General features: G+C 43.3%; 5 protein-coding genes and 3 long non-coding RNA genes across 37 annotated transcripts; 5 read left to right on the top strand and 3 right to left on the bottom strand.

Annotated features, from left to right (window-relative positions):
* Positions 1 to 27233: 27233 nt before the first annotated feature.
* On the bottom strand, positions 27234 to 41274 carry CFAP20 (cilia and flagella associated protein 20). Its single transcript, XM_072826915.1, has 6 exons — positions 40797 to 41274; positions 30777 to 30856; positions 29902 to 30013; positions 28616 to 28804; positions 28157 to 28267; positions 27234 to 27672 (listed from the first exon to the last, which is right to left on the bottom strand). Exons 1-6 carry the CDS (start codon positions 40878 to 40880, stop codon positions 27667 to 27669), a joined length of 582 nt encoding a protein of 193 aa, XP_072683016.1. The 5' UTR covers positions 40881 to 41274; the 3' UTR covers positions 27234 to 27666.
* On the top strand, positions 40748 to 48864 carry LOC140633817 (uncharacterized). The gene is made up of 4 exons (XR_012031419.1): positions 40748 to 41500; positions 43096 to 43173; positions 43653 to 43789; positions 46043 to 48864. It is a non-coding gene; the product is annotated as an uncharacterized lncRNA (long non-coding RNA).
* CSNK2A2 (casein kinase 2 alpha 2) lies at positions 45968 to 125717 on the bottom strand. 12 transcript variants are annotated; one of them, XR_012031416.1, is made up of 14 exons: positions 124980 to 125716; positions 120963 to 121103; positions 86987 to 87098; positions 77178 to 77279; positions 74800 to 74850; positions 65493 to 65552; positions 59586 to 59669; positions 58677 to 58787; positions 58334 to 58435; positions 57490 to 57590; positions 56327 to 56475; positions 54723 to 54817; positions 48653 to 48901; positions 45968 to 47580 (listed from the first exon to the last, which is right to left on the bottom strand). XR_012031416.1 is itself a non-coding variant. In XM_072826903.1 (13 exons), the coding sequence occupies exons 2-12, from the start codon at positions 121073 to 121075 to the stop codon at positions 54741 to 54743; spliced, it is 1062 nt and encodes a 353-aa protein (XP_072683004.1). In that variant the 5' UTR covers positions 121076 to 121103; positions 124980 to 125716; the 3' UTR covers positions 48452 to 48901; positions 54723 to 54740. The 12 variants fall into 12 exon arrangements, 11 of the variants coding, with proteins under 11 accessions (XP_072683004.1, XP_072683007.1, XP_072683010.1 ...); XM_072826903.1 differs by lacking the exon at positions 45968 to 47580 and having other exon boundaries at positions 48452 to 48901; XM_072826904.1 differs by lacking the exons at positions 45968 to 47580; positions 48653 to 48901 and adding an exon at positions 50117 to 50327 and having other exon boundaries at positions 124980 to 125717.
* LOC140633816 (uncharacterized) lies at positions 77961 to 81076 on the top strand. Of its 2 annotated transcripts, XR_012031418.1 has the most exons (4): positions 78074 to 78089; positions 78717 to 78806; positions 79592 to 79825; positions 80890 to 81076. It is a non-coding gene; the product is annotated as an uncharacterized lncRNA (long non-coding RNA). The 2 variants fall into 2 exon arrangements; XR_012031417.1 differs by lacking the exon at positions 78717 to 78806 and having other exon boundaries at positions 77961 to 78089.
* An 83-nt stretch (positions 125718 to 125800) lies between the features above and the next one.
* CFAP263 (cilia and flagella associated protein 263) lies at positions 125801 to 165984 on the top strand. Of its 12 annotated transcripts, none has more exons than XM_072826890.1 (9): positions 125801 to 126141; positions 127122 to 127245; positions 128215 to 128376; positions 131946 to 132101; positions 133068 to 133148; positions 135752 to 135907; positions 140780 to 140887; positions 153314 to 153469; positions 165839 to 165984. In XM_072826890.1, exons 1-9 carry the CDS (start codon positions 125918 to 125920, stop codon positions 165908 to 165910), a joined length of 1239 nt encoding a protein of 412 aa, XP_072682991.1. In that variant the 5' UTR covers positions 125801 to 125917; the 3' UTR covers positions 165911 to 165984. The 12 variants fall into 12 exon arrangements, with proteins under 12 accessions (XP_072682991.1, XP_072682994.1, XP_072682990.1 ...); XM_072826893.1 differs by lacking the exon at positions 165839 to 165984 and adding an exon at positions 154432 to 157736 and having other exon boundaries at positions 125801 to 126014; XM_072826889.1 differs by lacking the exon at positions 165839 to 165984 and adding an exon at positions 154432 to 157736 and having other exon boundaries at positions 125801 to 126129.
* On the bottom strand, positions 154740 to 168043 carry PRSS54 (serine protease 54). The gene is given in 6 exon segments (XM_072826901.1): positions 154740 to 155511; positions 158480 to 158611; positions 159201 to 159455; positions 165930 to 166105; positions 167955 to 168003; positions 168005 to 168043. Coding segments are annotated over 6 exon segments (1188 nt in total). The 5' UTR covers positions 168041 to 168043; the 3' UTR covers positions 154740 to 154971.
* LOC140633812 (uncharacterized) lies at positions 167813 to 236358 on the top strand. 6 transcript variants are annotated; one of them, XR_012031414.1, is made up of 6 exons: positions 168822 to 169497; positions 173455 to 173561; positions 212701 to 212805; positions 220250 to 220417; positions 224755 to 224977; positions 230951 to 231061. It is a non-coding gene; the product is annotated as an uncharacterized lncRNA (long non-coding RNA). The 6 variants fall into 6 exon arrangements; XR_012031415.1 differs by lacking the exon at positions 224755 to 224977 and having other exon boundaries at positions 168834 to 169497; positions 230992 to 231067; XR_012031413.1 differs by lacking the exons at positions 224755 to 224977; positions 230951 to 231061 and adding an exon at positions 234833 to 236358 and having other exon boundaries at positions 168835 to 169497.
* A 6353-nt stretch (positions 236359 to 242711) lies between these two features.
* GINS3 (GINS complex subunit 3) lies at positions 242712 to 253746 on the top strand. Of its 2 annotated transcripts, XM_072826886.1 has the most exons (4): positions 242722 to 243064; positions 243380 to 243415; positions 250404 to 250637; positions 252272 to 253746. In XM_072826886.1, the coding sequence occupies exons 1-4, from the start codon at positions 242879 to 242881 to the stop codon at positions 252500 to 252502; spliced, it is 687 nt and encodes a 228-aa protein (XP_072682987.1). In that variant the 5' UTR covers positions 242722 to 242878; the 3' UTR covers positions 252503 to 253746. The 2 variants fall into 2 exon arrangements, with proteins under 2 accessions (XP_072682988.1, XP_072682987.1); XM_072826887.1 differs by lacking the exon at positions 243380 to 243415 and having other exon boundaries at positions 242712 to 243064.
* The last annotated feature ends 16119 nt before the right edge of the window (positions 253747 to 269865 follow it).

The following is a 269865-nucleotide window of genomic DNA, read 5'->3' as shown; positions in this document are numbered from 1 at the left end:
TATTGCAAATAAAGAAATGAACCCAGAAGGGGGATTTAATTTTTTTAAAGATTTTATTTATTTATTCATGAAAGACAGGGAGAGAGGCAGAGACCTAGGCAGAGGGAGAAGTAGGCTCCATGCAGGGAGCCCGATGTGGGACTCGATCCTGGATCTGGGGATCATGCCCTGAGGCATGAAGCTCAACTGCTGAGCCACCCAGGCGCCCCAGAGTGGGGATTTTTAAAAAAATTTTTTTAAAGATTTTATTTATTCATTCATGATAGACAGACAGAGAGAGAGAGAGAGAGGCAGAGACACAGGCAGAGGGAGAAGCAGGCTCCATGCCAGGAGCCCAATGCGGGACTCGATTCCGGGTCTCCAGGATCGCGCCCTGGGCCAAAGGCAGGCGCCAAACCGCTGAGCCACCCAGGGATCCCCCAGAGTGGGGATTTAAGAAGAAGAAGAAAACAAAACAAAACAGCAAAGAACCAAGGCCAAACTAACCTCTGGTGTTAGAAGTCAGGCCAGTGGTTCCCCTCGAGTGGGGGATAGCAGCCAAGAGGGGATTCAGGGGGATTCTGGTGGATTGGGTATGTTCTTTCCCTTGATATACAGGCTGGTTACAGAGGATGGGTTCTGTCTGTGAAAATTCATCAAAATACCTGTGTGTTTTTCTCTATGTATATGAAAAGATGAAACAGACTTGCAGGATCTAATATTTTGGCAGATAGCTAATTGGGACCTGGGTTAAATTTTGAGGACAGCGTCTTAGGTGCCTGTTGCAAACGCTTTAGATGGTAGTCACCCTGGAAAGTGGCGGGGCACACTTAGAGACTGACCACAGTGACAGTGATGACGAAATGACAGCTGTGTGGGCAGAAGTGTAATCCAGAAAGTAGAACATAGCTATTTAATGAAATATGACAGAGAGGACAAAGTTACACTTCTAAAGTGAGGTATTATTTCAGCTAATATGTGATTTTATTTTTTTAAGATTTTATTTATTTATTTGACAGAGAGAGCACAAGCAGGAGGAGTGGCAGGCAGAGGGAGAGGGAGAAGCAGGCTCCCCAGTGAGCAGGGAGCCCAATGTGAGGCTCGATCCCAGAACCCTGAGATCATGACCTGAGCCAAAGGCAGATGCTTAACCAGCTGAGATACCCAAGTGCCTCCTAATATGTGATTTTAAAAAATATATGTGTAGCAAAGCCAATACATTAAATATTTCAAGTATTTGAATATTTAACCAACATACTTGAAAGTTATAGATCTAAGCTGGCCCACAGCTTATGAGTGGTAAGATACACATAGCATAAAATTTACCACCATAACCATTTGTAAGTGTGCAGTTCTGTAGTATTAAGTACATTCACACTGTTGTGCAACCACCACTGCTGCCCATCCCCAGCACTCTGTTCGTTTTGTAAAACTAAAACTCTATGCCCATTACCCAATAAGCCCCCCACTCTCTCCCTAGCCCCTGGCCACCACCAGGCTACCTTCTATTTTTATGGATTTGATACTCTATGTACCTCATATTAGTGCAATCATACAGCAAATGTCTTTTCGTGACTGGCTTAGTTCACTTATGTTCTCAACTATCAACCATATTGTAGTATGTGTTCAAATCCCCTTCTTTTGAAAAGCTGAATAACATCCCATGGTATGAAGATAATTTATCTTGCTTATCCATTCATCCGTTAATGGACACCTGGGTTGCTTCCATATTTTAGCTATTATGATTAATGCTACTATGAACATGGGTATGCAAATAACTCTTTGAGACCCTGGTTTCAATTATTTTGGGTGTCTACCCAGAAGTGGAATTGCTGGGTCATATGGCAACTCTATCTTTAACTTTTTGAGGAACTCCACACTGTTTTCACATTGGCAGCACCAATTTACATTCCCACCAGCAACTCACAGGGTTCTGATTTCTCCACATCCTCTCCAACACTTGTCATTTTCTGGGTTTTGAAGATGGCTTGATAGATGTGCTGTTGCTTTTGTTTTTTATCTCTTTGGGAAATAGAAGATTGTCATATATTCGAGCAATATGCTATTATTAATATACATATGCAAGAATGCATATCTCGGGGATAAATTCCTAGATGTGAAATTTCTGGATCAAAGGATATGTGCATTTTTTTTAAGATTTTATTTATTTATGGATATGTGCATTTTTAAAGTCAGCAAATTTCCCGCAGAGGCTGCCCCAGTTGCTACTGCCACCAACAGTGTGTCAGAGTACCCATTTTCTCATGCATCACCCCCCCAGCATGTGATCAAATACTTCTATCTCCTGATGTTCCCTGCTGGTGTCCCTGGTCCTTTGCCCTTCCTTCAGGGCCTCAGAAGCCATCAGCCATCCCCCCATTGAGCCTTGTTTCAGGCCCTTTTGAGAGTCCTCTCTCAAGTATCCTCTCCTCCATCCCACCCTCCGCAGAGGCAGCCCAAAAGATTTTTCTCAGTTGCTCCCCAGGCTTGGAACTCTGGTGACTCCAAGTCACACATAGTTGTGTTGTAGCTCAATAAGAGTTTGCCAGTGATTTGCTTTTGAAAACGGATGAAAGCAGGTGCAAGGGTACCCCTGTGTCTCAGCTTGGGTTCCCCTAGAAGTGAGCCTGAGACAGGGATTCCAGGGAAAGTTCTGTAGTTTATCACTGGTGATCCAGGAACATGAGCACAAGAGCAAGAATGTGATAAAGGAAAACAAGACAGAATAAAGAGCATGTTGTCAAGCTAGTTATGAACATGGGTAGCCAGAGCTTACCCCCCTGGCCTCTGGAGGATGGAGTAGCACATGCACATTGGCCATCCTGCCTGAGATGTGGGGAGCTGGGGCGTTACGCACCGACACCCATTAACAACTGTTGAGGGCTGCTCTGGGATGTTCATTCTCTGGCACCTCTGGCTTGCTATGTGCATGGGCAGCACCAGAGGAAGTTCTCAGGTAAAGAAATGCAGGAGCTGGAAGTTGGACCAGCATGCCTGACTAGTAAAAGCCTGGGGGCTGACAGCCTCTGCTACAACCTATAATTGTTTCTCCTGTCTTTTTTTTTTTTTTTTTTTTTTAGATTTTATTTATTGGGATCCTGGGTGGCGCAGCGGTTTGGCGCCTGCCTTTGGCCCAGGGCGCGATCCTGGAGACCCGGGATTGAATCCCACGTCGGGCTCCCAGTGCATGGAGCCTGCTTCTCCCTCTGCCTATGTCTCTGCCTCTCTCTCTTCTCTCTGTGTGACTATCATAAAGAAAAAAAAGAAAAAAGAAAAAAAAAGATTTTATTTATTTATTCATGAGAGACACACACAGAGAGAGGCAGAGACACAGGCAGAGGGAGAAGCGGGCTCCCTGCAGGGAGCCTGACGTGGGACTCGATCCCAGGACTCCGGGATCACGACCTCGGCTTAAGACAGATGCTCAACCACTGGGCCACCCGCGTGTCTCCTCACTGTGTCTTCTTGAGTGAATAAGAGAAAGGAAGAGTTGCAACTGGTGCAGGGAAATCTGCACCCCAGCAGCTCATCTTACTGTAGCCATAGGCCTTGTGGCTTTCCAGAACTCATCCTGTCTTCTCAGACTAGCTCCTGGATTTTCCTTGGAGGAATCACAGCCAATGTCCCATCCTCTGTCCATGTGGCTGGGGTGGAGTTGGCCCCGCGCCTCAAAGTCTGGTCACATGATTTTGGCCTGACCAATCAGCAGACACCATCCTGCTGGCCATTGTGGTTGGTTCAGAGATAATCAGATGAAGCAAATAGCCCCATCAAAGGTCTTCTCTAGACTTTGGCCACTGGTACTGGGAAGGCGGGTCTTTTTTTCCTCCTGGGTTTGTGGGTGTGGAGCTGCTAGTCACTCTCTAGTCATCAAAAAGTGTATGTGGGGGGATCCCTGGGTGGCTCAGCAGTTTGGCGCCTGCCTTTGGCCCAGGGCGCCATCCTGGAGACCCAGGATCGAGTCCCACATCGGGCTCCCAGCATGGAGCCTGCTTCTCCCTCTGCCTGTGTCTCTGCCTCCCTCTCTCTCTCTCTCTCTATCATAAATAAATAAATTAATTAAATTAAATTAAAAAAAAAAAAAGAAGAAGTGTATGTGTTGGTGGTTGCTGCCTGAGAGCCATTCAGGGACCACCCAGCAGGGAAGTAGAGACTGATTTTGGTGGCACCTTGAGCCCTGCAGTTAGGCCTAAAGTGAGGTCCACCTCCAACCATTCAGGTACCAGTGCAAATTATGTGCCCTTTGTAGCTTAAGCCACTTCGAGATGGGCTTCTGTTGCTTAGAGCCAACAGAGTGCTAACCAGTGCACCAAGGCACCTTGACAAATGTGCCCATTGAGAATAATTGTGGGGCTTCCCTTACCTACACATTTGGGGGGTGGACCATCAATCTGGGTCTCCTAGTGGGAGACAGACAAGTGCTATGTTCCTCATCATGGGAATCAGGGCAGGAAAGGTGGAAGATACAGTCTCATGTGCACCATGCTTTCCTTGTTCTCTCCTTCCTTCTCCACACCTTGGCCACCTTGGCCACCTCAGGTTCCTCATCCTTTCCCACTCATGCTCTGAGTCTTGGTCCTGCCATTCCTGCCATTCCCCATACCTCTCCATTCCCACCCGACCCAGCTCAAATATATCCTTTTCTGTAAGACCAGCCTGGACCAGACTCCAAACAGAATGCTTTGCCCTCCTCCTGTGCTCCTACTGTGAATATCCTTCTATTTAAAGCAGAGTGTGGTGCTCAGTCTGATCATTCATTCACTCATTTTTACAACAGTTATCTAATGAGTATCTTCTGTGCTTTTGTGCATTAGTATATAGCAAAGGGCAATACAGACAAAAATCAATCTTCCTGGAGCTCATCTAATAAGGGAACAGACAATAAAAATAAATGAATCAGTAAACTCCACATGGTATACCCAAGAGTAAGGTAAATCAAGAAAAATCAAGCAGGGAAAGAAGATGGAGAGCTGAAATGTGGCCAGAGAAAGTCTTTCTGAGAATACATAGCATTTGATCAGAGGCCTGAAGGGGATTAGGGAGTATAGTAGATTGAATGGTGGCCCCCAGAATATATGTCTACAACCTAGGCTCCAGGACTTATCGATGTAACCTTATTTGGGAAGAGGCTTTTGCAGAACTATTAAAGAAGGAATCTCTGTTGTTGGACCACCAAGTTTGTGGCAATTTGTTATAGCAGCTCTAGGAAACTAATACAGGATTTAAAAAAAAAAAAGATTTTATCGGGATCCCTGGGTGGCGCAGCGGTTTGGCGCCTGCCTTTGGCCCAGGGCGCGATCCTGGAGACCCGGGATCGAATCCCACGTCGGGCTCCCGGTGCATGGAGCCTGCTTCTCCCTCTGCCTGTGTCTCTGCCTCTATCTATCTCTCTCTCTCTCTCTCTCTCTCTCTGTGACTATCATAAATAAATAAAAATTAAAAAAAAATAAATAAATAACGAGAGATGGGGTCACTTACATCTATAAAAAAAAAAAAAGATTTTATCCATTTATTCATGAGAGACACAGAGAGAGGCAGAGACACAGGCAGAGGGAGAAGCAGGCTCCATGCAGGGAGCCCAATGTGGAACTCAATCCCAGGACCCCGAGATCACGACCTGAGCTGAAGGGAGACACTCAACCACTGAGTCACCACCTAGGTGCCCTCTAATATAGGATTAGATCATGTGGGAATCAGGAAGAATGTTCCAGGAAGAGAGAATCTTAAGGACAAAGGCTCTGAGGCAGGGACCAGGCTTGGTGGGTTTATGAAGACCAAGGGGCCAAAGCAGCTAGAATATATTGAATAGGGCAGCATGCTAGGAGGTGAAGTCAGAGGTTTAGGGGGCTGGACCATGAAATCAAGTAGGGCCTTGTTGGCTTTCACCCTGAGTGAGGTGGAGCCAAGAGAGGGTTTGAGCAGAGGAGTGACATGATTGATGTAGAGTGTAAATAAATGAAGGAATAAATGAATGCATAGCAGCCACCATATCACATCCCAATTATGTCTGTGTCTGTCTATGCTGCTAAACACTAAGCATCTGGACATATGGTCTATATCTTAAAATTTCCCTCATCCCTAGGGTTCAGCCCTAATGCCTGTCCTGGTTTTTCCTACAAACCATAAGAAAAAGACCAAAAAGGGATGTCTGTGTGGCTCAGTGGTTGAGCATCTGCCTTTGGTTCAGGTCGAGATGCTGGCGTCCTGGGATGGAGTCCCACACTGGGCTCCCCACAGGGAGCCTGCTTCTCCCTCTGCCTGTCTCTGCCTCTCTCTGTGTGTCTCTCATGAATGAATAAATAAAATCTTTTTTTTTTTAATTTTATTCATTTATTCATGAGAGAGAGAGAGAGAGAGGCAGAGACACAGGCAGAGAGCAGGGAGAGGCTCCATGCAGGGAACCCGACGTGGGACTCAATCCCAGGTCTCCAGAACCAGGCCCTGGACTGAAGGCGGCGCTAAACCGCTGAGCCACCCAGGCTGCCCTAAATAAAATCTTTTAAAGAAAAAAAGGATGTGCAAATTATGAGACTCTATCTTCCACCTATTGGATCAAAATACAATAAGACTGTATCTTCCAAGCACTGGATTTCCAAAAATGTTCAAGACTAGTGATACCCAGTGTCCTCGAGGCTGTGGGGATTCTCATATACTGTAGATGGATGGGACTGTCATAGTGGCCCTGCCAAAGCCATTGGTCTGGATGCCCCCCATGCTTCCTTCCTGTCCCCTTCCTTCCCCCAGCAGCTCGTCCTTTACATACAATGTACACAATGTTGTATCCTGTTTTCTCCTCAGCATTAGATTATCAACATTCCCCAACTTCTTTAAACAGTCTTTGTAAACACTGCACTTAAAAGAGGCATTGCAGGATTTGGGTGTTTGGGTTTGTTTTGTTTTGTTTTATGATTACAAAGCTCATTGTAGAAAAATTAGAATATACAGAAAAGGACAAAGAAGAAAATAGAAATGCCCTGAAAACCTACCACTCTGACATTTTGTTGACTTGCTCCTTGTCTTCTGTGCGTGTGCCTAGGCATACATGCACACATTCACACAGGTTTTTTTTTTTTTTTTTTTAAGATTTTATTTATTTATTTGAGAGGGAGAGAGAGAGAGAGAGAAAGGAAATGGGAGTAGGGGGAATGGCAGAGGCAGAGGGAGAAGCAGGCCCCCCGCAAGGAGCCTGATGTGGGACTCGATCCCAGCACCCCAGGATCACGACCTAAGCCAAAGGCAGACACTTAACCAACTGAGCCACCCAGGTGCCCCCACACAGATTTTTATGTTTGTGTGCATTTTAACAAAATTGGGATCCTATAGAACATCATGTTTTATTACTCAATTTTCTTAAAATTCTTCTGGGATGTGTTTTTTCCAGGATGCCTGGTTCTTTAGTGAGGGACCACATTATTTCTCCATTGTTGGGGTCCAGATAGGGTCAGCCCGGTACTTGCTATGCTCTTGGGGATCCCAGGGCAGGGATAGGCCCACCAACATAGATGTTAGAGCTGTGCAGGCTCCTGGGGTCAGAGGGCCTGGCATAAGCACCCACTGATTCTGGGGGGGGGCACCCCATTCCCCTGGCCTGGCTGCCCCAGCAGCCCCCGCCTGCTGCTGCCAGGATCAGCTGAGAGCAGAGCCCATAATCGCTGTCTCCTCAGGGTTCCGCTGCCTGTCCTGGCTTGTCCTGCTTGTCCTGAGCTGCCCTGGCTGGGCCCCGCGTCCCCCTGAGGACTCTGGGAAGAGCTGGCCATCTGGGGCCAGCCGTCAAGGAGTCTTGCTTCAGCGAGGCTCTTGGCCCAAGAAGCAGCCTCCAACCAGCACTCAGCCTGGAGGAAACCCCTGCGCCTCAGGCCTCATTGTGTTGTCAGGATGTCCCGTTTCCTGACCGCCTAACCTATTTATGGGCCACAATGGCTGCTTCCCTGGGGAGGCCTCTACTGTACTTGGGCCCGTCCTCTTCAGGCCTCATCTCTGGACTTGGCCCATATGTCACATCCTAGGCCCAGCCTGGGCTCACCCTGGGGCAAGGACAGTAATGGGTGTTACTCAGGTACTGTTCCAGTGGACTGCTGGAGGCTGCCCGGCGTAGGCTGAGGATTCCGAGGCTCTATGTGGACTGAGCAGGAGAGGGTGCGACAGTCCATCCACCGTGTCCACGGTGTGGTGCTGAGTGACACAACCTTGTAGCCTGGTGACAGCAACCTTCCGATCTGGCCCAACTTCCCTTCTAGTCTCATCTCCTACCTCCCTTCCATCCTCCTCCCCTCCAGCCAAAGGTCTGCTCTTCTCTGAACACTGCCTTTGCCTGCCTCAGGGCCTTTGCTGTATTGCTCTTCTGGCCTCCGGCATCCTCCTTCTCCCTGAGTAATTAAATCAGGCAAGATTTTATCAAATGGAGCATTCAGCCCCAGGTAGCTGGGTTTTGTTTCTTTTTTTTTTTTTTTCAAATTTTATTTATTTATTTGACAGAAAGACAGAGCAGGGGTGGGGGCACAAGAGGGGGAACAGCAGGCAGAAGGAGAAGCAGGCTCTGCACAGAGCAGGGAGCCCAATGCGGGGCTCCATCCCAGTACTCCGGGATCAGGACCTGAGCGGAAGGCAGACGTTACCGACGGAGTGCCCCAGGCGCCCCCCCAGTTAGCTGTTTAGTTCAGCAGTTCTTACTCAACCTTCCAGGCCCCAATTAGAAGATCACCTCTTCTGGAAGGCTCTCCTGTGCCCCAGGACTGGGCCACATAACGCCCCGCGCCCTGATACCATTCTAGAGGAGAGGCCTCCAGATCAGTTTTTTTTTTTTAATAGCTTTTTTGTTTGTTTGTTTTTTGTTTTTTGTTTTTATGATAGTCACAGAGAGAGAGAGAGAGAGAGAGGCAGAGACACAGGCAGAGGGAGAAGCAGGCTCCATGCACCGGGAGCCCGACGTGGGATTCGATCCCAAGATCGCGCCCTGGGCCAAAGGCAGGCGCCAAACCGCTGCGCCACCCAGGGATCCCTCCAGATCAGTTTTTTGAGTGTCTAGGGTCAAGCTCCCTGGAAGCAGAGCCGGAGGAGGGAATTCCTGTGCAAGTGGCTTATTGAGAGCTTGGGTCCAGAGGACAGTGGGGGGAGGAGAATAGGACAGAGGCAGAAGCCCAGCAAGACGTGGTTCCAGGAGAAACCTTGCCTCAGCCTGCTCCCCCGAACTCCAGCGTGTGAACGGCCCCAGAGGAGTCGAGCACTCCAGAGGCACAGGGCCTGGGCTGCTCTAGCCCCACGTCAGTCGTCGCGCAGAACCTCCCGGGCATCTCCAGGGAACACGGCGCCCATCGGCCAAGGGCAGCCTCTGCACAGGGATGGGCAGCCGAGGGAAGGGCACCAGCCCTGGGATCTGGGTGGGCATGAGCCACATCTGCCCCTGGGAATGTCCAGTGCCCCCACCATGTGTGAGGCGCCCAGGGCAGGTGTGGCATTTGAGGCCCTGCAGGGCTGCTAGTTGGCATCTACAGATAGCTCAGCCCAGGGAGGGCAGCAGCTTCAGACTGAGTCCAAGGCCTGAGCCCAGGCCTTCCCAGCGGGCCTGGTGCCTACATCCCGGGGCCCCATCTGGTTGGGTCCCACCTCCCACCCCAGGGCTGTTACTCAGCCTGGCTATATGTTGAGCAGGTTCCAGGAAGGCCACAGGCCTCTGTGTAGAGGATGCTCTGGACTTGTCCCCAGCCTGTCCTCCTCCTGGCCCGGGCATCATCCCCCTACACAGGTCACCTCTAGACTAGCAAGCAGGATCCCAAACACTGCCTCCTCCTGGAAGCCGCCCTAGACTTGCCTAGCCCAGCTCCACTCCCCACCCTAAAGACAACTCTAGGACTTACATGATAGAAGATGATTTCTGCAATAACCTAAATATTAGAAGCTTCAAAATAGCCTTTCTAAAAGTTGTTTTATATCACCCATTTTTACAACCATGCCTCCACAAAGACAGACCTGCTGTGCAAGGATGTGAAGGTGGCCTGCCTGGGTTATGGTGCCGTGTTGGCTCATGGTGGTCTGTGTCGGGTGGTAGCAGCAATGTCACCACTATCTTCTGATACCCTCAGTATGGTGCTGTCAGTTATGGGCTTGGATGGGTGGCCACTGTTGACAGGCTGCACGACGCTAAGTTAGTATGTGTATTGGCCTAAGCTTTGCCTTTCTATGCTCACTATGCTCATTTGAAATCAAGGTCTCTAATGTTCAGAAATATGGTTAATTTTGGAACTGGGGACTAAATGATAACAAATCTATACTTCATGTATCCATTTAACACCTCTCAACCTGTATCAGGACCTGACACTTAGTACATATCAGTGGACAGGTGGGTATTTGGTAGATGGGTGGGTGAGTGGGTGCGTGGGTGGATGGATGGATGGGTGGAAAATGGGTAGATAGCTGGGTAGATGGAAGGCCAGGTAGTTGGGTGGCAGGGTAGTTGGGCAGATGGGTAGATAGGTAGGTGATTGGGTGGATGTGTGGCTGGCTGGCTGGCTGGCTGGCTGAATAAAGGGTAGATGGCTGGGTAGATGGGAAGCTGGGTAGTTGGGTGGCTGTGTAGTTGGGTAGATAGGTTGATGATTGGGTGGGTGGGTGGACTGATGGGTGAATGGGTGGATATGAATGAAGGGATAAGTACGTGCTTTACAAAGAGAGAAAATGGAGTTCCAAGAGGTAGTACCACTTGCTCAAGGTCAAATAAATGGCAGAACTAGAATTCCTTACTTATTCTTAGGGCACTCCAACCCCACAATTTGGAGGCATAAGGTATGGAGGAAGGAGGAGATAAGGATTAACAGGTCTCTGGAGAAGGGGAGTGGTGAATTGGTCAGGAAAAGGGATACTGGGGAGTGGGCATGGTTCTTGCTGCTTCCTGCCCCCTAGTGGTGGTGGTTGGTCTCCAGCCTGACTACCCCAGGGACTGACCTCAGGGACCTAGATCATCCAGCCACCTGTTTACACTGGGATGATAGGGTCAGGGTGCAGACAGGGGGGGTCTGGGGGAGAGCTGGGTCCCTTTGAGCAACTTATAGGGGGAGAGATCCATGCCCAGAAAAGGGGTAGGGGCTAGCGGGGTGTCCAGAAGCCTTACTCAGCATCCCTAGCTCACTGAGCAACCTATTTGGGTAGGGCAAAGGAATTGTGGTAGGGTTTGGGCCAGGCAGAAGAGAGAGGAAGGGGAGTGTGCTTGTGTTGATAGCTCCTCCAGGAACCAGTTCAATTCATGCTTGGAGGAAGGAAGAGAGAAAAACAGGCCACCACCTAGACTACCAGGCAGGGAGCTGGAATCCCACTCTGCCCCAGGTGTACCCTGCAATCTTAGGGCCTAGGCCCCCCAGGCCTCAGGATCCTCACTGGCAACTGAGGACAGGAACAGCACCTGCCCCAAGGATTGGTATGAGGACAGTCAATATCCAGGGAGCTCAGGGACATGTGCCTTCCCACCTTGGCTTCTGTGATCCTCACATCAGCGCTACTAGGGAAGCAAGGCAAATGTCATGCCCATGTCTCAGATGACAAAACTGACGCTCCAGGTGGTGAGCTCAGGCATGCCTCTTTCCCCCACTGATGCACCCGGTCTCTCCCTCACCCATGGCTACACATGCTGATGGCCGGGTGCCTCCATTTCCCACCTGCACTAGGGCTGCAACACACACACACACACACACACACACCTGCCCCCTCTGCAGGGCTGCTCTGGGCTCAGCAGAACTAAGGGTGGGAGCTGGGAGCAGTGCATGGTTTTTCCAGCTGCTGAACTCCTTCTGCCAGAAAGTGAGGGAGGAAGGAATGGGAGGGGAGTGGGACGGCGGGGATGGGGGTGGGGGGGAAGGGGTTGGGGGGAGGCAGCACTGGCTGTCTATTCTATGGAAGGATCAGTTTTTCCCTGGAAACACTCAGTGGAGTCCGGCCCTCCACCCAGCTCCCTTTTCCTGGAATGAAGGCTTTTGGGGTGGAGAGAAGGTCCCAAGGCCCGCCTGGCTGCATGCACAGTCTCACTACGGGCCCAGCTTGGGCTCCAGAGCCCCCTGCCCCCACCCCATCATTGAGGCTCCTAAGTACCTCTCTGCCTCATCGAGGGAAACTGAGGCAGATGATCTGAAAACCACCTTCCTCTGCCACTGAGCTCTATCAACCCAGAGGAACACAGCTCAGTCCATGTCTTTTGAGGGGTAATGGTGACCAGTCCCCTGCTTCGGGAATGCTGGGGGTCCACTGAGGGGGCCACTTCCATTGGCAGGCCTGCTCTGTCGCATCATCAAGACATTGCTACTTCTGTCCAACCAGATCATCCCTGTTTCCTCCTCTGTGAGTTGGAGAACAGGCTGGTATCCACCTTACCCCTGCCTCCCTTGCTGGCCAGTGAGGCCTAGGCTGAGGGTGCGGGGCGTGGGGGGCATGGACAGTGGAAGGCCTAGGCCAGGAAGGACTGGGGGAAGTTCTCTGGTTTCTTGCTCCTCTGCCTGGCTGTGGCCTAGATCTTTCTCCCTCCCCCCGACTCCTACTCTGCCTCCTGCTTTCTGGCCTGCATATGCTCTTCCTCCTTCCTCTCCCCTCTCCCTCTGCCCTCGCCCAGCGTCTCCCTCTCTCTGGGTGCTGGTCTTGTGCAGGATCTCACTTGCCCCTTCCCTGTCTTCTTAGCCTTCTTGCCCCCATCTCCCTCCCATGTCTCTGTTGGGGCAGTGGCCCGGTCACCTCCTCACTACCCACAGGTCCCTGCTGGCTCCTTTCCTGCCTCCCCCTGCTTCTCCCCTCACCCCCAGGTCCCCTCTGGCAGGCTCCCATCAGACAGACCCCTGGGGGGGCCCATTGCCTTCCCAACGAAGTCCCTTCCCTGGTGGCAGCCTCGCTGGCCTTGCCCCCACTTCCAAGAGCCTCCACCCACTCCTGGCACATATTGGCTGCAGGCTTGTCCTCCCTCTGGGACTTTGTACTTGTCCCTTCCATCCAGCAAACCCCGTGCCCGCTCAACTCACTTCCAAGTCACTTCCTGACCGGGAGCCCTCTCCACCCCCTGGGCTTTCCCAGCTCAGCTCCCTCTGAAGGCAGGGAATGTCAAAGCTGCTGTCCCAGAGACCTGACCTGAGCTAGGGGTGGGAGATCCAGGTAAACACTAGCCAGGAGGAATCCCTAACAGACCCCAGGGGAGGCCAGCTGAGGGGCAGCTCCAGAATAACAGAGGTGGGGGGGGGGTTCTGAAATACCAAGCCTAGACCTTTCACTTTACAGCTGGTGAGTCATGGCTCCCTCTGTGGGGTCCCAGGCAGGCACCCCCAGACCCAGCAGGGGACAGCTCTTTGTGGCTCTCTGCTCTCAGGGCACTCCTGGCTGATCAGTGCCCCCCAGCAGGCTGCCCGGGCTGCAGGCTGTAAATCACCACATTGTCTGCCCCGTTCTAGCCCACACTTTAAAGGGGAAGGACAAGAATCTCCCCTCACTGGCCCCTCCGCCAGCCAGTCGAGAGGCTGGCGCAGCAGAAGAGAAAGGGGGTCTTTATGCCCACAGGCAGGAGGGCACCACATCCCCGCCCAGTCCCCCCACGATGCCCTCTGGTCAAAGGAGCCTTTGTGAAGCCCCTGAGATGGGCCGGAGCAGACACGCAGACACGCAGCCCTCCCCAGGCGGGGGCAGGGCCGGGCAGTGGGGGGTGCTCTGCCCCAGGCGGGGGCATCACAGGCCATGGTTGGGGAGGCCTCGGGGGCCCAAGGACCTGAGGAAGAGGCCGAATGGTGACAGGAAAGGAGCAAGGACACGCTCACACCACAGCACTCGGAAGTGGTCTCATGGTTGCCAAGTCCTGTGTGCACACAGGCCCTGACCTCGCGCAGCTGCCAAGGGGTAACCTCTTATGGACCCGTCACAGGGGAGGGCCGGCCACCTGCCTTGCTGAGGGCTTTCTCACCTGCTCTAGCCCACAGCCACTCAGCTTTTAAGGCTTCTGAACCCCTGGCCACTCCACACCCCACCAGGGACTTTGCGATACTGTTCCTTCCACCTAGAATGTTCTTCCCCAGGAGCCTGCACCACTGGCTGCCTTCTCAAAGAGCCTGTTCTCATGGCTCCCCACTCTACCTCCCCTTCCCCACCTGCTCACCCTCTAGCCAGCTTTGTCCTTTGTCATGTTGCAATTTCTGTCAGTCTTTCCAGCTAGAAGGTAAGCTCAGTGAGGGAACTTGTGTCTTTGCTTTATCTTGCCCCAGAGCCTGTGACACACAGTAGGTTCACGCTGAATATTTCTAGGAGAGAATGCATAGATCGCTCCATTTCATTTACCCTTCCTCCTACCCTGAGAGGGAGGTACAGTGGTTCTCTGTCAGGGGACAGAGGCATTTTTCTCAAGCTATGCACTGAGAAAGAGGTAGAATTGGGATTTAGAGTCAAGGTTGACTGACCCCAAAAGCCATGCCTTTAACCTGCATGCTCCCTGCTTCCCTATGGCAGGCACCCTGCACACATCAGGCCCCCACCTGGCAGGATCCCAAGGACAGAAGGCCTTAGCCCTTAGAGAGTGTTCTTGAGGATGCCGTTGAGAAGCAGCTCTGGAGTTCCAGAGACGCCATCTCTCTTGCAAGTTGGATGGGATCCAATGCGGGGTCCTCAGGCAGAGCTCCCTCCGCATGAGGACCTCACAGCTGCAAGCCCCACACGGCCCAGCTAGGTATCATCAGGTGGGGCTCCGGCTCCCCCTGGAACCCTAGTGGTCCCCACCCTCACACATCCAGGTGGGGCAGTAACATCTGCCTGGCAGGTGCATCTGTGAGGAGCACAGATGAAAATATGCAGGAAAGGGAACTTGGGACCCGGACAGCAAAGCCCCCAGATAAAAACATGACCCTCACCCCATCTGCAAAGGCCTGAAGCTGGCAGGAAGCTAGTAGGAAGGACGCCAGAGAAAGGCTCAGCCCCCCTTGGCCCTCAGCTGGAGGAAAAGGCTGAGCCAGGACTGCCAAAGCTGTGAGTCAGCTGTCCCTGAAAAGCCAGGCAGCCCGGGGCCCAGCACCTTGGAACCCGGACCTCCTCTGTGGGTGGAGAAGGTAGAGAGGGTCTCTCCAGGAAGGCGCAAAGCCATCCAGCCAGGTGCCATCTGAATCTGTCTTTTCTGAGCACCATCCAAGTACCTGGAATGATGCTGGCAGCATGTGCCTTTCCACGCTGGTCCCTGGGAAGAAGCTTCCAGACAGAGGCTGAATGGGGTAGCCTGCACCCCTGCGGACTGCCTTCGTCCCCCTCTGCATCTTGCTGCCCCAGGCCCACAAGCGCAGAGTGCCCCCGGCCCCAGGGCCCCTCTTAGCCAGGGACAACAGCAAGGCAGCCCCTTCACTGTGCAGACAGGGGAATCAGCCCAGGAAGAGGTCACAGAACCAGCCAGTGGCACATCTCAGCCCCGAGGCCTGGCACTTGGCTCTGCTCTGAGGACAAGACACTCAAGGGCAGCTGCCCCTCTCAGTGCTGGGTCGGATGCTCTGGCACAGGCAGGTTCTGACTCCAGAGGGGAGATTCCATCAGTGCCCCATCTCTCACTGTCCCCCACCCCCACTCATGATCCAGCGACACCAGGATGTCCTGAAGTTCCCCACAACTGGCCAGGCTCTCTCCAGCCTCTCCTACTCACTCCATAGAGACCACTCTGCAGGGCTGTGGTTCAGCCCCAGCTCCCAGTGCCAAGGCCTGCACACAGTAGGACTCAGCATTATCCACTGAAGGGCCTGCAGATGGAGGAGAATGAGCTCCCCGTGGTGCAGGGTCTCTTGGATGGGGGTAGGGAGCACTTTGCTCCTCCCTTTCTGGCTTCCCTCCTCTAACCACTTAGGTAGCTGGGAAGATTGGGGGGCGGTGCCTGCGAGAGGGAGGGGCTACTCTCCCCCACATTGTCTCTGTTTGCCTCGCCTTGGAAGGGCCCACTCCACCCCTGCTCTGTTGGCCCCATTTCTCACTTCCGCTTCCTGAGCCCCTGATGCAAACTGTCCCCTCCTCTCTGTATTTCCGTGTTCAAATTCCAGGCACAGGGATTTGAAGGCTGAGTCCTGGGTCACCAACCAGTCAAGAATTCATCAGCCAGTCATTTCCAGCAGACACTCAAAAGCCTATTCATTCATTCAAAATATGTGCTTTGCGCACCAGACTGGTGCTGGGCACTGTCCTAGGTGCTGGGGATACAGCAGGGGAAAATGGACGCAGGCCCTGCCCTCTTGGGCTTACAGTCCAATGGGCTCCTCCCACCTCACTCCACTTTTGGGAACCTCCACCTTCCTCCCTGATAAAGATTTCTTGCTTTCTCCTCTTCATGAAACCCCTTCTGAAGCCCTCTATGAAGGCAGACACACTGCCATGGCCCTAGAGGGAGGCCAGCTGTGATGATACCCATGAGGATGATGAAACACAACAAGAACCGTCACCATGACAACACTCCTGCGTGCTGGGTTTGGCTCTAAGCACAGTCCATCCATTCTCAGTGGATCCCCGCCACAGTCCTATGGGGTGCTGATTACTATTGTAATTCTTGTTTCTGTAAAATGCAACGGCTCAGGGAGGTCAACTTTATGGCCTGAATTCACAGGGCTGGTAGGAGCCAAGATTCAAGTCTACATTGGCATGTCCCAGAGGGAAGGGCGTACCCTCTGGCCACTTGGCTCTTCCCTGCCCAGAGTGCTCTCATCTGTTCATCTCATTGCCCTGCAATGACCCCACAGGCAAAAAGGCAGGTGCCACCAGAGTATGGTCCCCACCAAACTTGCTTTCTGCCTGGAGGGATGTGCTGCGGAAGTCCGTCTGGAAGAGGGGGTGGGCAGTGACCATAAGCTGCTCCGCTAGCCCTATCCCTTACAGGCAGCTCCCCCGCAGTCCCAGTCTCTGTCCCAGGGACCTCCTTTCCTTCCCCACTGTTGCAGTGGCACAGGGTCAATACGGGGAGGTTGTGCCCACCTTCCCCACCCCTTCCAGCCAATCCAGACCACACTCAGGACACTAGCTAAATGTTTTGCATCCTCCATCTTGAGCCTGTTTCTTCTCTGGCCTGTTGTCCTCTACACCCCTGGTTTCAGGGATGACCGTGTCCTGCTCCCCAACACCCCCTGTAATTAATCATACAGACTGCCCTCCCAGTCAGGCCCCGCTCTGGCGCCTCCAGCCCACCCTGTTGCCAGACCCCAACACAGCCATCCATGTCTCCTGGTCAGAAGCCAGTGACCAACTCAAAATAACTATTTCCCTTCCCTCCAACACAACTGTCTTCCCTGGGGAGGATAACAGCTGCAAGGGATTAGGGGTGGGGAACAGAACCAGAGAGAGCCCCCCACCCTCAGCCCTACACCCAGGCCCAAACCCACAGAGCTAGAGGCTGGGGCAGTGGATGTGGGGGCGAGGAGGGAAGAAAGTCCCTGTCCCCAGGAGCAGGAGGCACTGAGGGGAGCTGGAGGGCAACAGCCACCCCCAGCACAGGATCCCCTACCCCCCACCCCAGGCCCACCCGTGGCCACTGGGCCAATCCAAGCCTGAGGCTGCTGCCTGGAAGTCAGGAAGAAGGAACTGCATGCTTTGCTACAACAGGAAGCCGAGGGGTGCCCCCTTCCGAGCCTTTGCTCCTGCTGTTCCCTCTGGATTGCCCTTCCCTTTATGGCCGGCGTCCATTACCCCCAGCCCTTCAGAGTCCTCCATAAAGCCCTCCTTGAGCCCCCAGCTCCCCAACCACATTCAAAGACTGGGAATTACAGCCTTCACCTGGCCACACACCATCTCTAATGGTATGGCTCACAGGAACAGAGGCCCGGCACTGAAACGGCACAACCACCTTCAGCTGGAGGAAATGGGGGCTCTTTCGGACGCTACTGTTGAAGTGGACCGGCCGGGCCTCACTCTGAGCAGCGACCTCTCACCCCGGGGCTAGCTCAGGCCAAAGGACAAGGGGAGGCATGACTGGGCTGGGGAGAGCCCAGTCCCCAAGGCAGGGGCCGCCCCAGGTACGTCTTCCAGGAATAGGGCAATCGCTGCCTTACAGGGTGCTGCTTTTCTCTCGGGGTGGCTCCTCTGTGCGGGAGCTGGAGTCTGGCCGCGCGGAACCGCCATCCCGCCCCGGGGCCGCTCTCCCCGCCCGCTCTCCCCGCCGGCCCCGCCCACTCTCCCCGCCGGCCCCGCCCACTTTCCCCGCAGGCCCCGCCCACTCCCGCCGGCCCCGCCCGCTCGCCCCGCCCGCCCCGCCCACTCTCCCCGCCGGCCCCGCCCGCTCTCCCCGCCGGCCCCGCCCGCTCCCCCCGCCGGCCCCGCCCACTCCCGCCGGCCCCGCCCACTCCCGCCGGCCCCGCCCACCGGCCGGCTCCTCAGGCGCTGCGCACCACGCCTCCGTCGTCCCTTTCCTGGGGCAGCTGGAGCTTTGCTTTCTCCCGCCAGGTCTTGGTCACACGTTTAGAGCCCGCATCCCACACAAACACGAGAGCGGGCATGTCTCACGGACCTTCACCTGGCTGGCGGCTCTTTTCCTCCTGCCGTTTTTTTCTTCCAACTTTGAAGACAATCTTACATTACACATATTTTTGGTAAACCATCTCATACTTTTTGGAACCGAGATGAGATCTATGTTAGCAAGTAAATAAATATTACCTGTTCTGTCTCGTGCATTTAATTTATCCTTTCTTCCCCTTGCCTGAAGCCCCTTGGTGTCTGGAAAGGGGTGGGTAATAAAAAGGACCAGCTGGCTTTGCTTTCTTACCAGCCTCCTGTGTTACTTAGGTTTTGGTAATCTGTTGCTACTTAGGGAACCACCTCAGAGCTTTCCGGCTTAAAACAACCAATTTTGGGCGGCCCCAGGTGGCTCAGCGGTTTAGCACTGCCTTCAGCCCGGGGTGTGATCCTGGAGACCTGGGATCGAGTCCTGCATTAGGCTCCCTGTGTGGAGCCTGCTTGTGTCTCTGCACCTCTCTCTTGAATAAATAAATAAAATCTTTTAAAAAAAAGGAACAATTTTATTTGCTCCTGGTTCCTGCACCTTGGCTGAGCTCTCTGGGCATTTCCATTGTCTGGTCTTGCTGGGAGCCACCTGCCTAGTGTCACTCAGCTGGAAACTGAGGTCATGCTTTTGCATATAGTTCAGGCCTCCAGTCCATCCTGGTCCAAGTGGCTCTCCATGCAGTTGCCCAGACGATGGCTCTAGCAGAAGTGCTAAGAACAGAGAGTGTTTCCAATAGTAAAAACACAGAAACTGCTAGGCCTCCCTAACTAAGGCTTTGATTCAGAACTGGCACAGTGTCACCTTTGCCACATCCCGTAAAGTAAGTCACAGGCCCAGCACTACACAAGGTGTCCATACCAGCAAGCAATGTCTATTGCAGGCCACCAAATTCGTAGGCTGTCATAATGTACTTGGGATACACTGGAAGCAATTCGTGAAAGATTATGACAACAGGAATCTGACGTGATAGAAATACACAGGCTTTGAACTTCTCTATTTTTACAGTTGAAAAAAGATAAGAAATAAAGGGGAGACTGAGAGGAGGCATCCAGTTCACTGTTCTGGGTGGACCTGTCTCAGGCAGCTGTCATGGCGAGTCCCCTTGATTTCCAGGAAGTTGAGGCTTTCTGTCTGATGGACCCTAAGTGAGCAGGGAAGCTGTTGCTGATGCCAGGGCCTATCCCTTTGGGAAATGAGCCTTCAGGCTGAGCCTTCCATTTACAAGAGGCCTGAAATGTAGGCTTGAGACGTCATGTCTCAATGAGGTTCAGAACGGCCAAAGTATCCAGCCAGGAGTGAAAAAAGATGATGCTCATCACTCATCATGCAATTCTGAACTTGCATTGCATCCCCAAGGTTCATCACTTAAAATGCACCGTTTTTAAATAATCCAGTCATCCCTCACTGTCCAAGGACCAGCAGCATTAGCACAACTTGTGGGCTTGTTAGAACTGAAGATTCTTGGGCTTCACCCAAGACCTGCTGAATCAGAATTTGAATTTTAACAAGATCCCCAAATGATTCTTATGCACAATTACATTTGGGAACCTGTTTAAATCTGTTCTTAAAAACATGATTATGCTACGTTGTACTCTTTTTTTTTTCTTGGTGATAATAAAGTCTTATTTTTTTTTAATTTTATTTATTCATGAGAGACACACAGAGAGAGGCAGAGACACAGGCAGAGGGAGAAGCAGGCTCCATGCAGGGAGCCCGATGCAGGACTCAATCCGGGGTCTCCAGGATCACACCCTAGGCCGAAGGTGGCGCTAAACCGCTGAGCCACCTGGGCTCCCCAATAAAGTCTTATTTTATTTCAGCATTGTACAATTAAAATTTCCTTTATATCTGGGCACTGCCCAATAGGGTAGGATTAGCCAGCTACAGACCACTTGGAATGTGGCTTGTATGACAGAAGAATGGAATTTTAAGTTAAATTTAAGTTAATTAAAATTTAATTTAAAGAGCCACAAGTCACTAATGGCTACTATATTAGCATGAATTTTAAATCTACTTCTTTTTTTAAAGTTCTATACACCTAAAAAATTGCTGCTGGGCTCCCTTCATCTCCAGGGGATTTGCATAGCCGTGAGCTCCTTGCTACGATATGATGTTATGATGTCAGAAGAAATAGATATTTTGGTGCTTGACCTGAGTACCTGGCCAGAACTACTAAAACCGTTGTGATTTCCTATGCCATAAAGGTGCTGAGGAGCATCTTTTTTAATTTTTGGTCTTTGACCTTGGTTCTTGACAGAGCTCCTAAATCCCTTGGAGTTTCCTAGGTGACAGAGTGTCTTTTGGGCAGCCCGGGTGGCTCAGTGGCTTAGCACCACCTTCAGTCCAGGATGTGATCCTGGAGACCCGGGATTGAGTCCCATGTCGGGCTCTCTGCATGGTGCCTGCTTCTCCCTCTGCCTGTGTCTCTGCCTCTCTGTCTGTCTGTCTCTCTCTCTGTGTCTCTCATAAATAAATAAATAAAATCTTTAAAAAAAAAAAAAAAGAGTGCCTTTTGTTCCAATAAAGTGACTCTTGGCAGGCTCCTGGGTAGCTTCAGCACTGGGGCTGGTGACCTGAAAGACCAAGTGTGGTCAGAAGCTTGGAACTGTCAATAGCCCTTCACACCCATCCCTTGTGGAGGGGAGAGGGGCTGGAGATTGCAGTAACCAGCAATCATGCCTCTATGATAAGGCCTCCATAAAAATCCTTAAAGTATGGGATTTGGAGAGCTTCTGGATGCTGGTACCTCTGAGGCTCATGGAGTCCCCAGTGGGAGGGGAAGATGGCAGCTGCAGTAGGTTCCCCATACCATGTGAGCACCCTTCAGGCCTCAGTGGCTTCCTCAGGCAAGTGGGGCACAGTTCCCACAGCAAAGGCGAGTGGTCCTTCTAGTGTTCAGCTGCCTAGGGAAGCTCAAACTTCTTCATTTCCCTTATTTGAGGTTGCTGGGATTTCCTGGGGCCTGGGCAGGGTCTAGTAAGGGAGTTTGTGGTGAAGAGCATCTCCCCTCCACACTCACTGCCAGCACACCAACCAAAGTGAGTACGGCCTCTGGGATGAGCCTCTGCACCCTTTAATTATACAGGAGTATGAGAAGTACCTGTTCATTGGTGAAGTGAGGCACGTCCAAATACATGACTGGCCAGAAACGTTATCTAGGTGCCTCTGTCCCCAGTCAAATGGGGCACAAGAATTTGGCAGGCCCAGCCATGTAAGCCCTGCAGAATGTTTGAGTCTGGAATGCCTATAGGGTCTGCAGCTCATGCCCCGAACCCACACACACACATTCAGCAGAGCATTCCCTGTGAGCCTGCTTGGTTACTTGATCCCCGCCACACATCCTCCTGTTCCTCAAGGAAGTACGCAAGAAAAGAGCAAAGGGATGCTTCAACAAGTTTTTGGAACGGGTGGCACGAATCTTTCTCATGTGCTTACCAGTCAATGTCATACATGTGGCCTGAGATGTACTTTCAGAGCCGCACACCACCTTGCAGCCAGCCCCAAGGGAGAAAGAGCAACAGCTTTACACTGCCTCTCACAGGTGGGGGCCCCTGACAGTCACCAGGAACCCGACATATTGGCTTAGGTAGGCTTCCACAGTGTGAACCAAGAAAAGAGGCTTTGAAGAATTCTATTCTTCAGGGTTCAAGTGAACATGAGTGCAGCCTTGGAAAGGAGGCAGCTATGGAGGGTGCCCTGGAACCCAAACGCTGCTGTGCATATGGACTGATTCTACTGTCTTTACTGAATTTACTGTATTTCCTCCCAACCACTGGGAGGATTCACAACTGAAGACTAGACTTTCTGGAAGAGAGTTGGGAGAGACCCAAGAGAGGGAGAGAACTCATGGAAATCCTTGTTAATCTTTTATTTCCCCCATGCAGTGAAATAGCAGAGGCTCTCAGTGACATTCTACCCCCTTAATAAGGGGTTCCAGCCACTGCACACTGTTTTGCTTTGCTTCAGACACCATGGATACCAAGAGGCACAATTTTTCCAAGGCTCACGCTTCATCCAGATGTTCAGAGCCTTGTGGATTTACAATCTGGAGCACCTCTACCAGGGCCCAGAGGCACTCGTGGTTTGCATTACAGGACTCCGTATTTTCAGGTTCTGGAAAAGGCGCAGAGATGTAAATTACATACTAGAATTTTGTATAAAAGGAACTTACTTAAAGTTCAAGGAGGGCTTTGCTCTATGCTTTTCTTTCTTCCTGGCATCTGGCCTATCTGCGCCTAACTCTTGCTTACTCCAACTTGGAGCAGCTTCATCAGTGATAGAAACACCAAGTCACCAGGGGACTGCCATGCAGATTTCTGGGCCAGATTTAGATCTACTGAAGGAGACTCTGCATCTTAATGAGCTGGGCCCCAATAGCCTGCATTTTAATAGGCCAGGGCTAAGTAATCTAAATTGGACTTTAAACCAAGGAGTATAATCAGAAGAATGTATTCGTGTGTATAATTCAAATTGTAATGAAACAACATCCGTGTGTAGACACTTCCCAGGTTAGGAAATACAGCCCTGGTGGCCCTTGGAAGTCCCCTGAAGCACTTCTCCCATTGCTCGTGTCCCCATTCCACACCCCCCCCCCCCCGCCGCCAAGGTAAAGCAATCTCTCAAGCCCTGAGATTCTCAATATCCCCTGCCTGTCGCTATGGACTGTCATTTATCAATGCAACCTAGAACAGCACATTGTTTGGCTTATCTAAAAATAAGAGGGAAGTGGAATCATTCTAAATACTGTACCTTGCTGTTTTCACTGCACATGGGGTCTGTGTGCTCGCTATTACTGCACCTAGCTGCAATGGGTCCCTTTTTCATGGCTGTATCATATTCCACGGTGTGAAAAAACACAACCGATCAAAGCCCTCATTCATGGGGTCTCTTGCAGCCCAGTACTGAGGTAAGCTTCCTCATCTGGCTGCTTTTGTTGAGGAGGAAACAGCGGGTCAAAGAAGTCGAGTGATTTCTTGATGGGATGAGCACTGGGTGTTATACTATATGTTGGCAAATTGAGCTCCAATAAAAAAATATGCAAAAAAAGAGAGAAAAAAGTAGAGTGATTCAAAGCCTAGCATGGGGGTTCAATAGCTTGATTTTGCAATCCGCTTCTACCAGTTGGGGGATCATGGTGTGAGCTCAGGCATGTTCATCTCTGTGCCTTGGTTTTCTCATCTGTAAAATGAGAGTAATGGTGCCTGTTTCAGTGCTATGATAATTCAGGAAAACAAATCCATATAAAGTAGTTAAAACTTGGCCTAGCCCCTTCAAATACTTTCAGTTCAGAAATGGGACTCAGGGCCAGTCCGGGTGGCTCAGTGGTTTAGTGCTGCCTTCAGCCCAGGGCATGATCCTGGAGTCCCGGGGTCGAGTCCCACATCGGGCTCCCTGCATGGAGCCTGCTGCTCCCTCTGCCTGTGTCTCTGCCTCTCTCTCGTGTCTCTCATGAATAAATAAATAAAATCTTAAAAAAAAAAGAAAAGATATGGGACCTTTCTGTGACTCAAACCTTTGCCCTACTGCTCTTTACCCTCAGCCTTAGTTGCTGAAGGTCCACTAACACGCAACCATGAAGTGACAACCAGGCCAGCCCCTACCCTAAAGGCCGAGCTGAGTCTGGGCCTTGAGCTGTCTTCAGCAGCCAAGTCTGACCTGGCTCAGCCACCCAAGGGATTCTCCGACTTCTCACTGCCCTCTACAAAAAGGGCACAGCCAGCCACACAGGAGGCAGGGGCCACGGACACCAGGAGGATGGGGATGGTATAAGATCAGGTGACCCACATCCTTGTTCCACTCCTGCCACTATTAGAGGGGTTAGCCCAAGCCTCATCAGTGAAATGGAGGGAGATAAGTCTAGACAAGGAGAGGACCAAGATCTTTCTCAGTGAATACCCTAACCCTTGAGGCTTTTGGCTTAAGCTGGGGAAATCACTTGGAGACTGTCCTCTGGCCTACCTATCTTCCTGAGAAAGCCCCAGAAGGGGGCTGGTCTGGCTACAGGGAAAGCAGTCAACGGGCCAGTGGCACATCAGGGCCATAGTGGATCCACTCTCCCCCAGGATTAAGTCCTGTTGGGAATGGACACATATCCAGCCCATTAAGTTCATGTTGGGAATGGACACATATCCAGCCCATTAAGTTCATGACAATTAACACTCTCATTTTTTTTAAAAGATTGTATTTATTTATTCATGAGAGACACATAGAGAGGAAGAGACATAGGCAGAGAGAGAAGCAGGCTCCCTCTGGGGAGCCCGATGTGGGACTCGATCCTGGGACTCCAGGATCATGCCCTGGGCCCAAGGCAGGTACTCAACCGCTGAGCCACCCAGGTGTCCCAACACTCTCATTTGGAAGGCAATTCCTTCTAAAACATATCATGACTTTAAAGGAGCCTCATAATGCAACTCTGGCTCCTTCAATTTCTATAATCTAAGGTTGGTCTGGTCCCAGCACCATGGAGGAAGCTGCTAACCCTCATGATCTGTCCCTCCCTCCTTCTCTCGGCCTCTTAACTGGTCTTTGCCGTCTTTCTGGTGAGCTGGAAGGCTGAGGGCAAGGGGCCATGCAGTCCTCGGTGCCACAATTCATACTGGCCTGGGTCCAGCTTAGATAATACATCCCTCATCACCCTCACTCCCCCTCACTTCCTCTCCAATGGATATGTAAAGCATCTGGGAACAGCTGCCGCCTTCCACCCCAAAGAGGGAGGTGAGGTAATCCCCATACATAGTCTGACAAGTGCCTCAGGGTGAAAGGGGCTCTGTGTGAAGGAGAGTGTGTTACTGTATTTCTCTGTACTTCCAGGAGCACTTCCCTGATGGCCTGGCACTAAAGAGTGATGAAAAGCTAACGGGGTCTTCTCGTCTCCATAAAAGCATCTTTCATCTCACAACAGACTCCGTATCAGAAGGAAGATTTCACTATACAGTGACCAGAGACAAGGAGCTCTGTTGAGGTCCCAGGCCACCCCACCACCACCCATTTCTGAGGATCCGCGTGTAATGTAACCCTGCAGGCTTAGGAGATAGGCACATGGAGCCTAACAACGGCAATGCTAATATGTTTAAGGATGGAGAAGCGGGAGGACACTCAGCTGCGATGGGTTGGCCCTGAAAGAGTAAGGCAGTGTCACCTGGGTGAGTGGTCCTCTGAGTGCTGACCCACTGGTGACTGTCAGAGGGGTGGCATCCATGAGAAAGGTAGCTCCAGTCTAGTCGTTAGCACAAAAAGAGAGGGCAAATTTCTTGTGACTGAGCCCACCTGAGTGTCAAGCACTCAGCAACTATGGGGAGAAATGAAATTCAGGGAGTTGCATGAGGTTGCAATGGAGCACCTTCGCCTCCAGACGCACCCCCCTCACCCCCCGCCCACCTCCTGAGGGATGTAGCCCACAGAACACTGCACGATGAGGATGCAGGAGGATAATGCTTCTTGCCACTTAACTTCACAGAAAGTAGCAATGGCAGTGTCCAAGCCAGAGCTTTTTCTACCTCTAACCAACGTTAAGATGGCTGGTGCCAATTCCAACGTCTTTCCTATGGAATGGAACTAGATCCAGGAGGGTTCCCTGGGGCAAGCACAGTATCTCGGACGGCCTTTTGTTCTTTTCTTGACTTGGAAATTCTTACTACATAAAATTACTTTTCAAAAAAATTTTTTTATAGTACAAAAAGTCTACATGTGATACAATAACCATTCTCTCCAGCTATAATCACTGTACTAGTTCTTCTGTATCCTTTGGGACCCAGGTGCATCTGCATATGCTCTGCTCTGCTTCCAAAAGGCTTTCCTCAGGAATGTTACACTTGGTACGATTGTATCACCTAAGTGTTTAACTTTTGTAAATTTAACTGTTTGTGCCAGAGTTGGTCATTCCCTAAACAAGCATATGCCCAAGAAGTCTGAGTGGGTAAAGTGGGGTCCGGTCTCAGTTCTCTCATGTGATTCAAGTGTTTAAGAAAACACTTCTCCTCTAAGTCCCTAAATTCTAGGCAACAACTTCATCTGGAGCTCAAATAAGGAAATGGAGATTGGCTCCAATGCTGAGGGACACTAGTTGTGCTATTTACCAAAGAATAGGTGGAGCGCCAGTAGGACAACTTCCTAAGGTATTTTTTTTTTTAATTTTTATTTATTTTATGATAGTCACAGAGAGAGAGAGAGAGAGGCAGAGACACAGGCAGAGGGAGAAGCAGGCTCCATGCACCGGGAGCCTGACGTGGGATTCGATCCCGGGTCTCCAGGATCGCGCCCTGGGCCAAAGGCAGGCGCTAAACCACTGCGCCACCCAGGGATCCCCTTCCTAAGGTATTTAAAAGCATTCTGGGGACACCTGGGTGGCTCAGTCGGTTGTGTCCAACTTCTGATTTTAGCTCAGGTTGTGATCCAGAGTCTGAGATGGGGCTTCATGTGGAGCTCTGCACTCAGCTTAGCCTGCTTCAGAGTCTCTCACCCTCTCCTTCTGCCCTTCCCCCCACTCATGCTCTCTAAATAAATAAATAGAGAAATACAATTTTTAAAAAAGAGCAATCTGGACTGGATGCCACTTTGTCTTAAGCTTGACATAGGCCCCAACCCCTAATAAGATGATTCTACTGGTCATACACTGTTCACATTTTTTTTCCCATTTAGTTAATCTTGAGAGTTGTTCTAAATCAGTATCTATAGATTTGTCTTGCTCTTTAAGTGCTTACTGCAAGTTACTCCATAGCATAGGTGTACGGGATGTTCTTTGGAAAGAGCTCTATGTTCACATCACAAAGGAAAGAAAAAATACTTAAAAACTAAGAACAAATTTACAAACCAAGAATATAGTATTTTATTCATTTCCGGATTATGAGTATTACACAGCATATACATATATTTAGATAATATATAAAACAATGAACAAACCGTAGGAAGAAATATTGGTCTGAAATTGCCTTATGAGACATCTTTAATTCTGTAAGTTCGTGGTAAATGTATCTCCCCACGCACTGGGGCAGGCAGCAGGATAAACTCCAGCATTCATGTTCCAAAGGACAGCTTATTCCCTACTGTACTTATAATGCAATTATGGCATTATGGCATGGTCACCGGTGTCCACAACAAAGGATACCAAGTAGTAGATAAAAGAACCACAGCACAGTAAACTAACAGAAATATTTGTTTTTTGCATTGTCCTCCAGATAGTTTCCTTTTTAAACTAAGAGCCATGTCCAGGGTCTATCCCTTGAATTGCATTCCAGTTATTGCTAGGAAAAAAAGGAAACAAACAGAAGAGGCATCAGTTTAAATTCTCAGAAAATAGATGGTCGGTGCCACTGACACCACCGCCCCCCCCCACCACCTTTGGTGACACTGGAAATGTATGTCAGCAGCAGTCAGGCATGTAACAGCCTGCCATTTTGTCAGAGACCAATGGGCTGCTAGTAATTTGGGGCTGATAAAGAGGTTCGGATGGAAGACATCCGAGGAAAGCCCGTGAGCCGGAAGCAGCAGGATACCCACCGGGAGGGGCAGGACCACCCTGTGGAGGTAGAGACAGAGGTAAACAGAACATTTCACAGGATTGATCCCGATTCAGCGCTGGTGGATAAAGAAGACCCAAGGTCTTAGGATGAAAGGTACTCCAGCCCCCATGTCAACATGGAGAAGCTCTGCGGCTGAACTCAGAAGAGAGCACTTTCCAGCTTCCCCTAATCATGGTCTGTCCTCCTCTGAGGAAGGCCGGCTTACCTTTGCTTTGTTTTGAACTGGGAGATACAGTTTGAACTCTGCTGGCAGTTCATCTTCTGAGTAGAGTCTGTCTGAGAAGTAAACTCGTCGGATGCGACAGTTTGCATGGATCTGTGGGTGCAAGATTTTAAGAGACAAAATATGATTGACCTTCCTCTTTTCCTGCTTCTCCTGGAACCCCTCCCATTGATGCTGTCAAAGCTTCATCTTGTTGGCATCTCCTCAGCATGGTGTAGGGGTGGATTCTTGGAAGAGGGATATTTTGCTTGCTATGTTCTCCCGGTATATCTGAGCAGACACCTGAATGTGTGTCCTGGACCCCTCTGAGCCTTCTGAACAGTGACCTGGGCACCCTGGCCAGAAACCCATACTGTTCTGTCACAAGGGCCATAAGCCTGTAACAGGCAGAGCACAATCTCCTCTCCCGTTTGGGGTTCCCATCAGAAAAGGAAACAGTACCTGCACTCTTAGGGTCTCGATATAATTTGTGCCATATGCCCGCCTAGTGAAGTCTGACAGATTGAACTGAATCTGGTTCCAGCCATCATCCAGCCTCATGGGCATGGTACAGATGAATGGTTTGACTCGGGTGGTGCTCTGGTAGTTACTTGCTCGAAACCGCCGACGCACATTCTTATCATCTAGTACCTGTGAAACACAGAAAAAAAAGCCACACAGGCAGCCCCGGTGGCGCAGCGGTTTAGCGCCACCTGCAGCCCAGGGCGTGATCCTGGAGACCCCGGATCGAGTCCCATGTCGGGCTCCCTGCATGGAGCCTGCTTCTCCCTCTGCCTGTGTCTCTGCCTCTCCCTCTCTCTCTCTCTCTCTCGCTCTGTGTCTCTCATGAATAAATAAAAATAAAATGGAATGGAATGGAATGGAATGGAATGGAATGGAATGGAATGGAATGGAATGGAAAGGAAAGGAAAGGAAAGGGGAAAGGAAAGGAAAGAGGAAAGGAAAGAGGAAAGGAAAGAGGAAAGGAAAGAGGAAAGGAAAGAGGAAAGGAAAGAGGAAAGGAAAGAGGAAAGGAAAGAGGAAAGGAAAGGAAAGAGGAAAGGAAAGAGGAAAGGAAAGAGGAAAGGAAAGAGGAAAGGAAAGGAAAGGAAAGGAAAGGAAAGGAAAGGAAAGGAAAGGAAAGGAAAGGAAAGGAAAGGAGAGGAAAGCCACACTAACTCTACCTTGCAAGAAGCAAACAACCCTCGTAAGACGAGGGCCTGAACTCCCATAGCCCAGTTTCCCAAGGCTGAGGCCCAGGGGAGAATAAACAGACCAGATACAGGTCACACTGGATGCAGATGGCCCGGAAGTAGCAAGTTTATCTTGTCCAATGCCGAAACAACGCCAGCTGCTTATGACACATCCAAGGGCCCACAGATGATTTCATAGGATGATTTCATAAATCTTCTTCCATTTGAAAAATCAAGTTACCAAAACAAAGGCCAACAATAACCAGTACTAAATGGATACTACTCTAACCTTCAAGCTTTGAAATCCTGTTGCCATATTGTTCAGATTTAGTGCTTGCTGCTCCTTTAAAAACTTGGCACGACAGGTTGATTACTAATACCAAATTTCTGTCATAATAATAATGGTCGCAACAAGTGTACAGTGGAGGCAGAAAAGAACACACATAAAAGAATAAAGACACTTTCCTAGAGCTACTTTATTCCTCCAAGTTGATAGGCCATCCCTATGGTATAGCTAGGAGCTAGGAGTGTACATAATCATATGCATCTACTAACCTGTACTTCAAAGGTAAAATACTTCTTCAGATTTTTGATAATCATGACGAGGAAGGGAAGTTTAATCCCTAATGTCTTCTTTGGATCTGCAGGACATGTGATATATGTGGTGCTGCAGAGAGAGGAGATGCTTATAAACACACCAGTTGTCTTTTTCCTCTGTGCTATACAAAGTGAAAACACTCGGTCCAAGAGGTAAATTGAAGAGCAGATTTAAAGATCCAGATACATCATCCAATAATCCTTCAATCCACAAATTAGCTGATGCTTTTATAAAAATAATGCCAGACTCTCAAACAGAAGCTTAACACAGAGCCAGACATCAACAAGAAAATACCTGAGAAACAAAGCCAGGCCGGTGATCTGACCAATTTCCTCCAGCGAGAGAAGACTCACTTCTGGTCTAAGAGAACCATCAAGTGATAGAAAACCTGAACTAAGACCACTGTAGCCCAGAAAACCACACTGGGGTCCAGGCCACCTGACTGGATGATTAGTGCCACCCCTCCATGCTCATCCACATGCTTTGGTTACATATTAATAACAATATAACTACCACTTAGCACTTAGTATGGGCTGAGCAGGCTTTATCTATAAATCACTTACTTAACTATTTACAATTATAATTCACTAAATTGTTTACAGTTCACTTACTTAATCTTCACAATAACCCCATACAGAAGGTGTCTTGTTATCCTCATTTACAGATGAGGAAACTGAGGCCCGGGGCATTAAGTAACTTGCTCAAGGTGAGCTGTCAGCAGCCGGGCTGGTTCCACAGCAGGTGGCTGATCCTGCGGTCTGTGCTATTAACCTCTATGATGTACTGCCTCACTTGTGCACAGTGTCATTGGGTGAACAAAAGGGCCATCTACCTGACATTTGTTCCTTCAATCTCTAGTACCAGGGACTGGATGTCGTTGTCAGTGATTCTTTTGATATGGCCGTTCCGCACCTACAATGAAGAAAATTAAACTGATTAGTTAAAAAAAAAAAACAAAAAACTGATTAGTTCTGAAATATTTGGCAATTAGTTTAAGATTCTGAAGGCTGAATGGGACCATTTAAAATTTCACAGTAGCCCTCGGAGCATAACACAGAACTCTGTAACATGGTATAGTTGAGTTTATACGTAAGTAAGCCATGATGTTACCTCTCCACAGGGTCCCATCAACCACCACAGGAATTGGAGGTGATCTGGCAATCTGTACATCAGAATAATGTTGTATATAACTATGCACTAGGAACATTCATATACATTCTCGGACTTAACTTGAAAACAAAAATCACGAGGTAGGTGGTATTTTACAGATGTCGACATTGACACCGGGGAATGTTAAACAAGGATCCTGAGAGAGTAGGATTAATGACCAGGCTTTCCACTACCCACCCTGCCTCATGCATTTTGGCCAGAAAGGCTGAATGCCGGGTCCCACTGAGAAGGAGGGTGGCTGGGGTGCCTGGTTGGCTCATTCAGTTAAGTGTCTGCCTTTGGCTCAGGTCATGATTCCCAGGTCTTGGATCCAGCCCCGTGTTGGACTCCCAGCTCAGCGGGGAGTCTGCTTGTCCTTCTCCCTCTGCTTCTCCCCCCAGCTTATGCTCTTTCTCTCTCAAATGAATAAGTATAATCTTTTTAAAAGAGAGAGAGAGAGAAGGAAGAGAGAAGGAACCAAAAAATGAAAGCATTATTTCCCCAGTATGAAGCATTATGTTTATCTTCTAAAATGCTTAGTTAGTATCATGTTCCTACTTCATGCTTATCTTCTGTTCCCTAAATTGCATTTTGGAAGTTGTCTTATTTTAAAATTTTAGTTGGTTAATATACAGTGCAATATTGGTTTCAGGAGCAGGATTCAGTGATCCATCACTTATATACAACACCGAATGCTCATCAAAGTGCCCTCCTTAATCCCCATCCCCTACGTCCCCTTTAGGAACACTCAGTTTGTTCTTTATCATTAAAAGAGTCTCTTAAATTTCAACTTTCTAAAATGAGAATTCAAGTCTCATCTTTGCCATACACAAAAGCCTTCTTCTTTAGCATTTCATCCCACATTGACCTCTCTTCTTTCTAATTTGTCTGGCTTATGTAGCCCAGATGACATAATTTAGTACTTCATCCTACATTGTTTTGTATTGTCTGCTACATATGTAGGAGGTACAATATAGGGAGGGATCAATACTCAATACAGATTCCCTTTCTCAAAATATTCAGGAAAGCACAGATACCATCAAGCACTGAACTGTGAAGCACCTAATATGGATGAGCAGAGATAGGCACAGGTATTTTCGACTTGGGGCTGGCCTATTAAGGCTGAATGTATTCACACATGAAAACAATCAACCAGCTTTATAACAGGATGCACCAAAAGCATGTAGTCCTTTCCCAGGTGTAGTGAAAATGGCTGTATTGGTCTGTCATAGTCTGTGGCTCAATCCTTTGGCTTTCCACTAGGCTTGCATATCAAGAGAGAACATGGTGCCAAGTCTGATGGATAATTATATTTTGCAAAACATATTATTAATAATACGGCATTTGGTTTCTAGACATCAGTCTCTGTGACCTATTATTGTGAATTTGATCCACTTATGGCATGCTTGGTGTTCCCATGTGCCCATCTTTTTCTGCAAGATGCAACTGAGTCTAGTCTCCTCCAAAAAGTAAGCTCAAAGGTAGGGATCAAGCATTAAGCATCATTTGTGTCTTCTACAATGCTTAGTATCATGCTAGGTATAAACTAAGCATTCAAATATTTGCTGACTTCTGGAACTTGTCACCCTGAGAGTTGGCAAGGATGAATAGATTCAAGGAGGATTTTTAAAAAATTCCTGGATAACATACCCACCATGGACTATTATAGGAAGCCAGAGAGCCTGGGGTATATCACAAAGCCAGGGAGGCTGCCAACGTGAAGAATGCTTTCCCACAAATCAGCCTTTGGTACCCATTATCAGAGACAGAATGCATAGTGGATGGGCCTCAGATCTCTGCCAATGCAGCATTTCTTAGGTTCTTAAGACACAAATGTCACATTGAAGTGCTTCTCAAACAAAGCTGGCGACACCCAATGCCCTCCTGCTTCAAATTCTGGGCCTCTTTCCCAGGGAGATTAAGCAAACAAAGCCTTGGGTCTGTGTAGCACATGCCAACACTGCCCACCTCATTCCCCATCTAAACACTCTTGACCGAAGTGACAATATGCCTCCTCTGTTTGCTAGCCCACAGCTACTGGGGAAAATCAAGCAGGCTTGTTGGTGAAGGAAGACTCAACTGAGAAATTATTTCTATTTCCAAGTAATGTGAGGCAGTCACATTGTTAAGAGCTACCAGTATTCCAATAAGATGCAAACACTAATTTTATAACATACAGCTAATTATTCTAATATAGTTATATCTAATATAACTTCTTTCTTTCTTTAAAAGGTACATAATGCTACAATTAAACAGATGGTTAACTTGATTAATTAGGGCTCAAGGACAACTATTGCTAAAAGGCAACTTGTTGCCTGAAAACATTGCTTGAAAGCATGGCTTCAAATCTTACCTCCCCAAAGGTCTCTCCTAGCACAGTGAGACTTCTCTCAGCTCCAGAAACCCCAGCCAGATTTCATAGGGAGGAAATGTTAGGAAATTTGCTTCTGCCCATCTCAAAGTTTATAGCAAATGACTTCACTCCAGCAAATGTGACTTTTCAAGTCTTCACAAAAGAAAACACTGCCTTACAATGCATGCAGAAACCACCAGACTGGAAGCCAAAACAGACTTGGTATATTCTCTTCTGCTTCTGCCCTAGAAGTAAGCTCATTTTCAGTTAGACTTTCAACAACTTCTTAAAGAAAAGTTTTTTGGTGATCCCTGGGTGGCTGAGCGGTTTGGCGCCTGCCTTTGGCCCAGGGGGCGATCCTGGAGTCCCAGGATCGAGTCCCGCGTCGGGCTCCTGGCATGGAGCCTGCTTCTCCCTCCTCCTGTGTCTCTGCCTCTCTCTCTCTGTGGTCTATCATAAATAAATAAAATATTAAAAAAAGTTTTTCTCAGCAACACATCAACCACCACACTCATAGACTTTTTTTTTTTTAAAGATCTATTTATTCATGAGATACACAGAGTGAGGCAGAGACATAGGCAGAGGGAGGGAGCCCAATATGGGACTTGATCCTGGCACTGGGATCACCCCTAAGCCAAAGGCAGATGCTCAACCGCTGAGCCACCGAGGTGTCCCTATAGACTTAACTCTTATAAAATTAACTGGGTCCATAAAACAAGAGAACTCAGGAAAAAAGGCAGCTTTTTCAAAGGAATGCCCACCAGTCTCTCTGGAGTTTGAAGTAGTCTTATATCACCAGCTGCCAGAGTTTTGAAATCAAATTAAGTTGATCTGTTAGTGAATTATGATTTTTCTCCTTTGTTGTTGTTGTTTTTTTATTTTTAAGATTTTATTTATTTATTTATTCATGAGAGACAGAGAGAGAGAGGCAGACTCCATATAGGGCGCCTGACGTGGGACTCATCCCAGGTCTCCAGGATCAGGCCCTGGGCTGAAAGGCGGCGCTAAACCTCTGAGCCACCTGGGCTGCCCTGATTTTTCTCCTTTATTAAGTTCACAGGGCTGCAAATACAAACTCATTGGAGAAGAGGGGTGGGGCAGAGGTGCACTTAACAAGAGACATGAGCACTCAAAGGAAACCTCCCCAAACCTCTTTAGGCTCTAAAGCTAGGATCAAAGGGAAAAGGAGGGTGGACAATTTGGGGGAAGGCCTCCCAACCACCCTGGCAATCTGGCTGTCACCACCTTTAATTGTAAAGTTCTTCCAGGAAGCCACCCCTCCTCAGACCAGCTCTGACAAACACATACAACAAGATACACGGCCTCAGAAAGCATCAACTTCCTTTCCTTAGCTCCTTCCAGTTCAGAGGTCACTAAGCAGGCCTGGCTTTGAAATGAAGATAAAATGAACTGGTCAGCATTTATTGCTTAGGGTGGAAGTGGGTTTTATTTTACTTCCTTCTCTAAATGAGAAACTGCCAATTGTCTTTGACTTGTTAATTCTTTTTTATTTCATGACACATTCCCATTATCAAGGTGTTGGTTACATGTGTTTTATTCCGCAAAAAGAAAAAAAAAAAAAAAGGCCAATTCTACATTTTTTTTTTCATGAGTTCCCTACCCCCCTACTCCCCACCCCTGGCTACCCCCAAGCTATGAGCTACAGGACCCAGGCTTCTAGCTGTTACAAATGAGAACCCTTCTCAGCCTCTGCAAATGTGAGGAAGGGAGCCTTCAAGCCCTTGTTGCACTCTCCCAGGCTTTCCATGGTTGCTGAGGCAACTAATAAAGAACACTGATTTTTTTTTTTTTTTTTTCTCCTTCAATGTAAGCTCCAGGGAGGAGGGTCAAGCTGAGGGGAAAAAAGTACTCCTGGGATAGGGAGGAAGCTGGCCAATGCTCCATATTTCTTCAAGTGTTTTAAAAATAACAGGAGTTGTATCCATTCCCTACCCCAACCTTTCATTTCTCTGGCTCCACCCACTTATCCTGGCAGACAGCTGAGCCCTCCGCCATCTGGCATCCTAGTCTTAATGACACATGTTCCAATTTACATTAAGCCTTTAAGAGCTGTCCATTTCAGCAGGAAAGTTTCTGCCTGCGGCTAGGGGCTGGGATCTAAGTCTGAAAACAGGCAGAGGGAGACCTCTGTGGGGAAAAATGGGCATAGCTCGGTCTCAAGGCTTGGGCCTTGCAGGCTCCAATGGGTCAAAAGCTTCTCTCCCTTTGCTGCACTTAATAGGGACTCTCCAGACAGCACACAGGCAACTCTCGGCATATACAAACAACCCTTTAGTTAAAGTAAGGATAATTAAGTGCATCGCTAACCAATCTTCCCAGCAATGCCTTGCAAGGGCAAGTAGAACTAAAACCCACGCCAGAGTCCAATTACAATAAAAGCTGTTATTCAGAATAATAAACATCAGAGTGATCCAGGGAAAGTCGGAAAAAACAAAAACCACCAAAACCCAAAACAGTTGTACTACCTTCCCATCCAAATGCCCTTGATTCTGCTACTGGAAACTGCAGCAGTTTAACATGTACCAATAAGGCTTGCTAATTAAAAACTAGATGGGGGGGGCGGCGGGGAGTGGGCGGGAACCTGGGTGGCTCAGTGGTTGAGCATCTGCCTTTGGTTCAGGTCGTGATCCTGAGGTCCTGGGATCGAGTCCTGCATCAGGCTCCCCATGGGAAGCCGGCTTCTCCCTGTGCCTGTGTCTCTCATGCATAAATAAAATCTTAAAACAAACAAACAAGAAAAAACTAGGGTATGGAAACTACTTTTCTGGAGACAATTCATTTTTAAAAATGGGAACAGGGAAAATAAATAAGTAAAATTAGGAACAGGGAATGGGAATCTAATACTATCCAGAAACAATCACAGAAAGTCTGGTTCTAATATTTCATTTTGGAATAGGCAAGGATCAGCAGCAGCTGAAAGACAAGGTGAGAGGCAAGAAAGATGGTATGAATGAACATTCTCATCTAGTAGACTTTCAGCATGTTAGACTTATATTTATAATTTGAAATGTGAAAACTGTTTTATACAGACATAAGTGAGAACAGAACTGTCTGGTATCTTCTTTACAAACCAGAAGTAATGACTATATTAAACATAAAAGTCCTTTAGTAAATATAATATTTGCTGGTCCCAGAAGTTAAGGGAACATCAAGAAGCCCCTAATTTCTCATAAGCTCAAAATTTCTCAAGATCTCAAAACAAAACAGAGATCTTGGGGCTCCTTGGTGGCACAGTTGGTTAAGTGACTCTTGGTTTCGGCTCAGGTCATAATCTCAGGGCCATGGGATCAAGCCCTACATTGGGCTCTGGCTCAGGAGGGGGATCTACTTGAGACTCTCTCTCCCTCTCTCCCTGCCCTCTCTCTTGCTTTTCAAACAAATTTTTTTTTTTTTTTTTAAATTGCAGAGGCCTCTATCAGGAAGTTTACAGTATAACCAGGCATACAGATTTTAAGAAGCCAATTTCAAGTACGAGGATGATGATGAAAAGGAAGTAGAGGTTCTATAAGGGGATAAAAACGAACTTAACCTTGGAGGGGTGAGTGGATATAAACTAATGTAACCTGAGGAAATGCCTTTCCACTGTGATCCAGAGACTAATGAAGAGATGGCAAGGGGAGTCCCAGCAGAGGGATGGACAAGGACAGAAGCCTGAAGGTTCGAGAACATGACCTCTTTCAGTTCAGTGGGAGGTTACTGCTAAGGTGAGGGAAGAAAGGGAGGTGAGCCTGGAGAAACAGTGAAGCGGGCACCAGACCATGTGCTGTGTGGCCTGAGAGCCATGTTAAGGCTTTTAGACAGGGAAAGCCCTGGTACAATGACTAAATTATTCTAATTTCTGAAATCTGACTTTACTGCACTTCCTATTTCTAAGCATCAATTATAGACTTATTTACTCTTGAGCAAATTTCTCAGTTTCCTGCCCTACTTAGTACTGTATGCCATAACTGCTGCCAAGCATTTTATATACACCTTCATTTAATCCCCATAACCATGGGAGAAGGTGGAATCACTACAAAATGCGACACAATGCAGGTGTTACATATATTAGTAACCACACTCACAACAACAGAGTTTGTCAATTCACTGGCATTAGGATTATGGCATTCACTCCACACATTCATAAGGAGACACAGCCTAAACAGAAGCCAAAACTAGGGATGCCTGGGTGGCTCAGTGGTTGAGCATCTGTTTGCCTTAGGCTCACAGTGTGATCCTGGAGTCCCGGGATCGAGTCCCACATCAGGCTCCCTGCATGGAGCCTGTCCCTTTCTATGTCTCTCACGAATAAATAAATTAAAAAAAAAATCTGAAAAAAAAAAAAAAAAAAAAGCCAAAACTAATTTTTCCAAGATTATTCTTCACAGAAAACAAACTATAGAAATTCTGTCTTGATATACTCAGGCAGGGGAATAGTAAAGTTTGTGTAATCAAAATAGTAAAAATAGGGATCCCTGGGTGGCGCAGCGGTTTAGCGCCTGCCTTTGGCCCAGGGGGCGATCCTGGAGACCCGGGATCGAATTCCACGTCAGGCTCCCGGTGCATGGGGCCTGCTTCTCCCTCTGCCTGTGTCTCTGCCTCTCTCTCTCTCTATGTGACTATCATAAACAAATAAATAAAAATTAAAAAAAAAAAAACCAAAATAGTAAAAATAGCCATATGTACCTACTGGCAAAGGTCAGAGTCATTTCTTTTCTTTTCTTTAGATTTCATTTATTTATTCATGAGAGACACCAAGAGGCAGAGATATGGCAAGAGATATAGGCAGAGGCAGAAGCAGGCTCCCTGCTGGGAGTCTGATGTGGGACTCCAGGATCACACCCTGAGCCAAAGGCAGATGCTCAACTGCTGAGCCACCCAAGCAACCAGGTCAGGGTCATTTCTAAGATAAATGTGGGCAGTCCATCCCTCTTTCCATCAAACTTTGCCTTTACTGCAACTTTGCCTTACTCCCTGAGAGTATGGAAAGGTCTTCTCTCTGCTGTCACCCCAAATCTACACAATGCCTGTGACTTAACTGCTGCTCAATAAGTCTTTGATAAGTCTATCAATTCCCAGTGTTTTCCCAACTGGGTTGGAGTCCCAAAACTTCCTGAGGACTCTGTAATACAGCCAAGAAAAGGCACACATACAACGAGGCCTATGAATCTGATCCCAAACTTGCCATTCTTCTTTTCCTTACCTTGCCCCAGGGGAAAAAATTCACCCCTAAACACTTTGTAGTCTAAATACAAAAAGTAGAAATGTAATTAATTTTTACTATTATGAGAACTTTGTTGAAAATGAGTGTTAGGGATCCCTGGGTGGCGCAGCGGTTTGGCGCCTGCCTTTGGCCCAGGGCGTGATCCTGGAGACCCGGGATCGAATCCCACATTGGGCTCCCGGTGCATGGAGCCTGCCTCTCCCTCTGCCTGTGTCTCTGCCTCTCTCTCTCTCTCTCTGTGACTATCATAAATAAATAAATTAAAAAAAAATAAATGAGTGTTATTCTATATGTTTTCTTTGCTCAAACGTGTTTCATTTAGGCCCTGTAACCCTGCCAGTTGTTCTAATGTTTTCACACGTGTTTATGTCATCAGGGTACCATCCGACCTCTAGTGGTGTTAAGCGACACAGTGCACCATGGTTACTTTGCTTTTATACTCCATGTGTAAACATGTTGACTAATCAAAAAGCTGTAAAAAATAGGCTACAAAAGATCAAGCCCCAAAGGGTTAAAATGGACAACTCTGGTAAGTTTCACACACTAGAAATGCTGAGGCCTCCCTAACCCTGGACTTGTTTCAGTGTAAGTTCTCTGACCTGCTCTGTAAAGCTCTCCTAGATCAAGTCCCATTCTCTAGTTTGACTGCCTCATATTGACAATTCTGTTACCATTCCACGTTCAAGGGCACACAAGGTCACTCTCTCCAGGCCTCCTGACAGCCCATAACTAAGTCAAGCCACAGCTGTGAAGCCATCATCCTTACAAAGTTTCTAGGTATATTTATTCTAGGTTCTCTTTGCAGAGATGTGATTTTAGAGTTTACAGTGTTTATTCCAATGTGAACAAAACCATGGAACTGAAAACCTCAGTAATGTAAAAAATAACTAACTAACTAACTAACTAACTTAAGGAACTACTTTCCTGTGTAATACTCCTGGTATTAGCCTTAACTTGTAAAAGAGGAAAATTGGTCAAATTTTTCATATATGCATAAGCTCCCAAATAACTCACTATACTCAGATCTTTCAACTGTCTTATAAAAATGACTTTAAGAACACACCCTCAAAGCTGCTTTGGAAATGCAGAATTTCCTAGTGGTGACAGGCAGAAGGCTGTCGTGTTCTCTCCCAATCTCTGGGTTGCCCAAAACACTATCTGTGGATAAGGGAAGACAAAGAGTTGTTCTGAGATGAAATCCAAGATTCTTGGCTTCATGACCAATAAACTGTTATTTAGATGATTCCACATCCATCTCTATAGAAACACCATTCAACATACCACTTCTCTCTGTTCTCCCCTCAGGAATCACAATAAAGTGCCTGTCTTAACTTATCCTTAACAACAACAACAACAACAACAACAACAACAACAACAAAAAGGGGGGGGTGGTGAGTACAGCTGACTGGGAATCTGGATGAGAAATGAAACGACTCAGGACAGGATCATTATCTCCAGGGGTCAGTGAAAAAGTGTTATCCAGAGGATACCTCAAAAAATAATAATAATGAGGCTGAAACCTGGCTCTGAGTTTATTAATCCAAACAAAGCTTTATCACCATTTTGTAACTTTTTCTGATGTAGGCATCAAGCACGGAAGGCACAGTACAGACCCCAAGTAGCACTGAATGTGGAGCAGGTGCCCAAGGCCCCCGAATTCTCCCTGGAGATCACTGGAAGGAAAGGAGCAAATGAATGAAACCCAAACATAACTGCCTCTGGCTTGTGTGCCTGGAACAAAGGTCCTGTGTCTTGTGCCCAGCACAGTGCCCGTCACCCAACAGGGCATCAGGAAATATTCGTGCAATCAGTGAACAGCAGCTTCTTTCAAAGCGGCCTCAAGTTGTAAGGTCATGCATTTCACGCTAGGACACGGTACCACCGATCCCCCCGCTATATAAATGGGGAAACCGAGCAAGCGACTGACCAAGTCAAGACGGCGGCGAGGTTCGGCGGTCACGGCACACCGCGGCCGCAGGCCACGGAAGCCCCGGCCACGCCCCCACCTCGCGCCTGGGGGCCGGGGTCCCGCCGCGGCAGGACGCCCCCGCCGCCCGCCCTCAGCGCCCGCACGAGGAGCGGCGCGGCCCCTGCGCCCCGCCCAGCCAGCGCCCCCAGATCCTGACCTTTTTGTCCCAGATCTGCAGGGGTTTGCTGCCAATGCTGTAGAGGATGGAGAGGAAGCCGCTCTGGAACGTGTTTTTGAACATCTCGCCCGCGGCCTTCCCAGCCGCGCCGGAGCCGACCTAGATACGGACGCCGAGGGGCGAAGGGAAGGCAGGGCCGGCCCCGGTCCGAAGGAGAAGCTGCGCTCCTGGCCGCCGGCTCTGTAGTCACCTGCGGCTAAACTTGGACGCGAGACGCAACGTCCTCCAGTTTCAGCTCCCCGAAGGCAAAAAAAAAAAAAAAAAAAACCTCGACTCGGAAACCACAGCAACGGCCGCCCGCGCCGCTCTCCCCGCCCTGAATGGAGGCGGCGGACCTTCCGCCGCGTAAAATGGATCCCTCCGCCCACTTGGCCCGCCCCCGAGCGCGCGGGGCCCAATCCTGACACAGGCTCGCGGCTTCCGGTCCCTCCGCTCTTGGGCCCGGGTGGAAAGAACTCTGTTGTCAAGGGAATATTTTTCCCATCTCAGTCCTCCTGAGTTGCCTTAGAAGGCGGAAGAAGACGGGAGATTGCAGACGGTGCGGCACCCCCGCGGGGCGTCACGGAAACGTGGCGGGGGCGGGGTCAGGGACCGCACGGCCTGGCCCCGCCCCCGCCCCCGCCCCCGGAGGGACTGGGAGGAGTTACAGGGGCGAGAGCGGAGAAAGGCGCGGAAGGTGCTTGGTAAGCAGCGGCTTGCCTGGTGTTCTGAGAACGTCAGGGCAGGGCTAAAGCGGCCGACCGCTCTTGCGCATTCCCTGGGCTCCTCGCCTCGTATGCATCACTGCTTTATCAACAGTCACTATGGCTATACACCGTGTTGTCCTGTGGGATGCAAACCGTGCCCTCGGGAAAACATTACCTGGAATTCACTAGCAAACAAAGCCTGAATATTAATATAAAAGCAGAAGTTAATAAAATTAAAATAAAGTTGAGTTGGATCAACAGGTTTTTTTTTTTTTTTTTTTTTTAGATTTTATTTATTTATTCATGAGAGAGAGAGGGAGAGGCAGAGACACAGGCAGAGGGAGAAGCAGGCTCTTCGCAGGGAGCCGGATGCGGGACTCGATCCCGGGTCTCCAGGATCATGCCCGGGACTGAAGGCGGCGCTAAACCGCTGGGCGACCCAGGAGTCCCTCAACAGTTTTTTTTTTTTTTTTAATTTTTTTAAATTTTTATTTATGATAGTCACAGAGAGAGAGAGAGAGAGAGAGAGAGAGAGGCAGAGACATAGGCAGAGGGAGAAGCAGGCTCCATGCACTGAGAGCCCGACGTGGGATTCGATCCCGGATCTCCAAGATCGCGCCCTGGGCCAAAGGCAGGCGCCAAACCGCTGCGCCACCCAGGGATCCCTTAAAAATCAACTAATACTTAGAACATTTTTTAAAAGACATAAAATAAGCTCTGATATTTCACGTGTGGAAGAAATCCCAAATGCTGGAGACCTATCTATCACTCACTGAGCATCTACCTCCATATTATACCGTATGCCCAGGCCTGTTCTGGGTGTTGTGGCTACGGAAAAGGAGTTTGTAGTGAACATCATCATCAAAACAGCTACAAATGGCTAAGATCAGTGGAGCATTCATTAGGTATCTGGCACTATACTAAGAGCTTTAGCTTTTACTAAATCATTTAATCCTCACAGCAACCCTGTGAACAATCTAGCCAGAATTTCTAGACATGGTACAGGGGGAAATATATGGATCTTATTAGGGTAGAATCTCAAAAATTTTTTATATGAAATAATCCTTTTTGGATGACTTCTGGGAACTCTATATACTTTAGGCCAGTGGACAATTTATCCCTTCGTTGTTATTAAATTTTCAGGGATCCTTATTTGCCTCTTCCAGCTTTTGATGGTCCTAGCTGTTCTTTGGCCTGTGGCAGCATTACTCCAATCTCTCTGACATCTTGACATAGTTTTCCTGTGTCCCCTCCTCTTATAAGCACACCAGTAATTGGATTTAGTGTCCACATTGAATCCAGTATGACATCATCTTGAGGCTTTCAACTTACTGCATCCACAAAGACCCTATTTCCAAATAGGTGTCCATTTTTGAGGTTGTGTGTAGACATTAATTTTGAGCAGACACTATTCAACTCAACATACTACCTCATCAGAGAGGACTTCTTTGACAACCAACCTGAAATGGACCCCCTACCCCAACTTTTTGTCACCCTACCCCACTTTATTTTTTTTCACAGCACTAATCACCACTTCATAGTCTATATAGTTACTTATTGCTGTCTCCTTTCCCCTGATTTTGATCTTCTAGGAGAAAGAATTTGGTCTGTCTTGCCTATTGATGTATTCCCAATACCCAATCCAAGTGCCTGCATAAAGTGGGAATGCAGTAAGTATGTGTTGATTCAGGGAATCAGAGTCACAGACTTGGGGTCCTGGTTACTACAGATCCAGCACAGGCTCTGTCTCTCCTAGTTTCAGCAGCTCCACACCCATCCAGCCAGTAGAGATCTTCTACTCTGAATTGGGGCTCACCTAGCCCATTTGCCTGCTCACATTTCTCTAATTAACCATGCATTCTCCTCAAATAAAGTGGAACACCTTAAGTGAGTGTGGGCCTAAGTGCCTTGAACAGATAGCCAATCAACGAGCAAGCTGATGGAGAAAATGAAAGCATTTGCTTCTCCTAACTACCCATTCTCAGTAAGTGTCTGCCTGAACTGTGTTCAGTTCTTCCTTATATTGGATTTCAAAGATGATTGTGATCATGACCTTGGCTACAGTAAAAATGATTTGATCAAAGGTTTGGAGAGCATGAATTAGTGAGTTGGCTCCGTTACGGACCTAATTTTGGTATGCTTTTTTCAGGTGCAGATTGTATCTCTGTGCATTGTATCCCAGCACCTACACAGTACCACCATCATGGCAGGCACACGATGAATGAATGGACGGATGAGTAGACTAGAGCCAAAAGGACACCTCTGACATTTATTTTCATTTCAAAGGTAATGTTGACCAAATTAACCTAAAACCATGTGTCTCTCACAGAAAAATGCATTTAAGCACTAAAATTCTTTAGGATTGTTTTCCCTCCATCAACATGGAGTTATGTAATGACAAAACACAAGAGAAATCTTGCTAATTAGTTGCTTCCTTCAATGATTTCTCTAATTAGAATGGAGTGGGTCAGTTAAAAAAATTAATAAATAGGAAGCAGAACTTACTGAGACAGTAAAGGGATTCCAATCTGGGTAGTGGGTGAGGATGCAAATAGGCCATTAAGAGTTTTATTTTTTTATTTTTATTTTTTTTTTCATTAAGAGTTTTAGAACAGGTAACATAATCCTAACCCTCATCAAGTAAGGTATAACATAGGGGGTGGCCTTGAAAACCCCATTACTACTGCAAGGGGCTTAGTTTGTTTACCTGAAATTTGGGTGAAACCATTGCAGAAGTAGCAACCAGTACATGACCAGCTCAGAATCTCTAACCGTGAATGTATCACAGTCCTGACTTTAGATAGAATATGTTACCTTGGTAGGATATCAAAACATACACAGAGATTATGGCAAGTAAATTAAAACCCTGGTTATCAGTAATCTTTGTCAAATTGAGGAATAAGTTTCTGATTATTGTGATATTTTGTTAAGATAATGTATTAGAGAATCTGATACATTGAATTTAATTTTAAATGCTTAAAGGAATGTGAAATTAGATCTGTGATTTTAACAATGTCGAAGAATTATAAGTATATAAGCATTTGATGTTTAAAGATTTTTATTTATTAAATATATGAGTTTAGACATAAATATGTTCATATTTGAATGCTTAGGAAAACTTCATCTAATTTTAGGTCTTCCCTATTAGCAATTGGAAATGTTTGTGGAATTCAAACAGATTGGGTATGTGGTTGACTTTGAAATGTCTGAGGAAACTAGATTCAACGTACAAACAATATTTACAGTTTAACCCATTAAGTTTTGAGATGATTGAACCATCAGTCAAGGAATAAGCAAAAGTGTTTATATACAAAACCAACTAGTTTGTAGTTAGAACAGGACTTGGAAATCAATGTTAAAAACACAAATTAGATTTTAAATGTACAGCTTTAATAACTAAGATACTATTAGAAATGCCAGTAATTATAAGCATCCTTTTCAGTGTGCAAAGGCTCTGGTCAGACACCAGAATCTGATGGACAGTGTTTATTCGTGTCAAACCCTAGGAACTCTGAACACTAGCCTCCTCCAAGAGACATGAAGTACTTGCCACACTGCAAGGTAGAGTTTATGCCCCGCCCTCCTTGCTGATAGGGATGGTAAGGTCTAGCAATGAGAGTAGTTGTACCTGGAGAATCACCCTTTAGCTAGGAACAAGGATGGAAGAGAGCCTTGAAACTGGGTGTTCAGCTGGTGGATGGAGAACCACTGCACGCCAGCACCAGTGGTTATACCCAAAGACCATCAGCCCTGACAACATCAGTTGAAGAGCCAGTGGTAGGCAGATGAGGCTCCTGTTCATCTGAGATGAAATTCAAATGGGACTCTGTTGATCCCTAGCTTATTGTTTTTAAAATTTATTTTTTAATTCACATACAGAAATTTGTGTGTGTGTGTGTGTAGTTTTGACAAAGGCACCAAGTCATATAACCATCACCATATTAGGATACAGACAATTCCATCAGCCCTCACATTTCCTCCTGTTATCACCCTCCTCCCTCCGCCACGGGCCATGCTTAATCTCTGGCAACCACAAATCTGTTCTCCATTTCCTACATTTTGCCCTTCCCAGAATGTTATATAAATGGAATCACTCAGTAAGTAGCCTTTTGAGTCTGGCTTCTTCACTTTGTATAATGTGTTTGAGATGTACATTTTAAAAGCTTGCTGAATATTCCTCAAAGTGTTCATCCATTCCATACCCACCCCTCCGTCCAGGGATATTTTAGAACATTTGCTGTCCCCCTGCATGCTTACTTTTGAAGGCTTCCCTACAGCATTTCAAACATATTAAAAGGTAGCCATTTTTCATATTTAAGGTAACTTTTTCTCGTATTTTTTTGAAAAGATCTTTTTGATCTTTTGAAAAGATTGCTTTTGAAATTATTTGACTTTGTGATTGTGACACTTCACCATAATGAGAAAAATAATTTTTTAAAGCAAATAACAATGAGGCTCATAGGATTGGAAAGACATGTAAGTACATTTATTGATTTTTTACTTTGTAGCTTTCTTATGTGAGCACCAATGCTTTTTCAGGTTTCAAACATTCGTGTTTCCCTGGAAAGCTCAAAGACTCTGGACACCGTGTCTCAAGTGCCTAACAGAGCCCCACAAGAATTCCAAGGCTAAAGGCATCACGGTTCTGACCTACACCAGTGAAAGAAGGGAAGAGAAGACTGCTTTCTCTGAATCATAGCAATGCTCTTTCCAAAACAAAACAAAGCATAGAGCACAGTAATTCTTTTTAAAGATTTTATCTCACAAACACAATGAACTGTGTAAAAATGTTATGTGCAAATGTGTTCACTGCAGCAGTACTGGTAATAGAGTCAATCATCAGTAAGGGATTGCTTTGCATGTAGTACATCACACACTGGAACACCACACAGCCATGAAAAGGGGTGAGGTAGATCTTTACGTGCTAACAGTGAAATTGTCACAACTCAGTGAAAGCACAAGTTGCAAAAAAAAAAAAAAAAGATGTATAGTTTGATTACATTTCTGTAAAAATAAAAATCATCTTGATGTTAGTAAATGTGAAGAAAGAAATTCCACAAGATAGATGCCAAATTTAACCATGGCTTCCTCCAAGGGAGGAAAGAGTTTTCCTATGTGTTTGTGGTAGGATGGGAGTTGGGTGTGGTGGGGGAAGGTGTTCATGATTTACTTTTTGCAACATTTGAATTTTTTGCCACCAGCATTATTACTTTGGTCATCAGAAAAGTTAAATAAACATTAAACAGCCCAAAACACAAGCGTGAACATTGAAAGATGTGAATTGATGTTCTGGATCTCCAAGCACGTTGTGGATGAGCTTTACAGACTGTTTTTGGGTAAGCAGGTCCCTTGTCCCCTTCCCTCAAGGTCAAAAAAGCCTAAGCAAAAACTCTCTCCCACCCAATAGTAATCATCCACACAAAAAAGAAACTTATCTGATATGCTTGAGAGGTTTCTGGAAAAGAAGACTTTCCCACTGGGAAATTAAAGAGCACCTTGGTTGAGAGGATAAATGGGGAGCTAGCATTCAAGTTCTGCATGGCATCTAAGAATTCCCAAGTCAATCAACCGTGTCTACTCTGGACAGACCCTTATCCTCTGGGAAGGCTATCAAATGCTGGCGGGTCAATGCGAAGGGAACGTGCTATGTAGACAAACATGCACATGCAAAGCACCGTGTCGGTAGGAGCTTCAGAGACGTGCTCATTAGACCAAGATATGGAGATGCCGTCCCCCAGAGACCTGGTCATTTGCAGAGCCTTGAGTCAGAAGGGCCGCATGAGAGAGCCCACTTGAGAAAACCAGGCCAGTGATGGTGCTGCAAAGTCCCAAGTCCATCCACTCGGCGTCCTGTCGGCCTTACAAAGTCTGCTGGCAGTGGGCCTGCGGGCCCTCCTCGCTGATGTCCGGGGGGCAGGCACTGTCTCAGGCTCCCACACCTGTGGAACTGCTTGCATACGACAGAAGCTGCTCCAAGGGACACTGTGATGCTGCGGTGACCCCGAGGGGCCTCTTTGCTTTTCCCCCCACAATTGCTTCAGAAACTGTGAGTGTCCACACCTGGTTCCCACAGTCACCTGTTCAGGACAAGCAGCAAAGACAGAAGAAGGAATATTGTGGGACCAAGTGGCTTTTGTGGAGAACTAGTGGGCGCCCCTGAACAACCTGGGCATCAGGGTCAGCCCATCACTCCTGCTCTCTATGGGCTGTGGCAGGACATGGGCCATGGCCCAAGGCAAAGCTGTATGGCCACCAGGTTATGGCTGCTTTCACCTCCTGATGGCACGGCTGTCCTGGGAGGGCAGGCCTGAGGGAGCCAGGGAAGGCTCGTTTGTAAAGCAGGTTTCATTTTCACTTAACAAATACAACCGGTGCTTCCACTGTACCCTTTCTCACGGCTGAGTGGGCCACTTTTCCTTCCGGCTCATGGGAGCTTCCGAATGCCACAAGAAACAGCCCATGGATCTGGACCCAAGACCCTTGATCCCTTCCCTGCTGTACAACAGCAGACTCACCCAGCCTCCAAGGTAAGATGCCTTTCCAGAAAGGGCCAGGGGAAGAAGATGGGGAGTTGGAATGAACTATGGAGACACCAGCAACAGAAAGCAAAGAAGGGACTAAGGCATCCTCCAGACGTCGCTGGAGGTGACATTGGTCTACCACCTAATCACTAGGTTAGAAGGGTCAAGGCAAAACATGGCTTTCCTGGCTTGCTCAGTCTACTGGAGTCACCTGCCATTTGCCCCACTCCAAGGATCAGTTCACGATACCTGTCCCACTTCTCATCTCTGGTCAAGAGTGTCCTTAAAACTGGCCCTTCTCACCTCTGGAACTCCCCCTGCTTTCCTCTGGCTAGAACCTGGCATGAATGCTCTTCTATTTCACTCAGTTCTCTGTGGCCACGGGTCTTGGTTAATGGCCCCTTCCACACTGAAAACTCTCCATACATTTCTTTTAAAACCTTTTATTCAATAATATATACTTTTAAAATTATAATATGTAACTGCCCGTCATGCCATATATTGCCCCGTTCCCCCACTCTGGAGTCTGTGGTCGGCTAGTTAACGTGGTCTGCTGGAAAAACAGGCGGCCACAGGCCGAGTCAAGGGACACGGGGGAGCAACAGTAACCAACAACCATTTTGCATACCCTTCACATTTCCCATGCTTTCTGGGTCAGGAGGAAGTCAACAGGAAGCCAAAGGCGTGTGAACCTTTTACATTCGGAAGTGAGGTTTGATATACGGTGGTGGGCTGCCCTTCAGTTGGTCTGGTTCGTGCTGGCCAAACCTGCCACCATTTTGTGTCTGCTCACGGAACGTGATCTCTCTACACACGTTAAGACGTTTGATTTGGTTCTTGTTCTGCTTATGGAAAAGTGGGAGGAACCGCAACAGACCTGGGGAAAGAGATGGGAGGAGGGGAAAGATGGCATTAATCAATCTGACCTGGAGTGAGGACAGGCTTCCACTTGCCTGCGGCTAGAGTGCTGGGAACAGAGTACAAGCTTAACTTTCCCATGCCGCTTTGTGGAAAACCTAGTAAGAACTAACTTTATGATCTCAGGTTTCAGAGCAATACCCTCTTCCTTCCTCTTGTGATTGCTGCTAACAAAGATGGTCTAAGGCGTGGTCTTCTGGAAAAGCAAAGGGAAAGCTCTGGTTGTAGCGTGTGTTCCCTGGGTCTCCTCCCCACCTCTTGGGCCCAGAACACAGATTTAGAAGCCCCGAGGCCTTTTGACCATTCTGTGCAAGCTGAGCAAGAAGCTCGGCATTTCCAACTCCACATCCCCATCAGCCGTGGCCCCATTTACTGAGGACACCTCGGGACTAATCAGAGGACTGTATTTACACCAGGAAAGTGCCAAGTCCACAAATAAACAAAGAGTAGAAAGGGAGCTCAAATATTTTTAACTTTCCCCTGGGAGCAGCTGTGTGGCATGGCCTGAAAACCCCATTTCTTCTTCCATGTCCAGCACAGTGAAGTGGGGCGGTGAGATGCCAGCAGAATTATAGCAGTGTCTCAGAGATCCACCCTAACACCAACAAGAGAAAGGACTATGCCCTTGGGAAGGAAGCTGTTACAGAAACATCATCTCATGAAAACTTTCCCTGGACAAAGGAAGGGTTCTACACTCTTGAGCAAGGCCACATGGTGTGGAAGGTTAGGAAAGAAGGGTCTTATTTGCCTTTCAGCACTTCGGCAACTGATTTCCAATTGTCCAGCGCCACAGAGGGATCCGTCAGTGAGAAGCACACTAATTAAAGACACCACCATCTGCCAAATGCAGACTCAATAGCGTGTGCCTGCTTGTGATGCAAGGAATGGGGGTGGGGAGAGGTTTTCATCAACACAGAGCGCTCTGCCACAAAGGTGAAAGCTGTGCACTGGAATGGGCCGATCCCAGGAGCAGGTGCCTGGGGAGGGCAATGAAGAAGCAAGTGCCAAGGAACCACACAAGCCCCCATTGGGACACCAGTCTAGCCCCGCCTCTCTCAGTAAAGGAAAGCCCCACCGGAACATAGGGATTCACTGCAACCTCCATAGCACACATCTTTGCAGTTCAAGGTTTCCCCCTTCTCTCCCCCAAGACACAGGAAATACAAGCTTAAGGTCCTCAGAACAGTGGCTTGTCTCCCGCTTTGGGAAGATGGTGGTTATCAACATTTTTATTTATGAAAACAGGAGTGAACATGGCATTTGTCTTTCCTCTAAGGGCAGCAGCACGTCAGTCATGCATCAGTCATCCAGTGATACAAAGAGGTGGCCAAGTGCGTCTGAAGTGGTCATTTGGAAAGGATAGCAACCCAGGCAGTGGTGCTTTTCTGCAAACAGAAGGAAATAGTTGGCTCCATGGGTCTTGAAGATTTATCCAAGCTTTCCACAGGGTGTCAAGATTTCTGTCCCAACCTCTTAGTTACCATTTACAGCAAGAAAAGCCAGCAAGTGCAAAACTGTTAATTTATTGATTCAATGAAAGGTTTTTTTTTTTTTTTTTTTTGAACAATCCCCAATACATGCAGTTCAGGGTTAAGTATCACATTTGTAGCACATTGTTGAGTCTCTACACAGAAGTACTCATCCCATCAGCTGTATAACCCATCACATCACTTTCCCCAGCCTCCACAGCACCTGCTTGCAGTTGTTTCCATGAACACATCCATAGAGCTCAAAAGTATGTATTATTACTGGTTTTCTTGGCCAGATGCTTCACCGCCACCTCCTCTCCCCAACTCCCATCCTGGGGTTAGTTATTAAAAGCAGGATGTTATGCCATCTCAGATTTATTAAACTCACTGATAAACTGTGGCTTCTCGTGTGCCCCCATGGACCCTGCTTTTTGCTTTTGGAAGGGCTTAGATTTCAATGACCTTAACGCTGATCTGTTATTATCCAATCCCATTTATTTGTAGGAGGGAAGTTTGCTTTTTCCCATGGGTGCTCATGCAGTAACAGGTTTCTAAACAAATCGTGCAGTCTGAACTGGCATTAAGGGAAACTGCTGAGTGGGCTTAGAACCATTTCAATCATATATAAAAATTCTTCCAATTGCTGCTTGTGTTCCCCAAATAGTTTTGCTTCTATCCTTAATACAGCACCTGGGAGAACCTAAGTTATTTCCCTGAGTAGGTGTGGACCAAGACCCAACGCCACCAGCTCTTTCTGGGACTCAGCATCTGCCCCAAGGGCACCATCTTCCAGTCCCACCGGGATCAGTCCAGGGTGCCGTGCCCAACTCAGGACACAATTCCAGATCATGAACATGGTGCCCCCTAACTCTCTCAAGAAGTCATGCTCCCTCCTCAATATCTACCCTTTGACTGATTTTCTTACTGTTCCCTTTCTTATAACCACCTCCTCTCTGAGCCCCCAAAGATTAAGCTCTTCTGTCTTCTCCAGCCAAGCAGACTGAGCCTCTTCCTTCTCTGAAGGGAACACAGCAGCTTTGAGCCTGGTGAGCAGCGGTGTGTTAGAGAAGGTCTGTTAGACCTGGCACGTGGCCGGTGTGTAGGTGCCTCAGAGAGCCGCCGTGTAGGTGCCTCAGAGAGCCGCCATCGGCACTGCTCTCATTGGTGAGAAGACCCAGGAATGCTTGGTCTGCACTGTCCACTTGGCTTCTCCCACCCAGTCACCTCCTACAGGAATGGGACAGGGGTAGACAGCTGATATGATCCAGGGGAGAATGAACTGCAAGCAAACTGCAGATGAAAAGACCATGTGGCATTTCATCAGTTCTGCTCCTGCCATAGGGACCTGTCAGCTGAAATCAAGCCTTGTACTTATGCTTACTTGTGGCCCAGCAGCCCTGACAGACCAATCTGAATTTGGCAGGGGAACTTTTTGTTCTCACCATACCAGGTCTATGTTGTTGAACACAGGTGGAACCTGAGATGATAGTGTAACGCTACCCTGTTCCCCACAGTTTTTGCTTTTCTTTAGGAAATAACTAAGTCCTTATCATAGGCACTTTTAATTGGTTATAAGGTAACAAAGCAAATAGATGGCTAATCAAAATTACTGAGATGGATTTAAGAAATACTCTGCTGACCGAAAAGGATATTGGGTGGGTAAATCTACCATAGCTTAAGTCTAAAATATAGGAGCAGACTCCCACTCATTCACACATCCACCCACACACACATCCACCTACACCCTTCTCTCTCTCATCATCTTCCCCTGCCTCTTCCCCCAATTTTGGAACTCTCCATGAACCACCTCCTAACCCAGGTAAGTACTCTGAAATCTCGGGGAGCTATGGTATATCTGGAGACGGGTAAGAGAAAAGGTCTGCACTGGACTCACTTTAGTTTGGGAAAGAACAGCCTACGGCCAGCCAGCCAGATGTCAAGGCCAGACTCAGAAAGGGGTTAAACTCAGTTACGTCAAAACAAAACAAAACAAAACAAAAAAAAATCAGTTATGTCGTCTAAGGTGGGAAGAGAAGTGAAAAGTATAGGTGGTGGAAGAGTAACCCATGCATTAAAAGGAAGAATTACTCCCATGTCAGAGCCACAGTCACAGAGCCCCAGGATAGGCAGGTTAGCTCTGTCTGCACTGACTAAATTATGATCAACGGAGAGAGGCAGAAGTACATCTGTACAATGGTAAGCACCCAAGTGTACTCTTCCAGATGCTTTCAACTGCCTCTTGGGAACCCAAGGGAAAGAAATGGGGTTTGTACTTCACCAAGACCCTTCAGGTACTCCCCATGCCTAGTCCAGACAGGCAACTTAAAAAAAAAAAAAAAAAAAAAAAAAATGATTGGGGAGGGGAGAGAACGAATGACAGAGGAGACGAAAGGCAGGGGGGGCAAAAAAGACACACAGTGGCACATCTCCCTGATAACTACCAACAGTGTTGCCTAGAAGGGCACATCAGAAAGCTGCTGCTGCCTGACAGGTCCAGCTGAGAGCTCATGTCTTGGCTTTGATTTTCAGGTAGAACAAATGCATACATTGACACAGAATGTGCAATACAGGCAGGTAGTACTGGTACGAGAACCTTAAATGAATGCATTTCCTCGCTTTGGGGTTAGGATCTTTTTAAAAATTTTCAATCTGTAAGCTCAACTCTAGTAAGAGTTTTCTCTGCATTTTAAATTCCCACCAACCAAACGACAAAAATACAATCTACATTTAGAGATAAGATAGGACCTGCTACCAATACCAGTATGATTTTATTGGAATATGGAATGTAAACAGATGTTTTCAAACGAACAATCTAACCTTATAAAAATGTATGGCATTATTAAATAGTTAATAAAGAAATCCTAAGGTATGATGTGGGTAGACACCTCAAGCTCTAGCCTAGCTGTAAAGTCCCCACAGCTGTGGCATGGCCCTGCAACTGGGGGGAGGGGACTGCCTGCAAACCATACTGGTGACAAGTCCCCAAAATGAAATCAGCCCGACTATTTTTTAAAGCAGAATCTAGCTTCCTTTGTTAACCTGAAAGCTAGCACAATGGATCCCAAGCTCTGACACTTGATCCAGGAGCTCCAACCCGCACCCCCCGGCCCTCCCTGACCCCAGGTCCCTCATATGATGTTGCTCTGCTCAGCCACCTAGGAGTGGGCCACCTTGCACATGCAACCCCAGTCCCTGCATGTGAAGAAGACAGCTCTGCCATCACATCCACTTATCACCTCTCAGAGCTTCAAGATGCAGGTTACCCAAATCATAGAGGGAAACTGCTTCTCATGGGGATAAAGAGAGGCAAAAAGGGGTGGGGCAGGGGACTACATTTTCCTTAACAGGTCTTTCCTAAGTACACTCTAATAGGATATTTCTCTCACTCCCCAACCTGCCTGAAGACCAACTTTCCAGCTTTCATTACAGTTGTAACCAAAAAGTCTCTGTTTCAGAGAGGTGCATGAACATAGGTGCACAAACAGGGACGTATGTGCTAGGAAATGGTAAGGTTTTCCTTATAAGGCTGCTAAAGGAAAAAAAAGGCTACACAGAAAAAATAGCAACAAGATTTTATGGTTAGGCAAATCAACAAAGGTTACAGTGAGCTCCAAGTTATGCACTTCGCATTGAACTTTTGATGAGTCAGATGGACCTGTTCACGGCATCACAAGGTCTCAAGTGATGACTCCTGACATCAAAGGGGCCTCTTATGAGTGATTGCAGTTTGCTCCCAAATGACTACACTTAGAAGAAAACTGCAGTGGTGAGGTACATTTCCTAGAGAGCTCATGTCATAAAAAAATACATAAAACATGAATTTGTAAAAGCTTAAAAAAAAATACTGTCACTGTTTTAATATCTCCTTTTCTTAAATGAGGCTGGTGTGTCAGTACAGACTGCTGACTTAGCTAAAACTTGAGCCTGAATCTCACCAAAGGAAACCCAGACCACAGTGGAATAGATAGGAAGTCAGATATTCAGAGCTTGTTGACTGAATGGGTTAATTTAACAGCGGTCTCCTGTTAAATAAAGGTAAATGTACAACAACTCCGAGTCTCTCATCTCCCATGCATTCCAAAGGGAGTGTTCCCTCAGATCCTGAACTATGTGCATCGTCACACTGCCACGATAGCAGCTCCCTGTAGACTAGTACTGGGGGATTTCTTTCTTTTTGACAGACATTTAGGTCTTTACTCTTCTTTGCATTTAGAAGGAATGACTAGAATTTCTTTTTATCACATTGTAGTTTTCCTTCAAGATTTGTGTTTGGTTGGTTGGTTTTATTGGCAAGCATCAATGCCTCATTACCCGTCGCCTTCCAAGTTTTCACCGGGCTGCCGTGAGGCCACTGGAAAGCACAGCATTGTCTGCACAAGGCTGGGACTGCTCCTTTACCACGGGGTCTGCAAGAAAACAGGATGGGAGTCAGCCAAGTCTGGGCTTGGAGGTGACAGAGACATCATCATGACAAACCCCCTTCCACAGTGGGACAATGAGAGAGATGGACAGACTGACGGGAGAGCTGAGGCCAGAAGAGTGACAGAAATCACAGAACGAAGGTTGGAGAAAAATCAGACACTGAAAAATAACCGGGAATTTGCTCTTAGAGTCAACCCTTATACTTGCCTCAGAGGGCAAGTTCAACAACTGAGGCCCACACACACTGACTTCCCACAGCTCAAAATCACTACTAATCTTCCTGTGTGTTATTTTCCTTAGATACTATGTCAGATCCAACCCCCAATTTCTTCAAATCATGTGCAGTAATGAGCACTTGGGAGCAAAGGAATGAAAAGAGCCATTAGAAGACCTATTAATTTTAAGCAGCAGTTATTTGAAACATTTTTTTTTGACAGAAGATGTGTGTTCAGAAAAGTAGACGGATCATGAATTACATATTACAAACACCAAAATTCTTAATTCAATCTAACTCAAAGGTGAAAATAGCATCTTGTGCCAGAAATTGGAAAAAGGACCTCTGGGTTGTACTTGTTAGAGGTCTTGAAGGTTAAAAAAAAAAAAAAAAAAGAGGTCTAGAAGGCCAAAGGGTAAAACCTTTCCAATTTGCTGTCTACTAATGCTTATGGGCCAACAGCTTCAAAATTTGTATTCTTCAGGTAAGACGCGCTTAATCTCCAGAGGGGAAGAAAAGAAGGGTAGATAGCATACTGGCCAAGCAACAGACAGGCTGAAGGTTTTCTTCTTGATCCAGAGAGTGGGCTGAGACTGGTCCTGTAACCTGTATCCCCTATCTCCTCTATGCCTGGACTAAATCATCTCATGTTGCCAACAATTAAGGGGAAAGTCTATCTGAGACATACTTTATTGGGAGGGAGGGGCCAGGGAGCTGTACGCAGGCAGCCAAGAAGCAACCATGTGCACTGAATACATACACACATACATACATACATACACACTCTGAAGTGAGACCTAAAAATTCTTTAACTCAGATAGGATTTTAGTGAGGTCCTTCCATAGCTGCTTTCCTTTCTTCAGATTCCTTTTACTGAATTTAACTCATTTCCTTCTTTAAAAATATACTATGGTCATCTTATTACTTTTAACCAACTACTTTGTTTTTTTCACGGGAAAAAAACATGTTTGATTAGGTTTCCACACAGATATATCCGAAAACAAAGTTCAGATATTTGTGATCTCTCAGCCCAGGGCCACAGGGAACGGTCTGCAGACCAGACTCAAGGGGAGCTATGGCAGTGGACAAGCAAACACCTCTGCAGATCAAGAAAAGGAACTGCAAGAGCTGTCTCAATAGTCCAGAATGAATGAGGCCAAATTCCAAGGATGATTCAATCCAAACACCTAGAATTCTCCTGACTGGCCTCAAAGATAAAGAACAGGAGACTTATTCCTTTAATAAATCAGGCCCCTGCAAATGGTCCCTGGAGACTCACAGAAGTAGGGATGCTCCATGGCCTCTTTGGCGGTCAGTCTCTGTTGATGGTCGTATCGCAGAAGTTTGTCCAGAAGATCTAGGGCCTCAGGGCTGACGAGGTGTCTGTTCTCACTGTGGATAAAGTTTTCCCAGCGTTTCCGTGAATGTCTGAGGAGGAAAGGGAAGCACTGGTACTGAGATTCAATTCAACAAGAATCCAGACATTACCATGGTTAAAGCCAATAGAATCTTAGAACCCCAGGAGGATTATAAACTTATTAAATCTCATTCTCACAGGTGTCTGCCCCACCCTCCACGGGAATATCTGAGGCATCTTGAAACAAAAAACATGCTCTCTGATAAAATGAACTAAAGCTTCTACATCTGATTTAGAATTTGTGGCACCTTCCTAGATCATTTCTTATGGATCAGGCTTTTAGTCAATTCTGGTGAGGCACAGAGGTGACAGAGTTATTTTTGTTGTGCAGCAAAAATATTTAGAGAGCTAGCCTTGGAAACAGAGGCTCCACAAAACACTGAGAACTGTCAACGCATTTACTTTTCAACACTAGTACACTGTACCTGCAAATATGCTTTAAAATTTGCCACGTTGGGGGGATCCCTGGGTGGCTCAGCGGTTTGGTGCCTGCCTTTGGCCCAGGGCGCGATCCTGGAGTCCCGGGATCGAGTCCCACGTCAGGCTCCTGGCATGGAGCCTGCCTGCTTTTCTCCCTCTGCCTGTGTCTCTGCCTCTCTCTCTCTCTCTATGTCTATCATGAATAAATAAATAAGATCTTAAAAAAAAATAAAATTTGCCACCTTGTAGAAAACCCGTTAACTAGAACAAGAAAAAACTATAAATCTCTTCCTCAAAGAAGAATCACAGCTTTCTAAGATTTTCCATTAAAATAAGCATACACTGTCCTGCAAAGCATTTCACTGTAACAGGATTTTGTCTCCTATTTTCTATGGACTGACAGGTTATCTCTTGGAGAAGTACAACGATCAGAAGACACATGTAAACAATGCCCAAACCTCAAAACAAGTTTTAAAAAGCATACATGAGAAAAAAGAAGGGTATTTTCAACTTTGCTATGATTAGCAAGTGATTTCGGCGAATATTCCCTCTTCTGAAATGGGTTTAGTTAAAACCCTCGTTCTCTCTCCCTCTCTCTTACTTACTGTCCCAGGATATCGTTGAAGTGCGGATCTAGGTCTATGTGATACTTCTTCAGATACCCATACAGCTCATCTGTACCCAGAACCTTGGCAATGCGAACAAGCTGAAACACAAAACAAACTGACCAAATTACTGAGCACAGAGCTCACCGCAAGCCTGTGAGGATGCTATCCCAAGAAATGAGAGGACTTCTCCATCACTGAATCTCCAGGGACCAGAGGCAGATTGGAGCCCGGGGCTGACAGGAGGTAGACCAAAGGCCAATGATGTTCACAGAAAGCAAATTTCCAAACTCCCTTTAAAATGGTAATAACTGGGATCCCTGGGTGGCGCAGCGGTTTGGCGCCTGCCTTTGGCCCAGGGCGCGATCCTGGAGACCGGGGATCGAATCCCACATCAGGCTCCCAGTGCATGGAGCCTGCTTCTCCCTCTGCCTATGTCTCTGCCTCTCTCTCTCTCTCTGTGTGACCATCATAAATAAATAAAAAAAAAAAAAATTAAAAACAAAACAAAAATAAAATGGTAATAACTTAAGACAATAATCTTCCAGAAGCTGACAATTACGGGGGCATCACAATCTAATCTAGAAGCTAGTTGTTAGACAAGGTGTGTCTGACTTCTTCACAGACTCACTGTGGGGCATACGTGGAGCTTAGTAAGATAGCTTTATCTGGCTCTATGTTTGGGGACCTAGTAACCACAGACAAAATCTCATGAAGCTCTTTACCCTGAAGGAGAACTTAAGTGCAGACACTGAGTGACTCAAGGATAGCATCCCTGTCAACAGACTCCCATTTCTTTGGCATGTGCCCCCACATGGGGAAGAGCCAGTTAGTGTTTGCTCACCTGGTCATAGTTGTCCTGTCCGTGAAAGAAGGGCTCCTTTCGAAAGATCATGCTTGCTAACATACAGCCCAAACTCCACATGTCCAAGCTGTAATCGTACATCTGGGGAAACAAGGTCAGCCTGTTAGTGAAAGGTGTTGCAAATGTATTTCTTTGATCTGGATTTCTAGTCTTCAGTTGACCTTTGCACATATTTTAGAATTCAAAGAAAAAAAAAAAAGTCACTGAGAAAAATCTGAAATGACTGCTTCAGGCTGGGGTTTTGAATGTATCCAAACTGACTTAATAAACAGCACACGAGGAGAAGCCCTAAGGAAACACACAAAGGAGGCGTGAGTTGTACCTGATAGTCCACAAGGAGCTCCGGTCCCTTGAAGTACCTCGATGCTACACGGACATTGTACTCCTGAGCAGGGTGGTAGAACTCTGCCAGACCCCAGTCTATGAGCCGCAGCTACAAACACAACAGAAATCAAACCCGTAAAGGAGTGTTTCTAGACACCTGTGCCTTAGAAAAAGGCCACATCACGTTAGCTGACAATATGTGCGCTACATAACAAATGTTAGCCAGTGCACTGGCAAAAATTACCCTTTCAGCAACTGTGGAAGAGGTCACCTCTACAGTAGAGCTTTCAGAATCTTATTTGTTGTTGTTTTTTTTTTTTAATTTAAATTATCCTGGCTTATCATTCTCTTCCCATCAATCAAGCTTAAGCTTTTTACTCTGCCTCTGTTTTACTTGCATATAACACATTCCCCCATTATTAACAGCTCCCATCATAAGCTCAAGCCACAACACAAAGGGTTGGAGACCCAGGCCCCACCCCAGGATTGAAGCATTGCTCCAGCTTTTCATTAATCACACAGTAGTGGAATCACTTACTCACCAATCAGAGACAACCAGAATTGGATATGAAAAACAGGAGGGACCCAAGTGTAAAGGCTAGGCAGACTGGTCTAAGGGTCATTAAAAGAAGTACAAACCATCTGCTGGAGTTTCTTTGCGAGGCCCTCTGGAAAACCATGACCAAAATAAACAAGGGACTACAGTTAGGCTCACGGGTCTACTTTCCTTGTGTACCATGCTCATGCAGAGCAGAAAGCAACACTGGAGACCGGAGAAATAACAATAACACAAGTCTGCCAAAGAAAACAGTACTGGTCTGCAGTCCCTCCTAGGTCAATACCTAGAGTTGTGGTCTGCCCTAGACCTTTTAAGAAAAGCCTTGTTGCTGCCTGGCTGCAACGGTACCTTTTTCTGTTGGTGATCTATCATGACATTGTGAGGTTTCACATCCCTGTGCATGATTCCCTTGCTGTGGCAGTAATCCAGAGCCTATTAGATAAGAAAGCACAGAGAAAAGTAAGCACACTGTCTACCAACCTCCCAACGCAAGCATATTATTTGTGACAGCTTCACGTGAATACAATCTCCCAAGGGGCAGCTTACTGCTGCGACAGAGGACAATAACCATGCCTCAGATGGTACCCCTAGTGCTCTGTGCACACTATGCTGGCAGCCGGCGGAAAAGGGGCTGCGTTAAGGAGGGAAGATAGGAGACACTTCTCTGGACACTCTTGCTACTTGCAGTTAGTAAGTAACACTTTACCAGTCACTTTGACTTAGGAATCATACATTAATCTATTGGTCTAACTCAAAGGGTTTAAAACCAGTCCTGGGAAACTCACTAGAGTCCCCTCTCATAGTGATTCAAATGGGAATGACAAACTGTGACATCTGACATGGTTTGTCTTCTAGACAAGTGCCCACTGTGGACTTTTGGGATTAACAAGTATTCTAGCTGAGTGAAGTAAGTCAGTCGGAGAAGGACAAACATTATATGTTCTCATTCATTTGGGGAATATAAATAATAGTGAAAGGGAATATAAGGGAAGGGAGAAGAAATGTGTGGGAAATATCAGAAAGGGAGACAGAACGTAAAGACTGCTAACTCTGGGAAATGAACTAGGGGTGGTAGAAGGGGAGGAGGGCGGGGGTGGGAGTGAATGGGTGACGGGCACTGGGGGTTATTCTGTATGTTAGTAAATTGAACACCAATAAAAAATAAATTAAAAACAAAAAACAAAAAAAAAACAAAAACAAGTATTCTAGTATTAGTATTTTCTTTTACAAATAATCCTTAAGCCAACTGGCCTTTAAGGATTCTATTTTTCCTCTAAGGGAAGATATTGCTTCCTAGAAGATAGAGGATATACAGGTAAGATTTTAAGTGTATAAGCCAATGAGTTTTTTGAGCACATTCATAGAATTGTGCGACTGGCACCACAATCCAGTCTTGAAACTTCTGCCATCATCCCAAAAATCCCCAGCAGCTTGCCTGGGATTGGTCACCATTCCCATTTGCCCCCTACCTCAGCAGTAACCACAAACTTGCCATTGCTACTGATCTGCCTTTTCTGGACAATTGTAAAGTGGAATGGTACAATATACAGTACTCTTTTTTTTTTTTTTTAAAGATTTTATTTACTCAGAGAGAAAGAGAGAGAGAGGCAGAGTCACAGGCAGAGGGAAAAGCAGGAACTCGATACCGGGTCTCCAGGATCACACCCTGGGCTGTAGGCGGCGCTAAACCCACTGTGCCATTGGGTCTGCCCAGTACTCTATCTTCTTTCCCTCAGCATTATGTCACTGAGATTCATCTGTGTTACGTTTTTCTTCCTGAGTAGCATTCCACTGTATGGATGTACTAGTTGATGGATATCTGGGCTGTTTCCAGTTTGGGGCTATTATGAATAAGGCTGCTTATGAATATTCATATACAGGCCTTTGAGAGGACACAGGCTTTCATTTCTCTCATGCAGATTCCTGAGGGTGGAAATGCTGAGTTTTATGTTAGTTTACATCTAACTTTTTAAGAGTCTGCCTAATTGTTCTCCAAAGTGCCTGCTCCAGTTTACATTCCCACTGGTAATGTATGAAGGTTCAGTTTCTCCACATCCTCGTCAACACTTGTCACTGCTTCATCTTTGTGATTATCGTTGTTCTGGCCGGTCTGAAGTGGGATCTCATGTGGATTTGAATTATATTTCCTTACTCAGGGATCAGGTTGACATCTTTTTGGGTGTTAGTGGTCATGCTGTATCTTCTCTGGACAAATACTGATTCAAATCTTTTACTCATTGTTTCTTTGGGTGGTTTTAGAGAATACAAAAATTTGCTTCTATTTCTCCTTTTTTGAACACAGTAACTTTTCCCATAAATTTTAAATTAGGCCCTATGGCTTGTCTTAAAAAGCACTGAAGCCTACCTGAGTGCCATGATTTTCTTCTTGAGTAACAAAACAGCAACTCACCATCTTGTGGTTCCTACTATGTGCTTGGCACTGAGTGGTTTTAGGGAAGTTTTCCACAGGACAAGATCAGGGTTTTTCAACCTCAGCTGTGCTGATATTTTGGACCAGATAATTCTTTGCTGTGGGGAGCTGCAGGGTGTTTAAAAGAATCCCTGGGCTCTTCTCACCAGATGCCAGCTGCACTCCTCCAAATTGTGACAACCAAAAATGGTTCCATATTTTGTCAATTTGACTTGGTTGAAAACCACTGGACTGGGTCCAAGAATGATCCCCAAGATCAGCAAATCCAGGAATAAACAAATTTTGCTTTTCCCCAGACACAAAAAAGTAAACAGTGCGCGATGCTTTTTATATGAAGGTAAAAAACATGCAAAACTAAACTGGTGGTAGAATTGAGAATATTATCTTCAGAAAAGGAGATCCGGAAGAGAAGGGGCACAGGACAGCCTTCTGGGGTATTCTTTTTTCTCTGCCAGCCCTGTTCAACAGAACTTTCAGTGATGATAGAAATATTCTATATCTGCCTGTCCAATATGGTAGCCACTAGCCACACGAGGCCACCGCACATCTGAAATGTGGCTACTGAGATAAAGGAAAGGAATTTCAAATTTTAATTAAAACTTAAATAGCTGTGCCTGTGGGCAACAGCTACTGTACTGGACAGCATAGTACTATGTAGATCTGGGTGAAGGTTCCACTTATGTAAAAACCCAAAAACCTGTACACTTAAGATTTATTCATTTATGGAAGTTCTACTTCAATGTAATTTTTCTCTGTTTTGTTTTGCAACAACAGGTATAGCAAGATTCCACAACGGCTTTGTGGCAGTATCTTAGGAAACCAGGGCTCCTGAGGACAGAGTTCCCTGGACCTGAGCACAGGCACCCAACAACCACTTCACAGCCCTCTGGCCTCAGTTTCTTCCACTGTTTCAGTGAAGCTGAAGATTTCCTCTTCCTTTTTTTTTTTTTTTAATTTTTTATTTATTTATGATAGTCACACATTGAGAGAGAGAGAGAGAGAGAGGCGGAGACATAGGCAGAGGGAGAAGCAGGCTCCATGCACCAGGAGCCCAATGTGGGATTCGATCCCGGGTCTCCAGGATCGCGCCCTGGGCCAAAGGCAGGCGCTAAACTGCTGCGCCACCCAGGGATCCCAGATTTCCTCTTCCTCATCTAGTTCCCCCAAAGAGAAAATCTGGCAAGTGTCAATTCTGTTATTTTGCCTAGTCTTTGTCCAAAGGAATGAACTAATAAGGACCATAATACCTGGGGTGTAAGAAATACCTGAGCAGAGGCTGAACAAGTAGAGGAAGGGAATTCATTCTTGTGCCAAGTTCACTAGTCAGACTCCCTGTGGAGTCACTGACATGCTTTTAAATTCCTTGGGGGAGCTATTTCACTTTCAAAATCTGGCATTATCTGATCATTAGGCATGAAAGACATTTTTCAAGCTTCATCTGGGGTCCTGTGCCTCATTAGCAGAAAGAATGTCCTTACTGCCTGCCTGGCCGCTACCTCCAGAAAGCAGAAGGGATATCAGACACAAAGGACTGTCTGAATGACCAGCCTGTGGAGACTTGTGTCATCGGGATGTCTTTACTTGACCTAAGGACAACTGTGCAAGATTATAAATCTTCATCTTTGGTGTGGTAAGTTAAAAACACAAAATCTTAACACCTTACTTAAAAATAACCTACTGTGAGATTTAGATTGCGGCTCTCATTGGGTGAATGCATGGGGTTCTCTGGAAAGCACCCCCAGGGAAGGAGCTAGCCTGACAGCTCACAAGACCACACCACCACTAATAACCTCTTCTCCACAGACATCTGCAATTCTGGCATGGAAAGGACATGCAGAAAGATGTAATACACCAAGCTCTACCTTCAAATGTTTCTGACCTTATTGACAAAAGAAAGACCCATTAGTTTTAAGAGTGGACTCTTAAATCTACCACCTTGGTACTAATGATAAGAGGTTTGTGTAAGTGCTTCTAAGAAAATACATTCACCGTACAGGGCTAGTTCTTCAAACTCCCATTCCCTAAAACTAAGCCTTAATTAAACTTGGGATTTAAAAAAAAAAAAAAAAAAAAAAAAAAAAAAACTTGGGATTTTGTTCAAGTAATTGTTCACAATCCCATCCAATCTCCATCTTGGCAATTTTCTTCAATAATGCCAATAACTTAATTATCTCTATCTTTCAGAGGTTCTTAAATTGAGATCCCCACACCCCATAAAACTTTATGTAATACTGTGTATTTATACATGCATTTTGGTGGGGAGGGGGGGAGTTTAAAAGTTCTCATTAGATTCTTAGTGATCTAGACTCAAAACAACTTAGGAGCCATTGGTCTATTCCAATTTACAAGCCTTTTTAGAATTCTTTACCTAAGTGTGTTTTTTTAAAATATTTTAATTATTTATTTAATTATTTATTATTTAAAATATTTTAATTATTTATAAATAATTATTTAATTATTTATTCTACACACACGTAGAGACAAGGCAGAGGGAGAAGCAGGCTCCATGTAGGGAGCCAATGTGGGACTTGATCCCAGGACTCCAGGATCGTGCCCTGGGCTGAAGGCACGGGCTTAACCCCTGAGCCACCCAGGTGTCCCAGAATTCTTTACCTAAGTGTGTACCTAGACAAACTAAAAAAAGGTCATTCCTCCACCAACCAGTAATGCTTCAAAATTTCCATCTTGGGATTACTAAGTGTCCTAAAAGGGCCACCCATCACCTCTCCTTGCATGTCTAGGTCAGTCAGGGCTAGAGGATAGGCTGGGAAGGGGATTATGAGTGATGACAAGAGAAAGGAGATTGCAAATGCCTGCCTACCCAGTATGCGTGTCCCTTTCTACTGGGACTTCAATGCTCTGGCCCATTAAAAAGTGAAGTCTACTTCCCCACCCTTTGAATCTAGGTATGGCCAGGATCTGCTTTGGTCAACAGGGCATTAAGAGACATGACACAAGTAGACGCTTGAAAAGCACTTACACATTTAACTTCACCCTCTCATGCTACTAGGAACCCTGAGGCCACCACAGGAGGAAGTAGCTTAGACTAACCCCCATAGAAAGAGCCTTCAGCTATTCCAGTTGCCATTCCAGATATGTGAATGAGGCCATTTGGGACCAATGTGCACCAGTCAAAAGACTCACCCAGCTAATCCCACAGAATTATGAGAAATAGTACATAATTTTTAAAAAATTGTTAAGTTCTGGGTGATCTGTTACACAGTAAAAATTGATAGCATTAAGTAAGCAGCAAAAAGAAAATCCGAAGGCCAACAAGAACTATGAAGAAGGAAGTTCTGATTTTTGGCATGTTCTTGGTATCTCCTGACTGTTCCACAGGAAAGTTTCTATGTAAAAATCCCACAACAGAGATCGCAATGGAAGTTAAAACAAAAACAAAAATAAACCCTCGGGGCACCTGGATGGCTCCGTCGGTGGAGCCTGCGACTCCAGATCTCAGGGTCATGATTTCAAGCCCCACGTTGGGTGTGGAGCCTACTAAAAAAACAAACAAAACAAAACAAAACAAAACCACCTCACTAAATTCTGTAAGTGTCAAGAGAGAACCTACCTGAGTTCTCTTTGTCCTCTCAAAAACTTCTTGGGAAGTGGGAGGGAGGATGGAATAACTGGGTGACAGGCATTGAGGAGGGCACCTGATGTGATGAGCACTGGGTGTTTGTTACATGTGACTGATAAACTACTGAACACTACATCTGAAACTAATGACGTGCTATGTGTTGGCTAACTGAAATCATAAAAAAAAAAAAGTCTCCTTTGATGAATACACCTGAAAAGATTCACTGCCTCTGAATGCCACTTACCTTAAGTAGCTCATACATATAAAACCGGATATCGAAGTCTGTCAGGATCTGGTAAAGTTGCTGAAACACATTTCAGATAGCAGAAAGTTAATTTAGTCTCATCATTTTGTCATCCCAAATATTGGCCATAATTCTCTGTAAACTTTACTGCTTAAGTCACTGAAGAACCCCAGGACTTTTTACCACTTGATCTGGAACAAATGAGACAAAGACCAAAGATGAGGGTATAATACTTTAGTTTTTTTTGTGTGTGGGGTGGGGTGTGTGTGGAACTCCAAGGGAGAGAAACACTTAATTCACTGTGGATCTTCTAAAAACTTGTTCAATGCTCCATCATTTCAACACCCTAAATTACATTATTATGGAGATAAAGCCCAAGTTGTCAAATTGTCCTCATATTCTTACTATACTTCAAACAAAGTAATCCACTGGAGCAGCAGTGTCCGTCAGAGAACTAAGTTCTGAGTGCAGAGCAGAACCTGAAGAACTTCATTGGCCCACGTGGTAAAAAGTGGCAAGACAGTCCACCTGCTTGGTTCTGGCAGATGGTAAGAGACTTAAGAAAGGAGTACGAGAGTGAGATGTTACAGAAAAAAAGAATAGACATAGGCACTGAAAATGATTCCAGGTCAAAAGGACATGCAAACAGTTCTCATACTGGGACACAGACATACCCACTAGGAGTTTTGTTTTTTTAATTTCAATTTTTAAGAGGCAGAGTAGCATTAATACATCCAGGTTCATTAAAGTCATCACAAACCTTCATCAGAAACTATACTATTATTTTTAGTAATCAATTCCAAGTATATGTTTCCCCATCAGTCCAAAGCAGCACCTTCTAGAAAATCAGTACACTTTTTAAAACATCCTTTGTTTCTTTACTGAAGACTCAGGCAGTAAGAGGGAAGCTCTCTAAGGAGCTCTGATCAGCATATACAATTGTATCTGTGTAAGGAGGAAGTAAAACTACACATCCCAACTTGTTTGTATTTATAATGATATATGGACATTAATATGTGGGTGATTTTGCATATATGCGTGTGGGGGATGGACAGCTGGCACACGGGGAAATAAAGGAAATTTTTCATTGTGTACCATTTTATATTCTAGATCCATGTAACTACGTCACCTGTTCAGAAAGATAAACAATTTGCCAAATTTAACATCCTCTAAGAACACCAGGATTTAGCTTCCTCCTCAAATTTTCCATTGAGAAGAGTAATTCTCCCTCTGGCTTGGTAAGAGTATTTGATTTCTTCAACCTCAGGCAGCAGCCAGCACAGAGCATGAGAACGTGCGGATCAAACACCGGTGGTGCCTGGGAGCTGCCCTGCTATGGGAGGCTAACCTGGCTTAGGGGGAACTGCACAGATGGCACTAGCACAGCACCACTCTGGCTCAGGAGTGGATTCAACTTCAGAACAGCCAAACACCCAAGTATTCTGTCCTCCAGCTTGGCTCCGCATGGCAAGGAAGATTTCTCAGCCGGCATACCAACAACCCATATGTACAGACACGAGCTGAAGATACTATCTCTGGGTGTCAAATCAGCTCCTCCTCCGAGGATTAAGGACATCACTCCTAGACACTGTGCCAAGTTTAACCTCAAGTCAATATACAGGCACATGACAGTGAAGCAAGCATTTCCTAACCCTCTGAAGGTTGGAATATTTTACTTACAGAGAACAAATATGCAGTATTTTATCATTTGGACTTTTATCTGTGGAAGGTTTTCCTCTCCTATCATGTGGTATCCATACCAGGCATCTGTGTAAATGGTGTTAAGACAGAACACAAAACGTCCTTGGATTGCCAATATAATATTTCTAGCTACTCCAACCAACCTCAATGTTATGTAATATAAAACACTAAATGAATACAGTGGTCAGGCCTAATACATTATGAAGTCCCAAATGATAGGCTGACATTCACTCCCATCTCTTAGGAGCTCTGGGAAGGAGACCAAACTACATCTAGAACATTTTACCTCCTGGGCCTAAAATTCAGGACTTGTCAAGGTCCACAGTCTGGCTTCATCTACTTTTGTGGCTCTGTTCCCACTGTTGCCCCCAGGGGGTCTCCAACTCTGGCCAAATAAACCTGCTTGCCTCCTCTGTTCTTTCTTTTCCGGGTCCCTACCTCTTTCCAAACCTAGAACACATCATCCCTCTCCCTTAGCCTGTTAAGTCAAGAGAGCTGATGGTGGTCCCCCTTCCTTATCTGAACTCTCTTGCTATTTACTGTCCTCGGGGGTGTCCCTGGAGTTAATGTTCCCCACTCAGGCACTTGGCTGTGTGCAACAAGAGGCCGCTCCACTCTGCCTGCATCCCAAGTCCCATGCTAGTGTCCTGGCACATCAGGCACACACCTCATGGGGAAAAAATAGGTGCTGTGGCTGGTGGTAGTCACCAGCTTACTAACTCAAGATCTTTGCTTTTCCTCCCTCAAGTATGGTAGGGGCCACCATACAACCTGGTCCATATTCTAAGTATTTGGGTAACACAACAGCAGAGTAGTACATGCTGTATATATACCTCACCCATGAATGGCGGTACCCAGAAGGCAGTCGATAAATATTTGCCTTTGAAGATGTTCACGAGTCAATGGAACAAAATTAAAACTGTCTTCCAGGAAACACAAGTGTTAAAGAGTCCATGACAAGTTATAAAGGGAAATTTCACAAGAACCACACTTTTCTTCCATTCTTCTTGGCCAGCTATGTGGAGAACATTGTTAACCAACCGACTGTGAAATGTTGGCAGGAAATTAGCTTTGCTTGTGTTTTCATGAAATAAGTGACTTATCAAAAACAAGCCTATGCTTCCCAGAAGATTACAAAGGTGCTGAGGAAGAAACCAATCATCAATCCTTGTTTGGTCTCAAAGCCTCAAACACACTGGCATTTTCTTAGGAACCAGGCCTACTCTAGGACTACTCAAAAGGCCCAAGGTGGAAATTTTCTGGGACTTTTTATTAATCTCAGAAAGTCTGAGGACAATGGGAAAAAAGGCAATCTGATCAATGGCCTCAGAACCTCTTTGGTCTCAAACTACCACCCAGAATAGAATGGCCTCACGTGGGCCTCGCTCTTGCTGTATACCTGTTGGTCCTCTGACTGCAGGTATATTTCAGCATACCAGTCAGCTATAGGTTCCTCAGGCCCCATCCCTGAGAACTCATTCAGGAGGACTACACATCTCAGCAAGCCATATGTGGGAATCACCAACACAGCTAACTCTCACCCTGCACACAGAGCTTGCAGATTCCCTTACACACACAGCTTGGTCTGTATCCAGAAATCCCAGTGGTCCCCACGTAGGGAGAAGAAAAACTGGGGGGGAGTGGGATATAAAGTCAAAGATGCTTAATGCAGTTATCACCAGTTCTGGCATTACGCATAACCGCAAGATCCAGAATAAAATCAAGGTCAATATTTTTAGAAATTTAAGGAAGTAGAAAAAATCATTAATCAAGCAAATCAAAGTTATTATTAATCACCCAAAAACATCTTAGAAGATCTCCACATCAAACTCAAACAGCATTAACAAGGCCTTAGGACATCAGCTAGTCAAGGCCCACTTCTATAGGAGGGATTCAGAAATTCTCCACAGAGCAACTTGGGTCTACTATCTTCTCAAATGGACTCTACTCAGGGTACCTTATCAATCTTTAAAATGTCCAGATGATATACTTTGCTTAAAATGTCTATTCATTTTCATTTATACTCTTCCAAAGGGAAAGAAAACTGAGAAGAAACCTTTTCTGCCATAAACTCTACATTAATTTCCCTGAGAAAATGTCAAGTTTGTGGAGTTTTCTATAACTGTTTATTCCAACTTTTAGAGACTGGCTTTTCCTATTCCTTTGTTTGGAAGTTTTGTCTTTTTTTTTTTTTTCCTGAGTGTCACTATGTATCTGTTATGATCGCTTTGACACATATAAAGCATAACTATTTCAAGGAGAAATTGACCAAACCAGTACCTCTACCATAAAATGAAGTATGAAGGGGAAAAACGATAAGGCCACAGAAGATCTGAACTAAATTACAAGCTTGATGTAAAAAAATGGCCATGCACTAAAGTCGCAAAGCAATCGCCAACAAAGTCCAAATAACCAACATTATATAGGTCATGTTCCTCTAAACACAGTGCAGCCAAATTAGGAATTAACAACAAAAGACTATCTTTGTTAAAAAACCATGTGGATCCTCCCTCATATTATTCACAATTATACAGCTTCTATGAAGGACATTCCTAGGACAATAATTACTAGGAAACTCTTAAATATGGACTCTACTGTGTATCAGATAGCATTATTGTGTAAGTATTGAATTCCAAGTGTCCTAATAGTACTGGCAAGTAGGAAAAGGTCCTACTTAGTTCTAGTGCTAGCATATTTAGGAGTGAAATATCAAGATGCCTACAACTTACTTTGAGAAGATTTCAATAAAAAGATAAAGAAGGGAAAAAAAAAAAAAAAGAAGGGAGGGTAAGGTAAGGAAGAGAACTGCAAATATGGTAGATACTATCAACCAGTAAATCTAAGAGAAAAACATGAGAGTATTAATTGTGCTACTCCTTCCAATTTTCAGTAGGTTTAAAAGATTTCAAAGTACATAGTTTGAGGAGAAAACCCCAAATTCATGAGTTTGGAATTTGTACAACTTTAAAATGAAGATTTTTTTTAAAAAAATGAAGATTTATTTATTTGAGAAAGAGTATGTGTGCATGCAAGCCCATTCGTGCAGGTGGAGTTGCAGAGGGAGAGGGGAAAGAAACAAGTAGATACCACACTGAGCGAGGGGCCCACAGGGCTCAATCCCACAACTCTGAGATCATGACCCGAGCTGAAACCAAGAGTTTAATGCTCAACTGACTGACTCGGGTGCCCCCTGGAAATTTAATGTCTGATTTGAAACCTATACAGAAGTGAATTTCATAAGCACAGAATGTAGCTAAGATGGTCCTTGGAGTAAGCACAGATTTAAAGCCCACTTACCATTAATCAAGAAAGACAGAAACACTTGAAATGAGCAGACTTTGACTCAAGAAGTTAGGGGGAAAACAATGAAAACCCAAGAAAGAAAAGAGTTAAAAGGAACAAAGAAGGGAGGAAGAAAGAAAATAGAAGCAAGGAAATAGAAAAAACAAAAACATTTAATAAAACCAAAAGTTATAAGGGAAAGGAGGGGAAAATGAGAAGAGGGAGACAAACCAAGAAAGACTCCTAACTCTGGGAAACAAATGGTTGCAGAAAGGGAGGTGGGTAGGGGGATGGGGTAGCTGGGTGACGGGCACTGAGGAGGGCACTTGATGGGGTGAACACTGGGTGTTATACTCTAAGTTGGCAAACTGAATTTAAATTAAAAAAAAATTAAGAAAAAAAACAAACCCAAAAGCTGTTTCTTTGAAACTACTATTGAGATCTCTAGCAACACTGGTAATTTTTAAAAAGAGAGAAAAGGTACAAATAATGTTAAAAATGTAAAGAAAGAGGTGCCTGGGTGGTTCAATCGGTTAAACATTTGTCTTCAGCTCAGGTCATGTCCCAGGGTCCTGGGATTGAGCCCCACATCAGGCTCCCTGCTTAGCAGGGAGTCGTCTCCCTCTCAGTCTTCCTCTGTGCTCTGTCAAATAAACAAAATCTTTAAAAGAAAACGTAATTACAAACATATTAAAGTCTCTGAGCTCTAAGAGAATTCTATTAACAGTTTTAAGTAAGATTGAAAGTGGACAACTTTAGGGGTACTTGGGTGGCTCAGTGGGTTAAGCATCTGCCTTTAGCTCAGGTCATGATCCCAGGGTCCTGGGATTGAGCTCCACATCAGGGCTCCCAGCTCAGCAGAGTCTGCTTCTCAGGAGGACTACACACCTCTGGCTTCGTCTCCCTCTTCTCCCTCTTCTCCTAACAGGCACATGATGCCTCTGAATGCCACTTCTTCTCTTCTCCTAACTCATGCTCTCTCAAATAAATAAATAAAATCTTAAATAAGAAAAAAAGTGGACAACTTTAGAAATAGATACCATCCAAAAAGACTCAAGAAGAGACAGAAAACCAGAATAAACCTTTCATTTATATGTGTGTACATTCTGAAAAGGATAGTCCAAAGTCTCCCTTCCCTCCCTAAAGATATCTAGATAATCTCTATTTTTTTTTTAATTTTTATTTTTTATTTATGATAGTCACACACAGAGAGAGAGAGAGAGAGAGAGGCAGAGACACAGGCAGAGGGAGAAGCAGGCACCATGCAGGGAGCCCAACGCGGAACTCTATCTTGGGTCTCCTGGATCACGCCCTGGGCTGAAGGTGGTGCTAAACCACTGAGCCACTCGGGCTGCCCTACAATGACATTTTGAAGCTAGATCAAAATGTCCAACTGACACAGCAGACCAAAAAGAGTAGAGGGAATCCAGAACCAGACAACCTCACATGGAAGAACCATAGGAAGGCTCAGGAATCAGTGACCCTGGGTATCAATGAAAGAGTAAACAGATTCAGCTGAAAACAGGAAAATAGGCTTAAAACCACCACACTGAAAAGGGGAATTATGAGAAAGTATACGTAACATTCCCCATAGCGCCCCCCTGCTGGAGGCCAGGAGGCCCACAGCCAGGCTTGCAAGCTCTACACAGGAGCTGACAAGCAGTCATCAGTAATTTCATGACTCTATAAGAGTAGACAGTCAAAAACCATGACATATCAGACAAGTGTGACAGAGACAAAAAACAAGAACACGCAAAAAAGGAATTTAAGAAATTGAAGAAAACATCATGGGGGGGGGAACCCACACATTCTCAGTGAAAAAATAGAAATTACATCAAAGAACAGGATACTACCTTTAAAAGTTCAGAGAACAGAACAGAGCTGAGATGAAATCTAACATTTGAAGGAGTTCTAGAAAGCGAGAACAACGAAGAAAGGAAGGAAATCAAAGAATGTTAAAAATATTGTTCCAAAATAGAAGGACATGAATTTCTAGATTGAAAAGGCCCAGCAAGTGTCCAGAACAAAAGATAAAAGTGACCCATTCGAAGGAACATCATTGTGAAATTTCAGACTGTGACTGAAGAGAAAATCCTAAAAGCTTTCAAAAGAAAAAACCAAAACCAAAATCAGATCACGTAAGGTGAAGCCAGAATGGCTTCAGTGGTAATACTGGAAAAAGCTCTTCAAAATTTTGAGAAAATTATTAGTTACAATCCAGAATTCTATGCCACGGCCAGTATGTTAACTGGAAAGATAAAATAAAAATGTTTTCAGATATGCATGGCTCAAAAACATTAATTTTCCATGACCTCTTTAAAGGAAGCTCCTAGAGAAGAATGTGTGCCATTAAGGCATTCCTTTGAGAGTTAAGATGTATTAGAAGTAAGATTTGTCCAGGGAGTTAAAAATTCCTGCTGAACTGTTGCCTGCTGTTACATCAACAGGATACCCGTCAATTTAAGAAATACAAAATGCTGAAGTGAAAATTTTATATGTGTGGCCAGACAACTGGTAAAAATTCATTAAGGAGGCAAGAGCATGGGTGCCTGGGTGGCTCAGTGGTTGAGCATCTGCCTTTGGGCTCAGGTCGTGATTCCGGGGTTCTGGGATCCAGTCCCACATCAGGCTCCCTGCATGGAGCTTGCTTCTCCCTCTGCCTATGTCTCTGCCTCTCTCTCTGTCTCTCTCATGAATAAATAAAATCTTAAAAAAAAAAACCAAAAAACCAAAATAACAAAAAAGGAAGGCAGCCAGGTGACTCAGTGGTTTAGTGCTGCCTTCAGCCCAGGACGTGATCCTAGAGACCTGGGATCGAGTCCCGTGTTGGGCTCCCTGCATGGAGCCTGTTTCTCTGCCTCTCTCTCTCTGTGTCTCATGAAAAAATAAATTAAAAAATCTTAAAAAATAAAAAAATTTAAAAAAAAGGAAAAAAGAAAAAAGGAGGCAGGAGCATTTAAAATTCAGGCATTTCTCCAACAAGTTTCATTAAGGCCAGCTTTTAAACTTTTGGCATTTAGGAAAATGTTTGGTTTCATTAAGAAATACACATTCCCACTCATGTACCTACACCTTGATACATTGGGTCATTAGTTGCAAAAGTGGGATCAGATGTTTGTATCAGCACTAGCTAAGCACTGCTAGGCTGATGAAAAAACATTTATGTTCTACTGCTATGAGCTCACTATTAACTTCACCTTTGAGACACATTAACAAGGAAACTTGTTATATATCGAAAAGCTGTACTGTATGTAAAATTTGCTTATTGTTTCATAAATTGTAATATCTGTGTTTACTTATTTTCTACTAATAAACCTTAGAGTTGTTTTTAGAGTGGTCACCTGAGAAATATTAAAGGTGAGATGAAGCTCTTATTTCTATCCCAAAGTTTCATTCTCAATACTAGCATCTTTCAACTACAGATTTGGTTTTGGCCCTAACTTCCATCACAACAAAATCACAAGCCTTTTATTCACTGACAGAGTATTATCATCTAAAAGGTCTCACAACTCTTCTCAAACTCAACACCACAATTGTTTTTATATTGGTTTTCTTTTTTAAAAAATATTTTATTTAAATTCAATTTGCCAACCTATACATAGTAGAACACCCAGAGCTCACCCCATCGAGCGCCCTCCTTACTGTTTATACTGGTTTTCATATATTATTATGCTCTACCATGTCCAGGATGCCTGGCCCCAGAGACCTTACCAGAAGTTAAGGTTGTAGTGTCTGAACAATACAAACTCATGAAAAACCAGCTTAAAACCATCCTTTTAGAAGCATATTTTAAATCTAAATTAATATGGATTAATTTATAATGCATTTATAAGAAATGTAAATACCTAGGATAGGGCTTTTCTAAAGTGCAGTGACACTTAACTAGCTCTTCAGTGTCCCTTGCTTTGTTTAGTGTTAATAGACACACACACACTCATAGCTTGAATCCCATGTACTGTTTCTTTTCACACAGGCCCTGTATCCCTTTATTGCTTCCTATCAGCAATGGAAGATTCCTATGCAAATCAAGTATCTGCCTAAAACTATGTTGTCCAAAACAGGAGTGTTACAGATGAGGCATTAGTTTAGACCCAGCCCAGTAGTTATTCCTCAGGTAAGCAAGGCAAAGGGTGATGAGTAATTTCACCAAATACAAGAACCCAACCCACTTTCTGCATCCTATACTCATGCTGTAAGGAATCCGATCTGTTGCTTCCCACTCTCACCAATGATTTTTCCTGGTCCCCTCCTGTTCTGGAGTGTACTATCACCACCTGCCCATCCCCCAATTAACCCATGCCAGAAAGAAAAAGCATATACGCACCTTAAAATCTGTATTATTGATATATTCAAATACCAAAGCTGGTGTCTTTGACTGCAAGAGAGAATAGTAATGCCTTATAAGTATTCAAACAATAAAGTCCTTTGCCTCTGTTGTACCAATCCATCCCCAATCCCACTTAAATGAAAAAGGGATATACTCATCTTGGAGAGCCTATTAAGTATCTTCTCAAGACTAGGTGACTGGAATTTGCTTTGAAATAAGTGGGGATGGCAGTGGTGGGAAAGTGGGTGGTAGGGAGAGGAAACAAATTTGGCAACAAGTTGAGGCACTGCTAAAGTTGAGTGATGTGTGCAGGGAGGTTCATTATATCATTCACTTTACTTCTGTAAATGGTTGACATTTTTCACAAGTGTTTTTTGTTTTGTTTTGAAGGAAATGTATTCTCTGACTAACCTGTCAGTGGGCCTGGCACATTATGTGCAGATTTATACTCTGCAGTGTTCCAGTCTGCCAACCACAAAAGGAGTGACATGTTTTCACCTTGGTTTAGCAAGCCAGATGCATTTTACAAAATTATCATAGGTCTTGGGAATCTATCAGAGGCCTTTTCAGGATCCAAAAGGAAAATATCTATGATTATCAGTAAGCTATAATGTGAAATTATTGCCTTGGCTAGACACCCTTAGAGAATGTCTCAATTTACAAAGTAGATATGTTCCCACCCCACCAAAATCATACATAACCAACTATTTCTAAAGTGCTACAATCTTTAATGCAATGAGTACAAAATGTCCAATATTTATTTCCTTGTACAAATTTTTCAAATGTCAGATTTACTTAAGTAAGATAAAAATGCTCATTAGCAGTAATAAGCTTCCACAATTGGGGGAGAAGCAGGGGTTTAACAGGTCAGAGAAAGAAAATCACCTTGGAAATCTTTAAGGCTGGGAAGTTTTGCTCAAGGAAGCAGGTGAAAGTTACCTAGTTAACAGGCCACAGTACATGCACACCGGTCTTTGTCAGAACAAGCAGCAGTCGCGGCAGCCCCGGTCAAAGGGTTCCTCACTAGCCTAAAGGTGACAGGGTTTCAAGACCACCAGATCGCTCTACTGCCTGGGAGCAAGCCCATTTCCTTAAGTTTTGGGGATGAGGGCTCCCCACACCTTGGTTCTCATCCACGGATTTACTTGTGTTATATAGTCTATAAAACACACACATGCCTAAGGCAACAAAGTTAAGACAAGTTATCACTTAAGTCCTATTAACTTAAAAAAAAAAAAAAAGGCAAAATGAAGAGGCTCCTCATCCAACAATAGTATGTACTGGCTCACACTGCAGGCCAATTTCAAAGATTATGGAGTCCAGAGCTAGTCACTCTAAAGTCAATCCGAGCTGATCAGGCTGATATATTTTTAATGCCAATTAGCTAGAATCTAATATATAACCATTCTTCTCAGTCTTATTCTTCAATTTGATGATACTGTACAATCTTGAACAAACTACTGAACCTTCATAGCCTTCAGTTTTCTTATCTGTACAGTATCACATTTTGGCCAACAACAGTACTTACTCCAGTGGATTGCTAAGGATGGTTGTGAGGTCCACAACAGGGCCTGTACATAGTAAGCTTTCAATGCATGTCAGCTAGTACATCGTTTCTTTAGAATGTCTTCAGCAGACAGAATCAAAGACCTACCTCTTACACAAAAAGCTATCATGGGAGGACAGGAAAACAGGTGAGGTAGAACAGGTGAAGGACAGAAATGGGATGGGAGGTGGTACATAAAAACTTTAGCTAATCATAAACATCAGGTTAAGTTACTCAAGAAGAGAAAACAAAACCAAACACATCTCAAATGGCTACAAAGTAAGCATTTTTAACAAAAACAGTTTAGTTGTATCAGTATATACAATGTGACACCATGAATTAAAGCCTAGTATGAGAAACAGCAAGATGCCTTCCTTAGTGGGTCAGTGGGGCTGTGATCTCTCTGCCAGGTATCCACGTGGAGAGATTTGGTTATTTCCTTCTGTAAAGTCAGACTTTCAAGTGTCAGGCTTAAGTGAAGCAAAATAAGGCTAAGTGGCGATAATAAGCTTTCAAAATTAGGAGAAAAATAGGGGCTTAAAGATGACGTTCAGCGAACATTTGTGGGCTGAATCAGAACGAGGTAATAAACTGGGGACAGGGATTTTTCTATATACACTTTTAGGTTCTATAAAAGTGGTGGTGGCTACTTTTATCACTGGGCCATCATGATTTTTTCTGGTTTTCAGAACTACTCAGGAGTAAAGACAAACACAATCATTCCCACTATGTAATGATGTTGCTCATTATTTTGACATTCTGTGTCTTGCACACACATACTCACTCACTCATCCACTCTCTCCATCTTCCCCAACCACCAGGCACCTACCACAGGGTCCTTCACAGTGTCAATCAGCTTAATGATATTTGTTCCACCACGAAGGTTCTCCAGAATCTTAACCTCTCGTTTTATCTTCTTTTTCTTCACTGGCTTAAATACACAAGAGCAATTGGAAGTGAGATTCCTTTTGAAGTTAATAAATAAAACCTTAAAACAATGTCAGCTAATCAAGTGGATACTGCACTATCTTGCACACCGTGTTATGTTAGAATGTCTAAATCAGAAAAGAGAAATCAAGATAAAATGGGGCCTGTCCTTGAGAATGTTTGAGATTAAGTTAAATACAGACTCATATAGCATATGTGTCAGATCTTTAGGTAGTTACATTTAGGACACTTACAAATTTTGAACACCCATGTCTTACTTTAAAAATAAAATGCTTTCTAGATAACTGCCAAATGGAATGTGCAGTTATAGCTCTGAACAGCTGTATATCATGCACTTGTGAATAGAAAAACTGAAACAAAATGGTGAGACACCTGCTCTTCCAATGAGTTACATGTAATTTTGTCTTCCAGGAGCAAAGACCAGTTCATTGACATCAAGTTACAAACTTGTTTCCCAGCTGCTGGCTCCTATTTCCTGTTGCCACTCCCATTTCCTCAACATCTAGAATCTGAAATCAGCACAGAGCCAATAAACTACCCAACAGATCCCACTTCTAAAGAAAGAGATGATGGATCAGCAGAGGAGAAAACTGATCTCTGATACAGTACTGATTGGAAACTGCTACCTGCTAACCTCATCTGGACAGAAAAACTAAAGCTCTCAATCAGAAATACAAGCATTATATGTGCTATTTCTTGTCTTAAAGAATCTGAAGAATGTAATTCTGGAATAAGAGACACATCACAATCAGCTATGTATGACAAAGCACTTAGAACATTTGATTGGCACATGGTAAGCACTTAATAAATGTGAGCTTTATTATTTTCATATTTTTAGTTAGTAATAAACCACAAAATTCCTATGTAGTAGACTCAGCTTAGTTGAACCATTTGCCCAAGGTCCCACAGCTGACAGTGAAGAGCAGGGGCACAATCTAGATCTAGACAATAACTTTGCAGCCTCCCTCTTGCCCATGGTGCTCTCACTTCCCAAGTGTGGCTATGAGAGAAAGGGAACTAAGGAAAAGGAGTATTCTATCACTGGGTACTAGACACTATTCTGATAGCATAGGCAAAGAGAGTCCAATGGGTTGGCAATGAAATAAGATTTGAAAAGCCTGCGTGCATGTGGTGGTGGGAGGGAAGAGATGTATACGTATGCCAGAGAAACTGTCATCTCTTGTTGGTCACTAAGCTACAGCTTTAAACAGTAATAAAACAGAGGGAGATTATGAAACACAGAGCACCTGCATCACCTCTAACTGGGTGCTTGACCGACTGGAATCTAGCTGTATTCTTCCAAGCCAGCTGCCACACTCATGTCCCCTTTGTCAGGGTTCCCAGGAGAGTAGATCTGGCTAATGTGTCTCTCTCCCAATTCCACTAAGGAATCATACCGATTCCCTTTTTTCATATTTAGGGAGCTCAATACTTTGGGGAAATAAATCACTCAAACATGATGTACAACTTGATCAAAAAAACATCCAGAGAAGGACGTATTACAAAATAAGTAAGCTTCAAAAATGCCAGTCATGAAACAGATGAAACAACTGTTCCAGATTAAAAAGAAATGGCAACTGAATGTAACACATGACCTGGGATTTTCTTTTGCTATAAAGGACATCATATGGACAACTGGCAAATGAGAACAATGGCTGTAGAATAGTTAACAGCATTGTATCAATGCTGATTTCTGATTTTTTATTGTGGCACTGTGGGATTACATAAGAATTGTCCTTGTTTTTAGGAAATGTACACTACAGTAAAGATTACTGCGATTAATTCTCAAGCACATAATTATATATGTATATACATATATGTGTATTTATACATATATATATAAGACAGAAGCATTAAGCAAATGTTAACATTTGAGAAATCTGAGTGAAAGATATATGGGAATTCTTGAAACTTTTCTTTAAATCTGAAATTACGTCACAAAGTTAAAAGAAAAATAAAAGCTGGCTATCTTATCTATTAAATTCAGACACTGCTACCAGTATATTCAATGTAAAAAAATTTGAGAGTTGTCATCCACTCCTGGAAAGCAGTTACAGATCTGAGACTGATCACACAGGAAAAAATACACCACAGCCAGAGATCTGTATACACTAAAACCCTTCCTCTCCCTCTAACAGTGAATTAGTAAGGGGTAACCCATTAAATAAGTTGCCTTTATGACAATGCCCCATGTAAAGCCTTGCTTTGCTCTCCCGTAGTCAGTAACAGGTCACGCAGGCACACTGTTCCTGGACAATGCCACTGAGATTAAGGTATCTTTCATTATGTCCTAAGGTAACTTATGGAGCAAGTGAGCATATTTTGCTGCCCAACTGTCACCTGTCCAACAACTTTCTCAGAGACTGCGACAGCAGGGCCATTCTGAACTGGCACAATGGTCTCACAGAGCACCTGAAGTCCTTACATCCTGACAAAAGACCCAGAGCTTGTAAAAAAGGAAAGTGACCTACGGCCCAGGACACCCCTCCAAAGCATGGACATCTATTCTCTACAGGAACCAGGTTACAGGTAACTAACTCCCTTTAGCCTCAAGCTTGTTTATCTGAACCCGGGAGATGCCCCAGAAGCTAAAAAACCAATGAGCTCCCAGGGAATTGAAAGTAATCATTTTAAGGTTGTAAACAGAATGGGAAAATGTTAGAAATTATGAAGGAAGACCCTTGGCATCCTATGGAAAATAGATCACGGATTTTACAAAAATATTCTGCTTTATACCTGTAGCCCAGTGTCTGCCTTCATCTACCCACAGCTACATGGAGAAAATGCTCACTTCCATCACAGTCTCATCATTTCATCCTGCTAGACAAAGTCTCTCCCACCTAAGGTTAATTTACTCCAATTGAGAGAATATCTGATTAAAAGATTCGAAATCCATCAGCTTAACGGCCTCCCAATCCCTTCACCATTTTGTTTTTTTACAAAGTCTAGTAGATAAAAAAAATTTTAAGAAATTAAAGTATTAAATCAAGTTTCAATAATAAATGAATTTTGGCACACACCTAGAGGGAATGTTTAAAAGGAAAAAACTCAATTTGAAATTTTTTGTGCATGAGCTCAGGAAAGGAAGGAAAGGGAGGGAGGGAGGGAGGAAAGGAAAAAACAAGAGAGAAAGAGAAAGAAAAAGAGAAAGAGAGAGGGAGTAGAAGGAAGGAACTTTCTTAAAGGTTTCTGCCCACATGGTGGAGAGTCCCAGCTACTGAGGACAACCCTATTCAATGTAATCCAAGAGTAAGATACCACTTCTTTCTCCCTATTGACCAACATTAAAAAATTTAAAAGACAAATTTAGCAATGGGCTGCTTAGTTAATGAAGTCAGTGAGCTGTTCTATTTACTTATGGCTGATTTTAAAAAGCCAGATCTGAGCATGATTTCAACTGCTAACATTCAGTTGTGATTCAATTTGTGAACTAATGTATACACAGGCCGTAAGAATTAGGACCTCAATAACTCCCAGCAAATGCTAATGGGCAAGCATTTTAATTTCTTTCTAAGCACAACTGAATCAATAAATTCAAGACAAGTGGGAAGATAGCTCAGAACTTTCAAACCTGTAAATAACTTTTATTTCAGTGCCACAGCAACAACTGAGAGATTAATGTCATCACCTGCAGTAAACAATCACAATGAACACTGGCTGCCAGGGATGAAGAACAGAGTAAGGCAGAAAAGTTCAGCCTGGATGACAGCATTTGACTACCTTGGGAGCATCTCTCAAATCCCCTGCAACTGACCCAAATACAAACATCATCTGAGCATCTGAGCTGTTCTTTCTTTTTTTTAAGATCTTATTTATTTATTCACGAGAAACATGGAGAGAGATAGACAAACAGGCAGAGGGAGAAGCAGGCTCCCTGCAGGGAGCCCGATGGGGGACTCAATCCCAGGACCCCAGGATCACAACCTGAGCGAAAGGCAGAGAGGCCCAACTGCTAAGCCACCTAGGCATCCCTGAGCAATGTCATTTCTTCACAGCAACTTTTCCCTTAATCGTTCAAGTCCCATCTTTCCAATTATGTTATCAATCCATGAGACTGGTTACTCTCAGAATTTTTGTTTCTTCTTAATTTAAAAAAGGCATACATCAGGCCTTTTGAGTCTCATCAAGAGAATGGTATATAGTCCTTTCTGCTACTAGTTTTGCCCTATGAAATCATTCACATGGCCCAACTGTAATATTATTAGAACAATGCTTTATTGCTAAGCGCTAGGCACAATTTTAGGCATATTTAATCCACTTTTAATAGTATTCTAAGAGGGCAGCCTGGGTGGCTCAGCAGTTTGGCACTACCTTCAGCCCAGGGCGTGATCTTGGAGACCCAGGATCGAGTCCCACGTCGGGCTCCATGCATGGAGCCTGCTTCTCCCTCTGCCTGTGTCTCTGCCTCTCTCTGTTTCTCATGAATAAATAAATAAAATCTTTAAAAAAAAAATAGTACTCTGAGAGGAATACTATTGGCACGATTTTACATGAGGATACTGAGGCAGAGTTTAAGTAACTGCTCAAGGTCACAGAGCTTCTCAGTGTTGGGAATGAACATCTGAATGCAGGCAGTCTACCTTCAGGGCCACTTTTGGGAAAGCAGCACTGTGTAGATCACTAAAACACTGTCATTTACCTACCCTCCCCAGATCTCATTTAATTCTCCTAACAATCCCGTGAGTTTCACACAAAACATATATGCATTTTACAGGTAAGAAAATAGAATCAAGTAGGTATAAATGAGGAGGTTGGTTCTAGAACCCAAGTCTTCTGACCTCCATTTACAATGTGTCTTAACTACTATATTAACCTCATCATGAGGTGGCAGATGCTAGAATAAGGCTTTACAAATTATCTAGAGCCATGCTGTACACATGAAAATGGGTACTCTATGTCAAGATATTCTTTTTATACAAGGCTCACTCTCCAACAAACCCAAATATATTAAAGGGATAAAGCTGTTAGCCCCCAAATCTGGCAAGTCATCATAAGGAAACTGTATGTGTTAAAAAAAAGTATAAACACACTGGTTATGGTGGCTTCAAACCAAGAGAGCAAAGTAACATTTTTCATTTATGCATTAACCTCACTCTGTCTAGCAACCTCCAAGTCAAGCATTTAACTTCCAGAAGAATAACTCCCCCAAATCATTAGAAACAAATTCATTTGACTTCTAATGAGTGTTTATCCATCTTCCCAGTACAGTTCAACACCTCAAGAAGTCAAATATGCAGCAAAGGTCCTAATTGCTCCTCACATCTCTAAGACTCCATGATAGGGACAGAGGACCCTAGTGCTTCTACCCCCTAGCCACCTGATCCTGAGCAAACTGTATGCTCTGGGTCTCAGTTTATCTGCAACAAGGATTTGGATTCTCTGCTCCCTTATTTCGTGATTCTGTTTCACTGTACTCTCAAGCTCAGACCCTACAATCACAATACTGGGAGCAGCACTGATTAGGGCCCCCTGGGTGGCTTAATCATCTGGGCAGCCAACTCCTGGTTTCAGCTCAGGTCATGATCTCGAGCCCGAAGTCAGGCTCCGCACTCAGCATGGAGTCAGCTAGAGATTCCCTTTCTCCCTCTCCCTTTACCTCTCTACTTGCTCATGCTTGCTTATGCTAAGTAAAAAAAAACAAAACAACTTAAACCCTCATCACTGACTAGTTCTCACATAATTTTTTAAAAAGATATTTTATTTATTCATGAGAGAGAGAGAGAGACAGAAGCAGAGGCAGAGTGAGAAGCAGGCTGCCTGCTGGGAGCCCAATGCAGGACCCGATCCCAGGACCCCCAGATCACGACCTGAGCCAAAGGCAGACGCTCAACCACTGAGCCATCCAGGCGTCCCTCTCACATAATTTTTAAAATTTATATACTTTTTGATGTTACGAGCACTTTAATAATACCATTTTAACTACTTTTTGCCATATTTGTGGGACTCAAAAATCACAAAAACTTTAGATAATACTAATGTCTTGCTTCAGGAAGATGTTTTGGTACACTTGCCTAACAAAGTACATGGAGGGCAAAAACCTACCCACCAGAGAAAGCAGAAATAAAGGAGCAAGCCCGCACCAGCATGGAGCAGACATCATTTTGATAGAACCTACTAGACAATCGTCTGCTCACTAGGAAACAACCCCACAAGATAGGTGATCGGTATGCCTCCCATTCTTCTAATACTACTGCCTCATAGCACAGAATTTTAGAAATATCTACAAATATGTTAAGCACACTTAAAAAGTAAACTTGTAGTAACACCATTCTTTGCATTAATCTTGAGATTTAACCTCTGGGGGAAAAATGGATTTGCCCAACTCTTTAAATAAGACTACCAACAGACGGGATCCCTGGGTGGCGCAGCGGTTTGGCGCCTGCCTTTGGCCCAGGGCGCGATCCTGGAGACCCGGGATCGAATCCCACGTCGGGCTCCCGGTGCATGGAGCCCGCTTCTCCCTCTGCCTGTGTCTCTGCCTCTCTCTCTCTCTCTCTCTCTCTCTGTGACTATCATGAATAAATAAAATAAAATCTTTAAAAAAAAAAAAAAAAAAAAGACTACCAACTTATTCTTTTATATGAAAATTTCCAAGTTGGTGCAGCATGGGTTTAAAACATCATGTTTATTTAAAAGTGGTATTGCTCCTAACTTCTATATAGGAAATAGCAGTTTTAACTTGAAGGATCCCAAGAAGGGCTGAAATCCACACATAGATGGTGCCCACAAAATGCTACCAGTTGTTCAAAATGGAAAAGTGCTTTTATTTCTGCACGTACCTTCTAATGAGGTACTACAAGGGAACTGAGAAACGGATTTTTCAAAATCAAAAGATGAAACTTTCGGCATTTCAGGGGCTTTCTGCCCTCCAACGTTAACCCTTACCACCTACCCTCCTCCCTTTTCTCCTCAAAACAATTTCTGCCAAAAAATACATAACCTTCCTATTGATTGGAACATTTTAAGATTTTAACCTCAGAATTTCACTTCAAGAGATTTCTTGAAAATCATTTTGAATTGAATTCAATATTTCTTGAATATCAATATCAATTTTGATTTCATATCAAGAAATTGTGCCCACCAACTTCTAAATTCCTAAAACCTCTTAAGGGCTCCAATATGTTTTGACCAAAAAAAAAAAAAAAAATACTAAAAAAAAATCTACTGATGCTAATTAAATGACAGAACTCCTCTGGGGCCATTCACCACCATCTGACCATCCTCATTTATTGGAAAGAACTAAAGGAAAACTTTATTGACCAAAAGGGAAGACATACCACCCTCATGGAATATACCCTCTATCTTGGTCACCGTGTAGACATTAACATTCATTTCCTTCCTGCAGTTGAAGTACAGTAGGCCTTTTATGAAGAGGAAGTTTTCTCTAGATTCCTCTCAATTATGAGCAGCTGGTACTCTGTTAAGGACCTAATTTCCTATGACCAAACACCATTAACAGCAGATGACAGTTATAACTTCTCTGAGTAGGGGCACACACAACTTGGGATCAGACCCTGTCCATTAAAAAAAAAAAAAAAAGTAATTTTAATCTACTTTAATTCAGCCTGTGAAAATGAGACAACCACAATACCATCAGCAGTTTCTCACCCCATCCTTCAGCTAGGACAAAATCTGGGGAGAAATGCCACAGGGCTTTGAAAAAAAGAAAAGTGAAGGTGGTTTTCATCAGCAGCAATGAGTTGGTTCAGGCTGCAGCCTGAAAAGAACTTGTATGGAAAAGATACAAGAAACACTTCATTAACTAGAGCTTCGAAGGAACCTCTCAAGTCTTATTCCAGAACACAGGAACTTATTTGGAACATCTTACAAACCAATTCTAAAATGGGGTCGGGGTGGGGGGATGGGAAACAGGTGTTCTAGCTAAGGGTCATTTGGACATAGTGGTTATCAAGTAAGGTTTCCGGTGCCTAGGTTTCTTGTCTGTAAAAATAACCTTTGGCTTCCATGTTGGGTTCCCTAAACATATCCAGTGAATCTTTAGAGGAATGATGCCATGAAGACCTCTACACAGAAGTCTAAAGAGCAATGCAATGTTCTCTTGCATGAACATACTCTCACTCATATACCTAAAGGCCATTCCTCCAAAAAAGACCATAGGAAGTTATACACTTATTCTAAAAATGTTGCTACGGCATAAAAGTTCAGTTATTTTTCTGAAATTGTTCTGGAGTCAGCAGTTCATTCTTTCAAAAGCACAGCCGTGGAATATGGATATTCCTAATTTCAATTTATGCCTTTGCTTACTTTGTGTCGGGCTCCACACAGGGAACCTGCTTCTCCCTCTGCCTATGTCTCTGCCTCTCTGTGTCTCTCATGAATAAGTAAAATCTTAAAAACCAACAACAACAAAAAACCAACAACAAACATTTATGTTTACTTATAAAGAAAAAAAAAAGTCACACGGCTTCCCCAGGTAACTTCTCGGAAGGGAATGTTTTGTTAAATATTCATGCTTGTAAAGGGGGGAGGAAAAAAAGACCATGTGACTTTTCAGGTCCAATTCACATTTGGGGAAGAAGGGAGTCAAACTCCACATCTCCAGTATCAATTTCTCACTTCTCACCCCAGTGCCTCTGATGGCACAGATAACTCTGCCTATTTCTCTCTACTGCAACTCTGCATCTTCATCACTAGGCTTGGATGGTACTGAGGAACAGAACGGAGCTGGTCACTTTTCTGAGAAGTGATTTTCAGACGATGTAAGCCTGACCCTTCATACGAAACAGGGACACAGCTGCCTCAACTCTACCCTTAAAACACAAAAACAGTTTTTCAATATATCCTTTTTCACGGAGCCTCTGCAAATGGCCACACTGGAAATCTTGTATATGCAAAAGTGCTTATATTAATTATTAATTATTAATTTAACATTTCACTAAATGACATGCACACACATTAAACGATCTGGCAACAATGGGGACCCTTCACAGACTAAGAATTACCCCCCTTTTTAAGTGCATCCTATAAAACATTATAAAGGAGAATTTAGCCAACTTACACTCATTACCGTGTCTCCACTGAAGAGACAACAAAAGGTGTATCTTTATCAAAGTTAGGCTGCTAAACCAGACACTAAGATGGTTTGTTCCAATTATTAACTGTAGTGATTAGACATGTACTCTTCTACTGCTCCCAATTTCACTTTTTCTATTGGATAAGCATCGATGAACCTTCTGGCTACTACTGGTTCACTGTATCGACTGCATCTGACAAACTTTTACTGCCAAAGGATACGAAACAACTGATCATCCACTGAAGTGTTATGCAAGCTTCAAACCCATCTTTGAAGCTGCTCTAATTTTTTCCAACTTTCTTTCTGAAATAATTTTGAGCACCATGGGTAACAAACTCAGTGCTCACGGAAAAGCTTTTCTTTCATCTGAACCCCATTTCTTTAATAACAAATGGACTCCTTTGGAACCTTCGCTTTGGGAGCCCACAGTGACATTTCAGAACAAGTATGTTCCTGGACTATCATACTTAGATTCCAAACAGGTGTACATTCTTTCTTCAAAGTTCACAGGAACATGGGTGGGAGAAGGAACAGTAAAGGGGCGTCAGAGAGAAGACGTGTAAAACGAAGGGCTTGCACTGCTCATCCTACAATGTGGCTGGAGTTTAGTCCTGACCAGTTAACAAAAATCTTAATGCCATTCATAAGAAACTCACCTTGAGAATTTTTACAACCACTCTCTCATTGTTGGTGATGTTAATGGCCTCAAATACTTCACTATACTTTCCCCGACCAAGTTTTCGAACCAGTTGGTAATCATCTTGATTACTGTGAAAGGCAAGAGTGACACATAAATGCCAGGACTTGGGATTAACCAAGCCTATGCCCATTCTACACCCCCATCCAGCCACTTCCATTAATCAAGGGTTGGAAGCGTCTATACATCACCACACAACTCATTCCCTAAGTGAAAGCCACAACATAAACTTGGCTCCTTCCACTGTGCGCACAGCTCCTAACCTAATTGGTCCATCACAACCTGGGGAGCAGAGGTAGGAAGGCAGGGCTCTGAGCCACTGCAGAAGGGGGAGCAAAGCATCCATCCTGGAGGCTCAGAGCGTGCCTCTCTGCCTGGGGCTCCACAGCAACTGCTTTAGACTTCACGTCCCAAAGGTGGCCAGCGCCTGCTTTGAGAACGTGGATGTCGTTAAAATATTTCCTCTCACCCGGGCTCATTTCAATAAACTAAAAAGGCGGAGAATTTTAATAGCTCCAGAGGACAGCTGCTGCCTGCCCACCCCAAACAGAAACCCAGAAGTGTGAGGAGGAAGGGCTGCTCCCTCATCTCCACCAGGCTCCAGTCCCCGGACCCTACACTTCCCAGTAAGAAGCATTCCTCGGGGTAAGGCGGAGAGAGGGGTGCGCAAGGCGGGGACACGGGGGGGCGGCGAGGCCGGGGCTGTGCGGTGGGGGAGGGGGCCCTGCGTCCAGCAGCCGGGCGGCGGGGGCGGCGGGGGCGGCCGGGCGCGGGACGGGGGGCGGGGGGCGGCCGGGCGCGGGGGGGGGGGCGGCGGCGGCTTTACCCCCAGCTCGGGACGTGAGCCTCATAGTCCCAGTACTCGCGGCTCCTCAGGCTGTTCACCTCGGCGTAGACCCGGGCCCTGCTGCCCGCGGCCGGGCCGGGCATGGCGGGCGGGACCTGGGGGCGCCGCGGGGCGCAGAGGGCGGCGGCGGCGGCGCGGCGGGGGGCGCGGGGCGGCGGGCGGAGGAGGCGGCGGGCCGCGGGGCGCCGGAGGAGGAGGAGGAGGAGCGCGGCGGCGGGCGGCCACGCCAGGCCGGGCCCGCGGGGGCGGGCGGGCTGGGGGCGCGGGGGGCGCCGGCCGAGCCGGCCCGGCCCTGGAGCGGCCGGCGGGGCGGCGAGGCGGGCGGCGCTCGCGCTCCGCGGCGGCCTCCGCTCGGCTCGCGGCCCCGAGGCGGCGGCGGCGGCGGCGACGGCAGCAGCAGCGGCGGCGGCTGCCGGCCGGGAAAGGGGCAGCGGCGGTGGCGAAGAAGGAGGAGGAGGAGGAGAAGAAGGAGGAGGAGGAGGAGGAAACCCGGAAAAGGGGCCGCGCTCACTAGGAGCGGCCGCCGCCGGGCCCCGGGCCGCCCAGCCTCACAGCGCCCCCTGCAGCGCGGGGGGACCGGCCGGGCCGCTCCGGCCCCGCCCCGGCCCCGCCCCGGCCCCGCCCCCTCCTGCCCGCCCGGCCCCGCCCCCTCCTGCCCGCCCCCCGGAGCCCCTTCCCGCCGCTGCCCCGCGGACCTGCGGCGCAGTGCGCCCTCCCCGGAGCCTGCCCACCCCCGCCCTTGAGCCCGGCCCCTCACGCCCCTTCAGGACCGTCCCGGCGATGCCGGCTCCGAGCCCTCCAGCCGTCCGCATGCTGACCCTTCCCGTCAACCAACCCGTCCTCATCAAGTCCCTCCCCATGACTCCCTCCTAACCACCGAGAGCATCCCCCACCTCAAGATTTTTCCCTCCGTCCCGGAGACGCCCCCTCTTTCTCCGATGGACCCTGCCCTGTCACCCAAGAATCCCTCAACCTCAAGACTTCCCCTTCTTTCTCCAACCAGACCCTTCCTCACAGATCCTTCTCTTGCACCTTCCCCTCGTTCCCTTCCCCGAGAACCCTCTGAATGCTCACTGTGTCACTCGGTTAAGCAGGAGTGGGCCAGGGAGCTGGCTGCAAAGTTCCTATTTTTCTCTCTGTAATTAATAAGGGCAGTTCGTGGGGAGGCACGTTGAGACGATGTACCTGTCCTGCTATTTGGGAGGACAGAAAGCAGGAGAATAGCGAGTCCTGCCTGAAGGGTTGGGGGAGGTGTTGGGCGTGGATGGAGGGGGAGGTGGCCGACCAAACTTTGTCCTATTTTATGATGATGCTTTTTAGCCCCTGACACTCTTCTCTCTTTGATCTTCTGGGACTTTCTTTGTCTTGTTTTCCCATTCCACATCGTTTATCAACAGCATTTCCCACTCAGCTCAGGTTGCTCTGACTCCAGTCTTTTTAAAAAAATTCTGTTTTCTAGGTGAGACCCTGCTTCTCCGTCCTGATATAGTTAAAAGCACAGACTGAAGTCAGATGCATCTGGGTTGAATCCTGGCTGTGTTGCTTATGAACTGTGTGACCTTGGGCCAAATACTTAGCCTCTCTGTGCTGCCATGTTTTACAGCATAAAAACAGTAATGGCCTTTTCACAGGACTATGGGGAGACAGGCAAGGTAAACCATGTAAAACACTTAAAGCAGCGTCTAGCAGTTACGAAGTGCACAGTATCATCATTGGCAGACATAGAGCCTTTTTCCTATCACTTCTTCCTCCCTGAGGACACCTCATGCCCAGCTTTTGGTTCCTTCCACCCTCCAAGCTTGGCTGTGGCTGCCTCCTCTCCCTCCACCACCATGTTCCCATGCTTGCCTTCTTTTTCCTCCTCCCTGAGTCCCACCTTTAAGCTCACTTTATTTACTCGGATGTGGATTATATCTAGTTGTAAACATGGGATGGTGTGAGCTCAAAGTCCTTTTACTCTGCCACCTTCCCAAGATCTCTTTAAGTTCATTTTACTCTTTTAAAAAAATTTTTATTATTTTTTAGTGGATTTTTTATTTAGGGGCACCTACCTGGCTGGCTCAGTTGGAAGAGCATGCCATAATCTCAGGATCGTGAGTTCGAACCCCACGCTGGGTGTAGAGATTACAAAAAAGTTTTTTTTAACCTTTTTAAAAAATAGATTTAGGGACTACTGAGTGGCTCAGCAGTTGAGCGCCTGCCTTCAGCAGCTCAGGGCATGATCCTGGGGTCTGGGGATCAAGACCCACATCTGGCTCCCTGTGAGGAGCCTGCTTTCTCTCTGAATTATGTATCTGACTCTTCTGTATCTTTCTGTCTCTCATGAATAAATAAATAAAATATTTTTAAAAATAAACTTATTTATTTGAGGGGGAGTGGGAGAATCTTAAGCAGACTCCGGGCTGAGTGCAAAGCCTGACGTGGGGCTCAATCTCACAACCCTGAGACCATGACCTGAGCTGAAATCAGGAGTCAGACTCTCGAGCGACTGGACCAGGTGCCCCATATTAAAATTTTTTATAGATTTTTAAATTTAAATCTCTACTTTTATTTTTTTAAGTAAGCTCTACACCCAATGTGGGGCTTGAACTCAAAACCCCAAATCAAGAGTTGCATCTCTATGGACTGAGTCAGCTAGGCAGGTACCCCTTTAAGTTCACTTTAAATAATGGTAGAGTTGATTCTTCTCTATCTCATCACTCTATCCTTCAGAAAACTGCATATTTTGTAATGGTAATTCTGTCTCCACTGTAAAAACAGCATGAGAGCAAGGACTGAATCTGGATGCTCACCACTAGCTCACTCAGCATTTGCTGCATTTAGAGGCTATCAATGAATACAGTGTTACCCCAGAGATCACTTACTAATTACAAAGTGGAGGTCACCACTTTAACCACAAGTCAAATTTAACATCATCAATAAGGGACCAACTAACCCTGTGATGTGATGCATCAAGAAGGGACATGGCATCTGCCCAAGATGCTTAACTTGGATCTCATTATGAGGATACAAGCAGACAAATAAAAACTGCGAAATATTCTGCAAAACAGCTAAGACTGGGACTCTTCAAAACTATCAATGTCACAGGAGAAAACAACACGAAAGAAAATAAAACTCTGGAATAGTGTTCTTGATTACAGAAGCCTGAGAGATAGAACTAAATGAAGTGTGTAATTCTGGATTTGATCCCAAATGAGAAAGGTAGGAAGGAAAAGGAAGGAAGGAGGGGTGGATGGAGGGAGGGAAGGAGAAAGAGTACAGCAAAAAACACATCCTAATGAATGCAATTACTGGAGCAGTTTGAATATAGGATGTTCATTACATAATAGTATTACATCAATGTTAAATTTTGTGAGTGTGAGACCATCTTGTGGTTATGCAGGAGAATCTCTTGATCTTAGGAGTTATATGCCAAGTGTTTAATGATGAAGTATTATAATATCTGCAACTTGTTCTCAGATGATTCTCCAGAAAAATGTGGGATCCCAAGAGTATAAGCATACCTGGGCATATGGGAGCAATGAGGCAGAAATGTTGACAATGGTAGAATATAGTTGAAGACTACAGGAGCTTGCAACTTTTTGATAGATTTGAAAATTTTCAAAACAAAAGCTAGAGAAGATAAAGCATTTATGGAGTGAGTGGACTTTGAAATTCAAGACAAAAACCTGCAAATGTCTCTAAATGTCTTCCACACAAGAAGGGACAAACATTCTTTCGCTCTTAACACAGCCTTTGTATTTTTTTTCCAACAAGTCCTTGTGAATTAGTCTAGGCCAGACTTTCTTAATCCTGAGCCCTTGAATGAGCTTCCTGGGTTCCAGGAATCCCTGACATGGTAGGCAGAATGTGTGGGTCACTTCACAAGTGTGAGTATGTGTGTGTATGCATGTGCATTCTCTCCTTAGCATTTATCAGATTCTCAAAGGAGGTTGTGACCCAAAAATGGTTCTAAACTCCTGGTATGATTACTAGGTCTAACCCCAGTGGGGGCCCCATTCCTCACCTCCACCTCCTCCCACCTCTGACCCCACACACCCTCCCTGCACGTTCCTCTCATCCCTCACCACCTAACCCACACCCATCTCACGTAACCTGCTCTCACACCTGCTGGGATGCCAAGGATTCACCCACACATTACTCTGGTGCAACACGCTCCTGGATTTGGCTGACACTTCACTAAATCAGCCCTGAAACCTGCAGCCAGTCCTCCCACAGCCACACTATGTTTTTATGATTTGTTGTTAGGTAGGTTGGGCTTTCTGTGGCACTGGTGGAGACCCACCACCTCTCCTTCCTCCAGCCCACTATACAGTGTGCTTGGTGTGAATTAAGATTGGTGATGGGGGATGGTGCTAATGCAGCCCTCACTGGAATAAATCTCACTTGGATATGGGGAGGGACAGGCCAGTGGCTCTTGCAGGGTTGGGTGACAGTGAGCCAGAATTGACTTCTACTAATTACTATGTGTGCGTGGGTTTGGGAGTGAGTACAATTCAGGATTACACAAGGGAGAATGCAAGAGAGCATCTTGGGTCAAATAGCTCAACAATTTCATGCCAACTCTTATGCTCCCAAATTCTATCCAAACACACACATACACACACCCTACAAAAATGTAAAACCCTCAGAAGAACACTTTATATCTTCTATTTCTATTTCTGTCTATTTCTAAAACATTTGAGAGATTTTACAGTCTTTTATCTTATACGGCTAGTTCTAAGAACTCAGCCTAATAAAATAACATAAATTATGATCAAAGAATTATTAACAGTGGCGACAATTCATGTGTTCAATATCACCATATCCTGTAAAAACCCTGAAGTTAAAACCCTGATTTTGTAGTGGGTGAATTACATGGTATATGAATTATAGACCAAGAAAGCTGTTAAAAAATCCTGAGATTGGAGTGGTAAGGATCCTGTTTTTGTAGTTGAGGAAACCAAGACTCTAATGAAATGGAGAATTGAGGCAGAATCTGGATTTGAATTAAGGCCTTTCTGACCATCAACTCCACTTCTGTAACCCCTTTCTAATTCTATATATCCCCTTTCCAAAAGACCAAAAGATGTTCATCATGAAAATTGTGAAAGGTAAAACAACCCAAATATCCTAAATTGCAGGACCAGTTAAATAAATTGCGGCATATCCCTATGGTACAATATTAGGCATCATTAAAACTTATGATTATCCTGAACTTTTAGTGATGAGAAAATTTTTATTTCATAAGATTTTAAAATAAGGATTATTTATTTATTTAAAAAAATATTTGTTTGGGAGAGAGAGCATGAGTGCAAGTGGGAGGAGGAGTAGAGGGAGAGGGACAAGCAGACTCCACGCTGAGCTCGGAACTTGAGGCAGGGTTCAGTCCCACAACCCTGAGATTATGACCTGAACCAAAATCCAGATTCAGATGCTTAACCAACTGAGCCACCCAGTTGCCCCAGTAAGAGTTTTATAAAAGTTATAGAAGTAGTGGTGGTAAGCAGAATAATGCCATCCTTCCCACCTTGGTCCCCCCAAATAATCTATTTCCTAATCTCTGTGGCTTGTGAACTTGTGACTATGTTATCTTACTCGGAAAAAAGAGTAAGATGTGATTAAATGCAAGATTTTGAGATGGAGAAATCGTCCTGTGTTATGTCCAGGTGGCTTTAATTTTGTAGGGGTCCTTAAGCAGGAGAGGGAGGCAGGAGCATCAGAGAGGTAGATGTGATGGAAGCAGAGTTCAGAGTGGTGTGATTGCTGGCTTTAAAGAAGGAAGGGGGCCATGGGCTAAGGATTGTGGGCAACCTCTAGAAGCTGGGAAAAGGCAAAGAAATGAAAATCTCATCTAGGGCCTCCAGAAGGAATCCAGCCCTGCCTACACCTTGACTGTAGTCCAACAAGACCAATTTGGACTTCTGAGCTCTTGAAGTTAAATTTTTTTTTTTTAATTTTCATTTATTTATGATAGTCACAGAGAGAGAGAGAGAGAGGCAGAGACACAGGCAGAGGGAGAAGCAGGCTCCATGCACCGGGAGCCTGATGTGGGATTCGATCCCGGGTCTCCAGGATCGCGCCCTGGGCCAAAGGCAGGCGCCAAACCGCTGCGCCACCCAGTTTATAATTTTAAACTTCGGGATAAACCCATATCCCGAAGTTTAAAATTATAAATTGGTGCAGTTTTATGCCACTAAATCTGCGGCAATTTATCATGGTAGCGATAGGAAACTCGTTCAATAATAAACATTTACCAGGAAATGCAGAAGTCCATGAGGTGAAAAGTCAAAGTTGCCCTTCTTTGCCTTTCAGGTTCCCACAAGTTGGCAAGTATCCTTAAAAGCCCTTTGCACTAAGGACATAAAATACAACCCATGTTCTTTTGTATTGCTTTGCTTAGTTTCAAAGCAGGATACCAGAGTGTATGTATAGATTTAACGGGTAAGTTCTCAGACATGTAACAAAAACATAGGAAAAGACCTGGAAGGAAGCATACTCTGTGCCTTGGGGTCTCAACATTAGAAAACATAACCTGTGTTTACGGGCTGTTGACTATCCTAGCCCTTCCCCTAACAACTTGTGAGTTAATGGAGACTTTTGGCCAGTTGGGAAAGGCTAGAGGGTAGGGCAGTAGGGTCTTAAATTCTTTCTGTAACCAAGGAGTCTACAAGGAATGTTGGATCCTCATATCTGTCTTTGAGGCTCCAAACAGGTGAATAAAATATGTTAATTAGAGCCCTACTGGCTGCACTTCACCTGGGTACATTTATATGCAATATGCTTTTGTCTCTCTCTCTCTTTTAAAGATTTTATTTATTTATTCATGAGAGAGAGAGAGAGGCAGAGACATAAATAGAGGGAGAAGCAGGTTCCCTGAAGGCAGCCTGATGTGGGACTAGATCATAGGACCCTGGGACCACTCCCTGAGCTGAAGGCAGATGCTCAACCACTGAGCCACTCAGGTGCCCCAGGGCTATCTCTTTTTAATTCTTTTTTTCCTCTCTAATTATCCTTAAAGTATGACCCACTCTGCCCTCCAACCCACCCAGAAAGTGCCTCTATGCGGACAGGCAGGGATGGGGGCACAGCCTGCCTAGGCTAGAAGCGATAGAAACAGACATTTTTCAGCTAGTGCTGGGGGGAGTCCCCTTTTATTCAACATTGGCTCACTGGGAAAGGGGGCACACTTTTAGCTGCCATCCCTCAATAGCCAACTATTCCCAGAAGCTCAGTGAATTAGAATTCTTCTAATATTTTCAGGGAAGGATGGATAAACTCGTTCGGGCTAAAATGTGAATAACAGCTCTCTATCTCTAAAAAGGGATTTGTATTTTAAGGAGGGTCAGGACTCTTGCAGAATGTATAGGGAGGGGTACTTTACAGGGTAGGTGGGATTTCTCTGGGGCTTCACCCACTCCGGGAGGTTGTGGGAGGCATTTAGAGGGAAGTGGGCTAACCTCTAAAGAAGCAGGCACCGCATCCATGGTAAGGCTAGTGTACTGAGAAAACCTTCATCTGCTTCCTGCCCAACTGCTCTTCCAAATTATCCAGAATCACCATCACCTCTCATGTCCCATCTGTCACTGAGGTCTGTCCGGCTCACTTCTAGCCTCCCGTCTGGGTGCCCATAGCCTTGCCCTGACTTATGCAGGCATTGTGTCATCCTTGGGCTTCCTGCAGGTCCTTTGCTGAAGTGATTTCTGGGCTGTCAGACCCACCACGTGATAACTCAGTATCCTTAACCTGAGTGGGTAGCTAGGACTTAGGATGTTCATAAACTTGGACGCCAATAATTACATCCTTATTCACAAACCTTTAAATGAAATTTAGCATTTCCTTCCATTATGGATAAACACTCAAAAACAAAAATAAGAACAAAGCACGTGAGCTGTACCTGAGAGTTTGTCACCATTAGAAATCACAGATAATTGCTTATCACTTTGCGGTTGGTGTTATTTTAAAGTAGAAAGTTTTCTCTCCAAAAGGACCAGCTGCTCTAATTATTGGAGGCAAAAGAATATGAAGGAACCTCCTAACACTGGGCTTTCCACCCTATGTTTCCACTGGGTTTTCCGCCCTAGAAGCCCCTACCCTTCTTCATCTTAGGGTATCTGTTTAGAAGATTCTGAGCCTGAGATTTTGTTGCCTTTTATTTTTATTTTTCTTAACTTAAGTTCAATTAATTAACATTCATTATTGGTTTCAGAGGTAGAGGTCAGTGATTCATCAGTCTTACAACACCCAGTGGTCTTTATCTCACATGCCCTCCTTAATGTCCATCATCTAGTTACCCTATCCCTAAGCCCCTCCCTTCAGTTTGTTTCCTATGATTAAGAGTCTCTTATGGTTTGTCTCCCTCTCTGATTTCATCTTGTTTTATTTTTCCTCTCTTCCCCTATGATCCTGTTTTGCTTCATTTCCATATATGAGTGAGATCATATGATAATTGTCTTTCTCTGACTTTTTTTTTTTTTTTTGCTTAGCATAATATCCTCTAGTTCCATCCATGTCATTGCAAATGGCAAGATTTCATGTTTTCTTTGATGGCTTAGTAGTATTCCATTGCATATATATCTATATCCCACATCTCCCTTATCCCTTCATCTGTCGATGGACATCTGGGCTGTTTCTATAGTTTGGCTATTGTGGACACTGCTAGCTCCATAGCTTTCATTTCCCCCAATAGATACTATACCAAGGAATGAAAATTAAAACACGAGACAATGACAACAACAACAAAACTAAAAGATGTTGCATCTGCAGGCTCTACTTTTGTTTTAGGAAATGCATCATTTCTGGGTACTTGCAGAAGTCTTCCTGTTTGACTGGAAGACAACCTGAGAAACCCAGATGCTAGCGATGGGCCCTAGGAATGTGCAAACTTGGCAATTCAGCTGCCCATATGGGGACAGAGGACAACAGAAGTCCTCATGGATGAACTGTCAGCCCCAGAAAGCACAACCCAAGCCCAAGAATAAAATCCAAACTCCACATCTCTGAGGTGGAGGTCGATCCCTTCATTGAGAAAGTGGAAGAGGGAACACAGGTGACAGTGGCAGAGATGATTGGGATAAGGTGGGCCTGGCACAAGCTCACTAGACATTGGTAGCATTGGTGGAACCATCATGGAATCAAGTAGAGACTCCCCTAGGTAGAGCAAGAATTGTGTTATACTGCCAACACCATAATCCTTAGACCCCATTCTAATTTTGTCATTTGTCCCAATAATATCCTTTAGAGCCAAAACATCCCCTCCAGAACAATGTTTAGTTGTCATGTTTTTTTTTGAATCGAGACATAGTGACATATAATGTATTAGTTTCAGGTGTATGACATAATGATTCAACGCATGTATATACCATGAAACAATGACCATGTTGTGTCTAATTAACATCCAGTGCCACACATAGCTACAGAGTCATATCTAGTTCATCTCTCTCCATTTAGAGCAGTTCTTACATTTCTTTTCAAAGAGTATTATCAGTTATTTTGTAATCTGTTCCTCGATTTGGGGTTATCTGATGGTTTTTCATGGTTTGATTTAGTTGTATATCTTTGGCAGAAATCACAGAAATAATCACAGAAAAAAATATAATCACAGAAATAATATTGTGTACTTCTTGTTTCCTCCTATCAGATGGTGGGAAATTTCTATTTGTTCCATTTCTTGAGGTATTAAATTCAATCACATGACTAGCATCTGTCAGATTTCTCTACCGTAAAGTTACTCTTTTTACTTTTTAAAAGAAATTTGTATTTTATGGGGAGACATTTTGAAAACTGTGTAATTATCCTGGTCCTTACCACTTTTTATTTATTTATGTTCACAGGGGCTCACAGATTCTTATTTTACTTGGAGAATTATAATTGATTATTGTCATTAGTTATTTTGGTGTTCAAGCTATCCTTTATTTGGCTAGTGGGAGACCCTTCAAGCTAGTTACTGTACCTTTCTAATGTGTCACACAATCCTTTGAGCACTTTCTTCTTCTTCTTCTTTTTTTTTTTTGGCACAAAGATTGTTCCAGGCTCTTCTTGAACTTTCCCTGCCCCAGGCCTGGAATCAACCAATTCTCCAAGAGGTCCTGATTGTTTTTAGTGGAGAATAATATGTGAAAGTCGAGATCTGGGCATGAGATATGCTCATTGTTATTGGACTGTTGCTCCCAGGCCTTCACCAGTGGCCTGAGTTCAAGAATATATGTACACACACACACACACACACATGCGCACACACACACACCATTTCCATCTGTATTTATTGCTATATATATTTGTGTCTATTGAAAACCATGAAAAAAAAAAAAAGAAAACCATGAGTTCACTCCATATCTCTGATTCTAATCTACCACCCTAGAATTCATTCTAGTCTTTTCCCTTTCTATATTTGTAAACTGCTTTTCTGACAGTGAGCAATCTGGCACGTGCAGGGCTCTTTTAGGTGGTGGAGGGAGTGCTAAGAAATGTCTCTCTGAGGAGGTGACATTTAAGCTGAGACTCGAAGGAAATGAGGGCAGAAGCCATGCAGATTCTGGGAGAACAGTGTTCTAGGCAGAGCACTGCAGTCATTGCAGTGGCCCTGAGCAGAAGCACCCTGGTGTATCTGAGGAGCAGCTGGCTTCCTGTGGCTGAGCCAGTGGGTGGATGACATCAGCCAGGTAAGAGAGGGTAGTTCAGGCAGCACTTTGCAGACTGTTGTAAGGACTTTGGTTTTTATAGTGACAAAGATAGGAAGCCAAAGGAGCATTTCAAATACGGGAGGGACGTTCTTTTGTAAAAGATTGCTCTGACTGCAAAATGGGGAAGCAGGGAGAGCAGGGGGAGATATGCAGCAAGCCTGGGAGGAGGCACATGGCTGGAAAGGTGGTGAGAAATTATCAGACTGGGGGAGCCTGCAGGATCTGTGCGAGATCATGGATGTGGCACGTGGAGTGTGAGAGATGGGTGGCAGTACATGGGGCTTTGCAAGTGCTTGTTGCATAAATAAAACAGAAAAGTTTTATTCAAAGCACTTAGTACACTGGGTGGCATGCAATAAAGTAATCACAATCCCTGTTTATTATCATTGATGAATGAAGCCGGCTCCTTTTCCCCACCAATCCAATTCCAACCCTGTTCTGGCATCCTAGAATGTTCATACTTGAACAGAGCTACCCCCTTGCCACCAGAGCTCCTTCCCATCCCTTCCTGCCTGGTCCAGTGAGTCAAAACTCCCACTTCCTCCAAGTGGTACCTCGGGAGAGTGTGGGTCAGCATCTGATAAGCTCATTCACAACCAGCTATTGACTTCTTGCAAGATGTCTACCCCTCCCAGAGGTATTCACATTTTCAAAGGCGGCAACTTATTTACTGAGTTTGGGGATAGGGTGGAATCTCTTACTCAACTCTGATAGTGGTGAAGGAGGTCATTTGATTGTGGGCAGCACCCAAATGACCCTTTGCAAAGATTGGGGACATTCTCGAAGGGCCCAATCCAGGGCCAGCCTGCTTTTCCCCTCTCCCTTGCCTCACTCAGCCATCCTGGGCATTTATTTACTGCCTCCTTTTACATGAGGATGATGTGATCCATGTCTGGCCAGAAGATCATGCATTCTAGATGCTTCCTCCTAGGTGGGTAGGATTTGGTGTAGGCATCCTGCCCCTTTGGGAGCTCCCATCTGTGAGATAGCTCAACAGGGCAGTCTTCACTCATCCATCAAACTCAATCTACTAGTAGAGGCTTAGAACCATCAAGCAATTGTGCTTAGTTCCTCGGTTGTGTGCAAAATTGTTTTCTGTGCAAGACTGATTTAGGAAGCAAGGCTATGAAAATACCATGACAGCACTTCACATCCATTAGGATGGCTATAATCAAGAAGGCAGATGATAACAAGTGTTGACAAGGATGTGAAGAAATTGGAACCCTCCTACTCTGCAGGTGGGAATGCAAAATGGCAAAGCCACTTTGGAGAACAGCTTGGCAGCTCCTAAAATGGTTAGGTATTATTACCAAATGGCTAAGAAATTCCACTCCTAGGATATGCAATGAAAACATAGGTCCTGGGGCAGCCCGGGTGACTCAGTGGTTTAGCGCCTGCCTTCAGCCCAGGGTGTGATCCTGGAGTCCTGGGATTGAGTCCCGGTTTGGGCTCCCTGCATGGAGCCTGCTTCTTCCTCTGCCTGTGTCTCTGCCTCTTTCTCTCTCTTTCTCTCTCTCTCTGTCTCAAACGAATAGATAAATAAAATCTTAAAAAAAAAGAAAACATGGGTCCTCACAAAAACTTGTAACTCAGATTTATAGCAGCATTTTTCATAATAGATAAAAGTGGAAACGACTCATATGTTCATCAACCGATTAAAATATGTATATCTATCCAGGGGCATATTATTCAGCAATAAAAAGGAACAAAGTAGCAATGCATACTACAGCATGGATAGACTTTGGAAATATTGTGCTAGTTGAAAGAAATTAGACACAAAAGACTCACATGTCATATGATTCCATTTGTAAAAAGGTCATCCAGAAAAGACTAATACATAGAGACAGGATGTAGATTACCAGTTGCCAGGGGCTGGGAGGAAATGGGGAGTGATTAATGGATAGAGGATTTCTCTCCAAAACTGATTTTATAACTGTGAATGTACCAGAAACCATGGGATCGTGCACTTTAAAGAAGTGTGTGGTATATGAGTTGTATCTGGTTAGCTATAGTGTCTAATTGGAAATACCCAGGTCCCTGGGGACTGATCTCCCCTTCCTATAATGGAGGAAGGAGGATGAGGGATGCCAAGAGCACCACCAAAACGGTGACCACTTTCTCTGAGAGAAATCTTGCCAAGAATTTGTTTGGGGAACCAGGGAATAGAATGAGAATATTCAGAAAAATGATCCCAAACTTGGATATACGACAAAAGGAGACTGGTGCAGACTGGGGGGGAACACAAACAAACGACCCCAGCATTATTTCATTATCTAGAGGATATACCTCTGTTTCACTTCATCTATCCTCTTGACTGGGGCCCCAATTCTGTAAGATTGTGTGCTAGGTTATAGAATTTTGTTTGGTGGAGATGCAAATGATTTTTGTTAGGATAACCTGAAAGGTTATGGTTTTATTGCCCTGTAGTATATGAGTCCGTTTTGCCTTTAACCTAGCACACTGATTTTCATATGCCTTTCCTCATGGATTATATAACCTCTTTCCTCTACTTCTTCTTTGTTTTTTTTTTTTAAGATTTTATTTATTTATTTATTCATGAGAGACACAGAGAGAGGCAGAGACACAGGCAGAGGCAGAAGCAGGCTTCACACAGGAAGCCCTATGTGGGACTCGATCCCAGGACCCCTCAGCCAAAGGCAGACACCCAACCACTAAGCCACCCAGGTGCCCCTCTACTTCTCCTTTGTACTAATTTTTACCATCCCACTGATTCCCTCATTAACACGTTAAATATATCTGGGGTGGGTGCTCGTTTGTCAAATGCCATGTTTTCCATGTTCTTCAAGTTATACTTTGGGGACAGAGGTCATTTTGTCGTGTGTTAACAATGGTATGGGCACAGAATCTCGTCAGTGCTGTCAGAACCTGAGCAGTAAAGCAGAACCTTCTAGACGCACGAATAAGGAGCGATTACGAAGAACTCTTGGTGCTTAAAGCAAGAAGAGATATTACAATATCCTATTTTTTTAATATCCTATTTTTTTAAAAGGGGGTTTTGCTTAAGATTTTATGCACATATCTAGGTATATATACAGATACATATTCTACACAGAGGAAGAGAGAAAGGGGAAAAAAAAGACCAGAAGTCTGTGAAGGCAATTATGTTATCAGTGATTATCTGGAAGGGATCCAGAGGAAAGATTTTAATTTTCTTTCCTGTGTTTTTTTCTGTATTTTCTGATTTTCACTAATAAATACATATTACATTTGAAAGTTTTTCAAAGTTCTTTATAAGAAATCCAGCAAATAAACCTGACAAGGGGAAAAAACTTGGGATTAAGGAAAATTAACCCTGTCTGGACACTCAGGGAATGGCATGTTGGGACTATACATCTTCCTCTAGAAAAACATAGGTAACTAGTTGTAAGGGCACCAAGGGAAAAGAGCCAGCTGACCAGTTTACAGGCTGCCAAGAGGACTTCAGATCATTTTATAGCAGTGGTTTTCAACTGGGAATGATTTTGCTCGGGGGGACATCAGGCAAAGTCTGGAGACATTTTTGGTTGTCACTATTAAGTGTGTGTGTGTGGGGTTGCTATTGGCATCTGGGGGATAGAGGCCAGGGATGTCACTAAACATCCTAGAAGACACAAAGTCAGCCCCACAACAAAGAATTATCTGGTCCAAAATGTCCATTGTTGCAAAATTTGAGAAATCCTGGTTTTTAGCAATAAAGCCAAAGGGGGGAAAAAACGGAATCTGAAGTGTACACCCTGTCGTTATAATTATGTACATGTACATAGACTCAAGGATATGGTTAAAGCTATGTACATCTCATTACCACCCACCAAACCCTGTCCCTGACCTTGTGGCACTCCCCTGGGGAGCCATTCCATCCCTGGGGGATAAGGAGTGAGGGATAGGTGCTACCCTCCCTTTTCTTTCCTCTGAGATAAAATTCCTGTCCCTACCATGGGACATTACACAGCGATTTTATTTTATTACTTTTTAAAGATTTTATTTATTTATTCATGAGAGACACAGAGAAAGGGGCAGAGACACAAGCAGAGAGAGAAGCTGGCTCCATACAGGGAGCCTGATGCAGGACTTGATCCCAGGACTCGATCCCGGGACTTGATCCCAGGAGTCCAGGATCATGCCCTGGGCCAAAGGCAGATGTTTAACCACTGAGATACCCAGGTGTTCCATATGCAGCTATTTTAAAGAATGAGATAGATCTCTATATATTGACATTGAAAGAAGTCCAGAATATATTTTTATATATATAAAATGATTCATTTTTGTAAAAGTAAACTATACAAAGAGGTACTGATGCTTGCTTATGTTCATAATGAGGCATTATTGCAGCAATTTCTATTAGCAGAAAAAATGGAAACATGGCACTTTTAGTTAAAATAATAGATTGAGGGGATGCCTGGGTGGCTTAGTGGTTGAGTGTTTGCCTTTGGCCGAGGGCATGATCCTGGGGTCCCAAGATCTAGTCCTGCATCAGGCTCCCTGAAGGGAGCCTGCTTCTCCCTCTGCCTGTGTCTCTGCCTCTCTCTCTGTCTCTCTCATGAATGAATAAATAAAATCTTTAAAAAAAGAGAGAGAGGGATCCCTGGGTGGCGTAGCGGTTTGGCGCCTGCCTTTGGCCCAGGGCGCGATCCTGGAGACCCAGGATCGAATCCCACGTCGGGCTCCCGGTGCATGGAGCCTGCTTCTCCCTCTGCCTCATTCTCTCTCTCTCTTTCTGTAACTATCACAAATAAATAAAAAAATTAAAAAAAGAGAGAGAGATAAAATAATAGATTGAGGATATGTGTTTTCCTTTGCCCCTTCCCCAAAGCCCAACCAAAATCACGGTAAATAAACCAAACTGGTATAAGCTTACAAGAGAACCAAAAAGAACAGGAGAGAGGACAGCAGCGGATGAGAGGTGTTGACAAATTGGGGAGGGGTAAGGTGGAGAGCAGAGGAATGAGTAGAGTTGAAAATGCCTGCTGAAGGCAGTCCCAGTGAGCAGCCAGGCCACCCACTAGCCCTTAGGCTAGACATGTGCTTCTCAGCTCTCACATTTGCACATGGAGGCCCCCACAAGAAGCAGGAAGATTCATGGACCCAAACCAAAAAATGCCAGGAATTGAATCAGAATGATGTATCAGAGGTGGAGAGGGATTGCCAATGGAAGCGTGGCTAGAACCCTGAGAAGCAGGGAGACGCAGTGGTGGGTTGGATTTTCCAGAGATGACCCCAACCATATCACCCATCGCTTGTGTTCCACAATGTGATTGTGACACTGAGAGATGGGGTCTATGTCCCCTCCCCTTGAGTGGGGCAGGCTTGTCACCCACTTGTGATAACAGAACATGGGGCAGTAACACTGTAATCTCTGAAGCTGGGACCATTGTGCTGGAATCCTAAGTCTCTATATAAGCAGTGTGACTGTCCTGAGACCATGATGCTGTGAGGAAGCTTGTATGGAGGAACATGGAATGGCCTTGAGAGAGAGAGAGAGGAGAGAAAGAGAGAGAGAGAGAGAGAGAGAGAGATTGAGAGACACAGAGACAGAAAGAAACAGAGCAGTAAGTAGATGCCTGGTTCCTGGTATTCCAGCTTCAATTACCTCATGAGAGATCCCAAGCCTGTTCTGAGCCTTTCTAAAATTCCTCAGCCACAGAAACTATGAGAGATTTAAAAAATGAATATTGTTGTTTTGATTAGTTTTGGGTGATTTCTTACTTATCATTTATAACTGGAATGACCAGCTGGGGCCACTTTCAGATCTAGGGCAGCCAATAAATTATCTCTGCCTGACCTTGGTAAACATTTGTTCTACAGAAAAATGGAAGCAAGGAGGTTCCAGACCTGAGGATATCAGGCACAGCAGAAGGCAGGAGAGACACTGAACAAAAAACAGGAATGTTATGTGAAAGTCTGTGTGCTGACCAGAAAGATTCCTGCCCCTCCTGCCCACTGGCTCTAAGGATGCTGCCAGTCAGGCACAAGTCCTCATCACTATAGGAAACTGGAGGATTATCTATAGAGAAACCCGCAAAAACTAACCTGTAGATATTATGAGCCAAGCTAAGTCTCCATATAGCAGCAGGAGTGAAACTTTTTAAAACAAATGTTGGATCTCATTGTAATTAATATCCTCAGAGAGATAATACAGTATTGCATCTATGAAACACAAATAAGATTCTATTTAAGAAGAAAAAAAGGAGTGTTTTGGTTTGGGTTTCCCCAGATGCCCATTCCTGAGATAATAATTGCAGTGCAAGTGATTTTTGGCAGGTAATCCCAGAAAATATGAGTTGAGGAGTTGGGAAGTGAGGCAGGGAAGGGAAGGAAACCAACAAAAGGTGTGTTATCCTAGCCAGTTACTATTATGGGCACCTGGAGCTTGATATTTCTGGAGAACCCCGGGAACTGGTGTAGAACATGCCTCAGAGGTATCCCAACCAGTGCACAGGAATCTACTAACTGCTTCAAAGGGGGAGTGAGTTCTTATTTATAGCTTGTCCTGCACTTAGGCTGAGGATGCTGTTGGGAAGAGAATACCCTTGGGCAGAGTGTCATAGATATTTGTAATAAATAGCCTTGGGCAGCACTCAGGGGTGAATGCCAAGGGCCTGTGCCAACAGGGTTTGCTGCAAGAAGCAATCAGAAAACAAGAAAGAGTTCTTGTAAATTAAAAATAAAAGAGTGGAAAGAAAATATTCAATGGAAGATTGACAAGGAAAAAGCTGAAGATAGCCTGACTTAATCGATCTGGAGTGCAGACTGGGCTTTAGGATTATTTAAAGCTCCCAGGTGATTTAAAAGCTCCCTGGTGGCAGTTGAAGTTAAGAACCTTGGCTTGGCAGGAAAAAAAGAAAAGATCACAATAATGTAAACTGAGAATACTGATCTAACCAGAAAATTGTCACATAATCAAATAGGAAGAACAGAGAGAGGGGAAGTAAGTTGGTGGGTATGGTGCATATAAAGCATACCTACCTCAATAGGAAGGCAGTAGATCATGTCTCAGGTTGATAAACGAAGAAATAGCATATAAGTTTCTTAATTACAAATATGGAGGTCAATGCCAGAGGAAACAGTAAGAAGAATACTAATTTTCTCAGAGAAGCAGGACTTAGGTGTGTGTGTGTGTGTGTGTGTGTGTGTGTGTATGTGTGTGTGTTGCCTTACTGATAATTGCTAGAAACCTTGTAACATAATTCCATGCGCTGTAGTGAGAATGGACTCAGATGAAGGATAAAAGTCATGACAGATTTTGTACTGTTTCATTTTTTCTCCCACAGAAAGTAAATTTTTGCATTATTTGTAAAATCAAATTAAAATTTAAAAACTGAATATTCATCAAGAAACCCAGAAGACAAGCCACAGATTGGGGGGAAATATTTGCAAATGGCATCTCTGACAGAGTGCTATTGTACTCAAAATATACAAAGAACACTGAAACCTCAACAATAAGAAACAAACAACTCAATTAGAAAACGGGCCAAAGACCTGCACAGACATCTCACTGAAGAAGATAGTCAGATGGCAAAGGAACATATAAAAGATGCTCCACATAATATGTACCAGGGAAACACAAAATAAAACACTGAGATACCATTACACACATTTTAGAGAGGCCAAATTCTGGAACACTGACAGCGCCAAATGCTAGAGATGATGTGAGGCAACAGGAAACTCATTCATAGCTAGCAGGACTACAAAGATGGTGCACCGACTGTGGAAGACAGTTTGGCTATTTCTTCCAAAACTAAGCATACTCTTACAGTATAATCCAGTGATCACAGTCCTTGATATTTACCCAAAAGAGTTGAAAGCTTATGTCTACACCAAAACCTGTACATGGATATTTATAGCAGCTTTATTCATAATTGCCAAAACTTGAGAGGGACCAAGATGTCCTTTGGTAGGTGAGTGGATAAACTGGTACTTCCAGACAATGGGATATCATTCAGAACAAGAAAGTTATAAAAAGACATGGAAGAACCTTACATGCATTTTTGCAAGTGAAAGAAGCTGTTCTGAAAAGGCTGCATACCGTATGATTCCAGCTGTATGATGCTCGGGAAAAGGCAAAACTGTGGAGACAGTAAAAGGATCAGTGGTTGCCAGGGTTTGGGAGTGAAGGGAGGGAGTATATAGGTGAACACAGGGGATTTGTAGAGCACTGAAAATACTCTACGTGGTTCCAGAATGATGGATACATGCCACTATGCATTTGTCCAAACCTGTAGAATGTACAACACCAAGAGTAACCTGTAATGTCAACTATTGACTTTGGCTGATTATGTTACATAAATATTGGCTCATCAATTCTAACAAAAGTACCACCCAGGAGGAGGATATTGGTAATGGAAGAGGCTGGGTATATGTAGGGGCAGGAAGGATATGGTAAATCTCTACACCACTTCCCTTCAATTTTTCTGTGATCCTAAAACTGCTCTTAAAAAAAAAAAGTCTTGATAAAGAAAATTGAATGTGATGGGATGCCTGAGTGGCTCCAGGATTGAGTGTCTGCCTTTGGCTCAGGGCGTGATCTCGGGGTCCTGGGATTGAGTCTCACATCGGGCTCCCTATAAGGAGCCTGCTTTTCTCCTTCTGCCTGTGTCTCTGCCTCTCTCTGTATCTCTCATGAGTAAATAAATAAAATCTAAAAAAAAAAAAAGAAAATATAATATGCATTATACAGGATCTGGAATGTTCCACATGAAGCTATTAATGGTTTCCTCTAGTGCACGGATTGAGATGGAGGGCAGAGAGGAGGGGAAAGCTTTCTCTTTCCTGTATGCCAGTCAGTAATGATTGTTTGACAAAAACTGTGATAGTATGAAAGCCTTTTCAATAGAATAGGGTTCTGAGAGGCCTGGTAGTTTTGGCTGACAAGTGTCTTTTGCTTCTGACAAAGGAGGAGGGTGAGGGTTCCAGCTTGGCAGGGATGGGTCAGCTCCAGGGGATCTGGTAAAACCAGCTGTGACATCACAAGGGCATGTTGATAGGGTGACTCACTTTGCAGGAGGGGTGGAGATGGCTCCCTCCTTTTCTTCTATGTGAGCTGCCCATGGGCCTGGAGCCTGCAGAGTGCCCTTGTTTTGGCAATCCTAAAGGAAGAGTTCTTTCCAAATCAATAGGACCATTTCAACCCAGGCCTATACACACCCAGCCTGGGGTGGGGGTGTGCATTGCTCAATCAAGGTTCATTGATTGGAGCAAGAAAAAGAGGAGGGATGGAGGGGGGCTGGGGATGAGCCTTGAAAATGGCGATCTGAACAGTCTTGGGCCTATAGGTGTGTGTGGCGGTTGGGGATAGCAAAAGCTTCTTATCAACCATTGCTTCATTAGTAACCTTTGATTTAAAAACATTTTTGGGATGTCTGCCTGGATGGCTTAGTTGTTTAAGCATCCAACTCTTGATCTCAGCTCAGGTCTTGATCTCAGAGTTGTAAATTCAAGCTCTTCATTGGGCTCCATGCTGGGCATGGAACCTACTTTAAATAAATAAACAAATAAATATTTTTAAAGTAAATAAAAGAGCTTTTAAGTATGGCCATTTTCTTACTTGGCCCTCAGGATCACCTGGTGTAAACATTCCCATTTTCCAGTTGGAGAGACTGAGGCCTAGAAAGATTAGATTACTTATCTGAAGAGTAAGTTAGTAGCTGTGTGCCATGTCCTCTTAGCCAGGCCCACAGACCCTCTTTGCTTTTTTATCTGCTACAGAGTTCCTCCTTAAGACACAGGAAAGGTACCTCTGTCCCAAGACAATGGTTTCCCTCCTTGAAACAGTGTTAGCTAAGCAGCTGGTGCCAGGCTAGCAGGTGCAGAGGGACCCTTAGACAGTGCTGGTCTCTGAGTGGGTCATTACTTCTGCATCCACCCAGGGTTGGTGGAACTGTTGCTCTTGGCTGGGCACAGTGCCAAGTACCCTACATGCACAATCTTACCACAAGCCTATAATTTAAGTATAGTATAATATAATAGCCAGGCTCACCCTATGGGCAATTTTTATAACCCTGTTTCTATGCTTCTTCATTTTGCTTTTTAACATATAGTAGTAAAACAGCAACAGTTGGTCTTTCTTGATGCCTGTTGGCCTGTGTTCATTCAACATGTACTTAACTGAGCACTTGATCTGTGCTGGTTTCTACTAGATGTGGGCATATCACAGGGAACAAAATATGGTGTCCCTGCCTTCAAAGAGATTACAGTTTCCTACTGGTCAGGTGGTCCAGAGAGACCACAAACAGATGTTAATCACTCTTGACCTTCATAGCATGCTGGTGATATGGGGATAGAGGTGAAGGAGATTATGTCTCAGGTCATGCAGAAAGGAGCTAACAGAGGACTGGGATCTTCTGTGGTCAAAGTGGAGACAACTGGAGCCATGATGGTATTTATAGAAAAGTGTTACTTATGGGTGCCCCAGAGGTCCTGAGACCCCACAACACACAGTAGATGGAGAACTCTGGACATCAGCCATCCCTCCCCATAGCCAATTTTATCCAATTTTGCTAGCAGCCCTTTGTAGGGAAGGCAGGCAAGATCTCTTCACTTAAGGGAGGTTTGGAGAAGCTGAGTCCCTTGTTCAGGCCACACAATTAGTGGGAGATATAAAAGAATGGGGGTGGTTGGGCTTAGACTCCAAATCCAACTCCCTCTCTTACCCTGCCACTCTGTGGAACTTAGAGGAAGGAGGATGAAAATAAGACCAAGAGGGACCCTGGCTTTCCAGACAGATACCCTCACCATAGTCCCATGCTTTGAGGTTGACAAAGCACTCTGACACTCACATCCTTGTCACACTGTCTGTTCCTTCTTTTGTGGTCACTTAAGACCTCACCTGTGCCCTAGAGGTGAGCATATGCATCAGCAGGAAGGACACAGGTGGCATATCCAAGTAAGTCACTGAGGAAAAGTATAATGAAGGATCTCTTACAAAGGTGAAGGTAGGATCCAGGGAAACCAACAGGAACTGGTAGTCCCCTGGGGCCTTCAATGGCTAGCAGCCATCATCCCTCTTAGCCTAGAGAGGCAAGGATAGAGAATGATTACAGGGTCCAGGAGGAATGGTGTTGTGTTGAGAAGGTCCTTTGGCAGGAGCTGAGACCTTCAGTGGAAACATGCAGCTGGCTCACAGCAACCCAAAAGGGAAAGAGCTAGAAAATCCATACCATGACTATAACCTCTTCTTATCCTCTAGGCTCTTGTGTGTGCCTCCCATTTGATAAGTCCAACCTAAATTCAGAAAGCAAGAGAGTCTGCTTTTGTAGTTTGCATGTGTCCATCTCCCAAGGCACAGAGGAGGGTGGAGAGGGTGGAGAGTGGTCATGGAGGGGCAAATAGGAGAGATCTAGCATGGCAGGACCCAAACAGACCAATAGACCTTTACTACCTTTACATCAGCCCCAGGACCTTTACTAAGGCTACTAGGAAAGACACATTCTCTCTTTTCTGGGGTTGCTCAGCTGGTAGGACTTGAGGCTGGGGCCACTGATCATTTTTTTTACCACATAAAAGTGAAGCTTCATAGTGAAGCCAGCATGGAGGAAAACTGAGTCCAGAAGAGATGGAGGGGATTGATGGCATAATTGTGTCCCTGGATCCAGCCATGCCTGAAGATTGAGAAAGCACCCTTAAGAGCCAATGAGTCCTTACTTTGTGTCACCTGGTAGGAGTCAGGATTCTGGAAATCCCGCACTGGAAAGCATCCTGACTGATGCAAGTATCTGATGCACAGGTGCCTGCAGGTGGCCAGGACTGAAGACGGGCTGGAGTGGCCATGACTTGTAGTTTGTGAGCACCAATCCTTGGGGATGGGGGAGTCCTGAGGCCCTGATTTAAGTGATGAACTTAGAGTGGGAAGATGTCCCTAAAGGCAGCAGCTTTCATGTGAGGTCATGACACCAATATAAAACTCTTATGTACCAGCTACTGCTTCTTATGTTTGACATACATCAGATGGTGTTATCCTCTTCAATATCCTCTGGGGGCAATACATCCCTATTTTACAGATGAGGAAACTGAGGCAAAGAGAAGTTAAGTGATTTGCCAGAGCCAGGATTTTAAAAAAGATTTTATTTATTTATTTGAGAGAGAGAGGTAGAGGGGGAGAGAGAGAGAGAGAGAGAGAGGGAGGGAGGGAGAGAGGAGAGAGAGAGACTCTCAAGCGGGCTCCATGTGGGTTGATCCCATGATCCTGAGGCCACAACCTGAGCCAAAAACTGATAGTTGGATGCTCAATTGACTGAGCCACCCAGGTGCCCCTAAAGCCAGAATTTGGAATCAGGTAGTCTGGTTCTTCTTAATCACTTTCCCTACCCTTCTGCCCTAAAACTTCCCTCTATAAAACTGAGTAAAATCCCAATCAATCAATGTATAAAACAAATATTAGCACAGTTGTTCTGCAGGTAAAGGGGTCCAGGTCAAGGTTCGGAGAAGAAAGACCTAAGCTCCCTGAGATTCACCATCTCACTGTGGGCTCCCCCATCCCCAATTAAGCAGTACTGACATAGGGCCATTATGGAGTGTGCTGGGGAGGCAAGGAGGTGATTGGGACCCATATTCAAGAAGAACCTCAAATGCATACTTGGTGTAACTATCTTATGAGAAGCACTGTTATATTTTGCATCATACTTTTTGTTTTAAAACCATTGATTTGTTGGGGCACCTGGGTGGCTCAGTCAGTTGGGCGTCTGACTTGTGATTTCAGCTCAGGTCATAATCTTGGGGTTGGGAGATTGAGCCCTGCGTTAGGATCCCCAATGAACTGTTAGGATCCCCAATGAATGGGGAGTCTGCTTGGGATTCTCTCTCTCCCTCTTCCTCTGCCCCTCCCCCCTGCTCACTCGTGTGCACACACACTTTCTCTCTCTCTCTCAAATAAGTTCAAGTCTCTTTTTTTTAAACCATTGATTTGTTAAAACATATACTATAATCTTTGTAAACCTCCCCACCGCCCTTTTGGGGCCCCCACTTCCTTTCCTTTCTCCTTTTTCTTCTTCTTCTCCTTCGTTGTTTTTGAAAGTTGAGGTATAAATTCTCCACTAAAAGAAATTAGAGCTGTTTGGAGAAATGGCTGATTCCAGATTTGGGTAAGGGCAATATAGGTGAACATCTAGTTTGCCAGAAAGTAAGCAATACACAAAAAATGGTAGCAACATTGCAAAAGGGAAAAGGAACCAACTTTAAGGAGCTCCCATTGGCCAAATTCAGTATAAATCGAACATCAAATTAAATAATGACAATAAGGGATTACAACTCATAGAATAAAATAAAAATCCACGAGTCCATATTGATATAAGTAAATAAAGTAGAATACTAACTTAAGAAACATAAAAGGAATGGTGGAGTTTAAAAATTGCCATTTGCCAGCTGCCATAGTAACAATTTACTCAGCAAGAGTCAACAATGAATACTAAAACTGGTGGGTGAAGGTATGATAGGAAACAGGTTATTTACATAGACTTGTATCTCCCCACAAGATACTTAAAAACAACAAAGAAAAAAATAGTAACTTTACAGCAGAAAAAATCTGGCAGGCACCACCCTAACCAAGTGATCTAAGTTAAAATCACATGATGTCACATGCCTCCCCACACGTTGCCCTGAGAATGACGCATCACTTCTGCGATATTCCTGCCCAAGATTCAGAACTTGCATATAATCACAAGATAACATAGGACAAGTCCAAATGGCGGAGCACTTTTCAAAATAACTGGCCTTTACTCTTCACAAATGTCAAGGTCACAAAAGACAAAGACTAAGAAACTGTTCCAGATCAAAGGAAACAAAACACATGACTTAATGCAATTCTGGACCAGAAAAATTCATGTAGTTATTTTGCTAAAAAGGCAGTAATGAAACAATTGAGAAAACTTAGGTAAGATATCTACATTAGATAACAAAATTAAATCAATGTTTATATATTGATTTTTATAATCTTTTAAGGAAATGTTCTTGCTTTTAGGAAATACAAATACTGAGATATATTTATACAAATAAATACTGAGATATTTAGGGATAAAGGGACTCATCAGATCTGCAACTATTCTCATGTTTCAGGAAAAGGGAAACATTTGGGTAAGGGATATAGATGAACATCTAGTTTGATATAAATGAAAGAAAGAGATATTTAAGAGAGAGGGAATGATAAAGCAAATGTAAGATGTTAATTTATGAGTAATGTGGAAAACCTGTGTAAAGGGTGTATGGCAATTCTTTATTATATTGTGCGACTGAAATTATTTCAATATAAAACATTTAAGATAGCACCATATTAAAAATACACCTCTTGGAGGGATTATGAATGTGGTCCCAAAAGGGATAATTTATGATCTGAGGCTGGTGTTTGGGTAACATAGGCAAGTTCATTATATACATTATTTTATCAGATAAAATACGTTAATTATTGGCTTGTTAAATCTGAAGGTCATAACTTGTTTACAGGCCATTACTAATCATAAATAAGTGTATGATTGCAAATTCTTGAATTGTAACATATACACAGTGTATGTTGTAAAGTGTAAAGTGTAATTTTGCATTATATATCATCACACATAGATATAAACATACATGTTTAAATTCTGCATGCTCTACTACCACTGATGCTCACCCACTGCATAATCTGCTCAGGAATCAGGGAAGGTGGGCATCATTAACCTTATTTAAAAAAATTTTTTAAAAATATTTTATTGATTTATTCATGAGAGACACAGAGAGAGGCAGAGACACAGGCAGAGGGAGAAGCAGGCTCCTTGAGGGTAGCCTGATGTGGGACTCAATCCCAGGACCCTGGGATCATGCCCTGAGCCAAAGGCAGCTGCTCAACCACTGAGCCACCCAGATGCCCCCATTAACTGTAAAAGGAAACTGAGGAAAATCACACACAAGCAAGGGGCAGGATCCAGAATCAAATACCCACCATTTGCTTCGACATGGATGGACCTCGAGGGTATTATGCTGAGTGAAATAAGTCAATCAGAGAAGGACAAACATATGGTCTCACTCATTTGGGGAATATAAATAATAGTGAAAGGGAAGAGGGGAAGGGAGAAGAAATGTGTAGGAAATATCAGAAAGGTAGACAGAACATGGAAGACTCCTAACTCTGGGAAACGAACTAGGGGTGGTGGAAGGAGAGGAGGGCGGGGGGTGGGGGTGAGTGGGTGGCGGGCACTGAGGGGGGCACTTGATGGGATGAGCACTGGGTGTTATTCTGTATGTTGGCAAATTGAACACCAATAAAAAATAAATTTATTATTACAAAAAACACCATCGTCTTTTGAATTTATTTTATCTTATTTTTTATTTTTATTTTTTAAAAAAGATTTTATTTATTCATTCATGTGAGACACATAGAGAGAGGTAGAGACACAGGCAGAGGGAGAAGAAGGCTCCCTGTAGGGAGCTCGATGTGGGACCCAATCCTCATACCAGGATCAGGTCCTGGGGGCGGGGGAGTCAGATGCTCAACCTCTGAGCCATCAAGGTGTCCCCATTTTTTTTTGAAAAAGATTTTATTTATTTGAGACAGAGAGAGAGAGAGAGAGAGAACATGCAGGAGCGAGGAAAAGGCGGAGAGGGAGAGGGAGAGGCAGAGAATCTCAAGCAGACTCCTGCTGAGCGCAGAGCCTGAGGCAGGGCTTGCTCTCAAGACCCTGAGATCACGACCTGAGTGGAAACCAAGAGTCAGGACACTTAACCGACTAAACTACCCAGGCACCCCAAGCCATCATCTTTTGAATTCCAAAGCCAGCATTTTTAAGCACTCTGCTATATCAGTTAATGATATCATCAACAAACAAATGCCGAGGACCAGCCTGCAGATGTCTGGTCCATAGAACCAGACGAAGGGGATGCCCTGGAAGGAGTAGCCTCAACTAGTAGGACACGGCGGTGGGAATGCCAACATGGCTGGGAGGAGCAACTGCCCCTATCTGATGGAAGTCCTCCTGGTGACTACCCAGGTGACCTAAAGCATGTACAACTGGCCATCCCCCACCTACATGTCTCAGCTGCTCCCATTGGTGCAATGATCTTGGTGAATGAGTCTGGTCCTTTTATCTGAAGATCTCCCTGCTGGCCCTGTAGGTCTCTGCCAGGATCAGTCAGGGTCTAACCTTGAAAAAAGAAATCATTCTTTTTTTTTTTTTTTAAAGATTTTGTTTATTTATTCATGAGAGACACACAGAGAGAGGCAGACACATAGGCAAAGGGAGAGACAGGCTCCCTGTGGGGAGTCTGATGCAGGACTCAATCTCGGGAATCTGGGATCACGACCTGAGCCAAAGGCAGATGCTCAAACACTGAGCCACCCCGGTGCCCCAAGAGAAATAATCCTAAAGCAACTAAAAAGGGTATGATTACAGGGAAATGATTGGATGCACAGGTGGTGGAAGAGGGGGAAAGCCTAAGAGCCACCAAGTGTAAGAAGCCACTGCTACCCATCAGCTGGAGGGACAAGGGAGCAGGTGATGCTACTGAAGCGAAGGGCCAAGGTCACCTGAGGAAGCTGGAATCATGGAAGATACACAGCCACAACCAGAAACATTGCCCCAGGCAGAGAGAGGGAGGAACCCTCACACCCCTAGATTTTTCCTTTCTCTTGTCCGCTGACTTCCAGCCAGTGCCCACCAGCTGACCTGGAGCCTAGGAAATACAGCTCAGAGGGCTCCCTAGGTTATCCCTGTCCTCCTCCTCACACACACATTCAAGGGGAAGGAGAAAAGAGAAGGGGATGGGGAGGGGATAGATATCAGGGCACACAGAGCCAGGATTAGCCCATGGCACTTCCACTGTGGCCTTCCAATCCCTCATTTAGCGCCTTGCACAGATCCAGGGTTCATAAATGTGTGTGAATAAATGATTGACTGTGGGGAAGGAGGTCACCGTGCCCCATGTCACAGATTGTTTTAAAAAGTGAACTCTGGTAATCTTTGGAAAACTGTTTGGCAGGGTCTACTAAAGTTGAACATACTGTGACCTAGCATTTGCACTTCTAAGTGCATATATAACAGAAATGTGTACGTATGTTCACCAGAAGACATCTACTAGAATGTTCATAGTAACTCTTATTACAACAGCCCCATACTGGAAACTCCCCCAAAAGCTCACCAACAGTACAATGGATAAACACAATGGAATCCTGTACAGCCATGAGAATGGACGATCTATGATCACCCATGTCAATGTAAATGACTCTTGTCAAAATGATGGTGAGTGAAGGAAGCCAGACACAAAAGAGTGTGGGCTGCACCATTCCATTTGTATAAACAGAAAAAAGGGGCAATATTAAGGTCAGCTTTGGAAGTCAGGGTCGTGGTTATCCTAGAAGATGGTGGTGACAGTTAAGAAGTATTTGGAGGGCTTCTGGGATACTAGTATTGCTCTTTTTCTTCAACCATGTGCTGATTACACAAGTGTGTTCAGTTTTTGAAATTTTGTCAAGCTGTGCAGTTTCCTGAACAATATTCTTTTATAAAAAGCTAACTTTAAAAAAGTGATCCAGTGAACAAACACTAATTTGAAAAGATATATGCACCCTGATATTTATTGCAGGATTAGTTATAATAGCCAAACTATAAAAGCAACCTAAGAGTCCATTGATAGATGAATGGATAAAGAAGATGTGATATATCTATATCTATATTTATCACATGTAAAGAAGATGTGATATATATAATCTGTATATACATTTAAATATATATGTAGTGGAATATTACTCAGCCATAAAAAAGAATGAAATCTTGCCATTTTTAACAACATGGCTGGATCTAGAGGATATAATGCTAAGTGAAGTAACTCAGAGAAAAACAAATACTATAAGATTTCACTCATATATGGAATTTAAGAAATAAATCAAATGAATAAAGAAAACAGACTCAAAAAAATAGACTCAACTATAGAGAACAAACTGATGATTACCAGAGGGGAGGTAGATAGGGGGATAGAGGAAATAGTTGAAGGGGAATAAGAGTACATTTATCCGATGAGCACTGAGTAATGTATAGAATTGTTGAATCACTATACTGTACACCTGAATTTTTTAGAAGTGAATACCCTAATGGAAGAACTGTTTTGTTTTCCTGCTTCCTCCATCTCAGCCGAGGGAGCTTCCCTGGAAACTGGATAAAGGAGTAGGGTGGGCCTGGGTTCATGGTCAAAGATGAGAAAGAAACAAAGCCAAAGGTCTAGGCATTTTTTGGGTTCCAAGTCCTGTGTAGACCTCTTGAGTGGTTTTTGTGACTCCCTCAACACACACACACACACACACACACACACACACACTCCTCTAGGGGGCATCACTATGGTAATGAGAAATGAGTGACTTGCTTCAAATCACAAAACTAGGAATGGTCTGGGGCTGGATTTGAACTCAGTCGTTGGCTACAGAGCCCAGATTGTTAATATCTTTGCTCCTCCGTGATGCAGAGAGAGCAGGAGACACAGTAATGTTGACTGTGGGTCCTTGTCCTTGGCTACATGCTTCTGATTTTCTGATCTTCAAAGTGGGAGCGACCTTGTAAGTGGACTAGCCCCAGCTCTGATGCTTACCCAGGACTTTCTGCCTCTGTCTCACCTTGGCTGAGACTAAGTGATTTCCATATATTTGATAAGACACCAAAGATATCTGGTTATGCCTGATGTTCCTTCTGCTTCTAGATGAAGTCAAAGGCCTTTGTCCTACCTGGGGATCAGACCTAGACGAGGGTCTCTGAAACTGAGAAGGGAGTTGAGTTCAACAAGGACAGCAAGAGAAAGCATCCAATAACAGCTCATATTAGAAAGGGAGGTCAAAGGGAGTCCCTGGAGGACAAAGAGGAAAACCAGAAGGTGGATCTTAGCAATGACCTTCTTTGCTTTCTTCTCCTGGGAAGGTAAAGCCTAGACTGACCTTCCTTCAATTTCCCAAAAGTGCTTGCTCTTCCCTCTGGGCCTTTGCATAAACTCTCTCCTCTCTTCCTCTCTCAACCCTACTCTCCCTTTGGTCTTTGCTTGGGGGCTAAAGTTGTGGTTGACTTTGGGCTAATGAGCCTAACCTATCTGTTTGTGAATCTTACTCAGTCTTCAAATCTCAGCTTAGACCTTACCTGCTCCAGAATACCCTTTATAACCCCTTGAAATCTGAGCACTTGTATTTCCTTACAATAAATAGCACTTACCACACTGGATGGCTAGTGTTTATATCACACTGGAAGGTTCATGTGAGCAAGCATACCAGCCTTGCTGCTCACTATTGCATTCCTAGGGCTAAGCTCATAGTAGCTGCTAAACAAATATATGTTGAAAGAATGGAGGAAAGTGCCTGGCAGCCATCAGGTGATTGTCCACCTCGCAGGGCTGGTCCCTCTCCCATAAATTGCAAAGCTTGAGTTTCTTTCTCTGGTTTTTGATCATCTTCCCTCTTGGGAAAGAAGAAGCCAGGCATTTATTTATGATTGAAGCTTGATATTTTGGGTGGATCTGACCATATCATTCTTAAGTCAAAATGCAAAATGCTGTAAAAATGCCAGGCAGGGGGCAGCATCCACATGGAGATACTGGGGGCTATCAGAAGAAGGAGTGGTCCCAGAAAAGTGGAAAGAGAAGGACCTCTGGACGACTTGACGGCACTCTGAGACCCTTTCTGTTTGTAGCTGTGTGGATTAACAGAGACACATACTCCTTGCTTCCCAGAGAAGAAATGCCTCCTTCTAAAGCAAAGTTTCTCAACTTTAATACTCTTGACATTTTGAGCCAGATAATTCTTTGTTTGGGGGTGGGGCTGTCCTGTGCCTTGAAAGGTTAGCAGGTTGAATAGTGTCCCCCCAAATTCATGTCCACATAGAACTTCAGATTGTGACCTTATTTAGAAGTAAGGATCTTTGCAGGTGTAATTAGTTAAGAATGGTGACATGAAATCATCTTGGATTTTGGACTGGCCATGAATCTAATGATCATTGTTATCATAAGAAAAGGAGAGGATACATAAAGACACAAGGAAGAAGGCCGCGTGAAAGTGGAGGCAGAGAGTGGAACGATAGAGCGACAAGCCAAGGAATGCTAAAGATTGCTGGGAGCCACCAGAACCTGGGAAGCATTCTTCCCTAGATCCTTCAGAAAGAGTGTGGCCTTGCTAACACCTTGATTTTGGACTTTAGTCTCCAGAACCATGAGACAATAAATTCTTGTTTTCAGCCACCTGAAATAAATACAAGTACCACCACTGCCTTCTGTCCTCTAGATGCCAATAGCAACCCCCTCAGTTAAAACAAACATAAGCATCTCTAGACATTGCCAAATGTCCCCTGGGGGCACTATTTTGCACCCCACCCCCACCGGAATCACCACTCTATCAGGTGAATACCATGAAAGAACAGAGCAGAGTAGGATGAACCCAGGCTTGAATTTCAGCCCCAAGATAGCTATGTAGTTTGGGCAAAGTTGCTTAGCTTCTCTGAGAATTGGTTTCCTCACTAGTAAAATGGACGTTAAGAAGGTACCTGTATCTCACAGAACCATCAAACTGATGCAATGAGACAATGTGTAGAACGTGCTTAGCATGACGTCTGGCACATAGCTAGCAATCAATAAATAGTAACTGAAACAATATTGTTATAAATGTTTTCATTAAGCAATAATAATCTTACCTAATTGGCCATAAATATATTAAGAAATAATAATGGCAATTGTCATCACTATTATTTGAGGCCTGCAAGCTGAGTCAATTTTTCAGTTAATAATCTACTACAGATAGTTGTCAAACTAGGGTAGTGGCTCCTTCCAGATGGAGGATGTGCGCTGAGTGTCCATCTTAGTGTCATACTTTCCTAACTACTGTTTTTTCTTACTCCATCTCATTTCAGCCTGAAAATAAACATGTAAGATGCATAAGGTAGTCATTTAAAATATGTCATCCCAGAACATGAGAGACTCCTAACTCTGGGAAATGAACAAGGGGTAGTGGAAAGGGAGGTGGGTGGGGGAATGGGATGACTGGGTGATGGCACTGAGGGGGGCACTTGACGGGATGAGCACTGGGTGTTATACTATATGTTGGCAAATCGAACTCCAATAAATATAAAATATACAAAAAAATATGTCATCCTCATTTTACAGAGGTGGAAATTGAGGGACAAAACACTGAGAGACTTGAGTCAGGTGGCCAGTAGCCAAGCAGCCTCAAACCGCACACCATGAAAACACTCTGCTCCTGACTCCCTCCACCTCTAGGTTACTTCCTTTACCACTTCTTTTAGATATCTGATACTACCTCCCTAACAAAGCTTGACTCTTAGAAATTCCACTCAGTTCAACTGAATAGACCTTAGTGAAAGGACTATCTACACTCACATGGACGGAGCTAAGGAACCAGGCAGGAGGGTGAGCTATCCAGGGACTAGAAGCATTCTAGGTGTGAAGGGAAGGGGAGGGATGGTGAAGCTAGTGTTTATCCATGGCTGATACTGAGTGAGGGGACGCTACACAAGAGGTGTGGTCATGGAGGGCTTATGCCCTACCACGACTGTGATGCCCAAGCAGGGAAGCAGTAGGAAAGAAATCCCCCACTACCCTCCCCCTGCCCCCGCCATCTCTCTTCCCGCCCTCATTGGATGAAGCTGCCGGAAGTCAGCCAGCAAGGGAGCCTGGGAAATGGAGTCCACAAGAACTAGTGTCCCAGGGTGTAGAGGGTGGAGGGACAGGGATAGGGATGGGAGACACATCAGTGCAAAAATGAAGAAGGTGGTGGTGTGAAGGGGGCAGAGGTAGAATCAGCAAGCAGCACAGATGAGTTGATGTGATGATGGGCTATGTTTGTGTGACTCTTCCGCCACGAGCAGGAAACCTGAACCTTTTGTATCTTAAGGGCTTATTTCAAAAACTGACCAATTTTGCTTGCTAAGTTGCCAGGACTCAATAGGGGGCAAGGAGAAGAAGGAGATATCCTTGAAAGATAATTGAATCTACTAGTTTATATCCTCTGCAAACAAGTTGTCCAGATAACTGGTGCTCACAAGGGGTGTGATGAAAGCAGAGATTATGTTTTTAATTGGCTTTTTGAAGAGCATAGATGGTAGGGGTGGGGATGTGGCTGTGCAGGGAGAGCCAGTGAAGCTGGCAGTCAGATGGCCAAGGCTGGCTGTGCTCTTGTGAAGAAACAAATGCTTTCTGATACCCACTACACCCATCATCTTGGGGAGAGGAACCTACTGTCAACGACCAGGCAGGGATGGATTCTGGATTACTAAAGGAAGGAGGTAAAAGGGGCAGTGCCTGGAAGGTTGTCTTTGGGAATGGTCTCCACCTTTCCTTCCTTACCAGCCCACCTCAGGGGAGGATTCAATGTCTGATTTAAGCCCAGAAGAGGGAGGTATGCCCAGTGGACTTAGCTTTTCTCCCTAGTGTCTGGAAATTCTTTGCTTGGAGCATCTCAATGGCCTCCCTGCTGGTCACCAAGGTTTACTTACCCTCCCAGGTGGGAGTGAAGACAATGCAGTGTCAGAACTAGACGAAGAATGACATCTCCTGACCTCTCTTCTATACCTTCCCTCTGCTTTCGTGAATCTCTCTGGCTGCCCATAAGGTAGGTATTTATCCCATTTATTCATCTTTAGAAAAAAAGAAGGAAGAGATTTTGGGACAGAGGCGATCAGGGACTTGTCCAGAGTCATTCATACAACAAAAGAATGACTGTGCCCAGATTCCAACCTGAGTCTGTTTGATCCCAGAACCTGAGCTCTTAAACTCCTCATAGTCCTGCCTTCACATTCTTGCATTTATTGAATAAATATCTCTGGGGCATCTACCATATGCCAGATGCTGTTTTAGGTACTAGGGATAAAGGCACATACAAAACAAACAAAATTATTTGCCCTCATGAAGCTTATATTTTAGTTGCTAGGGGTAGGGTGGAACTGGGGACACAGACAGATAAACAAATAAATAAGTGGGTTGCCTCAGTTGGTTAAGCATCTGACTCTTGGTTTTGGCTCAGGTCTTGATTTCAGGTCGTGAGATGGAGTCTACATTGGACTCTGCACTCACTATGGAGTCTGCTTGGGATTCTTTCCCTCCTCCACTCCCTCCCCCCTGCTCATTTTCACTCTCTCTCTCTTTCAAACAAACAAACAAACAAACAAAAACAAACAACAAACAAACAAACAAACAAAATCCTTAAAAAAATTAATAGGTAAGGGGTATCTGGGTGGGTCAGTCACTTAAGCATCGACTCTTGATTTTGGCCCATGCCATAATCTCAGGGTTGTGGGATTGAACCTCAAGTTAGGCTCCATGCTCAATGGGGAGTCTGCTCAAGATTCTCTCTCTCTGCTCCCCCCTCCACCACTTACACTTGTGTGCGTTCTCACTCTCAAAGTAAATAAAATCTTTTAATAAATGAATAAGTAAAATGCACAGTAATTTATTTATAAGTGTCATGGGAAGAATAAAGGATAGAGAATACCAAGGGCGGGGTGGAGAGGGAGGTAGGGAGGGAACCTAATTTTACCTAGGGTGATGAAGAAAGGCTTATTGCAAAGATATTAATTTAAGAAAAGACCTAAAGGAGGTAAAGTATAAAAGGAGTGAAAATTTGGTAAATAGGCAGTGTTTTCTTCTCCCCACCCTAGGTTTTTCTGGGGGCATATAACTGACATGTAACAAATTGCACAGTGAGGGGTCAACTATGATAATTCAGGCAAAAGATGATGGTAGCTTGAACTAGGGTGGTCATAATAATGAGAAGAGTTCTAGGTTCATTCTGAATGCACAGCCAATGGGCTCTGCTCACAGATCCAATGTAGGGCCAAGAAAAAGAGGGGAGTCAAGAGTTAGCCAGTGATTACTCCCAGTTTTCTGGCCTGCGTCCCTAAGAGGATGGAGTTGCCAGTTACTGAGATGGAGAAGAATGGGTGAAAAGCAGATTTGGAGGGAGGAGTTTGACATGCTCACTCCACACTTGTGTGCAGCTACTAAGTAGGTACTTTGATGTATAAGGCTGTAGAGAAGAGACTGTGTTTGTTTGCTTGCTTGTTTTACAGCTTTACTAAGGTATAATTGACGTACAATACACTGCACATATTTAAATATTGAACAACATACAACTTAATAAGTTTTGAAATTTTTATTTGTGTTTAAATTTTAAAGCACTGTTGTTTTTATTTGTGTTTAAATTTTAAAGCAACCCAAGTCTCCATCGACAGATGAATGGAGAAGCAAAATGTGTTATGTATGTACAATAGAATATTTTTCAGCCTTCAATACGAAGGAAACTCTGACACGTGCTACCTGGGAATGAACCTTGAGAACATGCTAAAGTGAAAAAGCCTGTCACAAAAAACAAATACTTTCTGATTGAGTTTATTATTTTTTAAGATTTTATTTATTTGAGAGAGAGAGCAAGTGAGAGAGAGAGAGAGCAAGAGCATACACACACACACACAGAGAAGGAGAGAGAGAGAGATCAACAGAGAGAGGGAGAGGGATAGGGAGAAGCAAATTCCCTGCTGAGCAGGGAGCCCAATGCAGAGCTCCATCTCACTACTCCGGGATCATGACCTGAGCCAAAGGCAGTCACTTAACCAACTGAGCCATCCAGGGGCCCCTCTGATTGAGTTATTTGAGGAATTGAAAGCAGTCACAAAGTGCTTGGAGACAGAAAGTAGAATGGTGGTTGGCAGAGGCTGGGGGCGGGTAGGAAGGGAGGGTTATTGTTTGATGGGCACAGAATTTCAGTTTTGCAATGTAAAAAAGCTCTGGAGGTTGGTTGTCCAACAACGTGACTATACTAAACGCTACTGGACTATACACTTAGAAATGGCTAAGATGTTAAATTTTATGTTGTGTTTTTTACCACAATTTAAAAAATGTAATACAGCAAAACAGAGTGTGAACAGCAAGGTATTTTTGTTTGGCAAATGCAGATTTTAGTTCATACACAGGCTATGTTACTATATTTTAATATCTTTAGGATTGAAATTTATTATTTGTGTCAGTTCAGGTCCTCTAAGCCAAGGTGGAATTAGACTTGTGAAATTTATTTAATGGAGGAAATGCCTGTGGTGGACAAGGAAGATGAAACTGGAGTAGATAGGGAGAGTGTTCAGGCCACAGTACAGGTCTCATACTTGGGAAAGAAAAGAGGGAGGATTGGAGAGGAAATTTCTCAGATGATAGCATCTAACAGCATTTCAGCCAGGCTGATGGGGAGTCCCTAAGCCAAAGTTCCCCCTTAGATGAGTCCCTGTAACCACTTCTCACCTGAGGTCACTTCTCCTTCCATACAAAATAGATGACCAGGTGCCACTCACAGCTCTGCCCTGTGAAAAGATTTTCCTCCTCTACTGTCTTTCAGAGCCTTCCATGAATGTGGTTGTGATGCAGCCACCCTCCGTGTTGGGCTTGTACTCACATTCCAAACCAGCCCACCTCTAAACCAAGCTCAGGCTTTTTCCTCCTTTTTAGCTGGTTGTGATCCTGTCCCCTCTCTTAATATGGTCATGAGTGTAAATGGGTGTGAGTGTGGTGGATGACAAGTAGGTCTGGACTTCCTGCTCATGCAGCTTACTCATGCTCCCTGGTCCTTCTGGGACTCGATCCTGGACAGAACATTTCCATTTTGCAATGGACTGAAGCTGGGCCTGTCCAACTTTATACCTCGGTGGGTCCAACAGGACTCACATCACGATGAGCAGGGCTGGATGCATGCTTTTTATAAAAAAATTATTTATTTATTCATGAGAGACATAGAGAGAGAGAGAGAGGCAGAGAGAGAGAGAAGCAGGCTCCGTGCAGGGAGCCTGATGTGGGACTTCATCCTGGGACTCCAGGACCATGCCCTGGGCCAAAGGCTGGTGCTAAACTGCTGAGCCACCCGGGGATCCCCTGGATGCATGCTTGAGCGTTATGTCCCTATGAGGGTCTAAAACCAGGCCAGGAGCTGGTTTTCAAACGGTGTGAAATATCCTCCTGTGGACTGCATGGTGTTTTTGCAAAATCCTGTGTCCTCAATTGTGGTCCCTCAACTAGATCTTACTTTAAGCTTCACACTGCATCTTTCCCTACCATCAATACTTCTAACCTTATGGAACTTGTGTGGACCTGCCGCACAGAGTCCTTTCTGGCCCTCTTGGGGCGGGCCTCTATTTGTATCACCTGGTATATGAACATCTTCAGTATCTCTAAACGTGGTCTGCATTGCTCCTAGAGAGGCCTACCAGAGAGAAGAAGGTGATGGCAGGGCTCAGCCTCTCTGCCATCATCTCCAGTATTCCATTCTGGCCCCAAATCTGCACCCTATGCAAAATAAAAACCAAAATCCAAACCCCCCAAAACAAAAAATCTTTCTTTGGAGTTTAGTAACTGTATGTTGATGCTAAGGTGCGTCCCTTATGGGAGGAGGTGGCTGACCTCCACTCTAAGCAGTTTATTATAGCTTGCCTTCTAACCACATCCAGCGCGCACCTGACCGGGAGAAGGCTGCTCACCTTGGCCTTCTTCCATCCCAGGGCGGGCAGACAGAACGCCAGGCTGCCGCCCTGCGGGTCCTTGCGGGGCACACATCAGTGTAGAACCTGACTGTAGGAGCTTCGGGTTCGGCCAGACCTTGATTCCATTCCTGTGTGACCACGACCAACTCCGCCAAGCTACTGCTCAGTTCCTGATCCGTGAAATGAAGACAGTAATACTAATTTCATAAGACTGTTTTGAGGATTAAATGAAATGATGGCTGTGAAAAACTGTGAGGCACCACATTGTTGCTCTCGTCACTCCACTTGCAACAGTGGGTTTAGGGGCTCTTTCCCTCACTTAATCTGAAGCGAGAGCTGGATTCAGGATTGTCTGTTCCTTACGTTCCCCCAGCACATAATGGCTGTTTCGGTGCCTATTTAGGGTTGTCTCTTGAATTTATACCATTTAATAATCGGTCAGCTTTTCCCTTCTAGGAATGCAGGATATCGGTGTCTGAGAGAAACTGCAGTTAGTGTGGGTGAAGCACCAGGGGGTGAGCAGACATAGCGGCCTCACAGCGAGGCGGGGGAAGGAAGACACTCCGACAAGTCAAATGAACTTTCCGGGTCTGTTTCCTCTACTTGGAGAATAAGCAGAATAAGAGAGAATGTTACGAGAGCGTTGCAAGGACTTGCCTCAACCGTGCTTGGCACAGCGCCAACGGCGGAGGAAGCGCGGCGCAAGCAGCAGCGGCAGGTAGCGGCGTGGTGACGACGGCTGCTGAAGGAGGGTGGGAGGCCGCTCGCTCGGCGCCGCGCGGAGCCGGCGGAGGCCCCGCCCCTCACGCACGCGTCCGGTCGCTCCGGCAACGCGCCGCGAGGTGGCCGCCGGCCGCGTGACGCTCGGCCGCTGGCGCTCGGCGCCCTCGGTCTCTCGCGGCATTGGCGAGGCTGCTGGGGCGCAGAGATGACTGATGAGGAGGACTCCGAGACCGCCGTCGTCGAGTTGCAGGGCGGGGAGGAGAACGAGCTGCCGACTATCCAGCTGTGTGAGCTGGTGGAAGAGCTCAGGTAGGCCGGCGGCCCCGGAGGTTCAGAGGTCAACTGTACAACTTCCCGGTCTCCCAGAGTATCCGGTTGTAGCAGCGGAGCGGCTGTTACTTCACTATGTCCGTGAACAGTTGAGGTCAGAACTGAGGTAATCTTATTAATAGCTACAGTTTTTGGAATGCGGCATGACGTGCTGGGGGGAAAAAGGTGTTTTGATTCCTCCGGCTTTCCATTGAGCATTTTCCACTAATCTTAAATTTTAGCCCACAGGAATTCCCTCAGTATTATCCAATATGCATATATTCATATATATCGTGCACACATAACTTGTATGTTTTAAATATGTAAAAGTTAAAAAGGTCAAAATCTTCGCATATTACAGGATAAACTAGGTTTGTCATCCCCAGTTTATTCCGAGCCTTTCCACCATTTACAATACGCTGCTTGTGGATACTTCATCTCTCTGGTGCTGGAAGGAACAGCTGAGAAACATAAACCAAAGCAAACATCCGAAGATTGTGGATATGTAGTAACTTCAAGCATGTAGTAATTCAGAAGGAATTTCATGAATGGGTTCGAAGATACTGGAAAGTGGAATTTGTAGCTTCATCTCAGCAACGATTTTCAACATAATGCCAGTTTTTTCAGTTTTGTGGCTTATTAGACATTTGAAAAAAATCAGATATTTATTTTTTTAATTATTTATTTATTCATGAGACACACACACACACACACACACACACACAGAGGCAGAGACACAGGCAGAGGGAGAAGCGGGCTTCATGCAGGGAGCCCAATGTGGGACTCAATCCCGGATCCCGGGACCACCACCAGAGCCGAAGGCAGCCGCCCAACCACTGAGCCACCCAGGCTCTGAGCCGTCCCAAAATCAGATATTTAAATAGAACTTACTATGTGCAAGGCACTGTTCTAAAGGCTTTGCCTTTCTTATTGCAACTCTTCATAATAGGCACTGTTACTATTCTCATTTTACAGATGAGGAATTTGAGGTACCAAGCAGTTGAGTGTTTTGCAGAAGGTAAAGGTAGCTGCTAAGTATTAAATACTAGTTATTTGGGGTTTGAACTCTTATAAGTAGAACTTACTCAGGTACCCTCTGTCTTGCAGCTATGGAAACTCTGCTCTCAAAACTGAGACAGAGATGTTTGAGAAATATTATAATAAACTGGAGCCCAGGGATCAGCGACATCCACGATTATCAGAAATTATATCAGGAGCCGAATTTGCACAGGTATACTGTGGAGATCTAATAATTCTTTTATTCTCTTTGTCCCTTTAGATACAAGTAGTATTTGTGTATCTGCCTCTGGTATGTCCTCTTTGGCATATAATTCTCTCCCTATTCTACTTTTGATTCTTCCTTCCCTCCCAAGGTTTTTCTTTCAAGTGAGTGTGAAGGGAATCAGGTTCAATTAATAGTGGATTGACTCTCCCAGAATATCTTAGTTTGTTTGAAATAATTCCTTTAAATTGGGGGACTCGAATGTTTACAGGGCCCAGCTAGCCACCTATAATAGGAGTGAAGTGAACCTGCTGTGGGCATGGAAGCTTTCCTCCCTCATCTAAAAGCCAAACCAGGTGGCCTGGTATTGCCAGAGCTGATTTTACAAGAGAAGCTGAAAATATAGATTATTGTGGTGGAATGTCCCAATTTTCAAATGTGGGTAATTAATTTTTGAAAATATACACCTGGATGTAGATCCATCTTTTGAGAGCCAAACAGTCTCATCTCCAGGCCCACACATTCCCTGGGCCATCTGCTGGTGACCTTTGGCTTAAATGTGTAGGGAATCAAAATATTTTTGTCTGTTTGGTTTTTTTTGCTGAACACTGTGCCCCCAGATGCAATTTCTCTTCTGTGTTCAGTTTAAGAAGCATTGAGCTCTGGGCTTCCCCTGACACTGACTTGAATGCTGGTCTATAGTAGGTTCACAGTCCTTCCACAGCCTCAAGACACTTTCCTTTATTTATTTTAAGGTCATTATCAAGAACAGGCCTTTGAATTCTTAAGCACAGGGCCTTAGGCTGACTTCTGAAATAAACATCACCTCATACCTAATATCCCACATCCTTTCACGTTGCATTTGTTCTCCCTGGCTGTCACTCAGAGTAATTTCTAGCAGGTCTGAGTGGTCACTTTGATACCCAATTTGAGCATAAATTCCTACTTGACAGTGGCTTGGTTTTGCTTTTATTACAGTTCCGAGGCAAGCATAGATCCAAATCCCGTATAGGTATGGACCATGTGATAGGCCTCAGTTGTGACCAAAAATGCGAGCTTGTACAAAAGGAGCTGGAAGACATGAAGGACGAGATCAGGCACATGAGAGCAAATGCCGAACGAGACCTGCAGCATCATGAGGTATACCATTTTCTCTATGGCTGGTCCTTCCTGGGCTCCCCACTTCCACCTCATCGAGAAGGACCGAGAATATGATCATATAATTGTTATTTTGAAAGAAGCATCAGTAGGAGAAGACAAATTAAACCCGACTTTTGAGAACCCTGGGTGGCGCAGTGGTTTGGCGCCTGCCTTTGTCCCAGGGCGCGATTCTGGAGACTTGGGATCGAATCCCATGTCGGGCTCCCGGTGCATGGAGCCTGCTTTGCTTATGTCTCTGCCTCTCTCTCTCTCTCTCTCTCTCTCTGTGACTATCATAAATTAAAAAAAAAAAAAAAAAAAACCCGACTTTTAAGGAACTTCCCAGATGCTGGAAGAGACAACAAATTATAAACCGTTTTTCTTTTTTAGATGTATTTATTTTGGAGACAGGGAGAGTGAGCATGAACAGGAGGGGCAGAGGGAGAGGGAGAGAGAATCTCAAGCAGACTCTGACATGGGCTCCAACCTTGAGGTCATGACCTGACCAAGGGTTGGATGCTTAACTGATTGTGCCACCCAGGTGCCCTTTAACTTTTTTAAATGGAAAATTTCAAAAATACACACATGTAGAGAGGCTAGCACAATGGACCCCTATGCACGCAACAGCCATGTGCAACAGTGATCAACATATGGCCACCCTTATTTCTTCTGTATCCCTACCAAATTCTCCCTCATGATGGGGCCACTGGGCTATTAGGAAGTGATACCTCAACATATCATTTATACATATTTCCATATATGTCTCTAAGATATGAATTCTTCAAAAAAATAACCATAATAAACAGAAATGCCCTTAAAAATGTATAGTAATTCCTTAATCACATAAGTAATTTAGGATTTAAGTCAATGGGTTAGATGAAAAATCCTTTAAATCATTTTCTGTGTTGGTTATGCATGACCATGGTCCAGGTCTTGTTGGAGACCAACATGGTCAGTTTTCCTCCAGAGAGCAAATATCACTGTTAGTTCAGTTGCCCATGGGATATAGTTGTTGGCTTGCATTAGAGAGCAATATTGAATGAAAAACAGGTATTTCTGTTCTATTTATAAATTTTTCTATTTCTAAACGTGGGCACAGTGACTCACACTCATTGCAGTAGATTCATGTCTTTATTGATGGAATCATCTGTACCACATAAACCTAACCTCCCTCCATTTCTTCCTTGACTCATGCCCCCCCCTTTCTTTTTTTTTTTGTTTGATAAATCCTTTTTAAATTTTTATTTATTTTTATTTTTTTATTGGAGTTCAATTTGCCAACAGATAGCATAACACCCAGTGCTCATCCCATCAAGTGCCCCCCTCAGGTGCCCATCACCCAGTCACCCCTCCCCCCACCCACCTCCCTTTCCACCATCCCTTGTTCATTTCCCAGAGTTAGGAGTCTCTCATGTTCTGTCTCCCTCTCTGATATTTCCCACTCATTTTCTCTCCTTTCCCCTTTATTCCCTTTCACTATTTTTTATATTCCCCAAATGAATGAGACCATATAATGTTTGTCCTTCTCTGATTGACTTATTTCACTCAGCATGATACCCTCCAGTTCCATCCATGTCGAAGCAAATGGTGGGTATTTGTCATTTCTAATGGCTGAGTAATATTCCATTGTATACATAAACCACATCTTCTTTATCCATTCATCTTTCGATGGACACCAAGGCTCCTTCCACAGTTTGGCTATTGTGGACATTGCTGCTATAAACATTGGGGTGCAGGTGTCCTGGCGTTTCACTGCATCTGTATCTTTGGCCCCCCCTCTTTCCCAACATACATTGTTGAATTACAACATGTTAACGTGAGCTAGAGTGGCCAAAGAAGACTTTTTGAGGAGGTGGGTTATAGCATGGTATAGGGTTTTGCATGGTCTTGAAGAAGATGAGGAATAAAGCAAAGTACCAGAAAAGAAAGGGACCCCAGATAAGGTGAATGACATGAGCAAGGAAGTAGAGGTGGGAATGAACGTGGTAAGTCTTGAGACGTTGAAGGGGCTGGTGTGTTTGGGGGGCTTTTTGAGGAAATAGGGCCAAGGAGGGCTGTGAGACCTTTAGAGCCAGGCAAGGGAGTTTATCTTTGATGCCTTAGGACGTAGAACTTCAATGAAGATGGCTGAGCAGGAGAGTGAGTGTTGAAAGTGGCATTTGGGGGGTTGAGGTTCTGGCACGTGAAGACAGTGGGGAGAGCAGGGCTCCTTCCAGTGAAGGAAGATGCTTTTGTTTCTTGATGCCCAGGGACAAAGCTGGAACTAAGATGATTTGCTCTACAGCTATGGATACCTTTTCTTTCTTTCTTTCTTTCTCTTTGGACCTCTAATATAATTTTTTTTTAATATTTCACTTATAAGTGATCCCTGGGTGGTGCAGCGGTTTGGCGCCTGCCTTTGGCCCAGGGTGTGATCCCGGAGACCCAGGATCGAATCCCACGTCGGGCTCCCGGTGCATGGAGCCTGCTTCTCCCTCTGCCTATGTCTCTGCCTCTCTCTCTCTCTCTCTCTCTCTCTCTCTCTCTCTGTGTGACTATCATAAAAAAAAAAAAATAAATAAATAAATAAACAGTCCAAATTGGCTTTAAAAAAAAATATTTCACTTATAAGTTCATCACCCTCCATGTTACGGATACCTTTTCATTTTATTCTTTCAAATAATGTGTATGCATGTGTTTGCGTTTTCTTATTTAAAGACAGTCTCTATGTTGTACCAAATTCAAATGTACAGGTAAGCTAAAGGAGCATTTATATACATCCACAATCTACCTAGAGGTAATTAATGTTGACTTTTGTGTTTATCTCCTAGAGTTTAGATTATTTTTTCGGCATATATGAATGTCTTTATAAAAAGTATTACATTATTTTGTAAATTGTATTTTGCATTTACAGTCTTTCCGTGTGAATATGTATATATTCATTTATAGCATCTTTTTTCAAATTACTGTAATATATGTTAAGTGTTGGTCTCCCTAGTGATCCGCCTCTCTAGATGTGACTGTGGCTAATGTTTTGGTGTATACCTTTCCAGATATTTTTTATATCCTATCCTATCCTATCCTATCCTATCACATTACATTAATGATATAATTTTTAGTGGATAAATAATATTTCAGGCATGGAAATAGATCTGTACAGAGATACTTTAGGCCCTGATTTTGTTCACCTCCTTTTTGTGGATATCCCCCTTTTTTTGAGGCCTGCTTTTGAAAAATCTATTTATTTGAGAGGGAGAGAACGCACAAGAGGTGTGGAGAGTCAGAGGGAGAGGGAGAAGCAGACTTCCCACTGAGCAGGGAGCCCCACACGGACTCAATCCCAGGACCCTGAGGTCATGACCTGAGCCGAAGGTAGATGTTCTACTGACTGAGCCACCCAGGCACCTGAGACCTGCTTTTTAATAATAACATTCATGTAGTCAAATTTGTATCTTATGGATACATTTCTAAGGCCAAGAAGAAACATTTTGTATTAGGGCACAAAGAGGCCTGAGAACTTAGGTTTCCTTAGAGGGAGATATCCTTGAAGATTTTTGGAAACTGTACTTTCTTTGTGCTTACTCCTTCAGGCTATCATTGAGGAAGCTGAAATCCGATGGACTGAAGTTCAGAGAGCAGTGCATGAGTTTAAAAAAGATATTCTCAAAACCATATCCAAGAAGAAAGGGAGTATTTTGGCCACTCAGAAAGTGATGAAGTACATTGAGGACATGAACCGCCGGAGGGTGAGTTGGCAGGAGGCTGGAGCTTAGATGGGAGAATAGATTCACAGAATGAAGACATAAAAATGACCCATGTGCAGTAGTCACCCTCCATTTGGTCCACCAAAAATGTCCACATGTGCAGATTTATTGCATCCCCCAAATTGTATGTCTTAAAAAAGTGCAAGCTTATCAAGGCTAAAATCAATCAGGCTGGATGAATATTAGTAGTATCTCAGACCGATTTTTAAAATTTATTTATTTATTTATTTGAGGGAGAGCATGAGCAGGGAGAGGGACATAGGGAGAAGCAGACTCCCGCTGAGTGGGGAGCCCTATGCGATGTGGGGCTCAATCCCAGGACCTCGGGATCACGACCTGAGCCGAAGGCAGACACTTAACCCATTGAGCCACCTCAGACTGATTTTTTTTTCTTTTTTATCGTTGCTATTTGTTTCAAGATCTGATATATTTTCTAGAGAAAAGCGATATAGATCTTTCTAGTCAGGTGACTACATGGAGGAGGACAGGTAAATTCCAATCTCTTCAAATTCCATTATTACAACGAGACATAAAATGCTCCTAAACTTCCAAAGATTTTGTAGCATGTCAAGCTTTGGATCCTGGACATAGGTAGAACTACTAACCCTAGCCTGTTATAAGTGATAAAAATTATATAAACTACCAAGAGAATAAAAGACCAAAGAATCATAAGATCATTTTGTCAGGAATGGCCCCATATCCAAATTATATATCCAAATGATCTCGAATTTAAAAATAATAGAAGATTTGCAGGAGCAGACCCAGTTAACTTCTGCTTCTTGGTCACGAGTGAAGTGTTACTGCTTGGGTAAATGTAAAAAGACCTAAAAATAAGTGACTGAATGTTAGAGGACTTAAGATTTGGGGTGTAGCCCCAGACTTTTCAACTTTTCAAACCAACAGAGAAGACGAAGAGAAGTGGATTAAAATTTACTTGTATTTTTTTAGGATAATATGAAGGATAAATTACGTTTGAAAAATGTTTCTCTCAAAGTACAGAGGAAAAAGATGCTTTTACAATTGAGGCAGGTATGTGTCTCGCTCTTTCTTTCTTTCTTTTCTTTCTTTCTTTCTTTCTTTCTTTCTTTTTTTTTAAGGTTACTGTTGAAGGTAGAACAATGCATTCCCAAAGATGTTGATGTCCTAATCCTTGGAATCTGAATCTGTTACCTCACATTGCGAAAGGATTTTGCAAGGGTAATTAAGTTAAGGATCTTGAGATGATCTTCAAATAATCTCCCCTTGACTCTAAGGGAGATTATCTTGGATTATCTGAGTGGGTCCAATATCATCCCAAAAGCCCTTGTAGGAGGGAGGAAGGAGGGAGAGTTGGGATCCTGGAACAGAGATCAGAGTGATGAACTTCTAAGGTACAGGAAGGGGTCATGAACAAAAGAGCGTGGGCAGCCTCTAGAAGCTGGGAAAGGCAAGGAGACAGATTCTCTTCTAGGGCCTCCAGAAGGAACGCAGCTCTGCCAACACCTTAATTTTAGCCCCAAGAACTATTTTGGACTTCTGACTTCATGAGCCATAAGATAATAGATTTTTGTTTTCAGCTACTGAGTTTGTGGTAATTTGTCACAGCAGTGAAAGGAAACTCACACAGTTACGGTGCCGGCAAATCTGTAGATATAGTTGGCTTGTATTTAAAAGACCCTTGTGAGACAGAACATGAGAGACTCCTAACTCTGGGAAACGAACTAGGGGGTGGAAGGGGAGGTGGGCAGGGGGTGGGGGTGACCGGGTGATGGGCACTGAGGGGGGCACTTGATGGGATGCACACTGGGTGTTATTCTATATGTTGGCAAATTGAACACCAATAAAAAATAAATTTATATTAAAAAAATAAATAAATAAAAGACCCTTGTGATGTACTTATTGACGTTTTTTGGTGAGCCTGGCCTGGGTGGCACAGTTATAGGGTGCTTTGGTTGCCTTTGCAGCAGACTAAAGGCTCCTGAAGAAAGGTAGTAAGGCAGACTCGGCACAGGGCCTCTCAAATGTGATTACATGGCTCATCCTCTCCTAGCTCCAATTTTTTTCATTAACTTGAATATGGGCACTGATGTCTTGTATATTAGAGGTTGGCAACTGACAGTGACACAGAGTTGTGCAGGAGAATTAATGTGTCTGGAATTACTGCCTGATTGACTTGGGATCCCAAAACGCGACAAGCTGGGACAGCTGTAACATCATGGAGTAACTGAGGACAAAGTAAGCTTCTCTATTTCAATCTACCAGGACATCTGCACAGGTGCCAGATGGCTTAACCGTAGGGTACCTGATAAAGTCAGCTCAGCTGGAAGTGATGCTACGGCCTGGGTTGCACCCCGAGAACCACAGTGCCCCACCAAGAAAAGGCTGGGCTTATTGTCTTGTTCTGAGCAGCCCTACCTGGAGTGCTGTGTCTCAGTGAGAGCTGCATTCTTGCAAGAATTGGTAACTTAGAGCTCACACAGGCGAGGGAGCTGGAGAGCAAGGGGAACAGAGAGCCTGTCAGATGACCTGGGGCTGAGGGACCCAAGAAGACTCAGGAGGGCCCTGGGCAGCTATGGAGAGAAGAAAATGCACTGCCTTGGAGGTCCCCAGCAGGAGCAAAGGCTGGAGGGACGGTGTCCCCTGTCATTGAAGGAGATTTGAAATAATGAGGTTTGTGTAAGAAAGGAGAGAGGAGCTGCCTCCACAGAGAGAGTTCCTGGTACTCCAGGCTTTGTGCAAGCTCAGGCATCATGAGGAGGGGATTTAAGTGTGAGAGAGGGAGGAGATGGATGACTTTTAGCCCGAAAGCCAGTGCCACACAGAGCTGACACCGAGGTGGTCCTGTCCTCAGGAGCTCACATACTAGTGGCGCATGGGGATGGTGGGAAAAGGCAGGATGTGGAACTGCTATCCAGACGCAACAACAGCAGGGACCACAGAGCTGCAGCAGGGGTTCTCCTGATGTGGAAGATGGATTAGGAGTGTTTGAGCTGGAGGATGGGTCATCACTGGGGCCTAAGGAAATTGGTGTGTTGGTTTAGGGGAAAGGGAAAAAGCCTCCTTAGAGGTATTGTGTGGGTAGAGTGTGGGGGTGAGGAACAATTCCTGGGTTCAGCTGTTGCCTACCACCAGTGTAAGATGGCCTGGCCTGGTGCAGCAGAGAAGGTAGGCCAGGTTGCGGAGGGAACCCAATACACTGATACAACTACAGTACAGAAGTGTCATGTGATCACAGGATGGGAATTTATGGGCTGCTGGTCCTGGCCTTTCCAGGGTAAAAACAACTTTTATACAGTCTCCTTCTTTCATAGCCCTGTTTAGACACTACCTCTTGTGGGAAGTCTTCTCTGACTGAGCCTCCCATTCTTCTCTGGCCTGGCTGAGCGGCTTCCGTGTGCCCTCTGCCCCTCTTACTACACCACACTGCAACCTGTCTGAACCCTGGGTGAATATGTGCTCCTTGAGGCCGGGGACTATTGTATTTATTCAGATTTCTATCCCAGGGTCCTGCGCCAAGCAGATCCCAGTCCATGTTTGTTGAATGACTGACTAAATGATGACCAACTTTCAGAATCTCATCCAGAACTACAAGGTAGGAGTCAGATTCAGAAGTCACAGCCTCACGTTATTTCTTTCTTCTTTCTGAGCTGTAGAAGGAAGAGGTAGGCGAGGCCCTCCATGATGTTGATTTTCAGCAGCTGAAGATCGAGAATGCTCAGTTTTTAGAGACAATTGAAGCAAAGAATCAAGAACTGATCCAGCTAAAGCTGGCATCTGGAAACACCCTGCAGGTCCTCAATGCATACAAAGTAAGATCTTCCCTGATGGCCGGGTCCCTGAGGCCTTTCACACTTACCATTCCAGCCACAGCAAGGTTCCTGTGCACCATTGCACTTCTACATAAGGGCTTGGGAGTCCCTCAGTTTATCATTGCTCCCTGATTTCTCTTGACAGAGCCATTCTCCTCAGATACCCTGAATGTTCTCACACCCGTTCTTGTGCAATGCAACCACCCAGAGAGCTTTTGTTTTTTTAAAAAAATATACAGGGCAGCCCGGGTGGCCCAGCGGTTTAGCGCTGCCTTCAGCCCAGTGTGATCCTGGAGTCCTGGGATCGAGTCCTGTGTCGGGCTCCCTGCATGGAGCCTGCTTCTCCCTCTGCCTGTGTCTCTGCTCTCTCTCTCTCTCTCTCTGTCTCTCATAAATAAATAAAATCTTTAAAAAATAAAATAAATAAAAAATAAGAAAATATACAAACACCTGACCAGTTGAATTAGGAGGTGAAAGCCATGCATCTATTTCTCTTAATGCCCCCAATGATTTTTATGCACAGTGAGTTTTGAGAACTAACCACATTCAGGATCCTGTTTAATTTAGGCCTGGAATAAGCACTTCCCTGCTTACAACCCTCCAGAAGAAAACTTTCTTAGCTAAAAATCAGGAAACTAACATATAATTCCTTATCTGCCCAGAACCATTTTGGGAGTGAAAGAGATACTACTAATAATGAAGTGGGAACGATAGCCTGAATGTCCAGCTACCCTGCTAGCAATTGTCTGAAGCAGTAGTCAACTACTGTGGGCCGGTGTATCCTGCCCACCCACGTGGCCTGTGAGCTAAGAATGGTTTTTACAGAAGGATATTTGTAACTGACTACATAGAGAATGCTACCTTTGAAACCCATTAAGCAAAATTGGTTTCTTCCCTGGAAATTCCATTCTTCTTAATAGACCTATATTCCAAAATGTACTTAATGATTATATTTTGAATTTCATCAATAAAACATTTGTGGAAATTTGTTTTTTCTTTTGTTAATATAAGCAATTACATAATATGCTCAATTTTGCCTCTTGGCCAGCAAAGCCTAAATATTTGCTATCTGGCCTTTTACAGAGCAAGGTGGTTGACCTCTGGCCTAGTGCCTGCTTGACAATGGTGGCTATAAGCTTAGGTAACTCACAGGTGGTCTTCATTTGGCCAATACAGTGTCATTTTAAAATATAAATTTGTAAACAAGTAAATAAATAAAATATAAATTTGCAAGTGTTTAAATTAGACTATGTTTGTCGAACATTTTCCTCTTAAAATTAAAAACATGAGGCCCAAAGAGAGTAATTGCCAGCTTCAAGCAACAAGTTTGTGCAGGGCTGGAGCACCTAGTCCAGTGTGTGTCCTACCTAACCCAACTGCCTCTCCCTGGCTTAAAGCATGTAGACAACATTATGCTGGCATTTTGAAACTTGTGTCATCCGTCTGCAACAGATCATCCACTTTGATCTTATCTCATCAGTAGTGAGCTTATCTGATCACTGTCATTTCAAGATGAAGCCAATCCATGTGACTCCTGAGCCCTCGTTGGCTAGAGAGCTGGGTGGTACGTGGCTACATCACATTGGATCTTGATGGTATTCTGTGGAATCAACTTAAGTAGCACAGGGCCTGTCTGGCCTTGTGTAGAAAAGTCAGGGGTTTGGAGTGGAACTACTGGTTTATAAAATGAAACTGCCAAGTCCAGGGTCTGAGGTCTCTAGGACAGGTCTAAACGCAGAGGATCCATTGTTTGCGATACCCAGGCAACAGCAACACAGGCCACAGTGGGTGAAATGGGAGCTCTTCCAGTTAGAATTATAGGGGCCATCATGTCTGTAGGCCTGTTTCAAATAATAGTAAGTAGATGGGGGAGCTTGGGAGGAGATGCCCACAGGAGTCCTATGGTGGACACAGTGATGGGTTGAGGGAGAAGCAGGCTCATTTCTTCTGTGTCTCAGTTCTTAGATCTCCTGGGGGAAGGTGGAACAGCTGTTGAGTTCTGGAGTCAGGCCTCACTTGGGTTTGAATGGGGATTCCACTAGGGACCATGGGTACAGTACTTCACCTCTTAGAGGTAGGCTTTTGTGACTCATCACCAGGATAGAGCTCTGGCTGGTGTGTGCTACATACCTAGCAAGTGCTCAGCCAGTATTGTCAAATGAACTGCTATCAATTGAGGTGTGTGTTTAGGGGATGGGAAGGTGGCAGGAGGGACCACTTTCATATAAATACCAAACACCCAAGTATAAGACCTTGTAAAAGCATGCAGAATAATTCTTACCGATGTGTTCTTTTCAGCAGTACATATACGGACTGACTTACCAAACATACCCAGGAGCTGTTGCATGCCAGGCTCCAGGCTAAGTGCTGAGGGTATAGGTGTGAAGGAGACAGACAGGGTCTCTTCTGTGAGTTTGGTGCATGAGCTTCAGCCTGAGGGGCACCTTTTCTCTGACTTCATGCCATCAAGCCCTGCCCGGTAGAGTCTGGTAGAACACAAGCATGTGATGACAGCTGTGATGTGTCATTCCTGACTGTAAACCAGCAATCCCCCTGTGGTAGGTAGAATTCCAAAATGTCCCCCAAGACTCCCTACCCCTTGGCGTATATATCCAGTGCAATCTCCAAGGCTTTGGGGTATGATGAGTTCTATGATTCAGTTCTGTTCTATGATTATGTAATATGATATACCACAGTTGACCTTAAGATAGAGAGATTATTGGATGGTCCTGAGCCAATCATATGAGCCTTTGAAGGCAGAGAGTTCTGTCTAGAAGAAGAAGTCAGGGATTTGAAGCACGGAGGGAATTGTCTGGGTGAGAAGTTCTTCACCACTGGCTTGAAGATAGAAGAACCTCAAAATGCTGAGGGCTATGCTCACAGCTAGAAAGAAACAGATGGCAGTCTTACAAGTTCAAGGAAATGTGTTCTGCCATCAGTCTGTGAGCTTGGAAGAGGACCTCAGATCCAGATGAGAGCCAGCCCTGGCCAACATCTCGACTTCACCCCAGGGGACCCTACCTGGGCGGAGAATCCAGCCTCACCATGCCTGGACTTCTGACCTATGGAAACTGAGATAATAAATGGGTGTTGCTTCATGCCACAGAATTTGTGGTGATTTGTTAACACAGCAAGAGAAAGCTATAAAGTGCCCTTTCGGAAAAGCTAAAGTGGCCCATGTCCTGCTCAGAATCACAAATAGCTCTCCTCACATGTTTTTGAGGGCCCTGCCCAGTGGAGCCAGTGATGGCCTAGCAGTAGCCTTTGCAGTTCCATTCTTTCCTGCCCTGTCTCTGCATGGTGGGGGTAATGCCTTCCCTCCACTCTCTCTTCCTCCCCCACTGACTTTCTGGTTTGCGGTGGAGTCCTGCGCTGCCTCCCCTTCCCCTAGCACACCTCCCCTCAGTCTGGTGTCTCCCCCATGGGGCTTTCCTAAGCAGAGTGATGTCGTGCAGGATGTGGAGCAGGAAATGAGCCTTAGGGGAGGGAGGATTGGCAAGAAGGGGAATGGGGGGTAGGGGGCGTAGTGCCCTAAGGTCCCCAGGCAGCTGGCTCTAGGCTTTTCTGCAAGGTCTAAGATTTGATACCCTGGATGTATTGCGCCAGCACCCACCTCTCCCAGGCTTTTCCTTAGCTTGGCACATTCTCCCTGCCCTCTCACCTAGACAGCCTTTCAGCCTCTACTTGGCTGCCTTTCAGCTTTCTTTCCCATATGCTTTCCCCCAGGGAAACCTCAACCACTGTGCTCATATTCTTAGCACCGGCACAGCTGCAGTTTTACATTGCTTCTTGCATCTCTGTCAAGGCTGTGAACCGGCCGCAGGCTGGCAGGGCTGCGGTGTGGCTGTAGTGCTGCTCAGCGTTCTCAGAGTTCGTTGAGCCATCCCCCCCCTGGAGTCGCTGGCTTCTGTCACTTGGATTACTCTTCAGCCCAGCACAGTACCTCTCAACTCCTCCAAGCTGACCCTTCTCTGCAGCAAAGGGGACAAATTGGAGAAGCAAGGGCTTGTGGGGAGCTGGTGAAGAACAGTATCGAGTGATGCAAGGGGAGGCTGCAGGGCAGTTTGTGTAGGAGGCCTCCAGTGCCAGTGGGCCCGCCTGAACAAGTATTGGAGACGATGGTGGAGCCTGTGGGCCCCGGAGTCAGATCGCCTGGGTGCAGACCCTGGCTGACCTCTTATCTCTATGACCTTGGGCAAGTTGTTTTACCCTCCGTAGAGTCAGTTCTTTTTTTTCTTTTTTTCTTTTTTTAAGATTTGTTTATTTATTCATGAGAGACACACAGAGAGAGAGTGAGTGAGAAGCAGAGACACAGGCAGAGGGAGAAGCAGGAGCCTGACATGGGACTCGATTTGGAGTCTCCAGGATCACGCCCTGGACTGCAGGTGGCACTAAACCACTGCGCCACTGGGGCTGCCCTGGAGAGTCAGTTCTTTTACCTCTAAAGTGGGATGCAGCATCACCTAGCTCATGGGGAGTGTTTCTCTTCATCTAGCTTGTATGAGTGTTCTCCACACGTCAGGTGCTGTGGTCAGCTCTTTACCACAATTATCCCCCTTAAGTCTCTCCACAGCCCTGTGAGGTGACCAGCCCAAGTTTAGAGAGATTCTGGGACTTGCCTAAAGTTTCTTTTAGTAAGTAGTGGGGCAGGATTTGGGTCCTGGTGCATCTAGCCACCCGGCAGGTTTTTATCTCCCCTACCATGTAGGCACCAGAATGCTGAATACCTGAGCAGCTGTGAGAAGGGCAGGCCCAAGTTCCTAGTTGGTCTTAATAAAGAGCTGTCATCCTGCTTAATAAAGAGCTGACTATCCTTCCTGTAGTGCGGAGTGATCATCTTTGCTCAAGACTTGCTGTGTTGTTATATTTCAGAGCAAGCTATACCAAGCAATGGAAATGTCTGTCAATCTGGACAAGGAGATCTTGCTGAGAAATGAGTTACTTGAAAAAATTGAAAGAGAAACCCTACAAGTAGAGGAGGTAGGAGAGGGTAAAGTGTGTCACTTCTGGTGTTTGCTTCTGTCTATAAAGGTTTGAGCCAATGTACACCAAGATCCAAGCCACCTTGGTTTTTGTCTAGAAAAGTATAGACCATAAAAGTCAAAACAGCTCTGGGCCTTTGAAAGAGGAAATGGCACCTTGAGACTCATAGTCCAGTAGAGTTACATTTTACTGCTAGGTTAGGGTCTAGAATCAGAAATCACGTAGAAATGAAATCATCTAGAAATCACGTAGGGTCCAAATAACCCTTCAGAATTCTTTCAGTGACCTGTAAAGTACCATACTCAAAGTGTCATGTATATAATATCACACACAAAAATCTATAATGCATCTAATTGGTATGAGAGGTACATATGCCAAAATACAGCATTCTATGTAAAGGAGAGAGTTCTTTAAATGTGTAATTTTCATTCAGTACAGTGGCTGGTGGGATAACAGACCTTCAGCCTCTGTCCTGAGCCCTCTCTGGGGCCTGTGGTCACTGTGAACAGATGTGTGGCATTATCTGAGCTCCTTACATCTACATTGTGATTTAGTGCTCTCACTACTTTGCTGAACATGTACAGTTGAGTTTTAGCAAGTTAAGTTGTACAAAGGATGTGACTCAGAGGACTTTTTTTGGAAAGATGGGGGAAAGAGCATAAGCTTTGATGTTGCCAGGTTCTAGCTTTGAATAAGTCTTTTAGTTAGGCCTCAGTTTCTGCATCTATGAAATACGTGTCACAGGCCTTGTGCTGATCCATTAGGACCAGAATAGCGATGCTTTGTCAGCCTCCCAAACCATTAGTATAGTTATTAGTGGTCTTGTTTTGAATGGGCCTAAGTGTCCCCAGCAGTATGCGTGGCTCCAGACCTGTCCACAATAACTGAAAAGCCACAGGATGACTTCATCTTCAGTTTTGTCATGCATTCACATCATATCCTTGATGGAGAGCCAACACCTGCAAAACAAACAAACAAAAAAACAAAAAAAAGGTCTCAGTAGAGTGGCCAGTAACAAAGTTAAAGCAAAAGTCTGTGTGCTTTCTCCATGTAGGATTTCTGTGGTATTTGGGTAGATATTTATTAAATTACAAGTGAAGCATGACAGTAGTTTTTAAAAGCCTGGTATTCACTGCTTAGTATATTTTAGGTTTCTTGTGGACTTTTTAAATAGCTCTGTTGGGTTATAATTCACATACCATGTTATTCACCCATTTAAAGTGCACATTTTCATGGTTTATAATATATTCACAGAGTGGTGTAGCCACCCATAAGAAATTCTTGTCTGTTCCCCACGTCACCTCACTCCCACCCTCCAGCCCAGTGACCACTAATCCACTCTCAGTCTCTGATTTTGCCTGTTCTGGACATTTCATTTAAAAGGGACCATACAGTACAATGACGATCACTTTTGTGACTGGCTTAACAATATTTTCAAGATTCATGTTGTAGTATGTGTTAGCACTTTGTTTCTTTTCATGGCTGAGGAATATTTCCTTGTATGGATGTACCACATTTTATCCATTCATCAGTCAAGAGGTTGTTTCCCATGGGTTGTTTTTGGCTGTTATGAATAATGCTGCTATGAACCTTCACGTACAAGTTTTTGTGTGAACGTCTGTTTTCTTTTCTCTTGAACATACAGCTAAAAGTGGAATTGTGGGTTGTATATGGTGATGCTATGTTTAACATTTAGAGAAACTGCAGAACTGTTTTTTTTTAAAGTGGCTGCACAATTTTACATTCCCACCAATATTTGAGGGTCCTGATTTCTGTACATCTTCACCAACACTTGTTATTTTCAGTTTTTGTTCATTTGTCTTTTAATGGCTGTTCTAGAGGGTGTGAAGTGATACCTCACTGTGGTTTAGATTTGAATTTACCTAATGACTAATGACATTGAGCATCCCTTCATTTGCTTTTTGGCCATGTGTGGTTTTTTTTTTTTTTTTTTTTTTTTTTTTTTTTTTTTGAGAAATGTCTATTCAAACCCTTAGCCCCTAAATTTTTAATTATTTGTCTTTGTAAGAATTCTTTTTGTATTCTGGATTAAAATACCTTGTCAGATATGTGACTTGCAAATATTTTCTCCCATTCTGTGGGTTTCCTTCTCACTTTCTTAAAGGTACTGTTTACTGGTGAGCTTCAGTCCATCTATTTTTTTCTTTTGCACTTGAGCTTTTGGTGTTGTATCTAAGAAATCATCACAATATCATGAAGATTCAGTCCTATGTCCTCTGTTTGAGCTTTATAGATCTTACATTTAGGATTATGATGCATTTTGAGTTAATCTTGTAAATTCTGTGAGGAAGGGGTCCAAAAGCTGAGAGAAGAAAGGAGATGAAGCCTGGGGTTTTGTTTTGTTTTAAGTAGGCTCTACTCTCAGTGTGGAGCCCAATGCAGGGCTTGAACTCATGGCCCTGAGATCAAGACCTGAGTGGAGATCAAGAGATCAAGAGTTGGACACTCAATGGACTGAGCCACCCAGGTGCCCCAGAGATGAAGTATGTTCACAAAGTTTGTTGTATTAGCCTTCCTCTTTACCATTGCATGGTTCTCTCCATTTCTTCCTCTGGATTCAAGTTATCATCTGATGTTATATCCTTACTTAGATATGGCTTTGTTTCACCCTGCCTTCTTTTAATTGTTATTGTCAAATATGTTTTTATATGTCACAGATCCACAGTAGAATTATATATGTGTTGCTTTATGAATTACTTTTTAAATCAATTAAGAGAAGGAGAATATGCAATTTTACTGTCCCTTATAATTATTTACATAATTACCTTTACTTGTGCTATTTGTTTTCTTCACATGGGTTTAAGTCACTTTCTAGTGTCACTTGTTTTCAGTCTGAAGAACTTCCTGTAGTACTAGCTTGTAAGGCAGGTCTGATAGCAATGAATTCCTTCAGTGTGTGTTTATCTGGGAATGTCTTCACTCTTTATTAAAAAAATAAAGTTTATTTTATAATTGTTTTAGAAAATGGTGTAGAGTACAGAGTTCCCAAATAATCTCACACCCAATTTTCCCCATAATTAACATCTTACAGTGGAATATTTATTAAAATTGAAAAACCAATATTATTAATTGGCCTTATTATTAATATTTATAATTAATATTATTCATATAGCCTTGGTTTTTACCTGAGGTCCTTTTCCAGGATCTCATCCAGGATAATGCATTACATTCAATGTCACATCTCCTTAGGTTTCTCTTGGCTGTGACAGTTTCTCAAGCTTTACTTGTTGATGACCTTGATAGTTTTGTAAAGTGGTCAAGTATTTTGTAGAATGTTCTTCTATTAGGATTTGCCTTCTGTCTTTCCTGTGTTTAGATTGAGGTTAAATGGTATTCGGGAGGATGATCACAGAAGTGAAGTGCCATGTTCATCATATCATATCAAGGAAGCGTACTTTCAACATGACTTACTACTGGTGATATTAACCTTGATCACCTGCCTGATGTAATATTATAAGGGTTTCTCTGCTGTACAGTTACCTTTCCTCCAATTTTCAGACTCCGCTCTTTGGAAGGATGTTACTATATGCAGCTCACACTTAAGAAGTGGAGAGTTGGGGCAGCCCCAGTGGCTCAGTGGTTTAGCGCCATCTTCAGCCCAGGGCGTGATCCTGGAGATGCGGGATTGAATCCCACATTGGGCTCCCTGCATGGAGCCTGCTTCTCCCTCTGCCTGTGTCTCTGCCTCTCTCTCTGTGTCTCTCATGAATAAATAAATAAAATCTTAAAAAAAAAAAAGAAGTGGAGAGTTATGAATTGTATGGAATTCTTCTGTCTGGGACATTTGTGTATTCTCCATTTATTTTTTAAATAATTTATTTATAGCAGTATCAATTCATAGGCATTAGCTTTATTATATGTGCTGTTGAAGTGAGCATGGATATTTTATATGTTGCATTAAAATCGAATATTATTTGTTTCATTACTCATATTGTTTCACCTTAGGCATTGGGAGGTTTTTCAGTTGGCTTCTGTGTCCCTTTGACATATCTCATTTGTGTATGTGTGTGTGTGTTTAACACTTTCTTTTCTGGCACTAGAAAATGCTTGAGACTCATCTCATGTATTTCCTGCTCCAGCCCTAGAATTAGCCATTTCTCCAAGCAGTCTTGATTCCTTTTATTTGAGAATAGCATTAGAAACCAAGATCTGAGTATGCTCATTGTTTGCTTTCATTTTTGAAAGATAATTTTACTAGATATTGAGATTCTTAATCACTTAATTCACAGTTTCACTTAATTCACTTTTAACTTTTAAAAATAATCTGACAGTGTTTTCTTTCCATTCAACCCTTAGAATGTCATCCCACTGCCTTCTGGCCTCCATTGTTTCTGATGAGAAATCACCTGTTGTTCTTGTTTGGTTTCACCTGAATGTGATGAATTGTGTTTTCTCATTGCTTTCTATATATATATATTTTTAATTTTTATTTTTCCACTGAAGATGGAGCTCTTTACTTTTTAATAATAAATTTATTTATTTATTTTTTTTAAAAAGATTTTATTTATTCATAGACACACAGAGAGAGAGAGGCAGAGACACAGGCAGAGGGAGAAGCAGGCTCCACGCAGGGAGCCCGATGTGGGACTCGATCCTGGGTCTCCAGGATCACACCCCAGGCTGCAGGCAGTGCCAAACCGCTGCGCCACCGGGGCTGCCCTAATAAATTTATTTTTTATTGGTGTTCAATTTGCCAACATACAGAATAACACCCAGTGCTCATCCCGTCAAGTGCCCCCCTCAGTGCCCGCCAACCAGTCACCCCCACCCCCCACCCTCCTCCCCTTCCACCACCCCTAGTTTGTTTCCCAGAGTTAGGAGTCTTCCATGTTCTGTCTCCCTTTCTGATATTTCCTACCCATTTCTTCTCCCTTCCCCTCTATTCCCTTTCACTATTATTTATATTCCCCAAATGTGTGAGACCATATAATGTTTGTCCTTCTCCGATTGACTTATTTCACTCAGCATAATACCCTCCAGTTCCATCCACGTCGAAGCAAATGGTGGGTATTTGTTGTTTCTAATGGCTGAGTAATATTCCATTGTATACATAAACCACATCTTCTTTATCCATTCATCTTTCGATGGACACCGAGGCTCCTTCCACAGTTTGGCTATTGTGGATATTGCTGCTAGAAACATTGGGGTGCAGGTGTCCCGGCGTTTCATTGCATCTGTATCTTTGGGGTAAATCCCCAACAGTGCAATTGCTGGGTCGTAGGGCAGGTCTATTTTTAACTCTTTGAGGAACCTCCACACAGTTTTCCAGAGTGGCTGCACCAGTTCACATTCCCACCAACAGTGTAAGAGGGTTCCCTTTTCTCTGCGTCCTCTTCAACATTTGTGGTTTCCTGCCTTGTTAATTTTCCCCATTCTCACTGGTGTGAGGTGGTATCTCATTGTGGTTTTGATTTGTATTTCCCTGATGGCAAGTGATGCAGAGCATTTCCTCATGTGCTTGTTGGCCATGTCTGTCTTCCTCTGTGAGATTTCTGTTCATGTCTATTGCCCATTTCATGATTGGATTGTTTTGTTTCTTTGCTGTTGAGTTTAATAAATTCTTTATAGATCTTGGAAACTAGCCCTTTATATGATATGTCATTTGCAAATATCTTCTCCCATTCTGTAGGTTGTCTTTTAGTTTTGTTGACTGTATCCTTTGCTGTGCAAAAGCTTCTTATCTTGCTGAAGTCCCAATAGTTCATTTTTGCTTTCGTTTCTTTTGCCTTCGTGGATGTATCTTGCAAGAAGTTACTGTGGCCAAGTTCAAAAAGGGTGTTGCCTGTGTTCTCCTCTAGGATTTTGATGGAATCTTGTCTCATATTTAGATCTTTCATCCATTTTGACTTTATCTTTGTGTATGGTGCAAGAGAGTGGTCTAGTTTCATTCTTCTGCATGTGGATGTCCAATTTTCCCAGCACCATTTACTGAAGAGACTGTCTTTATTCCAGTGGATAGTGTTTCCTCCTTTATCGAATATTAGTTGACCATAAAGTTGAGGGTCCACTTCTGGATTCTCTATTCTGTTCCATTGATCTATGTGTCTGTTTTTGTGCCAGAACCACACTGTCTTGATGACCACAGCTTTGATCAAAACTCTTCAGAGTGTAGGGATAGAGGGAACATTCCTCAAATCTTAAAAGCCATCTACAAAAAGCCCACAGCAAATATCATTCTCAATGGGGAAGCACTGGGAGCCTTTCCCCTAAGATCAGAAACAAGACAGGGATGTCCACTTTCACTACTGCTATTCAACATAGTACTAGAAGTCCTAGCCTCAGCAATCAGACAACAAAAAGGCATTAAAGGCATTCAAATTGGCAAAGAAGTCAAACTCTCCCTCTTCGCCGATGACATGATACTCTACATAGAAAACCCAAAGCCTCCATCCCAAGATTGCTAGAACTCATTCAGCAATTTGGTAGCGTGGCAGGATACAAAATCAATGCCCAGAAATCAGTGGCATTTCTATACACTAACAATGAGATTGAAGAAAGAGAAATTAAGGAGTCAATCCCATTTATAATTGCACCCAAAAGCATAAATACCTAGGAATAAACCTAACCAAAGAGGTAAAGGATCTATACCCTAAAAACTGTAGAACAGTTCTGAAAGAAATTGAGGAAGACACAAAGAGATGGAAAAATATTCCATGCTCATGGATTGGCAGAATTAATATTGTGAAAATGTCAATGTTACCCAGGTCAATTTACACATTTAATGCAATCCCTATCAAAATACCATGGACTTTCTTCAGAGAGTTAGAACAAATTATTTTAAGATTTGGGTGGAATCAGAAAAGACCCCGAATAGCCAGGGGAATTTTATTTTATTTATTTATTTATTTAAAAACATTTTTATTTATTCATGATAGACATAGAGAGAGAGAGAAGCAGAGACACAAGCAGAGGGAGAAGCAGGCTCCATGCAGGGAGCCCGATGCGGGACTCGATCCCGGGTCTCCAGGATCACACAGCCAGGGGAATTTTAAAAAAGAAAACCATAGCTGGGGGCATCACAATGCCAGATTTCAGGTTGTACTATATATATATTTTAAATGTTTTTATATATATTTAAAAAAATATATATATATATTTGCCTGTCATTCAACATTTTGGGTATGATGTGTCTGGGTGTGGATTTATTTCCAGTTTCCTACCCAGAGTTTGTTAAGTTTCTTGGATGTGTGGCTTAATATCTTAAATTAAAAAATAATTTCATCAGATTTTGGCAGTTTTCAGCCATTATTTCCTTGAATATTTTTTCCTTTCTCTTTTTCTCCTGTTAATTCTATTACATGAATGTTGGTACACATAGTGGTGTTTCACATTTCTCTGAGACTGAATTTTCCTTCTTTTTCCTCTGTGTTTTCCATATTGCATGATCTCTATCAATCTACCTTCAAGTTTACTAATTTTTTATTCTGCTGGCTCAAATCTGTGATCTCCTCCCATAATTTTTCATTTCAGTTATTTATATTGAAAATATTCTAAATTTTCCATTAAAAATTTCTCTTTATAGATATTTTCTATTTGAGGAAACATTATCATCATATGTTTCTTTAATTCTTTAAAAATGGTCACCTTGTTTCTTTGAACATATTTATAATAACTGCTTTGAAGACCTTGTCTGCTAAGTCCCCCATCTGGACTCCCTCAAAGGTAGTTTATGTTGCCTTCTTTTTTTCCAGTGTGGATCACACTTTCCTGTTGCTTTGCCTATTTTATATTTTTTGTTGTAAACTAGACATTTTAGATATTATAACAATGCTGGATACTAATCCCACCTATCTCTTGCTTATTTGGTGTTTTGGCTGGAATCATTTAGTAAAACCTGTTCATCTAGCTGTTGGTAGCCTCTGGTGTTGCCTTAGAGGGGGCAGCCTTGATTATGGATACAGTCCCTGGCAACCAGGAATGATTGGTGTTTCTGCTGAGTTCTCTTTGAGTCTTCCCTTCACTTCCAGCTGAGCTTCTGGCTGGCCTGCTTCTATTGTTATCATACCCAGCTGTTAACCTCCATTAATTACTAGCTGATTGCTCTGTTGCTTTCAACAACATTAACTGCCACACATTCTGATCTAGTCAAAGTCAGGCCTGTTTATAGGGACTTTTTTGGCAATTTATGAGATTTGCTCCAATCCCAAGAAGTCTCTTAGTGATCTCTTTCTCTGGTTCTGTTGAACATCTAGCTGGTCTACTGTTTTGCTTATTGCTACTAATATCATGGAACTTCCAGCGACCTCGTAATTGCTCATCCCAAAGATCTCCATTGTTTTCCACAAAGTACTTAAGCATGAACTCCCCACACTTTGTTCCAAATAAAGTCAGTCTTTCCAGGCAGCATTCTAGAGCTATTTTATAGCCTTTCCCCTTGAGTAAAACTTCTGTACTGCTACACTGGATCTGAGGGTGGGAACAGTGGCCCATCTGTCTTGTAACAGCCCTGTTCTACAAGTGGATGCTGGGTAAGGATTGTAATTCCTGGTCAAAAGCACATCCCTCATAGCTGTAGAACTTCTTTTTTTTTCTTTAAGATTTTATTTATTTGAGAGAGAACAAGCATGAGTTGGGGATAGGGGCAGAAAGAGAGGGAGAAACAGATGCCCTGCTAAGCAGAAAATGGGATGTGAGGCTCAATCCCAGGACACTGAGATCATGACCTGAGCGGAAGGCAGATGCTTAATGGACTGAACCACCCAGGCACCCTTGTAGAACTTTTTTTTAAAAAAGATTTTTATTTATTCATCTCTCTCTCTCTCTCTCTCTCTCACACACACACACACACATAGGCAGAGACACAGGCAGAGGGAGAAGCAGGCTCCACGCAGGGAGCCTGACATGGGACTCGATCCAGGGTCTCCAGGATCAGGCCCTGGGCTGAAGGTGGTGCTAAACCGCTGAGCCACCTGGGCTGCCCCTTATTTTTAATGCCTTTTAACGCCAAGGTTCTTGCTCCTTCGTTATATTTTCTTAAGTATTCTTTAATCATTATCCTCACAGGGGTGTCCACTGATAGTTCCAGGTCAATGTTAGACCTCCCTATGCTAGACACAGCAGATATTCACTGAATGCTTCTTGACGAGTTTTTATTGCATTCTGACAAGTTAATTAAAAAATAATTGTTTTGGTTTTCGTCAAAGTGAATTAAAGTAGTGCTTCAAACTAGAAGGTGCAAACCAGTCACCTGGGGATCTTATTAAAAGGCAGATTTTTTTTTATCTTTTCTTTTTTCTTTTTTTTATAAATTTACTTTTTATTGGTGTTCAATTTGCCAACATATAGAATAATACCCAGTGCTCATCCCGTCAAGTGCCCACCTCAGTGCCCATCACCAGTCACCCCACCCCCCGCCCACCTCCCCTTCCACCACCCCTAGTTTGTTTCCCAGAGTTAGGAGTCTTTCATGTTCTGTCTCCCTTTCTGATATTTCCACTCATTATTTTCTCCTTTCCCCTTTATTCCCTTTCACTATTTTTTATATTCCTAAAAGGCAGATTCTGATTGGATAGGCCCAAGAGTCTTCATTTTCACCAGTTCCCAAGTGATGCCAATATCATAGACTTATACTTTGTGAAGCAAGGAATGAAAAGATGGTGCTAGGCTAGGAAGGTTCAACATCATAAGAATGTTAGCTCTGTTTAAGTTGAGATGTGAAATCATGGTATTCCAATTAAAATACCAAGTAGATTTTTAAAAAGGATTTAAATAAATTGACTCAAAATTCTTTTGGAAAAATATCCCCCAAATTCTTAAGTAGATGAGTGGACTAGCCCTACCAGATACTGAAACATGATATGAAGTTACAGTATTTAAAACAAGCTTGTGAATAGACTGGAAGATCAGAGAGAAAAAATAGAAGTCCTATGATGAGCCCTAACACAGATCACATAGATGTCATGTATATGATCAAATATCTGATAAAGTTTTGTTATTGATGCAGTTTATGGTAAAGGCATTGCAGTGAGGCACAACCAGATTATTCAATAAATCATTTGGGATGAGTAGGTGGCCATTTAGGAAAAAACAAAGTTGGAGCTATGTGTGTTATGGTGAAATTAATCCAGATGTGTCAGAGATTTAAATGTAAATGATAAAACCATTAAAGTCCTAAACTTAATAGTGGGAACATTTTTATTATAACCTCAGAGTGGGGAGAACTTTTGAAGATTACATACATACATACATGCTCATGGATGGGCTTCTCAACCTAGACGTCACTGACATTTTGGGTCAGAAAATTCCTTGTTGTAGGGGACTGTCCTATGCCCTGTAGTGTGTTTAGTGGCATCCCTGACCTCTACCTACTAGGTGCCAGTAGCACTCTCCTAGTTGTGACAACCAAGAATGTCTCCAGACATTGCCAAATGTTTCCTAGGAGCACAGTTGCCTCCCCCACACCTGTTGGTTGAGAACTATGGTCTTAGAACAGGCAATTTCACTTTCAGTAGTTCATCCTACTGATGTACTTGCATATTTACAGTATAACCTATACCCAGAAGATTAGTAATCACAGCACTGTTTATTGTAATAGCAGGAGATTGAGGAACTGAGTGACTGTGAGGACTTGTTATGTTACAATGGAAAATGGAATACAGTGGAAATGAATACAATGGAAAATGATGCAGCTGTTAAAAAGAATGAGTAGTTTTTTTATGTGTTGATGTAGAAGGATCTTCAGTATTTATTGAGTGAAAAAGAGTTGGAAGTGTAAAAGTGAATAGCATTGGCTACTCTGTGCAAAAAAGATAAATATACATTTATATGAATGTAGATCTCTAGAAGAATATGCAATACCTAAAAATAGTGCATGCTTCTGGGAAGAACTGTGTGGCTGAGGACAAGGTGGGCTGGGAGATCGTCCTGTATACTTTTATACCATTTGAATGGAATGTATTGCCTATTCAAAACAGTTAAAATAAAACAGAGGTGGCTGGGTGGCTCAGTGAGTTAAGCTTCTCACTCTTGGTTTCAGCTCAGGTCGTGATCTCAGAGTCATGAGATCAAGCCCTGCATCAGGCTCTGCACTCAGCATGGAGTCTGCTTGAGATTCTCCCTCTCTCTCTGCCCCTCCTGCTCATACACTCTCTCTCTAAAATAAATAAAACTTGGGGCAGCCCGGGTGGCTCAGTGGTATAGCACTGCCTTTGGCCCCAGGCATGATCCTGGAGACCCGAGATCGAGTCCCACATCAGGCTCCCTACATGGAGCCTGCTTCTCCTTCTGCCTATGTCTCTACCTCTCTCTCTCTCTCTCTCTCTCTCTCTCTCTCTCTCCTCTCTGTGTATTTTCACGAATAAATAAAATCTTAAAAAAATAAAATAAACCTTTAAAGAATAATAAAGGACATTGTCAATTCAAAAAATCCACTCAATTAAAAGAAAGACAAATTAATTTTACAGTATGATAATTTTAAATATAAAATTTAAAAAGACAGAGATTTCTCAAAAAGTTGAATAATGATTGATCCAGCAATTCTACTTCTGGATACATATCCCATATAATTGAAGGCATGAACTTGAAAGGATGTTTGTACACCCATGTTCATAGCAGTACTATTTCATGATAGCCAAGGGGTAGAAGCAACCCAAGTGTCCATTGGCAAGGTAAATGGAGAAGCAATGTAGTGTATACATATGTATGTATGTAGTATATACATTAATTTAGCCTTAAATAGGAAGGAAATTCTGCATATAACACAGATAAGCACTGAAGACATACTGAGTGAAATAAGTCACAAAAGGACAAGTATTCTATGATTCCACTTATATGAGGTACTTGAGGAGTCAAATTCATAGAGATGGAAAGTAGACTGGCGGTTGCCAGGGCCTAGGGGAAGTGGTCCTGAGGCATCAGTACTTCATGAGTTCAGGGGTTTAATTTGGGAAGATGAAGAAAGTTCTGGAGATGGATGATGGTGAAGCTTGTACAACAGTGTGAATGTACTGAATGCTGCAGAACTGCACACTTTAAAATGGTTAAAATGGGAAACTTTATGTTATGTGTATTTTACAAAAAGATAGGAAAGTGAGTTGAGTCCGATCAAATCAAAATGTACATAAGTACATAGTTTTCCCCCAGAGAACCCACCAAACCTAAGAAATCACAATAAGGAAAGCATATTCTTTAAGGAAGGAAGAAAGGGAGGGAAGGAGGGAGGGAGGGAGGGAGGGAGGAAGGAAGGAAGGAAGGAAGGAAGGAAGGAAAACTTAGACTGCACTTACTGTTTCTGAACTGGATGAAAACATCACCATTTGTAAAAAAAAATAATCAGAATCTTTGAAAATTTTAACATTATTTTGAGAACTGCATTGAAACTGGAGAGAGATGGGTCAGGGCCAGTAAGTCCAGTAAGCCAGGACCACCAGGGATCCCTGGTTTAATATGTCCTTCCCAACCCAGGACCGGGCCAAGGCTGAGGCTTTGAACAAGAAGCTCCGCAAGCAGCTGGCTGAGTTCCGCTCGCCACAGGTGATGTTATATGTGCGGGAGAACATCTTAAATGGGGACCTGGAGAAGACCATCAAGATGTGGGAAAGGAAAGTGGAGATAGCAGAGGTAAGTCTCAGAGAACCCCCAAGATAGGCTATCTTTTCTGTCCTTCACGTTTTTGTCCAGAGTTATATTTTTCAAGCCAAGAATATGGGTGTTGGGATATGTAATGTCTGTGAGAAATCTCAGCAGTTTCTTCAGGGAAATATAGAGGAAAATGAAAGATGCCCTCCCTTCCTTTCTTTCCTTTTTTTTTTTTTTTTAAGTTCCCTTTTCAATATTAGGGACAGTGTCTTTTCAGGTGATTGGGAAGACACTCAGTAGTCATAGTATGTTTTTAGTTGCTTGTTTTCTTAATGAATTCTGGAAATTTCTGAATTCCTTCCCCCACCATTGGTAATTTAGTGATTGCTACTTTATACATGGAGAAGCCAATATTCTTTAAAAATGAGATAATAATGGATTTTTAATACCACTCAGAACCCGATTCCATGCATTTACATAGTTGCCATGTGTCTTTCATTTTTTATAATCCCGCAGCCTTTCTGTATGATATGGTGTGCTCAGAGCACCCTAGCCCCTTGTGAGCACAGAAAGGAAACGGGAAATGTGCAAATGGTCAGAAAAAAAGCACTAGGTCTGCCACAGGCCTGGTTGCATACTGAGGACACTTGAGACACACGAATAGCTCAGAAACCCAGGCAGGTCACTCTGGAAGCCTGGCATTTCACATCTAGACCCAGGTTCGTTTTCCCACAGTACTTTCTCTGCTTGGTGGCAGGGAGTGAATTAGGATCCAAACTTAGGCCCGTCAGATTTGGAGCTGAGAAATAGCACAGCAGGAACCTAACAACCACTCACTTCACTGAACAGAAACAAGCTCTTTGGAAGAATCTTCCAGCCTGGCACTGGCCATACAGACTCCTCTGCATCATCGCAGGACTAGATGCGGGTTGCATTCTGAAAAATCACAATCTCTTTTTCCCAAATGACTGTCTCCCCCCCCCCCTTTTTCCCTTTTTTTGCAGATGTCCTTAAAAGGCTACCGCAAGGCATGGAATAAAATGAAAACCACCAATGAGCAGTTGCAGGCACTTTGCCCCCCCCAGGAAATAGCCAGAGGGAGGCCACAGCTGCAGACCAGAGTGATCCATTAAAGTAATCAGCTCCTTTCCATTCAAGGGGTCCTCTCACTGTTCCCTGTGCTGCTTGGTGTCCCCCACTCTCCAGCCGGACTGCTGAGCACTTCCCAGGCCACATTTGCCTGTGGGGAGTGTGGCTAATTTCATAGCCTGGCCCCTGGAACCGTTAACACTGAAAGAACCACAGGGCACTCTAATGGTTTGACACTTGTTAGCCCACATTTAGTTCACAAGCACAAATGAAAGTGACCTTCCCGCATGTAGGAGTGGGACAGAGGAGGGAGAGCCCACCCATTATGCACTGTGGGCCTGTCCATGGCAGCCCAGGTGTGCAACTATCAAAAAACAGACACCAAAATAGCATGGTGACTGCCTGGCACTCAGCATTCTGAGCTTACTCTTCAGTTGAGAGGTTTAGGTCCTTGACTAGATACCATTGCAAAAGAAAACCAGCACAAAGAAAAACAAGATAATTTCTTGGGGCTGATGTAACCTGTTCTGACCTGAAATAGGCCCACCACCATCCCTGGCATCCCCACCATAATAGTCATAGTACATGGGTTGGATGGCCGCAACAGAAGACTTGCCTAATTCCTTTAACCCTTTCTCCCCAACATCTGGACCCTTTCTAAAGCTGTTTGTTGGCCATGAATGTATGGCGACCCTTTTTTGTCCTTGCGTGTATGTTTGGGACCATCCACCCTGGCCTAGCCCAGAATGTTTTCTCTGTGTCACGATGATATGTGATGAGTAGCTGAAGAAAGGAAACGAATCCTCCAAGTGGTAGAAAGAAGACAGTGGATGGCTGGTTTTCTTAGTCTTGGATATAATCCAGTCACTATAGTCTTCCACCCTGATGTACAGAAATACGCCAGGGCATTCCTCACCACCATGGGACAAGATTCCTCTCAGCACCCACAGATTCAGTTGCTGTAGCTGGCACATCATTGGGTTTCCTGGGTCCCCCTGTGACAAAAGACAGAAGGTTTCAGGTCTTATATGTATATGTGTATATATATATATATGCTTGTACAATTTACTATTTGTTCCAGAAATGTTTTACACTGGTTCTCACTGGAGTTGGGGTACATTATAGCATACCAATTCCAAACTAGGCGGCTGCTACCATAAATTCCAACAAGATGACTTTTTCTTTTATTATACAAATTATTTGTAGATTTTTGCAGTTTGGCAACAGCTTCCTGGTTCCCATTTCATTTTCATGGCCCTTTGACTAAATCCTCACTCTCTTTTGGTTTCTCATTCCTCAAATGTTGATTCCCCCGCTACCCCCCCACCCCACCCCCACTGTTTCTGGCCTGGAATGCTCACAATTTTTCCTTCTCTCTGCTGTGTTTCTATCTTCCATTCAAGCTGCTCCCTCCATCCCACACTCCTGCTGAGGTCAGAGCCACATTTCCCCGGGGAGCACTGACCAGGCTAGGTTCACAGCCTGTCCACTTGGTCGGCACCTGTCGGTGCCCCTGCTCATCAGCCCTGCCCACGCTCCCAGCCTTCCCACAGGAAGTCCTCTGGGACTCAGAGGTGATTCTGCCGCACAGACCTGATCTCCCTTTGAGGGAGTGCGTGGAAGCTTGGCACACTTACCTAGATATGTGACCCTGGCGAGTCACCTACTACTCTCTGAGTTAAAGTGCCTATACTACATGCAGAGCTCCTAACACAGTGCCTGGCACACAGGCTGCACTCAATGAAGAATTGGCTACCATTATTCTGGTGTCTATAAAAGGCCATCATTTTTATGTGAAAAGCTGAGAAATATGAGGACTAGCAACAAGACAACTGCTTGGTATAATTTACCTTAGTTGCCCCACTCCCAGGCCTCCCCTTAAGGGTATTTCTGACCCCTCACTCCAGCCTAGTGGTCCATCTTACCCCAAGAGGGGTTGTCATTCAAAGGCTGGGCAGCCCCCTTGACCTGTGTGGCCTGTCTCTGAGAAGGGCTGGTCAAGCACACATTGCTTTTGCTGCCCCGTGCTGCCATGGCGCAGAGGGTAGAGATTTCATCCCAAGTTCTGGCTGACAGTGATAGGACTGTTAAATAGACTCCTTTAGCACCATATCATGTCTACTTTGGTCAGAGAGGTTCTCTGGCCAAGCATAGCATGGCCTCCCCTCCTGTCACCAATACCACTCCCAGTTTGCCTTAATTGTGGTTTTATAGCTTAAGGAAGAAAAATCATGCCATTTAGGACAAATAGTTTGATGAATGATTGTGCAGTAGACCTCCCTGGCTGTTGCATGGTTTTGCAAGTTGCCATTCCACCTGGGTGTAGAATGCAGTGCTTTTTCTCTTCCTCCTAACCTGTGGGACCTAACTTCTTAAGCCCAAGCAGCTGAGAGAAGTAGTACCAGGTGCTTCTCTGAAGCAACCCCAGCTCATCTCCCAGAGGAGCAGCCCCAGCTTAGAGGGGCTCTTTCATTGTGTGATGCTCAACTTTGACATTGAACAAAAGCCCTAACAGTTGTGAGGAGAAGGGGGAGCAGTGAGTTCAGAGTGATTCTGCTTTGGGTTGGATTTCTGGGGACTCATTAGGCAGATACTGAACTTGGGTGGCTTATCCTACATATCTGAAATATGACTATGAGGATCTCTGGACACTGGAACATATTTCTGAAAGAGGAAAGGATCCTAGGTGGACAAGTCAGTGTCTGAGCCAGTTTGCAAGCACAGTTCAAAAACAAAGGACTGACTGCAGGTGCTCTATAGTTAAAAACCAATAGGTAAAAACCACTCTGAACTTTGTAGATAGATTTAAAGAGGTAATCATTTTAGAGTATGAACAGCTTACCATATTCCATTGAATCTAAGATGCTCTTGAAAAATTTACATCTTTGAAATGAGATGTGTCTTTTAATTGGTTGATGTCAGAGTTCTCTCTCATGATTGATCATAAAAAATGGTGGATTCTACAAATAACAGCATCTTCAATTTGATGAAATATGTACTGGATTGATGGAATGGTTAACAGCAGGATTTTGGTAACTAGCTATATTTTCTAATGTATTTTAACATGTTATCTACTTTAAAAAGTTGTTGGTCTTCTATGGGTAGAGAGACTCATACAAAGTAGGCACTCAAATGTTGAACCAACTTTGGAAAGGCAAACTCACTGCCTAGTGAAAGGTAGTCCTTCATGTATTTGCAATAAAATTACTTTTAGAAAGAATTATCTGCATATGTGTATTTTTCTGCCTTTCTCTAAAATACTTTCCATAAATCATCTGGGGAAAAAAAATTCCCCACCAGGGAATCCTGACACTTAATTGAAGGAGAGTGGATGATCCGCACCTTAGAAATTTTGGAGTAGAGGAGAAAAACTGCCTGGAGATCTGGTGGACCTATGTTCTCATCCTTACTCTAACATTTATTAACTGTATGACCTCTGTAAATCACACTTTCTCTGAGTATGGGCATGAGGGAGCCTGGGCCAGGGGTTTATGAATTCCACACATTTTGCCGAGGTGTAGGACAACCACATCTATACAACTCTCTTCCAGATGGAGGGCAGGGCTTCTTACAGAAAAAAACTCCGATAACTGATGAGCAATAGCATCAGAGTGTAGGCTCTATAGAAGCTGAATACAATGACCCCACCCTGTAGACATGCTTGAAGTATATCTTCATGCATAGTTTGGATTCACACTTTCAGACTTTTAGCCAGTGAGAAAACATCTATGACTTAGAAATGCTTAATCATGTCACATTTAAAATGGTGACTGTTTAGTCCATTTAGTAGATTTTTATTGAGCATCTACTGTCTGCCAAGTGCTGGAGGCAGCTATGAGTGCCAGGTGCCAGTCCCTGCCAGTCCCTCATGGAGTTGACCATGCAATGAGGGAGTCTCAAGGTTCCCTCGAAGTGACCACTGCTCACTCTCAGCCTTTAGCTTTTACTCCATCTTGCTCTTACCAAGCAGACAGCATCAGTTTCCTGTTCCATGTGATTGCCACATCCTGTTTTCTTGAGTTTGTGTAGGGGACATAGGTTGATGTCTTTCACATAGATTTTCCTCAGGATACTCATCGTCATGTGATTTCCTGTCTAGACCATGCAACAGAGAGCCAAGAATTATTAACAAGAAGACATTGCCTATGTCAGCTCAACTACAACTCACGTATCTACATGGGAGTGAGTAGAAAATGTTCTGATAAACCCCTTTTCCTTATAGAAATCAGAACCTGTGTCAGAGTTTTTCTGAAAACTACCTTTGTTTTGAACTTGGATGTGAAAATAACATATTCCATCCTTCTTCTACATCTACAGAGAATACATTTCCTTATTCATTTTCCAAGAATAAGAGAAAACAAGGACAGCTTAGCAAAGAGGATAATCAGTTCCAGTTCAGGGAATAGTATCCCCTTGCCCCACTATAACTTTGCACTCACTTCAGGCTATTTGCTGCCTATGTACTTCTAATTTTGGTGTAGGACTAGAAGAAAAAGGAACACATATAAGAATGGCCACAGAAAAGGCAAGCATTGGAAATCTTGACTTATTACATGAGGGTTCCAGCCCAATACCAGAATCTCAAACAACCTGAATTATTAAGATAAGCTCTAGAATGGTTCATCCAAGTCACCCCCACTGCTAGCATACACACAGCCTCCTCTAGGAGAAGGAAGGCATTAACTGCAGACGTGGGATTCCATCCTGCCACCCAGCAGTTCCGCAAGGCTGGTGGCACATGCAGCTTTCTGCTGAGGAAGCAGATGGGCTGGATCAGGTTGTTGAACTCCATCGCCGTGTCTGTCTTCAGGAGGGCTATGTTATTGATCATGGTTTCATTATCAAAATCCTCATGGATGATGATGTTATTGGCTGGATACTCTTCATGAGCAACCACTTTGGCATCCATCTTAGCTATACCAACTATAACAATGACGTCCTTCCTAGAGAGAGAGAGAGCAAAGGAAACTTGAGAAGCCAAGGCACCATGGAAGATTCACACTTCCCTGTTTTTATATTTAATTTTTGTTTGTTTGTTTGGAATACTCATCCACCTCATTTTTCCTGGGCTAATTTTTACTCATCTCTTTGGATCCAGTCCCCAGAAAATCTTTTCTGAACCTCTAGGCTTGTGTCTTCCTTTGTGAGCCCATAGCAACTTGGGAATTTCTCTATCTTAACATCATTTGTCCCACCACCAAAAGATAATCTGTTATATCAGGGATGATTATCTTCATGCTTTTCCCATAGTTTTATTTTTTGTTTATGTAGTCATTGTTACATCAAAGATATAATCTTGACTCCTGATTTTAGCACTTAAATTTTAATATAAACATCTTTTCATATTACAAACTCTAAGTACTCTTCAGAGAAATTCTGATTTTAATAATGATGGAGTTCATTCGGGTGTTTTCCCTTTCTTCTCTTGGGGATCACCCAAGGAACTACAAGAATGAGAAAGGCTGCAAACACCATGAAGCAAAGAGACACAAGAAACTCCAAATATCAGAATCAGAGGAAGGGCTAACAAAAGCAAGGGGAGACAGCAGGAGTGCAAGGAGTTCTAGATGATACCTACCCCCACAAAGTCAGAAAATGCTGGTCAAACATGCTTTTCAGCAAACAAGTGGAAAGAAAACAAAACCATTGCCAAAATAAAGGCCAAATTGGAAGCAGCATGAAGGAGAATAGATAACACAAAAAATACAGTAAGGGACACAGAGGGAGGGACTGAGAGAAGTGGCCAAAATGAAATAGATATTAACAAAGATTTTTATTTATTATTATTTTTAAATCACAATTTTATTTTTTTTTAAAGATTTTTATTCATAAGAGAGACACAGACAGAGGAAGAAGCAGGCTCCCTGCAGGGAGCCTGCTGTGGGACTCCATCCCAGAATCATGCCATAAGCCCTGAGCCGGAAGGCAGCCACTCAACCACTGAGCCACCCAGGCATCCTTAACAAAGGTTTTTTAAAATTTATTTTTATTGGAGTTCAATTTGCCAACATATAGCATAACACCCAATGCTCATCCCATCAAGTGCCCCTCTTCAGTGCCTGTCACCCAGTCACCCCCACCCCCTGTCCACCTCCCTTTCTACCACCACTTGTTTGTTTCCAGAGTTAGGAATTTCTCATGTTCTGTCTCCCTTTCTGATATAAAAAATAGTGAAAGGGAAGAAAGGGGAAAAAAAAAAGAAATGAGTGGGAAATATCAGATTTTTTAAAAATTGGAATTCAGTTTGCCAACATATAGCATAACACCCAGTGCTCATCCCATCAAGTGCCCCCCTCAGTGCCTGTCACCCAGTCACCCCAACCCCCCGCCCACCTCCCTTTCCAATACCCCTTGTTCGTTTCCCAGAGGTAGGAGTCTCTCATGTTCTGTCACCCTCTCTGATATTTCCCACTCATTTTCTTTCCTTTCCCCTTTAATCCCTTTCACTATTTTTTATATTCCCCGAATGAATGAGACCATATAATGTGTGTCCTTCTCCGATTGACTTACTTCACTCAGCATAATACCCTCCAGTTCTATCCATATTGAAGCAAATGGTGGGTATTTGTCGTTTCTAACCCTAACAAAGATTTTTAAAGGAGAGAGAGGAAAATAACAAATGTGGCAGTTAATGGTAAGTCAGCAGATCACAAAGAAAGTCACCCAAATAACAAAACAGATAATAAAACAGATAATAAAACATTTTATGATATAATTTAAGAAAATTTTCTGGAAATAAGACTTCAGTCTACAGTTCAGAAGTGGACTCCATATCCTAGGAAAAAAGGGATACAGAATGATCAACAAGGAGACATATCCTTGTCAGCTCCCAGCAGGAAATAGATGGCATACTCAAGGTAAGTTGGGGGAACTCTACAAAGGTCTTGGAAAGATGTAGGAAAATCACAAAGAATAGTGCAGTGCCTGGGCACCACGTGGCAAATCCAGCTTTCTGCTGAGATAACAACCAGGGTGTTCCTGTGACTCTAGGTACTAGAGAAGGGGAGGAAGTGCTCGGAGCTATGGGGATTAGGTCACTTGGCTGGAGGAGGCAGCCAGTCTGCAGTACCCCTCAGTGGAGTAAAGACCTTGACCTCACTCTCCTCGCTTCCTCTGATCTCTTGCCAGTGTTCCCCTTGGCCAAACCCAACTGGAACCCAGAAGGTAAGAGTGCCTGTGGTGTAACCCACATAAGTTAGCCTTCTGGGACACAACAAGCTAGAAAAGAGTAGAAATGGGAGAGATCCAGCATAGCTAGTAGCTGGTCTTCAGTGACAAAGGACTCCATGGGCATCCAGACAAAACCTAATTAAGTCATCTTAAATGAGGCCATATAATTTATTGCCAAAGGAACTTAAGAGAATGAAAGGGGGTACAAACAGCAGGTATACTGGGATAAATGATCACACACCTACAGAGGAGAAAATCAGAATGGCTTCAGACTTCAGTAAGATTTAATACCAGAAGCTGGGGGTAATACCTATTAAGTCTCAAAAGGAAAGAAGGCATGATCTATGAATTCTATACTTGAATTGTCATTCAGGGGTGCCTGACTGGCTCAGACAGTAGAGCGTGCTACTCTCGATCTTGGAGTCATGAGTTTGAGCCCCACACTGGGTACAGAGATTACTTAGAAATATTTAAAAAGGGCAGCCCCAGTGGCTCAGCGGTTTAGTGGTGCCTTCAGTCCAGGGCGTGATCCTGGAGACCCGGAATCGAGTCCCACATCAGGCTCCCTGTATGGAGCCTGCTTCTGTCTCTGCCTCTCTCTCTCTCTCTCTCTCTCTCTCTCTGTGATGAATAAATAAATAAAATCTTTAAAAAATAAGATTGAAAAAAGGTGTCATTTAAGCTTGAGGATAGCACATTTCCGAATATAAAAAACCCAAGGAAATATGGTTCTTGGGAGTCTTTTAAGAAAGTACATACCTGAAGACAAATTTTAGCCAATTCTAGTGTGGAATGGAGAAAATCCAGCAAAAGAGTTGTCAGTAAGTGTGGAATTCATTTTAACATTGGACTAAAATTTAAAACCTTTTAAAATTTAGGTTGGAGTAAAAATGTAAACTCTGGCAGTAATTAGATGGTATTACTGAAGCTGAAAAGAAAGTTGGGAGGTAGGCATATATGTCTGTTTTCTCTTTTACAAGAGCCTGAACATATTATTTGCTTACAGCTAAATTATGAAGTAATAAGAATGTGCAAATATGCATATGCATCAAGGTAAACATTAAAGAACCTATTATAATCTATCAAAATGGTGTGGTGGAGAAGGAGAGAGAAGTAAAAAGATAGGACTTCTAGCATTGGCCACAGCAGAGTCTAAAGAAGACAGTCCAGAAAGAAACTGATATGTAGTCATCTTCCATGAAATTACAACTCTCAGATGAACACCAGAAAACTCAAACTTCCCAAATTTGTCAGAGGAGACCTACAAAACAAAACAAAGGCCACAGAGTGAAAAGAAAAGAAGCAACAGAAGCAGAAAATATAACCTAAATTAAAAACAAGAAGTAGGAGTTTCATTCTGAACATCAATTCAGAGCAGAAGAGCAAGGAGTAAGATAAAGAGAGGGCTCTTGATAAGAAGGAATCTAGTCAGGCAGCCCCCGTGGGTCAGCAGTTTAGCACTGCCTTCAGCCCAGAGCGTGATCCTGGAGACCCAGGATCGTGTCCCGCGTCGGGTTCCCTGCATGGAGCCTGCTGCTTCTCCCTCTGCCTGTGTCTCTGCCTCTATCTCTCTCTCTCAACTGTCTCTCATGAATAAATAAATAGAATCTAAAAAAAGAAAGAAAGAATTTAGTCTCCAGTGTAGACCTCATAGTCTCAAACACCTGTAGCACATGATATAATGTTCACAAAGGGAACACTCCAGGAAATAGAAAAAGCCAGAAGCTTGTTCATGATAGACTTTAACTTACCTTTGTCAGCCTAGGACAGATCAAGATTACCTTTCCCAATTTCAAAGATTTTATTTATTTAATCATGAGAGACATATATATAGAGAGAGGCAGTGACACAGGCAGAGGGAGAAGCAGGCTCCATGCAGGGAGGCCGACGTGGGACTCGATCCCAGGTCTCCAGGATCATGCCCTGGGCTGAAGGCACGCTAAACCGCTGAGCCACCGGGCTGCCCTCCCAATTTTATATAGTAAATTGTACACCAAAGACAGAGAATGAACTTTGAATTTTCTCTGTGGAAAATATTCACATGGATCACATATAGCAGAAGGACAATCCCAGCAAATTCCTAAGTAGATCTGATCACTATGTAGTGTAACTCAGAATTCAGTAATGCTGGAAAACAAAATAGACCAAACACCCCACCACCTAGGTATTTAAAAGCCCTTATCTTTAATAAAACCCTGAGGCAAAGGGAAAATCCAGACCAAAACTGGTTGACCAGATAAACAGTAGTAATGAAAACACTACATGGAAAGCAGGACCTTTCTGGAAGGCTAGTTGGCTGGCAATGGCTATCAACATTAAGTCCAGTCTTTCCACTCCTGGGTTATTCATTCTACAGTATATTGCGTGTGTGTGAAATAATATATGTACAAGTATATCTACAGCATTTTTTGGTCTGAGTAAAAGATCGCAAACAACCCAAATTTCCATTAATAGAGAACTGTGTAATTATAGTAGAACCATTTTGGGATACTGTGCAGCTGAGAAATGTGGGAGGTCCCTATGTAATGGTAAGAAAAGATGGCTCAGCATTCCTGGTAGAGTGAAACAAGCTACGAGTGTAATACTGTGTATGGTGTGCTACCAGTTGTAGTGTGGTTGTTATATTCGAACTGTGTCCTGCTGAATTTGTAGGTAAAGGCCTAGCCCCAAATGTGGCCATATTTGGACATAGGACCTTTAAAGAGGTAATGAAGATTAAATGAGGTCATAAGTGTAAGGCCCTAATCCAGCAGGACTGGTGTCCTTATAAAAGGAAGCAGAAACACCAGGAACACACACACTAAGGAAGGGCCATGTGAGGACAGAGTGAGAAGGCAGCGGTAAGCAAGCCAAAGAGAGAGTCCTCAGGAGAAACCAGTCCTTCTGATCTTGAACTTGATCTTGGACTTCCAACCTCCAAAATGGTGAGAAATAAATTTCTGTTGTTTAAGCTGCAATGTCTGTGGTATTTTGTTATGGCAGTCCTAGCACATTAATACGGGGGGAAGGAAAATTCTTTCTCTGTCAGTAGATAGAATCAATATGGATAGACCTATAGGTATATTACAGATATCTGTAAATGCATTGAGTAATTAAGGAAGAATATTCAAGAAACTGATGACAGACTATGGTTTAAGACAGGGAGTTAGTGTCTGAAGGCCAGGGGAAAGAAGCTGCTTTGGTTTCTCCAGAACATTAAACTATGTATATGTATAGTATTTCATTTAAATACATGTATTTTCAAAAAAAATAAATGCATATACTTTCAAATAGTAATTATAAATCATAGGTGTAAGAAAATTCAGTAGCTGTACAATATTCCATCAAGGATTTATACTATTATTTAGCCAATTATAGTAATTATAATCTCTCTCCCCATACTTAGTGTATATATACATTTACATACACATATAAGGCATATAAATAGTATATATAAAGATACATATGTAATTACATATTACTTATATACTATATATTATATGTTATACATATGAAAGAGTAATTAGAATTTATTTATCCATGATAATTGGACATTACATTTCCAGTGTTTTATGTGTAACTAACCATTCTATGAACAATTTTCTGCAACCACTTTTCCAGTGGTTGAAATTATTTCCTTAATGTTGATTCTCAAAAGTGAGGTCATTGGGTCAAAAAGTAAGATTATTCCTTTAATAATATTTGAGGGGTTTTCCCTGGTTTACAGGAACAAATATTTACTACATAGAAGTTGGGGAATAGATTGAAGTTCAAAGAAGAATACAGAAATCATGTGCATTCTGAGCATCCAGAGATAAGTGTTCTTAAGCATTTGCTTATTTCCTTCAAGTCTTCTCTCTATGTACATATATCTGTGGCAGACCTGTTGTTAAGGCTTGAGGTTAAGTGTTTTAAGATATAGGTTCCTATCAATTCACTTAACAAGACTAGAGGAAGGACCTCTAGTATCAGGAGTCAGTGCCTGTGATTTCAGGAAAATGGGAATGGATATCCTTCCTATGGAGGATGAAGGAACACTCATTTCACCTTGCAGTCCCCATAGTAGAGAACACACTGGACAGCATGAATTTGGCAACTGATGATTTTAGGACCCCAAGAGTCCTGGCAGAACAAGTGCAGAGTCAGTAAAATGTCCTGTTGCCCTGTTTCCAGGAATCCACCTTCCAGGCCTCCCCAAGCCGAGCAGGAAAAGGTCCCTCCGCCCCGCTCCAGGGGGCTGTGTAGGCCCCAAAGGCAGAGGTACTGGCCTGTTCTGCAAGGCGGATGCGATGCTGATGATCCAGAACTCACTAAGGATGCTGCCAAAAGCCAGGTGGGTGTATTGGGAATCCTGCAGCGACACTACCCACGGGAATTCCTTGTCGTTGACCAAACCCTCCTCGGAATTTTCCATAATGTTGGTTTTCTGGATGCCACAGCCTGCAGAAAAGGTAGCGGAGAGGCCTCACTGTTGGGGCAAGGAGTTGATGACCTGTGGCCACCACCACCGTGTCAGACCTCAAGACTCCCTCTCCTGCTGGTTCCTCGCTCCTTCTGGCTCTCCATCTTGGTTGCCACTAACTCTGCCACCCCTCCCCGACCCATTTCTTTTCCTAGTAGGTCTCCTTCTCCGTAAAAGATTCTTGATGGCATCTTTGAGTCTAGAAATAACTTTAGGTACCAATAATCACTCTCGTCTTGGGCACTTAGAGCACACTCAAGGCAGTATTGGAAAGCATCAGTGGTTCTCAATGTGGTCCAGGACCCCTGGGAGTCCTCAAGACCCTTTCCAGGGTCTGCAAGATTTATTTAAACTGTTTTCATAAGAACACTAAGACAGTTTTTGCTTTTCTCACTCTCATTCTCACACTGGTATGTGGTGGAATTTTCCAGAAGCTACATGATGTCATCACCCTGATGGCTAATAGCATATGTGAACCTGGGTATTCTTGTGTTTCAAAATTTTCCCAGTTTTTAATTTCTAACATGGTAAAGATGGGAAGATATAGCCTCATAGCAAAAATTCTTTTGGGGGGGATTCTCAGTAATTTTTAAGAGTTATAAAGGGGTCCTGAGACCAAAAAGTTTGAACTCTGCTGATATACACTACTTCATATAATTTCTCCAACAGAACTGGAGGTGGACACTATATCAATCTCCATATGCAGGTGAGAAAATTGAGTTCTAGAGCTGGTCCAAGTTACACAGCTGGTAGGATACAAGGCCAGAATTCAAACTTCATATACCCTCAGCCTGTCACAGTCTCTGTTCCAGCCACATTTCATATCCTCAGATTTGCCCTTGCTGTGCCCTGCCTGAGCAGTTGGCATACATGGTTCCGCCAGGTCTATTTTGCTTGCCAATGTATCCCTAGAGCCTAGTACAGTGCCTGGCCCACAGTAAGTACTCAATAAATCAACTGGTGAATGAACAAAAGCATTTTGCCATATCAAGCACTCCCTGAAGTCTTGTCATCAAGAAGCTAAAAGGTCCCACCAGGTGGAGGCTGTATCTTGCCCATGCAGGCCTGCTTGGCCTTTGCCTTCCCAAGCCCTTGAGGAAATTGCCCCCAACTGAGCAGTCTCTTGGGTAGTCTGGACTTTGTTTCAAATGAGAGTTAAATGTTGACTAAAGTTTTAAAAAATATTCTCCCCCTGCCAGGCCTAGTTTCACCCAAGATGCTGTATTGCCCTATATAAAAAAAGAAGTCCACATTCATAGAATCATGAAGAGAGTATAACTATGATAGAGCAGGAAGGACCTTTGAAGTTCAAAGCCCTAGGCTGGGTGAGCCAAGCCTCCTACTTCACTGGGTGTCGGGCACTTGATGGGATGAGCACCGGGTGTTATACTATATGTTGGCAAATTGAATTTAAACTTAAAAAATGATAAAAGGTTTCATTGGAATAACAATGCTGAAGTAGAAACACAGGAACCTGGTTCCTGAGTGTACCAGATGCACCACAGGCTCCCACCCAGGCACAAGGGAGGACATCTCCCACCTTTTGGCACCTGGGGGGATGAGCCCCAGGAAGAGCAGGGTGGGCTTTTTGAACAAGCCTTTCTGTAGCCCGAGGATCCCTCTCACCCAAGGATCAGCTGTGACATCAGACTGCTGAAGCCAGTTTCCCACATCCACGCCTCATGTTCCCCTTCTTTGCCTAATTCCCACCACCAATGCCCGCTGTCTGAGTCATCGTCCCTCTGGATCCCTCTCTGAACATCAAGGGCCATGAGCTTTTCCCAAACAATTCCCCCTGTCATGTTACAGAGAAAGCAGCACACTCACTGGCAGAAGAGTGGGAGACATAGAGCAGTACTAAGAGCATCCCGCGCATCTCTGCCATCCCCAAAGCGAACTGCAGCGGACACCATGGGCAGCTGTGGAAACACAACATCTGAAGGCACAGGCTTTTCCTCTCCTCCCCAAAGTGGTGATTTCCACACCCCCGCCTCACCCTCCTCAGCATTGGTTGCCCTGACTCTTTCCTTCGCATTGACAAGGCTTCCAAGACGTGGGACACAGACCTGTCACGTCCCAATTGCTTGGTTCCGTGCAGTGAAGAGCTCAGGGACCAGCTGCCCAGCACTGATATCGTTACGATAGGTAAGGGGGCCCACAGAAAGGAGGCAGCCCACGCTCGTCAGTTTTCTCCTCGATCCAGCCAGGATCCTCGGGCTTCCCAGAGAGTTGGGGCTCAGAAAGTTGTTTTTTGACTATTGGAATTTGACCCCTTTCTTAACTCCATAGCCATAAAATGCTGCTAAAAGAAAAAGCAGGGTTTAGTGTGAGGCCACCCCCACTTTTGCTGTCCTGCTATACTTGGCTGGCTTAGAGAACACTGGAATTTCTTTAACTACTGACACCTTGTACTTGTACACAGTAACTGACTGACATTTAGCTCAGTGAATTTGTGCAATAACCCTGTGAGGTAGATAGCATCACTGTTCCCATTTTACAGACTCAGAAGCTAACATTTGGACCCTGAGAAGCCTGGCCAAGGTGACACAATGGCTAAGTGGTGGAGCTGGAATTTGAACTGAGTTCAAAGCCCATGTGGGTCTCATCATCCACCCCATCACCAGGCCCGCCCTTGCCTCAAACAATGCACAATAGCTGTTCTCAGTCACCATGTTCCACTCATGACACTGGGTGTTTCTTGTTGTCTGGATGGCTCTCAGAGTCTTCTGTGAACTGCTACAGCCAAAGGAGAAATGAACTCATTCTGACTACACAGCAGAGCTCAACAGAGAGATTCCTTCTACCACCTTGGGAAGAATGTCCCATTGTGGCATCACAGTTACCATGGTTTCACCAAGCAAACGTCTAGATATGGAGACCTAGGAGGAGCCGGGATGAAAAGCCTGCCTATTTCTTAAACTTAGCAGGACTCTTCTGGAAGCCTGGCTTTCCCTGGGCTTGGCCAAGAATACATCCCTTTTGCTAGATCCCAAAGCCCGGTCCATGCAGCTGTGGTCTGTCTACCTCCTCAGCACCCACTCTGTGCTTTCATGACTTTGTCAGACTGGATGGTAAAAAGCCCACTACTAAGCTGGATTTGTTTTTTCCAATCCCCATGAGCATTCTGATCTGGAGCTCAGTTTTCCTTAGCCTTTCAACTTGCAGGTCCAAGCCAAGCCACCAGACTGGCTCTGCCAAGCCATGGGGCCAGATGGGATCTGCCCTCCTGCCACTGTTAGCAGCTTTAGTTTTAGCACAAATGCCAGGACTCGAGAGAACTGTTGACAACTTAGTGGTAAGATGTAACTCCATGGAAGCAGAGGGCTCACAGGCTGCTGGCTCAGTCGCATGAAAGATATTTATTGGACAGGTAGGTGAATGGCTGAATGGAGGGAAAGATGGCTGGAAAGTGAAGCCTGACTCAGAACAGAGCCGCTATCACCTTCCCCTTGAGATTCCCCTGACATCCTGTGTGCCTCCAATAATCCATCACCTTTAACACCAATGATTGGCCTCTGCTGGGAGGACAGTATGGGAAAGATCTGGGGCAATGGGGGAAATGAGAGTTGACCTTTCAGTCTGTTCCACATCGTCGATGTCAAAATGCTTTCACATGTATTTTCTTGTTCACGATTCACAATCACCCTGCCAGGATGAAGGAATTACTTGAGCTTTCCCCATGGGAAAATGGTGACTTAGAGAAAGTCACTGGCCTACAACCATACATCTGGAAAGTGGCAAGGGCAGGTCTCCAAACCAGATCCTTCCAACTCCAGGGTAGTGAGCTGTATTCAAGTCTGCGTTTTTCAGCCTGGACCTCGTGCTACCTGATAGGGGGCTGAAGCAGAAGTGATGATTAGGGCAAAGCCAGGAGTGGCTCTTTAAGAGTGAGGATGCTGAGAGCAGTGGCTGAGACTCCAGCTCTCTCCAATTCCTCTTTAATTCCTGCATGAAAAGAAGCCATGTGGAGGTCACCAGAAACATTCACTCTTAACAAGAACAATTTAGCATACTTTTATAACAATAAACGCTCAGAATCCTTCAGGGACCCACCCAGCAAACTGTATGAACAGAGGGCCTCAAATCTTCAGCCTCTCTGGGTCACTTAATGCAAATCACCAACTTCAGATAAACTTTTAAAGGACCCAACACCATTTTGTAAATAACCATTTAATTCTTTAAGGTTAATAATAATATTAATGGCAATCATAGTTTTATATCTTGGAGAGGAAATTCACTTGCAATCTTATACCATGGGCTGCATATCCAGGATTGTGACAGCGTGAAACATATGTAATTTCTCAGCAGGTCACTTTCTATTTTTACTCTTTATTTTTCGAAGTTAGAAAATCCTAACTCTCAATTAAAGGACATATGAAATTGCAGCAAGTTCTGGAAAACTCTGGCAGATGGTTCTGGGTATTCAGATTGACAGGGACTCCAAAATCATGGAGAGATTTTTTTCCACTCTGCTGATGACTGCCCTCAATTATTTATGGGCCTGCCCGTCATGCTCAAAACCTAGGGTGTTAAAAATTTCTTCTGGGTAGGTTGAAAGTTTCATCCTAGGGGATAGTGATGGTTGGATTTCTAAATCACTTGGTTGCTTTTCCCTCTAGAAAGTATTTTTTCATGTTCTGTTGCAGTTTGGGAAAAGGATGTTTAAACATGCCAATAACGGGATTCCTGGGTGGCTCAGCGGTTTAGCACCTGCCTTTGGCCCAGGGCATGATCCTGGAGTCCTGGGATTGAGTTCCACATCAGGATCCCTGCATGGAGCCTGCTTCTCTCTCTACCTGTGTCTCTGCCTCTCTATTTCTCTCTCTCTATATATATGAATAAATAAAATATTTGAAATAAATAAACATGCCAATAAGCTTCACTTGAGAAATGAACAAAACAACAAAAAAATCGGATACTATTTCATTTACATATCACACATTTTCCAAGTGTTGCCTGCTACTGATCACTGGTTTGTTGAACTTTAGGCAAAATGTATGCTAGCACAATATATGTCATTGTTATTGTACACTGCACAGTATGACTTTGATACTGATGCAACATCCTACAAAGTCCTTTGAGCAGGACTTTGAGCAGGATTTTTGTCAATAGTTCATGCTACATTTTCTTTGAATTATTTTTCATTACTAACAATGCTCACTGAGAACTTCCTAGCAGCGGTATGATGTCTACTCTGAAGAAATTTGAGTTAGGATTTTGCCATTTAAATGCAAATCACCTGCTGAGCAGAAAAAAAAAAAAAAGAATTTCTTATAATGCCTTCAATTCTGGAAAAAAATATCTATAATTTATTTACCAAAGAGGCCATTGTGTTCAGTTGAAAATGACAAAAATGCTTTAATAGTTTCATGTGATTATTTGGCAATTTTATTTTCAGATACCTGTGTTGTATTTGCAGATTTTTTGTTAAATAGATCACCCATAGAATGTTTTTCTAAAAGTGTTTAAAACAGAATGTCATGTTTATCATATTCTTAATGCCTACAGAAAAAGCTTGTGTGCAAGAGTTTTTCAATTTTTATCTTAATGAAATGCATTTCATTAACCAAATCATCCAATCTGCAAGCCAAATTACCCAATTGACAATCTTTGAGATTGGTTGACAGTCAACATTTCTACCACATGTAGCTAATATATCTATAAATGTAAATTTCCCAATTAAAATTCCATTTTAAGTTATTCAATTTAGAAGGAACTTTTAGGAAATTTATTTCTCTCTCTTTTTAAATTTTTGTTTACTTATTTATTTATTTTAAAAGATTTATTCATTTATTCATGAGAGACACACAGAGAGAGGCAGAGCCATAGGCAGAGGGAGAAGCAGGCTCCATGCAGGGAGCCTGATGAGGGACTCGATCCCAGAACTCTGGGATCACGCCCTGAGCTGAAGGCAGATGCTCAACCACTGAGCCATCCAGGTGTCCCCCTTCTCTCTCTTTTTTAAAAAAGATTTTTATTTATTTATTTGACACAGAGAGAGCACAAGCAGGGGGAGTAGGAGAGGAAATTGAGAAGATGGTACAGTAGAATATATTGTTGATGTGGATCTAGGAGAAGGTTTCCTAAACAAGACACAAAGAGCCCTAACTGTATAATATTCTCAGCAGGTTCTTCGCTGAGCAGGGAACTCAATCCTAGGACCCTGAGACCATGACTTGAGCCAAAGACAGATGCTTAACTGACTGAGCCACCCAGCTGCCCAGAAATTTATTTCCTATTGTCATCTAACAAGACTAGAGCTAAACCATTACCATTATCCTGTACCTACCTACACATTCCACCCTCTCTCTCATTCTCTTGCTCTTTAACAAGCTCATCCATAGACATATATGACTAAGCTCTCTGCTCATGGTTCTCTAGGATGTATATACTTAGGAATAGGAGTGCTAGGTCAGAGAATATGTTAGGATATGCCTCATTCTAGAAGATAATGCTAAATTGTTTTCCAAGATGGTGGAAGCAATTTACACTCATACCAGCAATGTAAGGTGATCCTGCTGACTCATGTTTGTCCTCTCCAACACTTACTACTGTCAGCCTTAATTTTTGGCCAATCCAATGAGATATAAAGGGATATCTCATTGCTAAGGTTGAGGATATTTTCCCATGCGTTTATTGCCTGTATGAGTTAATGCTTATGTCTTTGGTCCATTTTTCCTGTTTGGGTTACTTGCCTTTTTCTTTTAAAAAAAAAATTTACTTGCCTTTTTCTTATTGAGATGTAGGAATTCTTAGCACATTCTGAATATTGTTTACTATATGTATTGTTAATATCTTCTACCAATTTCTGGCTAGTGTTTTCTATTTTAATTTCATTATGAGGTTTTCAAATAAACAGAAATATTAATTTTTTTTAATTTTTTATTTATTTATGATAGTCACAGAGAGAGAGAGAGGCAGAGACATAGGCAGAGGGAGAAGCAGGCTCCATGCACCGGGAGCCTGATGTGGGATTCGATCCCGGGTCTCCAGGATCGCGCCCTGGGCCAAAGGCAGGCGCCAAACCGCTGCGCCACCCAGGGATCCCGAAATATTAATTTTAGTTTTAATGAAGTGAGATGTATTAATATTATACAGTTAGGGCTCTTTGTGTCTTGTTTAGGAAACTTTCTCCTAGATCCACATCAACAATATATTCTACTGTACCATCTTCTCAAATATTTAAGGTTTTGTTCTTCACATATAAGTCCTCCACCTATCTGGAGTTATTTATTTGTTTGTTTGTTTGTTTGTTTGTTTATTGTATGGTATGGGCCCACTTTTTCCCACATGAATACCCAGTGATGGCAGCATCATTTCTTCACAGATCTTCAGTGTGACCTCCGATGTACATGCTGGAACTGTTTCTGAGAGCTCTCTCCTGCTACGCTGGTCATTTTGCCTATATCCCTGTGCCAAGTCACACAATCTTAAGTATTAAAGCTTTGCAAAGTTTTAACTATTTAGTAAGGCAAGTGCTCCCACATTAGTTCTTTTTCTATAGGAATGTCTTAACTGTTTTTGATTTGTACTTTCATGTATTTTAGAATAAACTTGGCACCTGCTACCAACCAACCAGCCAACAAACAAAACCTTCTAAGGTTTATTAGAATTGCATTGCATCAAAAAAATTGCATTGCACCAATAGTTCAGTTTGTGTCTAACATTAATATCCTTATAATATTGAATCTTCTTATCCATAAGCACAATGTATTTCTCAACTTAATTACATCACTAATTAACTCAATTTAGGTCACTAGTTAGCTGGTGATATTTTCAGTAAAATTTTATGATTTGCTCCATGAAAGTCTTGTACATCTTTTGATGGGGTTTATTCCTAGGTATCTTACACTTTTTGGTTGCAACTAAATGATGCCTTGTTTTGTTATGCTTTTGAACTATTTCTTACTAAACTGTTATTATTTGTAATAATTTATTATTAGATTTTTGGGGGTTTTCCATGGAAAAGAATCCTATCATCTGTCAATAATGACAGTTTTGTTTCTTCCTTTATAATTGTTATGCTTTTAATTACTTTTTCTTATCTTATAGCCCTGGTTAAGACCTCTAGTATAAAGTTGAATAGGATCAGTAAAAATGGGTATCCTTGTCTTGGTCAAAGGGAAGGCTTCTAACACTTCCTTGTTTAGAATAATACATGGTATAGATGGCTAAATAGATTTTCTTAATTATTTTAAGGAAGTTCCCTTTTATTTCTAGTGAGTTTTGTTTGTTTTAATCAAAATCTGGGGTTGAATTTTGTCAAAATTTTTTGCATTAATTAAGATAATCATATGATTTTTTTCTTTACTTTGTTAACATGATTAATGAAACTTAGGGATTTTCTCAAAATAAGCTACTCTTGAATTTTAGGGATTAATATTTTATCATCTTATATATTACTATTCACCAATGCTTTGTATGGGGTTTTGGCATCAACATTTGTTAATTAGATTGGCTTGTAATTTTCCTTTCTTGTATGTTCCTTATCAGTTTTACTGGCCTTGTGGAATTAGTTGGGGAGATGGAAATGGTCTGTTACCTGAATGATTGCAGAACTCATCTGAAAACTATTTGGGCCTGGTGTTTACTTTGTGGGGCAATTGCTTTTTTTTTTTAAGATTTTATTTATTTATTCATGAGAGACACACACAGAGAGAGAGGCACAGACAACAGGTAGAGGGAGAAGCAGGCTCCATGCAGGGAGCCCGATGTGGGACTCAATCCCCGGTCTCCAGGATCACACCCTGGGCTGAAGGCAGGTGCTAAACCACTGAGCCACCCGGGCTGCCCGTGGGGCAATTTCTAACAGCTGTTTGTGTTGTTTTTTTTTTTTCCAGATTTTATTTATTTATTTATGAGAGAGAGGGAGAGAGGGAGAGAGGGAGAGAGGGAGACAGGGAGAGACACAGGCAGAGGGAGAATCAGGCTCCATGCAGGGAGCCCGACATGAGATTCGATCCTGGGACTCCAGGATCAGCCCTGGGCGGAAGGCAGGCGCTAAACCGCTGAGCCACCCAGGGATCCCTCTAACAGCTGTTTAATTGATTTTTATTTTTAGTATTTCTAAGACTATCCACTGTTTATCTTGAGGCAGATTTAGTAAGTTGTTTTTCTAGGAACTTTTCCACTTTGTTTTCAAGTGTATTGGCACAAGGATTAAAAATTATTTGCTCTGCTTTTTTCTATACCCCTCTTCTTTCTTGCCTTTTTTGGTTTTGTTTTGTTTTGCTTACCCCAAATTTTCTTGCTACAGGTTTGGAATTTGTACACTCTATGCATATTCCACTGAGGGTACCATTAAAATTTTACCATGTGCATGTAACTCAATCACCCCTAACATCAATTGCTCTCTTAACTCCCCCATGATAATACTACAGTCTTGGAATGCTTTAACTTCAATCTCCCCATCATGCTGTTACATAATATTCTCATTCCATATTTTAGCTCTTTTCTAAACTCCATAATTATGCTATTATTATTTTATTCAGACAGTATTTGGTTTTAAATAGTATTTACTGGGATCCCTGGGTGGCGCAGCGGTTTGGCGCCTGCCTTTGGCCCAGGGCGCGATCCTGGAGACCCGGGATCGAATCCCACGTCGGGCTCCCGGTGCATGGAGCCTGCTTCTCCCTCTGCCTGTGTCTCTGCCTCTCTCTCTCTCTCTCTGTGACTATCATAAATAAATAAAAATTGAAAAAAAATATTTAAAAAAAATAAAAAAAATAAATAGTATTTACTATGTTATTTGCTCTCTGTTCCTTCTTATATTGATGGCTTATATCTTTTTCCTAAAGAACATCCTTTAGAAGTGTCTTTAGTACAGATTTATTTTTTTTAATATTTTTTTATTTATTTGACAGAGAGAGAGAGCATAAGCGGGGGAGTGGCAGGCAGAGGAAGAGGGAGAAAGAGGCTCCCCGCTGAGCAAGGAGCTCCATCCCAGGACCCTGGGATCATGAGCTGAGCTGAGAGTAGACCCTTAACTGATTGAGCCACCCAAACGTCCCTAGTACAGATTTCTTGATAGCAAATGTTCTTAGTTTTTGCTAGCCTGTAAATGTCTTTTTTTTTTGGACCATTTTTCTTGAAAAATTGTTTTGATGGTACACAGTTCTAGGCTGAGAGTTATTTCCTCTAAATTTTCTGAAGATGTTCTTTCCCTGTGTTCTGGATTCCATTGTTTTGAAAAACTTTATCCTCAATCTAATTGTGTTTCTTTATGAAAGAGATTCTCTCTTGCCCTTTTTAAAGACTATCTTGTTTCTGATGTGCTATAGTTTCATTAAAGTGAATTGAAGTATGAATTTATTTGTATTTATTCTTTTAAGGATAGATTATACTCCCTATGCATATTTTCTTATAAATTCTGGAACTATCTCAGACATTATCTTATCAAATATTACTGGATCTTCAGGCTCTCTATTCTTTATCTTTGGGATACTAAATAGATATGTTAGACTTTCATATTTGATCCTTCATATTTTATTATTGCTTTCATTTTTTTCTTCACTTGAACTAGGCTTTAATTATTTATTTAAATTAAATTGCAGTTGACATACAATATTAGTTTCAGTGTACAACATAGTGATTCAACAATTCTATGCATTACCTAATGCTCATCACTCTAAGTGTACTCTTAATCCCCTTCACCTGTTTCACCTGAGTCTGTTTCTGGGAGTTTTTTGTTCATATGTCTTGTTTCTTAGATTCTACATATAAGTGAAATCATATGGTATTTGTCTTGTCTGACTTGTTTCATTTAGCATAATACCCTGTAAGTCCATTCATGTTGTCACAAACTGCAAGGTTTCATTATTTTTTATGGCTAAGTAATATTCCATGATAGATAGATAGATAGATAGATAGATAGATAGATAGATAGATAGATAGATAGATTCCAATCTGTATGCCATGTCTTCTTTATCCATTCATCTACCAGTGGACACTTAGGTTGCTTCCATAATTTGACTATTATAACCGATGGCCCTAGGGATACAGATAGCTTTTCAAATTATGTTTTCAGTTTCTTCAGGTAAATACTCAGCAGTGGAATTACTGGATTGTGTGGTATTTCTACTCTTAGTTTGTTGAGGAGACTCCATAATGTTTTCCACAATGGCTGTACCAATCTGTGTTTGCACCACCAGTGCATGAGTGTTCTCTTTACCCCACATCCTCAACAACACCTGTGATTTGTTGACTTCTTGATTCTATCCATTCTGACAGGTGTGAGGTAATATCTCATTGTGGTTTTGATTTGCATTTTCCTGATTATTAGTGATGTTGAGCATGTTTTCATGTGTCTTTTGGCCATCTGTCTATTTTCTTTGGGAAAATGTCCATTCAGATCCACTGCACATTTTTAAATTGGATTGTTTGGGGTTTTTGGTTTTTGTTGAGTTGTATTGGTTCTTCATATATTTTAGATATTAACCCTTATTAGATATATAATTTGAAAACTCTCCCATTAATTTGCCTTTTCATTTTGTTGATGATCTCCTTTTGCTATGCAAAAGCTTTTTAGTTTGCTGTAGTCCCAGGTGTTCATCTTGGCTTCTGTTGCACTTGCCAGATGAGACAGACCCCCCAAAAATATTGCTAAGACCAATGCCCAGGAGTTTGCTACCTATCTTTTCTTCCAGGAGTTTTATGATTTCAGGTCTTACATTTAGGTCTTTAATCCATTTTGAGTTTATTTTTGTATATGGTGTAAGAATGTAGTCCAGTTTCATGCTTTTGCATGTAGCTTTCCAGTTTTCCCGACACTATTCATTAAAGAGACTATCTTTTTATCATTGTATACTTTTTCCTCCTTTGTCATAGATTAATTGACTATATAAGCATGGGTTTATTTCTGGACTCTACTGTTCCATTGATCTATGTATCTATTTTTGTGTGAATACCATACTGTTTTGATTACTAGAGCTTTGTAGTATAGCTTGAAATCTGGGGTTGTGATACCTCTATGTTTGTTTTTATTTCTCAAGATTGCTTTGCCTTTTCAGAGGGTTTCCTTTTCTAAGATTTTACTTCTTTATTTATTTTAGAAAGAGAGAGAGAGCATGACCAGGGGGAGGGATAATGGAGGGAGAAGGAGAGAGAGAATCTCAAGCAGACTCTGTACTGAGCGTGGTGCCTGATGCTAGCTAGGCTCAATCTCCGCACAACCCCAAGATCATGACCTGAGCTGAAACTAAGAGTTTGGATGCTTAACTGACTGAGTCAACCTGGCACCTCTGGAGTCTTTAGTGTTTTCTATGTACAGTGTCATGTCATAAGCAAATAGTGATGGTTTTATGGTTTTACTTTTTTCCTTACTAATTTGGATGTCTTTATTTCCTTTTTCTTGTCTGATTGCTGTGACTAGGACTTCCAGTACTATGTTGAATAAAAGTGGCAACACTGGATATCCTTATCTTATTCCGATCTTAGAGTGAAAGCTCTCAGCTTTTCACCATTGAGTATGATGTTAGTTATGAGTTTGCCGTTATATGGCCTTTATAGTGTTGAGGTATGTTCCCTCTATACTCACTTTTTGAGAGTTTTTATCTTATTTTTTTTTTTTTTTTTTTTTTTTAGAGAGGCAGAGACACAGGCAGAAGGAGAGGCAGAGACACAGGCAGAGGGAGAAGCAGGCTCCATGCACCGGGAGCCTGACGTGGGATTCGATCCCGGGTCTCCAGGATCGCGCCCTGGGCCAAAGGCAGGCGCTAAACCGCTGCGCCACCCAGGGATCCCGAGAGTTTTTATCTTAAATGGAGCTTGAACTTTGTCAAATGCTTTTTCTGCATCTATTAAGATAATCTTATAATTGTTATCCTTCATTTTGTTGATGTGGTGTGTAGATATTGAACTCTTGCATCCCTGGAATAAATCCCACTTGATTGTGGTTAGTGATCCTTTCAATCTATTGTTGGAGTCAGTTTGATAATATTTTGTTGAGGATTTTTGCATCTATGTTCATCAGGGATATTTGCCTGTAGTTTTTTTTTGTAGTATCTTTGTTTGGTTTTGATATCAAGGTAATACTGGCCTCATAGAATGAATTTGGAAGTATTCCTGCCTCTTCAATATTTTGGAATAATTTGAGAAAGATAGGTAATAACTTTTCTTTCTTTGAGAGAGAAGAGAGAGTACTTGTAGGTGGAGGGACAGAGGGAGAAGGAGAGAGAATCTCAAGCAGCATCTCACTCAATGCAGAGCCTGATGTGGGACTTCATCCCAGGATCCCTGAGATCATGATCTGAGCTGAAACCAAGAATCAGACACCCAACCAACTGAGCACACCTGATGCCCCAGTATTAACTCTTCTTTGAACTCTTTAAACTTTAACTCTATTTAAATGTTTGGCAGAATTCACCTGTGAAGCCATCTGGTCCTTGACTTGTTTGTTGGGAGTTTTTTGATTACTGAGTCAATTTCATTACTAGTAATTGCTATGTTCACATTTTCTATTTCTTTCTGATTCCATCTTAGAAGATTTTGTGTTTCTGGGAATGTATCCATTTCTTCTAGGTTGTCCAATTTGTTAGGGTATAATTTTTCATAGTAGTCTTTTATAATTTTTTATATTTCTGTGACGTCTGTTATAACTTCTGTTATCATTGCTGATTTTGTTTGAGTCTTCTTTCTTTTTGATGAGTTTGGCTGAAGGTTTATCAATTTTGTTTACTTATTCAAAGAACCAGCTCTTAGTTTCATTGATCTTTTCTATTGCTTTTTTAGTTTTTATTTCATTTATTTCCACTCTAATATTATTTCCTTCCTTCTATTAACTTTGGGTTTTGTTTGTTCTTCTTTTTCTGGTTTCTTTAAGTAAGATTAGATTGCTTATTTGAGATTTTTCTTATTTCTTGAGGTAGGCCTGTACTGCTATAAACTTCCCTCTTAGAACTATTTTTGCTGGTTCCCAAAGATTTTGAAACATTGTGTTTCCAATTTAATTTGTCCCAGATATTTTTCTATTTCCTCTTTGATTTTTTCATTGTTGAGGAGTGTGTTGTTTAGCCTCCATGTGTTTGTGGGTTCTCCCTGTTTTTTCTTGTAATTGATTTCTAAGTGTCATATCATTGGGTCAGAAAAGATGCTTAATATGATTTCAATCTTCTTAAATTTACTGAGATTTGTTCTGTGGCCTAACATGTGACCTATCCTGGATAATGTTCCATATGCACTCATGAGAAACATAGAGAGAGAGGCAGAGACATAGGCAGAGGACTGGATCCTAGGACCCCAGAATCATGCCCTGAGCCAAAGGAAGACACTCAAACACTGACCACCCAGTTGCCCCTCCCTATGTCTTTTGATTGTAGTGTTTTGTCTAATTACATTTAACATAATTGTTGATAGGTATATACTTATTGCCATATAGTTAATTGTTTTCTGGTTGTTTTTGCAGTTCTTCTCTTGCTCTCTTCCCTTGTGATTTAATGACTTTCTCTAGTTTTATGCTTGGATTCCTTTCTTTTTATCTTTTTTATGCACTTATTATAAGTTTTTGGTTTGTGGTTACCATGAGGTTCATATATAATATCCTATGTACATAGCAGTCTGTTTCAGGTTGATGGTCACTTTCTAAGAGCATTGCATTTTTACTCCTCCCTCCATGTTTTATGTATGTGACTACATATTTTACATCTTTTTATTTTTTGTATACCTTAACTAATTATTATAGATACAATAAATTTTACTACTTCTGTCTTTTAGATTTCCAACTAGCTTTCTTAATAATTGGTTTACTACCTTTATATATTTTGCTTTTACCAGTGAAATTTTTTCCTTTCATAATTTTCTTACTTCTAGTTATGGACTTTTCTTTTTGCTTTAAGAAGTCCTTTTAACATTTCTTTTAAGGCCAGTTTAGTGGTGATAACTCCTTTAATTTATGCTTGTCTGGGAAGCTCCATTTCTTCTTCAATTAAAAATTATGTCCTTGTTGGGTGGAGTATTCTTGATTCTAAATTTTTTCATTTCAGTCCTTTGAATTTATCATGCCACTTTTTTCTGGCCTGCAAAGTTTCGGCTGAAAAATCAGCTGATAGCAATATGGGGTTTCCTTGTATGTAACTAGTTGCTTCTCCCCCCCCCCCCCACCTTGCTACTTTTTTAAAAAGACTTTATTTATCTATTCATGAAAGACACAGAGAGAGGCAGAGGCATAGGCAGAGGGAAAGGCAGGTTCCCCCCAGGGAACCTAATAAGGGACTCAGTCTCAGGACCCTGGGATCACAACCTGAGCTAAAGGCAGATGCTCAACCAGTGAGCCACCCAGGTGTCCCTCTTTGCTACTTTTTTAAGAGAAAGTGAAGGGAGGACAAAGGTAGAGTCTTAATCAGACTCCACGCTGAGCTCAGAACCTGACACAGGGCTCAATCTCATGATCCTGAGATCATGACCTGAATTGAAACCAAGAGCTAGACACCCAACTGATTGCACCATTCAGTCACCCCTTTGTTGCTGCTTTTAAGATTCTCTCTTTATCTTTAATTTTTTTTACATTTTAATTATTATGTGTCTTGGTGTGGACCACCTTGAGTGTATCTTGTTTAGAGCTCTCTGTGCTTTCTGGACTTGGCTGTCTGTTTCCTTCCCCAGGTTAGGAAAATGTTCAACTATTTTTTTTTCAACTATTTTTTATTCAAGTAAGTTTTCTTCCCCTTTCTCTCTTTTCTCCTTCTGGTATCCTTATAACATGAATGCGGGTACACTTGATATTGTTCCAGAGGTCTCTTAACCTGTCCTCATTTTTTAAAAAAATTCTATTTTCTTTTTGCTGTTCAGCTTGGATGATTTCCACTACCCTGCCTGCCAGATCACTGATCTGTTCTGCATCTTCTAATCTGTTGTTGATTCCCTCTTGTGTATTTTTCACTTCAGTTATTGTATTCTTTGGCTCTGAATTGGTTCCTTTTTATATTTTCTCTTTGTTAAGTTCTTACTGAATTCATCGACTCTTCTCATAAATCTGGTGAGCATTTTTATGACCATTATTTTGAACTCTCTATCAGATGAATTGCTTTTCTCCATTTCATTTCATTCTTTTTCTGAAGTTTTGTCTTGTTCTTTCATTTGGAACATATTCCTCTGTCTCCTGGAATCTTAAAAATCCAGATCCCCTTGTCTTAAAAATAGCAGCATTGTGTACATGGCACCCTGTGGGGTCCCATAGGACAAACATGCCTGGTCACCAGAACCAGGTGCTCCGGAGGTATCCCCTGTGTGGGCTGTGTGTGTGTGCCCTCCTATTTCGCATGGGCTGAAACTGCTGCCAGTGTACTGGTGGGCAGGGCTAGCCCCTCATACAGCTGCGTGGCAGGCCTGGACACAACTGTTTGCAGACATGATGGTGGGTAGGGCTGCCTTCCCTGTCTCCAGCACAAGACTTGTTTTGGAGGGGTGAGGCTTCCTGCCAGATGTGGCTGAACAGGAGCCACTTTGAAGGGGTGCCCACCAAGGTGAATAGGTTGAGTGGGGTGAATCAATGGAGGAATGCTGGGGTGGGGCAAGTGGTGTTACGTAGATAGATTGAGAGTGTCAAAACTGGCTCCTGCCAGTGTCAGGCAAGCTAGGCAGAAAGAGAGGCAGGAAGTGGTTGCTAGCACTTCTGTTACTGGAGAAATTTCCTACAGATCTCTGTCCATCTGGTGCATGCCCTAAAAGGGGTCAATAAATCCCCTTCATGTATAGCCAAAGTACTTTTTAAAATGCTGCCTCTGTGCTGGGTCTCAGACCAAGTGATCTAGGGCACTGGCATTTTAAAGAGCAGAGTCCCAATTTTCCTATAGCCCTCTCGTTCTCCCAAAGTTAAGCCCCACTGATTTTCAAAGCAAGATATTATGGGGGCTCATCTTCCTGGTGCAGATCCCCAAAGTGGCCGATGTGCTGGCTGATCCCCTAATCCTCCAGGGGCACTTGTGATATCCCTCCCACTTGTGGGTCACCGCACAAGTGGATTGGTTTCTGACCGGGTATCTGACCTTCCTACCCCTCTCAATGTGTTTTTTCTTTATATCCTTAGCTGTACCCTGTTATTAGCTATTCTGCTGATCTTTAGGTTGTTTTCTGAGTATGTTGATCCAAATGTAGTTGCAGCCATTTTTTTTTTTAAAGATTTTATTTACTTATTCATGAGAGACAGAGAGAGGCAGAGACACAAGCAGAGGGAGAAGCAGGCTCTATGCAGGGACCCGACATGGGACTCAATCCTGGGTCTCCAGGATCATGCCCTGGGCTGAAGGCAGCGCTAAACTGCTGAGCCACTGGGCTGCCCAAATATAGTTGCAGCCTTGATGTGTCCATGGGAGGAGGTGAGCTCAGGACCCTCCTTTTCTGCCATCTTCCCAAGCTCCAAGCTTTGTGTCACTCTGTGCTGTGTTCTTGGTGATTATTGTAAATATACCTTCCAGTTTACTAATTATTACATTTTCTTTTTTTAAAGATTTATTTATTTATTCATGAGAGACACAGAGAGGCAGAGACAGCAGATACTCAACCACTGAACCACCCAGGTGCCCACCCCGCCACTAATTCCATTTTCATCTATGTCTAATTCACTGTTCAACTATTCTCTGGAGGTGTTTTTATATTTTTTAATTCAATAAAGGAATATTTTTATTTCTAGAAGATCCATTTTTTTAAAGTTTCCTTTCTTTCTTTCTTTCTTTCTTTCTTTCTTTCTTTCTTTCTTTCTTTCTTTGAGAGTGCACACACAAGCAAGGGTAGAGGTGGGGGCAGAGAGAGAAGAGGATGTAATTTGAGCAAGCTCCAAACTCAGCACAGAGTCCAATGTGGGGCTTAATCTTATGACCCTGAGATCATGACCTGAGCCAAAATCAAGAGTTAGATGCTCAACAGACTGAGCTACCCAGGCGTCCCAATGTTTCCCTGTTTCTGGTTATATCTCAGTGGTCTTTGTCATTGCATCCTTTATTTCTTCATCCATTTCTTATATATTCTGTATTTGATATCTGACAGTTGCAAGATCTGCTATTTCAGGGTTAGAGAACTCTAAACATGCTTTTTTGCTTTGTCTGCTAACTTCTATACAAATTATCTTCTCATGTGCCTTTGTAATGATGGTCAGGTTCAGTACCCCTTGGGTCTAAATTGTACATATTTTCTTCCAGAGTTTACTTCTGTCTCTAGTCACCAAAAGGCATCAGTACCAGGGACTATGGCTTGGCTTCCCACATTTTCCACTAGTTCAGAATTTAAACAGCTGTGCTGCTGAAGCCCCTGCCATAAGGTAATCGTTCCTCTCCCAGCTGTTGAGAGCCTTAGCTCACTTTTCTTGGAATCTTCTGCTATAGTTTGTAAGAGCAAAGATAACTTAAAGGGTGTGTCCTCTGCACTTTTTTGCAATGAGAAGGCTCTTCAGACCACCTAGCCTGCAGTGATGCTCAAAGCCAAAAGGGACTGAGCTTTACAACAAACCATGGGTTAGAAATTGGACAAATAGGTTCCCGGTAGAGGAAAATATAATTTCCAGGTAGTTATCATTGTACTTCCTATTTCACTTTCGATTGTTTTATTGCTGTTGTTTGGTTTTATTCACTTAGATTTTTGGCTGCTTACTTGAATGCATCACACTCTCAGAATCACTTATCCCAGAATAAGTGAATCACATTTGAGTCCTAGCCACTCTTTTTCTGAGTTACAGTATTTATGCTTCTGCTTTTCAGCATTATTTTTATACTTCATGGAACCTTGTAGCTATCCCCTCATTTTGTGTGTTGGAGCTGTAATATCACATAGGCCTGCTATTCCTGTGGGCCCAGGGGTGGACCTGTGACCTTAGCCAGGCCCAGTAGACCCTCCCGCCCTTGGAATTTGAGTCTTGAGCCAAAGGACAGAGGAACTGAAACAGCTGGAACCACCAAGCCAGGCCAACAACAGGCTCTGCTGGCTCTGCTGCCATACTGAGTGTTTCTTCCTGTCCTGTCTTCCCTGAGACCTGGCTCTTCTGTGAACCAGTTCATATGCTGCCAGCAAACCTCTTTACTGCATAAGAGTCAGGGGAAGTTTCTATATGTTCTGACCAAGGAAAAGTTGACCACTCCATTGGCCTAGGGCTCAGAGTATCTTTTATGCTTAAGAATTGTTATTGCATGTCTGATGAGTGACTGTTGTCTAATAAGATCTCTTAACAATAAGAATAACTGTATTCACTGAAAAGCAGTGATATTTCTGCACGGGAATCCATAATTGGGTGACACATGTTATATAACAGTTATATAGCAATATCACTTATAAACATTCAAATTCAAACCTTTTGAAATTTTAATCCTTTTTTAGATTTTTTAGAATTTGAGAGAGAAAGAAAGCACAAGCTGTTGGAGGGAAGGACAGAAGGAAAGGGAGAAGCAGCTTCCCTGCTGAGTGAGGATCCTGACACAGGGCTTGATCCCAGGACCCCAAGATCATAACCTGAGCCGAAGGCAGATGCTCAACCAACTAAATGGATAAAGAATATGTGGCATAGGGGATCCCTGGGTGGCTCAGCAGTTTAGCACCTGCCTTCGGCCCAGGATGTGATCCTGGAGTCCTGGGATCGAGTCCCATGTTGGGCTCCCTGTGTGGAGCCTGCTTCTCCCTCTGCCTGTATCTTTGCCCCTCTCTCTCTCTCTCTTTCTCTCTCTCTGTGTGTGTGTGTGTGTCTCTCATGAATAAAGAAACAAAATCTTAAAAAAAACAATATGTGGCATATACATAAACAATGGAATATCATTCAGCCTTTAAAAGGCAAGAAATTCTGACACATGCTATCACATGGATGAATCTTGAGTGCATGATGTTAAGTAAAATAAGCCACTCATAAAAAGGTAGTTATGGTATGATTCCATTTATACGAGGTGCTTAGAGTAGTCAAATTCATAGAAGTAAATAAAATGATGGTTATGGGGGTAAGGTGGAGAGTTATTGTTTAATGGGGATGCTTTCAATTTTGTAAAATGAAAAAGTTATGGGGATCTGTTGTTTCATGACCATGTGAATATACTTACCACTACTGAACTAACTGTACACTTAGAAATGGTTAAGATGGGGGCACCTGGGTGGCTCCTGACAGTTAAGCATCTGGCCCTTGATTTCAGCTCAGGTCATGGACAAGTCCCATGTCGGGCTCTGTGCTCAGTACAGAGTCTGCTTCAGATTCTCTCTCCCTTTCCCACCCACTCATGTGCACTCTCTCTCTCAAATAAATAACACTTTATGTAATGTATGTAATGTGGTCCAGGCAGGCAATCCCTTTCACATCTCCCTCCCCAAGGTCAACACCATGATCTCTGGTGTTTTTCACACTCTTACTACAAATCACACATATCTGTAAACAATATGCAGGATTCTGTGTGTGTTTTTAAAACACTCTTACACCATACCTAACATTCTGCTGTTTGCTCTTTCAATGTGATTTCGAGATAGAGTCCATTCATTTTAATTGCTGACAAGTGTTCTAGCCTATGAAAGTGCCTCAATTTATTTGTTCATTCTCTTGCTGATGGATATTTGAATTGTGCCCAATTTTTAAAATGCTAATAAATAATCCAGCAGAAACTGTTTGTGTACAGGTTTCCATAGGCAAGCATAAATAATTTTCTTTGTATTTCGTAGAACTAACCCATTACACTGAAGAAACATTGTTGCTTAACTGTCCTGAGTGAATGTAACAGTTAGTTTTCCTGGGAGGAACTTTTCTTCCAGATAAAATAAATCAACTTGTCATATTTCTTATTGTCAGTGACCAAAGCCCCAGAGGAAATGGAAAATGTGACCAAAACATGCTCTGTTGGGGCTCTGGCTCTGGGATCCCCTACAGCAAAAATCTGACCCAGCAGCACAACTATTCCCCACCCCCCCACACACCCCCCGCCTTCTCCTGCTCTCTGGGGCTTGTCCAGTCCCCCCTGGGACCCTCTTGCTGCTGGGGGAGATTTATAGTTTCCTTGAGTCTGAGGCACATGGCATCCAGCCATAGGCTGGTGCTTTGTAAAGAACAAAAACTTCCATTTTGCCAAGGACCCTCTTGCAAATTGCATTGACATCTTCGAGATCTGCTTTTTCTAATACAGACAGCCACTTATGCCTTTAAGAACAAAGTCTGCATGGACAGGATTCTTCAGCCAGTACATAGGAGGGGGTGCAACTCAATGCCAGGACCCCCAAAAGGCCTGGCCATCTATTGTTGAAGGAAAAAGGCAAGTTTCAAAACAGGGTGTAGAGTGTGAGCTCTTTTCTGATTTGGGGTTTTTTAAAGTTATAGGAAATGTCTGAAAGACCACATTCACACCCTTGAGGAGTAGATTAGGAAGGTGGGAGTGGTGGAGATAGATAAGAATCTTTTGCTTTGGGCTTCATTTAATTGTGTACTTTCTCTCCAGTAAGCTCAGGTTACCTTTGTAGAGTGAGGTACATTTACCAAATGCAGGCTGCAGTCCTACCAGCCCTTCTGCGGAGCTCCAAGGAGCAGAGTTAATTTTAAAAACTTCTATTATAAATAATTTAAAAAGACTATTGTGCTTCAAAAAATATATCATAGCTTTAACATTTATTGGCCAATAAGCACTTACTGAATAAGAGTTAAAACAAGAGGATTTTCTGGGTGGCTCAGCGTTTTAGCGCCTGCCTTTGGCCCAGGGCCTGATCCTGGAGCCCCCGGGATCAAGTCCCATGTCGGGCTCCCTGCATGGAGCCTGCTTCTCCTTCCACCTGTGTCTCTGCCCCCCCCCCTTTCTATGTCTATCATAAATAAATTAAAAATAAATAAAAATAATAAAGACAAAACACTTTAAAAAAAAAAAAGAACAAGAGGATCTTTTTTTCTTGGAACAAAATGTGATGTATCTAAACCAGCTAACAATTAACTAATTAAGGAAGGAAGGAAGGACTCCAGGGATGCCTGGGTGGCTCAGCAGTTGGGCGCCTGCCTTTGGCTCAGGTCGTGATCCTGGGATCTTGGATCAAGTCCCACATTGGGCTCCCCTTGAGGACCCTGCTTCTCCCTCTGCCTATGTTTCTGCCTCTCTCTCAGTCTGCGTCTCCCATGAATAAATAAATAAATAAATCTTCAAAAAAAATTAAGGAAGGACTCCAAATATTCCTCAATACAAAATAAAACAATTGAAGAGACTGTCAGACTGGCTGTTAAGATACTCTGCCTCATTGCAGAAATTGCCATCCTGGGTTCATCTACATCATCTTATTGAGACGACAGGAGGGACAGGAAATTTGGGGCAACAAAAATACCTCAACTGACAGTTGCATGAGAGGACAAAAGCAAGAAGACTGTTGGAATTATGTCCTAAGTCCTATGCATGGTACTCGAGGTCCTCCCCAAGGCAGGCTTACCCCCAGCTTCCTACCTGCCCCCAACCCCTCCATTATCTCCCACAGATCCTGCACCCTCCCTGGTCTCCCTACCTCCTCCATCCATCCTGCACCATGCTGCCAGTCATCTCGCTTGGCCACTTTACCTAGGTCTCCCTCCTTGCCCACGGACAGGAAGCCCCAGCATGGTCACAAACTCCTCTGCCGTTAGGCTCCTGACAACCTCTCTAGCCTCATCCTATTGCCCCCTGCTTAGGCACCCACCTCACCAAATCCCGTGGAAGCAATGCCCCATGTAATGTCCCACCCACCCTCCTCCAGAAAGGCCCCCCATCCTGCTGCCACCCACTGTCCCTGACTCTGGTGAATTCTGTATGTATTTTTAATATATAGTCCTTAAGATTCAAATTCCATCTTCACCACTTGAAACATCTATTAATAATCAATATATGAGACATGTCATTGTACTATTATATTAGCTCATTTGATTCCCACAACCAATCTGAGCAGCAGGTCCTGTTGTCATTGCCATTTTACAGATGAAGAAACTGAGGCTTGGAAGGGTAAAGACTGAGGGTCTGCACTCAGGTCCCTGCCAGTCCGAGTCCTAGGCTCCTATCCACTGAGCCACTTGAGAATCATGAGTGGATGTGGATGTGCTCTGCATGGAAACATGAGATTCCTGAAGGGAGAGACTATGTCTTGTTTGCTTTATCTTCCCAGGGCAGAGCACAAGCCTGGCCCAAAAACACAAGGCAGGGAGGGAGAGAGGAGGAGAGGGAACAAGTCTTTGGGTGATGAGTTAGGCAGACTCTGGCACTGGCATCTCTAAACATTCACTTCTTCATTCATCCAATAAATGTCAATTGAGCAGCTGCCCTGTGCTGGACACATCCCTAGATGCATGAACCAAATAAAGTCCCTGCATGCTAAGTTCGCCTTTAGGTAGTAAAAGAAAATAAAAAATAAAACCACATACAGAAAAAAAAAATGTCCACGGTAAATACTAGGAAGAAAACATGAGGCAGGTGCAACAGGGAGTTTTGTGCTGTTCAAGGAGTAGTCAGGGAAGGAGGCTGCTATGTGGAGGGAGCAGACTGTAGGATTGCACTGGTGACCCACGTGCCACCAGTATGGCAGTGTGATTCCAGTTAGGGAGCTGCTGGAGACGGCCAAGGCTCAGACCAGGGAGGAGAAAGTGGATTAGAGAGAGTAATGGTGGCGTTTGAGATATATGTCAAAGGTAACACAGTAAAAGAGTTCTAAACACAAACTTGGCCTGTTCTCTGCCATCACACACTTATCGAAGGGGATCTATTTTCACTTAATAATGTCTTTGATGAAGCCACTGAAATTATTTTATTAAATCTTGACCTTTGAGTATGTGGTTTTTTAAAGATTCTGCATGATGAGCCAGGAAGTAAGCATAAAGCATTTTTTCTGCAAACTAAAGACAGCAGTTATGTAGAGGAAAAGCACTTTGTGATTGAACTGCCAGCCAACTAGCCCCTTTATTTACTACATAGCATCACTTTTACTTGAAAGAATGATTTACAGGGGATCCCTGGGTGGCTCAGCGGTTTAGCGCCTGCCTTCAGAGCAGGGCGTGATCCTTGAGTCCCGGGATCGGGTCCCACATCGGGCTTCCTGCATGGAGCCTGCTTCTCCCTCTCCCTGTGTCTCTGCCTCTCTCTCTCTCTCATGAATAAATAAATAAAATCCTTTAAAAAAAAAAAAAAAGAAAGAATGATTTACAAACTGTGATTATTCAGACTTGCGTATTTGGCAGATGTTTTCTTGAAAATGAGTGGAAGGAGGCTGTCAAGTCAGTGAAAACAACAGAAATATTTGTGGACAATGAGAGATTTTGAGCTTTCAGGTGAAATTAACATTTGGAAAACTTGTGTCAATTATTGTGAGGCAGACAGCTTTCCAATACTTAAATGAGATTGGCAGTGATTATTAACAAACATGATTTTTAAAATTTATATAATGAAAACATTTGGAAAAATCTGTACAACTCAATGAACCAATATTTTCTAAATGGCCCAAACATGATGTCACAAAATCATGCATGAGTAAAAGATTCACTCAAAGAGCAAGTAGACCAGGGTACCTGGGTGGCTCAGTGGTTGAGCATCTGCCTTTGGCTCAGGTTGTGATCCTGGGATCCTGGGATTGAGCCCTGCATAAAGCTCCTTGCAGGGGAGCCTACTTTTCCCTCTGCCTGTGTCTCTGCCTCTCTCATGAATAAATAAATAAAATCTTTAAAACAACAACAACAACAACAACAAAACATAGAGCAACGGGACCAATGGGTTTTAATATAACTGAGTAAAAAAAAAAATCATTGATATGGTTTCAGGTTTCACATTGCAATTAACCTGTAAGGAATAACTATCAGGTGTCAGTCTTGGGTATGGTATCAAAGAAGGATACCTACAACTATCTAAAAAGGCCACTAAAATATCCTACTTTTTCTAACTACCTATATGTGGGAGCCAAATTTTCTTCATATATTTCAACTAAAATAACATAGTGAAACAGATTGAATGCAAATGCAGATATGAGAATTCAGTTGCCTTCTGAGCTAGATATTAAAGATATTTACCAAAAATGTACAACAATGCCACTTTTTTCCAAAATGCTTTTTTTCTGGGAAAAATTTTTTTTTCAAAAAATGTACTATGTCAATAATGTAACTAGTTTATTATTTTTTAAAGAATTAACATTTAAATAATAGTTTTTGACTTTTGTTTTAATTTCTAATAAGTAGTTAATTTTTGGTAGATATGCACTATATAAACAAAAGCTCTTTGGAGTAACAATAATTTTCATAGGGTAAAAATGTTCTGAGACCAGAAATTATTGTTTACAACAATAATTTGTGTGTAGATCTTTTTTTTTAAGATTTTATTTATTTATTCATGAGAGACACAGATTGAGAGAGAAGCAGAGACACAGGCAGAGGGAGAAGCAGGCTCCATGCAGGGAGCCTTACATGGGACTCGATCCAGGGTCCCCAGGATCACACCCCGGGCTTCAGGCAGCGCTAAACCGCTGTGCCACCAGGGCTGCCCTGTGTGTAGATCTTTTATCAGAATGCTCTACTAGAAGACTGACCTCAGGACCTTTGCACTTGTTCCCTTTGACTATGTCAATTATCATGTCCAGGTTTGGTGAAAAAGGGATGTTTGGAGAAGGCTTACCCACCACCTCCCCTTCTCTGGCATTTTCTCTAACCTGAATACTGTCCTGAATCATCTCCTATGCAGAAGACCTGGATGGGCATTGTTCAGGTCTTAATTTAAATGACACTTCCTCAGGAAGACTTTGCATGAAACTTCCTCTCCCCTACTCCACCCTACCGAGGAGAAATAGACTCTCATGGTATCATGTGTCCTTCCCTCACAGCCTTTAACACTGGTTGGGTGGGTGGTTGTGGAGTTGATAATCTTTTTGTTCATTGCTGGATGCTGAATTTCTAGGACATTTGTTCAAAAAATGAAAATGTACATTCATCCACGTGTGGACCAGCTGAAGCTCTGGGTTGTAGGCTTGGCAATTGTGTGTATGGGCATGCAGTGCAGAACCATGGCTGGATACTTTAAAAAAATCAAACCAGAGCTAGCTTCATTTTAGAATTTATTTTCCAGAGTATCTATAGAGCAAGATATTGCTGCATGGAGTGAGAGACACAAGAGGTGGGGTGTGCCTTGGATCATCACAGCCTCCACCCCTTCTCTTCTTTTGCTCCTGACAAGTGACCCCTTCGAAGGGGAGGGTAGAAGGACCAAAGAAAGAAGTAGACCACCTTCTTTGTGGGTCTCCATTCAGGCCCTCCTCTCCAGGGAGAAAGCAGAGTGCAAATAAAGATTTTTGTCTTATATAGATTTGGAAAACGTCTAATTCAGAAAGGCCTAGTGTGGATTCAGTGGCAGGCCCAGAAAATAAGTTATAATGATAAGGAAAGAAGGAAATAATTGTCAAAATATGAATCCATTAAGGCATATTCCCTAGGGGTCTATTTTGGCAGCAAACATAATTAAGCTTAAATTTTAAAGGTCAGTTTTAACCAACTCATGAAGCAAATGGCAACAGTGACATCAGACGTCATCCTGGTCCTCTGTATCTATGGCAACCGAATTTCTCAGCCGTGATGAGACATAAAACTAGAACTACTGCATGAGTCCCAGCACTAGCCCCAAATAAGTGTATGAGCAAGTGGCAAACTTGACACTTCTCTTGAGATGTTCTGGTCATTTGTTGGGAAAACAAGCAGTAGAATCTGCTGTTAAGACTGCCTGCTAATGAAGCCAGGTCATCAGCCCCTGCCCTCTTCTGAGTTCTTGCAGAAGAGGAAGATCACCCCCAAAATCCATGGCTCTTCATTCACATATTGGTCTTATGTTGAGGAGTAAAAGTAGCACAGGAAGGTGATTACTTAAGCATTTTAATCATTTTTTAAAAAACTGGTTTCTTGGGATGCCTGGGTGGCTCAGCAGGTGAGCGTCTGCCTTCAGCTCAGGGCATGATCCCGGGGCCCTGGGATCGAGTCCCACGTCAGGCTCTCTATATGGAGCCTGCTTCTGTCTCTGCCTATGTCTCTGCCTCTCTCTGTGTGTCTCTCATGAATAAATAAATAAAATCTTAAAAAAAAAAGAGAAACCAATCCATATTTATTGTAGGAAATTTCTAAAGTCCAGATCAATGTCAAGAAGAAAAACGACCTGAAATCTCGATCGGGGTATTTATTTCCTTTTTTTCTGCATATGCATTTATTTAATAAAATTAGAATTAATAATATGATTTTTTTCCATGTCATTATTTATAAAAATATTTCAAATATGTTAATACTAACAGTGGCATAAAATTCTATCACATAAACCAACTATAAATTATTTTTAAGCTTTGCCTTGTTTCTTCATCATTGTAAGATTAATTGAAGTGTAATTCTTATACTTTGCATTTTTACAGCCTCTTAGCATGTCCTGTGAAGGCAATCCTGCCCCTCACTTAGGAGGTGGGGCTCATGGCATGTGTTGCATTGGTCTTACCCTATTTTGGGTCCTCAGTGGAAGCTGGAATGAGGAGTCCCAATTTAGTTTCCTGTGTCTTACATAGCGTCAGAGTACAGGAATAACAGAGCAAAACAGAGAGAAATACAACAGTGAAGGTAGACTTTCACCCACTTATGTCAGTCCTGGTCAGACTAGATAGTGGAGAAAAAGTAAGAAAATTAGAAATAATAATATAATTAGTATTATTATTTAAATAATTACAGTATTTTATATCATAAAATTATATATATTAACACTGTATTAGTAATAATATATGTGTTTATTAATAAACCACAAGAACAATATAGTCGGTAACTAAATATCTTAAACTGCATCCCTCGAACAGAGTAGACTTCTTCTTAAGCATGAATGGAAAAATTTTATAAAAATGAACCCAAAGGAAAACTAATTATACATAATGAATTATAAATAGTACAAATAACATTCTCTGATCACGACACCATAAACCTAGAAATAAACAGTAAAAGCAAAACATCAACCATTTGAAAACGTCAGGACTTTTTATCAAACTACCCTTAGACAAAAAACAAATTTATAGACTCTGGGAAATAATGCTGACCAAACACTGCATTCAAACCCCACAGATAGAGCTGTACTCAGGAAAATGGGTAGTTTTACAACATGCTCCTTACTGTATAAAAAAGAAATCTAAAATACAGCAGGCAACCTAGTTTGCCCAAGAAGCAGGGATGAAGAATGTAGTTTTTCCTTTGGGGGTTCCCTGGAAGAGATGCCCATTTTACTAAACTCCCCAGAGTCAAAGGTCTGGTCCAACAAAACACTCAAAGAGACAAACAAATAAATATCACAACTCCAAGGCTTATTCAGAGCTCAGTAAATTAGACATTAGTGTTTTGTTGTTTTTTCTTATTATATTGAGATATAATTCACATACTATCCAAGTCACCCACCTAAAGTTTAAACTTCAGTGGCTTTTAGCATAGTCATAGATTTGTGCACCTACCAACACAATCAATTTTAGAACATTTTCATTACCATTAAAACAAAACATACACTTTGATAGTCACTCTCCATTTCTCCCCAATACCCCTGCCCCAGTGCCTGGCAGTCGCTATTCTGCTCTCTGTCTCTGGATTTGCCTATTCTGGATAGTTCGTATAAATAGAACCATTTAACATGTGGGGAAAATGGGAATGAGGAGTGACCACTAAATGGCTGATACGAAAGCTCTGGAACACAATGCTTCCAACCAGGTAGAACTAGGTGGTTGCACGACACTGCATCTATTGAATGCCACTGAATCATACTTTAAGATTTTATTTATTTGAGAGAGAGCATGAGCAGGGGGAGAGACAGAATGAGAGGGAGAAGCAGACTCCCTGCCCAGTAGGGAGCCCCACAAGGGCTCAATCTCAGGACCCTGAGATCATGACCTGAGCAGAAGGCAGGTGCTTCACCGACTGAGCCACCCAGGTACCCCGTGAATCATACTTTAAAATGGTTAAAATGGGGCAGCCCGGGTGGCTCAGTGGTTTAGCGCCACCTTCGGCCCAGGGCGTGATCCTGGAACCCCGGGATTGAGTCCCACATCAGGCTCCCTGCATTGGAGCCCACTTGTCCCTCTGCCTCTCTCTCTCATGAATAAATAAATACAATCTTAAAAAAAATAAAATGGTTAAAAAGGGGACACCTGGGTGGCTCAGGTGTGATCCTGGAGTCAGTGCCACATTGGGCTCCCCCAGGGGGAGCCTGCTTCTCCCTCTACCTGTGTCTCTGTCTCGCTCTGTGTCTCTCATGAATAAATAAATTAAATCTTTAAAAAAAAACAATATATGATCCTGTCTAATGACTTCACAAATACCACTTTGAATTTTTTAAATTACTATTGTAGTAAAGCAGACATAATATAAACTTGACTATTTTAACCATTTTATTTTTTAAAGATTTATTTATTCATGAGAGACACAGAGAGAGAGAGAGAGGCAGAGACACAGGCAGAGGGAGAAGCAGGCTCCATGCAGGGAGCCTGACATGGGACTCAATCCCAGGACTCCAGGATCAGGCCCTGGGCTGAAGGCGGCGCTAAACCACTGAGCCACCTGGGCTGCCCGACAGATTGTATCTAATTTAAGAATTAGTCATGAATATTTAAGTGAATTCTTTTTTGTCACATTGTATTAAGAGAAACAACAAATCACTACCAGCGAATTATCACCCAAAATAACAAATATTGAAGCATATTTAACAAAAAGAAGGAACTTAGCATTTTGTTTCTTCAACAGCAAGGTACAATAATTTTAACAAAACAAACATAAGGAGTTAAAAACTGTTTTCACTATAAATATGAAACGTGCTGTCATTGTATTTCCACAGACCGTGCTGAGTGAATGGGAAAGGACCACTTGCAACGTCAGGTTATGAGGCTGGCTTCCCCCACTCCTCTTTATTTGCAGGTTGGGGAAGGTAGATAATCCTCCAGCTTCTTTTTTTTTGTTTTTGTTTTTTAAGATTCTATTTATTTATTCATGACAGACACAGAGAAAGAGAGAGAGGCAGAGACATAGGCAGAGGGAGAAGCAGGCTCCATGCAGGGAGCCCGATGTGGGACTCGATCTCGGGTCTCCAGGATCATGCCCCGGGCCAAAGGTGGCACCAAACCTCCGGGCCATCAGGGCTGCCCAATCCTCCAGCTTCTCAAGTCCCGGGAGATTTCTCGCTTGAGCAGCATGAAGGCTGCGTGGACAGGAGAAGGTATTCCTTCTGTAGGGGCTGCCCCGCCTCTTCCCTCTCCCCTTGGGACGGCCTGACTCAGCCAGCGCACAGGGGGCCATCATCTCCCCCAGAGCCTGTCTGATCCTGAAGGTGATTAGGCTCAAAGAAATGGCATCACAATCTAGAGCAAATTCAAGGTATGCACGCACCATGGTCGTGCCAAACGTTCTTCTGTTTCCATGTAAGGGAACATGACAGTTTCTGAATGGTTTGGGATTTTGTTGATTTTTTTAAAAAGATTTTATTTTATTCATGAGAGACACAGAGAGAGGCAGAGACATAGGCAAAAGGAGAAGCAGGCTCCTTGCGGGGAGACCAATTGGGGACTCGATCCCAAGACCTTGGGATCACAACCTGAGACAAAGGCAGCCACTCAATCGCTGAGCCACCCAGGTGCCCCTGGCTTGGGATTTTAGGGGTAAAAATTGTTGAAGAATACTGCAACAAAGCACAGTGGTTTGTGAGGTTGGCTACACATTAGAACCATCTGGCAGCTTTCAAACACCTCCATGCCCTCCCTGGTCCCACCCAGACCAGCTGAGTCAGATGCTGGGGTCGGGGCAGGGGCGGGACTTGGCTCCTCAGGTGGTCCCAATGTAAGAGCCTCTTCGACTTTGTAGGAATAACCTGTAGGAGGAACAGAAGTCCCGCTCCCAGCCCGGCAGCAGTTCTCCTGGAAAGCTCTGGACATGCTGGGCGGGTGGAGAAGACACAGGGGAGCCAGGTTTCCATTCACTCCCTCACCCACTTAGTATCCATTTGTTCACTCACTCATTCACTCAACAGTTCTTAGGCTGGGCCCCGGGGAAACCGAGCCAGAAGGGAGGCCGGGTGCCTCCCCCAGAAAGCTCAGAATCTGGCAACCGAGAACCAAACATGTTCTGGAAGAAGCCCTGGGTGTCGTGGAGCACTCAGGGGAAGGAGCGTGTCACCTAGACCACCTAGGCAGGAGGAGGGGGCACCCTTGAAGACAACATTCTTTTTTTTTATATATAAATTTATTTTTTATTGGTGTTCAGTTTGCCAACATATAGAATAACACCCCATGCTCATCCCATCAAGTGCCCCCCTCAGTGCCCGCCACCCAGTCACCCCACCCCCGCGCTCCTCCCCTTCCACCCCCCTAGTTCGTTTCCCAGAGTTAGGAGTCTCTCATGTTCCTGAAGACAACTTTCTGAAGGAGGAGACGTCTGACTGGAGACATGGAGGGGGACCAGGTATGAGCCAAGCGCTACACTTCTGAGAAATAGCAAATCCCCCGTGAGCGTGTTCTCAGCCTGGGTGCCCTGGAGCCACTGGGGAGCTTCTAAGCATGTTCACCTCGCGTCCCACCTCCAGAGGCTCTGGCTTAATTAGTCTGCAGTGGGGGAGGGCACTTGTATATTTTCTCAATGTCATCATTTTTCATCGAGGTGGAATTCACATGACACAAAATTAACTTTATTTTTTAAAATTTTTATTTATTTATGATAGTCACGGAGAGAGAGAGAGAGGCAGAGACACAGGCAGAGGGAGAAGCAGGCTCCATGCACCGGGAGCCCGACGTGGGATTCGATCCCGGGTCTCCAGGATCACGCCCTGGGCCAAAGGCAGGCGCCAAACCGCTGCGCCACCCAGGGATCCCGACACAAAATTAATTTTAAAGCGAACAATTCAGCACCATTTAGGGCATTCACTTTGTCATGAAACCACCACCTCCATTTGGTTCCAAAACATTTTCACTGCCCTAAAATAAAATCCTGTATGCATTAAATAGTTACTCCCCGTTCCACCCTTACTCCAGCCCCTGGCAACCATAAATCTGCTTTCCATCTTTACAGATTTAACTTTTCTAGATATTTCACATAACGGGAATCGTGCAAAATGGGACCTTTTCGATCTACCGTCTTTCAGCATGTTTTCAAGAACCCTCTTTGTTGTGGCAGGTGTCAGCACGTCATCCCTTTTTAGGCTAGCTTATATTCTTCATATGGATATTCCATAATTTGTTTATCCACTCACCCATCAATGGACATGTGGTTTGTTTCCTCCGTGTGACTATTGTGAATAGTGCTGCTATTCATGTAACACAAAAATTTGACATCTATTTTTCAATCCTTTATGGGTATATACTGGACATCTGTAGTTTTTAAAAGCTCCCCAAAGATTCTAATACATTGGCAAGGTTGTAATCTAAGGTTGTAAACCATAGATTTGGAACAGTGGTCCCAAAATGTGGTTCTGGTTTAAAGATTTTATTTATGTACGTACTTATGTATTTATTTGAGAGGGAGAGAGCACGCATGTGGGTGAGTACAAGGTGGGGGGAGGAGAAGAGGGGGAGTAAGGGAGAGGGGGAAAGAACCTCAAGCAGATCCTGCACTGAGCAAGGAGCCCTAGGGGGGCTGGATCTCGTGTCCCTGATACCATGACTTGAACTGAAAACATGAGTGAGGGATCCCTGAGTGGCCCAGCAGTTTGGCGCCTGCCTTTGGCCCAGGGCACGATCCTGGAGACCCGGGATCGAATCCCACATCGGGCTCCCGGTGCATGGAGCCTGCTTCTCCCTCTGCCTGTGTCTCTGCCTCTCTCTCTCTCTCTGTGACTATCATAAATAAATAAATAAATAAATAAATAAATAAATAAATAAATAAATAAATAAATAAATAAAAAAGAAAGAAAACATGAGTGAGATGCTTAGCCGACTGAGCCACCCATGTGTGCCTGGTTCTGGTTTAATAGATTCCCAGGCCTTCCTCTGGACAGTCTAATTTAGTGGCTCAAGGAATCTCTCTTTCTGGCCTCCTCTCTGTGTGGCATCTCCTTCCTCCTTGTTGACAGGCCAGCGTACCTATTAGCCTCAGGAGTGCTTCTGACAGCGTACGTCTTATCCAGTGCAGGAACAACACTTCCCCTCCAAGGGAGGTCCCTCACTTCCCCAGCCCAGTGCCCTGGAGCTTGTTTTTCTGGGACCCACTCCAGGTAAGGAGGGGATGCTGCTCATCCTTCCTGCCCAGACCTCTGCTCCTGATCTCCTGGGGGAGCCTCTTGGGCATGCTTATTCCCCAAGAACAAATCATCACATTTAGAGATGGTGCAATCTGGATTGATCTTTATGGCCTAGAGCCCTCTGACTCTTTAAAGACGTATTTGGCCTAGCGATGCCCCCACCAGTCACATGTCTCATTCATGGGATATCCTGGTCCAAAGCATCGACATTTTGGTTACAGATGACCACACAGTTGTCACCAAGAATCTTTTACATTAGTGTCACTAAAAGTCCCATCCTGGAGATTATCTCCAAGCAAAGGAAGCTGCTCCAAAACTGATCACAATCTTCAGAGACAGAAAAGTGACCACTTTGAAAAAGCACTTCTCCGGCTTCAGAAAATTTGAAGTCCATGAGTACCAGTTATTTAAATAAACCAAAATTATATGGGTTCTGGCACCAGCATCAAATCCAAGGACATCATGGGGCCTCTGTGAGTATTTACAAACATACCTGGTGTGATCTCCTGCAGGTAAGGCAGCCCCTTTCCTCCCCTGAGAACTGGAAAACCAGAGAAACAGACTTGTTTGCCTCAATGCAAGGGTCAAAGCAGCTCTAAAGAGCTTGAGCATTACAAGACAAAAATTTGAAAATGCTTGCATGTCAACCAAGTCCCACTTTATAAGTCAAAGAGCAAAACCACCTTAATATATTTAATCTACATGTGGAAATGCTTATAACATCTACTTTTACAATAGGCCACTTTGCTCAATGCATTAACACATATCTTATTTAATCCTCACAACTGCCACGTGAGGTAGAATTCATTTTTTTGACAGTTTTTTTAAAAAGATTTTATTTATTCATGAGAGACACACACAGAGAGAGAGAGAGAGAGAGAGGCAGAGACATAGGCAGAGGGAGAAGCAGGTTCTACACAGGGAGCCCGATGTGGGACTTGATACTGGGGCTCCAGGATCATGCCCTGGGGCTGAAGGCAGACACTCAACCCCTGAGCCACCCAGGCATCCCAGGAAGTAGAACTTATTATCTACATTTTAAAGATGAGGAGATTAAAAAATAATAATAAAGATGAGGAGATTGAAGCTCAGAGAGTATAAGCAACTTGCCCGAGGTCACACAGCTATTAAGTAATGGAGCTGGGATGCAAGCCCAGATCTGACTTCACAGTATATGCTCTAAATTACAAATATTCTCTTGAAAATTGTATTTTGGGAAAGGAATGACCTACTGCTCTGCACAGATGCTGCACCCACTCAGAGTGGTAAGAAGGATTTAAAAAGGATATCCTCTGGGCGTGTTTAAAAAATAGAACATGATGTAAGCTAAGTGCTAGACTGTGCAGTCTGGGAGGCACGGACCTGGTGAATATCCCTAGTTTCCAACGCCTGGCCCAGTAGAGGATGTGAGCTCTGCTGGGTAAGATCTGGTGATGTTCCACTTGATCTTAGATTGCTCTTTCAAATTTAATAACTTATAAATCCATTAGGTTACATCTTTTTAGAGCTTCTGTTCTACAAGGTGACTTTCTAAGACATTATTCATTTTAGACAATGCCAGTTGTTAGGTAAAGAGGGTTCCCAGAGTGGCAACAGAATAAGAACACTCCTTCCGCAAGTGGGTAGGTTCTGGGCTCTCATTCTTTCTGGAAGTTACCACATACATATTATCTCTCATCCATTGTCCAAGAAAGCTCTCCAGCCACAAGCCACCTGGCCAACCAAATGCCACCCTGGCACTTGTGTGTGGTGGTCACTTCAGCCAGCAGGCGGCGATCTTGCCTGAGACATTCCACCTTCCAGGTTTCTCGGAAGGGCAGCCAGATGCGACACTCCAGCCAGTTAACTGAAAAGGTCTCTATGCGGAGGACTCCTTGGCAGAGAAGCTGGTATTCACAACAGTGAAAGAAAGTGTCCAAAGGAAATGCACCTTCTCTGGTCTGTGATCATTGTTTTGTTTTGTTTGTTTTGTTTTTTTAATTTTTATTTATTTATGATAGTCACACAACAGAGAGAGAGAGAGAGAGAGGCAGAGACACAGGCAGAGGGAGAAGCAGGCTCCATGCACCGGGAGCCCGACGTGGGATTCGATCCCGGGTCTCCAGGATCGTGCCCTGGGCCAAAGGCAGGCGCTAAACCGCTGCGCCACCCAGGGATCCCTGTTTTGTTTTTTTAAGAAGGAACTGCTTTTTAAAAAAGGAAACAATTGCTTGCTTTTGTCGACTTACTGAAATTTTATTATTACATTAAAATTGGGCAGCCCGGGTGGTTCAGTGGTTTAGCCTGCCTGCAGCCAAGGCTCAGGGCATGATCCCGGGATCCAGGATCCAGTCCCCCATCAGGCTCCTTGCATGGAGCCTGCTTCTCCCTCTGCCTGTGTCTCTGCCTCTTTCTCTCTCTCTCTCTCTCTCTCTCTCTGTCTCTATGAAAAAATAAATAAAATCTTAAAAAAAATAAACTCATTAAAATTTTAATTACAAGCTTGGCAGGTTAGGGTGTTTTCATTGATGTCAAGTAGCCTGAATTTGCCTCATTTTCCAAGGCAGCTTAGCATCTGGACTTTCTTTTAAATGAATTCTCAAAGTAGAGGCTGAACAGGTGGATTGGCCTTGCAGGAGAATGTCTGTCTGTGGCTGTCACCCTCCCTGGGTTTAGAACATTATCACTACTTTAGTGAAACTTGGGGTCTCAGCTGCTTTTTGCCTTCCCCCGCAGAATCTCATGGACAGGCTGTGAATCCAGGAGACTGAGAAGGGCCCTGTTTTTGTATTGGAGATCGAGGCTAGGGTTCTTTTTGATAGAAATTCTCTCTTGCTGCCAAAACAAAACACCTTCAAAAACCAGTAACATCAGGGCACTTGGGTGGCTCAAAGGCAGTTGAGCGTCTGCCTTTGGCTCAGGTCGTGATCCCAGGTCTTGGGATCAAGTCCCACACCAGGCTCCCTGCATGGAGCCTGCTTCTCCCTCTCCATGTCTCTGCGTCTTTCTCTGTGTCTCTCATGAATAAATAATAAATTTTTTTTAAAAAGTACTGTCGCAAAGACCCAGGGGCACACAGAGGCAGTGGGGATTATACTTCAAGATTGGGAAAGACAAAGCTCTTTACAGAAATGGTGTTTAAACCTGGTTGTGGTCAGTTTGAATAGAGTCACAGAGCTTAGTGTTTCTAAGCTTGAATTGTAAACGAAAGCTAAAAAAATCCAAGCTTCCAAGTAGAAAACTGTGATCCAAATTATTTTTGAAAAGATGATCAACACACAACCCTTTTGGATTTGCACGTTAGAGGTGTTCCAAAATCTTTTGTTTGGAAAGATGGAAATAGGCATCACTACTCAGAACACAGATGAGTTTTTCTGGAAGCTCATCTGGAAATGCAATTGTATGACATCCTCGAAGTCAGGAATTGGGCAAGAAGAAACACCTGATTGGAGCATTTTCCTGTCTCAGACCTTTCTCCTGGGAGAGGATTCTGTCCTCACCTAGCTGGCAGGGTAGACTTTTCCCCACTGCTTGGGGGAGACTTCTCTCCTGCCTTTGCCTTCCCCCTAACTTTGATTGACCTCAGAGAAAACCACAGTGGCTGTCTTTTTGTTCTGGCAAATGGTAAAAGTAAAGAACCACCATGGGTAATTGTGGAGTTGGAAAGGACAGAACTCAGATTGTCCCACTCCCTTGTTTGTAGAAGTGGAGGCTAGTGACTTGCCTGAGTCTCCTTGGGTTACATACAGCTTGGCTGGAGGCAGCAGATCTGATGTCTAGTTAGGAGTGTTTTCCACTGAGTCCCAAGTGCCTAAGACTAGGTCAAGGGGACTTTACTCATCAAAAATTACTTAGGGACATCTCATGACCAAGTCCCGAGAGAGTTCTCTTTGGGCCACTGACAGAACTTAGCTCCCATGATGTAAAAATCCAAGGAATGGTGAGGCTGCAGAACATTTTGTGGGGGTTTTTTAATGGCCATAATCTGATGAATAAAATAACTTTTTTTGTAATAATAAATTTATTTTTTATTGGTGTTCAATTTGCCAACATACAGAATAACACCTAGTGCTCATCCCATCAAGTGCCCGCGTCAGTGCCCGCCACCCAGTCACCCCCACCCCCTGCCCTCCTCCCCTTCCACCACCCTTAGTTCGTTTCCCAGAGTTAGGAGTCTTCCATATTCTGTCTCCCTTTCTGATATTTCCCACTTATCTTTTCTCCTTTCCCCTTTATTCCCTTTCACTATCCTTTATATTCCCCAAATGAATGAGATCATACAATGTTTGCCCTCCGATTGACTTATTTCACTCAGCATAATACCCTCCAGTTCCATCCACGTCGAAGCAAATGGTGGGTATTTGTCATTTCTAATGGCTGAGTAATATTCCATGTATACATAAACCACATCTTCATAAAATAACTTTTTAAAAAATAATTCTTTGTATATATACCCTGGCTCCTTTATGAGAGTATAAGTTCTTTGAGGGTGGAGAAAGTTTTATGTCCATTCCTATAGATTCTGTAATTCCCTCTCTACTCACAGTTCATGTCCAAGAAGTATTCATTGTTTGATTGAACTGAGATGGCTCTGAATTAAAGACTGGATTTATTTATTTATTTATTTATTTATTTATTTATTTTTTATTTATATTTTTAAAGATTTTATTTAAGATTTTATTCATGAGAGACACACAAAGAGAGGCAGAGATACAGGCAGAGGGAGAAGCAGGCTCCATGCAGAGAACCTGATGTGGGACTCAATCCCAGGACTCCGGGATCATGGCCTCAGCCAAAGGCAGACACTCAACCACTGAGCCACCCAGCATCCCTAAAGACTAGATTTAAAAACTCAAAGCAATGGCAGGATTGTTCACACCTCTCATTTATAGGTGTTTTTCTCCCCATGACCAGGCCTCCTGCAAGTTCTCCTTTTCTCTCAAACTTTTTCTCTGTGACAGTCATTGGAAGTCTCGTCATGAATAGCCATTTCCTGTTACTTGCTTCATATATAACATATTTTTTCCACCAAGGTTGTCCTCAAAGGCCAGGCTAATGTTTCCTATGCTCCAGAGTGCAAGTCAGTATGTGGTAGTGAGCTAGACCCAGAGACAAATTCCAAAGACTATCGAAAAGAACGGTTTCTGAATTGGTAAGAATTTACATGATGCTTTTTTAAAAGATTTTATTTATTCATGAGAGACACAGAGAGAGGCAGAGAGACATAGGCAGAGAAGAAGCATGCTCCCTGTGGGAAGCCCGATGAGGGACTCGATCCCAGGACCTGGGATCACGACCTGAACAGAAGGCAGATGTTCAACCACTGAGCCACCCAGGCATCCCAACATGATGCTTTTAGATAGCATTTTTTTAAAGTTCTCTCTCAGAAACTATTCCTTTTTTCAATTATTCCTTTTTTGAATTCAAAAATTGTTTTTTCAACAACATAACAAGTTTTTAATTTTCAATTTTTATTCAGAATATATTTTTTAGAATTTTTAAAAAAGATTTTATTTATTTATTCATAGAGACACAGAGAGAGAGAGGGAGGCAGAGGCACAGGCAGAGGGAGAAGCAGGCTCCATGCAGGGAGCTGGACGCGGGACTCGATCCAGGGTCCTCAGGATCAAACCCCGGGCTGCAGGGGGCGCTAAACCGCTGCGCCACCGGGGCTGCCCTCAGAATAATTTTTTAAATTCATATGATTTAGTTTTACTTGTGAAATTTCCATAACACAAAATTTACCATCTTAACCACATTGAAGTGTACAGTTTGGTGGTAGAGAGTACATTCATATTGTACATTCATTTTGGACTTTTCTCATCTTGCAAACCTCAAACTCTGTATGCATTAAACAGTAACTCCCTCTTCTCCCTTCCCCCCAGCTCCTGGTAAGCACCATTCTATCTTCCAACCAACTCTATAAATTTGACTACTCTAGTGCTTTATGTTAGTGGAATTATACAGTATTTGAATTTTTGTGACTGGCTTGTTTCACTTAGTGTAATGTCTTCAAGTATTATCCACACTGTAGCATATGTCAGAATTTCCTTTCCTTTTAAGGCTGAATAATATTCCATTATATAAAAGTGCCACATTTTGTTTATCCATTCATCCATCAATGGACACTTGGGTTGGGTTGATTTTGCCTCTTGGCTATTGTGATTAATGCTGGTATGAACATAGGTATACAAATATCAGTTCTAGTCCCTGTTTTTAATTTATTTGGGTATATACTCAGAAATATAATTTCTGGATTATTTGATAATTCCATTTTTAATTTCTTGAGGAACTTCCATACTGTTTTCCATAGTCGCTATGCCATTCTACACTCCTGCCAGCAGTACACTAGAGTTCCAATTTCTCCATATCCTTGCCAACATTTGTTATTTTCTGTTGTTTATGTTTTTGTTTATGGTGGTCATCCTAATGACTGTGAAGTGGTATCTCATTGTGGTTTTATTTTGCATTTCCTTAATGATTAGTGATGTTGAGCACCTTTTTGTGTACTAACTGGCCATTTTTATATTTTCTTTAGAGAAATATCTATTCATTCTTTGCACATTTTAAAATCAAGTTATTTGGGTTTTTTTGTTGAATTGTAGAAGTTGTTTAAATAATCTGGATATGTATGACTTACAAATATTGTATCACATTTCATGAATTGCCTTTCCACTCTTGATGGTGTCCTCTGATGCACAAAAGTTTTCAATTTTGATATAGTTTCAATTTGTCTACTTTTCTTTCACTACCTATGCTTTTAATGTCTTATCCAAGAATAAGCTAACAATTTGATAGTGCTATGAAGTCCCCCCAAATGGTTTCTAACCCTAAAATATTAGAAATTCGACATCAGTTCAAGCAGGGAATTTCATTATTTCATTTTTTTTAATTGCAGGTGGGGGCACTTGAGTGGCTTAGTCGGTTGAGTGTCCAACTCTTGAGGTAGGCTCAGGTCTTGATCTCAGAGTCACTGGACATGGAGCCTACTTAAAAAAAAATAAACAAAATTACAAGTGAATTGAATTAGTATCATTTTGATTAGGGATTGTGTTGCCATTACTGAGAATGTTTGAATCTTATTTTTGTGTTGTGCCCTGATGAGTAATAAGAGAGCCTGAGCCAGCCACTGCTAAAGTATCCTGACTCTCTTCATCAGTAGGCTTGGCTTACAGGATCAATGTAACATGTCTTCACTACTGGGTGAATCTCTGTCCTTAGAATACCTGGAAGAAGCAGAGGGTACAGACATGGTCTTATAGACATAATTATTTTTTATATATAGACATAATTAATGAGGAAAAAATGTCAGGCATCTCAGAAAAGATTGTTACTCTTGGAATTTTTTAAGACTTTATTTATTCATGAGAGACATAGAGAGATTGACAGAGACATAGACAGAAGGAGAAGCAGGATCCCTGAGAGGAGCCTGATGTGGGACTTGATCCCAGGACCCAAGATTATGATCTGAGCCAAAGGCAGATACTCAACCATTGAGCCACCCAGGTGCCCCAACTCTTGGAATTTTAACTGGCCAAGTATTATTATAAATTTTATCTGAAAAGCATATATATGACAACTATGTAGAATAAAAATTATACCTCAGAAAACAAAGGAGGATTGAGTGAACATGTACTTCCATCATAGGAGAGGAAGAGAGGCTTGAAATATGCTCTGATGGCAACTTTCTGATTACTCTGGTTGATACCAAAAAAAAAAAAAACACCCAAAGCTTCAAGTACAATTTCCACAACATTCTGCTTAACCCCCAAAGAATTTATTTTTGTCACTCATTTATAGTATCCATAAAGTTATCTACTCTATAGGAGTGGGGAGGGGCAGAGAGTGAGGGAGAGAAAGAGAAAGAATCTCAAGTCAACTCCACTGCTGATGGCAGAGCCCCCCCCCCCCATGTGGGGCTTGATCCTATGAACCTGACTGAGATCATGACCCAACCTGCTGAGCCACCCAGGCACCCTTACTCTAAAGGATTCTTAAAAGTTTCTCCTACATTTCCCTCAAATTTGAAAACAAGCACTTGTCTTTATTTGTGGGCTCACATGAAAATATCAACCTTACATGATTATGAGAACTTAAAATATAGACTCATTCTCAAGTCACCGAAAAATATTGGAAGTGTCAAAAATACATTCTTAATTATATTCTGGTTTGGAATTTTAAAAGTTTTAACAATCATGAGTCTTTATATTAAAATGTAAGTTGACCTTTTTCAAATACTGGGCTTACTGATATATAAAAGAGAGAATGTCATAAAATAAAATTTATGTGAGTTTTACCTAGCAACTCATATTAATGGGGAGTTTTGGGAAAATAATAATAATGGCAGTAACATTTTAGAGTTATTACTAAGTTGGAGATGAAGATTATGATACATTTTTCCTGTCTCTGATGTTACCACCTACCCAAGTCAAAGAAAAACAAGTGTAATATATTTTCCACCTATAGGTGGCAATATTTGTACTATTAGCATCCTCTTTATTAAAAGGCAGATTATTAGAAATAACTAGAAATCATCTTTTTGCAAAAATTTTTAGAACTCTTTAATTATGAAAATGTTGAACAGAAATAAAAGTGTAGAGAGTAATATCATGAACCACCGTGTTCTCACCAGCTATTTCAACAGTTACCATCATCAGTCTTGTTTTATTGGCCCAGATCCCCTTCTCCACCACCTGGATTTTTTTTTTTTTTAGAGTTTGTTTGTTTGTTTGTTTGTTTAGGTAATCTCTATACCCAATGTGGGACTTGAACTCAGGATCCCGAGACCAAGAGTCCCATGCTGTTCTCACTGAGTCAAGCAGGCACCTCCCACCATCTGGATTTATTTTGAAGCAAATCTCAGACAATGAAAAATTAAAATAGAAAAATAAAGTCATGGTACCACCTTTAAAACACCGCCAAGGAATTCTAGTAGCATGCATGGAATCCTATGGACAAGTAAGAAACCAACAAAAGCAAGCTCCCTACTTGAAGATGAAGAAGCATTAAATGTCATATCCTATAAAACATGGGGTGATATAACTCCATCTGTCAAAAATGTAAGAATGTTTTTATTACATACATTGAGCATGCAGGTGAAGTATAGGTCTGAAGGAGAGAAACTTCTTTTTTTAAGCGATGACTAAGTTACAGAAATATTGAGTGACAGAATTTATGACATCCATTTCCTTCCTTGCGGCTAAAAAAGTGGATAAGACCAAGTTGGAAGTTTTGGCAAGATGAATGATGAGATATATAAAGGGGATACAGTAAGCAAGAGGAATGGAAAATTACTGACTTGTTAGAACAAAGCAGTGACAGCTGCTAGCTCTAAAATTAGGAGCAGAGAAGAAATTTTCAGAACACCACCAAACAAAGGCACAATCCACCCGCATCTCTTTGGATTTTAACCCCTGAAACAATACAAGGCAAAGACCTACTGCCAGCGTGACCACTTCCTGGCTGTTCTTGCCCTATCCCTGATGCTCTCTGTGTCCAGGACCACCTCTCCGCAGAGGGCGCCCTTGACAAACAGCTCAAATGAAAACCAAGGGGGGACTGAGTATTTCTGGAAAGACTTAAGTGTTTCTTTGATTTACTGAGATGTTTATGACTTCACAGACAATCTGAAAGCCTAAGACATATTGCTTACATCTGTATCATGCTCTCTGAGGTCTTCTAGCCCAGACTCTGGAAATGAAATGATTCCCAAAAGCACTTGAGGCTTCTGGGTTGTAGATTCTTTCACCTACCTGAAATAGAAACTTAGCCACTGCTACTAGACATTTTTTTAGTTATAAAAAAATCCCACATAATTATCTATACACAGAGCACCTCAGAATTAATAGAAGGCAATGCTAGGGTTCCCCAGACCTGCTTTCTAGTCAGGTCATTGCTCCCCGGTGACCAAGGACATCACACAAGCCAGGTGAGGCTTGAGTTTCCTGCCTCAGGAAGAGGGAGTAGCTGTGCTTGCTGTAACTGAGTCATGGGAATATTGCTAAGGACAACTAGGAAAACCACCATAAACACACTCCGAAGTTTTTAAAACACTAAAAAGTTAGGTGGCATAAGGGTTCCTTTTGTTCTGTTTCATGATTGGCTATGTTTTTATGCTAGTAGAGGTCATTTGCTCTCTTGATGATGACCTAACATCAACTTCTCCTTTGCTGATAACAGTCAGCAAGTTTGCCCTAGGGCCACCTCTCCCCACTCTCAGTCCTCTGCTCAGGTACACTTGACCCCACCTTCCCCACCAGAGCAGGAGCTGGTCTGTCCACAGGATGGCACGTGCCCAGTGCGGGGGCGGGGGGGGGGGGGGGCGGGGACAGCTTGTAGCTTTGAATGGGGTTTTAGGGGAGTGATGAAAGTCCTTTCTTCTCTTTTCCTGCTGGACTTGAACCTGGAAGAATGAGAGGGTACAACTGCAGCCACCTTGACTCAACATGAAAGCTGGGAATGAAGCTAACACCCAGAGAGAACACAGCCAATACACCAAGAGGTGGAGGCCTGAGCACATCACTTTAAGTCCCAAACCCAGATCCCCCAGGACCCTCACTTATTTCAGCACATTCCCAGGTGGGGTTGGGTCTTCTGAAACTTGCTATAACAAGAATCCTGACAAGACATTTGCTTAATAACTTGGCACAAGGTACCCAACAGCTTCACGCAGGGAAGCTCACTACATCACAGAGTATCTCAAATGCAGGGATTCTTTGGTCACTGACTATCCCACAAATCCTTGTTTACCTCTGAATTAGAACTCTCTTAAATAATGTCTGAAGTGTCTAGTTTCACTTCCTCCTTTGCTCTCAGGAAATCAGTGAAATACCATTTCTTGGAATTTTGAGGATTTCTGTCCTAGGATGGTGGCTGCCAACTGGAGACAATGACCTGGTTCCTGTATATTTCAGATTCATTGCTACATGGGGGTGTTAATATGGAGATATTTGCTGCAAACAAATAAATTTGTGGATTATATCCATTTTCCAGACCACCTGAGAGTGAAGAATTTGAAAGTGCTCTTACTCAATAGCTAAAAGGAGAGGGGGTCCTGACCATCACCTCTCCAAAAAGCTAGAATACTGGTTTGATTTATGGTTTGCACTACAAAATGCCAATAATGTAAAGTAAGATATAGGAAGAGGTGGTAAAAGCTTCATGTAAGGTCAGATTTTGGAACAATTAAGCAGGGGAAGCCTTTTTTTTTTTTTTGGGGAAGCCTTTTTAAACATAAGTTACTGTTCAGAAACATTTTTGCTGATAGTAGACTAAAGCTGTCAGAACCTTCCGTGTCTCCTTTAGGGAAAGGAGGCACTTTTCAATTCCATTATGTTCACTACAAGTCCTTCGTTGGAAAATTATGGTCAGTGTAGAGCAGAGAAATGCCACCACTGTGTAGATCAGGATTTCTTAAGTTCAATACTATGGAGATTTGGGGCCAGATAACTCCTTGTTGTCGATAGCTGTCCTGTCCATTGTAGGATGTTTACCAGCATTCTCTACCCACCAGATACCAGGAACACCCATCCCCAACTATCAGAACCAAAAATGTGTCCAGACATTGCCAATGTCCCGTGAGGGGGAAATTGCCCCCCAGTGGAGGACCATGGGTGTACAGTTTCAGCCACTAAAACAAAACCTGTCACTGAATTGAAACTGAACTGGTTACCCACAAGGCTTGGGCTACCATCTGGTGCAGTTATTATGAAGATTAATGAAGAAGCTATCTACTGTGGCTCACTTGGGAAATTCCAAAAAGTAAAATATGGGCTGATAATCCTACAGTGGTTAAATAATCAGACTATAATATATTTAGAGTGTTTATAAACTGTAAGCGATTTCAGCTCAGTAAAGTTCCTTTTCTTTAAATCATTATTTTACTGTAAACAACAACAACAAAACTAGTGTTTGTATGATTCCACTCATCTAAGCTACCTAGAGTAGTCAAGTACATAGAAAGGACAAGAGTGGTTGTCAGTTGGGGGAAAGGAGAAGTAGGAAGTTATTGTTTAATGGATACAAGAGTTTCCATTTTGCGAACTGGAAAGAGTTCTGGAGATTAGTTACACAGCAATTTGTGTTACTTAACACTACTGAACTGTACACTTAAAAAGGTTAGGATGGTAAATTTTATATTATGTGTATTTTACCACAATAAAAAAATATAGTGTTCACCTCATTTGTGGTTGAGAGAAAGTAAAACTTTTCCATGAATTTCAATGCCCGTCTTAGTTTATCCCAGACTGAAAAACCCCAAAAAGGGCTCTCTGATTGGCCTGGCTTTGGAAATGCCCATGTGTAAACCAATCAGAGGTGGACAGGATGGGGGCAATATGATTTTCTCAGGCTTCAGGAGAGAAGGAAAGATCACATACCCATCCCTGACCCAATTCACTCTAGCCAGGGATGGGGAATCTGTCATGGCCAGTTTTCATCCACACTATACGGCTGGAATGGGCAGAGAAGCAAGTTCTAGAAAAGAGTGGGAAAGGAGGTTCAGGGCAGACAAAAAAAATAACTGAATATTCCAATATTCAATCATCATAATTATGATCTAGTGTTGTCTTTCCTAGTTCCCTCCTGTTATCACTGTTACCAAACTGAAACTCAGCTGGTTACATACCCAGAGCTTGGGATACCATCTGGTACAGTCATCGTGAAGATTAATGAGGTGCAGGCTTTTGCAAACGGAAACACATGACTTATAAAAGCGTGTTGAATAAGAGTCTGCATTGCATAGCCTGGGAAGAGACTGGAGTTGACTCCGGTTTATTCATTGCCTCATCAATGAAGGCATTAGACATTAGAATGCCAGGTAAGAGCTGTACCACCATGAACTTGGGAGTCAGTGAACCTGAATTCATAGCCCGGCTCCACCACTTTGGAGCGGGGGTCACTTCACCTCTCAGAGGCTCCAGGTTCTTATAAAAAATTAACCCAGGTGGCAACGTAGAGCATCCCTACTACACAGGCTTTGGAAGAACACAGATATAGGCAGGTAATTGGGGCATATCATGAAGGCCTCAGCAGCAGTGAAGATTGGATGCTCACCCAGGCACTGCCCCCTGCAGGAGCTCACAGAAATAGCCACCAATTGACTGGCCTGATGGACACTGACATCCTTTGTGGTAGGAGGACTGCAACCCAGCTGAAGTTCTCAGGAGAGAATGTGGTGGGCATAGCTAATCACCCCCACCCTTTTTGGGTAGGGTTTTTTCAGTTGAGCCCTTCATAGGGTGCTCTCCTCTCTGGGTGGACTGGTCTGAGCCAGCTCCTCCTGCCTGGTTTGGACGTCTGTGGTCCAGGAGTAAGGTTTCATGATGTAGGAAGTGGGCACCTGTGGCTATTCCCTCTGCATGACTAGGGCACAGCTGTTTTTTAAGAGAGGAGGATGGGCACCATCTTAACCTAGTTCAAAGCCCACATATACACATAGGCACTCAACCTGTGTTTGCTCTTATCCTTAGAACATCCATGTACTGTGTTTCAGTGACTGTGTTGGGCACCAAGAAGTGAACAGGATAGAATAAATACCTGACTACCTGAGCTCTCCAACCCAGTGAGGGAAGCACGTAAGTTTCATATGGCACGTAAGTTTCATCTTCATAGAGATGTTGAGAGGAGATGCTCTGGGAGCCTGGTAGAATGGCAGCATGGTCTAAAGAAAAGTGCAGTGGAGAAGGACAAGATCAAGGGGAGTCTTCAATGTCATGAGTGTTCTGTGTCCACTGGAGAGCTTTAAAGCAGGGTGCAATACTTTGGTATAACCAGGGCAACAATGTTAATGAAGGAATGTTTCCACTTCCCTTCCCATTCTGGGATGAATGCTCCGGTGCTGAGGTCTACAGATGTGCAATTTACTTACAAAGACCAAAAGAATAGAGGCAGAAAAAGGGGAAAAGAGTGTGTGTGTTGGGGGTGAGGGAGGTAGATAACAATATGAATGGTACACAGAGATTTTTTAATTTCATTTTTTTACAACAGTTTTACACTTGGGGCACCTGGGTGGTACAGTCAGTTGAGAGTCTGATTCCTGGTTTCAACTGGGGTTGTGGGATCAGCTCCATGTTGGGCTCCATGCTCAGTGCAGAATCTGCTTAGGATTCTGTCTCCCTCTCCCTCTCCCTCTGCCCCTACTGCTCATGCTCTCTCTTTCTCTCAAATAAATATTTTTTTTTTAAAGAGAACAATTTTAGGTTCACAGCAAAATCAAATGGAAGGTCCAGATAATTCCCATACCACTTGCCCGGACACACTGCATGGCCTCCCCAACTATCAAAATCCCCCATCAGAGTGGTATGTTTATTACCACTAATCAACCAACACTAGCACCTCATTATCACCATAGTTTACATTAGGGTTCATTCCTGATGTTGTACATCTTATGGGTTTGCAAAAATGTACAATGATATGAATTAATCATTACACTATCCTACAGAGCAGTTTCACTGCCCTAGAACTCCTCTGCCTATTCATCCTTCCTTTCCTGGAACCCCCAGGAACCACTGATCCTTTCATTGTCTCCATAGTTTTGCCTTTTCTAGAATGTCTTATAGTTGGAGTTATTAGTATGCAGCCTTTCAGATTAGCTTCTCACACTTAGTAATATGCATTTAAAGTTCCTCTATGCCTTCTTATGATTTGATAACCCATTTCTTTTTAGCACTGAATAATATTCTATTGTCTGGATGTATCATAGTTTATCCATTCCCCTACTGAAAGACTTCTTGGTTGCTTCCATGCTTTTAGCAGTTATGAATAAAGCTGCTATAAAGACTTGTATGCAGGTTTTTGTGTGGACGTACGTTTTCAGCTCTTTTGGGTAAATACCAAAGAATGCAATTGCTGGATCATATGGTAAGAGTATTTTAAGTCTTGTAAGAAACTGTCATCCAATGTAGCTGTACCATTTTGTATTCCCACCAGCAGTGAATGAGAGTTCCTATTATTCCACATCCTTGCCAGCATTTGACGGTATTTGTGGTTTTCATTTTGGTCATTCTAATAGATGTGTAGTGGTATCTCATTGTTACTTTAATTTGCGTTTTTTGATGGTGTATGATGTTGAGCATCTTTTCATGTGCTTCTTTAAAATTTGTATATTTTCTTTAGTGAGATGTCAGATCTTTGGCCTATTTTTAAATTGGGTTATTTGTTTTATTGTTTAGCTTTAAGAGTTCTTTTTTTAAAAAGATTTTATTTATTCATGAGAGAGAGAGAGAGAGAGGCAGAGACACAGGCAGAGGGAGAAGCAGGCTCCATGCAAGGAGCCTGACATGGGATTCGATCCCGGGTCTCCAGGATCAGGCCCTGGGCTTGAAGGCAGCGCTAAACTGCTGAGCGACCTGGGCTGCCCAGCTTTAAGAGTTCTTTATGTATTTTGGACACCAGTCTTGTCTTTTGAAGATAATTTCTCCCAGTTTGGGGCTTGTCTTCTAATTCTATGTTTTTTACAGAGCAGAAGTCTTTTTTTTTTAAATTTTTTATTTATTTATGATAGTCACACACACAGAGAGAGAGAGAGAGGCAGAGACAAAGGCAGAGGGAGAAACAGGCTCCATGCACCAGGAGCCCGACGTGGGATTCGATCCCGGGTCTCCAGGATCGTGCCCTGGGCCAAAGGCAGGCGCCAAACCGCTGCGCCACCCAGGGATCCCAGAGCAGAAGTTTTTAAAATGAAGTCCAGCTGATCAATTCTCTGTTTCATGGATAATGCCTTTGCTGTGGTATCCTAAAACATCATCACCATACCCAAGGTCATCTAGGTTTTCTCCTATCCTATCTGCTAGGAGTTTTATAGTTATGTATTTGACATAAATGCACCCATTTTGAGTTAATTTTTGTCAAGGATGTAAGGTCTGTGTCTCAATTCATATTTTTTACATATGGATGTCTACTTGTTCCAGCACCATTCGTTGAAAAGGCTGCCTTTGCTCCATTGTATTGTCTTTGCTCCTTTGTCAAAGATTGATTGAATATATTTATGTGGGTCTATTTCTGGCCTCCCTATTCTGTTCCATTGATCTGTCTATTCTTTTGCCAATATCCACTGTTTTTATTACTATAGATTTATAGTAGGTCTTGAAATCAGGTAGTGTCAGCCCTCTGACTTTGTTCCTCTCCTTCAATATTGTGTTTGCCATTCTGGGTCCTTTGCCTCTCCATAAAAACTTTAGAATCAGTTTGTCAATAACCAGAAAATAAATTGCTCGGATTTTAATTGGGGTTACATTACATCTGTAGATCAAGTTGGGAATAACTGACATCTTGACAATATTGAGTCTTTTTATCCATGAATATGGAATATCTCTCCATTGATTTAGTTCTTCGATTCTTTCCATCACAGTTTTGTAGTTTTTCGTGTATTGATCCTGTAAATATTTTGCTTGATTTATACCTAAATATTTAAATTTTGGAGTTGGCAATGTGAATGGTACTGTTTTTAGTTTTGAATTCCATTTGTTCATTGCTGATATGAATGGAAAGTAACTGAGGAAAGTAATTGGCTTTTGTATATTAGCTTTGTAACCTGTAACCTGTAATTTTCTTATTAGTTCCAGGAGGGTTTTTTGTGGACTATTTCAGATTTTCTACATAAACAATCATGTCATCTGCAAATGGAGACAGTTTTATTTCTTTCTTCTCTTTTAATTATTCTTCTAGTCTTATTGTATTAACTAGGATATAATGCTGAAAAGAAGTGACGGGAGGGGGACATCCTTTCCTCATTCTGGATCTTAGTGGGAAAGCTTCTAGTCTCTCAGAGAATTTTTAAAAAATAGTTTAAATGATCCATATTACCTGTGTGTGCATACAAAAACCCTCCACTCTTATCTTACTCCCTCCCTCTACCATCACCTTGCCCTGAAGTCACCACCTACTAATTGTTCTGTGTATTTCATGCTGAACTTTCCCTATAATATACTCACATATACCTTCTGTAAACATAGATGGAATTGTAGTCTACATTTTTTTCCATAACTTGTGGGTTTTTTTGTTTTGTTTTGTTTTGTTTTAACTTAAGAGTGTACTAATCATTTTAGCTTTCCAGGCTAGTGCATATAAATTTACCTTATTCTTTAAATGTCTGCAAAATAGGGAAAGAAGATTTGGGGAGGTAGTGTCTAGGATTAAACATAAGACGTTCTTTATGATGTTCTTTAAGATGTAGAAGAGAACATTGGAAGTATTTTTAATTTCCTTTGTTCACTGGGGTGTGTTTCTTTGAATGCCATGCCAAGCTGAGATGGGCAGTAGAGACCCCAAGATTTATTCAAGTTATAATAGGAAGATTTCTGGGGCAGTAGGGTGGGGGATATATTTATGGAAGACGGTTATTAGACTAGAAAGGAAAAGGGGAGTAAGGACTATGGAAAGAGAGGAGGGTAAGAAATGAAGCCAGCAAGAGAGACTAAAAATTAGTGCTGAAAGGCAAGAGATGTATCAAGGGAGCATGCTATCTTGAAATGCAAGAGGAGAGAATATGTCAAGAAGAGTGGAATGGCAAATAGTATGCTGCAGAGAAGCCAAAGCCAGGTAAGATCTGAAAAGGGTCCATTGGATCTAGGAGATCATGGGTAAGTTCAGTGACATGGAGGGGACAAAAGCCAGAGAGCCAGGCTGTAAAGGGTAGAGAAATGACTCAGTGGAATTTAAGAAACAAAGCTGATGAACATAGGAGAAGGGCAGGAAAAATAAGATAAAAACAGAGAAGAAGCCAAACCACAAGAGACTCTAAACTCTGGGAAACAAACAGAGCTGCTGGAGGGAAAGTGGGTGAGGGGGATGGGGTAACTGGGTGATGGGCATTAAGGAAGGTACTTGCTGTGATGAGCACTCGGTGTTAGATGCAACTGATGAATCACTAAACTCTACCCCTCAAACTAATAATGCACTCTATGTTAACTAAATTGAATTTAAGAAAAAAAATTTAGGGATCCCTGGGTGGCACAGCGGTTTGGCGCCTGCCTTTGGCCCAGGGTGCGATCCTGGAGACCCGGGATCGAATCCCACATCAGGCTCTCGGTGCATGGAGCCTGCTTCTCCCTCTGCCTATGTCTCTGCCTCTCTCTCTCTCTCTCTCTCTCTCTGACTATCATAAATAAATAAAAATTAAAAAAAAAGAAAAAAAATTTAAAATATTTGTAAAGCTAAAAAAAATGTAGCTGGGGAGAAAATGATGGGCACAGCAGGGTATACTACACTTTTGAAAGGTTTCACTCCAGATGAAAGGAGAGCAATTAAGCAATGACTAAACCGAGTCACCTGAGGTTATAGGGATAATTTTAAACTCCTATTATGATTATATATAAATATGAAAAAATCAGAGTTTGGACAGTCCTCCTCAATTTTATAAAATCAAATTGTCAACTTAATGAGCTTACAGAAGTGAGTCAGACCCCATTAGAGCTTATGTCACTTGACTGTAATGGGTACCTGGCCATGACTCAGAAATGCAGACACAAAGCCACGTGACACCATATATTACTAAGCATCGCCTATGCATTATCAAACAGTGATTTAAAAGCTTGCATCGTGGTATACAGCTGGCAGACCAGACCAGAACTATGGAAGTTACATTTCCTTTTGTGGAAACTTTGGGAGCCTGTATTTAATTTGAAAATGCCTTGAGGGGGCACCTGGGTGGCTCAGTGGTTGAGCATCTCCCTTCGGTTCAGGTCATAATCCTGGGGTCCTGGGGTTGAGTTCCACACTGGGCTCCCCGCAGGGAGTCTGCTTCTCCTTCTGCCTGTGTCTCTGCCTCTTTCTCTTTGTCTCTCATGAATAAATAAAATCTTTAAAAAAAAGAAAGAAAATGCCTTGAGATTATGAATGCCAATCCATAGATATACAAAAGTTGTAACTTTCTTCATATCTAAGCCTATGTAGGACAAAATGTCTCTCAGAAATGTATTGATTCAAAAAAAAAAAAAAGAAATGTATTGATTCGATTCCATAGAACATTTTTATTCCTGGCTCAAGTAATTAATATTTCTAAGTAACTAGGTGGCAGTGTGGAATAATGGTGAAGACCACAGCAGTGGGACCCAACCGACCTGGAGTCTGAATCCCAAGTCAACCTCTTATGAGCTGTGAGGTCATGAACAAATTCCTGATTTGTAGAATGAGAAGAGTAATAGTATCAACACAGAGGGTTTTGTTGCCCATCAAATGAGGCCATGTGTATGCAGGACTCAGCACCAAGATGTATATTATATACAATTGTATACACACATACACTCACACATACACTCTACATGTCATCCTAGGAACATCTTTCCTATGCTTTGCTAAACCAATGACTGAGATATTATTTGAGCTTCTCTGTCTCTCTCTATCAAGTGACAGAAACCCAACTTCAAGTAGCATAAGTCAAAATTGTATTGTACCAGCTCATAGCACTGAAAACTGCAGGGCATGGCTCTGGTATCACTAGATCTACTGCCTTCAAGAGAACCAAGCCTCACCCCCTCTCACTGCTCACTTGTCTCTGTGGGCTCCCAGGCTAGGCAGGTGCTCCCTTCTAGGTGGCCAGCAGTTCAGTTACCTTCACAGCATCCCCCACTAGAAGACAATGCTCTTGGTGCCAGAATTGGTCTGGTTTGGTCACAAACACATCTCTTTACCCTGATCACTTTTGTTTTTGTTTTTTTTTTAATTTTTATTTATTTATGATAGTCACACAGAAAGAGAGAGGCAGAGACACAGGCAGAGGGAGAAGCAGGCTCCATGCACTGGGAGCCTGACATGGGATTCGATCCCGGGTCTCCAGGATCGCGCCCTGGGCCAAAGGCAGGCGCTAAACCGCTGCACCACCCAGGGATCCCCCCTGATCACTTTTGAAAAAGGTATCAATTTTCTGATTGGCTAGCCTGAGATCCATGACCATTCAGGTCAACCTCACAGAATCCACAGGACCCGAGAGCGGAGAGTGAGGACTGAGGTGAGGAGGGATTACTGCAAGTGAATAGATTCTGAACAAACAAAAACAGCTTGTGTCCTCCATTGCCTCTGTCTTGGTGGTTGGAAATGCTTTTAAATGATTTAATGTTAGTACATTAGGATCTGAATTAATTCTTTTTTTAAGGATAGATAGATGATAGATAGACTAGAAGATAGATAGGTAGATAGATAGATAGATAGATAGATAGATAGATAGATAGATGATAGATAGATGATAGATAATAGATATGACAGAGAAAGAGAGAGCGCAAGAGAATGAGCACAAGCAGGGGGAGTGGCAGGCAGAGGGAGAAGCAGGCTCCCAGCTGAGCAGGGAACCCAACATGGGGCTCTTCCCCAGGACCCTGAGATCATGACCTGAGTCTAAGACAGATGCTTAACCGATTGAGCCACCCAGGTGCCCCAGGATCTGAATAAATTCTTGGGCATATATTTTGAAGGCTCCAATCCTCTTTAGCGGAGTTTTCAAAGTCATCACTATTGACATTTTGAGACAGATAATGCATTGTTGTGGACCACTGTCATGTGCATTGTAGGATCTTTAGCAGATCCTGGCCTGCACCCACTAGAAGCCAGTAACACCTACCTACCTTCTCCCTTCTGTTCTGACAACCAGAAATGTCTCTCAAGATTAACAAATATCCCCTGGGAAGCAAAATCACCTCCTGTTGAAAACTACTGCTCTAGGCTATGTGATTTTCCCAGCTTATTTTTATTATAATTATTCAGATAAAATCCAATTTTATCAAGTGATTCTAACTACAGAAGTGCACAAAAGGCTTCTCAGTGAGTACCACCACTTTTGGGGAGTTGGGGGAGGAAATCCTGTCCAAGTAGCTCAAGTGAAAGGCTATCATGAGAATAAAGTCTTCTTGCAATCCAAAGAAGGCTGAATCGGCAAGCTTCAAGGAAGAGTCCCTCAGACCCTTCTGTGTTTCACTCTGTTTCTCTATTTCTCATTCCAGAGTCTGGTGCCAATTGCATCTGTACTTTGTGCCAATTAGTACAAATAGTCAAGGGACAGATCTGACTGGTACAAATCATCTTTTCTAGCCACATCAGGAGTCATGCTCTGTTTGGACCAAGGGTCAACCCATCTAATCACCTATATCCAGGGCTGGAGCGAAAATGGGATCTGATTCTTCAGAACCTGCCCTTTTGAACAACAGAGGCTGAAGCCAGGGAATCTTCCACCGATGGGATCATGGTTCGAGTGAGCAGGTGAATCAAAATACATTTGCCATATGACAGACGGGTGGAAGGGAAGAATACAAAGGTGCAAGACGGGGATGGCCCACTGTCCCAGTTTGTCTAGCAGTGGCTCAGTTTTCTTTTTTTTAACTAAAAAAGGTTTTACAGTGATAAAACATATAAGAGAATTTATTATTATTTTTTTTGATCAACACCACAGTTTATTTGTAAACATATTATATGTGTCAATAATCAAATTGACAACACTTTATACATTTTGTTGTAGAATATTAACATCGAGAATTTATTATTTTAACCAGTTTGAGTGTATAGTGGCGTTAAGTACAATCTGTATATAGTATGTATAGTAAGTGATACTATGGCATTGGTACTATGGTAAGATACTATGGTACATGGTTGTGCAACCATCACTACCAACCATCTCCAGAACATTTCCATCTTCCCTAATAGAAACTCAACTCCTCAGTCCCCAAGCCCCTGGGAATCACCATTCTACTTTCCATCTCTCTAAATCTGACTATTGTAGGTACCACATGAAAGTGGATCATACCATATATGTTCTTTTGTGTCTGGCTTGTTTCATTCAGAATGATGTCCTCAAGGTTCATCCATATTGTAACAGGTGTCAGAATTTCATTTCTTTTGAAGGCGGAAGTGTTACATTCTATGGACGTATTACATTTCGCTGAACCATTTATTTGTTGGTGGATACTTGGGTTGCGTCTACCTTTTGGCTATTGTCAATGGGACTGATTCTTTTTTAAAAGAAACTCTAATATTTTAGGAGGCACCTGGGTGGCTCAGTCAGTTAAGCGTCTGCTTTCGGCTTGGGTCATGATCCCAGGATCCTCAGCAGGGAGCCTGCTTCTCTTTCTGCCCCTGCTTGTGCTCTCTCTCTCTCTGTTCTATAAATAAATAAAAATCTTTTAAAAAAAGAAACTCTAATATTTTAATATTAAAATAGCGACTGAAGATTTCATTAAACAAATTTCCATATCAAAAGCATCAAGATTATACAGAACTAAAAAAAAAAAAGATTATACAGAACTGCTGCAGGACACTGACCAAAGAGCATTCATAAAATTATATATCGTATCTTCTTTTTATGGCTTTTTCTTTAAGTTTTATTTAGGTAAGTAGTCTCTATACACCATTTGGGGTTCAAACTCACGACCCCGAGATCAAGAATCACACACTCCTCTGACTGAGCCAACCAGGTGCCCCTTTTTTTCATAGCTTTATTGACGTATAATTGATATACAAAAAATCATATGTATTTAATGTAGACATTTTAATGAGTTAGAATAACTTCTATGATATCAGCACCAGCACAATAAAGGAAATAAATGTATCTGTCACCTCGAAAAGTTTCCTTGTGTCCTCTTGCTTTTATGTATGTGTGTTTATATGTGTACCTGTGTGTTAAGAATATTCAACATGAGATCCACCCTCTTGACTTTATAAGGGCATAACACCCCACTGTTAACCATAGGCATCATGTTGTACAGTTTGTCTCTAGAACTTACTCATCTTGTAAAATTGTAACTTTATACCTACTGAATAACAACTTCCCATATCCCCATCCACCTACTCCCTGACAACCACCCTTCTATTTTCTGCTTCTATAAGTTTGATTCTTTTATATACTCATGTAGATGGAATCATGTAGTATTTGTCTTGTGGTGACTTATTTCACTTAGAATAAGGTTTTCCAGGTCCACCCATGTGTTGCAAATTGTAGGAGTTTCTTCCTTTTTTAAAGGCTGAATAATATTCCTTTGCAAGTATATACCTCACTTTCTTTGTATATTTATCTGTTGATGGACATTTCGGTTGTTTCCACATCTTGGCTATTATGAATAATGCTGCAATGAGCATAGGATTACAGATTATCTCCTCAAGACCCTGATTTAAATTCTTTGGATATATACCCAGCAGTGGAATTGCTGGATCATATGGTAATTCTATTTTTCATTTTTTGAGGAAACTCTATACTGTTTTCCATAGCAGCTGCACCATTTTGCACTCCAGCCAACAGTGTACGAGGTTCCAATTTTCCAGCATCCTTGCCAACACTTGTTACCTTTTGGTAACAGCCATTCTAACAGGGGTGGTGTGATATCCCCGTTGTGTTCATGTGGTTTGCAAATATTTTCTCCCATTTCACGGGTTGCCATTTCTTTCTGTTGATTGTTTCCTTTGCTGTGCAAAATCTTTTAGTTTGATACAGTCCCACTTGTCTCTTTTTGCTTTTGTTGCCTGGATTTTTGGTGTCCTATCATGAAATCATTGCCAAAACCAATGTCATGAAGCTTTCCCTCATGTTTTCATCTAGGAGTTTTACAGTTCCCAATCTTAAGTTCTTTTTTTAATAAAGGTTTTATTTATGTATTCATGAGAGACACACAGAGAGAGAGGCAGAGACACAGCAGAGGGAGAAGCAGGATCCCTGCAGGGAGCCCGATGCAGGACTCGATCCCAGGACCCCAGGATCGCACCCTGTGCCAAAGGCAGATGCTCAACCACTGAGCCACCCAGGCGTCCCTTCAGTCTTATGTCCTAAGTCTTTCATCTTTAGTGCTTAGTTTTACCACTATAAGTTCTGTGCCCCAAGAAACCCCTCAGGCCAGGACAAACTGGGACATGAACCCACTGTAGACAGGAACCCAGCAAACACACTGGAAGCCAGGACCTCAGCATGAGCAAGTGAGAGCATCACCTTGTGCTCCAGGAAAGGTGGCCCCTCCCACACAGCCTCGGAAGACTAGAGGACAGAGCAGACTAAAGAGAGGTAGCTCTCAGAGGCCTCCAGTGGACTGTCCAGGTCTCAGTGACAGAATCCATGTCCAAAGGGGACACTGAAGATCACTCTCTCTCACACATTCACACGACAGGATTCAGTTTTGCATAAACCTGGCCTTATTGACAAACGAAGCTCTTCAAAGACCTAACTCTTATAAAGCTAAGAGCATTTTCCATTAATAAGAAACTTTATTGCAATCATGCATTTTCAGTAAACCCAAGATCTGTTTCTTCCTTTGTGCTTTTGTGTATTGTTTCTTAAACACATAGCTGCCAAAGGCATCCTTTTTCTATATATTTCTTTCACACTGCATTGGTTGTGCAGTGTAAAAACTGAATGCTCAGTTTCTGGCATTAAACATGTTCTTTGGTATTACTGTCAGTCTAACCAACACTGCCTCTGTTTGTCAGGGTCTGTAACGTGACTTGTTGTGTGGTAGGAATAGGAACAGTAGGTTTTGGGGAGGTGTCATGTTCTATTTGCATGGGTTTCCCAATTGTTAAACACTGACAGATTTGAGCATCTTTCAGGTCTGAAATATTTTAGGTCGTTGATGGCATTGGAGGTGGCAGAAGGGAAAGAGACATTTTAAAGAAATAAGTACTTGATCCACTCATCACGGAATCAAATCATACTAGTTGTACCTTAAATCTCGCATTTTAAATTTCAACTGTGAGATACTGGCTTTTGTCTATTGGTAGTGTGGGATGCAGGATTTTTTTAGTGTATTTTTTACAGACTATTCAGCTAATTTTTCTATTTTTGCTAAATAAAAATCTTTACCTACTAAAAAAAAAAAGATTCACCAACAAATATTAGGTGAACACAATCAGTGGTAAAAAGAATTCAAAAGGACTCAGTAATGCTGATATGGTGTTGACCATGGTAAAGTGAGTGATGAGCACCTGAGTCCCTTTCTAAAGATCAAACAGCCACAAGTAACTTCCCTACAAGGATCAGAATCATCAAGGGCTGTTCCTGGTTACTGTTGGAAGCGTGGGCCATCTTTACCTCCAGCACACCTTCCAACTCAGAATGTTAATACATAAGAACACCTACGTACCTGGGACTGATGATTGATTTTAAATGTTAAATTATGTGTAATGATATTTCAGAGGATAAAAGCTTCCCCTGGGACTGAACCATGGGGGCTTAAAAGTGGAGTCACAGTACTGTCTGTATAGCCAGCAGCAGAATGTTGGCAAATGCTTTTGTCAGTATAAGGGGTGCAGGGACAACTCTCTCACCCAGAATTTATAAATTAGGAGATACAAGTGGCCTCTGGCAGGGGTACATGCTGCTGGAGCTTTCCCAGAAGTTGTTTCCCTTCTCCCAGTAAAAGTCCTGATTCCCCCATTAAAAGGGGCATAGTATCCTTATCATACGTAAAGTGGTGGCTTATAAGTGCTCATCTTTGGCTTTCACTACAAAAATATATACTTAATATTCAAACGTGCTTTATTTTTTAATTTCTTAGAGTTTTTAATGTAAAAGTAAGACACGCAAAAGTTTTTTTAAAAGATTTTATTTATTTATTCAAAAGAGACAGAGAGAGCGAGAGAGAGAGAGAGAGGCAGAAACATAGGCAGAGGGAGAAGCAGGCTCCTTGCAGGGAGCGTGATGCAGTAGTGGATCCCAGGACCCGGGGATCACGCCCTGAGCTGAAGGCAAACACGCAACTACGCACAACTACTGAGCCACCCAGGTGCCTCAAGACATGCACAAGTTTAAAATGTCCAACTGTGCAAAAGATTATACAGTGAAAAGTAAGTCTCCCCTCTCCCCTGGCCCTCTGACCCCATTTCTCCTTCCTAGAGGAGACCAGTTACCATCTTGATGAATATCTTTCCAGAAATAGTCTATGCAAAGATAAGCATACCTATAAATTGAGAGCCCCCGTTTTACAAAAATGGTAGCATGTTCTACATTTTGTCCTGCATCTTGCTTTTTTTAAATCGAGCTTTTTAAAGATAATTGTAGATGTACATGCAATTATAAGAAATAGTGCAGAGAGATCAACATACTCTTTATCCAATTCTCCTCGATGGTAACATCTTGCAAAACTGTTCTACACTATCACGACCAAGAGGTTGATATCGATACATTCCAGCCACATAGTTCAGATTCCCCCCTTTTCCTTGTACTCCCTTATGTGTATTTATCTCTGAACTATTTTATCGCCTGTGCAGGTTCCTGTATTCCCACCACAATCAAGACATAAAATATCTGCATCACCACAAGCATCTCTCCTGGGGCCACTTATCACCATACCTGACTGCCTCCCAGCCCCTTCCTCATCCTGAACCCCTGGCATTTCTAAAATTTTGTCCTATCTTGCCTTAATTTTAATTTAAAAAAATTTTTAGGGACGCCTGGGTGGCTCAGCGGTTGAGCGTCTGCCTTTGGCTCAGGGTGTGATCCCAGATCCTGGGATCGAGTCTGGTATCGGGCTCCCTGCATGGAGCCTGCTTCTCCCTCTGCCTGTGTCTCTGCCTCTCTCTGTGTGTCTCTCATGAATAAATATAAAATCTTAAAAAAAAATAACTGGAAGCATATGGTAAGTAACCTTTTGGTATTGGTTCTTTTTTCCTAAGCACAATTTCCTGGAGATTCATCTAAACTGTTACATGTCTCAGCAGTTCATTCCTTTTGTTGTTGTTGTTGTTTTAAGATTTTATTTATTTATTTATTTATTTATTTATTTATTTATTTATTTATGAGAGTGAGAGAGAGCAGGGGGAGGAGCAGAGGGAGAGGAACAAGCAGAGTCCATGCCTAGCATGAAGCCCGATATGGGGTTCAATCTTACGACCCTGAGATCATGACCTGAGACAAAATTGAGAGGGATGCTTAAGCACGTGCCCCTGTTTGTTCCTATTCTATTGCTGGGCAGTCTCTCCCAACATGGATACACCACGGTTTATTTATCTATTAGCCTGTTGGAAGATATCTGGGTTGTTTTCAGTGTGGGGCTCTTATGAATCAAGCCGCTACGAATGTTCATGTATAAGTTTTGGTGTCAACAGAAGTTTGCATTTCTTTTGGGTAAATGCCCAAGAGTATAATTGCTGGGCCATATGGTAATTATATGTTTAATTTTTATAAGAAATTGGAAAACTTCCATTTTAACCACTTTGCATTCCCACTGACAACCCAGTTTCCTTGCATCCTTGCCTGTATTTGGTGTTTGTCATTACTTTTTCTGCACAAGGTAGTTCTATTTCTTCCTTTCTAAGCTGTATGTCTTCTATTTCTTTTTCTTGCCTTCTCCCAGTGTTGTCATTGTTGTTGCTTCACTAAAGAACATAACTTTCAGGTCATGAGATTTTTCAGTTGAGGAGCTTCTTTTTCTTTTTTACTTTTTTTTTTTTTTTTTTTTTGATGGGGGAAAAGTTGGTGTCAAAATCAAGAGGTTCTGCAAATCTTTAGTATCAGTAACCAGTGTTTGATAAACATTATCACTGGTTTTCTTCAAAGAATTTCTTAATTCCTTTCATGCTATCAGGAGCATTATGCAAAAAAAAAAAAAAGAGCATTATGCACACTGCATTTGATTCCTGCATCATTTGACTATTATCACTAACTTTACTTAATCTCTTACCTAGAATTAGTGCTGAATAAATAAAATTTAAAGTTAATAATTTCAGAAGTATACCTTTGGCTTGCATTCTTTGTCAATTAGCATTATGTCTATCAATAAAATTACTGATGGTTGGGCCACTGGGTGGCTCAGTCCATTAAGAGTCTGCCTTTGGCTCAGGTCATGATCTGAGTCCTGGGATGGAACCCTGCATCAGACTCTTTGCTCAGCAGGGAGTCTGCTTCTCCTTCTCCCTCTGGCCCTCCCCTGCTGCTTGGATTCTCTGGCTCTGTCCCTCTGTCAAATAAATAAATAAAATCTTTTTTTAAATTATCATGATTTTTTAAAAAGAATATAACTTAGATGTCCTATCAATCAGTAATATGAATCTGCCTCATTCTTTTTAATGGTTTCGTAGTATCCATAGTAAAATTGCCTTAATTTATTTTACCAGTGTCCTATCAGTAGGCTTTTATTTGATTCTAATCTTTTGCTAATAGGAACAATATTCAATAAATATACCTGCACATATCTTTTCACACATGAACAAGAAATTAGAGGAAAAAGACCTAGAAATAGAACTATTGTATCAAAAAGTATGTTCACTTTATATCTTGATAGTGGCTGAATTATCTTCCAAAGAGGTTGAACCAATTTACAGTCATATTCAACACAGTGTCTTCTCAAATTTTTAAAAATTTTGCCAATCCAATAGGTTAAAAAAGGATTTTGTTATCGTAGTAGCTGATTTTTTAAAATTTTTATTTACTTTTATATATTTTTAAATTTTATTTAAATTCAAATAATTAACATAAAATGTATTATTGGTTTCAGAGGTAGAGTTCAGTGATTTATCAGTCTTATATAACACCCAGTGTTCATTCCATCACATGCTCTCCTTAATACCCATCACCCGCTCTCCTTAATACCCATCACCCAGTTACCCAATCCCACCACACCTCTCTCCTCCAGCAACCCTCAGTTTATTTCCAGATTAAGAGTCTCTTATGGTTTGTCTCCCTCTCTGATTTTGTCTTGTTTTATTTTTTCCTCTCTTCCCCATGATCCTCTTTTGTTTCTTAAATTCGACATATGAGTGAGATCATGTGATAATTGTCTTTCTCTGATTGACTTATTTTGCTTAGCATGATATCCTCTAGTTCCAACCACATCATTGCAAATAGCAAGATTTCTTTTTTTTAATGGCTGAGTAGTATTCCAGTATATATATATATAAAATACAGTATATTATATATATATATATATATATATCCCATATCTTTATCTATTCATCTGTCAGTTGGCATCTGGTCTCTTTCCATAGTTTGGCTATTGTGGACATTACTGCTATGAACATTGGGGTGCAGGTGCCCCTTCAGATCACCACATTTGTATCTTTGGAGTAAATACCCAGTAGTACAATTGCTGGGTCATAAAGTAGCTCTATTTTGAACTTTTTTTTTTTTTTTGAACTTTTTGAGGAAACTCCATACTATTTTCCGGAGTGGCTGCACCAGCTTACATTCCTACCAACAGTGTAAGAAAGTTCTCCTTTTCACCAACATTTGTCATTTTCTGGATTGTTAATTTTAGCCATTCTAATTGGTATGAGGTGGTATCTCATTGTGGTTTTGATTTGCATTTCCCTGATCCCAAGTGATGAGCGTTGTTTCATGTGTCTGTTGGCCATTTGTAGGTCTTCTTTGGAGAAATGTCTGTTTGTGTCTTTTGCCCATTTCTTTATTGGATTATTTGTTCTTTGGATGTTGAGTTTGATATGTTCTCTATAGATTTTGGATACTAGCCCTTTATCTAATATGTTATTTGCAAACATCTTCTCCCATTCTGTTGGCTGTTTTTTGGTTTCATTGACCATTTCCTTTGCTGTGCAAAGCTTTTTATCTTGATGAAGTTCCCAAGAGTTCACTTTTGTCTTTGTTTCCCTTGCCTTTGGAGATGTGTCTGGTAAGAAGTTGAAGCAGTCAAGGTCACAAAGTTTGCTGCCTGTTTTCTCCTCTAGGATTTTGATAAATTCCTGTCTCACATTTAGGTTTTTCATTCATTTTGAGTCTATTTCTGTGTATGGTGTGAGGAAATTGCTCAGTTTCATTCTTCTGCATGTAGCTGTCCAATTTTCCCAACACCATTTGTTGAAGAGATTGCCTTTTTTCTATTGAATATTCTTTCCTGCTTTGTCAAAGATTAGTTGACCATAGAGTTGAGGTTCCATTTCTGGGTTCTTTATTCTGTCCCATTAGTCTATGTTTCTGTTTTTGTGCCACTACCATACTGTCTTGATGAGTACAGCTTTGTAATAGAGCTTGAAGTCAGGAATTATGATACCACCAGTTTTGGTTTTCTTTTCCAACATTCCTTTGACTATTTGGGACCTTTCCTGGTTCCAAATTTTAGTATTATTTGTTCCAACTCTGTGAAATAAGTTGATGGTATTTTGACACCTAGGAATAAACCAAAAAGGTTATGGATCTTTACTCAGAAAATTATAGAACATTTATGCAAGAAATTGAGGAAAACACAAAGAAATGGAAAGATATTCCATGCTCATGGGTTGGAAGAACAAATATTATTAAAATGTCTATGCTACCTAGAACAATCTATACATTCAATACAATCCCTATCAAAATGCCATCAACTGGGATCCCTGGGTGGTGCAGCGGTTTGGCGCCTGCCTTTGGCCCAGGGCGCGATCCTGGAGACCCGGGATCGAATCCCACGTCGGGCTCCCGGTGCATGGAGCCTGCTTCTCTCTCTGCCTGTGTCTCTGCCTCTCTCTCTCTCTGTGTGACTATCATAAATAAATAAAACTTTAAAAAAAATGCCATCAACTTATTTCACAGAGTAGTTGCTGACTTTTAAGATGAGTTTAAACTTCTTTAAAATGATATCAAATTTAGGGGAGCCTAGGTGGCTCAGTCAGCCAAGCGTCTGCCTTCGGCTTGGATCATGATCTCAAAATCCTGGGATTGAGCTCCCTGCTCAGTAAGGAGTCTGCTTCTTCCTCTCGCTCTACCCCACCCCCAACTCACACTCTCTCTTGTGCTCTTTCTCTCTCTCAAATAAATCAAATATTTTTAAAAAATGAAATCAAATTTATACAACTGAAAAGTGACTTACCAAAAATAGAAGAGTACTATATGATCTTTTCATATAGTCAGATAGTATTACTATTTTTTATTCAAGCCAATTCTCCAGGCTGTATTTTTTTTTCTTTTTAAAAAAATTTTTTTATTGGAGTTCAATTTGCCAACATATAGCATAACACTCAGTGCTCATCCTGCCAAGTGCCCCCTTCATTGCCCATCACCCAGTCACCCCAACTCTCTGCCCACTTCCTCTTCCACTACCCCTTGTTCATTTCCCAGAGTTAGGTGTCTCTCATGTTTTGTCACCCTCACAGGCTGTATTTTTGAAACAACGAAGGGCTCATTACACATTTCTCTCATGTATATGGAGGGAGCTTTAACTGAGAAACTTGAGCAGATGGTATATGCCAATGAATCAAGCTATGTCTTTAAGGAATGTGTGGTCCAGCCACAGGGTACAAATAGTTATTTGTAACATGGTAGGTATCACTGTCTTCCATGGATACTCTCTCTCTCTCCAGGTAGTTCAGATTAAAAAGGCAAAGGCACTGAGGCATAAGCAAATAAGCTTGTGGAGTAAGAATACCAGAAATTCAGTATTTCTAGAGGGCCAGGCAGAGGACTCGGCCACAACTTCAAGCAGGAGCCCAGTTAGAAGCAAAAATTTAAGCTTTCTCCTACAGGCTATAGGAATCATTGATGGTTGTAAGGAGAAAGTGATCAGATTTGCATTTTAATTGCTTACTTCTTCCGAATTGTGCAAGCTTGGATATACAGGTACTTAGATAGTTATGCCCTTTTGGTGTGCCTAAAATACTTCGTAGTAATAAAGACCAAATGTGGTTATACATTAAAATTTCATCTAATTATGTCCTTGCTGTTTGTATTAATAACTACCACAAATTTAGCAGCTTACAACTGCACCAAGTTTGTTATGTTTCAGTTCTGGAGGTCACAAGTCTGAAATGGGTCTCATAGGGTTAAAGTCAAGATGTAAGTGTGGCCTTGTTACTTCTGGAGGCTCTAAGGTAGAATCTGTTTTCTTGTGTTTCCAGCTCCTGCATTCCTTAGTTCATTGCCCCTTCTCCATCTTTAGATCCAACAGAGCAGCATCTTGAAATCCCTGAGTCTCTCTGTGGCTTCACTACATCACTTACAAAGATCCTCGTGTTATCTAAAAAAAAAAAAAAAACAAAAAAAACAAAGATCCTCGTGTTTACACTGGGTTGACCCAAATCATCCAGCATAATCTCCCCATCTCAAGGTCAGTTGATCAACAACCTTAATACCCCCTTGCTATGGAATATATTTCCAGTTTCCAAGGACTAGGTCCTTGATGTGTTTTGTGAGGGGCCAGTATTCTGCTTACCAATCCAACATTAAAATTTTTTATTCAAATTGTGGTAAATGAGACATAACATAAAATTTACCATTTTTCAGAATACAGTCAGTGAAATTAAGTACATTCATGTTGTTGTACATCCATCACCACCATCCAGTTCCAGAATGTTTTTATCTTTTCAAACTGAAACTCTGTCCCCATTAAACATTAATGCCCCCTCCTCTCCCTTCCCCCCTCAGCCTCCTCATGCCCTCAGCCCCTGGCCACCACCATTTGACTTGCTTTCTCTATGAATTTCACTACCCTAAGTGCTTTATCCAACATTTATTGAATACTTAACATGTGCTAATCACTTTGCCACATACTTTGATTCATAAGTTGATTTTCCTTGATACTTTTTTCTCGGCTTTTTATTGCAAAATATTCACACACAGAAGAGTTAAAAGAATTGTATAATGAACAACCAACTATATACCTAGTACCCAGATTCAAGTAATTGTTAACCTTCTGCTATATCTGCTCTGGGTGTGTGTGTATGAGTGTGTGTGTGATTATTTTGCTGATGCATTGTATGGTAAATTGCAATCATAATGACACTCGATTCATAACTACTTCTGGAAGTGTCTCTTAGAAATCACAACATTTTTCTACATAACCACAATACCATGATTGTATCTAACAAAATTAACAATAATTTTCTAAAAATATTGTCTAATAGCCCATGTTCAAGTCTCCCCAGCTGTCCCCAAAGCATTTGCAAGTTAGTTTTTTGAACCAGAAGCCAGTCAGGGCTGACTTATTGCCTTTGGTTGCTATAGTCCTTTAAATCCACCCATCTTTCTCCCCGTATCACATTGACTTTTCAAAGAGCCAAATTCTGTTCTAGCCATCTATATAGAGAATTTTATTTTATTTATTTTTTATAAATTTATTTTTTATTAGTGTTCAATTTGCCAACATATAGAATAACACCCAGTGCTCATCCCATCAAGTGCCCCCCTCAGTGCCCGTCACCCAGTCACCCCCACCGCCTGCCCACCTCCCCTTCCACCATCACTAGTTCGTTTCCCAGAGTTAGGAGTCTCTCATGTTCTGTCTCCCTTTCTGATATTTCCCACTCATTTTTTCTCCTTTCCCCTTTATTCCCTTTCACTATTTTTTATATTCCCCAAAATCTTCTATAACTTTAGTAGCTTAAAATAACTATTTTTTAATTTTTTAATTTAATTTTCAAAATATTTTATTTCTAAGTAATCTCTACATCCAACATGGGGCTTGAACTCAAAACCCTGAGATCAAAGTCCCAGGTGTCTCTTAAGACAACTATTTGTATCTCACAATTTTGTGAATCTTGAATTTAGGCAGGGCTCAGTCAAGGAATTCTTCTGTTTCCTATAACATTGACAGAAGCCATTTGCTGGTATTCAGTTGACAGATGGACTGGACTGGAGGTTCCAGGTAGGCCTCATGGTCATTTTTGCTGAGCACCTTGGTTGGGGTGGCTGAAAGGCTGAACTCAGCTCTGAGAATGCTCACCAGAGTGTGTCCATGGAGCCTCTCTAGCATGGTGGCCTCAAAGTGGTCAATTTTCTGGTATGATGGCTCATCCATCCAGGAACAAGTGTTTAGGTAAACAGGACAGAAGCTGCATTACTTTTTTAAAAAAGATTTTATTTATTCATGAGAGACAGAAAGAGAGGCAGAGACACAGGCAGAGGGAGAAGCAGGCTCCCTGTAGGGAGCCAGATGTGGAACTCGATTCCAGGACCCCAGGATCACACCCCGAGTCAAAGGCTTCATTCAACCACTGAGCCACCCAGGTGCCACTGCATTACTTTTTATGATCTTGGCTCAGAGTCACAAAGCATCGTTTCCATCATGCTGTGTGGAACTAGTCACAAAGCCCACCGAGATTTAAGGAATTTGGAGCTATGCCTTAAAAATTGCCATGAGATCACTGTGCCTTCCAGCCACAAATTATTTGCTTTTCTTTCACTCGCAAAATACACTCTTTTCCAGGATTTCTTTAAAATCTCATCCCATTATGACATCACGATCAGGCTCTTCAAGAAATTACTTTCCTTACCTAGATCCCTTGTGGAACTTCTGTTGGACCACATCCTTAGGAGTACAAGCATACCTCAGAGCCATTAGAGGTTCAGTTCCAGACCACCCCAATAGAGCGAGTCAAATGAATTTTTTTTGGTTTCATAGTGCGTGTAACATTTATATTAACACTATGCTGTAGTCTATTAAGTGTGTAATAGCATTGTCTAAAAAACATACTACCTTAATTTTAAAATATTTTATTGCTAAAAAAATGCTAACCATCATCTGAGCTTTCAACAAGTCACAATCACTGATCAGAGATCACTGTAACAAATATGATAACAAGGAAAAATTTTGAAATATTGTGATAATTACCAATATGTGGCACAGAGACATGAAGTGAACAAAATGGCACCAATAGACTTGCTCAATGCAGAGTTGCCATAAACTTCAATTTGGGGGGGAAAAAAAAAAGCAATCTCTGCAAAGCACAATAAAATGAGGTATACCTGAATCAAAAGTACTGCTCTCTGAGAGGAGCTATAGAGCATACCTTTAAGATTCTCAGAGAACTGTGTACCTGAGTAGATTATGAAGAACTATCTTGTCTTTCTGAGGTCAGAAACGCACATCTTACATTTAGGTACCAGATTCCCCCCCCCAAAACCATGTTTTATTAGTTGATGCCCTTGTAAAATGGTCCACATTCTTTTTTTGTATCTACTTGTTTTCTCTTGGTGTCTTTTTAACTTTTTCTCATAGCACCCACCCCCCCCCACCCCACCCCACCAACCCAACTGCCATATTTCCTGCAAAGTCTAGAGGCTTGATTGGATTCAGGTTGGAAGCCTAGATGAGTCAACACACATATTGCCTCTCTACAGGCACAGAAACTGTTCCACGGTTAGTGCATTAGATTTGATCACTTCCATATGGTGGTGACTAGCAGATCTCTCCACTGTAAAAGTTCACTTTCCTCTTTGTGATCAGCATGTCATCTGTAGGGCGATACTATGAAAAATACGGAATGCTTCACAAATCCATGTCATCCTTGTGAGGATCCATGCTAATCTGACACCCTCCCAATTTTACTCTGTGCTATGTAAAGGCCAGCAAGCCCTGGCCTTTAAGATTAAATGAGGTCATAGGAGTGGTCATAGTACTAGTATCCTTATAAGAAAAGGAAGAGAGGGGCAGCCTTGGTGGCCCAGCGGTTTAGTGCCGCCTTCAGCCCAGGGCCTGATCCTGGAGTCCCGGGATCGAGTTCCACATCAGGCTCCCTCTGCCTGTGTCTCTGCCTCTCTCTCTCTCTCTCTCTCTCTCTCATGAATAAATAAATAAAATCTTTAAAAGAAAAGGAAGATAGGGGCACCTGGGTGGTTCAGTGGGTTAAGCATCTGACTCTTGACTTCAGCTCAGGTCGTGATCTGAGTTGTGAGATTGAGCTCTGCATCAGGCTCTGTGCTTAGCATGGAGGCTTCTTTTCTCTCTCCCTGTTCTTCCCCCTATACTCTCAATCTCTCTCTAATTAATTAATTAATTACAGAGGAAGAGGAGACAGCAAGGATGTGCATGCGGAGAGGAAAGGCCATTTGAGGACACAGCAAGAAGGTGGCCATCTGCAAGCCAAGGAGAAGAACCTTGGGAGAAACCAACCCTCTGACACCTTGTTCTTGCACTTTCAACCTTCAGAACTATGAGAAAATTATCTCTTGGTTAAGACACCCAGTCTGCAGTATGTTGTTATGGTGGCCCTGTCAAACTAATACAGGTCTTGGAAAACATCTAAGATTTACTGAGGAGTTTAGAATTTATTCTGTAACCAGTGGGGGGTGATTTGGGTTGAAAGCTGGGAGTAACCGGATCAGAGCTTTGGACAGGAGGATCACTGCCAGAGAAGTACAAAGGAACTTTGGAGCAAGGAGAGGTAGAGACAGAGAAAAACCGGCCGGGAGGGATTTTAAGAGTATGGGTGGGAAATGATGAGAGTTCAAACAAAGGCAACTGGACAGACAAAAGAATGGTAAGAAGGTAGAATCAGCAGTGTATTGACCAGCTGGACATGGGGAGCTGTGAAAGGAAGCAATACAGAATCCTGCCAGCTTCTTGATTGGATAGTGATTGTAGTGCACATTTATGTTTCCCACCTAGCTTCCTCCATCCCAAAAACACTCTAGAATTGACCCCAAATCTTCCCTATTGTGCAGCCCTTGTGCTTTGGGGAAGCTCACCCTATCCCAACATTAATGGCAGGCTTTTACTGACGTACACTAATTAGCACATGCCATTGCTCTGGGTAGTTTTTGGTTCAGGAGTGAGCATGTGATCTAAACATGCAATGGAGGTGAGTGTCAGAACTCTCAACTGAATGTTCTCCCCCACTGGACAAGAACAAGGAAGCTTATATACCTGACTTAACTGGCAAACATCTTGTGATCCCAGGGGAATGAGCCATAGACTAGAGCTGACCATGTGCTGAGCAGAGCAAAGATAGATCCCCAAAGACACCTTCGGGCCGTTGGATCAACTGACCATGAAGTCCTGGACGCCCCAGTCATGGAGTCTAGAAATCCCCTGATGTTTAAGCTGGTTTGAATTGAATTTCCCTATTACTTGAAAGATAGATACAGATAATCAGGTGAATGGTGGAGCCATTAACTGGCATATGCAGGGAAAAGGAGGGGCTGGTTTGAAAGGAAAGAAATTTCATGAACTTTCACAATCCCACCTCTTTGCTCAAAGTTGATTCTTGGGTCTGGAACGACCCTCTCCTCACGTTTTTGGGCCTGCTAAAAAAGTCCTCCTCATACCCAGAGGCCCCATTCTTATGCACCTTCCTTTGTAAAGCCTTTGTGAATCCCTATGAGGTCCAGGTCAGAGATTATCACTCTTTAGTAACTTCCATAATATATTTGACACAGTTCTATTATAGCTTTAATCATTTCATGTTACTATTTCCTCCACTGGGAACCAACCTCCTAAACAGTCCAGAACATGTCATATTCATCATGTCCACACCATAGCCCTGCAGCATTTGAGCATCTTGAATAAATGATAGCTATTCTTCCCCCATATTCTTCTCATACTAATGAAATTCCTTGCCACTCCACCCACTTTGGACTGAGGTAAACTCTGGCTATCAGATCATGGATTAAATTATATAAAGATTACTCAAGGGGATCCCTGGGTGGAGCAGCGGTTTGGCACCTGCCTTTGGCCCAGGGCGCGATCCTGGAGACCCGGAATCGAATCCCACGTCAGGCTCCCGGTGCATGGAGCCTGCTTCTCCCTCTGCCTATGTCTCTGCCTCTCTCTCTCTCTGTGTGACTATCATAAATAAATAAAAATTTAAAAAAAAGATTACTCAAAAAAGATGAAAATATAGGAACAAAAGGAAGGGGTATTTTTATGGAGCTGGGAACACAGAAAAAGAAAAGTTGGATCAAATGAGTACCTTGATTATAATGATGTGATTGCTGTTCCTTTGCCAAATTATGAGGGTGACACACACACTGAATCTCTCTGGATGTATGAGATGGGTTTACAATGTCTCCTAGTACTGCTGAAGACTGTGGGAAGAATCTAAAATCGGCACTACCCACACATAAGGTCGCATCATGCCTATCAATTTATTTTGATATCATTGAAGGCGTTTTGGAGCAGTGTTCAAGAAATAGCTCAACCAAAAGAACATTTAAATTTAAATTAGGTAAAAATGAACTCTAGTGATTTAAATCCATTAACCTTACATAATAAAATTTCAAACATAGTACTGTAATTTCAAAATATGAAAAAAAAAACCTTTAATGATTTGAACTCAGAGGAGATAAGTTCTATCTGAATCTTTGCAGGAAAAAGTTGAAGAATACCAGTTTGTCCCCTTCAAGTCCATTTGGAAATGTGAATTGCTAGCGAGGCAAGTATAGCCACACCTAGTTTGATGATGATAATAATGAATGATGATAGCCATTTAAAAAGATTCAGAGTGCTTGCTTTGTGCCAGCAGGTGCAGAGGACACAGAAGTAAACAGATACATCTGAATAATAGTGGTAAGAAAGACATTCACTGAGCCCTTGCTACGTATGGGCCAGACCCTGAGCTAAGTGCTCTGCATATATTGGCTCATTCATTCCATTCATACCATGATTGTTCCCATTTTACAGGTGCAAAAACTGAGTTTTAGATAGGTAACCCTCCAACATCACAAAGCCAACTGAAGTAGTGCAAATAGGACTCTATCTAGGCCTATTGGATTCCAGAAGTCACACAGCAGTTGAATATAAATGGCTGCTAGAAATGTTCCATGGGTAGGGAGCTAAGCCATTTTAAATCCTATTCACTCCTTTTGCTTACAAATTCCATATTTACAGTTGGCATGAAGGTAAAATTCAAGATAGTTGTACCAAAACTTCAATAACTTTAAATTAGTGGAGCCCAATCAATGAGTTTTCATCAGGGCATTATCAATGACTTAAGTTCATGGACCTGGAAGATTATGCAACCTAATCTGTTGCATACTATTTTTACGTTGGCAAACTATTTTTACCACTTTTTAAAAATATTTGTTTATTTATTTCAAAGAGACAGTGTGTGTGCATGAGTGGGGAGAGAGGCAGAGGGAGAGGGAGAGAGAGAATCTCAACCACACTCCCCGCTGAGAGCATGGAGCCCAATGTGGGGCTTGATCTCACAACTCTGAGATCATGACCTGAGCCAAAATCAAGGGTCAGATGCTTCACTGCCGAGCCACCCAGACACCTCTATTTTTTATCACTTTAATTCAGGGTTTTCAGTGTTTCACTACTACCCATTGTGACTATTGTAATATGTGTACACCACTTGTCCTATTATTTACTTAAAATTGATTCATTGTTTTTTGCTTAATGTTTTAAAGGAAAATAATATCCCTACTATAACTAAAGAGGATGAACTAATTCATTCAACAAATATTTATGAAGTGCCTAACATGCACGAGGAAGTGGGAATATAGGAATGAAAAATACACCAAAAAGAATCCCTGACCTCATGGAGCTAATGTTCAAGTAGGGGTGACAGACAATACACAAGGTTAAAAAGTAAAATATATGGGTGCCTGGTGGTTCAGTCATTTAAGCGTCTGCCTTTGGCTCAGGTCATGATGCCCAGGCCCTGGGATGGAGCCCTGTGTCAAGGTCCCTGCTCAGCAGGGAGTGTGCTTCTCCCTCTACTCTCTCTCCTCCCCCACTGCTTGTGTTCTCTCTCTCTTAAATAAATAATTTTTTACGTAAAATATATAGAACATAAGAGAGGTACTAAGGAAAAAAAAGAGGGGGTCAGTTGGGGAGGGTTAAAATTTTGGATAGAATGGCAAGGGAAGGCCTCATTGAGATGGTGACTTTTGAATAAAGACCTGAAAGGGACCACACATATGAAAATCCAAGACAAAGGCAATCTAGTGAGTGAGAACAGACAGTGCCAAGTCCTGAGAAGTGAGCATGCCTGGTGCTTTCAACAAAAAGGAGGTCATGGACAGAAGCAAGACTATACAGGAAGCTATTGCAAAAATCCAAGCAAGAGATGATATTGGTTGGTGGCAAGAAATAATCAAATTCTAGAAATATTATGAAGGCAGAGCCAACATTTGCTGATGGACTAGTTATAGAGTACAAGGGGAGATGAATGAAGAAAAACCCTAGAACTTTTGGCCTAGGAAGCAACTGGAAGGATGGAGTTCAATACGTTTCATCTTCTTTTTTAAATTCCTCCATAGATCCTCCCCCGTCCCCCAGATCTGGATTTCTGCTGGATTTCTGTGACTTGCATCACAGCCTCCCCACTCAGTGGAAGAAATTTAGAAAGCACCAGTATTCAAAAGAACAGATTTAACGCTGCTTGTGGTTTTGGTGATCTAAAGTCTGTGTCTGTCCCACAGTTCTAGGATTCTGCAATCTTGAAATGATGACACTGGGAAAATTAGTGCTTTTTTCAGGGATTCAGTAGACACCTTTGGAATACTGAAATTCTATATATGGTAAATATAGTGCCCACATCTGAATATCATAAATATGCTGAAATTCTGTCTACCACAATTCTGGTACATAGGTTGATAAGCTGGGTAGTAAGGAACACAAGCTTTCAGAGAGAAAAGAAACTTTCCTGGCTCTTAAAATTTAGGGTATAAACAGACCTATACTTGATAAACTGTGTACCACTTTTGTCAAGTGAATTAATGCAATTGTTTAGCATCATAAGTTCAAACTTTATTTTCACGTTTCCTGGCTTACTCATTAGTTCAAGAAAACATTAAATAAAGCAAAAATATGCAAGCAGTGAATAAGTTTCATGCCGAACCAAGATACCACAAAAGAAAAACAAGGTAATCTGATTTTATCTTAAACACTAGCCTATTATTTTAGTATTAAAATAGCTGTGGCATTTGAGTATAGAGACAATTTGTAGAAAAATAAAGCCTTTTTTGGCACTGATAAATCATTAAACATCTATCTTAATGGTTTCAACATAAAAAATGGCTTACTAGCCTTGTCAGTAAATAACCCGCATTGCTTTCAGTTAGACAAATTAACATATTTCTAGTCACTGTATCCAGACCCTACAGCCATTTCATCAAATTATAAAATTTGACTATGAATTATGTTTACTTTTATATTGGGTAGTCTAGCAAATGGAACATTTAAAATATGATAAAATTAAGGACTCTCCTGTAACTACCTCTAAACAGATGCCTAACTAAATGTTCAAGACTGGTTTCTCTATAGGGCTGGAAATCTACCAGTCTAGTGGCTCCTGGACTCCATGACCAAACTCATCTCTTACCCCAAATTGCCCATATTCCTGTGTTCTGCATATCCGTTAATGACATCTCCATCCACCTGGTCAACCAGGCTAAAAACCTGAATTATCTTTGGCCTCTCTCTGCCCTTCACTTTTATCTAATTAATTGTCAGATATGGTTCACTGAACTTCCAAACTGACTTCCCTGTATCGAATCTCTACCTTCTTCACCCTACTGCCAGAATTCTCTCCTTAAAGCTCAGATTTATGTTGTCACTTGCTCAAAAATCTTACTCTTCCCTATTCCCTGTGGAATAGCCTATACTCTTTAGCACCCGGGGCTTTCCACAATTTGGCCCCATTTCCCCCACCACCTCTTGTTTTGATTACAACAGGATTTAATTTGTAAGGGTGACTGAGTAATGACAGAGTGGTCAGTGCCATTGAAAGAAGTTTTATTGCTCACATATCTCAAAAGAAGGGGGAACATTATGCTATTCAAAACCACATAGGGAGGGATGCCTGGGTGGCTCAGCGGTTTAGAGCCTGCCTTCCGCCCAGGGTGTGATCCCAGGGTCCTGGGATCAAGTCCCACATTGGGCTCCCTGCATGGAGCCTGCTTCTCCCTCTGCCTGTGTCTCTGCCAATCTCTCTCTCTCTCTCTCATAAATAAATAATCTTAAAAAAAAAAAAAGCCACACAGGGAGGTATTAGGGTCAGGAAGGAAAACAAAAGGAGTGAAAGGAGAGCATGATCCAGAGCCTTTATTGTGGTTTCTGTGGGAAGAAACGGGTGACATAGAGTAGGCAAATTTGAGTGAGCTTAGGATGGGATACTTTGAATAATGTCAGTGCACTCTGTAATAAAAAAAGGTGTCTCTCATTGTCCAGTACTCAGCCCTGGGGTGATTTGGGGCAAGGGAACTATTGGCTTGGTGTGTGAGAGTTAAAGGAAGTAGTTGGGGATACAGACTTTCAATTGTTTGGTTAGTGGAAGCTGTGTGCACTGGCAAGTTGTTACTGTAGGAGTTAGCTCACTTTAGGAGGGACAGCTCCTGGGAGTGGAGGGGGCCTAAGTCCCCAAGATGTCACAGCATTTTAAAATGCAGGGAATAAGAAACATAACTAATACACATCTCCCTTCCCATGAACCTTTGGCTCATAGCTCTAGTCACCCCAGAAAATGCCCTTCTGTATGAAGTTCTACAGTGCATCTCTCAACACCGCCACTGCCCATAGCTGTGATGAATAGCACCCCAAGTCTGGTAGCACGTAACTGTTAACCTTAAAAATAAAACTGCGTTATTTTCCCAGCAAAAATATGTTTATTCGAGAATAGCAGAGAATTGCGATCCAGGGCAAGCAACTTATGGCAACACCAAAGATATGACCAGAGAGCAAACCAGAGTTGGCTCATTTGTGGGGCGTGGGGGCAGTTTGGAAAGCTGTTATAAACAAGAAGTCATGGGATGCCTGGGTGGCTCGGGGGTTGAGCCTCTGCCTTCCACCCAGGGGGTGATCCTGGAGTCCTGGGATTGAGTCCCTCATCAGGCTCCCTGCAGGGAGCCTGCTTCCCCCTCTGCCTGTGTCTCTGCCTCTCTCTCTCTCTCTCTCTCTCTGTCTCTCATGAATAAATAAAATCTTTTTAAAATAAAAATAACAAATAAATAAACAAGAAGTCCGTTGGAGTAAAATGGACAGTGGCTTCTCATTGGCTCAGTTGTGACTGCTTCTCATTTGGCTGGTCCGTTCGAGGAAAGCCTTTCTTCCTTTTGCTAAGGTAGTAAGATTATACCCCAGTGCAAGGTCCTACTCTCCCTGTTGGATTTGCAACTAGCAAAGACTGGTAGGGCATGAGAGCTCCCCCTGCTGAATCTCCTGACTGCATTTTAATGAGGTTCTCTTTAATAATTTTCACAATAACCATGATCCCTTCTCTATCTCCCCCCCCTGGCCCCCCCCCGACTAAATAAGTGATTGCACCTGACACAAGTACCCATCCAATCTACAGGGGTGGCTGGCAACATGGGACTGTTATGACCCTCCCCAAAAGACAAACTGGGCCAATCAGATGTCCTCTTTTCAAATTAAGAGCCGACAAGAGATTTCCAGTGGATGGTAAAGTGAACTGGAAGGCCCTGAAGTCAACTCAGGACCTTTAAGCCAGGGATGGACTAGTGCTCCACCCCTCCTCCTACTAATCCCTTACTAATGCCAAAATACTACAAATAGTGCATAAATTATCTTGGGCTGGTGCTGGAGATTTTTTGTTTTAATGTTTCTTTCAAGGACGAAGAATAACAGGTACAGTGACAAAACGGGAGTAAACAGGTCTGACTTGATCGAGCCCGAGACGGAGGCCACAAGGATGCCTTTCTACACGGCCCCAAACGTGTTGCAAAGTGTTTTTAATTTTATGTAAACATTTAATGAGGATCACATAAACACAGTCTAGTACAACGCATCCAGCAATGGGCGTTTCCAGCTCCTTTTTAAGTTTCCCACACTGGGCTCACACTGTGCAGGGTAGAAATCTGCCCCGGGGCGGGGCGGGGCGGGGGTTCGACTGCTTCCCGCCCCTAATAACGTGGGACCAAGTCCGCACACTATCGATTGCTTCTGCCTGGGCAGAGCCGCCGGAATCGACTGCTCCGGTCTGGCTCGTCCCCGGCGCGGGAAAACTTCCAATCCCGCCCCGCGGCCGCCGAGACCGCCACACCCTCCGCGTCCCGGAGCTGCCCGCGCTTCCTCCTGCTTTTCCGTCCCGGGCTCCCGGCATCGCACGAGTGGAAGCGGAGACGCTCAAGCCGCAGTCGCCGTCATGTCCGAGGCTTATTTCCGGGTGGAGTCGGGTGCGCTGGGGCCTGAGGAAAACTTTCTGTCCTTGGACGACATCCTGATGTCCCACGAGAAGCTCCCAGTGCGCACAGAGACCGCCATGCCCCGCCTCGGCGCCTTCCTCCTGGAGCGGAGCGGAGGGGCCGAGACTGACCACGCGATCCCTCAGGTGAGCCTTAGGGCGCGGCACCCGCCGGAAAGACTACAGTTCCCAGGGGGCCGCGCGGCCACGTCGCAGGGCGCTGCCCTCCCTGGGATTTGCCGCGCTGCCGCGGTGCGGGGAAGCGGGCGTCCGCGCGCCCGGCTGGTTTCTGAGCGTTGGTCCCACGCGGCCAGGCCGCTGCTTTCACTTTTGAAGCTGTCCAAGTTGAGCATGTCCGCCCCACCCCCGTGTGTCGAAGGCTGTAGAATTGGCTACTGCTGGCCGTTTCGGGACCGGGGTTCTGATCACGTCTGTCTTTAAACCAAAGCTTTGGTTCTGTAGGAGGACGTGATACGTCTCGGAGCCGCACGCGGCGAGGTTCGTGCCTGCGCAAGGATGAGGGCTCCTCCGCGAGCGTCCACGGGCCACGCGGGCGTGGGTGGAGCGAGGGAGAGGCTCCCTCCACGACGCCTTTGATCCTGCGACCCTGTGCTTGGACGCGGCCGCACGCTAGGGATCGGGCCAGGACCGGTTGTGCACCTGCTCAGGGCCCCGCCGCCCGCGGTGCGCTTAGGACTGCAGTCTGGAGCTGTGACTGCGCACGCAGGTCCGTCCCGGCAAGGGCTCGTCGGCGTTATTGTTATCTTCTCTTTCATCTACATTTTGTTTGGAAGGGTGTGTTACTTCGGCATATTTGTTTTGTTTTGTTTTGTTTTGTTTTTATCGAAGTAATGCATATACGGCGTTTTAAAGGTCAGAGGGTACCAGCAAAATTTATGTCAGAAACTAGTAGTAGGTTCTGCCTTGCTTTCCCTCACTTTCTGGCGACTTTTTAAATAGTTTCTTCAGGATTCGCCTTTGCTTTTCTTTCTTTTTTTTTTTTTTAAGATTTTGACAGAGAAACAGGACAAATAGTAGGAGCCGCAGGCAGAGGGAGGGGGGAGGAGCAGAACCCCTGCTGAGCAGGGAGCTCAGCGTGGGGCTAGATCCCAGGCCCGGGGGTCACGACCTCAGCCCAAGGCACAGGCGCAAGCTAGGCCTGAGCCACCTCGGCGCCCCACTTCTGTTTTTAAATAAGAGTCTTAAGCTTGTTTTCTTGATTTGTAAAAAAATAAATTATTTCTTGGCTTTGCGTTTTAGTAGATAAAGGATTTTGTACTCCTACACACTGGTAAACTGAGATGCACTGCCCTTTTTTACTTTAAATTTAATTAATTAACATATAATGTATTATTAGTTTCAGAGGTAGATGTCAGTGATTCATCACTTGCATAATAACACCCAGTGCTCATTGCATCACGTGCCCTCCTTAATGTCCATCACTGGGTCACCCCACCCCCTCCCCTCCAGCAACCGCTCCTCTTGTTTCCTGTGAGGAGTCCGTTATGATTTGTCTCACCCTGATTTCTTTTTTTTTTTTTTAAGATTTTATTTATTCATTCATTCATTCAGAGAGAGCGAGAGACACAGGCAGAGGGAGAAGCAGGCTCCATGCAGGAAGCCCGATGTGGGACTCGATCTCAGGTCTTCAGGATCACACCCCAGGCTGCAGGCAGCGCTAAACCGCGGCGCCACCGGGGCTGCCCTCTCACTCTGATTTCATTTTATTTTTTTCCTCTCGTTTTATTTCTTCTTCTCTTCCCCTATGATCCTGTTTTATTTCTTAAATTCCGCAAAGGAGTGAGATCATATGATAATTATGTTTCTCTAATTGAGTTATTTCACTTAGCATAATACTCTGATTCCATCCATGTCATCACAAATGGCAAACTTTTTTTTTTTTTAAGATATTATTTATGTATTCATGAGACACAGAGAGAAAGAGAGAGAGGCAGAGACACAGGCAGAGGGAGAAGCAGGCTCCATGCAGGGAGCACATCGTGGGACTTGATCCTGGGTCTCCAGGATCACACCCTGGGCTGAAGGAGGCGCTAAACCACTGAGCTACCCAGACTGCCCAGACTTCATTTTTTGATGGCAGAGTAGTATTCCATTGCATATATATTCCACATCTTCTTTATCCCTTCATCTGTTGATGGACATTTGGGCTCTCAACGTAGTTTGGCTATATGTCCACAATAGCTCTGGACATTGCGGCTATGAACATTGGGGTGCGGGTGCATCGCTGCCCATACTTTATTCATATTACCTTCTTTTACCTAATGTCACTTTGTGTTCCAGGATTCCATCTAGGAATCCCCATTGCATTTAGTATCTTGTCTCCTTAGGCCACTCTTGGCTGTGACAGTTTATCAGCTTTTCCTTGTTTTTAATAACTGACAGTTTTGTGGAGTGCCAGTCAGATAATTTGTGGAATGTTCCTCTATTGGGATTAGTCTGACATCTCCCTCATGGTTAGACTGTAGTGACAGGTTTTGAGGAGGAAGAAAACAGAGGTAAAGCGCTGCTTTTATCGTATCATATCAAGAGCTCATGCTGTCAGCATGACTTATCACATTGATAGAACCTTGATCACCCAGCTGAAGTAGTGTTTCTCAGGATTCTTCACCGTAAAGCTACTTTTTTCCACCCTCCATACTGTTCTTTTTGGGGGGGAGTCATGCACAGCTTCACTTAAGGAATAGGGAGTTACGTACTTCTTTTAGGGCAGAGTGTCTATGTAAATTATTTAGAATTCTTCTGTATGGGAGCTTTGTGTAGGAAGGTTTTTAAGGACATGTTTAATTTCATTTGTAGATATAGAACTATTCACGTTTTCTGTTTCTTCCTGTGTTACTCTTGGTATATTGTTTTCTCCCCTAGGAATTTGACAATTTCATTTCCATTTTCAGATGGAGTGGTACAATATTCGAAACCTCCTTTTACTGTCTTTTTGACATCTGTAGGATTATGTTGGTGTCTTGGTTTTTTATTCTTGATAAGAAATGCCCCCTTCATTAGTCTTGCTAGGTGTTTATCAATTATATTAGTGTTTTTTTTTCTTCAAATTTTTTATTTATTCAAATTTTTTATTTAAATTCCAGTTAACGTACAATGAAATATTAATTCAGGAGTAGAATTCAGTGATTCATTACTTACACATAACACCCAGTGCTCATCATAACAGGTGTCCTCCTTAATCCCTATCACTCATCTAGCCCATCCCCCACCCACCTACCTCCATCAACCCTTGTTTTGTTTGCTATTGTTAAGAGCCTTTTATGGTTTGTTTCCTTCTGTCTCTCTTTTTTCCCCTCTCACATGTGTTCATCTGTTTTCTTAGGCTTTTATTTGTTTTTTAAGATTTTATTTATATGGGAGAGAGAGAGTTCAGAGCAGGGGCAAAGGGAGAGGTAGAAGCAGACTCCCCTGCTGGGCAGGGAACCTGATGTGAGCCTCAATCCCAGGACAACCCTCCCCCCCTCCCCCATCATGACCTGAGCCAAAGGCAGACACTTAACCTACTGAACTACCCCAGTGCCCCTGTTTTATTAGTGTTTTAAAAGAACTTACAGCTCTGTTAGTTTTCTCCTTTGTACCTTTGTTTTCTAGCTCATTAAGCTCTTAATTAGTTCTTTCCTTCTACTTTCTTTGGACTTAATTTTCATTGTTTCCTACCACCACCACCCTCAGCACTAACAATGCATTTTGAGATGGGTCCCCAGGTTATTGATTTTTCTGCCTGCCTTTATGCATTTTCTAGCTCTACATTTCCTCAGAGCACACCTTTAATTGCATTCCACAAGTTTTGATTTGTTGTATTTTATTTTCATATCAATGAGTTCAAAATAATTTCTAATTTCCCTTGTGATTTCTTCTTTGACTCATGGGTTATTTAGAAGACAAGTGCTTAATTCTAAACATGTTGGGATTTTGCTCTTTATTTTTTGCTTTCGATTTTTAGCTTAATTCATTCCACTGTAGCCAAAGAATGTAATCTGAATGATTTCAGTCTTTTGAAAGTTAAGGCTTGCTTTATACTCCAACATAAAATCAACTTAACCATTCTATATGCACTTGAACCAGATGTGTATTATGAAGTCATGGTGTGTGATAAATAATGTAAGGTCAAGTTTGCTGTTTGTTTTGTTGAGATCTTTTATATTCTTACCTTTTGGCTGTTATTTATCTAAAGAGATATGCCAAAGTCTCCCACTCAGATTATAGATTTGCATGTTTCTCCTTTTACTTCTGTCAGTTTAAACAGCTACCTGTCTTTTTTTAAATTTATTTATTCACGAGAGACACAGAGAGAGGGAGGCAGAGAGAAAGGCAGAGGAAGAAGGGAGGGAGCAGGGTGCAGGGAGCCCGACGTGGGACTCGATCCCGGGTCTCTAGGATCATGCCCTGGGCTGAAGGCGGTGCTAAACTGCTGAGCCACCCGGGCTACCCACCTCTTTTTCTTGTGGATATGATGATCCTGTTATTCTTGTCAGATGTCCTTTTTATCTCTAGTATGCTTATTTCCTTTGACTACTATTTGCATGGCATTTTTTCAACCTTTCTGTGTCTTTATATTTTAAGATATATCTCTTTTAAACAGCGTATAGTTGGGTTTTGTTTTTCTTTGGTTTGACAGTTTTCCAATTGGTGTACTTAATTTGTTTATATTTAATTATTGATATGTTTGTGTTTATTTTTGCCTTCCTACTATTTACTTTGTGTTCTGCATTTCCATGTTTCTTTCTGGGATCATTTTCATTCTCCTTTCAAGATTTCCTTACTCTGTGTCTTCGGGTCTGTCTCCATTTCTGTCTGTACAAGGATCCCCAGGACCAACCCTGGGTTTGATGATTCACTAAGAGAACTCATAGGACTCAGCATACAGTCATACTAATGTTTAAATTTTAATATAATAAAAGGATACAGAGCAAAATCAGCAAAGGGAAAGAGTGTGTGGGGTGAAGTTTGCAAGAAGCTGGACACAAGCTTCCAAGAGTCCTGCCCCAGTGGAGTCACAGGATGCACTGAATTTCTCCAATAATGCATTATGACCATGTGCGTGAAATATCGTGACCAGGGAAGCTCGTTAGAGGCTCACTACCCAAGGTTTTATTGAAGGCTAGTTACATAAGCACTCTACCTAACATATATCAAGATTCCAGAAGGAAAGCAGGTATTCAGCATAAAGCACGTTGCATAAACTGTTTAAGCACAGTGACTCACTCATATCCATCCTGAGAATACTGGGAACCCTCCTGAAACCCAAGTTCTAGGACACCCACCAAAGACCAACCTTGTAAGCAGGCCCTTCCTAGGATGGCAGTCTCAGGCTATGTTAACTTTCTGTACACTTCCTATCTGGAAATATCATTATTTCACCTTTGCTTTTAAAGGTTATTTTCACTAGGCATAGAATTTTAGATTTGCAGTTATTTCAGGCCTTTTTAAGAAGCTGTCATTCGGGATCCCGGGGTGGCCCAGCCTTCAGCCCAGGGCGTGATCCTGGAGTCCCGGGATCAAGTCCCACATCGGGCTCCCCTTATGGGGCCTGCTTCTCCCTCTGCCTGTGTCTCTGCCTCTCTCTCTGTGTGTCTCTCATGAATGAATAAATAAAATCTTTAAAAAATAAGATGTCATTCTATTTTCATTATTTTGTGGCTTCCATCTGTTGAGAAGGTGACTTTGACTCTTTTTGCTCCTTTTGTAAAAGAGATGTGAAAAAAAAAAGAGAGAGAGAGAGAGATATGTTCCTCACTCCCACCAGCAGGACCTTCTGGGATTTTCTCTAGGTCTTCATTTTTTCAGCAATGTAAGATGTGCCTAATTGTGATTTTATTAATATTTATCCTACTTGGTGTTCAAAATGTTCCTGGAATCTGTGATTTAATATCTCTTTTTAGTTTGGAAAATCCATGGCTTTTGTCTTTTCAGATACTTTCTTTGCTTCAATGTACTCCTCTCTTTCCAGACTTCAAATTCCATGCAGGTTTGACTTCTTTCTTTCTAACTTTTTTTTCTTTCTTTCTTTCTTTCTTTCCTTTCTTTCCTTTCTTTCCTTTTTCTTTCTTTTCTTTCTTTTCTTTTTCTTTTCCTTCCTTTCCTTCCACCATATTCCATATGTCTCTTACACTCTTTTCTCTATTTTCCTTTTATGCTTCAGTTAGATAGTTTCTATTTACCCTTTTTTCAACTCATGACTGTGTCAAATCTGGTAAGCTAGTTAATGTGACTTAATCTATTTTCTTTTCTTTTTCTTAAGGGGTGGAGGGGCAGAAGGAGCACTATTCTCTCTGATAGTGCTCAGAGAGAATCCTGATGCAGGGCTCAATCTCACATCCCTGAGATAGTGATCTGAGCCAAAATAAGAGTCAGAAGCCTAATGGACTGAGCCACCTAGGCGCTCCCTACTGAGTTTGTTTGTTTGTTTGTTTTTATTCATAGAGACACACAGAGATAGGCAGAAACACAGACAGAGGGAGAAGCAGGCTCCATGCAGGGAGCCCAATGTGGGACTTGATCCCCAGTCCGGGATCACACCCTGAGCAGATGGTTGACTGCTGAGCTACCCAGGCATCCCCCCCCTACTGAGTTCTTAAAGTTCAATTCTTGCATTTCTCAGATCTGGAATTTCCATTTGATTTTTAAAAATTTATTTAAAGTTGGTGCCTAATTAGTCTTAATATTCGGTACCAGATATTGGACTTATTTCTCTCTCTGTCCCTTTTTTCTCAAATCTTGGTCCCTTATGTGTACTGGCCGCTTGGCAGCCTTGAACTCAGGATTTGTCACTCAGGCCCTGTGAGGTTGGCAGAAAGCTCTGCTCACACACACCACAGAGCCATTCCTACCTTTTGCAGCAGTTTTATGCTGTTGCTGCCTCCTTTGATTCAGTTATGTTTGACTTTTATTTTTTTGGACATTTCTCTTCATTTCTGGTCTATCATGGCCATCTCACTATATTTCCCAATTCTCTTAATGCTTTAAAAATATAGACATTTATCTTTTCTGTCACCTCTGAAGCTGTGAAGCGGGACAGAGAGGCGCTGTGGCCTGAGCTCAGGCTGATGCCACTTTTCCTGGGAGCCCCCAGCACCCAGGCTGGTGATTAGCACACAGTAGGCCCCCAGCACATGTATGAGCAATAGATATTCATAGGAAGCAAAAATGTTTATTATACTTCTGAAGTATCTGCAATTAGAAGTTTTTATTTGTGAGTTAGAAAACTTTCCCTTTACCCCATTCTTCTGTTCTGTGCTTTTGTGGACTAAATCCATTTCTCTCACCATTCCATCTTGACATTTATGAAACTTCAGCCCGTGCAGCTCAGTTTTTCAGGTCACATCCAGATCTTCTGTGTTTGGTAGCTCTGCCCCCAAAGAGAATAGGCAGCACTGATAGTGCTCAAGCTGTGTATATTTCCTTTCTGCCACACACATTTACTATGGTATTTGCTCTTAAAAATCTCCATTCTTGTCTGAGGCAGGGCTCCAAGCTTGAACTCCCCTTGTGGCTGGCGAAGGGACTTTTTGACAACAAGCGGCGGATCATTTCTGTGGAACTTCCCAAGATCTACCAACAAGGTTGGAGGACGGTGTTCAGTGCCGATGCCAATGTGGTGGACCTCCACAAGCTGGGGCCACATTTCTACGGGTTTGGCTCCCAGCTCCTGCATTTCGACAGTCCAGAGAATGCAGACATTTCCGAGTCTCTCCTGCAGGCAAGTAATTAATGTGAAAAGCCAGGACACTGCACATGCCCCGGAGCTGGCATGGCAAAAGCCCCAGACTTGCATCATTTATACAGTTAGTGTATTTGTCATTCCATGTCAACCAACAGACTGTGTTTTCCAATGATATACATACTTAAAAGTGATTGGTCTGGGCTCTTCATATTTGTTTATTAAGAATTGGGGAAAAAAAAAAGAATTGGGACCAGCAGGAAGTCCTGGAAATAAGAAAGGGATGATGGTTGAGCACACATGACAGGCACTCAAATGCACCCCAGCCCAGTCCAGCCCAGCGCAGCCCCAGGACTGGCAGGAATGCATGTGTTCTTGTTCACTTCCCTTGTTCTGGGGTTAAGATGTGGCCCTGCCATGTACTCACTGTGTAATTTGGTCAAGTCACTTAACCTCTCTAGGCTTCTCAACTTTTACCTGCTAAATGGAAATATAATAGTGCTAAAACTATCACATCGCAGTGAGATGATGTCGTGCTATTTCATAAATGGTGCCTATTACTGTCAGGTTACAGATAAAGTAATGTTTTATGTATATTACCATCCTTACTATATGACCTTATTTTAACTTTCCATAATTACTTTTTATCCTGCTAATATTAGAAGAAACCATCCTTCCTACCTCCTGTTTTACTTCCTCATTTCTAGCTTTAGAAGAACTGGAGGCTGAAGACACATTTTCTCCCTGGGCTGTGCACATGCCATCCATCAGGCTCAAGGGTTGTTTGGCCTAATATGTACAGGTGCTGTTTTTAATGTGGATAGGAAAGAAAAACTTTGTTGCAATCCATTCAGATAATACCTAGACTATAGACAGTTGGAGCTTAGGAAACTTGAACAGGAAACTAAAAATGAGGAAGACCCATTGGTCTAACAATGTCACCAAAGCATGTTCTTGACCAGGAACACTGCCCTTTGTTAGTGAGTTCCGTGTTTTCTTTTCCCAACACTGCTCTGAAGTCCTATAAAGTTGCTTATATAGGAGGTGACATTGCCATGAGGCAGTTGATGAAACTTCAGCAGGGGCTTATGGTTTGGCCTCAGAGCCCTAGGGTAGAATGACACTCCTAGATCACACGTGTCTCTGTCCTGCTCTCAGACTGAAAAAAAAAAAATAGAAAATGTATTCAGTTAGATCAGTTTCTGGTTAAGACCTGTCATCATGTGTCACAGGACATTATTATGGCCTTTGTCACTAATAACAGATGGGTAAGGCTTTTCGAGGAGCTTACTCTTCCTAGCCATTTGCTAGGTGCTCTACATGTGTTCCTTCACTGGTTTCCTGACAACCATTGGATTTTCCTAACAGTCCATTTCACAGATGGGGAAATTGAGATGTAGCAATGTCATATAACTTCCTCGAGTGGTAAAGTTGCCTCAGACCTCCTTCCGACTGAGTCCGAGACCAAACCCTTTCCCTCCATGACTTTTAAACGTTCAGGGATGGGGCCACCAGGTTGGCTTAGTCAGTAGAGCATGCAACTCTTAACTCAGGGTTGTGAGATCGAGCCCCACTTGAACTCAGTGTAGAGATTACTTAGATACAAAATCTTTAAAAAGAAAATGTTAGCCATAAAGATGGATCTGATTTCTCTTACTCCCTTCTCCCTCCAGACATTCATTGGACGATTTCGCCGCATCATGGACTCCTCCCAGAACGCTTACAATGAAGACACTTCAGCTCTGGTAGCCAGGCTCGATGAGATGGAGAGGGGCTTGTTTCAAACAGGACAGAAAGGACTAAATGACTTCCAGTGTTGGGAGAAGGGCCAGGCTTCTCAGATCACAGCTTCCAGCCTTGTTCAGAACTATAAGAAGAGAAAACTCACTGACATGGAAGGCTGAAGGCCAGGAGAACACAGAAGTGCTCCTGGTGGAGTTATCACTGTGTGTCCTTGAAAGGAGCCTCGCTGACCTTGTCTAGGACCAGAACCGTGTCCCATGTCATGACTTATTCCTGGCAGCAGTCCCAGGAGTGGGACCATCTGGTTGGGACATGCTGAAGGATGTCCCTAGCCTGTAAGGCTTACAAAACTATCCTATCCTGCTGATCCACAGCCAGGGAGAAACCTGAGTCCTCCAGAAATAGGGGTAGTTAATACATGCATTGCAATACAGTTGGAACTGGGATCCCTCATGCTTGGGAGTGTCACAGCCTCCCATGTCCACTTTCAATGGCTCCAAAGCGCAGGTACAAATGGGCCATCTTAGCCTGCTCATAAATATTCTCTCAAGCCTAACTGCCCCATCTTCCTTGTGTTTGTCCAGAGGACGGCACCCCCAAGACACCGGCCTTACCTGTATCTCCTGCCTCTGGGGAGTTATCAATTTCCAAAAACAGTTGCCACGAATAAAGGAGAAAAAGGAAAAGGCAGATGAATGGCAGGGCTTCTAAAGAGAAGGCAGTGCTTTCCTCCTCTGTCATCAGGGCAGGGACTGAGCGTCTCAGAACTCAGCAGTCAGCCTGGGGTGGGGGCGGGGGGAATGATTAACCTGCGCCTGTCTTTTGGCTTGAGAGCTTCAGAACCACCTGCACAGCAATCAGTTCCCTCCCTAGAAGAGCCAACAGGGAGTCATTTGGAATTGCAAAGTAGTTATTAAAGGGTGTTAGCCAGCCCTTATTACTACATTGAAAGCTGGACTTTTAGGGTTGCTGGTTAGGAAGAGCCCCGTTTGAGAAGCTTAACATGACAAATTTAAGTGGGCAGGAGGCCGTGACTATGTTTCTCCTCTTCAGTAAATTCAGCAGCATGACTACCGAGAGGATTCCTGACCATTTATCAAGGATCTGTTTAAGCAAGCACAAAGCTCTTCCTCCGAAGATCAAGGCAGAAACGCTGGCTCAGGAAGAGGCCTCATTCCCTGCAGGCCAGCATGTGAAGGGTAGTTGTGCTGCCACCAGCCTCCCACGAGTGACAGTTGTCTTTGTCATTAGAAATTATAAAGGGGTTTGGGTATCCAGATTGTGCACATGTCTCCCTGCAAGTTTAGAATGCCACAATGGCTTTTTAAATGCATGTTTCAAGATGAAACCAATGTTTTTATAATTTAATTTTGATGCTAAATAAATGATCTATTTTGCACATGAATACATTTTGTACAAGTATTATTTCTGTAACTCGAGTACTACAGACGATCAAAGTGATCAGAGAATTTTGTCTTTGATCAAATTCAACAGTAATGCCCAATTAAACCTGTGTGTCAGTGACTCCTCTTTTGTTTGCACCAGACTCGTGAATGTGAGGTACGTTCTCTGTAGGAACAAGACGTGTCCCGGAAAGGTGGGACTTCATTGCTAGCACAGCATTTACATATAGCCAGGGCCCTGGAGAGGATTCATAGGGTAAGAAGAGCATATCATTTCATTTTTGGAGTCACTATTTTCACAGATAGCTTTGTATTTAAAGTCTGGCCAAAGGCAGCTGCCATTTTTTTCCCTCTTACTGGAAAAACAAACGTGCCAGAGTCACATGCCAGGGCTATGTGGGGATGCATGTGCAGAATTTATTCCCTGTTTTACGTTTTGAACAGATTATTACAAATAGCTTTTGAAACCTATTTCCAGTCACAAGTTTGCCTTCAAGCCTTTCAATTACTACCCTTCTTCCCTGCGGTCCTTCCCAAATCAGGCTTAGAGTCACTATTTCAAAAAGAGTCCCAAAATGATTCACATAGCAAATTACTCTTAAAATCAAGGAGTGGGGGAAATGTATGTCCTTTCCCCTTAAGGCTTTGTTCCCAGGTAACTGGCCTTAAGTACAAAGACCTCACCATATTCAGGTTTTTTTCCCTGAGACCATCTGGGCTGCAGAAGGAGTGGGGGAAGTCTTGGCCTCCTGGGTCAGTCCCTTGACCTCTGAACTTTAGAGAGCCCCAGGCTCAGTCCTGGGTCTCCCCTAGCGGTTCTCATCTCTGAGGGCATCTCATCCCATCTCAAGCTTTAAATACCATCTATGTGCTGTTGACTGCCTAAAATTTTATCTCCAGCTCAGACCCCTCCCTCCCACTCCAGATTTTGCATCCAGCCACCTGCCTGACATTTCTACTTAAACATCTGACCTAACATCGCTGAAATTGAGCTAGTATTCCTCCATCTGCTCCTCCTATAATCTTTCTCTTCCCTGTTTCTGACTAAGGCCAGAAAAGTACTCCCTGTTGCAGGGGACAAAAACCCAACTACTTCCTTGGCCCTTTCCTTACTCTCTGTGTCTTTTGGTTCTACCTTCAAATCACTTGCACAACCTGACCATGTCTTACCCACCTTAAGACCTCACCATAGCAGCCAGAATGGTCTTATTCAAAAATAAATCAGATCTTACTCATTCTCAGCTCAAAACCCTATCTCTGAGAAAAAGGTCATTCCACCATCCCAATCCCTTTTGTTAAAAAGTTCACTTAACCCCAGTGATCTGGTGTAGAAATTGTTTTTAATCTGCTTTTTGAAAGATTTATTTATTTGAGAGAGAGAGGGTGAGCAGGAGGAGGGGCAGAGGAAGAGACTCTCAAGCAGATTCCCCACTGAGCAGGGACACCTTGCCTCCCCCACCCCCCCCCCGCCCCCATGCAAGGCTGTCTCAGGACACTGAGATCATAATCTGAGCCAAAATAAAGAGTTGATGCTTAACCGCCTATATCAGACACCTCTGGTGTAGCAGAAGTAATTTTTTTTTGGTTTGTTTTTGTTTTAAAGATTTTATATATTCATGAGAGACACATACATAGGCAGAGACACAGGCAGAGGGAGAAGCAGGCTCCATGCAGGGAGCCCAACGTGGGACTCGATCCTGGGTCTCCAGGATCACCCCCTGGGCTGAAGGCAGGTGCTAAACTGCTGAGCCACCCAGGCTGCCTTAATTTATTTTAAATAAAAATTTCACATTCTGCCTAAGAAATTTTTTAGTATCTTAGAGAGTTTCTCATTAATGTCTCGGCACCACTGGACCTGAAAAATTTCTGGAACGCTGCACCTGAAGTAGTGAAATCAGAATGCAGAAGTACTGAGTGATGTGCTCGAGCACTGTGAGTCTATCTGTTCTCTTCGGTCCCCTGCCCATCCTTCAAGAAATCCCCAAAAGTGCTTTTTTCACCTTTATGCTTGAAACAGTTGTGCTTAAATGAAAATTAATATTTTACACATTTTAGCAAAGGAAAATGACTATGCAGAGGCCATATGTTTCTGAAAGTAGATATCTTTGTATTTAAGAGAAAAAATCTATACTTGAAGTAACTGGTTGAACAAAATGTAGGATAGATGCTTAACTATAAGAACCTTAATTTTACAACATTTACCTAGTATGGGCAAACTGAAATTTTTTTATATTGGATACACACTGCTTGATAATTTCTTTTTTTTTTTTTTTTTGCTTGATAATTTCTAAAAGACCATTAAATACCCTTAACCTAAAGACAGGTGTCTAAATTTGGAGTTCTCTTGCTCACTCTTGATACTACTATTTTGACTGAGCAGTAAGCCTCCATATGAATCAAGGGTAAGCCTGAGACAATGCAGAACCACACTCTCTTACTTCGAGCAAATGATTAACAAAGGTGACGGGCCCAGCCAGCTTTTGTTTGAGCTCATTTTGTTGATTTTTCCAGGCTTGTGCATTTCTGTCTAACTCAGAGACACTGAGACCCAGCTTATTGCCTGGCAGCCTTACTTAGGAAGAGCATTCTTCTTTCGGGGTACTCTCTCCTGTTGCCTGTGCTGGGTCTAGGAAGGTACCAGTGGGGCTGCCCCCAGAAGCCAGAAGTCACCTTGTGTGTCTTCCGAGATCAGAGTCAAGTCGGCTAAAGGGGCATCATTCCATTAAACCTCTTTTATTTGGGAGTAGTTATAGATTTATACGACAGTTGTGGAGGCAGCATGGAGAGGCACCCTATCCTTCCCCCAGTGTTCCCCCACATCTTATGTAACCATGTGCATTTATTAAACACTGTTAACTAAGCCACAGGCTTTATTGACATTTCACCAGTTTTCCCACTAATATCCTTTTCCTGTTCCAGTATGCAATTTTAGAATCATCTTGCATTTAGGGGGCAGTCATTTTTGAAAGCAAAAAAGGACATCACACTCTTCCCTACATTGTTTTCAGGAGTTTAGGGTATTGGAAACATTTCATTGCATCGATACAGGTAAGGGCGGCCAAGTAGGGGCCTTTTAGGCCTTGTCCAAGAGCAAGCTGCTGGTCAGTTCATCAAGAAGGCAGAGAATCTGCTTTTCACCGGAAAATTTTACTCCCTTATATTTGGATCTGATGGGGAAAGGCCTCTTTGATTTTACTTAAAATTTTAGCATTCTCTCTCGACAGCAATAACATAATTCTCTCTCCTTTCCCTTCTGGTGCATACTAGCTAATTTTCTTTGTGTCTAAATGAGTTTAAAAAGAGCACAGCTTTATACACCAACATTATTAACAAGTGTCAGGACAGCTCTGAAAATAGTGCCTGGGAACTGCTAGTGTTTCAGAATCCATAAAGGGAGCACACAGAACCAGCTAATCCTGGCAGATATCTCCCACCTATGCCCAACTGGAAAAAAAAAAAAAATCCCAGAGTTTTAAATCTTTATGACATTCTTTGCTCCTGTATCACCCTTGAGAGTTTATTTGATTCTCACATAATTTTCATGATTCCCTTTGTGCAATGAAAATTCTTCCCTGAGGACAGTTTCTTTGCTTTGGATACAAAAAAGCAAATGAGTGGCTAAGGAATACAGATTCAAGTGCAACCAGTGAGACAGGTCAGAGAAGGAGGCGGTGTGATTCATTGAAGGGAACGTGTGGTGAAGATGCATGTTGACGCTTGAAGACTAGAGACAAACCTGTAATTAGAGTCGGCATTTGCCAGAACCGTAGGATGGGAAAGGTGACAACAGTTGTTCCCAGAGAATGACCTTATGTTAAATGGAAACAAGAGGGCTTGGCAGTCAGCTATCTTATAGGATCAGGAGCAAAACACTTACAAAACTTTTCAAAAGACACTGTCATTTTCTAATTTAGCATTTCGTGCTCATGTCTTTATCTAAGATTCCAGATAAATATTAAGTAATGTGCCTCTTTTCAAATCATTGGGAAGCCCAGGAGAGGTTTTTCTTGGGTTTTAAGCCAGTTCAGGCCTTGAACCACATTTTGGAGGATTCTCCTGGCTGACTGTCCAGATCATTTCAAATATCTTTAAGGGGAGCTGTCCATATAACATGATGCAGCCATGTTTCTGTATGGCCAGCAATGAAAATCAAGTTCTGCAATTTTTAAGGCATTTTCAAAAGACATTAGCCCAAACTGACCAATATCACTCCATTTTAAAAGACTGTTAGCTCCATTGACTGTTGTGATTTTAAAAGGCTTCCCTGCCACTGCAATAAAACAGAGAAAGCATAAGAAAAAAAGTGTCAAGTTATGTATCTGTTTTTGTCAAAGAAACAGTGTAGCTGAGTTACATGGAGATGATGGTCTTACCTTGCTTATTTATAGCTTGAGGCATGCCCACCTCCTCAGTGTCATCCACAGGATGCAGCAAACTTCCATGAGGACCTGTACCATATAACAGATCTCTCAGGAAAGAGGTCATGTCTTCAGGCCCCTGATGTGGTCATTAATTCTGGAAAGCCAAAGAAAGTGAACTAATGTAGGGATGACCTCTTGATTGTATTCTCTGTGGGACCCCTTTGTTTAGTGATTCCATTCCTGTCCTTTCTAGACACGCATTCCGTGTCTGACTTGGGCCACAGTGCAGGAAGGTATAGGCTAAAGAGTTCTCACAGTCCTGGGGCTGGTGGGGGAGTTGGGTCAGGCACAGTTCACCATCTGGCTCTTTCCTCCTGTCCACAGGGTCTTTCCTGATGCCTCCTCTCGCCAGCCTCCAGCCACCACTCTGGGTTCTAGGCCCAGAATTTGTTTTGGAGGCAGTGACATGCCTGCTTTTCCCAAATTCCTCCCCAAATAAGCAGATGTTAGAATAATGGAGTGTTTGTTATGAGGTCTCCCTAAACTGGTAGCTGTGACACAATAGCTTAGAGCTGAAGGGACCCAGGAGGATTAACTAGTACAGGTTGTAAAAAATACTTTTTTAAAAAAGTAATTTCTACACCCAACATGGGGCTCAAACTCATGACCCTGAGATCAACAGTCACATTGGCTGACTGAGCCAGCCAGGCACCCCATAAAAAATATTTTTTATCGGGTTATATTTACATGTAAATACACATGAAAGAATCTGTACTTTATCTTTAGATTACGAAGCATTACAACATGAAACCCCATGAACTTCCGCTCATTTAAGTTCTAGAACATAATCAATGCTTCTTGATTCTTTATGCATGGTTTCCCTGTTGCCTCCTACCCCAGAGTAACCATTATCTTGGATTTTACACATATGACTCTCTTGCTTTATATGTCTAATTATATTATTTTGGTTTGGTTTCAAACTTTGTCAAATACCATGCTGCATGCACCTTGCCTCTTTTACTCAATTTTATGTTTTAACTTCCAACCACCCTATTGTAGCTCCTTTTTACTGCTGAACATTATCCTACTATGGGAATATGTCACAATTTCTAAGCCTTCTCTCATTGCTGGACATTTGGTTCCAATCCAGTCTTTTTTCCTATCACAAACATTGTCACTGCGCACATTCTTTGACACATCTGGGTCATTTATTTGAGAGCTTCTCTCGGGTGAGTTTCACCCAAGAGTGAAATTGCTGGCTGGTAGGTTCTGTGGGTGCTTGACCTCACAAGGTAGTGCTGAAAGGTACCAATCTGCTCTCTGATCAGCTATGTTTAAGAGTCCTCATTATTAGAGTTCTTAACTTTTGCCCATTTAATGAGTATGAAATAACTCATTGTGATGCTAATTTGCATTTTGCTCAACACTAATGAAGCTGATTTTTTTTTTATATGTTTACTGGACGTTCATGCTTCCTCTTCTCTGAAATGTCTTTTTATGTGTCTTGCCTGTTTTTCTAGTAGGCTTTTGTCTTCTCCTTACTGATCTATTGGACTATCCTGGATACCAATCCTTTGTTGATTTTCCATGTTGCAAAAATATCTCCCAGTTTGTTGCTTGTCATTTAATTTTATTTGTTGTATCTGTTGATGGATAGAAAAATTCTTAACCTACTTTTTTAGTTGAAGAGAGAATAGGCACAAAGAAGTGATAGGAACTCCTCAATACAAACATGTTACTGCGGAAGAACAAAGTTGGACCCTTACCTAACACCATATACAAAATTTAACTCAAAATGGATTAAAAATCTAAACATAAGACCTAAAAGTATAAAACTCCTAAAAAAATAGGGAAAATACTCATGATTTTGGATTTGGTAATGAATTCTTGAACCTGACACCAAAAGCCTAGGTGACAGAAGTAAAAATACTTAAATGGGAGTAAGCACTTCTGGACAGCAAAGGAAATAACGTGAAAAAGAAAACATGGAATGGGAGAAAATATTTGCAAATCATGTATCTGAGATGAGGTTAATGTTCAAATATATAACCAACTCCTACAACTCAACAACAAACCAACCTGATTAAAAATTGAGCAAAGGAGTGTATAGACATTTCTCTAAAGATGACATACACATGGCCAATAAACATGAAAAGATGCTCAACATCCCTTATCATTAGGGAAATGTTCATCGAAACCACAGTGAGGGATCCCTGGGTGTCGCAGCGGTTTAGCGCCTGCCTTTGGCCCAGGGCGCGATCCTGGAGACCTGGGATCGAATCCCACGTCGGGCTCCCGGTGCATGGAGCCTGCTTCTCCCTCTGCCTGTGTCTCTGCCTCTCTCTCTCTCTGTGTGACTATCATAAATAAATAAAAATAAAAAAAGAATGGCTGCTATCAAAAAACAAAAACAAAAAAAACCCAAAACAGAAAACAACAATTTCCAGCCACTGTGGAAAACAGTATGACGTTTCCTCAAAAAGTTAAAAATGAAATTATCACATGATCCAATAGTCCTACTTCTGAGTATATACCCAAAAGAACTGAAAGCACAATTTTGAAGTAATATTTGCATACTCATGTTCATCACAGCATTATTCACAATAGCCAAGACCTAGAGGCAACTCAAGTGTCCATGGATGGATGAATGGGTAAACAAGATGTAGTAATGCATACAGTGGAATACTATCCAGCCTTAAAAACAAAAGAAATTTTGACCCCTGCTACAATGTCCATGGACCTTGAGGACATCATAGTAAGTGAAATAAGCCAGTCATAGACAGACAAATACTTATATGAGGTATTTAAAATAGTCAAACTCTTAGACACAGAAAATAGAGTGGTAGTTGTCAGGGGCCAAGGGCAGAAGAAATGGGGAGTTGTTCAGGTATATAGTTTCAATTTTGCAAGTTTAAAAAGTTCTGGAGATCGGTTGCACAACAATGAATATACATAACACTACTGAACTATACACTTAAAAGTGGTTAATATCGTAAGTTTTATGAAATATATTTTTCACCACAATTTACATTTTTTAAAGTTTTTTTTTAAAGATTTTATTTATTAATTCATGAGAGAGAGAAGCAGAGAGCCACCGGGGCTGCCCCCACAATTTACATTTAAAAAACAATTTAAATATCATAGCTAATAATAGCTGTCATTTATTGAGCACTTACTCTGTTCCAGGCACTGTGAACGGGCTTTGTATGCATTATCTCATTTACTCTTCTCAACAACCCTGAGGGATAAATTACTATTTCCCCTCATTTTCCTGGGAAAGTGGCTCAGTGAAGTTAAGTAACTGCTCAGTGTCACACAGCAGCAAACGCTGAGCCCAGGGCTGGAACCCAGGTCCAGTTGACTCTGAAGGTTGAACTCTTCATGCTCTGCCGACTTACGCAGTGAGCCGCAGAGCCAGGCCAGGAGCCATGGGAAGAGCCCTCTTCCCAGCACACCACCAGGTGTCTCGTTCTTTAGCTGTGGTCCTTCCAACACAGCTTCTGCAGGCATCACCATGCTACTACTCCTAAGCATCGCCTTTAGGGAAATTGGCCCAACTCCTATAAATAGGAGTCCTAAAAAAAATTTTTTTTTAAAAAGGAGTCCTCTTTCTGTTTCAAAACACTGCTCATGTCTTTGACAATTCATGCTCATTCTGGAGATTGGAAGCTGCTATTTTTGAAGATATTTTGCATGGCGTCTTGCTCCAGGGGCCCTTGGTATCTCAATTGGCAGAACACAGTGCAGCCCTCTGGATTTGATTATATGTGTCTAATCTGCAACTTTGGCTGTTCCCAAAACTCCCCTCCCTTCCTCTCTGTTCCCGCCCCAACCCCTCACTCAAAACAAAGTGCTGGGTTGGGGGGGGGGGGTGTTCCTGGGTGGCTCTGCGGTTTTGCGCCTGCTTTTGGCCCAGGGCACGATCCTGGAACCCCGGGCTCGAGTCCCGCGTCTGGCTCCCTGCATGGAGCCTGCTTCTCCCTCTGCCTGTGTCTCTGCCTCTCTCTCTCTCTCTCTCTCATAAATAAATAAAAATAAATCTTTAAAACAAACAAACAAACAAAACAAAGTGCTGGGTGGTTGGTCTGTTAGAAGGGAGGTTTGCAGGAAGAAGAGCCCACAGAGCAAGGCTGGCTGGTTTCTGACCTCTTCCAATGTGGATTTCACTGAGAGCAGAAACCCCATTCATTTGCTTCTCTGATGAGGATCCACTCAGAGCCAGTGCTAGACGCCAGGTCTACAGTAGGGAGTGGAATGCTCACCCCTGCTGGCTCCTGGGGGATTATATCTGTGACAAGACCTGTCATGAATTAAGGGACATGTGAGAGGGAAGAGCTGGAGGGAGCTTCTTTATTTTTTTTTTTAATGTTTTTTTTATTTATTTATGATAGTCACAGAGAGAGAGAGAGAGAGAGGCAGAGACACAGGCAGAGGGAGAAGCAGGCTCCATGCACCGGAAGCCCGATGTGGGATTCGATCCCGGGTCTCCAGGATCGCGCCCTGGGCCAAAGGCAGGCGCCAAACCCCTGCGCCACCCAGGGATCCCGAGGGAGCTTCTTTAAATGGTACATTCATGGAAGGCCTCTCTGAGGAAGGATGTGGAGCCTGCCAACTGAAGAGCCCAGAGAAAAATGTGCCAGGCAGTAAATGTAGCAAGTACCAAGGTCCTGTGCAGGAAAGGATGAGGTCTGTAGCTTGGCCTATTCTAAGAAAAGGAGGCCTGGGTGGCAGGTGCATGGAAGACAAGAAAGGAGAGTGACAGAGGGGAAGGTAGGAGGAAGTCAAGGGGTAGGAAATAGGGGCTAGATCCTTTGAGGGGTAAATACAACAGACCCCCACCCTGTGCATGGAGCTGATGGGTAGAAGGTGGGGGAACACTACTGAGTCATCGCAAGCAAGACCCCAGGAGAGTCTATATAGATTGCTTAAGAACCTATGGCACGAGGACCCTCCCCAGTCAGTGTGTGTCTCGGGGCAGTGACATTTAAGCAAAATCCTAGCAGTGGTTCTCAAAGTGTGGTTCCTGACTAAGAGGACTGGCACCACCTGTGAATTCTTTGGAAATGAAAATTCTCAGGCCCTACCCTAGACCCACCGGATCCCCCACAACACGAAGCACAGAACCTTGCACCCAGTAAGTGCTCTGTTATTGAATGGTCGACTTGCAAGCCGTCCAGTTCCAGAAGGTGCTCCTGTGTTAAGACACAGAAGTGCAGTGGGCACGGTGCACCAGCGGGTCACACCCACCCTGCATGGAATGAGGACACGGTCAGGCTCATGTGGGTATAGCTGATTTCAAGGTGCAAAGGTAGAGACAGAAATGCATCTCTATAGCCAAGTGAAACTTCACACTTGGCCTCCTGGGGCCCTGGGGTGGTGCTTAAACTTTTACAAGGTGTGAAAGGAATGAACATTTGCTACTGGTGGTTGGAAGCCCTTAACCAGTTTCAAGTTACAAAAATCAAGCAAAAGGAAAAAAAAAAAAAGGCAGAAGGGAAATGATGTTATGTTCAAGCTCAGCTCAAGACCAGCTGCAGCCAATGTTGCCAGATTACCTGCTAAGAAAACCCATCATGGGGTTAAGAACCAGCCCAAGACTTCAGCCCCAAGAGGCCTTTATTTTTTTATTTTAAAAAAATTGTATTTATTTATTTATTTAGCAAAGCGAGAGCACAAGCAGGGCGGGCAGCAGGCAGAGGGAGAGAGGGAAGCAGACTCTCCGTGGAGCAGGGAGCCCGACGCGAGGCTCAATCCCAGGACCCTGAAATCAGAATGTGAGCCAAAAGCAGACCACCAGCTGACGGAGCCACTCAGGTGCCCCCACAAGGCTCCTTTAGGAAAGAAAGTGCTCTGCCTGCAAATAGAATAGCTTCACTTAAAAAAAAAAAAAAAAAAGTGTCTTGTCCACAACAATGCAGAGCATCAGGCCTGACACCTTGATTGCTCTGATAGAAACAAGTTAATGGGGTTTTGAACCCAAATAGGCATGGAGTCCCCTACTTTTGCAAGCAGAGGCACTGCAGGGTTCTAGTCCCACAGGTGTTAGGGCTGGGCCCCCTTTGGCAGCGGGACCCTGTGGAGAGACACAGAAAGGGAATGAGTTCATGGACTCAGGACCCGGAGAGTCAACAAAAAGCAGAACTCTGTGGCCTGTTCTATCCTAGATTCAGGCAGATGCAGACCGAGTCATGTCCCTGAAATCACCAGAGGCAGTGAAAGCTTAGGGGTGGCAGCCCTATGGGCTGTGCCCCCAGCGCCAGCTGTGTGTAAGGCCTTCCCCTGCTCCTCCAGCCAATTCAAATCTTCACAAGTTAAATAACGGATCAGTTTCTATGTCACTGGTGGTTTGGGACAGGGCCATTTAGTAGTAAAGGGCCCCGGCTCTGGACTGAGGCCACCTGGGTTCAAATCCCTGCTTTGCTTGCCTTTCGCTGCCTGATATAGGGGCAACTCCTTACCTCTGAGCCTCACTTTCTCCCTCTGTAAAATGGGCTCATAGTCGTACTTACCTTGTAGGGTTTTGAGGAACCCTCAAAAGGGCGCATGGAGGCCCTCAAGGAACGGTGGCTGGTGGGGAGATTGGGAGGTGAAGGGGAAAGGAAGATGTCGGGTGAGCATAGACTGCTGAAGATGGGCAGGCGGGCGCACAGAGCCTGGGGCGCCCGCAGGGTGGGGTGCTCCAGAGGGGCCCTCCCTGGGGAGTCTAAGGAGCAGCGGTCCAGGGAGGCCGGGAGGCGGGAAGGCTGGGAGTGTGGTCCCCAGGGCGGGGCTGCAACTCGGCCCTGGGAGGGAAGAAGTGACGGGCGCTGTGGAGATGGGCCTGAGTGAGACCAGGCGAGGCTTTGGGGACGCGGCCAGCATGTGGTCACAGAAGCAGTGGGCACGCGGGGCGGGGCCCTGTGCAGAGGCTGGAGGTCACTGCGGCTGCGGCGGGGCGGCCGGGCAGGAACACCTCGCAGGAGGGAGGAGGCCCTGCGGTGATGGGGTGAGAGGAGGGGGTGCCGGGCCAGAGGGGTGGGGGGCGGAGAGAGGACGCGTGACCGCTGGCTGTACGGGTGAGACACCTACAGAGTCCAGATGACCTGCAGGTTCCAGGAAGCCCCAGGAGGACACAGGTCTGGGCCAAGATCCTAGGTGCCGTCTGGTTCACCTCCGCCCTTCTCCGGGGGCCTTACGCGTGCCGCCGGGCCTTGCGGGGTCTCACTAGACTCCTGTCCCTCAGTCCCCGCCCCCGCCCGCCTGTCCCACCTTTTACAAAACGGCCCGCCCCTTGCTGGTGACTGAGCCTGTTTCTGGTCCTGAGCGGAACCAAGATCCCAAGCCCTTCCTGAGACACTGTCAGCTGGGAAACGGAGCTCTGGAGCAGCCAGTGGAGAGGCATCTTGGGGTTTGGAAGCTTTTTAAATTTTAAACGATGTCATAGTTTGACTGTGTGCTTTTTACATAAATAATACGTGTTGGTGCATATATAGACTCGGGAAAGATTCAAATCATCCAGAACAAACCAGAGTCCCCTCCTCCCCCAGCTCCCACCCCCCAGCCAGCGCCCGGGGCCTCCCCGGAGACACCCGCACCAGCCAACCGCTGGCTTCCTGCCAGGCCCTTGGCAGCCCCCTGACGCCGCTTGCCCAGCCCCGATCTAGGGGGGACCTCGTTATACATCCTGTTCCACTGCTTCCCTCCAGGGATCTGTCGACTTAGGCTTTTTTTTCCCTTTCTCTGTAACTGCTATGCTGCTTTTATAGTATGAAAATAATCATATTTTATTTAACCACTCACCTTCCCTGAAAGCTTTTAGAAATTACCACAACAGGGGCATCTGGGTGGATTGGTCTGCAAAGCGTCTGCCTTCAGCTCGGGTCATCATCTCAGGGTCCTGGAATTGATCCCCACATGGGCCCCCTGCTCAGCGGGGACCCTGCTTCTCCCTCTACCACTCCCCCTGCTTGTGCTCTCTCTCTCTCTCTCTCTCTCTCTGTATATATATATATATATATATATCAAATAAATTAATTAAATCTTCAGGGACGCCTGGGTGGCTCAGCGATTGGGTGCCTACTTTCAGCCCAGGACATGATCCCAGAGTCCCAGGATCGAGTCTCACATCAGGGTTCCTACGTGGAGCCTGCCTCTCCCTCTGCCTATGTCTCTGTCTCTCTCTCAATCTGTGTCTCTCATGAATAAATAAATAAATCTTTTTTAAAATCTTCAAATAAAAAAAAAAGAAATTTTCACAACAGCGTAGTGAATTTCACTGGACCTGAATTCAGACTCCTATGCAAAGATATCTTTTTTTCCTTTTCTTTCAAATTTTTTCTTTTTTAAAAAATTTTTAAAGATTTTATTTTTATTTATTAATGATAGACACAGAGAGAGAGGCAGAGACATAGGCAGGACTCGATCCCAGGGCCCCAGGATCACAACCTGAGCCAAAGGCAGATGCTCAACCACTGAGCCACCCAGGTGCCCCACAAAGATTTCTATAGAGTACGTTCCTGGAAATGGAATTGCTCAAAGGGTGTGTACTCCTAAAATGTTGGTACCTACTACCCAATTATCTTCCCAAAAGCTGTCTTTTCCTTTAAAAAAAAATCTCCTTAATTACAAAAATAACTCCTATTCTTATAAAAACTATACAGAATATAAACAAGACCAGAAAATAAATTTTAAAACACTCATAATTCCATTACCCAGAAATGACAACTGTTAACATATGATCTGTTTGAGTCCTTTTAGTATGCATATATGTACGCACAAATTGTTATGAAAATGTGGTCATAATGTATACCCTTTTTAGAAACCTGCCTTTTGCAGTTAAGTATATATCACAAAGATCTTCACAAGTCATTCAAGATTCTTCCTTGGTGACATTCAAGATTGCTAACATGGTTTGGAGGCAAGAAAGACAAAGCTTATGCGGAAGGAGGGAAGCTAAAAAGAATTTTTTTGAAAGACTGCTAAAAACATTATTGACAGGGATCCCTGGGTGGCGCAGCGGTTTGGCGCCTGCCTTTGGCCCAGGGTGCGATCCTGGAGACCCGGGGTTCGAATCCCACATCGGGCTCCCGGTGCTTGGAGCCTGCTTCTCCCTCTGCCTGTGTCTCTGCCTCTCTCTCTCTCTCCGTGTGACTATCATGAATAAATAAATTTAAAAAGAAAAAAATGTTTAAAAAAAAAAAAAACATTATTGACAGCCCATGTGTAGGCTATATTCACATGCATCTGTTTATGTAGAAAAAATATTCTACAACCCTAGTTCTTAGACATCTTTGAGAATCTGGTAAAGCTGTTTTCTTCCCAGTAATGTGTATGAGCACATAATTTGTATGTAATTTCGGGGGCCCATCCTCCCCACCCCCACCAAAAAATCCCTAGTCTACAGCATCATTTTATTTTATTTTATTTTTTTAGAGAGAGAGCATGTGAGCCGGGTAGGGGGGTAGAGAATCTTAAGCAGGCTCCACGCTCAGCTCAGAGCCAGACACAAGGCTTGATCTCATGACCCTGAGATGACTCGTGACCTGAGCCAAAATCAAGAGTCTGATGCTTAACCAACGGAGTCCACCCAAGCACCCCCACACCATCATTTTAAACAGTTGCATTGAATGCCTCAGTATGGGTGGAGCATAGATGATTTAACCCATAGAGTTTTTAAAGAATATGGACTCTTGAGTCAGACACCACATCAAATGCTGGTTGTATTTCATATTCCTCCGTCCCTCTGTCTGCCTGTGTCCTGGCTTGTAAAATCCAAACAGTAACAGGTCGGTTATAGGGTAGCTGTGAAGTTTAAAGTGTCCGTATGTGTAAGATGTTTAGAACAGGGTCTGGCACATGGTAAGTGCTAATTAAATGTCAGCTCTTATTGTTTCCAGAGTTTGGCTTTTGCAACATTTCTAACTATACCCTTGCACACATCTGTGATTACTTCCCAGGGATAAATTTCTAGATAGGGAGTCGCTAGGTGGGATTAGCATATTTATAAGATTTGAGATACATAATGTGAAACTCCTCTATAAAGATTCAGATTAAGTAATGATTCTTTTTAAGATTTTATTTACTTATTTGTGAGAGATTGAGAGAGAGAGAGAGAGAGAATGAGAGGAGCCCAAGCTGGCAGTGGGTGCGGGGAGGGGCAAGGAAGAGGGAGAAGCAGGCTCCCCGCTGAGCAGAGAGCCCCTTGCAGGGCTCTATCTCAGGACCTGAACTCATGACCTGACCTGAAGGCAGACGCCTAACCTAACCGACTAAGTCACCCAGGCGCCCTTTAATGATTCTATGGCTGGGTTCACAATGGTAAGTAAAAGGACCAAACTCCCTGCCCCTAAGGGGCTTACATTAAAAGGTAGGTAGACAATAAACAAAATAAAGAGGTAACCTATTTGAAAGTGGCAAATACTGCAGAGAAAAATTAAGCAGGTTTGAGAGGTGGGAAAGCTGGGACAAGGTGAGCATTGCAATTCTAAAGAGAGTGGTCAGGGAAGCTCCCTGAAAAGATGACACTGGAGCAGAGACCTAAAGCCAGGATGTAGAGAGGAGGACATCTGGGGGTGGAGTGTTCGGGCAGAAGAAAGAGCAAGTGCAAAGGGCCTGGGGCAGGAAGTGCCAGGGTGTGCATTAGGGGAACTTGGAAGGGGAGACGACAGGGCTAGAGGAGGGCAGGGACATGTCACAGAGGGCTGGGCAGACCAAATCCAACTTCACTTTGGGAGCAGTTCTACTTTTGTGCAACTAGAGGTCTAGGAAGGATGAGGTAGGTGTTCAAGGAGACATTTAGAACAACTTGAAATTATGCTTTCCTTGTTTGCAGTCTATGCTGAAAGGAAGTGATAATTCTCTTAATTGCCACCCCCCCCCAAAGAGAATCAGAGGCTCCCTGTTTTCTGAGCAAAACATGTGACTGTTTCAAATACTTAAGTCCAGTCTCTTTTTCCTAGAACCCTGAGAACCATGAATAAAATGAAAAGACACAAGATTGTTTTGCTTGTTCCCGGGCGGTGTTCCTAGACAGCCCATTTGCCAGGTGTGTGACTTCGAGGCAGTATTTACCAGGGGAATTTAGGGCTGTGAATCTGAGATGACACTGCCAGGGTGGAGGGTCCCAGGTCCTCACCCCTCCTGTTTTCCCTGCACCCCACGGAGCCCCAGCCACAGAGACACATGGAGAGGGCAGAAAGGCGTCCCCGAGGCTGCAGTTCAGGCAAAGAAGTAGTGAACCATAAGTTCATCATGGGGCCCACTGTGGCTGAAATAGTGACCTTGAATTTCTACCCACTTCTCGAACTGCAGAACCTCTGGGATAAACTAGCACTTCCCAGGGGCTTGGGCAGGACCAGGGCTGAGCTGAACCAGTTATAGATGAGGGGAGATGAATTTTTTCGGTGTGGACTTGAGGCTGGTGGCGGTGCCTGCTGCCATATAGGGTCAAAGACAAACGCTGGCAGGATGCTTGCTGTCCTGTTCAGGCTTCATCTACACCTTTCAAGGCGCTCCCCTTTGTAACTTGGCCTGTCACCAATGCATCACTGATCACCTGCGGCAGACAGGCCCAGGGCAGGGTGCCAGAGGAGGGCTCTGAGGGACCACGTCTTCAGAAGCTGCCAGTTCCTGCGGCAGGTTGGGGGGGTTGGGGACACTGGGCTCCGTGCCCCACGAGCCTTGCCTTCTCCAAATTAACATCAAGCAGCCTGTTGGTTTTCTCCACCTGTTTTCTTTTTTCCGCTCATTTTTCCCTTCCTTCCTTCCTTCTGTTTTGTAGAT

This window comes from Canis lupus, chromosome 5 (genome assembly GCF_048164855.1).
Source record: "Canis lupus baileyi chromosome 5, mCanLup2.hap1, whole genome shotgun sequence".
NCBI classification, from domain to species: Eukaryota; Metazoa; Chordata; class Mammalia; order Carnivora; family Canidae; genus Canis; species Canis lupus.
Note: the sequence above shows the minus strand (reverse complement) of the source record. Positions and strands in the feature narration are given on the sequence as shown.

Excerpts from the sequence above, each read along its gene's own strand:
- CFAP20 (XM_072826915.1), bottom strand. The coding sequence starts at position 40,880 with ATGTTCAAAAACACGTTCCAGAGCGGCTTCCTCTCCATCCTCTACAGC. Across the intron at positions 28,805-29,901 it reads ATTTTACCTTTGAAGTACAG|GTACTAGATGATAAGAATGT; the intron begins GTTAGTAGATGC and ends TGTGTTTCACAG. Across the intron at positions 28,268-28,615 it reads TCGAGACCCTAAGAGTGCAG|ATCCATGCAAACTGTCGCAT; the intron begins GTACTGTTTCCT and ends TTGCACCCACAG.
- CSNK2A2 (XM_072826904.1), bottom strand. The coding sequence starts at position 121,075 with ATGGGCAGCCAGAGAGATTCACGAAAGCAGAGGGAAGGTATAGAAGAG. Across the intron at positions 58,436-58,676 it reads AGCTCCTTGTGGACTATCAG|ATGTACGATTACAGCTTGGA; the intron begins GTACAACTCACG and ends TTGTTTCCCCAG. Across the intron at positions 57,591-58,333 it reads GACAGGACAACTATGACCAG|CTTGTTCGCATTGCCAAGGT; the intron begins GTGAGCAAACAC and ends TTTGTGTTTCAG.
- CFAP263 (XM_072826888.1), top strand. The coding sequence starts at position 125,918 with ATGAGGAGGACTCCGAGACCGCCGTCGTCGAGTTGCAGGGCGGGGAGG. Across the intron at positions 126,142-127,121 it reads CAGTTGAGGTCAGAACTGAG|CTATGGAAACTCTGCTCTCA; the intron begins GTAATCTTATTA and ends TCTGTCTTGCAG. Across the intron at positions 128,377-131,945 it reads GAGACCTGCAGCATCATGAG|GCTATCATTGAGGAAGCTGA; the intron begins GTATACCATTTT and ends TTACTCCTTCAG.
- GINS3 (XM_072826886.1), top strand. The coding sequence starts at position 242,879 with ATGTCCGAGGCTTATTTCCGGGTGGAGTCGGGTGCGCTGGGGCCTGAG. Across the intron at positions 243,416-250,403 it reads TCGGAGCCGCACGCGGCGAG|GGCTCCAAGCTTGAACTCCC; the intron begins GTTCGTGCCTGC and ends TGTCTGAGGCAG. Across the intron at positions 250,638-252,271 it reads TTTCCGAGTCTCTCCTGCAG|ACATTCATTGGACGATTTCG; the intron begins GCAAGTAATTAA and ends TTCTCCCTCCAG.